The sequence below is a fragment of the Dasypus novemcinctus genome, chromosome 24, assembly GCF_030445035.2.
Source record: "Dasypus novemcinctus isolate mDasNov1 chromosome 24, mDasNov1.1.hap2, whole genome shotgun sequence".
In the NCBI taxonomy this organism is placed as follows: Eukaryota; Metazoa; Chordata; class Mammalia; order Cingulata; family Dasypodidae; genus Dasypus; species Dasypus novemcinctus.
The window spans coordinates 33653094-33909927 of record NC_080696.1 but is presented as its reverse complement, the minus strand read 5'-3'; the positions used below and the strand labels follow the sequence as shown (position 1 = coordinate 33909927).

Genomic DNA, 256834 nt, shown 5'->3' with positions numbered 1-256834 from the left:
TAAAGCATTTCAGACAATGCCTGGTACATGAGAAAACACCATAAAAGTGCTTGTTAATGAGAAAAAATATTATCATTGTTAATAATGAATTCAAGCCTGCACTGCTTTCTTGGCTGCCCCAGCTCTTGGCAGGTACAGAGACAAAACTTTCTCCCTGCTTCCTCTGCATCATCTAGCCCAGTCCCTTTGTCTCTGTGCCAGTCACTAGTCAGCTCCCAGCTTAGGCTAAGGCGAGCCAAACTCACCTCGACTTCTAGGTTTACAAGCAGTGTCATGGGCCCCATTTTATAGTCGAGGAAACTGAGGCTAAGCAAGGTGAGGCAGTTTGCCTGAGATCCCCAGCTTGGCCCCCCACTCCTTGCTAAGGAGTTTGAGCTTCAGTCATCTCCCCCATCTAATTGGAATAATAATAATAGTAATGCCTACTTCCGGAGCAACTCCTGGAATTGCCCCTGTATGTGAAAGAACCCCATTGTAAAGTACTCAGTCTTAATTGCGGCATCATTAGAGACCATGTTCATTTGCAAAGTGGGTTCCTCACCATTCATTTTCAACGGGAACACCCAGAAAGCTTTCTGTCCCAGTTGGCCCCTGGAAGAGATTCTTCTCTCCTTTTTTTACACTGAAAAATGGACCATTGATATATTTCCTTTAAAAGTACCTGGCCAGACAAACACTCTGAGACTGATCAGATATTATTCATTGTTATTATTAAATAAGTGTATTAGTGATGATGGTAAGAGTCTACCATGTGCCAGCACTTGTCAGAGCATTATATATACATATATATATAATGCATCCATTTCTCAGAACAGCCTTTGATTCCTATGACTAGGAAAGATTATTACCCCCATTTAACAGATAGGGAAAATCAGGCCCACAGAGGCAGAGTAACTATCCAAGGTTACACTGCCAAGAGGTGTGCGAGGAGCTAGGACTAACTACCAAGTGGTGGTTTTAACCACTTTGCTCCCATAAAGTGCTTAGCATGGTGCCTAGTAAGTGCTCATTAAGTATCAGATATTATTAGTATATCATTATTGCCAAGTGTTACCTCAGTAACCATTTTCCAAAGACCCAGCCTGCAAACAGGATTATCAGCATGTCCTATATATGGACGTCAGGAAGCTTGGAGGGTCAGCAGTCCCTGCCCAGAGCAGATAAAGACATCTCTGGACAGGGGAGTTCCAACTCCACTCCCATCCCCCTACTCCCACCCCCACCCCTGTTTATCTCAAAACAGTAAGCTAGCAGAATCTGAACCCAGAGCAAATCCAGGAAATAAAATCCTTTCCTCCCAGTCTCTCAACATCAGTGATAAGAGTTATTATTATCACTACCTATCAGGAACTATGCTAGGCACTTTTTTTTCCATTGAAAAACTTTTATTGAACTATATCATCCATTCATGAGCATACATAAACATAAGTGTATAGTGAAAGTTGTAAACTTACAAAGCAAACATGCATATCATCATACAGGGCTCCCACACATTGTTCCACCACCAGCACCTTGCATTGTATTGAAATATTTCTTACAAACTATGGAAGAGCATTATCAAAATATTACTACAAAATATTACATTCGGTGTATTTTCCCCCAGCCCACCCAATTATTAACACCCTGTATTAGTATTATATATTTGTTAGAGTTCATGAGAGAATGTTCTCATATTTGTCCTGTTAACCACAGTCCATCTTCCACCACAGGATTCACTGTGTTATACAATCCCATGCCTCGTACAATCCATTTAGAGTGTACACTCAGGGGCTCTCATTTTCATCACAGAGTTGTGCTGTCATCACCTCAGTCATTTTTAGAACGTTTTGTTACTCTAAAAGGAAAAAATCCTATATCCTCTTAAAACCCCGAATGTTGTCCCTTAGAATCGATATATCTTCTTTGCCACTGCTGCAAAAATATTACGATATTACTCTTAACTATCATCCATAAGTTATATTAGTTGTAATTTTCCTGTGTATTACCATATTCTTAACATTTTGTGAAAGAAAAACATTCTTATATTTATACTATTAACCACAATCCTCATCCACCACTGAAATCACTGTTATACAGTCCCTAGATTATTCACTAGTTTCCTTTCAATTGACATTTTCGTCCACAAACTACCCCTTTCAGCCACCATCACATTTACAATTCAGCAGTGTTATACCCACTATAATGTGTTACCATCAACTCTATTCATTTCCACACTTTGTGCTAAGAACTTGTCACATGGCTTCTCACTCCTCAAAATTATTTTCTAAGGCAGGGGCTAGCACCCCCACTTTCCAGACTAAGGACCAGAGAACTTGAGTGACCTGCGGAAGGTCAACACAGTGATCAGATACCTAAGCCACCATGAGTAAGGACGCCAACACCTGGGCAGACATGCCCACCATGGTAGGGGGCAAGGCTGAAAGCCAGGAGCCTGGTGAGGAGGCTGGTGCAGAAATCTAGTGGGGTGAGGATGGTAACTTGCATCGGATGTGACAATGGAAGGTGGTAAGGGTCAGACGTTGGATATGAGTTGAAGAAAGAACTGTCAGATTTGCTGATGAGTACAATGTTGGGGGTGGGGGTGGGGTGTGAGAGAGAGTAGTCAAGGTGACACCAAGGTTTTTGGCCTCATTCCACCCTCTAAGGATCTGCCTCATTTGAGAGGGGAGGAAGCTGTTGCCCCGAGAAGAGAAGACACTTGCCCAAGGTCACTCAGGAAGGGTGAAAGGAATCCAGACCCCCAGGCTGCTGACCTTCTGCCCTCTATCTTCCTACTCCCTCTGAAGTGAAGCCTGAGCTTCCAAAAAGAAAGGAAGCCAGGTCCAGCGCAGCTTCCTGGTTTGTCTGAGGGTTGTGGGTAAGTGAACAATGAGTGAGGGCTTCAAGGAAACAAACATTTATTGAGCACCTAATGTGGTGTAGATGTGATTCCTGCTCTCAGGAAGCCCAAAACCAAAATATGTCCAGGGAATACGTGAATTGCTTACTGGTGCTCAAAGAGGAAAGCAATTCAACCTTTAGGAATCTGAAAGGAGGTGGAATATTTTTTTCTCTATTAAAAATGAAGAATTAAAAGAAAAACTGATATGTGCATGGGGGGTCATAGGTTATATTTACTCTGTTAAAAATAGTTCTAGAACAGCAATCTATGCTGGAAAAAAATAGAACACAGATTATCTGTAGGAGAGTAAGGGCAGGGATTGACTGGTAAGGACACAAATGAACTTTCTGGACTGATTGTAATAATCTCTACCTTGAAAGGGGTTTAGGTTAAAAAACTCAAAGTGATGGGTATGTTTGTCAAAATTCAGCAAGTGTAAAACTCCAATGTATCTATTTTTCTTTGGTTGTTTGTGCTTTTGGTGTCGTTTAAGAAACTTGGCGAATCCAAGGTCATGAAAATTTACACCTATGCTTCTTTCTAAGGGTTTGATAGTTTTCGCTCGTAATTTAGGTCTTCGATCCATTTTAATTTGATTTTTGTATATGGTGTGTGGTAAGGGTCCAAATTCATTCTTTCTCATGTGGATGTCCAGTTGTCCAGCATCATTTGTTAAGAAGCCTTCTTTCTCCACTGAATGGTCTTGACATCCTTGTCAAGGCAATTGACAATAGATGAATGGGTTTATTTCTAGACCCTCAATTCCAGTTCATCACACTCACATTTTTATTTGAACTTAGATAAACCACTTGTGGAATTAAATTATTGGGTATTTTATCCCCAAAACTTCTGAAATTATTTATTTATTCATTGATCCAAAATGAGCCAGAATCAGATTTGCTGTGGGAAAAATTTACTAAAAATAAAGAGAATAGCTTCATAGCAATATTATTACAATATTGTCACTGTAATGAAGAGACTATGTTACGATTATGCACTTTGCTATCAGGATAATTTCTAAAGGTATAAATTTATGAGACATTAGGAATCATTCTCAATATACCAGAAAAGGAAATTACGATAACAAAAATATTAGACACTATATAACAAAATAAAATAAAATATGAAAAAAATTCAGCAAGTGTACCCTTAAGATTTGTGCCTATCTTTGTATGTAAATTTTACCTCAAAGACAAAAAACTGCAAACAAATATTAGATTCTAGTTAGTGATATGTATGTGTAAATATTTAGAGAGCAGTATACTCAAGTACACAACTTACTTTGAAATGCTTCAAAGAGTAGGATGGGTGGAAGGATAACTGGACAGATGTTGTGATAAAGCAAGTATAGTAAAATGTTAATGCTAAAATCTGGGTGGTAGATATAAGAGTGTTCCCTGTAAATTTCTTCAACTTTTCTGTATGTTTGAATATTTTCATAAAAAAACATTGAAAAATTATAAAAGTAATAATTATACAGTTATCTGAAACAATTTAGCATTATCTCTTAACACTAGAAGTATATATGCCTATAAGGAGACTTGGAAAGAGATATATTCTTTGGAGCCAGGTTTCTAATGGAGAAAAGTTGTAAACAACCTAATTGTCCATTAACAGGGGAATGGTTAAATAAAATGCAGTTCATTCATACTGTGGAATTCCATGCAACAGTTATAAAAGAATGACCAAGAGTCATAGGTTATTTTGTCCATACAGTATGGGTTAACCAAGAAAAGGGCAAGATTACATACACATAGCATGCAGCATGGCCTCAAACCTTGTGTAGCTGATCGGGACGGACAGAGGCACAAAAAGAAAGGTCTCCTGGAAGCCTCAAGAATGGAACTGGAAAGGGCACCAAGGCCTGGAAATCACACGAGCAGTAAGGAGGGTGGACACTGCCTGACCGCAGGCACCTGTGTCTCCCTGGTGCCATGATCACCACGATCCCCAGTTAACATCATTTCAGGGAGAAGTCTAGGCTGAGGGCTGCGCTGATGTGCGCGAAGATACGCGAGAGGACATGCATCATCCTTTTGAAGCCTCGCCAGCCCTCCATTTCATAGATGAAGAAAGTGAAGCTCAGAGGGGTGAAACTTCACCCAAATCAGTCAAGCCCATTGTGGTGAGATTGAAACCTGGGCTGTGGTCACAGCACCCAGCAGCAATTTGCATTGCAGTTCTAAATTGAAGCCAGGCAGGCATTCACTTTATAATTGTCCTGTGGAAGAAGACAAAGCAGACAATAGAGATCCAAGGCCTCATTTTCTCAGGCAAAGTGATTCCTAACATGAATTTGAAATAAGGGGTGAGATTTCCAAAAGGTAGAGACATTATCACCCCCACCCTCAAAGAAGAAGAGTCCTTTAAAAAGCAAATTTCTGGAGGGGACTGCTTAAATGTCTGTTGGAGTTTAGGTGCAAGGATTTTAAAAAGGTTTAAACTTTACCGCAGGGATTCTACTTTTAAAATTTATCTCAAGGAAAAATCCTGAGTTTGGAGGGAGAGTCGTGGATAGACAAGCAAGTTCATCACCACATTTTATACAAAATCAGTGAATTGGTATTGCTCAAAAGTTTAAGAGGATTATTTACATAAATTTTGGCATGTATAAGGATAAATAACCAAAAGTGGGACTCCCCACCCCCTGGTTTCCAGTAAACTTAAAGCCAGTTTGGAAATTTATCAATAATCATTCTGTTGCCAGGTATGTTGGTCAGTTTGCATCCTACTTGGTCCCGATTTACCGTGTGTATGTATGTGTGTGTGTGTGTGTGTGCATGTATTCCTGGAAGACAGCCTCACAGCAGTGGAGGCTGTGTCTGGTTCACTCTCTGTTCTGGCACCCAGCGCAGTACCTGGCACATAGTAGATGTTTAATAAAGGCATGTTGAATGAATGGACAAATGTATCCACAAGACTCACTTCAAGTTGACAACTCCTGCCCCAGTGAAAAGTTCAGCAAACTGCACTGACCTAGCAATTCCATTATAAGAATTTATTCTACAAGTACGTGCTGGTATGCAAAGATATCTGTATGTGTAGGAATGTTTCCATTGCTTGTAATAGTGTAAACATGGGAAAACTGCATTCCTTCAATAGGGGGCTGGTTAAATTAGATAGGATTTGTTCATGCAGTGAAATATTACATAGTTGTGAAAAATAACTAGCAAGTCTGTAAGTGCTAATATGGAGAGTACTTAGTGAAAAAACAGGATGCTAAAGTAGTATAAACATTGTATATATGAATCCATGGTTAAAAAAAAAAAAGAGTAGAAAAAGTGCTTAATACACCTTTCCAGGGAAACGGACTTGGCCCAGAGGTTAGGGCGTCCGTCTACCACATGGGAGGTCCGCGGTTCAAACCCCAGGCCTCCTTGACCCGTGTGGAGCTGGCCCATGCGCAGTGCTGACATGCGCGTGCAAGGAGTGCCCTGCCACGCAGGGGTGTCCCCTGCATAGGGGAGCCCCACGCGCAAGGAGTGCGCCCCGTAAGGAGAGCCGCCCAGTGCGAAATAAAGTGCAGCCTGCCCAGGAATGGCGCCGCCCACACTTCCCGTGCCGCTGACGACAACAGAAGCGGACAAAGAAACAAGACGCAGCAAACAGACACAGAGAACAGACAACGGGGGGGGGGGGGGGGGGGGATTAAATAAATAAATCTTTAAAAAAAAAATACACCTTTCCAGACTATTCTGAGAGATTTGGGAGGTTCCAATATGAGTCTTGCCCTTTTTCAGCATCCTTGGGTAACACCTCTCCCCTCTGAACCCCATCCCCCTGCTACAAGATGGGGATGAGTTGCTACCTCCTGGTGGGGTTACTGAGAGGATTAAGGGAGAAAATGCATGTAAATGCCCAGCACTTCTCCCAGCATGAGTATTCAAAGATATATTAGTTAAAATAGAAAATCATTTCCTTTCTGGATGGGATGAAAATAAAGGGAACAAAGCCTAACTTTTTAAAAAAAGCCTTTAAAAAATATAATCTATAAATTTACAGAGGGGTTGCAAGAATAGTAGAATAATACAAAGGACACCTGTGTCCTCTTCACCTAGATTCACCAATTGTCAACATTTGCCATATTTGCACTATCTCCATATACATACTGATTTTCTCCTAAACCATTGTATCCTCCTTAACCCTTAAATACTTTAGTGTGTATTTACTAAGAACATGAACACTGATACAATATTGTCTAATTTACCATCTACCATCCAATTTCATCAAGTGTCCCAATTGTCTGTTTTTTTTCAGTTTCTTTTAATCTAGAACAAACCCTCAGCTTTCTTTCATCACTGTCATTCACAACATACAAGTTTTTGAAGAATCTAGGTCAATTATATTTTTGCATTTTCGTTCATAGTTTTTATAATTAAGGCGCCAATATTGAAGATTATGACGATGATAGAAATAAATGAAAACATGAAATGTCCGTAGCGGTTTTTTTTCTTTCAGTTTTTGGTATAAAGAGGGCTGGGAATCTGTCTCCTTGGGAGTGATAAGGAGCCTTTCTGGTGATGGAAATGTTCTGTATCTTGGCTCTATCAATGTCAACATCCTGGTCATGACACTGTTCTATATTGTTGCAAGATGTTACATCAAGGGAAATCAGGTAAAGGGCATAGAAGATTTCTCTATATTCTTTTTTACAAATATATATGAATCTTTAATTACCTCAAAATATAAAGTTGAATTTAAAAAAAGGAAAAAACAAAAACAAAAAACACAACCTTTGGCATTTCTAAGCATCCTCTTAGGTGGACCTGACCTCTTAGGGAAATTCCCAGCAGGAATCCTCCCTGCCTGAGAAACTAATTCTTAAGGAACTCCTTTCACTTGCAGGGGGGCTCTATTGCCCTCCACAGGGACATTTTAAAGTGAATGAAGGGAGCAGGGTCCCTTGTTAAGGCTGAAATGGGAGCTGCTGGGGGCGGGGGTTAGGGGTGGGGGTGGGTCTCTGGAAGGGAAACCTGGCCTGGCCTGCATTTCCTGCTATAAATTTATCCCATTAACAGTAATCACCACTCCGTCCTTCGTGATTGGGAAGGAGGACATTGGAAAGTAATTTTTTATTTATTGCCTTTGTTAGATGCGAAGTTTTTAGTAAAACTGAAAAAGTGTGAAGATTTAAATAGGCAATCATGGGAATTGATTATGGGCATTAGCATATCCTCGCTCAGGAAAATATTATGCAGCATTTTATGATGTTTATGTAGCATTTATAATTGAAGGTGAGAATAGTATTGTCTGAGATTTTGAAGTTTCTTTAAAGGAGCTGGGTTTCTTCTCCTAGGGGTGATGGAGTTGTGGGTTGGAGGGGAAAGGGTCCTCCAAGAGTCTCAACAGGAAGATTTGTTATAAAGTGAACTGGTCACCAAGTCCCCTGTTCAGGATGAAATGCTAATTCCTGGATGCTCTCAGAGAGATCAGTAATAGTCTAGTCTCCTCTTACCTTGAAATTTTGTCCATCCTGGTGTTGTTTAGAACCCAGAAAGTCTGAACATAATATTGTTGATGTCCTAGGAATTTCTCATAAAGAAATGATCAGATGTGGAAAAAATAGTACACAGGGATGCTTATTGATGTGTTCTTTTTATAAGATTGAAACATTGGAATATTACTAATAATAAGCATTTATTGAGTGCTTACAATGTGCCTATTCTTAAGTGCTTCACAAATATTTCATTTAATCCTATCAAATAAGTTCGATTATTTCTCCATTTTACAGGTGAAAAACGAAAGGGAGGCACAGAATGGCGAGTAATTTGCCCAAGACAGAGTAATTTGTACTTTGTAAGTGGGGAAGACAGATATGCAAATGAAGCAATAACACATGGTGATAAACATTAAAATAGAAACACTGTGACAATGGGTAGACAAGAAAAGTATGATCATCATTATAGACAGTGGGGATTCTGGTGGTTAAATAAAGCCCTGCAAGGGTAAGCATTTAAAACGGTTATTATTATTACTTGCACCTCAATTTGGGGGGGGGGGATTTATTCCAATCCCCCGCCCCCTCCGGTTGTTTGAGCTCACTGTCTGTTCTCTGTGTCCATTCTTTGTTTGCTCTTCTTTTTAGGAGGAACCAGAACCAAACCAGGGATCTCCCGCGTGGGAGGGAGGTGCCCCTCCCTGCTCATTGCATCATCTCATTGCGTCATCTCTCCTGCCAGCTTGCTGTCTTGCTAGTTTTTTCTAGGAGGCCCCGGGAACAAAACTGTAGGACCTCTGCCATGTGGTAGGCGGGCACCCATCTACTTGAGCCACAGCTGCTTCCGTGCACCTCAACTTTAATGTACCCAAGAATCACCGGGGGATCTTGTTAAAATGCAGATGATGTTGCAGCAGGTCTGGGCAGGGGCCTGTGGTTCTGCATTTCTAACAAAGGAAATCACCTAACAAAGGTGATAAGGATGCTGCTGGTCCAGGGACCGCACTTAAATAGAAGGGATTAGATAGTTTGGCTAAGTGGAAGAGCCCTGAATATATAAAAACAAAACAGTAACAGAACCCCCCCACTCATGACCCCTTATGAGGAAAAAAGCTCGAATATAAGGCAGTCACTGTGTTAACTGCAGCAATGGGCAGTAATTTCAAGCAATTTCCCTCCTTTTTCTTTATTTTTTGGTCACAGGGGCTAATTCAATTCCACAAATATTTACCGAGTGTCCCATCACCAGTCATCATGGGACCAGAAATGAAGAAAAGCCAGTGGTTTCCTCAAGGATATATATTTTTTAAGTTAAAAATAATTTTTTAAAAATCAATTAAAATGGGTCATTTCATTATATGTAAATTATACCCTTAAGAAGTTGATTTAAAATTTAAAGATATAAATATAAATAAATATAATGCCCTGACAAGGATATTTCTAAAAAGGCTAAACAATATTTTTCTAAATAAAATGAAAATTCCTGGATGGTGAGTCGGGGGGTCTGATTCAGTCCCTGTCAGCTAGTAACCTATAAATTTACTTCTTCCAGGCACCCCAGATTGGACAGGTACCCTGTATACACTTTTGGAGCACCTTGTACCTCTCAGTATCACGTCACAATTTCATATCTGTGTGAAAATCACGTGTGCATATCTGTCTCGTGCTAAAATTTGACTTCTATTAGGCCAGGAATCGCTCTGGCCTTGCCCCTGGTGTTCCAGTACCTAGTATGGTGCCTGGTCCGCAGGAGGCACTCAATGTTATTTGTTGAATGGATGCATGAATGAGATAATGACCAAAGGGTGTGGGCTTGATCTCTGGGTAGAAGAAATTTTGTTCACCCCCTTCCAGAAGGGATTTGGGGCAAGGGGTAGAAAAGAAGGCATGGTGGGGAAGGTCAGCCAATCCTTCCACATTCTTTTCACCCTAGGTTTCTAGGCACTTCCCTTCTCAACCCCCAGCCCAAAGAATGAACTCAGGGTTAGGTGAAATTCTTGGGCTTAAGGCTCAGTAGTTCGATAGGCTCCAGCATGCCTCAGTTTTCTCAGAATGATTCTCACCTGCGCACTGAGAGAGGTCCCTGAGAAAAGAAGATGTGGAAGTGAAAGCCTTTCAAGGGCTGTAGTGATTACCTGCCCAGTGCCTTCCCCAGCACCATCACAGATTTTGTACTTTATTGGTGTAAACTTTGGTAGATCAGCTTCCTCGACTCCGGTGGTTCTCAGACTGTGACCCATAGGAATTGGTTCCAAATGCTAATTCGCAGGCTCTACCACAGGCCTTTCTAATCAGATACTCTGGAGGTGGGGCCCGGCAAGCTGTGTTTTAGGGAGCCCCTCCAGATGATGCTGACAGAGGCCCAAATCTGAGACTGCTGCACTGCTCCACAGTAAGCTCTAGGGACACTCCGACGTAAGCTCCCCTAGGGACACTCTGGCCTAAACGTTTGTTCACTCCTCTAGCCTCAATGCCTGGCGTCTATTAGGAGTGCAATAAATATTTGTTGAATGCAAATATTTGCCGTGATAATAACGATAGCAGCTAGCCATTAAGGAAGGGCCTTCTGGATGCGAGGCTCTGTTCTAAATGTTTTAGAAGGCTTAACTAATTTAAGCAGTCACCGCAGAGATCATTGTACAGATCGTAAAGCTGAGGCTCTGAGAGACCAAGCGCTGTGCTTAAGGAATATTCAGCGCAAGCCCTGGCAGGGAATCCGCGTCTGAGCCGCCCTGCTCCTCACAGTACAGCGGCCGCGCGCCCCTAGGTTCTCGCGTGTCCGCGGCCCCGCGAGGGCGCGCCCCCGCCCCACGCCCCGGGACTGTCGGGGGAGGAGCGCGCCTTAGGCGGCAGAGCGGCGGGTGGCGAAAGTGCGGCGGGTGGCGAAAGTGCGGCTGCCGTAAGCGCGTTGAGCCCCGCGGCGCCCAAGGAGGAAGCCCAGGAAGGTGTGGGAGTCGCCGGGCCTGCGGGGCCTGCGGGGCCGCGGCGGACGCCATGGGCCGCCTACACTGCACGCAGGACCCGGTACCCGAGGCGGTGGGCAGCGACATGCAGCAGCTAAACCAGCTGGGCGCGCAGGTGGGCCCGGCGTTTAGGCGGCGAAGGGCTCGGGGACTGCGGGCCTGGGAGCCTCAGAGTGATTCCGCGAGAGCTGAGGGCGGCCGAGAGGCTTCAGGGATCTGGGGAGTTTGGGGGTGTTAGTCCAAGGGGAATTGGGGGTCTGACAGAAGGTCAGGGGGACTATGTCTCGGGGTGCTAGTGTGCGTTTGTGAAGTGGTTTTAGGGGAGACGCAAAGGGGAACTGGGGTCTGAGGGTTTTGGGGGGCAAGGATCTCAGGAAGCCCGAGGTTTGGCTGAGGGTAAGGATAGGGTTTGTCGGTACCTAGAGATGGGACTGGGGGACATTCTGGGAATACTGAGGGCCGAGGAGACTTTGTGGGGTTCTGGAAGAGGAAGTGAGGGAGCCTTGGTGGGGCTGAAGGGAGTTTGGGGAACTGAAGGAAAAAACTAAGGGAGATGGGAGGCAGAGGAAGTTTTCGAGAACGAATGGAATTTGGTGGGCCAGGAAGAGACTGATTGTTAGGGTGGTCAGGGGGCTTGACCCGAGAGGAGCCTGGCCTGGGGGCAGGTAATCTGGGGGTCAAAGAAGGGTACCAGTAATAGCCAGTCTAGGGTGGGGATCTGTGGGCCCTGAGATGGCCTAGATGTGTCAGAGTCTGGGGCAAGGCTAGTGATTACCCCCCAGTTAAGGGGAATACCTGGTGGTCCCCAAAGAAAGAAACCGTATTCAGTTGAGGACTCTTGATGCTGGAGCTGGCAAAGTCTTTTCCTCCCCATTTAGGTCACAGGTGCCAGGCCAGCCAAATCCACCTTGGAAAGTCCCTCCTCATCCTGTGCTGGCTCAGCGTGCCCCTTTCGTACCACAAAAGCAGCCTAAATAGGTTAAAATGACACTTCTGAACACCACTGTAGAGATGCATCCCCTTCCCCCACTGAGTTATAAAGTCCCAGGAGTCTCTCTCATCTCAGCTTCCCTCACATGTTGTAGTAAGCCTAGTTGTAAAATTAAAAACTGTTGTTTTCTCATAAATTAATGGTGATGATTTTTATAATGCCAGACATGTTCTAAGGCTGTGATGTCCAATAGAAAGAAATCATGAGCCACATTTATAATTTAAAATTTTTACAGTAACCACATTAAAAAGAAACGGGAGGGAGTGGATGTAGCTTAGTGGTTGAGCATTTGCTTCCCTTGTGTGAGGTCCCAGGTTCAATCTCCGCTACCTCCTTACAAACAAACAAAAAACCCACCAAAAAAAGGAAATTAATTTTAGTGTATTTTCTTTAGTCCAGTATATCCAAATTTAGTATATAAACATGAACTCAATATATAAAATATTTCCATGTGATCTATTTATCTTTTTAAAAAAAAGATAAAAAATTTGCTAAAAAAAGTTTTCTTCATAAGATTTTGTAATTCATATTACCATGGCATAATAAATTATTTATTTTAATTTAAAAATGGGTTTGAAATAAATATATTGGAAGATTTGGCCTTATATCTATATATATACATAAAATATTGTTGAGATTTTTTTTGGTACTAAGTCTTCATATTTATAGCTCATCTCAGGTTAGACAGACTAGCCCTTTTCAAGTGCTCAATGCCACATGTGGCTAATGGCTACTCTACTCCACAGAACAAATTTAGGCATTAAAAAAAAATTTTTTTTATATTAACTCATTGAATCTCTGTAACCACCCTAGGAGGTGGGAACTATTTTTCCCTCATTTACAGATAAGGAAACTGAATCACAGAGTTAAAAAACAAAACAACAAGCAAATGGGAAAAAAAAAAACAACTCAGGGGAGCCGATGATGCTCAGTGGTTAAGCGCCACCTTCACACATACGAGGTTCTGGGTTCAATCCTTGGCCCCGGTACCTCAAAAACAAACAAACAAAAAAGTAAGGTGCTGATATCATTCCGATTTTACAGATGAGGAAAAATAGTTTGGGGAAATAAATTGACCTGTTTAAGATTAGGCAACTAGGGATTTAGTCCCAGAAGTCTGGCTTGAGAGCCTAATACATTAAACACACTAGAATGGAACTTTGTAGGTGGGCGCCCAACGAGGTAGCTTAGCTCTGACTTGTTTCTGCATTGGAATTCTCTGGAAGACATCCTTTTGGAGAATAAAAAATATTCCACTGCTAAAAAAACTACAGGATTGTATGATCCCCAAGGTTACTTTCAACTTGGTATTCATGGAAAATACAAACCGCTTCCTTTAAGATCAGATCTTGACTGATTTTCTGACCTTGAAACATAATCTAAACCTTTATCTTTATTCTTATCCAGCAAATTACTGGAATTGTTTGGGCCTTTGTTCTTTCCTTTTTTTTGTTGAAGGATCAGACTTCTCCAAGTTACCCACTTTATCAACCAAAGCAGAAGAATCATTGTATTAACATTTATATCATCATTAATTGCTCATTCAATGGATGTTTATATGAATGTTTACTATAAACGAAGTGGCCACTAAACCGATGAGGTTTACTGAGGCTTAATGGACATGGCCTCCTGACCTTGTGAAGTTGCAGTATCCTAGGGCAGGTCAAAAAATAGAGATGCAGTACAGTACTAAATTTTATCTTGGTGTGCTCTCTGATTCCTCTGGTCAGTCCAGGATAATGTGGAGCCTTGAGAATAGGTAGGATTAAAAAATAACCATTTTTAGGGAGCCGGTGTACCACATATGAGGTCCCAGGTTCAATCCCTGGCCTGGTACCTAAAAAAAAACAAAAAAACAAAACAATAAAAAGTAAAGGAAAAAAGTAACCATTTTTAGAATGATCATAAGAGAGTAAATTCAGGAGAGTATAAAGAAAACAGATGGCCCACAATCTTCTCACTTTAGCCAGAAATGAAAGCAACACATATTATATGAAGTTCAAATTATATGCAAAGGTATAAAATTAAAATAAAATGCTTATTTTAATAATAACCATTTTAATAGTTTCTTGTATATATATGTGGGTATCATTTTTCAAAATTATACAAAAGGGATCATTATATACTGTCTCTCTTGCTTTACTGTTTTTATTCTGGTAACATGTATACAACATAAAATTTCCTATCTCAATACTCCCAAGCATATAATTCAGCGGCTTTAGTAATGTTCACAGTGTTATACTACCATCACCATCATTCATTACCAAAAATTTTCCATCACCCCAAACAGAATTTCTGTACCTTTTTATCTCCCCATTCTTCTGCCCCTAGTAACCTGGAATCTACTTTCTGCCTCTTTGATTTTGCATATTCTAGTGATTTCGTGTAAGTAGAATAATACAAATATCTGTCCTTTTGTATCATGCTTATTTCTCTTGATATAATCTCTTCAATCCATGTTGAAGCATGTATCAGAACTTCATTTTTTTATGGCTGAATAATATTCCATTCTGTGTAATTTCACATTTTGTTTCTCCATTCATCTGTTGACGGACACTTGGGTTGTGTCTACTTTATGGTTATTGTGATAAATGCTGCTTTGAACACTCGTGTACAAATACCTGCCTAAGTCCCTGCTTTCAGTTTTTTTGGGTATATACTTAAAAGTGGAATTGTCAGTTAAATGGTATCTGTGTTTATAATCTTGCTTTTTCTCTTTTTTAAATAATGTATTATGGATATTTTCCCTATTTAGCACAAATAGATCTACTTTGTTTTTGCTTTTTTTTTTAACAGCTCTACAGTATTACTCAAAGGGCTCTATCATAATTTATTTAACCAGTTCCCTATTAATAGACTCTTAAATGGCTTTCAGATTTTTGTTTTTATGAATTAATGCTTCAATAAATAGCTCTGTGTAAGTGTATCTTGGTTTACTTTTCGACGTACATCCGAAGGGTATACTTCTTGCAGTGGAATTACCAAGTCAAAAAGGTATGATCATTTATAAATTAGATATGTAATGCCAATTTGCCCTTAAAAAGGTTGCCCAGTTACCCTCCCATTAGCAGTGTGTGAGCATTCTGTTTCTTTATAATGTCACCAGCACTGGTATTGTCAAACTTATTTTTGCTGACCTGATAGGTGAAAATAGTATCATCTTGTTTTTCTGATTTGTATTTCTTGATCTTGATGATCTTTTCATATGATTACTGGTGAGAAGAAGTAAGATTTTATATGCAGGGATAGTCATAGGTGGTGTGGGCATTCCAGGAAAAGGCAACTTCAAAGGCAAAGAATGAGGAACCTGCTATTTCTTACGTGGGGAAGATTTATTCAACAGATATTTACTGTGCACTTACTATATTTTATTGCTGTGATGATGCATAGCCATACAAGGATCCTTCCTGCTAAATCTCAATGCCCTCAGCAAGATTCCTAGAGAGAACCACAGAAATGGAGAATCTGGATAGAACTCTTTCTTTCTGGGAGTCTCGTGGAATCTTGGGAGAAGGTGGTTTCCGGGCATGGCTTTGAAGGATAAGGAGGGTTTGGAAAAGTGGAGACAGGACTGGGAGTCAGTTAAGAGCCAACTGATGAGATGCTCGAGGTTTCTCTTGAGAAGAGAGGTGGCGAGGAGAGGAGACAAGAGGTAGAGTTGAACCTGAATCCCTGGTTAAGGACTTACTTCTCAGCCATCTCATTTATTAAAAGGTCCCAGGCAGCAGAGGAAATACATTTGGCCAAAGATTTGCAGCAAAAAAAATGAAAAGAAATAAAGGAAAACTGAAAAACAATTTTAGAACACATTCTTAAACCAGTCCCAGCTGCTCTTATTTTTACTATATAGAATCAGCAGTTTTATAGGTTATATACCCAGTGTCATAAATCATGTAGATAGACAACCCCTGGGAAAGGGTTGGTCAAAATGCTTCCAGGGAATGGTGATAGAGTTTTAGGAAAGTGGGCATTTAACATGCCATTGGCTGGTGGATGTGTAAGTCAGTACAACCTCTTTGCAAGGCAATTTGGTAACATTTAGGGTGCATAAATCCTTTGACCTAGGAAACCTTTTAGGAATTTTATCTTACAAATACACTTGTACATACGCACAAAGAACTGTGTGGGAGGATATTCCACCATTGTTTTTAAAAACACTCCTCTCCACTAATATTCATCTCTTCAGTTAAATTATGCTAAGTGTATACAGTAGAATATCATGCAGCTGTTAAAATAACCGGGTAGGTTTATATCTGCTGGCATGGATTGATGTCTAAGATATAACTCAGTGGAAAAAAAGGTAAGATGCAGGGGAGTGAGTGCAGAATGATCCTCTTCGTATTAAAAAAAAAAAAAAAGATAAGACTGGAAGGCCACAGAAGGTATGAGGAGGGGGATTAGAAGTGAGAGGCAAGAGGGAAAGAGTAACAAGTAACAATGTGTTTACTGTGGGGAAAAAAACACACCAAAATATGGATTGGCAAAACAAGAAAATAAAAATCATCCCAAATCCTACCACGTAGAAGTACTGTTAGTAGTGTTCTGGTGATTTCCCCTCTCAGACCTTTTTTCTGTGTGTGCACGTGTGTGTACATCTTTGGACCCTTGGAATGTACATGTGAACACACGCAATCTCTCAATAAATATCTCCCGAGTGTCCCAATAAAATATACATGTTTTTCAGATAATGTAGTGACCCAGCGGTGTTGACACTGGTGGTAGGTATTTTGAACTTTTATAACTTTTTAAGATATTCAAAAGAGGTATTAATACCTATCCTTCCTTCTTTTTTTTTTTGGTTCTGGCCCTGGGACTGCCGGTGCTCAACCACTGAACTACACTGGCTCCCCCAAGTTGGCTTTATTGTTTGTTTGCTTGTTTGTGTTGTTGGGAGATACCAGGGATCAAACCCGGGTCATTGTATATAGGAAGCAGGCACTCAATCACTTGAGCTACATCCGCTCCCAACTTACTAAGTTATATAAACATTTTATAGGGGTGTTGTACATTTAAAAGTGCATTTTGAAAAACAGGATCACATTATACATACAAACATGAAGCTTTTTGTGTACTGGTTCATGACTATCTTTGTGTCATTAAATGTTCAAATGTTGAGTATGACCAGGGCCCAAAAGTTTATGAGACAGTACAAATCACGTTTTGGCACCATGATTTAATTATTCTATTCCTAACTAAGTTTATGCTTTGTATTGTGGGGCATAATGATGTTTTCTCTTCAAATAACTGGATTGGGCTCAGTGCTTGCCTTGTCTCTATTATCTGGCCTCTCCTTGCTGCTTTTGCTTAATATAACAGATTTGAGATGCAGGTTCCATGGCCCTTATAACCCTTATAATCTCCCTTTTTTGTCAGGCCTTGCCTGGTACCTATGTCCAGTGACAGAGAATTCTGACTCCTCAGCATCTTCTTGAATTCATTCCTAAATTGCCCAAAGACATAGCTAGTTACAGGCAGTGGAGACAGTTCAAACTAAATATAACTCCAAAACCCATGCTCATAACCTCTTCTGCCTCTCTCTCAGTTTTTCATTCAAAACATATATGCTGCCTTTGTGCTAACTCTGTGTTAAGACAGTGAGAGGGGTAGAAACAGAAATGTAAAACCTCGTCTTTGCCCTCGGTACGCTTGTGCTCTGGGAATGCTCTAAGTCTGGATCCCAGTCCTGAAATCATTTGATAGCTTAACCACTTTGTGCAGTAACTTTGTTTCCAAGATCTTTCTGGGTAACTCTTGGGTAATAGTAAAACATTTTCTTAAAGCTAACTTGGTAGAATTAATTTATGACTGTTGAGAAGTTTAAGAACTTTAGAGGTCACCACTGTGACAGCAGGAAGAGAAGAGAAAAGCTGTCAGGGTCAGTAGCTGCGCCCTTAGCAAGATGTTGATGCATGTCCTTTTCTTCTTTTCTCTTGAGGGTCTATATCTGGATGGGGTATGGAACACTAATCCAGGAGTAGGACTTTTATTGATGCTCTGTGTTACTCTCTTTACAGCAGTTCTCCGCTCTGACAGAAGTGCTTTTCCACTTCTTAACTGAGCCCAAAGAGGTAAACGTATTATGTGATGAGGAGCATTCCTGAGGGTGGTCTGTGGTATTGAGATGCATGGAAAGTGAAGGCCTGGTTTTTGCTCTTCCCCCCCTGCAGGTAGAAAGGTTTCTGGCTCAGCTCTCTGAATTTGCCACCACCAATCAGATCAGCCTCGGCCCCCTCAGAAGCATTGTGAAAAGCCTCCTTCTGGTTCCAAATGGTGAGTAGCCTCTCTCACGAACTGCGGCTGGAGACATTATCAGAGTGTTCCTTCAGTCCACAGAGTCCCTAAGCCTGCTCTGGGCTCTAAGCCAGAGCATTCAGTAATGAACCAGACATGGGCGGGACTCTCGTTGGGCGAGGAAACCAGGTAAGTAGGTCATCGTGGTGCAGGTGCCATGTAGAGCAGCACAGCTCAAAGTGCAGTCTGCATCCGGGTTCAATTCCTGAATGGCTATGTTACCCTCTATCTTGTAAGTACAGAGATGAAGTTGAGAGTATGTATTTTGAAATTTTTTATAGCAATTTGACAGTGTTTCTTGTATCAAATTTTTAAAATGGGGCTTGTATATCCTTTTTTTTTTTAAGATTTTTTAAAAAAATTTCTGTCCTCCCTCCATTCCCCCCATTGTCTGCTTTGTGTCCATTTGCTGCGTGTTCTTCTGTGTCTGCTTGTATTCTCATTAGGCGGCTCCTGGGACCGATCCTGAGACCTTCCAGAGTGGGAGAGAGGTGATTATTCTCTTGCACTATCTCAGCTCCCCTGTTCTGCTACGTCTTCTTATTTTCTCTCTTCTGTGTCTCTTGTGGCGTCATCTTACTGCGCGAGCTCTCCACGTCGGCCGGCATTCCTGCCCAGGGCGGCTTTTCTCTTGGGAGAGAGCATTCCCACACAGGGCAGCTCTCCTGTGCAGAGACATTCCTGCATGGGCTGGCACTCCGCGTGGGTCAGCTTGCCCTCAGCAAGAGGCCCTGGGCATTGAACCTTGGACCTCTCCTATATGGTAGACGGGAGCCCAATTGGTTGAGCCACATCCGTTTCCCTGTATATCTTTTTTCATCTCGTATTTTTAGGAATTCATTTTAGGAATTCGTTTGACAAAAATATTGGTTCACAATGGATTGAAAATTAAAAAGATGGGTACCTCACCACAGATGGTTGGAGAAGCAGAATTAGCCTTGACCTGCCAGGAGAAGTTTTCAGCAGTAAAATTATCACAAAGCTTTACCTGTGGGATTTCTATCATTGCACTATTTATGATAGAGGAAAATTAGAAATAAATTGCTCAGCAGCAGGAGATTCGTAATGCAAACTGTGGTCCATCCTTACAGGGAACGTGGTAGTCAAAAGTTTATGTATGCCAGTTAGGTAGACCTGGGATAAAATCCCTCTCAATCACTTGCTAAATTGTGTGACTTTGGTCAGATAACCCTAACTCTCTCAACCTCTAGCAACAGTGCCTCCTAGCTGTTCCCCCATTACTGACATTTATTAAGTTCCCCCATCACTAGGCTGTTTTTTGGGCGATGGATAGGTGCTTGTTTTGCCTCAATAGTGGTTGCTCTTATCTTTCCTATTATGTAGTAATTTTTAAAGGTGCTGCTGAAGAAAATGATACACATTTTTTAAAAATGAGTAAAGAGCTCGTCTTCCTAAGCTATCAGGCCAATGGTATAATAAAAGCTGGAAATTTAGTTTATTTGATCCTATTGCACTTCCCATATCTCAGTGAAGATCCTCTCCTTTGCCCTCCCTTGTACTTCTGAGATTCTGGCAGCTTTAGGCTTTTTCCATCTGAAATTTTCTGACATTTTTTTTTTATTATTATTCTTGAATTCTTTGCACTCACGGAAGGTTAAAAGTATGTGAATCATAGGCTAGATGGGATCTTGAAGTCTATTTTAATGCAGGAATATATTTTCATTATAAATAAAATCTTAAACAATTCAGATCTATGGAGAGTCAAAAGTGAAAATCTCCTTTTACTCTTCTTCCCCCAGGTCATTCTACTCTTGTCCGTAGAGATAATCACAATGTAATATTGGTGTATATATTTTTAACTTTTATGTAGACTTTATAACAGACATACACTTATATATTCATGTAGTTTTGCTTTTCATAAATGGTAGTGCACCATAAAATTGCTGTCCAATTGGGAAGTGAATTTGATTCAATTGATAAGAGCGTCCGCCTACCACATGGGAGGTCAAGGGTTCAAACTCAGGGTCTTCTGACCCATGTGGTGAGCTGGCCCACGCATGGTGCTGATGTGCACAAGGAGTGCTGTGCCACGCAGGGGTGTCCCCCGTGTAGGGGAGCCTCATGCGCAAGGAGTGCACCCCACATAGAGAGCTGACGCAGCAAGATGATGCAACAAAAAGAGACACAGATTCCTGGTGCTGCTGACAAGAATACAAGCAGACACAGAAGAACACACAGTGAATGGACACACAGAGCAGACAACTGGGAGGGGAGGGGAATAATTTAAAAATAAATAAATCATTTAAAAAATTCTTTAAATTGCTGTCTTACTTGCATTTTTTCATACATAGTATGCAATGGAGATCTTCTACATCAGTATACATTGCTCAGCTTCATTTTTTTTTTTTTTTAGGTGCCAGGGCTGGGGATTGAACTCTGGACCTTGTATATGAGAAGCCAGAGCTCAAGCACTGAGTCACATCAGCTCCCCTGGGTTGTTTTTTTTTTGTTTGTTTGGTGGTGGTTTGCTTTTTTGTCCTTAGGAAGCATGGGGAACCAAATCCAGTACCTCTCATGTGAAGCAAGTGCTTAACTGTCTGAGCCACATCTGCTCCCTCAACTTTGTTCTTTTAATTGCAGTAGAGTATACCATGCATTCTCTTTTTTTAAATGTCAGTTACCTTTTTTGAAATAAAGATTTATTTATTCCTCACCCCCACCCCCCACTCATCCCACCCCTGTTGTCTGCTCTCTGTGTCCATTTTCTGTGCATTCTTCTGTTTGTCTTCTCTTGAAGTGACACTGGGAACCTATCCTGGGACTTTCAGGAGTGGAAGAGAGGTGCTCAATCTCTTGGACCACCTCAGCTCCCTGGTCCGCTATGTCTCATATTATTTCTCCTCTTTGTCTCTTTTTATTGTGTCATCTTGTAGCACCAGCTCTCCACCCAGGCCAGCTCGTCATGTGGGCCAGCTCGCCTTCACCAGGTGACCCTGGGAATCAAACCTTGGATCTCCTATATGGTAGATTGGAGCCTAATCGCTTGAGTGACATCCACTTCCCTTAATTATCTTTTTTTTTTTAACCCCCCCCCCATTACTTTTTCCGCCCCCCGCCCCCCCGTGCATTCTTCTCTTAGTTAATCCATTTCATATTGCTGGATATAATTTCAGTTCTGTTATTTCACTCTTATAAAACAATGCTTCTGTGAACATTTTTACAACATCTAGCACTCATGTATGTGAATATTTCTGTAGGATAGGGTCACAAAGTAGGAAACTGGAAGTTTTTATTCTCATTCTCTGGCCTGGTAGTGGGTTTGTCTGAGGGCGGAGACCTGTCTACCCAACAACTGTTGTGGACACTTAACTTTCAGAAGGCCTGTATCTGGTGTCCTTCCATTCTTTCCTGTCTTTCTCATCTTTGCCCCCCACCCTGCTTGACTCTGCCAGACTATCTTCAGTCATTCCTAACCCTGAGCTCCAGCCCCTGTGCTGTCTTTCACAAAGCCCACCTAAACCCTTCAGTGCACAGGGACCTTCCTCTCAACTCTGAAAATATGTTCTTAATGTGCAGTTATCATTTTGAGCCAGTGTCATTTATAGTTTTCTGTAGTTTGTGCTCTTTTATATGTTTTTCTCATGGCTCTAAAAGGTAGTTAGTTGCTTAAAGTCAGGGGCGGATCTTATATTAATATTTCTTTTGTTAGCCAGGCTTCCAGTAAAAGTGATGACATAAAGCAAGTGCTTGGTTCCTACTGAGTGAGTTAAACTGCATTTCGGAGGACATGGAGGGACTCATTGCATAGACTTTGCAAGCTCATATGGATTTAAATATAGCTATTTGACTCTGGTCAAGTTAGCCTGTTGAAGCCTCAGTTTCTTATCTGAAAAACAGTAATAAGCACAGCTCATGGCAGTGTTGTTAGGAATAAATGAGTTAATAGATGTAAAGCACATGCTTCCTCAACTGTCACCTTTATTTTTTGATAGTTCAGCTAGTTTTCAGTCCTATGCCTTTGTATCAAATTACGAAACAAATTTAACACCCCCAAAGCTTTTCGGGTTCTGGAGTTGAAGTAACTGCTTTGCCAGCCAGCTCACAATAATTTGTTTCACTCTTTTTTGTTGTTTTTCTTGTGGGAGTCTAAGGTATTTTCTCTTTCTGCAGAGTTTTCCTGCTTGAATTCATCCTTTTTTCCAGGCTGTCTCCTAAGCATCTGAGATTGTAACTTGGAAGACTTTTGGCGTCTTCCTTATCCCTTGGCCTGGTGTGTCCTTTTCTTCCCAGTACAAAAGACTGCCATCCCAGAACAAATTCTTAGTTCTTCCTCACTGGATATGGCTGTAACATCTTACAGCTCCCTACTTCTGTTCTCCCATCCCAGACTCCAGTTTGCCCTGGGGTACTCTTCCTACGGCGTATCTTGGATTGTCAGACTCCAGTTTGCCCTGGGGTACTCTTCCTACGGCGTATCTTGGATTGTGCTGCTCCGCTCAGCTACTTACTATGCATAATGAAGCCTGTAGTGCTTAGTTTGTCTTTGAAGACCTTTGCCAATCTAATCTAAAATGTGATAGCCTCTAGATTCTTATCCCCTCCTCTTCCCTTATCCTGTTTCTGCTTATGCAATCAGACCTCTTATTGAAGCACAGCTTTTTAGAGTTGAAGGGGCCTCAAGAGCACTCCAGATCAACCTTCCCCAAATTAGTTTTTCCATCAATAAAAGGCTTCAGTGGTCAGACAAGTTTGGGAAATACTGTCCTTCCCCACCCCAAGCCTCGGAACATGGAAGATTCACTCACACATTATGTCATAGTCCTTAAAAGTCCTGCAATATAGAAACCTGCCTAACTATATATGTAAACATTGTTAGCCCCCCACCCCTTTTTCTTTTTTTCCTTTTCTCTCTTTTTTTGCCTGGGTGGGAAGTGTCAAGCAGAAGCTTTGCAAAGTGCTGCTCTAATTTAATCTTGGTGTTGGAGATGAATAAACTGAGGCCTAGAGAAGGGGATCGACTTGCTTAAGATTGTATTGTAAAGAGTTGGGACTCGAGCAGGAATTCTTAACCTTTTTTGTTCACAGACCCCTTTGTCAGTCAGGTGAAAACCACGGACCCCTTACTGAGTCCACACTATACTGTGTATTATTTTATATCACACCCTCACCAACACATCCCGATAAGAATAGTGTTTTTTTAATTTAAATTCAAGCTCATTGACCCCTTTTTAAGAACCCTTGGACTAGAATCTTGCTTGATTTGACTCCAAACTTAGTGGGTTTGTAAAAAATTATTTTTTTCACTATTTAATATGTTATTCTTACAAAACACTTGACTTTAACAGGTATTACCATGGCCAAATTATTTAATCTGTGCTCCACCCGCTGTTTACCACTGTTTTCCAAACTGGCTTATTTAAAGCAAAATCCAGAGGTCTTATCATTTCTTTCCCAAATACCTTCTATATCTCTAAAGGATTCTAAAAGATTCTAAAAGAATTTTTCTTCCTTATCATAACTACAGTACTATTATCACATCTAAAATTAAAGTATGCAATCAGATTGTCCCATGCATTTTGCTTGTTAATTGTTGGTTGTTCTCATCAGGATCCAGATAGGGCTCCCACAGTTGGATTTGGTTGCTAGGTGGCCTTGTATTCTTGTCAGTATAGCTACTTAACAGCTGTGAGACCTTGAGCAAGTTACTTCAGGACTCTGTGAGAATCAGTTTCTCTGGATAAAAATGGAGCTTAGACAGAGCAGGTGTAGCTCAGTGATTGAGTGCCTGCTTTGCATGTACAAGGTCCCAGGTTCAATCCCCAGTACCGCCAAAAAAAAAAAAAAAAAGGAGTACCTCATGCTGTTAAAGTCTCGAACAAGATAATAAATGTAAACTGCTCACTTCAATAAATGATAGCTGCACTGCTGCTATTATGATTATTATCCTCATTATCATTATGAGTTGTTCTCCTAGACAAGTTTGTATATAATTTGGAGGCAGCAACACTTTTTAAGCGTATATTTATTTTATTTATTTATTTATTTTAGATTTTTACTTTTTAAAATTTCTCTCCCCTTCCCCTCCAGATAGCAGTTGTCTGCTCTCTGGGTCCATTCGCTGCGTGTTCTTCTGTGTCCACCTCTATTCTTGTCTGCGGCACCCGGAATCTGTGTCTCTTTGTTGCATCATCTTGCTGCATCAGCTGTCCATGTTTGCGGCGCCCTGGGCAGGGTGCACTTTTTTTGCGCTGAGCGGTTCTCCTTATGGGGCGCACTCCTTGTGTGTGGGACTCCCCTACATGGGGAACACCCCTGTGTGGCACGGCACTCCTTGTGCACATCAGCACTGCGCCTGGGCTGGCTCATCACATGGGTCAGGAGGCCCTGGGTTTGAACCTTGGACCTCCCATGTGGTAGGCAGATGTCCTATCCATTGGGCCAAATCCGCTTCCCAAGCCTGTATTTATTTTAATGCTTAGTGAGATGCCTGGCTCTTAAGGGTGCTCAGTAACATGATTGTTTTTCATGAAATGACTCCCCTTCCTTACTCGCCAAGGAGCTCTTTTTGACTTTTTTTACTTTGTACTATATATAGTTTACTTATTTATTATATTATTGTTATGGTCGTTTTCCTCTCAATAGAAAACCCCTCAAGGGCAGAGATTGTTGTCTGTTTAGTTCTCTGATGTTTCCCACCATCTAGAACAGCACTGGCACAGAGCAGGTGCCCAGTAAATGCATATGCAGTGACTGTGACTTTGGCTTCTAGCAAACCTCACAGGGTGGGTTAACTTGATCAACCTTCAGGGTCAGTAGTTACAGAATGGATGCAGCTCACCATCCTTTCCCATTTCTTTCTTCCTGCAGGAGTTCTCACCAAGGCTTCATTATGTTTTTTTGGCTCCCCTTATTATACTGAATAAGCTTACATATATATATATTTTTTTAGGTACAGGGGCTAGGGATTGAACCCAGGACCTCGTATGTGGGTAGCAGACACTCAACTGCTTGAGCCTCCTTTGCTCCCTTACATCACGTTTTTACTGGATGAACAATGTTTGCTAATTTTCCATCTATTCCCTGGCAAAACTGAAATTCTCATCCTCACCTACTCCTCTGACTTATCCCCCATAACTATTTCATGGCAGTGAGGATTTGGCTAAGGCAACTGTTCCAGTAAAACTTTGGTGCTCAAGGATTTTAGAAACCATCTGAGTTGGTTAGCTATTTTTTAGAGAAGGACATCTTCAGACTTCACCAAGTGATATATTTCAGTAACTCCAGACCTGGAGTTCGCACAGTTTCTCTCTGTCTGACTTAGGGTCCAAGCTGCAGGCCTGTCTTATATCTGGCATTTGCTTAGGACAAAAGAATCATCAAAGGAAAAGGCTGAAAAGGAAATTAAGAACATGAGACCTAGCATGATGGGAATATGGAGTCAAAGGTGACTTTAGGATGGAGAACTTGCTCTTGGCCCTTGCAGCTCAGTAGCCTCCTTTCCAGGCACTGCTTTGTACTGCTTCACCAGGATAGTATCTCAGAATGATCTAGGATAGAATAGAAAGAGCTTAGGTTTTAAAATTTTCTGGCCTGTAACCTGCCTGACTTTGTTATCTGCTGGCCATTGTGGCCCTGGGCAATTCGTCAAAAACTTCTTTTCTAAAGTAACATTTACTTCTTTATTGAAAAGTATAAGAAAGGAAACAATGGCCCACAATTCTACTATCTTCATGTAAAAAAACAAACAACAAACACATGAGTAGAAAATTTTAAAATGACCAAAAAGAAAATCAAAAGGAAAGATGTCTCACTCAGTCGCTCTCAAAGATATCCACGGTTAAGTTTTTTGTGCGTTTAAAAAAAAAAGGTTTTTTGCATCTGCCTAGTTAACTACTAGATAAGGATATATAAATTTTTTTTAAATTATGAATTGAGTTTTTTTAAAAAAATTTATTTTATTTCCCCTCCCCCCTTGCAGCTTGCTGGCTGTCTGCTCTCTGTGTCCATTTGCTGCACTCTCTTCTGTGTTTTTGCTTGTCTCCCTTTTTTGTTGTATCACCTTGCTGAGTTGGCACTCTGCAGTGCCTATGGGTCGGGGAAGCACTTCACAGCGTGTGGGCGAGCCTGCCTTCACCAGGAGGCCCCAGGATATGAACCCAGGGCCTCCCATATGGTAGATGGGAGCCCAACGATTGAGCCACAGCTGCTTCCCTAAGAATGTAATTTTTAAAGGTAGAAATAAGGATAAATTATGTACCCTTCATTATTTTAACAAAAGGGACCATGCTGTACAGATTGTTCTCTACCTTTCCTTTATTCTTTTAATTATATTTTGCATGTTGGCACATCAAAATCTACCTTAATCTTTTTAAGGGCATTCCATATCCATTTATTGAGTGCTAATCAGTAGACAGTGGCAGGCACTGTTCTAGGAGCTGTGAATAAAGCAGGCCAACTCCTTGTTCTCATCAAACTGGCATCCTAGTGGAAAATTTTACAAAAAATATGTAACATATAATTGGGAAGTCATACTTCCCTGGTCGGCAATGTGTCGTAGCAACCCCATTGCCCTTCATGTCAAGGTCAGCTGTCCATCTCTGCAACAGCAGGCTACTGCCTAGAGTACAGCTAAGTGAACTATTATTTAATAAATAATTTAATTTTTAAAAAATTGGGTAGTCATAAAGACAGTGTAGAAAATACATCAATATAAGGGTATGAGGGAGGGTGGTATAGTTTGAAGTAGAGTGATCAGGCATCCTTTGGAAGAGGTGAGATTCAAGCAGTAGCCTGAATGAAGTTAAGGAGCCAGGTGAGGATTTGAGGAAAAGCGTTCCTATAGAGGGAACAGCCAGGACATATGCCCAGAGGTAGGAACCTGCCTGGCATATTATAGGAACAGCAGGGTGAGTACCAGAGAGAACTTAGGAGGCCAGATCACACAGTTTTGTAAGGGTCTTGAATTTTACTTTGAGTGCAGAGGGAAGAACCATTGGAATTTTAAGCAGAGAAGACATGTTCTGACTTAAGTTTTAACAAAATCACCTTGGAATCCAGGCTATTGTGTGGATACACTAAAACCAACCCACTGTTGGCGATTCTTTCATCCCTACTGCCACCATTGCTAAAGAGCTAAAGAGCTTCCTATGTGTTCTCACTGTACTTTTTGGGACATATCTGCTGGGTCATTTCTTGGCAGTGCAGTTGCTGACCATGTTCATCTGTTAAATTTTCTGCTCCCAAAAAGCTTAATCTTTCTGATCTTAAGTTTCCTTATAAATTAAAGGTGCAATAACAATCCCCACTTCACAGTATTTGGGGATCATCAAACAAAATATTGGATTTGAACTAGAGATAAACTAAGGAGCTGTACACATGGTAATTATGATTTAGGTGGATTGGGTAGGAAGTAGCCCCTTCTCAGCGGGCCTTTATGGCCAAGGTTTTCTGGGGTCTCGCCTTTTATATTTCCTAGTGGCTTCCTTGTTCAGTCTGATTTTGGAGATAAAAGATTTCCTCCCTTTGTTTACATGGTTTATTTTACAGGGGACAACAGCCTTTAGGGTTGTTTTTCTGGCTGAGGTGGGGGTGGAAACTCTGTATATAGAGTCAGGGCCCTCCCTTAATGGTGGTGAATGTCTTCTTCTTCTTTAATTAGTCATCTTCTGGAGGACTAAGAAGTGGAAAATTTTTAAAACAGCTGCCAAACTGTGACTCTAGGCTGTAGTCTGCAGGTTAAACATTGAGGAGCCCCATTGCTGGCAATACTTTGTTTTCAGGAATTGGAGCCTGCAAGTAGAACAAAGCAGCCCGATGTGTTCCTAGGGCTTCTGAGGGGAAGGTTTGACGGCCTCTCAGGAAGTGACTTGCGCATTGTAGAGGCCAAGCTGTTTAGTCCATCTTGGTGTACTGCGTGAAAGCTGAATTTCTGAATGGTGCTGTCCAGTGGAACTTTATATATAGACAGAAATCATCTATAATTTGCACTGCCTAATAGAGTGGCCACTGGCCCCATATGGCTATTGAGTACTTGACATGTGGCTCCTGTGACTGAGGAGCGGAATTTCAAATGTTATTTAAATTTTTTTTTTAAAGATTTAATTTTTTACTTATTTCTCTCCTCTTCTCCCCCTCTCCCCCCAGTTGTCTGCTCTCTGTGTCCATTCACTGTGTATTCTTCTGTGTCCACTTTATTCTTGTCAACGGCACCGGAAATCTGTGTCTCTTTTTGTTGTGTCATCTTGCTGCGTCAGCTCTCCATGTGTGCAGCGCCACTCCTGGGCAGGTTGCACTTTTTTTGCACTGGGCAGCTCTCCTTATAGGGCACACTCCTTGCACCTGGGGCTCCCCTATGCGGGGGACACCCCTGCGTGGCAGGGTACTCCTTGTGCGTATCAGCACTGTGCGTGGGCCAGCTCACCACATGGGTCAGGAGGCCCTGGGTTTGAACCCTGGACCTCCCATGTGGTAGGTGGATGCCCTATCTGTTGAGCCAAATCTACTTCCCTGTTATTTAATTTTAAGTAATTAAAATGTAAACAGCCACCTGTGACTGGTACCTCCCTATTGCCCACTGAAGTTCTAGGTTGTTGCCCCCGTGCCTGCCTGACACTGAGCTTCTGTCTTTGCTCTGGGAGTTTGTAACCTCACTCTTTCCTCAGATCAGGACTGTCCACCCCCAAGTCCATGAAACCTCTTCTGCTCTCTGGAGGGATAAATAATTGCATTGTTTCAGATGTACCTTTTCTCTCTGGCTAGACTGAGAGCTAAATGGAGAACTAGCCGAGTCTTTGCATGTTAGTTTTGTCATCTGTGTCATATTTCTTACACTGAAGCTATTCTTATTGTTGACTAATTGATTTGCCTTTCTTAACCAGTTTTTTCCCTGTTTCCCAGGTGCCTTGAAGAGGAGTCTCACAGCCGAACAGGTCCGGGCTGATTTCATAACTCTGGGTAGGTCATCGCCCAGGGTTGCTCAGGTGACAGGCCTCTGGGGCTTTTTATTATGTTAATGTCTCCTCTGTTCTCTTATAGGTCTTAGTGAGGACAAAGCCACTTACTTTTCTGAAAAGGTATCATAAATCCTTTTAATCAAGGTTAATTAAGATCACTGACTTTTATTTCATGAAAAGAAAAAAAAAAAGAAAAATGCCAACCAAGGCAAAAACTATCAGTCATTATGTGGCATTTACCCGGCCTAATGGCCTAATGTTTTTCATTTGGTTTCACACAAATGACATACATACAGCTTTTAACTGGCACTATTTAGTGCATCTCTATTTTTTTTCCCTGGGATTTGAGTGAATATAAATGTCATACAGATTTTGTTCTGACTTGGATTAAATCTTGGAATGACAGATTTATATTGCCTTCCATTCCTCTAGATGCCTACTGCCCTCCCCCCGTACCCCACCCCCCCAATTTCCTCCTGAATATGCTCCCTTAGCCTGAGCCTCTAGTTCTATATGCTTCCCACTGTCTTTACAAATACTAAAGGTTGCTGTATTTGGGACATAATTGGAGGGAGGAATTGGGGGTATTTTTTATGACTTTGGCCTTTTGCTTTTGTTCTAGTGGAAGCAGACTTGCCCCACCCTTGCTCGATTGGCCATAGGTCAGACTCTGATGATTAACCAGCTTATAGATATGGAGTGGAAATTTGGAGGTAATTAGTTACAGTCAGTCCTGAGTCTTTTGGGTGACAGAGTTGGATTGCAAAGACTTGTGATAACTTTGGTGGGGTAGAAGTGCCCTTAGTCCTCAGAGTCTATTGGGGTCAGCAGCTGCCTCACTGTATTGCTGTTTCCATCTGCGGCTTCTGATAGGCTGACTTCCTTAAGAGCACATCTTGCTGTCTTCATAGTTGCCCTCGTGCAGCTTCTCCTGGACAACCTGTAAGATTGGGGTCTTTAGGGTAAATTCTCACTCAGTCACGTATTATTTTTCTCTTTTGTGTCACAGTGACATCTGGGAACAGTGAATTGGAGAAAGTGGGAAGTATTTTTTTACAAGTAAGTCTTATCTTCCTGATCCTTGAAAATAGATTTTTGACTTGGTTAAAAATTATTATATCTGCATTGGGTCCCCTTAAATATCCATTTAAGTAATGTTCCACTGAAGTGCTTTGTATGTCTCAGAGAAATGTGGTCAGCCAAAGGCATGGTCACTGACATGCCTCTTTTCAGGTTAACAAGATCCTGATATTATGAATGAAAAGCTTGATTGTTTTTGTAATCATGGGAATTGCTAGAATTTTTTGGTAGTGGACAATGCAAACTTCTGCCATGTAACTCTCAAGTTAGAAGCTGGATGTTCTGATGTTTAATTGAGTGAAAGAGTCTCAAGAATTTCTTTCCTAATTGGCATTTTAATTTAAAAATTTTCTTTCTTTTTTTTTTTTTATCAGTTAAAGTTGGTTGTTAAAAAAGGAAACCGAACCGAAAATTTGTATATAGGTGAGTCCAAATTCTCATTTGAGCCCTTTTCACTTTTTCTGTGTTGTCTGTCAGTGGGTTCATGAAGCCTACCACAAATCATCTCTACCAGAAAAAAAGGTCCTAACTGAGCTGTGGATAGCCATTCTACTCCTTTTCCATTCATAAAAGATCATGCAAAGGTCATTAATAAGCCATCAGCAGATTGAAGACCTAGCTGTTGAAGAGTCTTTCTGAGAAGGGAGGAAAGGTGAGAAAGGGATGGCTGAGATGGAAGGTTTCAGAAGCTCTTGCTGTAAAAGTCTTGTTGAATATCCTGAATAATACCCTTTCTTCTCTTTGCTGTAGAATTATGCCATTTAGACCCATACCTCCAGCCCCCTTTTTAAGGAGTTTGGCTTTCAGTTCTTTAGTGTGATCCATTACCCTCCAAGAGCTACTTAGATGTATGGAAAAAAAGAAAAGAAAAGAAAAATCTCTGCGTGGAAAATAATTCTTTTTTTTTTGAAGATTTATTTTATTTATTTCTCCTCCCTTCCCACCTCCCCTGCCCCAGTTGTCTGTTTTCTGTGTCCATTTGCTGCATGTTCTTCTTTTTGTCCACTTCTGTTATTGTCAGCGGCACGGGAATCTGTGTCTCTTTTTGTTGCGTCATCTTGCTGCGTCAGCTCTCTGTGTGTGCGGTGCCATTCCTGGGCAGGCTGCACTTTCTTTCACGCTGGGCGGCTCTCCTTATGGGGCACACTCCTTGTGCGTGGGGCTCCCCTATGTGGGGAACATCCCTGCGTGGCACGGCACTCCTTGCGCACATCAGCACTGTGCGTGGGCCAGCTCCACACAGGTCAAGGAGGTCCAGGGTTTGAACCATGGACCTCCCATGTGGTACACGGACGCCCTATCCACTGGGCCAAGTCCACTTCCCGAAAATATTTCTTGAATGGTTCTGTGGAGTTGGAAACATTTACCTGAAACTGAATTTTCTCTCCACAGAATTAACCTTGCCTCAGTTCTACAGCTTCCTGCATGAGATGGAGCGAGTCAGAACCAGCATGGAATGTTTGAGCTGATTTCTGTCCCCTTACGTCTCCACCTTGCCCTCTTTCCTTCCCTGGGTGACTTTTCTGAGAGGCAATTTGCAGGCATGCTGGGTGTTCCATTTTGCCTCCATTGATTCTTGGGTGCCCATGTGCAAAGGTTTCTGAAAAAAATATCCACAGGATTAAGTATTTTAATAAGCCATACACAATCACCCTGTAAACTTCATTACTAAGGTACCCACCACCTAATTCAATTCAAGGCACCTTTTAGATATTTGTATAGGCTATTGCTTCTCTGACTCAGGAGAGAAAATAAGTTGAGAAGTTTAGGCACCTCCCCATCAAAGATCCAAAATAAACAAATGGTGCCATCACTCAAAATAGATGCAGACTACCTTCCCTCCAAAAAAAGCAAGAGCTCATTTATGGAAGAGGCAGTCTGTATATGAACGACACCTGTGAAGAAGCCTGACTTCTACGCACTCTATATTTGTGGTGGTGGTACATTGCTAACCAGTTTTTAATGGAGCATCTGTGTATTGTACATGATTGGTGTTCTCTGAAAAGAATTGAGGCAAAACTGTCCCCAGTTCTGGTTTTTGCCCTGATGTGTTGTAAAAAAGTGGGCCTACTACAGCAACTTTAGCTTATTTTGGTTCAAACTGAACTTCTCTGTTGGTAGGGGATGAATAAAAAAGGTTCTGAAGAAAAGGTCTGAATCCAGTTGTCTTTATGTATGAATGAAAGAGTCATCTGTCTTGGAGAGAACTAGTTCTCTTTATCTTCAGAAATGATCTTCCTGGTTTTGGTTAAGACCCTTGGTCTTCAGTGAAATTAGCTGAGATCCAAAATTGGAATTTGTAAGAATAGATCAGGGGAAACTCAGGTTAAAAACAGGAAAAATATAGTGTATGAATGCTTTGTGTTCAGATGACTTTAGCCCCCAACCTAGCATGTATTTTTTTCCTCTTCTCCCTTCTCCTCAAAAGTTTTTTTAAAAATTTAGAATAGATAACACATACTAGTGATTCAAAAGATACAGTATAAAGTAATTCTTCCCACCCCCATTCCCCAATTACCTAGTATCTCATACCACAGTTATTAGTTTATTCTGTGTTCTTCTGGTGATATTGCATGCATTTGCAAATATATATGCATGTAAAATGACTTTTCTTGCCACACAAATGGAGCCTACTGTATACTCCCCATTCTGCTCTTTGCTTTTTTCCACTTAGCTTGGAAATCATACCACATCAGAACATATAGAGGAAATGTAGCATGTTTAGTCAAAGGGATGATTTAACCAGTTTCCTGCTGATGGATGTTTAGGTTGTTTCCCTTTTTCTCCTATGATCCTACAACCAAATAGTCTTTATGTATGTCATGGAGGTGGACTTGTTGGGTCAAATAATATGTGCATTTATCTAAGAGATAGGAATAAAGCATAAAGGTCCCTTCCATCTGTTCCCCATTCCCCTCATTTACTCAGTCTCAATACCTAACCCCTATATTAGTTTCTTTGGTATCTGTCCAGAGGGAGGTTTCTTTTTTTTTTCTTTTCACATACAAGTAATATGAATATTTTTATAGTATTTTAAAATTTTTATATTTTATAATATTTTTACTCCTTTTAAAATTTTTTTCACAAACAACCACACATTTTACAAATGATTCTTATCCCAGAGATTATTCCATAGCAGTATATAAAAAGTCTGTATTCCTTTCTATGGCTGCAGAGCATTCTGATGCATGGAGGGACATAGCCAGCATTTGTAATTTGGGAAATAGTGCCAAATTTCCCTCTACAGAGATTCTTCTAATTTATGCTTCCACCAGCAAGGTTACCACCCACCAGTCCCCAGAAAGCATATCAATGCCTTTGGACAGAGCATTCAAATGTCTCCATGAGGTGTCTGAGAACCTCAGGTGCTTGAGAACATGAGAATGGAATGTAAAAAGAATTCACAGAACAGGAAGACACCTAATATACAAACTAGTTCATTCTACTCAGATTACAGATGGGGGGGAAATGAGGTCTGAAGATCAAAAACTATGGTCCCTACCAGTGAGCAACAGTACTGTCCTGTGATCTCTGGGGTCCTGTTGATTCAGAAATGGGATCCTGAGAGGTCTGGTGGCAGTCAGCCCAGGTCACCATCCGGCACTGGATCCAGTCAGGGTGCTCGGAGAGTTGCACCCTGAGAGCTGGTCACTGGACATTGTGACCAACTTGCTTCTTGTGCTGCCCAATTCAGGCTCTCCAGCAGTGGCTTTCTGATGGTTCTACCCCAGTGTTCAGCTTCATACCCTCTGCAATCTGTTTCCTGAGTGAAAATTCTTAATGTGCAAGGCTCATGCCAGCCAGCATATCCAAAGGCTCATTGCTTTATCCAGAGTAAAGTCCAAACTCCTCAGCACACCAAGTCCTCGACCCACTGGCCCTGTCAGCTTCCACCACTCATCTCCACTACCTCCCAGCTGGAGCACCCAGCCTGCCAGCCTGCTTACAACTGCCAAGCCGTGAGGCTGTCTGCCTCTTCTTGGACCTACAGAGCTTCCCCACATATCAATAGTAAGCATCTAGGGCACTTCTGAGAGCCTTCCCTAACAGCTCTGGGCCATTTTAAACACCCCCTGGGCCAATATAAAGCCTCCTTCAGACCTTTTCTCTAGGGGGCAAAAGTGCAGGCTCTGGAGTGAGACTGCTGAGATTCTAGTCCTGACCCCTCTGCTTACCAACTGTGTGCCTCAGGCAAACTCCTTAACCCATCTGAAAATTTGTAGTTCACACCTCACAGTGTTTTTGTGAGGATCACTTAGCACAATGCCTGAGCTAGTAATTATCATGTTGTTGTAATTGTTTGTCTCCAGGATTCTCTTCCCCACTAACCTGTGAGCTTCCTGATAATAGAGTCTTGTTTTACAGCTCAGTAACCCTAACAGTTCCATTCTTCCTCCTACCATTCCTACCTTGTAACAGGTCCTATTGTTGGTTGAAAGAAAACCTGGCTGTGTAGAACATTAGGAAACCTAGCTGGCTTTAGAGGAATAATTGCTGGGAAGCTGTTTTGGTGGTTGGTCAGTTTTCGCATAGGCCATGCTCAAGCTCAACAGGTCTGTAGTGTTAGGCTGCTAGGCTGTGAGCCCATATACCTGGGGCTATCTTCCAAGAGTAGTTGAACACCTTGCTCCTTGATTCCACAAATGTCATAGGAGCGCCTCCTATGGACAAGGATGCTGGGTGACCCTGTTTCTATGCAAGAGTAGACTACAGCCTCACTCCCATTTGCCATAATGCAGATCCCATTGTGAACTCCAGTCCCTTTGTTTTCTTGGAATTTTGTCACAAATATAATCTATTGAATAAGGGTCATTGATTTTGCTGCAGTGCTGGGAGATTGGAGCAGGCTCTTTCTTATTACTATTAGTATTTCATTTTTGTATTGACTCCCTCTTGTTCCTATTCTCTTTAGAAATTTGTTGTCCACTGGCTACAGGTTATTCTTATATTTTATTTACGTCTGAAGGAAAATGTTCATTCAGATGGTTAAGGAGAGTGCAAGAGAAGATCAACCAAAAATATCAGTATTCTTTCCTATGGGAGAAAGGACTCTCTTGGTTGGGGCGAAAGGGGTTGGGTTGGAAGGATGGGGGTAGTTCACTGTTCAATTCTGACACAGTTGTTTGTTTTTATTCTGGGGACATAAAAGAAGGATATTTTTTAAAAAGCTTATAGTGACAAGGAAGACCCCCAAATAGGCTAAATGGTTGGGCGCTCTTGAGTGGGACTAGCTGCCTCACACATGGGCATTTGCTAGGGCATAGAAATGGCCTTCCCCAAAAGGCAGATAACCCAACAACAGATAGATTCCTGAAGGATATTTGGTCCTTCCTGGATTGTCTTTTTTTACGTTTGTCATATTTCACAAAGACTTTCAGAATTCTGTGAAAAGTGTTGCAGGTAATGCCTGGTAATACCTTATATTTGCAGTTGTACCATTTTTTGTTTTTCGAGTTTATAAGGCAAAATTTACATACAATAAAATTCACCCTTTTTAACTGAAAAGTTTGGAAAGTCTTGGCAAATGGATGCAGTCACATAACCATCACCACGATCAAGATATAGAATATTTTCATCACCTTAAAAAGTTCCCTCATGTGTCAGAGCTGTCCTTTCCCTTCAACCCTAATCCTGGCAACTACTGACCTGATTTCTGTCACCATAGTTTTGCCTTTTCCAGAATGTCATATAAATGGAATCATTCAATTTGTAGTCTTTTGTAATAAGCTTTTTTTTTAAGATTTATTTTATATATTTATCCCTTCCCCCCCCCCTTTTTTTAAGATTTATTTTGTCATTTCCCTACCCCTTGTTTGCGCTCACTGTCTGCTCTCTGTGTCTGCTTGTCTTCTGCTTAGGAGGCACCAGGATCCAAACCTGGGACCTCCCATGTGGGAGAAAGGTGCTTAATCACTTGAGCCACCTCAGCTCCCTGTTTTATGTGTCTCTCACATATGTGTCTCCTTGTTGCATCATCTTGCCATGTCAGCTCGCTGTGCCTGCCCATCATGCCGGCTCACTGTCTTGTCCTCACCAGGAAGCACCGGGAACCAAGCTCAGGACTTCCCGATGTGGTGGGCAGGAGCTCAGTTGCTTGAGCCACATCCGCTTCCCTGTGGTTAACTTCTGTCACTAGGAAAATGTTTGTCCTAGTCACCTAAGTTGTTGACGCATTAGTAGTTTTTTGTTTTTATGACTGAGTTATATTCCAGTGGATGGATACATCAGGTTTTTTGTCTGTTTACCAGTTGACATGTTTTTGGGTTGTTTACAGTTTGGGTGTTAATGAATAAAGGACAGCACTGTAGTTTTCAACATTCGTTCGTTCACATCTGTCATCTTGTTTGAAGCACAAGGGACCCTGAGAGCTGGGTTTGGTTACCACTCATGTTCACCCAAGAAAAAGGACACATGGGATGTTATATTCATCTGAGGCCATATGACAGTAGTTGGAACCTTGGTCGTCTAACTCCCAATCAGAAAGGCTTTTTGTTTTTTTGACTTTTATTTAGATATAATTCACGCACCATAAAATTCCAAATAGAAAAGTTTTAGCAGGACTTGCATACATTAGGAAGTATTATAGAATGAAACCCCCATTGAAATATCCCTCCATGGAATATTTTCATTTCTCACCCTGTGTTGAAGCAGAAGGAATCTTAAAACATTCTCTCTCTCTCTTTTTTTTTAAGATTTATTTTATTTTATTATTATTTTTAAAATTTCTCTCCCCTTCCCCCCCTGCCCCAAGTTGTCTGCTCTCTCTGTCCACTTGCTGCATGTTCTTCTGTGACTGCTTCTGTCCTTATCAGCGGCACCGGGAATCTGTATTTCTTTTTGTTGCGTCATCTTGTTGTGTCAGCTCTCCGTGCGTGCGGCGCCATTCTTGGGCAGGCTGCACTTTCTTTTGTACTGGTCCGCCCTCCTTATGGGGCGCACTCCTTGTGCGTGGGGCTCCCCTATGCGGGGAACACCCCTGCGTGGCACAGCACTCCTTGCATGCATCAGCACTGCGCATGGGCCGGCTCCACATGGGTCAAGGAGGCCTGGGGTTTGAACCGCAGACCTCGCATGTGGTAGGCGGATGCCCAAGTCCGCTTCCCGGGACTCTTTTTAATATGACTGACTCACGTGATGACTAACACATAATAGTCTAAAAATAAAATTTATAATAGCAAATAGGTGATTAGTTAAATCAGGGGTTCTAAACAAGGGGTCCATGAGCTTGAATTGAAATTCAGAAAAAACATTCTTCTGGGGACATGTTGGTGTGAGTGTGATGTATTTATTAAATAATATAGAGTGTAGTGTGGACTTAGTAAGGGGTCCATGGTTTTCACCCGACTGGCAAAGGGATCCATGGAACAAAAAATGTTAAGAACCCCTGAGTTATATACATTATGGTATTAGGGTATATGTATATTATGAACTAACATGCAGCCATTGAAGCTGATATAGAAGAAGACAATATTATGAGAAGGATCCTGGTTATGATGTTTAGGCAAAAAAAGTCAGGTTATAAGGCAGTAAGATCAAGGTGAACCTACTCTCGTAAAAAAATGTTTACGTAGAAACTAGGTGGATATAAAAGAAAGTATTATTTGGTTACTTCCAGATATAGAATAAAGTTTTAAATTTTTTCTTCAGCTTATCTGTAGCTTATAATTTTTCAATATAAGCATATATTAGTGTGCTTTATTTATAGAGCAATGTATTACATGAGAAATATACAATAAAAATTGAAATATTATAGAGCTGAACAAAATCAAAAGTAAAAACAACTTCCTTCTCCAGAGCAACTGCTATCCATATTTTGATTCTCACTTTTACGACTGTGGCTTTACTTTTTCGCTTATGAACTATAGTCCTCCACCTTCTGATTTTATTAGTTATTAGTTATATTGTTAAAAACAGCTCTTATTTTTGTACAAAATTTTTTTTCAACTAAAGCAACTGAATTTCCCATTGACCACCTGAATCATTTACAGATGCCTTGTCTCGTGGAGGCCATGATGATTCTCCAGGGCTGATCTGGACCTATAACCTGGGAGTCTTCTTATTAATAGATTCTCTCTCACAGCCTCTCTGGAACCAGCTTTTTACTATTTCTTTTCCTTGTCACTTCTCTAGGCAGACCCTGAACATCTTGACAGTACATCTGATTCAGAATAGCTTCAGTCCTTTACTTTCCAGAGTTTTCATTGCCTAATTTGATGCTTCTTGCTAATGTGGTAGAAAGTGTTGGGTTTTGGAGTCTGGCTTGTATTCGGATATGCCTCTGACCATCATTATTCATGGATACATTCATTCAATGAGACTGTTGACTACCCTCTATAAACTAGGTCCCTCGATGAGCATTGTGTGACCTTGGGGTGTTTGCTTCCTCTCTTCTCACCTTTGCTATTTGTTTGCAAAATGAGGGTGATGTCTACGTCACAGGGTAATTGCGAGGATTGGATGTGGTTTCTGTAGCCTCTAAGCCTAGCACCTGCTTCAGAGTGGTGTACTGACACCACCATCTCCCATTTTTGGGTACTATGGTATTCAGAGAAAAAGGGAAAGAAGACATTCATTGGCAGTAGGCAGGCACCACCTCCTCTGAAAGGTTCACCCCAGGACTAAATGAATAGCTGGACCAGTTATTCACAATGTTTGGTCCCTAGACCCAGTGTCACCTGGGAACTTGCTAGACATACAAATTCTTGGGCCTCACTCTAGACCTACTGAATCAAGAACTCTTGGAGTGGGACCCAGTGATTTGTGGTTTAACAAGCCCTTGGAGGGTGATTTGAGAACCTTTGAGCTATACCATCCCCTGCCTTTGAGGGACCCCAAATATTTCTTTAATAAGCAAAGACTTGGACCAGCCTAATGGGGACCCTGCCAAGATTCTGCCTCTTTTAGGATTGTGATTTATTGAAATCATCCTGAAGTTAGGGATATCCCCTGAAACACCCTGGCTTGTCCCAGGTATAACTAGTCACCTTTGGATTTAGTGAAGAGTTTTTGTCTGCTCTCTTGGTTTAGGGAGTTCTTTTTTTTTTTTTTTTCCATCTTCCTGTATGAAGCAGGACAGGTTTGAAACTTAGTAGAGTGCCTTGGGCTGAGTGTCAGAGAGAAGGGAAGATAGTCTTCCTTCAAACCCTGGTAAGTTCAGATCAATTGGTGGTTCTTTGAGCTGTTCACTGTGTGTATAGTGGCCATGTATCTTTGAATGGGCAGCCCCAATTTCAAATATTCTACCCCTTTGTCCCTTTGAGAATCCTTTGACTTGTCAGATCTTTTCTATAGGTTTTTTGTTTGGAAGTAATGGTCCTTGTAATTGTGTACAAGGAATGGTGCCGGGGTGGCTTCTCATCCTCGAGGAACTTAAAATCAAGTGTAAGAAACTCAGGCCCCGAGTATGGGCCATGATGTGGACCATTGACCATGAGGTGCAGAGATGCCCAGAGATGTACTTACCAAATGCAATGGATGTGTCATGATGATGGGAGTGAATGTTGCTGGGGGGGGAGTGGTAGGGTGGGGGTGGTGGGGTTGAATGGGACCTCATTTTTTTTTTTAATGTAATATTTTTACAAAATCAATGAAAAAAAAAAAAAGAAAAGAAAAAAGAAACTCAGGCCCCACATAGGAAATCATAATTCTATCTAGACAGGCTGTGAGTGATGTACAAGGAGGTCATTAGGGTTGCAGCACCCAGGGAGGAGAGGTGGGAGTCAGCAAGGAAGGCTTGCTGAGTGGCAGAGCCCTGCAGGCTGGTCAGAGCTAGGGAGTGGTGTGCTTTGCCCTGACAGGCCCAAAGAGGGGGAGTCGCTGAGCTGCAGGGTAGGCCATCTGGGCCACCCTTCCCCTCCCTGTGGTCTCTGTGTAGAGGGAGATCAGGATTGTCTATGGCTGCTTTGGAGATACCCTTTTACCTACTATTGACTAAATAAAGGCTTAGAGAGGCTTATGGAATAAGGCTACTTTCACATCAAAGGGCTTTTATAAAACAGTTTGGTGATGAGTTAAGTACAAGTGAATTAGAAACAGATGGACTCAATTTCCTAGAAAATACCCCTGGGCTTCAACAAGAAGAGGGAAAGTGCTAGGCCAAAGGCATTGTGGGGTTTTGCTGATCCTAAAATATGCTCAGCGATTTTGTCTGAAACAGAACTGAGATGTTGGGAATATGTCAGGCTCCACGTCATTAGAAACTCCAACTTGGAATTCTGCCAGCATATCAGCTGATTCCCAGGGGTTCTCTTAGGAGTTTTCCTCAGTGGCTCTAAAGAAGAACCAGCTGACTTGGTCCTGCTCTGGGTTTGTGAGGGCTGGGGCAGAAGGTGCCAAAGGGACCTTCCTCTTTCCTGCATCAGTTACCTGTCTATAAAAATGTGGGACTTAATTGAGAGGATCTCTAAGAGTCTTTTCAGCACCGGTGATCTATAAGTAATAACAACAGTTACAACTGCCGACATTTACAAAGTGATTCCTTATGCAAGGCACTGCATTAGATGCTTTATATACATTAACTTATTTTGTTTTTAGCAAGCCTGAGTCATAATTATCCCTGTTGTACAGATAAGGAAGCTGAGGCTTCAAAGTTAAATAACTTCCCCAAAGGCCGCAGCTGTTATGTATGGTACAGGCTGGATTTTGACCATGTGGTTGGGCATCTCTTCATTTCTGGCCTGTCAGTTCCTGGATATTCACTCCTGTGGCAATCTGCTAGTCCTTGGGTTGGTACCATATGGTCAGTAAGTGACTGCTTTACTTGAGGCTCTCCATCCTCAGGAAAAACAACCTTCCAAAAATACAACTTGACCTTGATCTGCTCCCTAGGCCTTCTATGTCCTGGGCTTTGTGGTCGATGCTGGGAATACTGAACTTGGCTCTCAGACAGTGATTCCCATGCAGTGTGATAGATGCCCCTGGAGTGCCCTATAGCAACCCAGGTGGAGCTACAGCTAGTTCAGAGTGGGGTGAGGTGCAGGCTGATCATGAGACCCCTACGAGTGAAGCAAGCAGGCAAAGTGGGGTATTTCTGAGGAGGAATAGCTTTGGCAAAGGCAGGGAGGTGGGAAGGAGCTTGGCACTTGTGGAAGAACTAGAGGTAGTTTAAAATGATGGAGGCCCAGGATGAGTGTTGGGAGCAGCAGAAGAGGCCGGGAAGATAGGCAGGGGACAGACCCTACCACGCTAAGGAGTTTGGACTTGATCCTAAAGGGAGTGATGGACAGATGTTAAGCAAAAGAGCAATAGGAGCATCCGTGCCCTGATTTCTGGCCCTGCCCTCATCCTGGCTGTCTTCCAGATGGATTGGGAATGAAGGCCTTAAGGGCAGGGACTGCGCGTCCCGCACAGCCCATAGTAAGAGCGCAGTCGGTGTGCACCGATGGTGCAGATGATGGCATTTGGGTCACTTGACCTTAAATATCCACCTCCCGTAAGATGATCCAGGTCTTCGACTTGGGTTAACTAGAGTAGTCTAGAAATCAAGCATTGGGACCAGTGGTTCTTACCTCTGACTGTATAATAGAATCAATCACCTGGGGAATGTTTGAAAAACACCTACGTCTCAACGCCAGCCCAGACCCTGAAAGTCTTTTGTAGTAGTAGTGGGGCTAGATATCAGTGTTTTCAAAAGTCCCTCAGGCAGTTCTAATGAACCGGCAGGTTTGGAATAACTCATCTAAGCCAATGGTTCTCAATCTTTGGGGTCAATTGGAATACCCCAGAGAGCTTGCCTTGCCCTGCTCAGACCTGAGAAATCAGAATGGGGTGGAATGGGGCTGCATTTTTAGGCTCCCCATGTAATTCTAATGTACATGTAAATCCTTGATCCTATAATTTGGATAATTTTCTATGGCTTCTAATGTAGGTCTGAGTCCTGGTAAATGCTGATTAGAGATTGATCAGAAGGATAACCTAGAAGCAGCTTGAAGCCCTTCTCACGAAGCAGCATTTGATGACTCTCTGCCACTTATGGGGGAAGGGCGGAATAAAAATAATGGTGGTTTGTGAAGGACTTTACAGAGTGCTTTGGTACAGCACCAGAAGGGCACTTACCTGGGTGGGTGGGGTAGAGTAGCCTTATACCTGGGCTCCAGACCCCTAGACTCCTAGCTCCACCCGCACCCTCCAGTGCTCTTCTGAGCCTCTGTCTCAAAAACATCAAGTAAGAACAAGTGAATGAAGGCGCTGTGGTCTGACCGTTTATCTGGTTGGCTTGGTGGTGTGGGTCAGAGGATAGAGGGCTTTAAGAGCTAGCCCGAAGCCTTCTGATTTCATTCAGTGAGCAGTCCCTCAGGTATTCATTTAACATGTATTTTCTTTTTTTAAAAAAAAAGATTTATTTATTTATTTATTTCTCTTCCCTACCCCCTCCACCCAAGTTGTCTGTTCTCTGTGTCTCTTTGCTGTGTCTTCTTTGTCCGCTTCTGTTGTTGTCAGTGGCACGGGAATCTGTGTTTCTTTTTGTTGCATCATCTTGTTATGTCAGCTCTCCGTGTGTGCGGCACCATTCCTGGGCAGGCTGCACTTTCTTTCGCACTGGGCATCTCTCCTTACAGGGTGCACTCCTTGCTTGTGGGGTTCCCCTATGCAGGGGACACCTCTGCGTGGCATGGCACTCCTTGAGCACATCAGCACTGCTCATGGGCCAGTTCCACATGGGTCAAGGAGGCCCAGGGTTTGAACCGCAGACCTCCCATGTGGTAGATGGACGCCCTAACCACTGGGCCAAGTCCACCGCCAACATGTATTTTCTAAGTAACATATATTTACTTTGTGCCAGGCATTGTGCTAGGCTTTGGGGACACCATGGTGAACAAAACCAACCTTGTGGGCTTTTGCTACCTGGGGAGACAGTTTGTTGGAAATGACTAGAACTTTATTCAAAGACTTTAGCAATGTGTATAAGCACTTAAAACTGGGGTTCTTAACCAGGGGTCCATGACCTTGAATTGAAATTCATAAAACGAGTATTCTTGTGGGGACCTGTTGGTGCAGGTGTGATATATTTATAAAATAATACTCACTATAATGTGGACTTAGTAAGGGGTCTGTGGTTTTCACCTGACAGGGGTCTGTGGAACAAAAGAGCTTAAGAACCCCTGATTTAAAAGAAAAACTCAAAACAACAACCTTCATTTCTTAAGGTACTGCAAAACAAAGTCTGAAATTAGTTAATTCATATGTTGGAAACTTAAGAAGAGAAGGGAAGCGGACTTGGCCCAGTGGTTAGGGCGTCCGTCTACCACATGGGAGGTCCGTGGTTCAAACCCCGGGCCTCCTTGACCCGTGTGGAGCTGGCCCCCACGCAGTGCTGATGCGCGCAAGGAGTGCCGTGCCATGCAGGGGTATCACCCGCATAGGGATACCCCATGCACAAGGAGTGCTAAGGAGAGCCGCCCAGCGCGAAAGAAAGTGCAGCCTGCCTAAGAATGGCGCCGCCCACACAGAGAGCTGACATAAGATGACACAACAAAAAGAAACACAGATTCCCATGCCGCTGACAACAACAGAAGTGGACAAAGAAGAAGATGCAGCAAATAGACAGAGAACAGACAACCGGGGCAGGGGGTGGGGGAGAAGGGGAGAGAAATAAATAAACAAATCTTTAAAAAAAAAAAAAAAAGAGAATAAGAGCTTCCTTTAACTATTTTTTTATTTCTCTCCCCTTCTGTCCTTATCAGCGGCACCAGGAATCTGTGTTTCTTTTTTTGTTGCGTCATCTTGTGTCAGCTTCTCTGTGTGTGCAGCGCCATCCTTGGGCAGACTGCATTTTCTTTCACGCTGGGCGGCTCTCCTTACAGGGCGCGCTCCTTGCGCGTGGGGCTCCCCTACGCGGGGGACACCCCTGCGTGACACGGCACTCCTTGCGCTTATCAGCACTGCGCATGGGCCAGCTCCACGCGGGTCAAGGAGGCCCAGGGTTTGAACCGCGGACCTCCCATGTGGTAGGCAGACGCGCTATCCATTGGGCCAAGTCCGCTTCCCTCCTTTAACTATTTAAATGGATAATGGATAGGCTAGGAAGACAGTGCTGGACATGTTTTCTAGCCTCAACAATATAATGATAAGAGTAGAAACTGCAATTACATATTAATTTCTTTTGCACCAAAAAACAAGAATGATTGAATTTTTTAAAAAGCTAAGTACATAATTAACTTGGAATATTAGGACAGGAAACATCTTCATGCAGGGATAGGGGAAAATGGGGAGGGGGTGCTGCTTCTGGTGGTGAGGGAAGGTCTCTCTGAGGAGGAAACTGGACCTAGACCTACAGGATAAGTGGGTGGGACATGTAAGTGGGTGGGAGGCAGAAGGAGTGACACATGCAAAGGCCCTGAGGTGAGAGCATGTTTGGTGGGTTGAGAAATGAGGCAGCCAGAGTAGATTGAGAAGGAGAGCGAGGGGGCGAGTGGTATGAAATGATTGCAGACATGCAGGGCCGAGGTAGAAAATTACATTCTTCCCCAGGAGAACAGTCTACGCTTCCTCTCCCAGGTTAGAGAGGGCAGCAGGACTTGAATGATGGGAAGTGAGAAGAACAGCATGGAATGTCGTCCACATTTTGGGGACATGGGCTAAAAGTTTGCACTTACACGTCACCTGGGGCAAGTCACTTCCCCTCTGCAGACCTGGGTTTTGCTTTGGAGAGGATTGGCCCCAGTGATCTATGACTGGGTGAGGGGTTCTGGGGGCCTCTGGCTGTCCATCCGTAAATGGAAGTAGCCACCACTTGCACAGCAGTGAAAACCTTTTGGAGGCCATGTCACTGACATTTGCTCATAACTGAGTGTAGTGCCCCTCGCTCTTCTTGACTCTGCTGCTGACCCCAGGGCAGGCGACCAGTAAATACTGATTTACTGAGGCTGAGCTGGCCTTATTTCAATTGGGCTCATTCGTCTTCATCCCAAGGGAAAGAGGAGGGCTGCTGTGTGAAGTAGCTGCCAGAGCTAGGAGAGAGGTGCGAGGGAGGGGGAGTAGGTCATGTGATTGGGCAGCCCCGGGGCAGTGGTTGGGGTGAGGCAGGCGCAGGGCACTGGGAAGGTGTCATTTTTTATGAATGATTTCCTGACAGGTAGAGAAGCTGACTCAGCCGGTAGCCTCCCAGCCTCCCGTGGGTTGGTGTGCAGGCCTGCTTTTCCGGAGCCGAATACTAATCTGTCGGGAGCAGCTGCTTGAGGGAAGGAAGGGCCTCCAGCTCAGTGGGGAGGGCAAACGTGTGTCTTTGGCGGTTTTTCTCCCCCAGAGCTTTTCTTAGCTCTGTCCGGGGTGGGTTGTGAGGGAGGGAGCAGGACCTACCCAACCTCTTCTCCTCCTTCCTCTCCTTTTCCTCCTCCCACCCTCTCCTCTCCACACTCCTCCTCAGAGGCCTGCTGTCAGCAGCTTTCAGCTCCACTGCCTGCCTCACGCCTGCGCTGAGCGGGGGAAGGCCGCTCCCCGAGAACCCCAGCAGCCCAGCAGGCTTCTGCAACCAGCCTGGAACCCAAGAGGCTCTTGGGTGGGCAGGGGCATGGGTAGGGGGGTAGAGGGGCCCTCTGAGTACTCAGGAAACCAGCCAGGCGGAGGTAGAAGGGATTCTGCATTTTGCCTTCACCCATAAACCAGCAAAATCCAGTATTGCCTCTGCCATCTCTGCAAGGTCAGAATTCTCCCCCGCAAGACACCCTGTGCTTGTGGCCTATGGGGGAGGGTTTTCAGTCCTGTCTCAAATCCTGGCAGAAGTAGTAAGCCTGGTTTTTGAGCTTGGCCGTATTTTGCCATCAGAATAAGGGAGAGGGAAGAAAATGGATCATCCAACCCCCCACTAAGCACTGGGAATGCCATCATCAATCCCCTGGAGCTCTTGATTTCATTGAATTCTTACTACAACATTAAAAAGCTGTCATTTCCCCCATTTTACAATGAGGAAACAGGCTCAGAGAGGGTAATTTGTTTGCCGAAGGTCACACAGCATTTACGTGGGAGAACACAACTTCAAACCAAGTCTTCCCAGCCGCAAAGCTCTGTGAAGTAGCTGCCTAAGCTCGGGGAAAGGCATGATTCCTTACATTTCACTCCCTCCCTGCCTCTTGGAGGTAAAGCCTGTGTGATTCAGAAGGTGAATTTAGAGGAAGATCCACCCCTTATTGGCACCGGAAGAGGAGTATGGCATGGGGTTGTCAGGCACTTGAATCTCACCTGCTACATGGTTTGGGGCAAACCGCATCCTTTCCCTGTTCCTCCGTTACTACAGCTATAGCATGAAAGGTTTAAATTAGACACTTGAAAGAGCCCTGCCATGCAGCATTCTTTCTGAAACGACCTGACTGAGGAGGCCCAGAGCCTTGAAGGGGGCTGGACCCTAGCTGACCTGGAGAACCTCGACAGGCCCTGACCGGCTGTGGCTCCTTCCTGCAGTCCCTCTTTTACTCACCCTGTAAGGCTCCCTCGGCTCAGAAAAGGAATGGCGTGGCTGGGGAGCAGGGACCTGAACTGAAGGCTGGAGAAACTGCGCCCTAGCCCCAGCTGGGTCTGGAAGGTTCTCTGCCACCTTGGGCAATTCAGTGGCCTGTGTAGGCTGCAGAGAATGGGGCCCTGGCCCAGGTCTCACCTCCATCCAGGGATCTCTGAGGAGAGAGGAGATGATGGGTGCCAAAGTGCTCTGGGACACACTTGGGAAGGAGGCAGCCGCCTCTCCAGGAGCCCCCAGGTTCATCCCTCTCAGGTGTTGATTAGATTTGCCTGTTGTAATTATCAACACTTGGAAGCAATTTGCAGGCAGCAGGCGGGCTGTGTGAGCAGATGGAAGGAGGCACCCTCTGGAGAACCTAGAAAATCTTGTTGCTGAGATGGATCTGGGTCAAGGGCTCCTCCTCCTATCAAGTCAAGCCTGCCCCCTTTGTCCTGGTCTTTGTCCAAAGGTTCTAGAAAGGGGCCCTCAGTCCACCAGCTGGAGGGGGGGTGGGCAAAACATAACAAGGGTGGCTGGTGATGCTGGAAATAATATTGAAGCTCCCTATTTGACAGCAGTTTGAACGAGTTGACAAATTTAAACGCACAAGGTGCCCGGAAGCCCCTGGCAGTGTTACTGAGGGTTAACACCTCTGGAACTAGTGTGCTGGCTTCCTCCTTCTGGCCCTACCCCTGGGGTCCCTTGGACAAGCTACTCATCTTTCTGTGCCTTGGTTTCCCCATCTCTGAAATGGGAACAGTACACACTTGGGACTGTTGGAGGACTAAAGTGTGTATATTTGTCATCCACAGTGAGCCTCCATCAGTGGCAGCCAGTGGCTGCTTGGGGTGGCTGTTATTGTCATCAGCATTATGTCTTGTCCACCCTCTCTTCCATTATGCTGAATGCTGTCCCCAATGGAGGTGGCCATCTCCTTTGTTTTGCCACAGTGCCCTGATCGGGAGTGCCAGGTAGCCTGCCATGCACTTCCTTCTTTACACATCTGTCCCCCCAACTAGATGCGAAGTCCTGGAACTCCAGGGCTGACAAAGCCCAAGCAGACAACCATTATTGTCTGGATGGATGTTTTGACAGTCTTTGAAGTGAGAGGCAGGGAGGCAGGGCTCTTCTAAACCCCATGCACTACTCTGCTTCCCCCCCTACTTTCAGGTTCTTCATTGGGAAACTGGGAATGATAGGATCTTTTCAGAAGCCTTTTTTTTAAAAAGATTTATGTATTTATTTCTCTCCCCACCCCGCCCCGGTTGTCTGTTCTGTGTCTATTTGCTGCGTCGTCTTTGTCTGCTTCTGTTGTTGTCAGTGGCACTGGGAATCTGTGTTTCTTTTTGTTGCGTCATCTTGTTGTGTCAGCTCTCCGTGTTTTTGGCACCATTCCTGGGCAGGCTGTACTTTCTTTTGTGCTGGGTGTCTCTCCTTACAGGGTGCACTCCTTGTGCTTGGGGCTCCCCTATGCGGGGGACACCCAGGCGTGACAGGGCACTCCTTGTGCGCATCAGCACTGCGCGTGGGCCAGCTCCACATGGGTCAAGGAAGCCCAGGGTTTGAACCGCGGACCTCCCATGTGATAGATGGACGCCCTAACCACTGGGCCAAGTCCGCCGCCTTCAGAAACCTTTTGAGACCAAGAGAAGTGGGATGGTACCCAGCCTCCCTTGGGAAACAGCCAGGCTGAAGATCACACACTTCCTCTTCCATCACACCTGCCACATCCTGAACTGGTGGTTTCTGCAAAACTGTGAGAGCTGATAAGGGAGCCCCAGCAGGAGGTCAAAGCCCCTCTCCATTGCAGCTCCTCCAGCTTAGCTCTCTAGCAAGGCCTTCAGCCTAGGAGGTGCTTGATATTAATATGTAGTTGTTGGATAAGTGTTTGTGGGTGGGGTTTTCTTTTCCCACATACTAACAAGGGAGATAGGAGAGCCAATTAAGTAATAAACTCTCATTTGCCTAAGATATTTTTTTAAAGATTTATTCATTCCCACCCCCTCATTGTTTCGTATTTGCTGTCTCTGTTGTGTGCTCGTCTTCTTTTTAGGAGGCACTGAGAACCAAACCCAGGACCTCTGTGGGGGGGAGGTACCTAATTGCTTAAACCACCTCTGCTCCCTGCTTTATTGGGTCTCTCATTATGTTTTTCTCCTTGTGTCTCTTGTTGCATCATCTTGTGTCAGCTCTCCATGTGTGTGGCGCCATTCTTGGGCAGGCTGCACTTTCTTTCGTGCTGGGTGGCTCTCCTTACCAGGCGTACTCCTTGTGCATGGGATTCCCCTATGCGGGGGACGCCCCTGCGTGGCAGGACACCCCTTGCACGCATCAGCACTGCACATGGGCCAGCTCCACACGGGTCAAGGAGGCCCAGGGTTTGAACTGCGGACCTCCCATGAGGTAGGTGGACGTCCTATCCATTGGGCCAAGTCTGCTTCCCCTGTGTGTTCTTCTGTATCGGCTTGTATTCTTGTCAGCGGCACTGGGAATCTGTGTCTCTTTTTGTTGCGTCATCTTGCTGCGTCAGCTCTCCACGTGTGCAGCCCCGCTCCTGGGCAGGCTGTACTTTTTTTGCGCTGGGTGGCTCTCCTTACGGGGTGCACTTATTGTGCACGGGGCTCCCCTATGTGGGGGACACCCCTGTATGGCACGGCATTCCTTGCGCATATCAGCACTGTGTGTGGGCCAGCTTCACCGCATGGGTCAGGAGGCCCTGGGTTTGAGCCTTGGACCTCCCATGTGGTAGGCAGATGCTCTATCCATTGAGCCAAATCCACTTCCCCAAAGAAATCTTGAGTTGCAGTTCTGGAGGCTTCCACCATTGATGTTGGAGCTAGTACTGGAATTATAGGGATAAAAATTGCAGACAAATTCAGTGAGGAGTTGGATTCAGAACTCTCTGGGGGCACAGGATACCCTCAACACTGCTGAGATCCCTGGTTTCTATGATGGCATCAGGTCCAGAAAGCACAGTGGGTCTGAGATGCTGCTGCCCCAAGACCAAGTCTGCCTGCGCAGTTAGCACTGGGGAGCTCTGGGGCCAAGAGCTATGTCTGAGCACAGTAGAGTTGGGCTCAGCCAACACTCTCTCCAAACCCCTAATATACCCAGGCTGCATCCATTAGACACCTAGATCCAATTCAGTAAATGTTTATTAAACACCTACTACATACCAGGCACTGGGCCTCCTGAGATAGGATGCAGCCCCTGCCCACGGAAATGCTGGGGAGGACACAAACCCACTCCAGGTGATTATGAATCATTTGAAGGAAGGGCTGGGTGCTCTGGACAGGGGGCAGTTAGGAAGAAGGCATCTAACTAGCTGCAGCGTCATCTACAAGTCACCTGGTTCCTGCCTCAGTTTCCCCATCTGCCAGGCAGTCCTGTGTGATCCAGCCCATTTCTCCTCTCGCCTCTTGTCTTGCCAGCCTTTTAATCACTCCCTCTGCTGCTTTGGCCTCCTGTGGTCCCTTTAGGTTAATGCCTTGTTAGTTAAGTCTCAGCTCAAGTGTCACCTCCACCAAGCTTTCCCTGATCACCTTGTCTCCACATCCTCATGACATTATATTTATTTGTTGTTTTTTTACTATCTGTCTGTCATTAGGACAGAGCTTGGAACTTAATAAATATTTGTTGAATGAATGAATGAACGAGTGAGCAGGTGTACTCTGGGGCCCAAGTGACCCCCACAACTCTGACTCCTTGCCCTGGTGTGAAGGCAGTTTGTTCCTAAACCAAGGAGCCAGAGTCAGGGAATCCCACAGAGAAACTAGATTCCTCTCGGCTTTGGAGGGGTGTTAGGAGCCTGTGCAGGGGGCAATTTCTTGGATCTATAGCCCAGAACAAAAATGGGCCTTTCTGGAGCCATCGTTGGGGTCACAGAGAGTCCTTGGTGTCCCTGCAGCCCTCCCTGAACTCCCAGGTAGCTCTGAGAGGTGGGGGTGGGGTGGAGAGAGGCATGGGGGAAACATGGAACCCTGACCCCAACGCCAGCTGCCCACACGGTTATCAGGAAGGCTTCTCAGAAGACCTGACTCCTGAACTGGAGGAGGGAAGCTGGCTGGGAAGCCTGGGGAAGAGCTCAGCCTATTGATAGGATGGGGGCACCTGCACCTGAGAGCAGCCAGGTGGCGTGATGCCGGGACAGCAGAAACAGAAGAGGCGCCTGTCCACGCCAGATTCCGCGGGGCCTTGCTCACCACTCCAGAGCTGCTCCCAGTGGCCGGGGAGGGCCGGGGAGGGCAGGAGCAGCAACGACCTGAACTGTGTTTAAAGGCCTTCTTGTCACCCCCTGGGGGGGCAGTCAGCAGAGCGTGGAGGCAGGGTACCAGAGTAGAGGCTGTCAACGTCTCTCTCCTGTCTCCCAGGCCTCACCCCTTCCAAAACAGAGCTGTACAACCCTGAGCCCGGTTCCTCATGAACTGTCATTGTAAACAGCCAGGAGGCCAGTGAAAAGAAAGAGGCTTTTTAATTTTTTCTTCATCCTTGAAAGACCGGCATAATGAAAATCTGCTCTGGGACATAGAATAGAGAAAAGCACAGCCTGTGTGAGCGGAGGGAGCAGCTCCAGGGCCCTCCAGCCAGGAAGCTGAGGCCCAGAGCGAGGCCGTGCTCCTCACAGTCATGCACAGCTCCCGACTCTCAGTCCAAGGACTGTCCCTCTGTGTTTCAGAGCAGGCACTCGAAGCACCCGTTAATCTGAAGAAGAGGGTGTCCTCAGCAGTAGCCACAGAGCAGTCTCGTCCTGCACCGAGAGGAAGGAGTTTCAAGAAATGCTCAGCCTGTGGGGGTGAGGAGAAGGAGAACCCAGTGGTCAGCCTAGCAGCCAGGGAGAGTATGTCACAGGAGGCAGGGCCCTGTGAGGAGGCCTCCCGACTTCCTGTCCCTGGGCGGGGTAAGGCAGGTGTTCCTTCCACCTTGAGCTTCATGCAAGACTCTTCTCTGCGCCCCCATGTCCTCGTCTATGGGATGGGTGGGTTCTTCAGCAGAGGATGTCAGGATGGAAAGGAACCTAGGTGGTTTTCCTTAACCGCCCACTCTGGAGGTCACGAAATCCTCACTGGATTCCTGCAGGTGGAGATGCAAAATGATGCTGGGTCGGGGTGGGGTGGGTGACAGGAACTGTGGCCCCTGAGGAAGCCCCTGAACTGGAGGCAGGAGATCCAGAGACAGGTGCCTGAGGGAGCAGGGCAGTGGCGTGCTCACAGAAGAGGAAAAGAAAAGATGTGGGTGAGAGACTTGGGGATAGGTGAAGATGCAGAGCAGAGGAGGCAGCCTGAGCGGAGAGAGAGCTGAGAGCAACCCAGGAGTCTGAGGGCAAGGTTTGCTTTTATTTACTTTATTCATGTTATTTATTCTGGTCCCCAGCTTCTCTTGCTCATCTCTGCCATTGTTTATTTCATGTCATTGGCTGCTCAGAGCCTCCGTTTCCTTACCTGTTCATAAGACTAATAAGATTTATACCATCCATTCATCAGAAGCCCAAGAAAGACATTGAACAAATCAATTCTAAGTTCTAACGAACTGAATTCTGACAAGTAGCTCCGAGAGGACCAAAAACTGGACAGAAATGAACAGCTCAGAGCAGCGTAAGGCTCCGAGTTGGGCTTACCGTGGGGTGGATTTAGGTAGGGAGGTTTGGGAGGAAGGACAGAGAGAATGCAAAAATGTAGATATTATCTATAATAAAAGCCCTGAGAATGAGAATGAGATGAAGTAGAAGACTGGAATGTTCTTGGAGAAGGCTGAGTATTGTCATTTGTTTTTGTCATTGAAATTCAGGCTCTCTGGGCTAACCAGTCTGAGCCCCTGACCAAAGAGCGCCTCCTGGTGGTTGGTTCTAAAAACACAGTGTTTTCTGCCTTCTTTCTCTCCCCACCCCCTCTTATTAAAACAGTATATTGTACTTTATTTCTTGATTATCAGATGATTAAATCTAAATACAGAAAATAGCTCTGTGGAGCTACTGTGGCCAGGCTTCCTGCTTTGTGTTGAGCATGGCACAGTGAACAAAAAAAAGATGTACCCCATACACTTGAAGAATCTCACAAATAATTGTAATTGCAAACAGAGCCAAATGGCCATGGGCAAGAGGCACAGATGAGCACGGGGCCTGGTGAGCTTGCAGTTAGGTGGGCACTAGTCACCAGGGCCTTGTGGGCCATGGTAAGAACTTCTGTCTTTATTCTAAGAGTTTGGGGTCACAGTGGATGGATTTTAAGTTGGGGGTGGGGTGACAAAATGGAAGAGTGAGCAGGAAGATCAGTGTGTGCTTTTTTAAAAAAAAGATGTTTGCTCTTGCTGTCCACTCTCTTGTTTGTCTTCTTTTTAGGAGGCACCAGGAACTGAACCCAGGGCTTCCCAGGTGGTAGGGAAGTACCCAATCACTTGAGCCACCTCCTCTCCCTGCTTATTGGGCATCTCATTGAATTTCTTCACTGTGTCTCTTCGCTGCGTCATCTCGCTGTGTCATCTTGTTGTGTCATCTTGTTCCATCAGCTTTCCTTGCCAGCCCATCACATCTGCTCACTGTCTTGCTTGTCTTCTTTAGGAGGCACCGGGGACCAAACCTGGGACCTCTCATGTGGTAGGTGGATGCCCAACTGCCGTTGAGCCCACTTCTGGCAGCTAGGTCTGAAGCACCGGCCACTTCCTCCCTTTGCTCTCCCTGTGGTTGGTGAATGAGCCTGAGCCATCTCGGGTCAGTCTGAAGGGGAGTAGGAGGGGCAGCTGGACTACCTGAGGAGAGACTCAAGGCCTCTCAGCTCCCGGCTTATGACTTCTCCGTGGTTCTGAGGGCCCAGCTCAGCCTCTTCCTGCCCAGGCCCTGGCTCTTATCAGGAGGGAATCCTTCCTGGGCTTCTTGCAGCCCCTCCCCACAGGCTGAGAGGTGGGCCATGGAGAGGTGCCCCAGCCCTGACTACCCAGGTGTCCTGGGTCTGGGGAGACCTTCTTTCACAGACACTAGTTGTCAGCCCTGTCGTCCTCGCTGGTTCAGAGGGGTTAAGTATCTTGTCCAAATTCACACAACTAGTAAGAGGGCAGCAGGGAATTCAAACCCAGGCAGAGCCCACCTAATCACTATAGGATATCAAAGGTCTATATCTTTTCTTGCCCAGAAATGCAGTGATTCTATGAGATACAGGAAGTGGCAGAGGCTTCAGTTCTGGGCTCTTGGCAAAAATTTTCTGGTTGGATTCTTTTGGGTGTTGTTAAATGGAAATAGTGCGTATCTTTTCCTTGAAAGGGGGAAATTGTAAGGATGGGATTACTTGGGTAGGATTTTGGCCAGAGAGGGAGAAAGACAGCAAAGGGCAAGACCTGTGGACGGTAAGGCCTAGCCTTGTCTCGCTGTCTCTCTGTGGCCTCTGCAGTGTTTCCTGCAGTGCCACTGCCACCATCAACAAGGTCCAGGCCACCGTCAGCCCTTGCCTGGGCATTCCTCCCAGCAGCCAGTCTCACCTGCTGTGAAGACAGAAACCAGATCATGTCACACTCCTGCTTAAAACCTTCCCATGGCTTCTCGCAGCTCTTGGAATAAACTCCAAGGTGACCCCTGCTCACCTCCCCAGCTTCATCACCCTCTTTCCCATGCTCTAGCCCCACACTGTCCAGCACAGTGGCCACTGGCCACACGTGGCTGCTGAGCACTTGGAATGTGGCCAATTAGAACTGAATTGTGCTGTCCATATAAAGTGTCACTAGGTCTCAAAGACTTAGTATGAAAAACAGATGCACAGCAACTTTATTGATAATTTTTATATTGATAACGTGTTGAAATGATAATATTTTAGATATATTGATTGGGTTCAGTAAATATCTTATTTTTTAGTTTTTTATTTTTTAAATCAGTTTTATTGATACATATTGATGAAGCATCCAATTCACCCAATTCACCCAAATTCATACAATTCATACAATCAAAGGTATTTGGTATAATCACATAGTTGTGCATTCATCACCTCAATTATCATTAGAGCATTTTCGTTATTTTAATAATAATAAACAAAAAACAATCAATAAAACTCTTCACCTTTGATTCCTCTATGTTTCCCCTGCTGTACATAGCTGCTATTTCTGATTAGAAGGTACCATGGATTTGAATCCTGGACCTTGTACATGGGAAGCAGGCACTCAAACACTGAGCTATGTCCGCTCCCCTAACTTATTAAAATTAAAGATAAAAGCTCACAGACTTTAAAAAAAAAATTTATAAACTTTTTTAAAGATTTATTTTATTTATTTCTCCCGCTCCCCTACCCCCCCCGCCCCATTGTTTGGGCTTGCTGTCTGCTTTCTGTGTCTGTTTCTTTTTTTTTAAAGATTTATTTTTCAGTTTATTTCTCTCCCCTTGCCCGCCCCCCCAGTTGTCTGCTCTCTGTGTCCATTCACTGTGTGTTCTTCTGTGACTGCTTCTATCCTTATCAGCGGCACTGGGAATCTGTGCTTCTTTTTGTTGCGTCATCTTGCTGTGTCAGCTCTCCGTGTGTGCGGCGCCATTCTTGGGCAGGCTGCACTTTCTTTGGCGCTGGGTGGCTCTCCTTATGGTGCACTCCTGGCGCGTGGGGCTCCCCTACGCGGGGGACACCCCTGTGTGGCAGGGCACTCCTTGCGTGCATCAGCACTGCACATGGGCCAGCTCCACAAAGGTCAAGGAGGCCTGGGGTTTGAACTGCAGACCTCCCATATGGTAGATGGACACCCTATCCATTGGGCCAAGTCCACTTCCCTGTGTCTATTTGTTATGTGTTCTCTGTATCTGTTTGTCTTCTTTTCAGGAAGCAGTGGGAACTGAACCTGGGACCTCCCCTGTGGGAGGGAGGTGCCCAATTGCTTGAGCCACCTCCACTCCCTGCTTGTTGTGTTTCCCATTGTGTTTCCTCATTGCATCATCTTGTTGTGTCATCTTGTTGCATCAGTTCACTGTGCCAACCCATTGCGTCAGCTCGCTGTCTTGCTTGTTTTCTTTAGGAAGCATCAGAAACCAAACCCAGGACCTCTCATGTGGTAGGCGGATGCCCAACTGCTTGAGCCACATCTGCTTTCCTCACGGGCTTTTTAGAGAGGGACTTTGGGTTTGTGTCAGGTCCTGGGAACTTGAGGTCAGCAAATAGGCCCTGAGCTGAGCTGTGTGTCAGGCCAAGAACATCTTGAACTGGAGCAGCCCGATGCCCCTCTCAGCTCTGCTGTTCAGCACAGGGTCCCTGGAGATCACTCAGCTCAGCATTAGTGAGGCCCCCGCTGGGGGCCAGGCAAGCATCAGCAGCAAAGGCCGTGTGTCCAGTGCTGATGGGGCATAGTGTCTGACACAGTAGGTGCTCAGGCCATTCAAACTGTCCCTGTGACAGCCGCCCCCTCTCCCCTGACAGCCACGTCCGCCAGGCGCTGGCCGAGATGGGGTCCTGGAGCCCCACGCTCCAGGAGGACAGACAAGTTCCCTGCTTTTACTCTGGGAACCCTGTGACTTAGGCATGGTCTGGAGAAGGGGGAGACACCAGCAGTTTCATGAAGAAGGCCTGTGTTTTTTTCAGCCGCAAGCTCAGAGTGAGCCAACGGGTGACCTGATTGCTAAAATAGCCCAGCAAGAGGGCAGAAGGCTGGGGGGCTGGAGGAAGTGCGGCTCCAGCTCCACTGCAGCTTCCAGAAGGCAGGGTTTTCAGGAACCTCTGCCCCCCCTTGGCCTTGAGGCTGTCGCCCATTTCTCACCATGTGGGTGACAGTGAGGTGGGGCCAGAGGAGGCGCTGGCCTCGAGGTGGGGTTGGCTCTCTCCTGGAGCTTGGTACCCAGAAGGCAAATGCCGGTTTCTCCCTCGTGGGCTTTTCTCAAACACTGCCCTTGAATTAATCCGGACAGTTTTCCTAAGAGTGTGAGGTTAAGGCTCCTCCGGCCTTCACTTGCCAGGTTAGAGGAAACCCAGAGCGTTAGGTAAGGGGTGGGTGGCAAGGTAGGGTCGCCATTCCCAGTGAGGAGCCTGAGAGCCTGCCGAGGCCACGGTGGCCGGCGATAGAGGCCGTTCTCCCCAGCCCTCCCACCGCACCAGCAGCTCGGAAAGAAAAGGAAGGGAAAAAGAAGATGGCTTCTCCCACAGTGCACGGTGGATGTGCCGCTTCTCAGCCCCGGAGAAAATCATCTCCTGGTCTCCCCAGTCAGGAAATTTATGGCCGCACGTGACCCACCAGACCCCCAGGGCTCCCCTGGGGCCAGTGGAGATGGCTGGTGAACCCCGTGCCTTCCAGCCACCTGGCCGCCAGCGGGGCCCCCTGGGCTCCAGGCGCTGGGAGGATGGCCTCGGGCGAGAGCAGCCCTGCTCTGCCCACCCAGCCCCGGCCCCAACTTGTGTTTTTTGTTTTATGTCTAATTACAGAAGCAGTTCATGCTCACTGTAAAATTTCAAAAATACAGAAAGGTAGAAAGGAGAAAATGAAAATCATCTGTCATCCCAGCACCCAGAGGTAACTGCTGCTGCGATTTTGTTGTATTTCTCTCCACTCCTGTTTTTCTGTACAGATCATGCATATGTATATGCGTGTGTTTATTAATTGGGATCACGCCCTCTTGCTGGTGCCTTTTCGGCAGTACATTATATTGTGCATATTTTCTCATAGCATTAACATTTTCTTTAAAATTCTTTGATGGCTCTGTAATAGTCCATAAATAATTTATTTAGCCATTCTCCTATTTTTCTCCCCCCTTCTATTTGACTCTCTTTTTTCACCAGGGGAATTTAGCAGGTTTTTAAATTCTTTTCGACTGCCATGATGGTACTTTGTGGGGTGGCCTGCCTGCCAGTCACACTGAGGGGGACCCTCAGCTTCGCCTCTCGGGATGATAGTGAAGGTATGTTGTTAAAAACAGCCACGACGACAAAGCACCAGCCCCCCGCCACGAGTTTCCCCCTGTGCCCATGGCTCATGCTGTCCCCTCTGTTGGAGTGACTGTCCTTCGTCCTGGCCACCGAATCCCAGCTGGGGGGCCTCGTGGGGGTGAGCTGGTGGTGGAACGAGTAGGACAGCCCCAGTTCCAATCTTGCCTGTGTGGCGAGTTGACAGTACGCGCTTGGGCAAGTCCCTTCGCTGCTCTCTCTTTCCTCAGCTGGACAAGGAGCCCTCTGCTCACACCCGCCTCCCACGGTGGTGCCGCAATGCTGGAGAGGCCTCAGCCCAGGCTGGCTAGGAGCGCAGTGCCATGAGCCTAGGCTTCTGTCTGTACTTCTGTCCTTGGAGGCAAAGGAATAAAGGCATGGTGGGGCCTGCGGGAGCCTTGGGCAAGTCGCTGCGCCTCTATGAGCCCATGGAACCCTTCTGGGCTCAGATTGTCCAAGGTCAGGATGCGGGTGTCCCCAGCCCCAGGGGTCTGTGGGTGCACCCCGAATGGCTGGCACCTTGCTGCCCTTGTAGCAGTCCAGACAGCCCCTCTCAACAGGGCCCTGGGCTTGTCCCCAGGGAAAGCACTAGCCGGGCTTCCCCTCCCGGCCAGGATCCCTGCCTAGCAGCCTGGAACCAGGCCTGAGCCTGACTCATGGAGAGCCCCGAGGTTTGCTGCTTCCCCAGCCCTTCCAGAGAAAGTCCCTGTTGTTTTCAGAGCTCGGGGTGGTGCATGCAGGGTTTACAGAGGTTCAGGGCTGCCTGCCACTGGGGTGTAAGCTTCAGGAGGGCAGGGGATTGGTTCTCATTCACTTGGTGTCCTCAGTGCCCAGCACGAGCCTGGCCTCCAGTAGACACTCAGCAAATACTAGCAGCCCAAGGCAAGTGGTGGTTGCTGCCTGCCTCAGTTTCCCTTTCCATTCTGCCTTACTAGACTGTGAGCTCTGTGAGGACAGAAATGAGCCTGATTGGGAAATGGACTTGGCCCAGTGGTTAGGGCGTCCGTCTACCACATGGGAGGTCCGTGGTTCAAACCCCGGGCCTCCTTGACCCGTGTGGAGCTGGCCCATGTGCAGTGCTGATGCGTGCAAGGAGTACCATGCCATGCAGGGGTGTCCCCGCGTAGGGGAGCCCCACGCACAAGGAGTGCGCCCCGTAAGGAGAGGCGCCCAACGCGAAAGAAAGTGCAGCCTGCCCAGGAATGGCGCCACCCACACTTCCCGTGCCGCTGACGACAACAGAAGTGGACAAAGAAACAAGACGCAGCAAATAGACACAGAGAACAACCGGGGGGGGGGGGGGGGGGGACGGATTAAATAAATAAATAAATAAATCTTAAAAAAAAAAAAAAAGAAATGAGCCTGATTCACTCTGAGTTCCCCAAGGCCCAGCAAAGAGGCTGGCACACTGAGAGGGCCTGTGAATGTGCAGGCGATCAGAGGATGGACAGATGAATGAACGTCACCTCCCGAGAGAATCAGCGGTGGGGTTCCCTTCACCTGGGATTCCCTTCACCCCACCTCCCTCCTAAGAGCCCTGGATGTCCTCCTCCTTCCCTCCTTAGCCAAAACTGGCACCAGAACCTCTGAAACATCCTGGCTGTGTGACTTTGGACAAATCACTTGACCTCCCTGAGCCTGCAAGAGGCTTGGGGATGCTCGGTGTGGCCCTGTGCAGTGCCTGGCAGGTGGTGGGCACTCGGGAACAAGCAGTCCCTCTCTTTTTGGCAGTGGACTGGCCCTCTGTCCACGGTGGGAGTGCCTGGCATGAGCCGGCTGGCCGATACCAGTGGAGGGGCATGAGAAGTCCTGAGGTGGGGCTGGCTGAGGAGGTGGCAGAGGGGCACAGGAGCCCTGAGACCCTGGCAACTGTCCCTGCTACCTCACCTTGCCTCTGTCCTTGGGTGTCTTCCTGCTGCCCCAGAAGGACAAATGCCGTAGCTGGGGAGCTTGGCTGGGAGACAGGCCCTTCCTCTGCGGAGCTGCTCTCCTGTCTTCGCTGTGACGGGGAAAACAAGCATGCTATCTTATCCATAGAGCGTTTGCTCTAGCAGCTCTGCACGGGGCGGGAACAGCAACCAGGTAATGGATGTCCTACACTCTTGACCTATCACCCAGCTCTCTGGGTCTCCACTTTCCAGGCTTTAAAATGGTGGGAAATGAGGTCTGACTGAAGAATGACAGTCTTGATGAGAGACGCGAACATGGTGGCGTGTAGGCCGCCGCCATCACACTCCCCGTGCTGTGCTGTGCCAACACTACTGCTGTTACAAGGAGGCGGCCCACAGAGTAGGGACGTGCCCCTGACCCTGCTGCAGTTCGCACAGGCCACCTGGCATGCAGCAGAGAGCGCAGGCTCTGGCTTGGCACCCGGCCCTTCCATGCACTCGCTGTGTGACGGGACAAGTGGCTTCCCTCTCCCAGCCTCAGGGTCTCCTGTGTGAACCGGGGACAGTCCCCCTCCCTGGGTTTCTGGGAGGATTCGCTGAGGTCATGTGCGTGAGGGGTCTAGTGGAGGTCCAACCTCGAGGTAGTGGCTACTCCAGTTGTCCCCACGCCCCAGCACCTCAGTCCAGTCCCTGGGCTCCCCAAGCCTCAGTTTACCCCTCTGTAAAATGAAGGTGGTGATCACCTCATTGGGAGGATTAAATACAACAAGCCATGTAACGCATGTAGCCCGAATGCCTGGCTCGTGGAAAGCGCTCATTTAGCTCTTATAGTCTTTTTTTGTTTGTTTTGTTTGTATGTATTATGATGGTCTTTTGCTGGGAGCAGCAAAAGAAGGCTGAGAACCCGGCTCCTGCCCAGGGCTTCCCCTCCTTGTCCACAGTGGGAGAATTGTACAGATGGGCAGGGTGACCCCATCAAGCTCACCCAGCCAGAACTGCGTTCCCAGAATCTTTGGCGCACAGGCCCCCATGTGGGATGGCTGTGCAGCGGTTGCTCCCAGCTCCTCTGAGTCTCCAGGAAGCTGCAGTGGGGCTGGACCATGGGGTCTTGGCGAGGTGCCAGGGGCTGGGTGCCAGCAGGCAATGAGCCTTTGTGTTCTCTTGAACATGCACCTGCCCGGTCTCCCCTGCTGCTCCGGTGTCATCAAACGGACTCTTTCTACCTACACAGAGGAATTACCAGACTGTTCTCCAAAGCGGCTATACCATTTTGCATTCTCACCCACGGTAGATGAGGGTTCTCATTTCTCCACATCCTCTTCAGCACTGATGTGTCTTTTGGATTATAGCCACCCTAGTAGCTGTGAAGTGGTATCTCGTTGTGGTTTTGATTTGCATTTCCCTCATGGCTAATGATGTTGAGCAGTCCATTTGTAGATTTTCTTTGGAGAAATGGCTAATCAGAACTTTTGCCCATTGTTAAATTGGGTTATTGCTTTCTACTCTTGAATTGTTAGAGTTCTTTATATATTCCAATCCCTTATCAGATATGTGATTTGCAGTATTTTCCCCCATTCAAAAAAAAATGTTTACTCAAGCAGTTGTAAATTTACAGGAATATCACACAGAAAGTAGAATTCTCACATATACCCCTCTCACACACAGTTTCCCCTATATTAACATTCTGCATTAGTTTAGTACCATTGTTGCAATTCATGAAACAATATTTTTGCAATTTTGTTATTAACTTAAGCACACTGTTTGCATTAGGGTTTACTCATTGAGCTGTTGTACAGATCTATAGGTTTGTGTGTAAGTATGGGGGGTAACTTATAAACAACTTGAAATGTTCTTTTTTCCCTTTTTGAATATACAGTTCAGTAGTGTTAACTACATATCCAAACTTGTGCCTCCATCCCCATCATCACTTGCCAAAACTTTTCCATCCATACTAAGTAAACCTTAACTCCCCACTCCCCTCCTCCACTCAGCCCCTGCTAACCTGTATTCTAGTTTCTGACTTTATGAATATGCATATTCTGCTTATTTCATAGAAGTGAGATCATACAGTATTTTTGTCCTATTTTTAAAGAATTTTTTTCTTATTTTTAATAATTTCATTAAAACAAGCCAGTGGGATTACTGTGTAATGATATGAATATCTTTTCACTATGGGTATCTTTTATTTTATTTTTTTTAAAGATTTATTTATTTATTTAATTCCCCCCCACCCCGGTTGTCTGTTTGCTGCGTCTTGTTTCTTTGTCCGCTTCTGTTGTCGTCAGCGGCACGGGAAGTGTGGGTGGCACCATTCCTGGGCAGGCTGCACTTTCTTCTGCACTGGGCGGCTCTCCTTACGGGCACACTCCTTGCGCGTGGGGCTCCCCTACGCGGGGGACACCCCTGCGTGGCAGGGCACTCCTTGCGCGCATCAGCACTGCGCATGGGCCAGTTCCACACGGGTCAAGGAGGCCCGGGGTTTGAACCGCGGACCTCCCATGTGGTAGACGAACGCCCTAACCACTGGGCCAAGTCCGTTTTCCCTTCTTTTTTAATATATATATATTTTTTATTTTTTAATTATCTTTTTAAAAAGTTAATAGATCATGCGAAATGTTACATTAAAAAACTAAGAGGTTCCCATATGCCCCACTCCCCCACCCCAATATTTGTCCTTTTGTGTCTGGTTTATTTCACTCAACATGATGTATTCAAGGTTCATCTATGTTGTAGCAGGTATCAGAGCTTCATTCCTCTTTATGGCTGAATATTACTCCTTTAAACGTATATACTTTTCCTAATTTTGGGATTATTTTTTCACTTTCTTGATGGGGTCCTTTGCAGCCTGAAAGCTTTTAATTTTACGTGCAATTTGCCTATTTTTTATTTTGTTTCTCTGCTTTTGGTGTGAGGCAGGAATCCAACTTCATTCCTTTGCATGTGAATTTCCAGTTGTCCCAGTACCACTTGTGCCAAAGACTGTTATTTCCCCTTTTAATTGTCTTGACACACTTGTCAAAAATGAACTGACCATAAATGTGAGGGTTTATTTTTGGACTCTCAGTTCTATTCCATCATTCTATATGCCTATCCTTATGCTAGTACCACACTGTTTTGGTTACTCTAGCTTTGTAGTAAGTTTTTGTTTGAGATTTTTTATTTCTCTCCCCTTCCCTACCCACCCCACCGCGTGTCTGTTCTCTGTGTCCATTTGCTGTGTGTTCTTCTGTGTCTGTTTGTATTCTTGTCGGCGGAACCGGGAATCTGTGTCTCTTTTTGTTGTGTCATCTTGCTGCATCAGCTCTCCATGTGTGCAGTGCCATGCCTGGGAGGCTGCACTTTTTTCACGCAGGGTGGCTCTCCTTATGGGGCACACTCCTTGTGCATGGGGCTCCCCTATGTGGGGGACACCCCTATGTGGCATAGCACTCCTTGCACGTATCAGCACTGCGTGTGGGCCAACCCATCACATAGGTCAGGAGGCCCTGGGTTTGAACCCTGGACTTCCCATGTGGTAGGCAGATGCTCCATCTGTTGAGCCAAATCCACTTCCCTGTTGCAAGTTTTGAAAATGCAAAGTGTGAGTTCTTCAATGCTGTTGTTCTTTTTAAATACTGTATTGGCTATTTGGGGTTCCTTGCATTTCCATATGAATTTTAGGATCAGCTTGTCAATTTCTGCAAAGAAGCTGATGGGAATTACATTTGATCTGTGGATCAATTTGGGGAGAATTTCCATCTTTTTTTTTTTTTTAATATTTATTTATTTATTTTATTTCCCCCCCTCCCCGGGTTGTCTGTTCTCGGTGTCTATTTGCTGCGTCTTGTTTCTTTGTCCGCTTCTGTTGTCGTCAGCGGCACAGGAAGTGTGGGCGGCGCCATTCCTGGGCAGGCTGCACTTTCTTTTCACGCTGGGAGGCTTTCCTCACGGGCGCACTCCTTGCGCGTGGGGCTCCCGCACGCGGGGGACACCCTTGCGTGGCACGGCACTCCTTGCGCGCATCAGCGCTGCGCATGGCCAGCTCCACACGGGTCAAGGAGGCCCGGGGTTTGAACCGCGGACCTCCCATATGGTAGACGGACGCCCTAACCACTGGGCCAAAGTCCGTTTCCCTCCATCTTAATTATATTAAGTATTCTGATCTGTAAACATGGGATGTTTTCCCATTTATTTAGGTCTTCTTTAATTTCTTTAAACAATGTTTTGTAGTTTTCATTGTATAAATTTTGTACCTCTCTTCTTAAATTTATTCCTAAGCATTTTTTGATGCTATTGTAAATGAAATTGTTTTCTTAATTTCATTTTCAGATTGTTAATTAAGAACTAGTTGGAATTTTTGTATATTGATCTTGTTTTCTACAACTTTGCTGAACTTGTTTATTAATTCTAATAGTTTTTTGGTGGATTTCTTAGGATTTTCTATATACAAGACTGTGTCGTCTGCAAATATAATTTTACGTCTTCCTTCTCAGAGTGGATGTCCATTTTCTTGTCTAACTGCCCTGGCTAGAACCTCTGGTGCAATGTTGAATAGAAGTGATGAGAGTGGACGTTCTTGTCTTGTTCCTGAAGTTAGGAGGAAAGCATCCAGTTTTTCACCTTTAAGTATGATGCTTGCTGTAGGACAGGCTCTTTTTTAAAATTTTTAATTTTACTATTATCATTTTTTTATTTTAGGGGATACAGGGGATTGAACCCAGGATCTTGTGCATGGGAAGCAGGCACTCAACCACTGAACTATATCTACTCCCTAATGAGTTTTGTTTGTTTGTTTGCCTTTGGAGGTACCAAGGGTCAAATCCAGGACTCATACATGGAAAGCAGGTGCTCAACTACTTGAGCTATATCTGCCCCCGATAGGCTCTTTTTTTTTTTAATTTTTAAAAAACATTTATTCCATGCCCCTCGTTGTTTGCACTTGCTATTTGCTCTCTATGTCCATTTGCTGTGTGTTCTCTGTGTCTGCCCGTCTTCTCTTTAGGAAGCACCGGGAACCGAACCTGGGACCTCCCATGTGGGAGAAAGGTACCTGATTGCTTGAGCCATCTCCACTCCCTGTGCTGTTGTCTCTCTCATTGTGTTTCCTCTTTGTGTCTCTTTGTTGTGTCATCTTGTGTAAGCACCACACCAGCCCATTGTGCTAGCTCGCTGTCTTGCTTATCTTCTCTGGGAACCAAACCTGGGACCTCTCATGTGGTAAGCAGGAGCTCAGTCACTTGAGCCACATCTGCTTCCCAACAGGCTCTTTTAAATACTTTGTGGAAGTTTATATCCTCACAGCTAGGAGACCCATTTCCCCTACCTCTCACTGACACAGTAACCTCAGGTTTTAGAGGTGAGGAAGTCAACGCCTGGGGAAAGGAAGTGATGCATGCATCATCACACAGCTGCTCAACTGCCTGCAGTCCACATGCCCACATTTCTTGGGGAATGAGCCAAGAAATTTGAGGACATTCAGCACTCTCTCCCCTGGTATAGCACTTTCTTGAGACCCACCAAAGGAAGCCGCTGATGTAGAGGGAGGACTGAGTTTTCTTCCTGACTCTATCACTGACTTGCTGTGTGACCTTAAGCAAGTCACTTAATGCCTCTGGGCCTTGGTTTTTCCACTTGTGCAGCAGGAAAGGTGGATCACTCTGAAGTTCCCCAACTCTCATCACCTACCCTTAAACCCACAGCAGCTTCTGCTTCCGCCACTGCCAGGAGTGGCCACCAGAGGGCGCACAAGACCAGCATTTGCCAGTTGGGGTGCAAGGGATCCCAGGGACAGAGAGGCTGTTTCCCTGAAGCTGTTTGCTTTGCTTGTCCAGGCCTCCTTGTGGCTTGACCTGCTCAGGCTTTCTGCCCCATTCCTTTGGCAGGACCCTGATCGCCAAGGAAGGCAGGTGGAGCCACTGTCCTCAAGGCCAGAGACCTTGCACTCATTCCTGCCTGCTTTGGGTTGGCTGCCCAAGGCCCAGGCTTCTCAGAGTCAGGACTAACAGCCTTGCATCATAGACTTGCAGGGGCCACCTAGAACTTCTAAAAGCAGAGTGTCCTGACCTCCCTTTGTGAGGGATTCCCCTGGGGAAACCAGAGGAGGCTCTATCAGCAACCCCCCTCCTTCCCAAATGCTGCCCCCAAACTTTCAAGTAAAAGCAGAAGGTTTGTTTCACCAATCGAGCTCCAAGACAAAGCAGTGTCTCTCCCCACCTGCCCAAGAGGCAGCCTCAGCCACCTTCCTTGGAGGGGTGGCGGAACACCCCCAGCCCAGATGCCTAGCTTATTTGCCTCTGGGAGGCAGGGTAAGTCTCACGTTCATTTCCACACCCACCCCCTCCTGGTGGTAGTTGGTTCAGGAGTTTGTGTCCAGTAGAAGCTCAACAAATGGTGAACATGTGAATCCTGAATCCCATCCTCCCTTCCCGTGCAATAGTTCTAGGGCCGGCTCTGCACCTTACTTAGCTGTATGACTTGGGGCAAGTCATGTAAACACTCTGAGTTTCCGTCTCCTGATTTGCTTGTTTTCCTTAGTAAAAGGGGAGCAATCATCCTTGCTCTACTTTCCTCAAAAGATTGTTAGAGCCCTTGTGTGAAGGATAAGGTGCTCTGCCCTTGTCTAACTGTCCAGCTCAGAACCCCAGGCTGCAGGCCTGATGGAAGAGAGGCTGGCACCAGGCCACACCCAGCCATGTCCACGGAGATCTCAGATGGCAGTGGTGGGCATTGCCTGGGCCTCTGCCCTGGACCAGACCCCAGGCTAAGTACTCCCCCTCCCAGGATTTTCAAGGCCCACAGGCCTGGAGCAAGGCTCTGCTTGGCTACAGGTGACACAGTTAGAGAACAGCGGGCCTGGGACTGGAACCGAGGAATCTGGCCTCCAGAGCAGGCGCCCTTAGCCGCTGAGCTATGCTGCTGCCTTGAAGGGACCTGGGGCAGGGATGGGCAGCTCTGGGGACTTGCTGTCCGTTATCTAGGAATCACCAAGGGCCAGAGGTCATTTGGTCCAATTTTCCCTTTTCAAGACTGGCTCTCCTTCCCTCTGTCACACACACTCATGAGGGCATCCTGGGCAAAGCAGACCCAGGCTGACATCAGGGCTCAGGAAGGAAGGGAGTGCGTCCCTGTGATGCCTAAAGCCCCTGGCGCGTCTCAGAATCTGAGGTTCTAAAAGTGATCACGGGGTCCCGTTCCCAACAGCCAACCTCCGCCTCGCTTTGCCTCATTCACCCCATCTTGGGGCTTTGGGAGTGCCTCGAAGGCTCAAAACGATGCCCACCCACCAGCCCCAGCCCTGGGCACCAGCAGGCTCCTCCTCCCCAGCACCTCCCGCAGCCCCCCCCTCCCCCGCCCCAGGACCTTTATCAGAAAAGCGATTTGGGTTGGTGGGAGGAGCAGTGGGGGAAGTCAGAGGCCCCAGGCTCAGCAAGGTGGGGAGGAGAGATAGGGAAGTGGGGAGGGGGCCAGGGGCCCTGCTGGGAGGCCCAGGGGCTGGTGGGGGCTTTCACCAAGCTCTCCCTGCCTGGCCTGGCCCCCGACACGGTTCCCGAGCATCCCTTGCCGCGGCCTCGCCAGGCAAGGCGCCCGCACCTTTAATTAGCAAGCAGCAGCCTCTCCCTGATTCATCACAGTCACTGTTTAATTAGCCCCGCATGAGGCGCCCCCACCTCCCAGCTCTCTGCTGAGCCCGGCAGCCTGCTGCTCTCACCGAGGCTGCCCCCACCTCCCGGTGTCCCCTGTCACCCTCCCCTACTTATTCAGCGCCCCAGGATGGGGGGATGGGGGCGGGCACGCCTGGCTGGAACCTCAAGGAGATTCTGGGCACTGTTGCTTGTGCTCACGGCATCCGGCAAACATGGTGAGGACCCGGGCCGCGCCCGGCTGGCAGCGGGTGGAGCTCAGGTCCTCCAGGTTGCAAATGGCTTTTCCCCTCGGGATGTGCTGGGACATCTCTCCAGTGGTCCCTGGGTGTTGAGGAAACAAATGGTAATAGCCCTCGTGTAGCTCCAGCCCTCACACGGAGAGAGGTCACCACGCCTTCCTCCTGCTCCCTGTCCCAGAGCCCAGCAAGCGCCTCGAGGAGGCTGCGCCTTGGGAGGGACGGGGCCCGGCCTCAGAGGCTGGAGGTTAGGCCAGGCGATGGCAGAGGGAGACCGCGGGGCCCCTCGCCCCGCGCTGTGCCTGCAGGGCTGCAGGTGCGTCCAGGCACAGGATGGCCGCACCCGCCGCATGTCTCCCTGAAGAAGGGCAGGGTGGTCCTGGGAGCCGCGGGGTCCCAGCCCTTCTGGGCAGAGCCAGGACAGCCATTGGCTAGCCTGGGACAACCAGCTGCAGGCCCAGGTTCCGGTCCCAGGGTGCCCCCGTCCACTCTGGGGCTTCAGACAAACCGCGACCAGTGCTGGAGCCTCGGCTCCCACGTGGCAGCAGGTGCAGCCCACATTCCTGGTGTGGACTGAGGACGCGGAAGGACTGGCATTAATTCTCTTACCCTGAGGGGCAGTTAGCATGTTGTGGGGATAGGGCGTGCTGGGCCCGTCTACTTAGGCACTCACCTCATCTGGGTGGCCTCAGGAGAGCCACCGGACTACACCGTGCCTCAGTTTCCCCACCATTAGTATCTACCCCATGGGTTGCTGTGAGGCTTAAATGATTTACAATGTTTAAAGCACTTAGAACAGCACCTGGGGGAGAGAGTACTCAGTGATCATTGGCTATTTTTGCCATTAAATTTCCTTCTTTTATCCAATCAATATTTATTGCCAGGTATGATTTGATAGTGAACAAGAGAGACGACCTCCCTGCTTTCAGAATTTACCTTCTAGAGGGGAAGAAGCTGAAAACACGTAAATAAATAAAGGAAGAATACAATTTCATCCAAGAAAAGCCTGGAATTTAGTTCAAAATACCACACCAATGTTAATTTCTTATTTTGACTAATGTATCCTGGTTAGGTAATTGGTCCTCATTAGGAAAGACTGGGTGAAGAATATACAGGAACTCTCTGTACTATCCTTGCAACTTTTTGTCCATCTGAAATTATCCAAAATAAAAAGTTCCTTTTACAAAAATCAGAAATAAATAAAAATAACAAATAACAACAACAACAAAAAGGTCAGGGAAGGTCCTTGCAGGCAGAGGGAACAGCAGGTGGGAAAGGGCTTGGGGTGTTTGAGAGACATCAGAAGGGTGAGCAAGGGTAGCATGAGAGCCGAGAAGTAGGAGGGGTCTTTATTTTAATTTTTTAAAAAATTTATTTCTCTCTCCGTCCGCCCCCCGCCATGTCTGCTCTCTGTGTCCATTTGCTGTGTGTTCTTCTGTGACCGCTTCCATCCTTATCAGCGGCACCTGGAATCTGTGTTTCTTTTTGTTGCGTCATCTTGTTGTGTCAGCTCTCCCTGTGTGCGGTGCCATTCCTGGGCAGGCTGCACTTTCTTTCGTGCTGGGCGGCTCTCCTTACGGGGCACACTCCTTGCGCATGGGGCTCCCCTACGCGGGGACACCCCTGCGTGGCAGGGCACTCCTTGCGCACATCAGCACTGCGCATGGGCCAGCTCCACACGGGTCGAGGAGGCCCGGGGTTTGAACCGCGGACCTTCCATGTGGTAGGCAGATGCCCTAACCACTGGGCTAAGTCCGCTTCCCAAGAGGGATCTTTAGTCAACAAGGATGTACAGGCATCCTCAGGGCCTTGAGGGGAATAGGGTGACGGACCAGCCCCCATGGAGAGCCTTGGAGGGCGGCAAGGACAGAGGTACAGGGTGGAGGCACCCCAGTCTGGCCGTCAGCCCCCAGCTATGCGTGGGGCAGGGGCACTAACCAGCAGGATTGGGCGGGGGTGGGAGCTGGGATGTGCCAATGCTCCCATGCCCAGACCTTACCACCTCCCCTCGAGTCGTTCTGTCCTTTTACCCTCCTAAAGGGCAGGAGGAAGGGTGCCACCAGGGCCAGGAGCACAAGGTCTTCCTGCCCTGCAGCTGTGGGACCAGGCAGGGCGGGTGAGGGGCCTCCCCAGAGGAGCAGTGGACGGAGCCTCGCCCCTGCCTTCACCCGCTCCCCGACCCGCAGCCCCACGCTTTGCTGAGGCAGGAATTCTGGAAAGTCAGGTACTTGGCATCTCCCTGGGGGAGAATGTCCCATGATGAGGGAGTGGAGGTCAGCAAGTGAGGCACCAGGGGTTTTCCAAAGGTTGGTGTGACGGGCCAGGACCCTGCAACGTTGAGGGGTGGTGGTGGTGGGAGGGATGCTGGGAAGGAGGCTGCAGCGGGTAACACCAGGAATTAGTTCCAGCCTCAGCCAAAGAGATAAGGAGCCCAGCCAGGTGCCCGGGGGCTGGGGGTCCCGGGAGGTCGGCACATCGGCAGGCTCAGCACAGGCTGGGGAACTGACCTTTGACTTGGCAGACTCAGAAAACTGATTTATCTGCCTGGTCCCCCAAGGATGACCAGGACTGCCATGTTCTCTAGGACATGGACCGACAAACTCAAATGCCAGTTTGCTCATCTACCACGTGGGCCAGACGCCGTTTGTCTACCATCTGGTTCTCTCCTTCAGGACCCGAGAACCAGGGTTGGTAACAAGAAGGGCTGGGGAAGTGTCTGCGGGCCATTTTAGCCAGACTGCAGCAGAAGAGCACAGTGGACGGGGAGCCCTGGGACGGGGGTGGCGAGACCACCTGGGGGTTTGAATGCCAGCTCTGCCGTGACTCTGGGCATGCTGACTCACCACCAGTTTCTTCATCTGTAAAATGGGGTTATTATGAGAATTAAATGGGATGTCATGTAGCTGGAGCTTACACAATGCATGGCATATAATAGGTGCTCAATAAATGTCACTCTCCTTCATTGACTCACTGCTTAATCTCATTTTCCAAACCCCTAGAAGAGAATTTTGGCACTTGTTCTGCATTCAAGAAGCCATCCCGGAGAGGTAATTTCGTTGTCAAATGTTAGCGTTTCTGAGGCATTTACCGGGAGAAAGAAGAGGAACCAGCCCGCAGCCACTGGGCCTCCTCTGCAGGGGCCTGCAGGCTCCAGATCCTCCCCCATGCCTCCCCGGCCTGAGGCTGGGCTGGCTAAACCCACAGCAGCTTCTTTTAGGGAACTCCTTTTCTAGAAGGCTCTTCTAGACAGACACCACCTTCTGTCCTGCATCCATTCTGGGTGTTCCATCTGGGCTGGGGGAGCTGGAGGCGGCTGCAGGGACTGGAAAGGGAGCTAAGCCAGTCCTAGCTGGACAGTCATGGACCCCAGGCCTCCCCAGGACACCTTCCCAGAACCTCTCTGGTCTGGGGAGGAAGGGCCAGAGCGCCCCACAGGGGCCGGAAGCGGTCGTGGGCTGGCGAGTGTGAAAGTGCTTTGGAAACTGAAAGGTGCTTCTCACACAGGGGGACAATGCTTTTCAGAATCTTGACTCCAGAAGCTACGAGGTAGAAATAACTGTGACCCCTCAGTGTTTTGCCAGGAGGATATTAAATTGATGTTAGGCAGAAAAGGGGGTTCATGGTCAAATAAATGTGGGAAATGGTAACTTGAACAGAGCCTTGAAGGAATATTGGGAAGTTCCAAAAGGGCCTCTCTCCTCCAGCACCGAGGTCTCTCTGATGATGATGACCTTTTTTATTGTTCTGGAGCAGCTTGTGAGTTTAAAGGTCTAGAGGACCCACTTGGGAAATTGCCAAAATAGTCTAAGTCCACCCTGTCTCCTGCCTCGTTACACTTCAGGGTAATCTCAGGTTCAAAGAAGTTAAAAGGAGTCAGAAGATGCTCTAATCTTTATTTGAAAGCTAAGATTTTTAACCATTGTTTCACCTGCATGAACCCATTTAATCTTCACAACCACCCCATGAGGTAGTCACTATTATCCTCTCCATTTTCCGAAGGGTAAACTGAGGCACAGACAGGCCGAGGCCTTACCCAAGATTCACAGCTAGTCAGTGGTAAAGCTGGGACCTGAGCCCTGGCCGCCCAAGTGAGGGGCTGCGCTAACGACTACACAGCCTGTTTTCATCAGAGGCGCCACGCGCAGGTCCAGGCTGCTCTCATCTGTGGCTCCCTCTTCCTAGTGTGACTGTCCTTGGCTCTGAGTTGTGGACCTGGGGGTGCCCAGAGGGTGAGCCTTCCCACCAAGCTGGCTGTACCTCCCCACAAGCCACCCAGCACCCTAAGAGGCCTCGTTGTTGTCTCATATCATCCATTCTACAGGGGGAGCTCAGAGAGGGGAAGTACCTTGCCCAAGTCACACAGTGAGTAGAATGTGAAGCTGGGACTTGAACCCAGGTAGTCAGCTCCAGAGCTGGGAGTTTTTGACCACACTCAGTATGCAGGTGCCCTTGGAGATGAAGCAGTGGGTTTCTGGGGACAGGGCTGGGGCACACCTGCAGGGCCCCACCCACCACGCACCTGCTTTCCTCTGACCAGCCATCACCCTACAGGCCACATTCTGGTCCTCCCACCAGGCAGAACTGCTCTCAGGTTCCCAGCTAATCTCCCCAGGCCTCCCTTTCCCAGCCTCAAATGAGCCAACAGTCAGCGGAGTAAAAACAGGCCAGATGGGTCACTGCAGCCGAGGACGCGAAAAACAGTTGCCATGGTATTCTTTCGGCCCCGCTCAGAGCTTTATCTCCACCTCATGGAGCAGGGACCCAGCCGTTTCCTCCTTCTGGGACATGGACTTCTGTGTCTATGTGTTTTCTCTTTCCTTTTACCTCACCAGCTTCTAGACATAGAGTTGTTTGTCTGTCCATCCACGGACACTCACTGGGCACTGGCTGGCCCTCATCTTCCCAGAGGATAGAACTCCAGGTGCTTCACGACCTCCTGAGAACAGAGAAGTGGGCTTTGGAGGGAGGGTGTGTGCCTGCCTGCGTGCGTAGGATCTATTGCTGACTGCAGAGCAGATGCCAGACTTTAGTTCAAATCCTACTTCCTACAATTTAATAATAAAAAGATAATTAATCCAATTTGAAAATGGTTAAAGAACCTGAATAGAACTTTCACCAAAAAAGATATGCAAACGCCCAAGAAGCACAGGAAAAGATGCTCAACATCATTAGCCACCAGGGAAATGCAAATCAAAACCACAGGGACCTTTCCTGTGGTGATGGTGAGAACATGCATCTCACAAAGGACCTCCTGCATCCCTCTCCAGAAAAGGGGAGGACTCAGAAGAAGCCCCACTTCCTACTTCATGGACGTAAAATGCCCAGAATGTTATAAAATCATCACAAAGCAGAAGTTTGTGTGTTGGCCGCTCCACTGTCCTCTGCCAGCCTAGTGGAGGAAAAGCCAGACTACAGAAGGATGCTCCTTCAGGCAGACAGCTCTAAAAGCCCCCTAACTCCAGAAGAGTGGGACCCTCTCCCAATAAACATTTTAGTACAAAAAAATCCCAAACAAACAAAAAAACCCACAATGAGATATCACTCCACACCCACTAGAATGGTTAGAATAAAACAGACAGATAAGAGCAAATGTTGGTGACGATATGGAGAAGTTGGAGCCCCCACACATTGTTGGTGGGCATGTGAAATGGTGCAGCCACTTTGGAAAACAGCCTGGCAGTTCCTAAAAAGGTTAAACGTAGAATTACCATATGACCCAGCAATTCCACTCCTAGGTATGTACCCAAGAGGACTGAAAACATGCTCACACAAAAACCTGTACACAGCTGTTCAAAGCAGCATTATTCATAAGGATCAAAAACAGGAAACAAACCAAATGTCCACCAGCAGATGAACAGATAAATAGAATGTAGTCTGTGTATGTAATGGAATATTATTTGGCCTTTAAAAAGGAATGATGTGCCGATACATGCTACAACATGAATGAACCTTGAAAATATTATGCTAAGGGAAAGAAAGCCAGTCACAAAGTTCCACATTCTGTATAATCCCAATTATATGAAATACCCAGAATAAGCTAATCTACAGAGACAGAAAATGTTTGCTTGGGGCTGGTGGGTTTGAGAAGAAATGAGGAGTGACTGCTGAATGGGTATAGGTTTTCTTATGGAGCAAATGAAAATATTCTAAAAGTGATTGTGGTGACGGTTGCACAATCCTGTAAATATGCTTACAGCCTTTAAATTGTATACTTTAAGTGGGTAAAGTAAGTTGTGTGGTATGTGAAACATATCTTAATAAAGCTATTACAAGAAAGTAGGAAACACAGAGAAGCAGGAGAAAAAAGAAAAAAATATTTTAAGGCCCATAATCCTATCACCTAGGGACAGCTACTGTGCACACTTTACAGGTACTCTCCCCAGTTATGTCCTGCTTTTTTAATTTAATAATGTAGTGTAAACATCTTTCATGTCAATAAATACACATCTACATATAAAAAAACTCCCACTTCCACCACTCGCCAGCCGCGTGAGCTCAGGGAAGTGACTTCCCACTTGGAGCCTCAGCCTGTCCATTTATGAGACAGGCAGGGAGCCCGTGTGGCTCACGAGATTGAGCACCTGCTTCCCACATGGGAAGTCGCAGGTTTGGTCCTGGTGCCTCCTAAAAAAACAAACAAGCAAAACAAATGAAAAAACCAACTTGGGAGTCAATGTACTCAGTGGCAGATGGCTGGCTTTCCATATACGAGGGGGTCCCGGGTTCAATTCCCAGTCTTGGTTCCTTAAAAAAAAAGATGGGGTAACCACGCAGCACCTCCAGAGGAAGCCGTGACTGTGAAGGAAAGTAGCCTGCACATGTGTGGCACACGGGACAGAACCTCGTGCACAGAGGATGCTCTGAAAATAGAGGCAGCCTCATGAAGACAGGCTGCTGGTGCGGAGCGTTCGGGGGGCAGCTCATTTCTGGACTTGGCTGTATGTTTCCAGTACATCACCATTTAAAATAGCCATGTGTGTGTGTGTATATATATATATATATTTTTTTTTTTAAAAACATCAATTTTATTGATACATATTAATTAAAGCATGCACTCCATCTAATGTGTACAATTAATGGTATTTGGTATAATCACATAGTTGTGCACTCATTAATTCAGTCGTTATTAGAACATTTTCATTATTCCAGAAATAATAATAACAAAAAACAAAAAACAGGGAAGTGGACTTGGCTCAGTCGTTAGGGTGTCTACCACATGGGAGGTCCGCGGTTCAAACCCCGGGCCTCCTTGACCAGTGTGGAGCTGGTCCCTGTGCAGTGCTGATGCGCACAAGGCGTGCCCTGCCACGCAGGGGTGTCCCCGCATAGGGGAGCCCCACACACAAGGAGTGCACCCCGTAAGGAGAGCTGCCCATGGTGAAAGAAAGTGCAGCCTGCCTAAAAATGGCGCCGCCCACATGGAGAGCTGATACAGGATGATGCAAGAAAAAGAAACACAGATTCCCGTGCTGCTGACAACAAAAAACAGACAAGCAAACAGATTCTCCTCACCTCTCAGTCTCTCTAAGCTTCCCTTGCTGTACATAGCTGCTATTCTGTTTCTGTCTCTCTAGTTTATTTGTATATATATATATATTTATATATTTATAAAGCAGTTTTATTGAGATATATTCACATAACATACAATTCATCCAATAGCTTTTAGTATAATCACAATGTTGTGTATTCATCACCACAAAACATTTTAGAATAATTTCATTACTCCAAAAAGAAAAACTCCACACCCCTTAGCAGTCGCCTCTCAATCCCTCTAACTTTTCCAATCCCTTCATAACCACTAATCTAATTCCATATTTATAAATTGATTTATATTTACATTTTATATAAATGGAATCATACAATATGTAGTACTTTGTGTCTGGTTTCTTTCATTTAGCATAATGTGTTTTGTGTGTGTTTTTTTGCCTGATATTAATAACTTGTAACATTAATTTGTTCAGTTTCAAAGAAAAACAGTTTTATGTATGCAATATTACCCATATTCATATTTCACATGAGGTTTCATTATGCTATGAAGTGCCATGTTACATTTTTTAGTTTTCCTTCTAGTAATATACATGACCTTAGTCTTTCCCTTTCAACATACCCATATAATAACTCTGATGTAATAGCACTATGATGTGTTTTCACCTTTTCTATTCATTTTCAAAGATTAACAAACACTTTTTTCACCAAATCTGCACAGATTAACCCTCAGCTTTCCATTCTCTAGCTTTATTGTATTTTCTGGTGTACTATATTCTAGTTATTAACTCCATGAATTTACACAACGTATTTAGTTCATAATAGTGCAATTATACAGTATTTGTCTTTTTGTGTCTGGCTTGGCTGTCCTCCATGTTCATCTGTGTTGTCATATGCTTCACAAGTTCATTTCTTTTTACAGCTGTATAATATTCCATTGTGTGTGTACACCAAAGTTTGTTTATTCATTCATCAGTTGATGTATACCTGGGTTATTTCCATCTTTCAGCAATCGTGAATAATGCCACTATGAACATCAGTGTGTAGATGTCTGTTTGTGGCACTGCTCTCAGTTCTTCTGGGTATGTACCTAGCAGTGGTATTGCTGGGTCACATGGCAAATCTATATTCAATTTCCTTAGGAACTGCCAAACAGTCCTCCATAGTGGCTGTACCTTTCTACATTGCCACCAACAGGGAATAAGTGTTCCTATGTCTCCACATCCTCTCCAACACTTGTAGTTTTCTGTCTTTTTAATAGTGGCCATTCTAATAAGTGTGAAATGATACCTCATTGTAGCTTTGACTTGCATTTCCCTAATTGCTAATGATGTTGAACATTCTTTCATGTGTTTTTTTGCTATTTGTATTTCTTCTTTTGACAAATGTCTATTCAGTCTTTCGCTTATTTTTTTAAACAAATCAATTTTATTAATATATATTAATAAGGCATAAGTCCACCCAAAGCATACCATCAGTGGTATTTGGTATAATCATAGTTGTGCATTCATCACTTCAATCATTATTAGAGCATTTTCATTTTTCCAATACTACTACTAATAAAATCAGACTTTTTATGATCTATGCATCTTCATAAAAATACAATTTAAATTAAAAAAAAAATCAGACAAACCAAAAAACTCATCACCTCTCAATGTCTCTAGTTTTACCCATTTTTAAATCACGTCATTGGTCTTTTTTATTGTTGATTTGTAGCATCTCTTTATATATCATGGATATTAAAGCTTGATCAGATATGTGATTTCCAAACATTCTCTCCCATTGAGTCTGCTGCCTTTTCACCCTTTTGAGGTGCAAAAGTGTTTAATTTTGAGGAGGTCCTATTCATTTATTTTTTCCTTTGTTGCTCGTGCTTAGGGTGTAAGATACAAGAAACCACCACCTACCACAAAAGCTTGAAGATGTAAAATAGTCCTAGTTTGAAAGTAGGGAGGAGGGTCAGGGACAGACCGTGGAGAGCCCTGAAGGTTGTGACACCCAGAAAAAAGCCACTCTTTCTGAGCACTTGGCACTCAGACCACCATCAGCCCCATTTTACAGATGGGGAAACTGAGGACTGCGGAGGTGAAGGGACTTGGCAGTTTCAAACAGCCGATGGTGGCTGGGGTGCGTTCCCACCTTTGCCTGGTTGACAGCCCCGTGCGCTTGCCCCTCCTCCGCGGACTGAGGAAGGCGCGGTTTTGAAAGGGCGTTAGTTCTCTCCAAATGAGGGGTCATGCTGTTTTCCTCCAGGCCTGGGGGAGGGGATGGTGGAGTTGGGGAGGGGGCATGTCCAAAGCGGGAAACGCTGCCCTGGGGACTCGGTCCTCCTCCTTGCCTGCCCTCCCCCTCCCGCCAGCCACCCTCAGCTCCTCCTGGTGGCACCCAGCCGGCTCCCGCCTCTTGTGGAGCCTGGTGTGAATCCTGGCCCCACTCCTGACCAGCTCCGTGACCTCTGACCAGGGGCCCGCACACCCTCTAAGCCCAGCGTTCCCTGTGCAGGTGAGCTTCCCGCAGCGCCGCTCCCCAGGCTTCTCTTGGCTCCGCCACACTGGCCCAGGGCCCCTGAGCAAGTCACTCAGCCGCTGCAGCCTCCCCATCGGCAAATGGGCACTGCCTGTCAAAGATTTGCAAGAATTCCCTGAGAACATAGATGCAAAGCACTCGGAACAGTGCTTGGGGCTCAGCTTTTTAGGGCTGCTCAGAGACCCCACCTCCAAATGCCAGGTCCTTCACCTCAGACGCGGCCAGGTGTGGCGGCCCTTGGAGTCCTTATCCTGGCATCAGCCCAGGCTCTCTGCTGCAGAGCTCCTCCGGTGCCACAGTGGGCACTGATGTCTGTTGAACAAATTAAGAAATTGGGAAGAAGGCCACAAGGCTCCACCTCTTGCTGGAAAACGCAGGGTTCACTCCGTGTTCATTCATTCATTCGACTACTACTGAACAGCTTTCTGTTCTAGGCACTGGAATACAGCAGTGGACAAGAAAGACAAAATCTCCTGCCTTTGTGGAACTGACACTAGTGGGAGAGACAAGCCCTGAGTGTCAGTTGATGATAAATGCTGGGGGAGAAATAAAGCAGGGAGAGGAAAGGGGGTCTCCGGTGGAGTTGCCATTTGAGACAGGGTGACCAGGCAAGTCCTCATGGAGCGGGTGATATTTGAGCAAAGATTCAAAAGAGGTGAGGTTAATGTTAAGTCATTCATTCAATCAGCAAACATTTCTTTGGGCCTGTCCCGTGGCCTGGGATTGGCAAGGAGTGGGGGGGTCAAGACAGAGTGGTCTTGGGAAGCGGACTTGGCCCAGTGGTTAGGGCGTCCGTCTACCACATGGAAGGTCCGCGGTTCAAACCCGGGGCCTCCTTGACCCGTGTGGAGCTGGCCCATGCGCAGTGCTGATGCGCGCAAGGAGTGCCGTCCCACGCAGGGGTGTCCCCCGCAGAGGAGCCCCACACGCCAGGAGAGCTGCCCAGCGCGAAAGGGGTGCAGTCTGCCCAGGAATGGCACTGCCCACACGGAGAGCTGACACAGCAAGATGACGCAACAAAAAGAAATACAGATTCCCGTGCTGCTGACAACAATAGAAGTGGACAAAGAACACGCAGCAAATAGACACAGAGAACAGACAATCTGGGCGGGGGCAGGGGGAGGGGAGAGAAATGAAAAAAAAAGACAGTGGTCCTGCCTCCACCCTCAGTTGCTCGCAGGCTGCTGTCTCCCAGCAGTGGGTGTGGGAACACACCAGGCCCACCCCAGAAGAGTCACAGAACCTAGGGTGACCAGCTGTCTCGACTGGCCAGGACTGAGGGGGTTCCTGGGACGCAGGGCTTGGCAGGGAAAAATCCAGGAAAGCCCTGAGCAAGCCAGGGGGAGTTGGCCCCCCTAACAGCGGCTGCCCTGGTGCCGAGGGCCTGAGGAAAGGTCAGCGGAGGCCTCTGCTTCTCTGAGGGTGAGACACGGGGGGAGTGAGGGAGGGTGAGGTGGTCCAACTGTGAGAGTGGGGGGAATGCAGGCCCAGGGGGGACAAGGCCACCTTCAGGGATCCATGGGCAGCGAGGCAGGGAGGGATGATGGGGTCTTGGGTGTAGGCACAGGAACCATTGGCCGTTCGCCTCCGAGCAGGGCTTGCACTGCAGAAGGACCAGCGCTTTGCTATGTGAGCTTCTACGCTGGGACAGTGATGGAGAGAACAACACGTTTTCTCGTTCCTTCTTTTGTTCATCCCAGGGGCCATCAAGCACCTTCCAAATCCCCAGCCCTGGCCAGGCAGTGAGATGGCTGCATCGGTTCAGCAAGACAGAGCGATGGAGAGCAAAAGCAAATGTGGGAAAGCATGAAATGAAGACTTTAAGTGAAGGGTATGTGGGTGGGCACTGGACTGTTTTCCATAGGTTCAGACGTCTTCAAAAGGAAAAGTAAAAACAAGTCCCTGTGTGAAGCCTATGGCACGGTCCTTCCAGCCTGCCACCGGTGGGCAGGTGAAGGGCTCTGGTGTGCAAACCCACCATTAGGCAGTGTGGATGGGCGAGATGTGCGTGAGTCCTCAGAGGAAGGACGCGGAGGCAAGCCTGGGAGGCAGGGGAGTTTGGCCAGATGGAGAGGAAAGGGAAAAAGCATTCCAGAAGACAAACGTGCAGTGACCAGGGGAGCAGATGTAGCTCAAGTGGTTGAACGCCTGCTTCCCATATACGAGGTCTTGGGTTTGATCCCCAGTACCTCCTAAAGCAAAAAAAAAAAAAAAAAAATCAACCCTCATTGGGGAGTGGATGTAGCTCAGTGGTTGAGTGCCTGCTTCCCAAGTAAGAGGTCCTGGGTTCTATCTCCAGTATTTCTTTTTTTTTTTTTTTGGTCTTTATTTTTTTAATGTTACATTAAAAAAATATGAGGTCCCCATATACCCCCCACCCTCCTCACCCCTCCAGTATTTCTTTTAAAAAAAAGAAGTGCAGTGGCTGAAACTTCACAGATGTTAGGGCTCAATGGGGGGTTCTTGGCAGACAGCTGAGGAAGAGGCTAGAAAGGGACGTCGTGGCCTCACAGAGCTTGTCTCCTGTCATCAGTCTCTGTGAGTATAAGTGAGGCGGGTCCACTGCTGCAAAATCAGAGAACAGAGAAAATTCTTTTTAGAAAGGTGATACAGCCCTCAGGTTAGCCATGGCTAGAGGAAACCACTGGGAAGCATTTGATACCTTCCTTTCTAATATCTTTCTACCTGTACATACACACATTTCCTAACAGAATGATAAAATAGTCCGGTCTTGCAATGTTTTTTTGTTTGTTTTTTTAAAATGTAAAATTGCAGCAGATGCATTTCCTGGCACCATTAACTAGCTCTGAAAACCTGACTTCTGAGCGCTGCCAACCCCCTCAGCCCGTGGAGGGCCCTTGGCTGCAGTGGCCAGTCCTCACGGCTGGGCATGGCGGTTGTTTCCACGGTTTTGCTATAATGACTAGCACAGGGATAAACATGCTCCATGCACACGTAACTCCATGTCCACATCACTGATTTTTTTTTCCTGATAAATTCCTAGAAGTGAGATTCTTGGAAGCGCCGCTGGGCTCAGCTTCTTCACAGGGCCATGAGTCCCCGCCACACGGCGGCCTGGGGTCCCAGCTCCAAGGAACTGCGGGCATTTTCTGAAGATCGCACGCACCCTCCCTCCTCCAGGCCTTTCACCATGGCGTTGCCCACCCTCTCCCAGCTGCACCCCACCTCTCTCTCCGCGTCCCTCGCACCTCCATCTTCTCCCACACCTGCCCTTCCTCTTTGCCTGGCTGGCTCTCATCTTTTCAGACTCCAGCATAAGCTCCTCTAGGAAGCTTTCCGAGCACCCCAGGCTGGGGATAACCCCTCCCAGCGCCCCCGTGCCCTCTGCTGCCTGTGCCTCCTCCCTCAGAGCGGCTGTCTCTCTGGGTTACACTTCTCTGGGTTACACGTGCGTTTCTTTGTTTCCATCCTGTCCCGGAGGAAAGGACCCAGGCTGCATTCATCTTTGAATTTCCAGCACCCGGGTGGAGCTGGCTCATTTAGGTTTCAGTAAATGTTTGTTGAGCAAAGGAATGAAGAGCTGGACAAATGAATGAACAAATGAAACAAAGCCCATGGGGGAAAACTGAGGCTCAGGCTCCGGGCCCTAGACAAGCATCCAGTCCGGAGGGACAAAGGCGGGTGGGATTCAGCACAGGCCCCCAGAGTCAGGTGTGGGGAGGCAGGGAAGGAGTGTCTTTGGCGAAATGAGGCTGGAGACCAGGGGGATGGGGCAGCGCGGTGCGGGTAAGTGGTATGAGCTAGCCAGGGGACTGACACGAGGAGACAGAGGCAGGGAGCACCAGTGGGGGATGTGGACAAGAATGTTCTAGAAGAGGAAACGTGTCATGGACACTGGAAATTCTGTCTGTGTTCAAATCCTGACCTTGCTGCTTATGGCTGTGTTACCCTGAACCGGTGACTTAGCCTCTCCATGCCTCAGTTTCCCCATCTGTAAAATGGGGATAGTAAATGTTCCTACCTCCCTCCTTCATTCATCTTGCACTTTACACACAATTGTTGCATGTCTGCTGTGGACCTGGGAAGAGAGGCTGAGAGTGAGCTGGCCTCGAGGTCACACCTCCAGCAAGCCCTGCAGCTGATCCAACCTGGGTTTGCAGGCCGACAAGTTCCATCCATTATGCCTCGCTGCTTGCCTCCCCGGGTTCCCTTGAGGTTGAAATGAAAGGAAACAGGAGACACTTAATTAACAGTAGCTGCTTTCTTTGTCCCATTCTCAGACCTGGGCTGACCAACTACAAGTTCTTGGACAATGTCCTTGCCTTCTTCAAGCCTCACTTTCCTTTAGGAGGACCAACATCCTGTTTGCCCAGGAATGGGGATTTCCAGAGATGTGGGCGATTCAGTGAGAAAACTGAGACAGTCCCTCACCTGTAACATCGGGACTGCCTCCCAGGTGGGACAAGGTAAGTGTACAGGAAAGGCAGGAGACCAAGGGAGCAGAATTCTGGAATTGATTACATGATTATTAAAGACTTTTGCATGCCATGGAATTCCATGCATTAAAAGGAATGTACTACTGTGGAAGCTCTAAGCTACATACTTATAGTGAAAAAGATAAGGAACGGAATAATCTGTGTGGTGGGCTTCCCTTTGTGTCAGAGGACGGGGTATGAATAGACACACAGGTTTGTGCGCGCTTAGACCCTCTGGAAAGCCATGTAAAGCCAACACTGTTAGTTACCTCCAGAGGGAACTGGGTGCCTGGGGAAGAAGGTGGGGAAAGGTCATGCTTTTCACAGTAAATCCTTGGGCATTGTTTGAGTTAACCCTTGGTTTTCAGTTACCTAGTTGGGGAAAAAATGCCAACGTTCTGTGTGTCAAAAAATACCCTGAGCAAAACTAAAAGGCCAAAGTGACAGCGTGGGTGAAGGACCGAGCTCAGAAGCCAGCACGCAGGAGGTTCTCCCCTGCGGCCTTCTCCCCTCTCCCATCCCTGACCCCACTGACCCATTGGCCACACAGCGGCCGCGGGTGGGCTGCCGCCTCCTCATACGCAGCCTTCGACTTGCTCAGGTGCCAACCGGAGCCGGGAGGACAGAGCTGCGGGCCCCACGTGACGTCCACCTGCAGCGCAAGCCTGGGGGCCTCCAAGGTCGCGCCCACTTCTCTGCTTGCAAGTCTGAGGCTCTCCGTCCAGCCTGTCCCGAGGGCCTGCCCTGCCTCCCAGGGCAGAGTGGGGCCCACCTGGCAAGGCGGGGCTCCAGGTTTCACACACCTGTGGACCGCGTGGTCCTTGGCGCCGTATCTGCTGCTGCTGGGACCAGTTCTGTTTGGCTCTGGTCTTGGGGAGAGGGTGACATGAGCCGTTTGAGGAAGGGGCTCCGGGAACAACCTGAGAGACCAAGAAAGCCTGACCCCACAGACCCGCCTCCAGAGCTCCTCAGCCGCACGGCCAGGCTCTTTTCTTTTTAAAATTGTAACACCACTTACATATTTCAAGAAAAATTCTCATTGAAAAATCCCAAACATCACCACAGTGTTGTGAATAAAAGCTCAAGAAATTCCATCGCACAACCAAACCACATTCCACTCAAACTGTCATTGTCAGTTTGTGACTGTCCTTACAAACGTGCTACTGTCGTGTGCAAGACGTAACCCATGTCATCCATATCCACATCCACAGCCATCTACATCTATGTCCATATACTGGATAGCCATAGCCACACCTGGTCTACAGTGTCTGTGTCCATGTCGATGTATTTATGCATGTGTAGTCTTTAAGCTTCTCAGATAAATGATAACCTTTTTTTTTTTTAATTTATTTTCTTATGGTTACATATACACAACCCAACATCCCCCATTTTAATCACTTTCAAGTATACAATTCAGTGCTGTTAATTACATTCCGAAAGTTGTGCTACCGTCACCACCATCCATTACCAAGACTTCCATCACCCTAAGCCCGCGACCTTAACTCCCCGCCTCTCCTCAGCTACCTCCACCACTGCCCCTGGGGACCTGTAATCTACTTTCTGTCCCTGTGAATTTGCACATTCCAGTTATGTCATTTCCGTGTTATCATACAATATTTGTCCTTTTGTGTCTGGCATGTATTGCATGTATCAGAACTTCACTCCTTTTACAGCTGATTCAGTCCGTTGCATGTATAGAACACGTTTTGCTTATCCATTCATTGTTTTTTTTTTTAAAGATTTATTTATTTATTTTTAATTCCTTCCCCCTCCCCTGGTTGTCTGTTCTCTGTGTCTATTTGCTGCATCTTGTTTCTTTGTCCGCTTCTGTTGTTGTCAGTGGCACAGGAAGTGTGGGCGGCGCCATTCCTGGGCAGGCTGCACTTTCTTTCATGCTGGGTGGCTCTCCTTACGGGGCGCACTCCCTGCGCGTGGGGCTCCCCTACGCGGGGAACACCCCTGCGTGGCAGGGCACTCCTTGTGCACATCAGCACTGCGCATGGGCCAGCTGCACACGGGTCAAGGAGGCCCGGGGTTTGAACCAAGGACCTCCCATGTGGTAGACGGACGCCCTAACCACTGGGCCAAGTCCGGTTCCCTCCATTCATTGTTGATGCACTGCTTCCACCCTTTCACTATTTTTTTTTCTCATTTGAATACTTAAAAAAAAAAAAGATTTATTTATTTATTTCTCTCCCCTTCCCCCGCCCATCCCGGTTGTCTGTTTGCTGAGTCTTCTTTGTCCGCTTCTGTTGTTGTCAGCGGCACGGGAATCTGTGTCTCTTTTTGTTGCGTCATCTTGTTGTGTCAGCTCTCCATGTGGGTGATGCCATTCCTGGGCAGTCTGCACTTTCTTTCGTGCTAGGCGGCTCTCCTTACGGGGTGCACTCCTTGCATGTGGGGCTCCCCAGCGCGGGGACACCCCTGCGTGGCACGGCACTCCTTGCATGCATCAGCACTGCACATGGGCCAGCTCCACATGGGTCAAGGAGGCCCGGGATTTGAACCGCGGACCTCCCATGTGGTAGACGGATGCCCTAACCACTGGGCCAAGTCCGCTGCCTGAATACTTTTTTTTTAAGTAAACTTTATTTTTCAGTAAACTTCATCACCCTTTCACTATTGTGAATAATGCCTCTGTGAACTTTGGTGCACAATTATCTGTCAGAGTCTCTGCTTTCAATTCTTTTGGGCGCATTTTTACAAGTGGGATTGCCAGGTTATGTGGTAATTTTATTTTCGCTTTTTGAGGAATCACCAAACTGTTTTCCATAGAAGTTGCACTATTTTACATTCCCACCAACAAGGTACAAGCATTCCTGTTTCTCGGTATCCTCCCCAGCCCATGTTATTTTCCCTTTTTAAAGAATAGCCATTCTAATAGGAGGGAAGTGGCATATCATTGTGGTTTTGATTTGCATTTCCCTAATGGCTAATGATGTTGAGCATCTTTTCATGGGCTTATTGGCCATTTGTAGATCTTTAGAGAAATCTTTATTCAAGTCCTTGCCCATTAAAAAAGTATTATGGTATCATATATACAACATAAAATTTCTCATTTAAGCCACTTTCAAGAATACAATTCAGTAATATTAATTACATTCATAATGTTGTGCTACCATTACTACCATCCATTTCTAAAACTTTCCCATTACCTCAAACAGAAACTCTGTACCCATTGAGCATTAACTCCCCATTTTCTCTGCCACTGCCCTTAGGAACCTATAATCTACTTTCTGTCTCTGTGAATTTACATAGTCTTGTTATTCATATAAGTGAAATCATACTATATCTGTCCTTTAATTCTGGATTATTCCACTCAGCATGATATCTTCAGGGTTCATCCATGTTGTAACATATATCAGAACTTGGCTTTTGCCCAGTTTTTAAATTGGATTGCTTGTCTTTTTGTTGTTGAGTTGTAGGAGTTCTTTGTATATTCTGGATATTAAACCCTTGTCATGTATATGGTTTCCAAATATTTTTTCCCATTCCGTGGGTTGTCTTTCCACTTTCTTAATAATGCCCTTTTTCCACAAAAATTTTGATGAGGTCCCATTTGTCTATTTTTCCTTTTGTTGCTTGGGCTTTTGATTTAAAGTCTAAGAATCCATTGCCTAATGCAAGGTCCTAAAGATAGTATCCTATAATTTCTTTTAAGAATTTTATAATTTTAGTGCTTATCTTTAGGTTATTGGTTCTTTTGGAGTTGATTTTTGTGTGAGGGAGGGGTTCACTACCATTCTTTTGCATATGGACTTCCATTTGTCCTAACCCCAATTGTTGAAGAGATTGCTCTTTCCCCAATGAGTGGATTAGGTAACATTTTGTATGTTTTGTTCTGCACAACATCTTAGTTTTCACTTAATATGTCATGGACAGTTCTTCAAGCCAGTACATATAAATCCACCCCCTGCTTTAAAAAAAATTTTTAAGCCCCCCCTTGTGGCTTTTTGCATGCTGTCTGCTCTCTGTGTCCATTCACTGTGTGTTCTTTTGTGTCTGTATTTATTTATTTAATTTCCCCTCCTCCCTTGCGGCTTGCTTGCTGTCTGCTCTCTGTGTCTATTCACTGCATGCTCTTCTGTGTTTTTGTTTGCTGAGCTGGCTCTCCACGGTGCTTGCAGGCTGGGTGGCTCTCCGCAGCGGGCAGGTGAGCCTGCCTTCACAAGGAGGCCCTGGGATGTGAACCCAGGGCCTCCCATATGGTAGACGGGAGCCCAACTGATGGAGCCACAGCTGCTTCCCCACCCCCTGCTTTTTAATACCTGCATAGTAATCCATAATGTGTCACAGTCCATCATTTCTTTGCTAGTCCCCTATCCATTTTAAATTGTTTCCTTTTTTTTTTTTGAAGTACCAGGGGCCAGAGACTGAACCCAGGACCTTGCATATGAGAAACTGGTACTGCATCAGCTTCCCTGAGTTGGTTTTTCATTTGTTTTGCTTGTTGTTTGTTTTTGTTTTCTCAGGAGGCCCTGGGACCTGAACCTAGGACTTCCCATGTGGGAGGCAAGCACTCAACTGCTTGAGCTCATCTGTCCCCTCCATTTTTTCAGCTTCCTCAAACAGCCCTGGGCAGACCTCACTGTGTATGTGAGCGGTTGGGACCTGGCTAAGCCCTGGTCCTGCTGAAGGGGAGTGCATCACGTTTGTGACAGGTCCTAACAAACAGCACAATCCGTACTTCCTGGACTTCTGGTTGGCCCACTGGATTGGCTTTTTTTTTTTAAGGATTTATTTATTTCTCTTCCCTGCCCCCTGGTTCCCACCATTGTCTGCTCTCTGTGTCCATTCGCTGTGTGTTCTTCTGTGTTTGCTTGTATTCTCATTAGGTGGCTTTGGGAACCAATCCTGGGACCTTCCGGAGTGGGAGAGAGGCGATCACTCTCTTGCGCCACCTCAGCTCCCTGTTCTGCTACGTCTTCTTATTTTCTCTCCTCTGTGTCTCCTGTTGCGTCATCTTGCTGTGCTGGCTGTCCACATCGGCCAGCACTCCTGTGCGGGGCAGCTTTCTTGTGCTGGGCGGCATTCCCACGCAGGGTGACACTCCTGTGCAGGGCGGCATTCCCCTGTGGGCCGGCACCCCATGTGGACCAGCTCACCGTGTGGGCCTCATCAGGAGGCCCTGGGCATTGAACCCTGGACCTCCTATATGATGGACGGAAACCCAATTGTTTGAGCCACATCCGTTTCCCCCACTGGATTGGCTTTTAAACTTAGGCCAAAGAGAACTTTCCAGCTATCTTGGCTTGCTCTGCCAATGAATGCAAGAGGTAGCCTCCCAGTCGAGGTGATTTCAGGGAGAAAAGGAGGCACTCCCCCCAAGTCTCCAAACTTCTCCATCTTAATGCCACGTGTTCTTAAATCCATCCATGAAAGGTGAGCGCCTCACCCTCTGTGGCATCCTTTTACTAAGTGCCTGATGTGCCAGACCTCAGGCAGCTTGGGGCAAAGAAGGGAAGGGGCTGGGAGGTTGAGTGCAGAGGGGGTACCAAAAGAAAGAGAACTGTCGTAACCATCAGCCTTTTACAGCAGCTTCTGTGCACTGGGCACCACACTGAGCCTGACGCATGCACCCCACAGTGGGAGCTGTAACCACTCCCACCCTGCCAGCGCAGCAGAGGGGCCGGCAGGCCTGGAATCAGGCCTCCACAGCCCCAGAGCCCAGGCCTTGTGGTCCTGAGGAGCTGAGGCACGTGCCCCCAGGTGGGACTGACTACACACTGGACAGCCTGAGACACGTAAAGGCTGGGGACGTGGGGGAAGGGAGCGTTCTGGAGAGACAGGTGGGCCTTGGGAAAGAGGGGCAGGGTCTTCCAGGTGGGAGGAACAGCCTTAAAAATACCCGAGGAAGGAATGAACCTGGGCTGTCGAGGGTCAGACGGTCTGGTCTAGGCCATTGAGCCAGGTGCCAAGTTGGACGCTGCACTGTGAGCCTCACATGCCAGCAGGGCATGGTCATAGCTAACGAGCGTCCACATTATTATCTACAGCGGTCACATCTCCATCGCTAACAGCTGCGCTGCTCTGGCCTTCCTCACACGTGGGCTCACTCTCCACAACTCCAGAAGATGGACACTGCGATGCCCATTTTACAGATGAGGAAACAAACCAGATTGTGAGCTTCATGGGGCCGGGACCGGGCTACTGACTCACCTCTGTGTGCCCCATGCCCAGCACTAGGTCCACCCTACAAGAGGAGTGGATGGGAGGAAGGGAGGAAAAGAGGAAGGAAAGAGGAGGGAGGAGGGAAGAAGGGGTGCCTGGAGGCATGCATGGCTAGATGGACAACTGATCAAGGAAGGTGAGGCGTGAAGTCCTTCTGACTATGGGACAGAGAGGACAGGGAGATGCCAAGGAAGTTTCGAGGTGCTTGATGGAAAGTCCTGCTGACCCCCTGAGTCTTGGGAGGCTGCCAGGCTGGTGGGACCACCGGGAATGGAGGCAGAAGGATGCAGCCACTGTATTTTGCAAGGGGTGAGGAAGGCACTGGAGGGAGCCTGAGCATCTCCTGGGCTGGACAGAGCACAGAGGGATCTGTGGCCTCAGGCTTGGGGGAGGAAGAGGATCGCGGCTCTGTGTATGTGAGTGTGTGCGCTGAGGGGTGCTTAACTCGGCCTCAGGTTAGGATTAGGCAGCGGGTGCTGGAGGCCGGAGGTCAGAGGTTGGCGGGGTGGCTGTCACCTCTCATTACCATCTCTGGGACCTCGTACAGGGGAGCTCACCTCTGTACCTCCATTTTCTTAGTCTTTAATGCCAGCGCTGCCTCGCAGAGCTGTGCTGAGGACGAAGTGAGCGATGGGTGCAAGGGGACTAGAACGGTAAGGAAATCGCGGTGGCTGTGTCTCGAGGCCGCTCCACGAGCCAGGCACTCTTCAAGAGCCTCCCCTTCCCCTTCTCGATTATGGTGCCGCCACTGTCCAAAGGAGATTTGTCCAAATGGCACACCCCTCCCCGCCCCTCCCAACCCAAGTAGCTTTATCCCCATGACCTGCAAGTTCCCAGGGCTGACCTCAGGTGACCCCTCGGGTCAGCTGCAGAGGCAGCTCAGCCCTCTCTCCTGACTTTGCGTCCAAAGGCGTCCCCAGCTACGGTGTTCCACCTGAGAACCACTTGCCACATGGACAGCTGGACCCAGCAGGAGCTCTGGGGAGTGGCAGGATTCCCTGCCCCAGGATCTGGGAAGTAGCAGGTTCTTTGGGCCTGGGCCTGGCCAGAGCCTCAGTTTCCCCATCTGTAGGACGCAGGGAACCGCTGGCCCAGGGCATGGCCCGGAGCGTGAGGGCTGTTGCTGGTGCTCACTAGCTGCTGCCCCGAGTGATGCACAAGGTCCCGCCACTCAGGGGGTGCTCGGGAACACGCCCCATCTCCCCCTCTCCCTGCCTGGGCAAACCACCGATCACCTGCCTTCTCGAAGCCTGTGTCCTCACCTCCGCAACGGCTGCCCCTCCTGGCCGCTCGGCCCCGGGGCTGTTGGAAGCCGGCGTAAGATGCTGGACGGGAAAGAGCTTTACAGATGGAAACCCTGGCTCGTTGGGAACAGTTATTGCTGTGCCTGTGAGCGGGAGGTCCAGGGCCCATCAGGGCCAAGACGGCCCCTACCCAGGAGGCTCTGCTGCTTGCTGGGCCTGCCCTGCCTCCTCCAGGCCTCCCTCCCGAGGCCCTGACGTCGGGGCCGCGCACCGGGGCTGGGCTTTCTCTCAACAAACACCGCCCCCCTTTTTTTAGTGTGTCCATCCTCCATGCAGGGCCTGGTCAGCGCCTAGATAACCGGGTCTGGGAGCAGGTGCAGGCAGGGACCTAAATCCAGGGAGGCCCCGACCCTTCCCTCTCATCGCCGGAGTCCTGTCTATTCTCCCTCTTTGTTTTCTTCTCCAACCCACGGCCCCAGGGTGCCCTCCCCTGCCCATGCCCCCTGCCCTCGCCGGCTTCCTGGGCCCCTCCATTCCCAACCTCCCTTCCCACCCTGGCCTCCAGGGAATCTTGGGAAATTGTGGATCTGGGCAGACCTTGCATGCTGAGTGCCACCCGGGGCAGCCTGTTGTCTGGTGGCTGTCTTGGCTCCTGGGGGTCTCCAAGGGTCGGTAGGGCCCAAGAGCAGGGGAAGAGGGTGTCCCCCGTGCTCTGCAGCTGCTGGCCCCTGGCCTACGCCGCCCCCCCCCGCCCCGGGCCCCGTTTCCTGCCTGAGGTGCACCCTGAGCTCTTCCCCAGAGGAAGTTCCTCCCATGCCCCTCTCACTCTGCCCTGACCACCTGCCTTTCTCTCCCGTGGAGCCCAGCATGTGCTGCCACCTCTGTAAGCCTGCCTCACGCCCCCCTCTTCCCAGGCTGCCCCCAGCCTGAGAGAGTGAACCCTTTCTGCCACAGCTGTGCGTCTCTCTCCGGGGTCTGTGAACCCCGGAGAAGGCCAAGGCCTACCTGCTTCATTGCCAACGGAGGCTCCAGAAAGGCTCACTGGACACCCGAATGAGTGGACGGCGCTGCCCGCCCTCGCGTGGTGACCCTGGGCAGTTGGGAGTGTGTGTGACCTCACGCTTGGCCAGGCTGAGCTATATTTAGACACCAGGCAGGGCGAGCTTCCGGGGCTGGGGAGGTGGTGGGGCCCACAGCGGGGCCCCAGGGACACCTCCTGGGCCAGGAGGCCGGTGCCTGCCCGAGGCCAGCGCTCCTGCCCGCCCCAAAAAAGGCCGAGGACAGACTCTGTTGGAACAAAGGAGGCTCTCTGGCTGGTTTAGTGTATGTGAGGGGGTGTTTATAGCAGAAAAAAAATGAGTCCTGGGCTGGCTGGTCAGCTCCAAGGGTGGGCCAGAGGTGGGGAGCAGAGGCGAAAGTGCGGCCTCCCAGCCCACCCGTGCCTGGCCCCGGCCGGCGCGCAGCACCACCCCCTGCCTGCCTGCCTCTTCGCCGCCCCGTACCTCGGTGGGCATCGTGCCAGGCCCTGGGCGCGGCCACCCCAGCGGGCCAGGAGGGGCTGCCCTGCCCTGGCTGCTAGCTCCCTGGCTCTCTGGGGTGGGCAGGAGGCAGGATGGATGTTCACAATAATTACCCAGCTGCAGCTTCCCCAGAGCCGCCGCCATAGCAACGGTGCCGGGCGCCCCAGCTGAGCGGCCAAGTGGCAGGAGGGGGATGTGGGCGCTCTGGGCAGGTCGGGAGGGGGGTGGCACGAGCGCCAGGCTCAGCCCCACTGGTTCCCTTTGTCAGCTCCCTCCCTGGCCCACCCCCTTCCCAGAGGGGGATAGGGGCTTTGTCTGGGCACAGGGAGGTTGGCACGGCCCAGGGGAGACTCCGGCAGACACCCCACTCCCGCTACCAGGCCCCGAGGGGCAGGGGGGCGAGGGGGCACCCAGGGTCTCTGTGGCTCGGGCTCACTTGCGGCCCGTTGTGCACCCCGGGAGGCCCCTGCGCCTAATCACCCACAATGCCGCCCTTCCTCCCCAGAGGGGAGCGAGTCGCTGGCGCTCCCCAGGAAGGGTGTTCCTGACTCCACCTACCCTGCCCCCCGGGAAGCCCCTGGGAGCAGGCGCAGAGCAGCCTTGGGCAGGACCGGCTTCGGGTGTAGTCACTTACAGGGGAGGCTCTGCGCCCAGGGGTAGCATCCAGGGACCCTCCGGAATCCCGCTGCCTCCTGACACACTCCCTACCCCTCCCACCCCCCCTCTGTAGGAGGAGACCCCTGTCGGCCTCCCTCACGTCAACATTCAACCCAGTAGGGGGCACTGTGTTTACCTTTGTTTTACAGATGGGGAAACCGAGGCCAGAGAGGCTATGTGCTCTAAGTTCACGCAGTTATAAAGGGTAGAGCCTCAACTACCTCGGCCTCGATACTACCTGCCGTTGCCCCGGTGCTTATCATGGCCAGCCCAAGCCCCCGGCTCGGCCCTGGGGACCCAAGCTTGCCCCTCCACGTCGGCTGGCATTGTGCCCAGGGGTTAGCTAAGTGTGCAGGCCCTGTGACCTGGGTGGTGGGGTTGGGGGGGTGAGTCAACCTCTCTGAGCCTCAATTTTCTCCTCTGTAAAATGGGGACGGATATCTCACCTCTTATGGAGCTTAAGGAAAATAGTGCATGGAAAACCCCATGCCCCTGGCACGTGGGAAGCGCTCAGTAAGTGTTTACTGTTGTTAGTGTTGGAGCTGGTTTTATTTATATATATATATATATATATATTTTTTTTAAAGATTTATTTATTTATTTTTAATTCCTCTCCCTCCCCCGGTTGTCTGCTCTCTGTGTCTGCTTGTTGCGTCTTGTTTCTTTGTCCGCTTCTGTTGTCGTCAGCGGCACGGGAAGTGTGGGCAGCGCCATTCTTGGGCAGACTGCACTTTCTTTTGCGCTGGGTGGCTCTCCTTATGGGCGCACTCCTTGTGCGTGGGGCTCCCCTACGCGGGGGACACCCCTGTGTGACAGGGCACTCCTTGCACGCGCATGTCAGCACTGCGCATGGGCCAGCCCCACACGGGTCAAGGAGGTCCGGGGTTTGAACTGCGGACCTCCCATGTGGTAGACGGACGCCCTAACCACTGGGCCAAGTCCGTTTCCCTTTATTTATATTGTTATATATATAACAGGTGGACAGAGAGGCTCCCGGAGGCCCCTTGTGGTCTGGCCTCCTTGGACTCTCCAGGCGGCTTTCTGAAGGCGAGGCCTCTCGGGCGCCTGTCAGGACGGGTGTTGGGGGAAGTGGGGAGCTCATAGGCCCGCGGGAGGCGGGTGCTAATCGCCTAATCCCTCAAGTGCGTCTGGGCTGTGGTGAGAGGGAGAAGGGAGGCAAGCTGCCGCTGAGCTGGAACCAGCTGGGCCGGCGGGGTTGGGTGGGGAGACCCCATTTAGACAGCGCTCGGGGTGGCCTCTGGCAGGGGACGGTCTGGGAAGGTCAGGAGGACGTTCCAGTACAGGGCCTTGCTTGAGGAGCCAAAGTCATACTGACTGCCCAAGCTTTCTGGAGCACAGGCGGGACAGAGAGAGAATCCAAGATTGACGAGGTCACCTGAGGTTGGGTCCCTAGGGCCTCCTGGGCCAAGGAAGAGAGTTTTCTAAATGCTGCAGAAAGCTAGCAAGTGGCTTTAAATATGGAAGAAGTTCAACATATTATATATTCAATATAATACATATTTTGAACGAATGAATGAATGAACGAATGAACGAGTGGATGATTGAACGAATGAATGCTTTGTTTTGCCTTGGCAGACCACGAAACCCCTCTCACTCCTTTTCCTCCTTCCTTTCTCACACCACCCCCTCATCACCCTAGCCCGTCCTGGCTGGTTCAGTCTGGTCACTTGTCAGCTCCTGTCCCTGGAAGTCCACAGACCAGTGGTGGGGGATTGACAAGTAAATGAAAAATTGCAGCTCAGCAACACGGCCAATCAGCAGGTGCCTTCTAAGGAGAGCTGAACTTGGCTGGTCAGGGTGCTGCCTGAGAGGGGTGTTGAAGAATCAATAGGAGTTCTCTAGGCTGACACTAGAGGATACAACACCTGCATAGGTTAAGAGACAGGAAACAGCACAGCATGTTGGGGAATATTTTCAGTTGTTTCATAAGGGATGGTGATAAAGAAGGGCAGCTACTGGTTTTGAGCACTGACTGCATGGCCAGCCCAGTGCTACAGGCATGAGTTCATCAAAACAAAACATTTGAAACCCTGCCCCTCTGTGCCAGGGATGGGTACTAGTTCTCTTCTATGAACGAGAAATTGAAGGCTCAGATATGTTAAGTAACTTGCCCAAGGTCACAGGGCAACCCCAGAGCCCATGTTCTCAATCTCCCAGGGAGTAGTAAGGGGTGAGATTAAACAGACAGGCTGAACTGGATCCTGTAGGGCCTTGAAAACCAAGCTAAGGCATCAGGACTCCATTCTGGAGATGGTAGAGAATGGTGATAAGATTATCAGTGGGCGAGGGAGAAGGTCAGAGTTCTGCCCTTCAGAGAAGATTCTGGTGGCCTCTTTGGAGAATGGATGGAGTGGCCGAGACCCACTTGGCGGCTGCAGCAATAGTCCAGGTGAGGATGACAGGGCTCGCCCCAGGGTGAGGGGGTGCGTGGGGGAGGACGGGGAGGGATGGGTGCCTTTGAAGGAGGCAGGAAGGCAGATGCGAGTCCAAGGATGGGTGCGGAGGGTGTAGGTAACAATTAGAGTTAAAGCCTGATGGGTCTAACAGCAATTTGGTGCTCTTTCTTCTCCTCCTGCCAGTTATTATTTCACTATTATGTTAAAGAGCTAGAATTTTCTCCCGTGTGAGTACGGGCAAATTGAAAAAAAAAAAAAAAGGTAGTTGGGACAGGGCAATGCTTCACCCCAAACGGTGGCTGGCTGACGGTGGAATTTCAGGCACAGTGACACCCAGCCGTGGCGGGTTTGCCCCTGGTCTCCAAGGTCCTCAACCAGCCAAGGCTAAGGCATCACCCTGGGTGGCAGCCACCCTTGAGTGTACATGTGGGAGCAGGCCTTTGGGAGGGGGTCTGGGCAGGGGGTCGGGCTGTCCTGGATCCATTCCAGAAGCCACTGGGACTGCAGAAATTGAAGAAGCTTCTGGAAGCCTGGCAGCAGCATTCCTGGCCTCCCTCTCTGAGGTTTCCGAGGCTGGACCAGTGAACTGAGACCCCCCGGTCTGCCCGCTGCTCTGGGAATATTGTAGCCAGCAGGCCGGCAGGTAAGGGCTCGAGCTGCAGGTGCCATGTCACCTGAGCTGGGGTCATGGCGGCTCCACAGTGAGCCATGGTGGGGGTGGGTGGGGGCACAGAACTTGGGATGAGGGTGTCGCCCTGTCACCTCCTTTCCCCCTCCCCCAAGCCTCTTCCTGGCATATGGTGCCAGTGGGAATTGGGATTTGGTGGAAAGTGCAGGCCTGGAATTCAACAGACCTGAGTTTAAATCCTGGCTTTTCTATTTAACACTTGGGTGGCCTTGGAGAAATCACCTTTCTCCCTGAGCCTCCGTTTCCTCACCTGGAAATGAATGAGGACGAAATGAGATGACGAATGTCGAGGCCAGCCTGGCTCCTGCAGGGAGCAGACGCTCAGCAAATCTGAGTTCTTTTCTGCCCTCCCTTTCCCTGTTGGTGCAACTGGGAGAGGAAACGGGCCACAAAACGAGACAAAAATTTGCTGGAAGCCTGACGAATCTGTTAGCGATTGCTTCTGAGATGCCCTGCTCTAGCTGGGTGTGCTGTCAGCCTGGCGTCCAGATGGGCGCCCCAGAGCAGGGCACGCCTGGCCAGCAGCGGCACACAGATGGCGAAAGTGCAGGAGGCCAAACCCAGGGCTCGAGAGCCCGAGCAGGGCCTGGCAGGCGACGGGGGCGGCCAGGGCTCCCTCGGCCCCAGGCCCTTGCTGCCTCCGGGTGGGCCTCGGCTGCCCCAGTCAGCTCCACTGCTGATCTGCGGCTAATCCTGGCACCGAGCGTCGCCAGCCTTCCGGGGCCCTCCTCCATCTGTGACCTTGTCCCCCTGACGAGGCAGACAGCTGGGTTCCAGGAGCAGGTGGGCTGGAGCCGGTGGAGCTGGGGCACCAACACCAGCTTCTGCCTCGGGCCAGGTCCTGGCCAGCACTCCCTTCTGGGTCCCTTCCTGTGCTCTGGCTCTGGGATCGCCTTCTCCTAGAATCTCTTGCAAGGCAGCCCACGCAGCTCAGACCACCGCCCTCCCCACCCGGTGAACAGTGCAGTGGAGGCAGCTTCGTTCAATTTATTTTATTTTATTTTTATTTATTTACTTTGGGAGGTTCGGGGGATTGAACCCAGGACCTTGTACAGGGGAAACAGATGCCCAGTCATGGAGCTGCATCCACTCCCCCAATGAGAGCTGGTCTTCTCACTTGTTTTGTTTTTTAGGAGGTACAAGATTGAACCTGGGACCTTGCACATGGGAAGCAGGCACTCAACCACTTGAGTTATGTAGCAGTTTGACATGGTTATGAATTCCAAAAATAGATATTGGATTATGTTTGTAATCTGGTCTGCACCTGGGCGTGATTAAGTTATGGTTAGGGCTTTGATTGGGCCACATCATTAGGGTCGTGAGTCCCCACCCACGGGACTCACAGATAAAAGGCATGGCAAAGAACACAGCTGGGGGGTGTTAATGTTAGAGTTTGATGCTGAAGTCGTAAGCTGGAGCCCCGGCGAAAGAGACAGAGGCATTTGCCTGGTAGTTTACTGCTGACCTTGTGGAGCGAGGCAAAGCCTAGAGAGCCTTGTAGTCTACAGCTGACCTTGCCGAGAAAACAGAGGCGCTGAGCCCAGAGGAACCCAGGAAGCCTGAACCCCCGCAGATGTCGGCAGCCATCTTGCTCCAACACATGAAAATAGACTCTGGTGAGGGAAGTAACTTTTGCTTTATGTCCTGGTATCTGTAAGCTTCTACCCCAAATAAATACCCTTTATAGAAACCGACCAATTTCTGGTATTCTGCATCAGCACCCATTGGCTAATACAAGCTACATCCGCTCCGCTTCGTTCATTTTAAACCTAATTCAGAGCACGGCAAGCTCCTGCCCAGAGCCCTCCAAAGCTTCCGTCGCTTAGGAATATCCTGGCCCCCTTGCTTGACCCCAAGGCCCTGCATGGCCCGGCCTGGCTGCCTCTCGCACCAGCCTCCTAACAAGCCCCCCCAGTGGTGTCCCGTAAGTCCCCCTCACGGCTTTGCACGTGCTGCTCCTTCCGTCTGCGACACTCGTGACCAGATAGCACAGGGCTCGTCCCCATACTTTTCTGAAGTCTCTGCTCAAAGGTCCTACCGTTGGAGAAGCCCCCCCAGGACCACCTAAGGGGCCCCCCACCCACCCTGAGAACGTAGCTCCGTGAGGGGGGACTTTGTCCCGCTCACGGCTGAGTCCTCAGGGCCCAGCTCAGCGACGCGCCCAGGGGAGGCCGCCCACGTGACTGCGGAATGAACGGGCGAACGAGTGGGCCCATCACTCAGCAGGCGTGTGGAGCACCTACTATGAGCAAGAGGCTGCCTCCAGCACTGGGAACCAAACCCCTCCCCCCGGGCCTGGAGGAGGACGCTGCTGGGCAGGTGACCCAAGGCTGCGGGGCCGAGAAGGGACAGGCAGCCACGAGGGGCCCGGTGGGCCCAGTTCTCGTCCGAGCCCTGTCCTCCACTTCCTAGCTGAGCGGTCAGGGGCCCAGCTCTTGCCCTCCCTGAGCCTCCCAGTCCTCGTCTAACAGGTAGAGCTGAAACTGCCGACAAAGCTCCTCCCCCGGTCCCCTGGACACTGGCCCCAGTCTCGTCCCCGTCTTCCGGCTGCCACCTACTGCGTTTATAATCCATTATCCACCTGGCAGCCAGAGGGGCCTTTCTTTATCATTCTTTTCTTTTTCTTCCCCAAAAAAGTATTTATTTATATGTTTGGGGGGTGGGTAACAAATTTGCTTGGCTCAAAACGTAAAAGGTGCAGGGAAAAAATATAGAGTAAGAAAAGTATCCCTCCCCCCATCCCAGGCAGCCAGGTCTCCTCTCCGGAGGCAAGTGCTGTTTCCTCCTGTTTCCATCTCTCCTTCCAGAGATAATTTCATGCATATACAAGCCAATGCATAACTTTATATCCTTTTTTTTCCCCCTAAAGCAAACAGTAGCATACCATGCACATGGCCTGCCCCGTGCTTTTTTTCACTTGACAATCTATTCTGGAGATCTTTCAGAGGGTCTTTTTAAAACATATGAAACCAAGCACTCCCTTGCAAGCAAGCTCTCCTGTGGTCCTCGATCGTGCTGAAACTGAATCCAAACTTCTCCAGGGTGCTGTGTGTGCTGACCACTGCCCTCTCTTCCCACCTCTCTGCCGCTCCAGCCACACTGACCTCCTTGCTCTTCCTCCAACACAGCAGGTACAGGGCTGCCTCAGGGCCTTTGCACTTGCTGATCCCACCGCTCTATTCCTCCAGAAATCCTCTCGACACCCCCTCTTTCTTTTCCAGGTCTCTACTCGACTCTCTCCTGCTCCCTGATTACCCTAACTGAAGTACCTCCCTCCAATCCATCTCTTTATTGTTCTCCTTTATTTTTCTCAATCGTGCTGCTTACCATTTGTCATGGGGTACATTTGCTCATCATCTGACTCTCCCACCAAATGTGATCTCCGTGGAGGGGCACACTGGGTCTGACTGGGTCACGCGTGGCCCCAGCACCTGGATTTTAACAAGTGCTCCATAAATACTTGTTGGCTGAGTGAATGAACGGATCCCCATTTTACAGAGCAAGAAACTGAAATTAGGAGAGGGGTAGCCGTTGCCCAAAGTTGGGTGGAGCTGTTGGAAATCTGCCACCGCAGCCTCACCCCAAGGGCTGTGAGGAAAACCAGATGGGTGTCTGGGGCACCCTGGCCACACACCTCGAGGGTGGCCGTGTCCCTGCCCTTGCCTCCCACCAGGAGCCCCTCTGCCACCCCGCCCTGGCCCATGAGTGACCATCGAATACTCCAAGAAGGATTCTGACCTTTAACAGTATTTTTAAACAACGGCCCCAAGGATATATATTTTGAATTCTGTGTCGGGCCGGGGAACAGCTCTGAGTTATTAACTATCCAGCAGCCCTGCTATATTTCTCGACAGAGTTTATCCCGACACATACAATTTTCCTTCTGGTAATTTATGAAAAGCACATTCTCTTCTTCAAGAAATCACATTCCCTGCTCCTGAGGGCTGCTTCCCACCACCCTCCCCACTGGAATGTTTACTGGGAAAACTCAAAAAACTTTTATCTTTAAAGAGTGCTCGCACTCTTGCCTGATGTAGGAGAACAGTTCCCAGGGAGGCACTGCAGCTGTGTTTTCTGAAATGCCCGGCCTGGGGCTTTTTAGGAATTCAATAAAACCTTGTCAATTAGTATGAATTAATCATCGGAAGATTCTCCCTGGCATCCCCTAGCAATAACCCCTTTCCCTCAGCCCCACGCTGGGATGCCTAGCGGGGAGCAAGATCTGCTTCCTACCCAGATGCTCTGGATTCGAGCCCCAGTGGGTACTTTGTTTTCTGGGCGCCAGGTACTCTGGCCCCTGCACTGACCGCCCTGTCCCAGGCCTTGGTCTGTTGGGGACACAGACGGAGCCAAACACACCTGAACTTAGAGGCAGCGGTGCTAGTCTTGGTGACCTTGGGTAATTTACCAAACCCCTCTGATCCAAGTGTCTCATCCTATAAACAGGGAGTGATAAATTCAGAGCGATTCCGACATCCATTCAACAAAAACAGAGACAGCGCCCTGTGCTGGCATTGGGGAGCCAAATAAGTGTCCGCCCTGTGGGTGGGAGGCAGGCCAGATAAACGCACAAGTAAACTAAAGATGCAGCAGAGGCTGAGAAGAGCTAGGGAGGAAATAAAGCTGGGGTGGGGGGAGGTGCTAGTGTGTGTGGAGTATTTTTGTAGGGGGTCCTGGAAGCCTTCTGTGAGAAGGTCACATTTGAGTAGAGACCTTCCTTAGAAAGGGGAGGAAACAAATCAAATAGTGTGGTGTGGATCAGGGCTGAGGTCAGAGGGGGGCTGGGCAGAGAGGCTGATCGCATCGGGGAGCGGTTCCCCCACCTCCACCGTGGGGCAATTTTGCCCTCAGGGTACATCTGGCAATGTCTGGGGTTTTTGGGGTTTTCTTTTGTTCGTTCATTTGCTTGCTGAGGTACTGGGAGCTGGGGATTGAACCCTGGACTTTGTATGTGGGAAGCTGGAGCTCAACTGCTTGAACCCTTTTGGTTTTTCGTTTGTTTTAGGAGGCACCGGGAACCGAACCTGGGACCTCCCATGTGGGAAGCAGGTGCTCAACCGCTTGAGGTGCATCTGTTCCCGTGGAGATTTTTGTTGTCACAACTGCGGAGGGGGGAAACGGACTTTGGCCCAGTGGTTAGGGCGTCCGTCTACCATATGGGAGGTCCGCGGTTCAAACCCCAGGCCTCCTTGACCCGTGTGGAGCTGGCCATGTGCAGTGCTGATGCGCGCAAGGAGTGCCGTGCCACGCAAGGGTGTCCCCCGCGTGGGGGAGCCCCACGCGCAAGGAGTGCGCCTGTGAGGAAAAACCGCCCAGCGTGAAAAGAAAGTGCAGCCTGCCCAGGAATGGCGCCGCCCACACTTCCCTTGCCGCTGACGACAACGGAAGCGGACAACAGAAGCTGACAAAGAAACAAGACGCAGCAAATCAACACCAAGAACAGACAACCGGGGGAGGGGGGGGAAATTAAATAAAATAAATAAATCTTTAAAAAAAAAAAAAACAACTGCGGAGGGGGTGGTGGGGTGGTGCTGCTACTTGCGTCTTATGGGGAGAGCCCAGGGATGCTGTCGAACACCCTACAGTGCCCAGGTCAGCCCCCACCCCCACCCCCACCCCCACAACAAGGGCTCTGGCGCAGGTGTCCCTAATGCCGAGGCGGGGAAGCCCAGCCGCAGGGCCTTGGGCCACCGCAAAACCTTTGGCTTTTATCTGGAGCGATCCTGCAGCCGGGGGCGTGTTTTCAGCAGGGGAAAGACCTGCCTGGGGTTTTAAGAGGATGCTCGTGAGCTCCGCCCCAATCAAGATGGGGAGTAAGACCCTTTAGGGATCGGTGCCCCCCCACCGCCCCAGAAGCTCTGAACAACCAGCAAGAACTGGCAGAAACGTTTTTCTCAAAGTTCCAGAAAACAGTTAAAGGACAACAGTAACAGCCCCGAATCAAGAAAGCCAAGGCTCCTCAAAGGCAGTGGGGTCTCGTGGCACCCTGGCTGGCCCCTCCCCAGCCCCTCACCTGCACCTTGCATAGCTCCCCTCGCTCCAGGTGTGCGGCTCCCTGGTCCCAGCTCTGGAGGGAGCAGAGTAATACTCAGACACGTGCTGGGAGCTCTTTCTGTTTGTCTGGTGGTGGCCTGAGGGACTCGCTGTCCCAAAACATGCCCTGCATGTGGAGGGCGGCACACAGCGCTCTCCTCCGAAGGCCATGGGCCAGCGGTCAAGCTACGCTGCCTGGGGCAGGGGATTGCAACGAGCTGCAGGATGTAAAGTGCAGTGCCTGGCTGTGAAGAAACTCTTTCCTAGGGAAGAGGGGGCATTTGTATATCTGTAAACAGGGGAATTCCTAGGGCCAGGTGCATGCTCAAGACAAGTCACACTCGCAGAATGGACCAGAGAGGCCCTACGCTTGGCCTGGAGCTATCCTCTAAACTCATTGTATGGATCAACCCTGAAGGAGAGCACTCCACACCCGTCAGACTGCAAAGGCTGGGAAAGGTGTTTTCTTCTTTTTTGTTAGCTCCTGGCATTCAAAGAAAGCTCTGTGATAACAGCAGCAGGAGTCAAGCTTAAGGAACAGATGCATCAGAGTCTAAATTCCAGCAATAACACTTGAAAATATTTAAACGTCCAGGTTTCAACAAAAGATTACAAGACATACAAAGAAACAGGAAGTGATGGCCCAGGTGAAGGAGAAAATTAAGGCATTAGTAGCCATCAATGAGAAGAACCAGACCTGGGACATTCCAGACAAAGGCTTAAAAAAAAAAAAAGGTCCCATGGAAAACATGGACAAAGAACTAAAGGAAATCAACAAAACAGTAGGTGAACACCAAGAGAGTATCAAGGGGAGTGGATGTAGCTCAGTTGTTGAATGCCTGCTTCCCATTATGAGGTTCTGGGTTCAATCCCCAGTGCCTCCTAAAAAACAAAGACAAAACAAACAAATGGAAAAACCAACTCTCATTGGGGAGCGGGTGTGGCTCATTGGTTGAGTGCCTGTTTCCCATGTACGAGGTCCTGGGTTAATTCCCCGGTACCTCCCAAAAACAAATAAACAAACCAACAAAAACCAACAAAAAAAGAATACCTATAGAGTGATGGAAGGATCCAGATTTCAGGACCACAGTAAAAGAAAATAAAAAATTCCCTAGCTAATGAAAATACTTGAATATTGATGAAGTGATGAATGCACAATTATGTGATTGTACCAAATACCACTGATTGTACCCTTTGGATGGACTGTTTGCTTTATCAATATGTATCAGTAAATTTGATTTGTTTAAAAAAAATTCCCTAGAGAGATTCAACAGTAGAACAGGGCTAGCAGAAAAAAGAATTGGTGAACTTGAAGATAAGACTGTTGAAATCATCTAATCTGAGGAGCAGAAGAAAGAAAGAATGAGGAAAACTGAACAGAGCCCAGGGAACCTGAGGGACACCATCAAGCTCATCAATACATGCATTGTTAGCGTCCCAGAAGGAGAAAGGGACAGAGAGAATATTCAAAGAAATAATGGTTGACAACTTCCCAAATTTAACAAAAGATATAAATATATGTATCAAAGACACTGAACAAATTCCAAAGAGGATAAGCCCAAACAGACCCACACTGTACCGTGTGATAATCAAACAGTCAAAGGCCAAACACAGAGAATTCTGAAAGGCACAAGAGAGAAGCAACGTATCGTGTGCAATGCCAGTTTCGTATTGGAAACCATGGAGGCGAGAAGCAGTGGGATGACGTATTTAAAGTACAGAAAGCAAAAAACTGCCAACCAAGAATTCTATATCCAGCAAAACAGTCTTGCAAGAATGAGAGAAAGATGAAGACATTCCCAGATAAACAAAAGCTGAGGGGGTTCATCACCACTAAACTGACTCCAAAAATGCTGACGAGAGTTCTGCGGACTGAGAGGAAAGGGCAACAGGCAATAGATCGAAGCCGCAGGAAAAAATAAAGGTCTCCAGTGAGGGTGATACATGGGTAAACATAAATGCCAGTATTGTTGTAATTTTGGTTTGTTTGTAACTCCACTTTTCACCTCCTACAGTATCCTCCACATTAGGCAATTGCATAAAATGTAATGAGATATCAGTGGTTTGGGACTCATAATGTATAAACATGTGATTTTTGACAAGAGGAGACAGAGGGGCATAGGAATATAGTTTGTGTATACTATTGAAGTTAATTGGTATCAAAGCAAACGAGATTGCTATAGATTTGGGATGTAAATTTAAGCCCCATGGTAACTACGAAACAAATATAGGAGACTATGAAAGTCCAGAGAGACAGAAATTAAGAGTACACGTTGCCAGAGGTGGGCGGCGAGGAGAACAGGGAGTTGATGCCTAGAAAGTGTAGGGTTTCTGTTGGGGGAGATGGGAAAATTCTAGTAATGGAAAGTGGTGAAGCTCCTGCAACTTTGTGAATGTGACTAATCCCATTGAATGGCTGAGATGGTTTACATGTTGCCACAAGAAAGATTTTCAAAAAAGAAAGGGACAATGACAATTAAAGGCAATACATGATCTAACAAGGGAGAAGAGAAGGCTAGAAAGGATATTTTTGGGACTTGTGAAAAAATGCAATATAGACAGTAAGCTTTATAGCAATGGTAAATTTCTTGAACTGGATAACTGTGCTTAAGGTAATTTTGTAAGAGAATATCCATATTCTTAGGAAATGTACATGGCAGTATTAAATGTTTAAGGAGAATGATGCATATAAGTGTTTGGAAAATGGGTTGAGAAATAGACAGAATGATGGATAGAGAGCTAGGATGATATGGCAATTGTAAAAATTGGGGGATCTGGTTATCTAGAGGGATAAGGATATGCTGGCATTCCCTGTATGGGATTTGTATTATTTTTGTAACTGTCCTGTCAGTTGGAAAGTATTTCAAAATAAAAAGTTAAAAAAAGAATCCCTGTGACTTCTGGATGGAAAATGGCTGCTCTCAGGGACCAGGGATGGCAGATGTCATTGGATGCTTGATGTACTCATTCTCCCTCTGAACTCTCATTTACTGCTAGGTGCTGTGTACACAGCAGCAAAAGAGACGGACCAGGGCCTGCCTGCAATGAGCTTATATGCTACAGGGGAGAGAAAAGCAGATGAAGCCGCTGTTCTGCCCAGGACCCTTAGGTGGCCCCCATCTTGCTTGGGACAAGTTCCAGCATTCTTCCCACGGTCTGCAGGCTCTGCCTGGTCCAGTTTCCACTGCCTCTCTGACCCCTCTGGTCCCACACTCCTCAGTCCCTCCACTTCAGCCACACTGGCTGCCCTTGTCCTCTGGGCATACCAGGTGTATGCTGGCCTCAGGTCACGCCGTTGCCATGCCCTTTCCTCTGCCAGATATCCATAGCCCCTCCGATTGTCACCTCCTCAAAGAGGCCCCTCACCCCGACCACTCTGATTCCTTATTCTGCCTCTACCCATCCTTCCATTCTTTCATTCATCCATACTTCCATCTCTTCATTCATTCATTCAACAAATTCTCAAAGAGTCTCAAGTGTCAGACCTGTGCTAGGTCCTGGGGACCCAGTGGGGAATGAGAGACAGGGACCCAGCCCTGGAGAGGCACATAGCTAGGAGGACAGGAGTTACTAATCACACAAGCACATGCCTGCAGTTGTAAGAAGAGCCATAAAATAAAAGATTTGGGTGCCATGGGAGCATACAACAGGGTGTGCCTGGTACAGGCTGGGGGCCAAGGAGGGCTCTGATGAGAAGTGACACCCTAGCTGAGATCGGAAGGAGAGTAGGAGGTCAGTGGGTGGAATGTAGGAGCATTGGTTATGGGGCCAGAGGGTGGTGGGAAGAGTGTTTCAGGCAGAGGGGATAGCAATTGCCAAGGCTCTGAGGTGGGCAGATACTTGGATCATGTGGGGACAGCAAGGAAACCAGTGTGGTGGGGGCATGGAGAGAGTATGTGTGTGGGGGTGAGGGTTGAGGAAGAGGAGCTCCAGAAAGAACTAGGGGCTCACATTTGTGGAGCTCCATGGAGGAGGCTAAGGAGCACTGGAGGGCCTGGAAAATTTGAGGTGGGGCAGAGTGGGGCTAAGTGGTATCTTACCCCCTGTGCCTGCCTTTAGGGAATGACCTGAAAGTGGGGTGAAGGGGTCCGCAGGGAGCCCAGTGAAGAGGCTGCAGTCACTGTCCAGGCTAGAGAGACGAGTGGCCTTAGCTCGGGAGGCAGCAGGGGAGGTGGAGAGAGTTAGAGGGCAATATATGGGTCTTGGGGGGTAGCGTGGATATGAGGGCTGAGAGCAAGGGAGAAACCAAGAATTCCCTCACCCACTGAATTGCCCCTTCCACAAGCAGAGCCAGGCAGGTCTTGTGCTGGGCCCACTAGCCCAGGGGTCTGTTCCAGTTCCAATCATCCACCCATCCACCCATCCACCCATCCACCCTCCCTCCCCTCGGGGCATCCTTCACCTTCCCACCCATGATGGAGGGAGGCTTCCATCCATCCACTTTTCCATTCTGCGTTCCTCCATATTTACTGTGTATCAGGCCCAGTGTCAGACACTGGGACAAAAAGGCCTGGATTCAGCCATTGTCACTGACAACCTGAAGTCGGGTTTCAGTTCGAGGACCTTAGCACGTCTGGGCTAGAAGTTTCCTTCGAGGTCGTCCAGGCCAGACACCATTGCTCAGGGACACTACGGCCAGGAGGAGCTCAGGGCCCCACCCGAGGTCCCACAGGCCAGCAGCAGGAGGACCAGGCCTGGAGCCACGAGGCCCCAGCGCCTCCCACCGCAGCCCCTTCTTCACTTCTCCTGGGAGCCCTGCCAGGGACCCATCCGTCCCCAAGGAGGAGGCTGCCGCTGGGAAGGGAGCAGCCTTCCTGGGCCCACGAGCCCCTCCTTGCAGTCCTCGTTGTTGCCCTCTCCCAGTAGCACAAGAGGGACCTGGCTGGGAAAATGCTTCTGTGACTGGCCAGAGGGCCCTGGGATGCTGATTCACGGCTCGCAGGAGATGCTTGTTAGACTCGTGGAGCTTGGCTGTGGCCAGCGCCGGGCCTTTCAAGGAGGACTTGGGCCTCCCTGCCCAGCCAGCCCACCTGTCCCTGGGGAAACAGAAACAGGCGGGCCTGGTGCCTCCCCTGGCGGAGGCCTATTGACCTTGGCCTGTTAGGCAGCCTGGGAGGGGCCCAAAGGTCTCTGGGTGGGGCATGGAGGAAACCAGGGCTGGGAGGGGCCCTCCCTCAGCTGGGACACATCCCTGGGAAGGGAGGGAGCCTGGATGCCAGGCCAGGCGGCTGGACCTCAGAGCTGGGATGTGTGGCACCTGGGAGGACTGACCTGTGCTGACGGAGCTCCTGGGTTCCAGCGGCTGCCCCACTGGGTCTGGCTGTGACCTTGGGCAGGGCCCATCGTCACTCTGAGCTTCCATTTCCCCAGCCAGGGCCTCTGCCCACTCGGGCAGTGGGAGAGTCCAGGGAAGTACGGCTGCCAGGGTGACGCTGATCATTTGACTCCATTTCTGTGCGCTGGGGTCAGATGTCCCCAGGGGCCTCTGGAATGGCTGAGGTGGGGCAAGGCGGCTTCACTGATGCGCCCAGCACAGGCCCAGACACATGGCAGGTGCTCAACGCATCGCGAGTGGATGAATGAGCGCGGACGTGAGGGAATGGAAATGTAGCCGTGTCCCTCCCCTCTTCTGCACGGAGAGCTGGGAAACAGAAGAACCGCCCCGGGCGCCCTCCAGGGGACCCCCCTGGCAAAGGGGTTGGAAAAGGAGTCAAGGCCCCAGAGTGGCCGCCCACCAGGACGTCTTCGGGAGAGCACTGTGCTCTGGGCCTCCGTGTTCCCATCTGAAAACTGCACTAAAGAGCCCCTGCCGCACAGGCGTCTGGAAGAAGCCAACGAGCCAAGGGGCCCAGGGCTCGGCGCAGGCGCAGGTGGGCTGTTTCACTACCGCGACTGTTCCGCAGGGCAGGCAGGGGGAGGAAGGGAGCAGGTGCCGGGAGGAGGGGGCCGAGGTCTGGGGAAGAGCCGGCAGCCACCATGGGGAGGGCGCTGGTCTGTCTCAAGGAAGCAGGCGTCTCTCTGGCCTCCGGGTTCTGCCAGTCTGTGGGTCTGCACGGAGCCTTCAGGGGGCTCCCCGCTTTGAGGCGGGAGGGGCGTGACCCTCCTTGAGTGGGCCCCTCCGCCCCGGCCACAGCCTCACTGGACAGGGGTTGGACCCAAGGACAAATAAAGCTCTTGGCTGCTGTGCCGGTCAACCTGCAGCCCTTCCACAGGAGCCAGGCTTTTTTTTTTTTTAAAGAAAGTTCACTTTTTTTTGGCTTCTTCCCCTCCTCCGCCTGCACCCTGGTGTTTTTGCTGTCTGTGTCCTTTCACTATGTGGTCTTTTGTATCTATTTCTCTTTTTGTCTCCTATTCTCATCTTTCTCCTCTAGGATTCACTGGGATTCGATCCTGGGGACCTCTGATGGGGAGAGAGGTTCCCTCTCAACTGCACCACCTAGTTCCTGGTCTCTGCTGAGCTTCACCTTGACTCTCCCTTCGTCTCCCTTTTGTTGCGTCATCATCTTGGTGCATGACTCACTTGTGCAGGCACTCGGCTCACCTCACAGGCACTGGCTCACCACACGGGCACTCACATTGGCTCTCGGCTTGCCACGCAGGCACTTGGCCCACCGTGCGGGCACTCGGCCCACCGTGCGGGCACTGGTTCACCATGCAGACATGCTTTCTCTTCTTCTTTTTCACCAGGAGGCACGAGGGATCGAACCCAGGTCCTCCCAAATGACAGGCAGAGGCCCTATCACTTGAGCCACACCCGCTTCCCAAGGACCACACTTTGCAGGATCTTTTTTTTTTTTTTAATTAATTTATTTATTTAATTCCGACCCCCCAGCCCTCCCCCCCCCCCCCAGTTGTCTGTTCTCTGTGTCTATTTGCTGCGTCTTGTTTCTTTGTCCGCTTCTGTTGTCGTCAGCGGCAAGGGAAGTGTGGGCGGTGCCATTCCTGGGCAGGCTGCTCTTTCTTTCCTGCTGGGCGGCTCTCCTTACGGGGCGCACTCCTTGCGCGTGGGGCTTCCCTACACGGGGACACCCCTGCGTGGCACGGCACTCCTTGCGCGCATCAGCACTGCGCATGGGCCAGCTCCACACGGGTCAAGGAGGCCCGGGGTTTGAACCGTGGACCTCCCATGTGGTAGACGGACGCCCTAACCACTGGGCTAAGTCTGTTTCCCACTTTCCAGGTTCTAAGTCCACCAGACGGCTGGAGGTTACCCGGCTACGTGATGAGCGAGCCTGGGGGTCGCCATTTCCCAGGTTGGCCTCTCTCAGCTCTGTCAGGGGGGTGTTCTTATTCTCCAAGGGCAGATGAGGAAATTAAGGCTCGGGGGGCCTAGTGGCCACCTCACTGCCAGTGAATGGGCAGGGTCAGAGGTCACGACTCTCCACCTGCTGCCTCTTGGGCTCCAGGGACCCAGAGGGCCAGGGACAGATGTCACAGCTTTACCCCAGGAAGAAGACAGAGAGGCACTGGGGCATTATCCATGCCCGCCACCCGTGCCAGCAAACCCACTGCCTCAGGCTCTGGTGCCCAAGGCCACCAGTGTCTGCTCTTCCCAGGGCTCCCAGCAGCTGCCTGGCAGGCCCATCCATCATGCAAAGGCCGAGGAGGCTCAGGCCAACCCCTGCCACCTCCCCCAGGAGCTAGCCTAGGGACAAGGGCCCCACCCACCCCCCAGACCAGGGCCCGGCAGCCTGCCGCTGCAGTGGGCGGGTGAGGGTCCTGAGCTGCTTCCGGGCGGCCCGCTCACTTGCTGGGCGGCGTTTGCCATAATTATCCAGCCGTCCCCTTCAAGTGTACGGCAACCATAGCAACAGACAGATGTTCTGTCCCAGCCACGGTCCACAGCGAGCCAGGAGCCAAGCACAAAATTTAACCCCTTCCGGCTCAGGCAGGCAAGGGCGAGGTTGGAAGGTGGGTCCAGAGGCCCCAGGCCAAGCAGCCAGGCTTGCTGGGCCCCGCCAGGTGGGAGGGGGTAGCCCTTGCATCCCTGACACTTGCTTTTCCACATTTTCAACCCATTTCGTCCTTCGCCTCAGAACTAGGCTAGCAGGGAAGGGTGGAGGCAGTATCTGCACGGCTGGAGTGGGGCTGGCTAAGCCCCAAGTGCTCGTTATGGGGCAAGCTGAAGGACAGGATGAGGCAGGACAGTGGTCAGGGGAGGCACGCTGGGCTCCAGCCTTTCCTCTGCCTCTGGTCTGCTGTGTGACCTTGGGCAAGTGACAGGCCCTCTCTGAACCTCAATTGCTGTCTCAGAGAGGGGGCTGCATCCTCAGGCTCTTGTTCCACAAAATTTATGGATCACCTACTGTGTGTGTGAGGCCCTGGGGAGACTGTCTGGGGGCGCTCCCACCCCAGTGCGGGGAGGGCACTGACAATAGTCAGATAAACAGACATCGGGTGGTGGTCTGCTTTGTAAAGGGGAAAGACCTAGAAGGGCCTCTGGCAAAGAGAAAGAGGAGGCAGGGTTGGCCTGCTTTAGACAGGGAGGTGGTGGTGTTTGAGCAGGAGCCCACCAGGCAAGGGTCGGAGGAGGAGAGCTCCTGGACGAGGGGCCAGCAAGGGCGGAAGCCGGGAAAGGGGCGAATGTGCCTGGTTGCCCAGGTGGCCTCAGGGTGAGCGTGCAGGCAAGTGTGGGGAGAAAGTTGGGGTCCCAGCCATGGTCAATCACGCGGGGACTCGAGGTCCCAGCAGCATTTGGATCTCATTCTCCCCGCGTGGGACGGCCTGAGCAGGGGGCGTCCTGGTTTGACCTGCCCGTGAGCTTGAGCCGTTGGCTGGGTCCCGTGGTGACGTCTCCTGCCCCAGGCTCAGACCTGCCTCCAGCAAACTGGACCCCCCTGACTGGCGGGTGCTGGCACGTGCTCACGTGCTCACTCACTCAGGCACTGGGCTTTGCCCCAGACAGAGCAGGACCCCACCTGGGTTAGCTATTAATTTTTTTTTAGAGATTTATTTTTTATTTATTTCTCTCTGGCCCCAAATCCCAGCAGGCCCCCTGGCCAGGCTCTCCTCTTCCAACTCCTTGTTTTTAGGCCTTGGACAAATCCTTAGCTTCTTTGTGCTTCAGTTTATCCTTCCGGCAAAGGCGTAGGAAGACTTGCCCCCACGCCTTCACTACCACCCCCTCCCCCACCTTCCCTGGTTCACTCACCTCTGGCTTCACTTACTATTTTCTTTTTTATTTCTCTCCCCTCCACCCACCCACCCCGCCCCAGTTGTCTGCTCTCTGTGTCCATTTGCTGTGTGTTCTTCTGTGACCGCTTCTATCCTTATCAGCGGCACTGGGAATCTGTGTTTCTTTTTGTTGAGTCATCTTGTTGTATCAGCTTTCCTTCCGTGTGTGCGGCGCCATTCTTAGGCAGGCTGCACTTTCTTTCGTACTGGGCGGCTCTCCTTATGGGGTGCACTCCTTGCGCGTGGGGCTCCCCTACGCAGGGGACACCCCTGCGTGGCACGGCACTCCCTGCGCACATCAGCACTGCGCATGGGCCAGCTCCACACGGGTCGGGGAGGCCCAGGGTTTGAACCGTGGACCTCCCATGTGATAGACAGACGCCCTAACCACTGGGCCAAGTCTGCTTCCCACTTGCTGTTTTCTGAACACGCAACTTGGCCCCGTCTCAGGGCTTTTGCAGCTACTGCTTCTCTCATCAGGAACGCTGTTCTTCTGCGTGTCCTCGAGTCTCTGCTCAAATACCACCTCCTCCTGGAGCACCCAGTTAAAGTGGAGGCTGCCCATCGCTCAACACCTCCCTGGCCTGCTTTAGGCATCACTGTGCTAACAGCTCTCGTTCGCTTTGTAGACGTTTACTGCGTGGCTGGCACTGTCATAGGTACTGTGTGTAGAGCAGGGACCAGAACAGACAAACCCCTGCCTCCCCTTCCCAGGGGACAAGGCAGACAAAAAAACAAGTCAAGAGCAGGGCGAGGGGTGGGGGGTTTGGAGGGACGGTGGTGGTTTTAATCTTGGTGGTCAGGGGAGGCTGCACAGAGCAGGTGACACCTGAAGGAGCGAGACGCAGCGGCGGGGGACCTGTGGGACAGAGGGCCAGGCAGAGGCCCTGAGGAGGCATTTTCAGCCTCCCTCGTGAGAACATGCCTCTAACAGGCGAGCCCTGGGTGCGTCTTTGTTATTGCTATGTTCTTGGTGCCCAGCACCTAGTAGGTACTTCATAACAGCCTGGCATTTTCACAGTGGGTCTTGGAGGATCATGGGATGCACCCAGAGCGGCTTGTGTGAGGCCTGCACACAGTGGGCCTGCAGGAGACACGCCCACTCTAACTGGGGGCCTGCGAGCCAGGGTGTCGTGGAGCGTGGGGCACCTGGAGGAGATGGTCAGCGCTCTGGGGGGACGGGAGGAGGCGAGAGGGGCAGGAGAAGACGACATTATCCTGAGGGCAGTGGGCGGTGAGGACGGGCTTGGGCCAGGGGAGAGCCGGGGGCAGGGAGGTGAGTTAGAAGCTGAGGCAGAGACCCTGGCAGGAGCCGAGAGGGCCCGCAGCATGCCTGGGCGGGCATGGGCCCACGTGCTCCGACTCAGAGCCGGCGGGCGAGCGCGGGTCCAGCTGGCCAGTCCTTGTTCTTCCGCCCGCTCAGCCACCAACCACGTTGAGCCCTGCCTGCCTGCCAGGCCTTGGTGGCCCCAGGCCAGAGGTCCCGCCTCCCGGGGGGCCAGCAGCAAACGTGGTGCTAAGTAACCTGGAGGGTGTGTGGCCCGGGTGTGAGCTGAGGAGAAAACAAGTGGGAAGGGAGTGGGAGGCAGAGCAGGGAAAGGTTTGGCTGGACCTCTGAGGAAGGCCTCCTGAGAAGACGGCTTCTGCATAAAGACCTGCAAAGAATGGAGGGCAGGAGGGCCAGCATGTGGGGGAAGAGCTTTCCAGAAGGCCAACACCCTGAGGCGGCAGTGGGCCTGACACTCCTGGTGAGGAACCAGACAGGCCTGGGGTACGGTGGCGCAGGCTGAGCCTCCAGGATCTTTGCAAGGACTTGGGCTTCTCTGGGTGACCCAGGAGCCACTGCAGGTGTGAGTGGTGGGGGTCATGGACCGACTCCCCTTTTAATAGGGTCCCTCTGGCTGCCAGGTGGGGAGGAGGCTGTGGGCAGCGGGGCAGCACTGAGAACAGGGAGGGGCTGGTGAAGCTCCAGGTGGGGCAGGAGGGCGCTGGTGGGGGAGGCGGAGGGGGCAGTGAGCTGGTGGAATTCTAGTTAGGCTGGTGGTGCCGCTGACGGATGGGAGGTGGGAGGCAGAGAGACAAGTTCACCGGGTTCTTTGGCCTGAGCTGCAGAGTGGAGTCGAGTCAGTTCACTGGATGAGGAAGGCTGAAGGTGGAGCAGATCAAAGGGCCCGTATCAGCAGATCAGATGAGAACCAGGTAACCTGGAGATGCAGGGGAGGAGGCTGGAGGCAGGAGGTCAGGGGAGGGGTCCAGGCTGGCGGTGTCAGTGTGCAGGGTGCTGCCCCGAGAAGTGGCCCTTAATGCCACTGGGGGGTGGGCAGCGGACCAGGAACTGAGTAGGGCCCCCAAGGAGGTGGGAGACAGGTGGAAGAAGCAGAAAAGGGCTGAGCAGGAGCAGCCAGGGAGTGGGAGGAAACCAGGAGATTCTTCTGACAGCCAGGCGAAGAGGCGCCTGAAGGAGGGTCCACTGGACAAGGGCCTTGGAAGCTGCCACAGGACCGAGGGCTGGCCTTCAGGTTCAGCAACAGAGGGCCTTGGTTTCCCCGGGAGGGTGGAGGCAAAGACCGGCGTGGAGTGGGCTTAAGAGAGAAGTGGACAGGAGGGAAATCGGAGACAGCAAGATAGATAACTCTTCAAGGAGTTTTACTGGTAAAGGGCAGGAGAGAAATGGGGCAGCAGCCGGAGGGGGATATGGGTTCAGCCGAGTGTTATTTTAAGATGAAGAGAAACTAGCGGTTTGTGCGTTGTTAAGATTGATCTGGCAGAGAGAGAAACATTGATGAGTTCTAAGAGGAGGGAATTGCTGGAGAGGGTGAGAGAGGGAAGGGGTTGCTGCATCCTTGCCATGGCCCTAAGAGGTGAGTGCTGTTATCCCCACTTCACAGATGTGGAAACTGCAGCCCAGAGAGGTTGGTTCTCCTTCCTAAGGTCACACAGCTGGGCCATAATGGTGAATCTTGGCTACTCTACTGAGGACACCTCTTGGCCTGGGCTCTTAACCTCTTCGATAAATAAGGCCCAGAGAGAGTCAGTTACTGGTCTCAGTGCACAGACTGGTTAGTGGCCAAGTTAGGAGGTCGATTTGACAAGACTTGACTGGATGTGGGAGAGAGACAGTGGGAGGTGTCAGGGATGGTTGTCTGGGGGTCTGGAGGTGCCACTTCCTGGCCTGGGAACTGAGAGGAGCAGGTTTTCAAGAAGCTGTTGTGCTCAGCCCAGGATGTGCATGGACTTTCCCACCTGTAAAATGGGGCAATCATAGCGCCGACCTCATGAGTTATTGCGATGCTCAAACGAGTTCATGTAGGTAAAGCCCTTGGAACAGGGTCTGGCACCCAGTAAATGCCACACAGGGTGTTTGTTCTCATTATTCTAAGTCTGTCTAGGTTGGATGGACAGTGGGACTTCCATGCAGAAATGTGCTCAAGCAGCTCACTCGTGGGTGAGCTGGGCTGGTGGGAGGCACAGGCCTACAAGAGCCCTCCGTGGGACTTCCTGGAGGAGCTGCAGCTCTGAATTTCGTGCCCAGGCCTGAAGACCCAGCCTTCAGGGGACCCCAGGAGTCCTTAGGAAACTCTAAGGGGCTGGGGGGCTCCTGGGCTTTGCCAGCAGGGTGGGTGTACTGCTTCCCTCTGTCGGGACCTGGGGACTAAAGACACTCCCCCTGCCCACCCCACTCTGAGCGACCCAGGGTTAGAAGGTGCAAGCGAGCTCTGGGACACAAAGGCAGGGGGCACAGGCACCCGACCTGCACTGCCCCCTGCACTGCCCCGTTCACCATGTGAACGGGAAGAGGTGTGGCGCCCTGACTGTTGACACCATCTCTCTTTGGAGCTTCCTGATTCCCTTAGCCAGCAGGGTCTAGTGACACAGGGCAAGTTTTTCTGCTTTGAAGGCCTGCTTCTCACCAGGGCAGGACAGGCACTGGAGCAGGTAGGATGTGGGGCCACCGGGGGGACAGCCCTGTCCCAGGCCTGCTCCAGGTGGGCTGGCACCGTGGGTGACCTGTTTCGCTGGTCTGGGACAGAGAAGCCAGCAGCCGTGGATCCCGTTTTCTAAGTGTCCCCATTTTACAGGTAAGGAGTCTGAGGCTCGAGGAAACCTCACTTGTCTACCCTCAGAGGTCTCCTCTTGCCACAATTCCAGGCCCCCCCCAAAGATCTGGCCTCAGGGTGCAGACCTTTCAGGGTATACCTCCGCTTCTGCCCTGGGTTCCTCCATTGAACCCCAGTATGTGACCCCTTGACAGGTCAGGCCCTGTCCTAGACACTGGGATAGCAAGAGGACTCCGTGGGGAGTCCATCTGGGGAGGCTTCCTGGAGGAGGAGGCAGTTGAGATGGAGCTGGAGAGCTACAGGAACCTTTGCCATTTTTGAGCGGCAGCTGTGAGCTTTGGGGCCTTGCCTCACTACATCTTCCCAGCCCCCAGTAGCGTACAAACCACCCTGTGTCCCATTTACAGTGCGGAGACCGAGGGTCAGAGAGCTGACGTGCCCTCCGGGTCACCTGGCTTATGACAGGCACCTGAGCCATTGCCAAGGCCCGGGCAAGCCTGCCCCGTCCTGGAGCCCAGGGGCAGGGGAGGACGTCCATCCCACCAGCCTCAAGGTGGGAGGCCCAGGTCTTCCTCCGGCCAAGGGTCCCCAGCACCCAGTTTCACTTCCCAAAACACAGGCCTATTTTGGATCCCGCTGACTTCCTTTCTCCCTCCTGGCCGTTCGGGCTCAGAGGACAGGGCAACTGTAGAATGGATGGTGCCCTGGGCCTTTCCCAACGCCCCTCTTACACCACTGCGTCGAGTGGGGGAACCGCTGGGGCTGCCGCTGGCCCGCCCTGGCTCCTCGGGGAGGGGACTGACCGCAGGGGAGCCGGTGGGTGCTGCCGCCCTGCCCGCCTCGGGCCGGCCTCCCCACCGCGCCAGCTCAGAGGTGCTGCTCCCAGCCCACGCGCAGCCTGCGCCCGGCAGAGCGGGTGGCTCGGGCCACGGTCCCGGCCCAACTGGATCCTGGTCTCCTGACCTCGAGCAAATAGCTTCCCTTCCTGTACCTCAGTTTCCTACTTTGTGACAAGAGACGACAGCAGCCTCCCCCCAAGGGCTGTTTCGAGAATCATGCAGGCTTCTACTGAGTTTGACGCCTGTAGCTACCAAGCACCCACTGTGTACCAGGCACGGTTCTTGGCACTGACCATTCAAAGAGTCCTGCCCTCGGGAAGCTGAAATCCTGACGGGGTGAGAAGGGGAGAGGGGGGCTGAGGATAAGCAGCACGAATAAGTCCATTAAATAGTATATTTGAAAGGGATGCGAATCATGGAGACAATGAAGCCGAGAAGGGATGTGTGAGATGGGGGAGGGGCTTGCCATCTTAAATAGGGCAGTCAGGGCAGCGCGAAGGCGACCCGGCCAACACGAAGGAGGGGATGGAGACGGCAGACACCTGGAAGGGCAGTCCAGGTGAAGGGAACAGCATCTACAAACGTCTTGAGGCAGGAGCACCAAGGAAGAATTTGAAGAACAGTAAGAAGGAGAGGGTGCTGCAGCAGAGACAGCAAGGGCAAGAGGCTGGGTCCAGGGGGACAGACAGGGACAGGGGAGGCCGGACCAAGAGGGCCTTGGGGGCCTCAGCCAGGACTTTGCACTGAGGGAGATGCGGAGCCATGGGGGCTTCAGAGGAGGAGAGGGACATGATCTGACTTGTGGTTTAGCAGAACTCCTCTCAGGGAGAGCAGGGAGCAGGCTGGTGTGACAATCTGACTGTGGCATGGAATGGGGGGGTGGCATCAGGGGTGGTGAGACATGGTCAGATTCCAGTTGTAAGTTGAAGGTGAAGCTGATAGATCAGATGTAGGGCGTGAGAACAGGGAGGGGTCAAGGATGACTCCAGGGTTTTGGCCTGTGCTCCTGGAAGAGGGGTGGCATTTCCTGAGATGGGGAGGTGGCAGGAAGTGCAGGCTTGGGGGTGCTGGTAACAGCGCAGGCTGTGGACACGTTCCATTGGGATGCCCATCAGCCCTAAGGGGTGAGATCGAGTTGGCAGGTGGAAAGCAGGTCTGGAAGTCTGGGGAGAGGTCCAGCCTGGGGCCCAAGGGGTCCATCCCAACCTCCTGCGGGCCAATCAACGCTGGCCGCCAGAGGCATCTAAGAACCTAAACCAGATTATTTCTAGATTTCTCCAATCCAGCAGCTTCCAATTGGCCTCACCAGACTCCTTGACTTGCCCCTAAAGGCCCGCCTGGCCTGGCCCCAGCCCACCTTTCCAGCCTCATCGCCCTCTTCAGCGCTCTGGCCTCAGGGCCTTGGTACGTGCCGGGCCCCTCTCTCGTACTCTGTTCTCCCAGACTTTGCATGGTTGGCTTTTTCTTGCCAGTCAGATGCCACCTCCTCAGAGAGGCCCTCCCCCCCTTCTGATGAAACCCTCGACACCTACCCTATCCCATCTTATCCGTGACCGTGTCTTAGTTTCCTAACAGCATTTGTCACAGAATGCAATGATCCTCTTCCTAGGGATGTTTTTGCATTTACCTGGTCTTTCTTTCAAGGTGTGGGCTCCGGGAGGGACAGGGGCCACAGCCCTCTTACCCTCCTGGGTGCCCAGCCCTGAAAATGGTGCCATCAACTATTAGTTCAAGGATATCTCAGCCCCTACTCTAAGTGCTTCATTTGGCTTAACTTGGATTTTGTCCATTTTACAGATGAGAAAACTGAGGCACAAAGTGATAAAGTGACCCACTCAAAGTCACACTGCAATTCAAACTCAGACAGCCTGGCGCTCTCCTGCCAGCTCCACACCCTTTGGGCTCTCCCTGCCAGCGCTAGCCCCTCCCATGGTGTTATGTCATCTGGTGGCGTTGTGTCATCCCAGGGCACAGGTGATCCTCTCCTCATCCCAGCGGAGGAAGGTCTAAAGGTTCAAGAAGCACAGATTCCCATCCACTTTTTTTTTAAGGTTTATTTATTTATTTATTTATTTATTTATTTATTTATTTATTTATTCCCCCCCCCCCCCCAATCGCTGTCTGCTTTCGGTGTCTGCTTGTCTTCTCTTTAGGCAGCACTGGGAACCGATTCTGGGACCTTCCGGAGTGGGTGAGAGGTGCTCAATCTCTTGCACCACCTCAGCTCCCTGGTGTGCTGCATCTCTTATTGTCTCTACTCTGTGTCTCTTTTTGTTGCACCAGCTCACCGCTCAGGCAAGCTTGTCACGCGGGCCAGCACTCTGCTGGGGCCAGCTCGCCACATGGGCCATCTTGCCACATGGGCCAGCTTGCCTTCACCAGGAGGCCCCAGAACTCGAACCCTGGACCCCCCATATGGTAGATGGGAGCCCAATCACGTCAGCCACATCTGCCTCCCCCCATCCACTCTTGCTGCTAACTGGCTGGAGGGATCTTGGACCAACCTTTCCCCCCTCTGTGCCTCAGTTTCCTCTTCTGTAAAATGGAGATTAGAAAACCCTTCTGGCTTTGTCAGCCCTGGGGTCTCCACCCAGCCATGCCACCTGTTTGTTGTGTGACCTTCCTCCAGCCAGCATGCCTCTTGGGACTGCCTTCTTTGCCTGACAAAATGGAGCTGAAGCTACCCACCATTCTGGAGCCCCGGGGATGGCTGGGAGAGACCCTGAGAGCAGAGGTGGAGGTGTGCCCTGCAAACAGCACGCACCCATCGGGGGGTCTGGATGTGCCCACCAGCCCACCCTCTGAGGGTAGAACCTGTTCCCAGCTCAGCTCTCAGGAAGAGTGGGGACACCTTGGGCCCTCAACAGCCTCCCCTCTTCTCTTCCCCAAGGCTGGGTCTGCCCCACGTGGTGCCTGGAGAGAGGAGTTTTTAGGAGCTGAGGTGGCCCTTTATTTCCAAACCGTCCACCAAAGAAGGGGAAGGTCACCCAGTCATAAATTCAACAGGTATTTGTTGGGCATCCACTCTGCCAGGCCCTGCGCTGGGCACCGGGACACAGTCAGGCCTAGGAGAGCCAGTCCCTGCCCTGGTAAAATTCCCAACTGGGAAGGAGACAGGTATCAGTCAAGAAACCACATAAATGTGAAATGCACAGGTGGTTGAGTATTTCAAGGGAATACAGAGGAGAGACCCCGGGCTCCATAAAAGTGAATTACGGCAGGGCCCGGTCTTGTTCAGGAGATGACAGCTGAGCAGAGTGTGTAAGGATGAATGAGAGTTAATTAAGTGAACTTGTGGCAGGGGGCGGCAACAGCCTGTGCAAAGGCCCTGGGGTGGGAGGGAGCTGGCAAATTCAAGGGAGCCAAAGCAGCTCAGTCTCTCTGAAGCCTGGAAAGTGAGCAGGAGTCAGCCCTCCCATGGGCTTTACGGTATCGAGAAAGGAGGGGCCTCAGAAATCACCCACACTCCTCATGGCACAGATGGGGAAACCAAGTCTCAGTTGGGGTAGGTACTTGGTCAGGGGATGTCGGGCAGGCACAGGGTTCCTGGGGCTTCCTGACTCCTGCCTGGGGCTCTTTTCTGCATCTGATGAGTGGCCAGAGAGAAGGGGGAGAAAACCAGACCCTGCTCAGCCCCCGCTGAGTGACCCAGCCCCCTGCCGCTGGGCCTTACAACGCTCCTGCCCCGTCCGAAGTCCCCTGGGGCAGACAGGAATCGTCATCCTCATTCTGTGGACGAGCAAATTGAGGAAAGGAGAGGGAGGCACTGACCTAAATCCCCAGCAAGCACCCGCGGCAGCGCTCTGACTCCCACTGCAGTGCTCTCTCCTAGGCCCGCGCAGCCCAGGTCTCAGCCGTCCTTCCTGCGGTCTAACTGGAATCTCTCCTCCTTCGATATGCCCTCTTCCCTTTTGGGGGGTCTGAAGACAGAAGAGCACCACGAGCTGCCTCATGGCTCCCTGACTGTCCTGACCGAGGTGGGGGAGGAGATCAGGGGACCCCCACCCTCCGTGAGTCTGAACCCAGGGCAGGGGAGGAGGGGCCTCGCCTCTGAGGGAAGGTTCTGGGAAGCCTCTGGAACGAATTCCTCGGGGAAGAAGTCCTTCCGGCTCACCCCAAGGACACGCTCTCCCCAGGACGCGGCTGCCCGGGCCTGAGCTGGCGGCCAGCGCCTGGCAGGGCCCAATGCCTCAGACCCGCCCCGTGGCCAGAGGCGGCCTTGCGTTCCCGCCGCACACGTGCCTGTTTGACTTGCTTGTCAGAAACCACTCAACAAAATCCAATTTATAGAGCCAATATGAAAATGGGGAGAAAATCCCTCTAAACAAAAAAATGCCTCTTTTGGAGTCCGGGCGGAGGGAGGTCTGCCAGCTGGGCGTGCAGACGCGCGGGCTCCGCGCAGGTGAGCCCAGCCTGGGCCGCCGCTTGGTTGGCATCTTTTCCCACGGACAGCCCCAGCCCCCAAAAGATGCCAGGGAACACGCGGCGCTTGGCACGCCCGGGGTTTCCTGGGAATGCTGAGGTGAGACAGGTGACCGGGCGCTTGCCGCGGGGCCTCCCGTGTGCCGGGCGCTGTGCTTCCGTGTACACGGCTTCCCTGGAACCCTCACAGTCACCCACGCCATAGGTGCTGCTTTCATCCACACCTCACAGGGGAGGACATGGACACTCAGAGAGGGTAAGCCACTTGGCTGCGGCCACGCGGACGGCAAGAAGGGGCAGGAGAGGCGAAGGCAGGCGGTCTGGCTCCAGAGCCTCACTCCTAACATCTGCTAAGAGGTGACCTGTGCCTAGACGGGGGCCCTGAGGCGGTGGGGTGTCGTGGGGAGAATGCTAGCTGAGGGTGCAGGAGGCTGCCCCCGAGGCCCAGTTCTGCTCTCAGCTGCCTGGAAGATTCCCTGTCCCGCTCTGGGCCTCAGTTTCCGCATTTCCAAAGTGGAGCAGTCGGGCAAAATGATGGCAAGCTGGTTCCTAGGTCCAGCTCTGGCAGTCTCTCCCTTTCAGGGAGGTGCGCAGTGCCTGTTGGCACGTCAAAGGCTCTGAGGAAAGTCCTGAAGTAGAAGAAAAGTAAACGCATCCTGGGGTATGTGGTTACCTTAAAAAGTTGACCAGCAAAAATCATTACCTTCCAGGGAGTGGGTGTAGCTCAAGTGGCTGAGCGCCTGCTTCCCATGAATGAGGACCTGGGTTCAATCCCCAGTGCCTCCTAAAAAAAAAATCATTACCTTATGTTTCAGGAGGCCTCAGAGCAGTCTGAGCCTGAGCCCCCTCGGTCAGTCAGTCGACAACTATTTGTTAACCAGCCCTTGGGGAGATGAGAAATGAGTAAGACATGACCCTGCCTTTGAGGAGCTCCTCATCTGGGGAGAAGGTAGCCGAGTAGGAGATGACAGCCACACCATGGGGTCAGTACTCTGAAGGGGGCCAGCATGCGGGCTGCAGGTGCCAGGGGAAGAAAAATCTCACCCTGCCTGGGGGTCAAGAGAACCACAGAAGACAGGGTACCAGTCAAATGGGGTCTTGAAGGATAAGTAGGAGTTTTGCAGGAAGAGAATTGGGCAGGGGGTAGGAAGAGGAAGGGCAGTCCTAATGGGGGAAACAACATCTACAAGGTCATGGTCACGTGCAGGGTTTGCTGTTCAGGAGAATGGAGAGAAGTCATAGTGGCTGGCGTGGAGAGCAGTGGGCTGGAGCAGGACAGTGAAAAGCCTTGAGTGCCATGCCAAGGAGTTTGGACTTATTCGGTTGCACTGGAAAACAACAGATGCCATAAGTGAGAGAAGAGAACCTTTGGGGTGGGTTAGGGGAGAAAGCCTAGAAGCCAGAGGCCAGTAAGAAGGCTGTACCCAGGTTAGATCTGAGTAGGACCAACCTGCATTAAACAGATGGTACATCTGTCAAGAATCGCAAGAGGTTGCAAGAATTCCAGCACAAAAAAGCCAAAGTGAAAATAAAATGGGCCTTCAGGCATGGCTGGATCCAGGGGCCCAACCAGTATTATTATCAGAAATCTGATCACAGTCATAGTGGTCAAGCTGTTGGGATGTTTTCACTGGGCTTGGGGTCAGGTCAGTCCTGCTCCAGCTATGTGTTCTTCATTTGGGGAAGGAGCAGTTTCTCAGTAGGATTTCAGGGTGCTCTTACCAGAGGGAAAGTTGCTGGGCAGGTGAAACCAACAGTCAACTGTTGTGGATGGCGAGTGCTACAGTCTTTAGCAGAAGGGGGGCCCTAGTCTAGCTCAGGCCCTGGCCATTCCGCGACTGCGGCATGTAATCGAGGGCTGGTGTGGCTGGAGTGGGCTTCCTGGAGGACATGGGCCTGCAGCTGAGCAGGGGGTAGGCTCTGGGTAGAAGGAGTGGGCACTCTGGGATAAGGGATCCGTGAGAGCAAAGGTGTGGGGGTGAGAGTGAGCAGGATGTGTTCCAGAGCTTGTGAGCATGCCAGGCTCAGAGGGCTGATAAAGGGGAGTGGAGGGAGGTGAGGCTGGAAGTAGATGTTAGAGGACCTGGAATGTCAGCCCTCTGTGGCCTAATTGGCCCGCCTCATAGAATATACAAGTCAGGTGTAAACAGCAGCTTCATTGCTCAGCAACCATCTATGGCTCCCCATGGCCCAACCAGTGAGGTCCAAAGTCTCCAGGCATTTAAGGCCCCAGCATGTCCACTGAGCCCTCTGCTCACCCACGTGTGCAAGCCCACCACCTTCCAAACACACTACACCTTTCCCATCTCCCAACTTTTGCCCTGGCTGTTTCTCTGCCCTAAAACATACTCTTTCCTTGGAATTTCCCCCATCCTCTGAAGGCTGGGTAAAGAGGCTGGCCTCTGGAAAGCCTTCCATGCAGTGGGCCTCCTCTCACTTTTAAACCCCCCAGGTTTCCTACCTGGCCCTTAGCCCAGCCAGCCATGGGGCAGCGTGAGAGTAACAGGTGCCTGGGCTTTGGGGCCAGGCAGATCAGGGTTCGAATTCTACTTCTGCCACTCATTAGCTGTGTGGCCTTAGACAAGTCATTTGACCTCTCCTTGATGACATTTTATGGCCTATCAAATAAGAATGAGGACTTTCTTTATGAGACTTAACTATGGCTAAATGTTCAAAGCTCCTGGCATACAGCAGGGCCTCATGCAGTGTTCTTTCTTTTTGTTTTCATTTGAATTATGTCTCTCTCCCCTTCTATTGCTCAGGCTGGGCAGGGGCTGCACGTGTCTCCCAGCCCCCCAGTGCCTGGCACAAAGTCGGGGACTTGTAAGGGCTGACCTGTCTTCCTGGGCCGTTAGACCCACTCTCCCTATCCCTGTCCTACCCCGGTGAGGCTGGGAGTGGGCCCTGACAGCCCCACACCTGCTCCCTGAGGCTGACCCAGCAAGCTGCTGGGTGCCAGCACCCAGCATCAATAAATTACTGGCGAGTTCAGGTGACAGGACAGATCCAGTGTCAGCTCCTTCTGTGTCCTGCAGGAAGGCCCAGGCCCAGGGGAGCCCCCCCCCCAGGTGTCTCCCCCACCAAGGGCTCCATCAGAGTGACCACAGTGGCTCACAGAGTACCTACTGTGTGCCAGGCCCCATCTGGTCACTTCACGCTACATTTGATTGGCGTGTCACAGTTAGTAGGTACTAACTCCATTGTACAGATGAGGAAACTGAGGCCCAATAAAGAGAAGTGATTTGCAACAGATGAATAAACATAAAAAAGAAAAGGCTCCTTCCTCTTCAGATCAGCCTAAGTCTCCCTGGACCCCATTGCAGTTTATAGTTAAAGTACACAAACACACACATTTAGGGTTTATTCATTCATTCCTTTATTCAGCATAGAGGACCTACTATGTGCGAGGCACTGTTCTGGGCATCAGAGACATTACAGCAAACAAGACAGAGTATGGGGAAGCGGATTTGGCCCAGTGGTTAGGGCGTCTGTCTACCACATGGGAGGTCTGCAGTTCGAACCCCGGGCCTCCTTGACCTGTGTGCAGCTGGCCCATGCACAGTGCTGATGCACGCAAGGAATGCCCCCCCACATAGGGGAACCCCACACGCAAGGAATGCACACCATAAGGAGAGCCGCCCCGTGTGAAAGAAAGCGCAGCCTGCCCAAGAATGGCGCCGCACACACGGAGAGTTGATGCAGCAAGATGACGCAACAAAAAGAAACACAGATTCCTGTGCGGCTGACAACAGCAGAAGCGGACAAAGAACACGCAGCAAATGGACACAGAGAACAGACAACTGGGGTGCAGGAGGGAAGGGGAGAGAAAAAAAAATCTTAAAAAAAAAAAGACAGTATGTACCTTTTGGAACAAACATTCTGGTGAGTGAGATGAACAGTAAACAAGGAAACAAGTAAATAGATATTATAATGAAGGCGGTGCTGAGTCTGCGAAGATGGATAAAGCAGAGCAAGAGAACAGGGCGTCACTGAAGGCAAGGGTGGCAACTTTTAAAAGGGCAGTCAAGGAAGGTTCCTCTGAGGAGGTGATGTTTGAATAAATCCCTCAACAATTTACCTTATCTCTATGCTTTAGAGTCTGGGAAAAGAGGATGCTGGACTCTAGGGAGTGAACCCCAGTTCTCAAACTCTACAATTCTTCTTTCCATTCGGTTGTGGTTCCAAAGGCACTGTAGCACAGGTGATGGCAGGCAGAGAGACATTTTTCTCCTTCCACTTGGCTTCTCTTTGCCTTGAGTGCCTCCCTCTTATTGTCCAAGGAAGCTTCAGGGCAGGCTTCTCAGAGGTGCTCATACCAGCCCCCTTGCCTGGTGTTCTCAGGGCACCTTTGAGCTTTCTCATTCTCAACCATTTCTCACTCTCTTTTCAAAATCAGTTAGGTCCTGAGCTCCAGGAGGGTCCATGCCAGGTCCACCTTGTTGACTGCTGTATTTCAACCTAGGCTTGGTGCCTGGACATAACGATAATAGGAAGAGCACTTCTGAGTACTTATTCTTATAACAGCCCTGTGAGCTAGGTACAGTTATTGTCCCCATTTTACTGGCATGGAAAACTGAGTCTTAGGGAGGTTAAGAAAGTCATTCAAGGTCATGCAGCAGCAACTACAGTCTGAGTCTTGTGTTTTGGGAACCAGCCAGTTCATCCATTCATTTGTTTGCTCAGTTCTTCATTCATTCATCTGCTTGCTTATTTATTCAGTAATTTATTTCTCAAAGCTCAGCCCCTGTGTTGGGCACTGGTAGATAATGATGTCATGAGGTCAGAGCCATGATGCGGAAAGCCCCAGGTCTGCGAGTGACCAGACCAAGTCCCTGAGCCACCCTGAGCAGTGAGGAAGCCGTTCGGGGTGAGAGGGGATGGAGCAAGTCCTTGGCAGCAGGTGGGTGGGGCTGGGCAGACTGCAGGGGGAAATGCTTTCAAAGAGGGGGCGGTGGCAGGTGTTGCACAAGCCCTTGATGGAAGTGGCACAAGCCTTTGGCAGTGGAAACCACTCTTCCCCAAGGCTCCTGGGCCTCCCTGCTCCTCCCAGCTCTCCACAGGCCTATGTGGGGACCTGGGTCACTCTTTCCCACCCCCAGCCTGGAACTTCCGGTGGGCAGGGATGAGGCCAGCTCACCTCTGAGTTGTAGGCATTCCCTCATCTGGGCCCAGAGTCAGAGCTCAGCGCATAGCTGGCGATCTGGGCTCAGCCAGGTAAAGGCCAGGTGCCCGACTCTGCCCTGAGCCTCTTCGTCTCTGCGGGACTCAGTTTCCCCATCTGTCAAAGGCAGAGTTTGGACTGTATACCTCCGAGGCAGCTTCATCGCAAAGCTCTCGTGACCCACTGGATTACTTGGAAGAGGGTGTGAGCGCCCGAGACTTGGGCTACTGTGTTTCAATCACAGCGCCCTTGAACATCTGGACTAAGGATAAAAACAAAAGCAAAAAAAACAAACCAGGGGCTCTACCTGGGGCAGTTAGTTTTGTCCTTTTGGCAGGTGTTTGGAATGGGAAGAAAGCAGGAACAATTGTCTTCTGGGACCATAATTGGCCAGGCTCCACCCCCAGGGGTATAGTGGGAAACATATCCCTTTCCCAGCATGCTCTGGGGCAGGACCTCTTCTAGGGGACACTGCTGATGTGAACAGACCGGAGGCACAGGGAACTGTTTCCTCAGAAGTGGGAACGGGCTACGGTAGGCCAGCCTCACTCCCCAGCTGGCCGTTCTCATCCCCGGGCTCAACCACCTCCACTCCTTTCCCAGTGTCTCCTGGGGCAAGGGGTTGGGATGCGCAGGGTGTAGAGTGAGCTGACACGGGGGAGGAGAGACCAGGCTTCTGACCTCCATGCCCCTGACCGCTGTGGCTGTCGTCTGCTCCTCTGTGGCTGTCCTCTGTTCCTCTCGTTCTTCCACTCTACTCCTTGGTCACTCAACTGAGCAGCCAACTGTTTAAAAGCCACCAATGGCTTCCCATTGCACCTAGAACACAATCGTTTCTCCCTGGTTTCAAGACTCCTGCCTGCTGGCCCTCCACTCACCCCCAACTGACTTCCTTTCAGCTTCTAGAAAATGCTAATCTCTTTCCCACCTCAGGGCCTTTGCCCTTGCTCTTCCCTCTTGCTCCAGATCCTAGCATGGTTGGCTCCTTCGCATCTGCTCAAATGCTCAAATGCTGCCTCCGCGAAGGGGTCTTTCCTAAGCCCCCTAACAGAGGAATTCTTCTCGTTCCTGCTATCTCAGGAATCTGAGATATCAGATATCTCAGCTGCTATCTCAGCTTCCTATTTCCCACCACGGCCCTTTACCCAAACTGTAATCATTGGTTGGTTTGGTCACTGGCTGTCTTTCCCACCCGTCTGTGAGCTCTGGAAGTACAGGGGCCACGGCCATCTCCCCGACACCCGATGCATAACGGATGCTCAGGAAATGTTTGTTGAATGCACAAAACACAAAAACTATCAACTTTGCTCATCTTCCTTGAATACGTTGCAGCCCCTTTGAAGGAGGAAATGGAATTATGTGTATTTTCCTGTTGAACCTTTACACCTGTGACATCCTGTCCATTATAAAGATGAGGAAGTTGCAGGTTCACTGAGCAGCCAGCTGGGACCTGTGGGCACAGAGAATGTCATGGCAAGTAGTACTCAGGAGCTGATCCCGGGTCTGTTGGACTCTCCCCAAAGCCTGTGTTCTTTTCACTAGACTACACCTTCTGTCACACCAGAACTCAGACCAAGACTGGTTTTTGGTTCCGAAAGGCAGGCAAAGATTGGATGGAAGGATGGTCTGGCTTTGTGATGATGGAAGTGGGTCTTGGAAATGGGCAGAAAGCCCAGGGCTCAAATGGGGACCCCAACCACGTAGGCAGCAGGGCAGCCGTGCTGGCAGTGGATAAGCTTGGGGGCTGGAGGGCCATGGGGCACGTGAAGAGTCAGGGCGCAAGCTCCAAACTATTCTGCCCCTGTACCCCCAGCGCTGGGTGGGCTTTGGGTACTCTTCCCCTCTCTGAGTCCCAATATCCACCTCCGAAAAATGGGTGTGCAGCATGGAACAAAAAGAGTTCTTGGGACCATAAAGAGGAAAAATGACTGTGGAGTTGCTAGTGTATATAAAGTAACATAGAAATGCTAAGTTATCTAAAAATAAAGGCCCTACGTGAAATGCAGAGAGAGGGGTTGGGACTTGGAAGACCTCTTGGGTTCTTTCTGCATTTATTAGCACCTACTGTGTGCCAGGTGCTGTGTTAGGGCTTGGGCATATAGGGATGAGTCAGTCATGGGCCCTGAGCATCTGGAGCTCTCTGTCTAATGGGGGAAGTGAGCTGGGCACATATAGGGTGGGAGTGGGAGACTTCCTGGGTGATATGGAAGCAGGAGACAAACAGACCTGAGCCGAAAGGCACCTCTCAGAGCTCCCTGTGTGACCTTGCGTAGGTCAGGTCACTTCTCCAATCCCCAAACCTTCATCTGTAAACTAGGGTTCCCAGGACATGGTACATAGTAGGTCCCAGGGTGGGAGATCGGGGATGGGGTAGCCAGTAGTTCCTAAGCAGAAAATGGTCTTGCACTGGCCAAAATCTGGACCTTGGGCCTAGGGTGGTGACTGGTCTGCAGGAGTGGCCTGGAGATATGAGGGTAGACCCCCGGGCGGGGGGGTTTGGGAGGGGGGGGGGGAAGCAGAGTGCAGCAATTCCTCCTGACCTGTTAAGAAAGGAGAACCAGAATCCTGGGGCCCTGGCCTGCACCTTTCTTTATGGTGGTAATTTCATTAAGGGGGAGGGCACCTGCTCTCGCCAAGGTCAGTTCTGCTGCCCCGGGAGAAGGGTGGCAGGGCGACCCGCGTTTATTCAGCAAGAGCTTCTAGGCCAAGGGGGCCTACAAAGCTGGGTGTCTCAGCTGAGTTTGCCTGTTGGCCTGAGCCAGGCCCCAGGCCAATGTGCTGACTTCCCCGCCGCCTGGGGCTGCCCCAGTGCACTGGGGCCGGCTGAGACAAGGCCGGCAAACTTCGGGGAAGTCAGGGCCAGGCGAAAGGGGAGGGAGTTTGGAGGCCCCGGAGGGCGGTGGTTTGGGGTTCCCCCCGGGAAACACTGTTCTTCTGGTTCCCGGCCAAGGGCCCTCTGACGCCGGGTGAATGCCGAGGGGGCTGGGCCGGATGCCCTATTCGGGACCCTGCAGTCCAGGCCCTGCGGGAGGGAGAGGGCCTCGGAGCGGGCTAAGTCGGGCGGAGTGGCCCGGGAGGCAAGGGCGCAGATAGCCAGGCCGGGGTTTGCGCCCTGCTCCCCGTGGGACGGCCCGCCCGGGCCGGGCGGACAGCGGCCTGCGAGGCTCGGGGCCGGGCGGGGGGATCTCGGTCCCTGGGCCAGGCACTGAGCGCCGGCGGCTCTGCCCTCCTGGCGGCTCCCGGCGCGGCGGCCCCCGCGCCCCCAGGGGCCAGACCAGGGCGGGGGCTGGGTCCGGCGGGAGGCCGGGCGCGGGGGGGCGGGGGGGGGGACGGGCGGTGCGAAGGCTGCGCCGCTCTAACAGGTGGGATCCCGCGGCGTGGAGGAGGCGGGCGCGGGAGGAGGAGGAGGAGGAAGAGCAGCAGCAGCGGGAGCCGGAGCAGAGCAGGACGAGCCGCGCGAGCTGACAGCCGCCGCCCGCGCCCAGGCTCGGTCTCGCTCCCCGCGCCCGGGGCCGCTCCCCGCCTCCCGCCTCCCCCGGCCGCCCGCGGGGCGGTCCGCCCCCTCTGCACCTCCGGGCCCGGAGCTGCCTCCATCTCTCCTGCATCCCGGCCGGGGGGAGGAGGAGGCGGAGCAGGAGGCGAGCCGGAGCCGCCGCCGCCAACGCCGCCGCCGCCGCCGCCGCCCGAGCAGGACAGAGCGCGCCGCAGCCCCGCGCGTCCGGCCGCCGCCCGCGCCCAGCAAGCAGCCGCGCCGGAGCCACACCGCGGGACGGCCCCGGCAGCGGCGCGCCCGGCTCGGCCCGGCCCAGCCCAGCCCAGCCCCGGCCCCGGGCGGCCCGGCGGCCGGCCCGCCCCCGAGGGCGCCGGGCGCGGCGGGAGGATGCCGAAGCCGACGCTGCTGCTGCGCGGGGGCTGGGAGCGCGAGCGCAGCCCCGGGGACTCGGAGCTGGGCCGCCAGTTCCGGGACTGGTGCCTGCGCACCTACGGCGACTCGGCCAAAACCAAGACGGTGACACGCAGCAAATACCAGCGGATCGCCGAGGTCCTGCAGGGCGGCGGCGGGACCGGCGCGGGCAGCGGCCCCGCGGCCGGCGAGAAAGGCAAGTTCCAGTTCTGGGTGCGCTCCAAGGGCTTCCGCCTGGGCAGCGGCCGGGAACCCAAGATGGGCCAAGTGGTGTATGTGCCGGTCAAGACGGGCTCGGTGAGTGCGCGCGCGGCGGCCACGGGCCGGTCCCGCGGCAGGGCTCGGGGCGGGCGGGGGCGGGGTGGGTGTGGGGCGGGGTGCGGGTGTGGATGTGTGTCCTAACGTGTGTCCCTGAGGCTATCGGTGTGTCTGGCCCGCCCGGGGCGCACGCGTCTCTGCTCGCCGGTCCGCCCTGGCCCGCCCCAGCAGCGCTCCGGGTTCGGGGCGTCCCTGACCCTTTCCGCGCCGCTACCCGGGCTGCGGCCGTGCCGGGCGGGCTGTCCCGGGCTGCTCACCCCAGCATGTTCCGTCCTCCCGTCCCCTCCCCCCGCCAGCAGGCGGCTGCTCCAAAGCCCGAGCTTCCCCCCCGCCCGCCCCGGGGCTGCCTGTCCCGGGCGCCTCGCGCTCCCGCCCCCGGTCCGGCTGGGCGGTGTGTGTGTGTGCCGGGGGGGCGGGGGGTGGGGAGCAGGAGCAGCCATGGGACGAGGAGTCCGCTTGGCCTCCCAGCTCCAAGGGAGGGGGCCCGCCCGGGCACTGCTGTCCGACCCCACCCGGGGCTAGCCCGGGGAGGGGCGGCCCGAGCCGCAGCCTGGCGCAGGAGCAGCCTTCCGCGGGTGGGTGGGGCGCCCCCTCCGCTCCCCGGGCCCCTAGCACCCCCCTCCTCCCTGGGGCGGGGGCGGCCTGACCTATCCATCCCCTCCCCTCCCCCGTCCCCGGGGCCGGCCGGGTCCCGACGGAGTGGCGGGGGTGGGGGGGGCGGAGAGCCGCAGCCGCGGAGGAGGAGGAGGAGGAGGAGCAGGCGGGCAGCCGGGCGGGGGCGTCCCCTCCGGCCCGGGGCGCCCTGGAGAGGGCGTGCGGCGCGGGCCCCGCGGCTCCCCCGCCGGGACCTCATTGTTCTGCGGCGGGTGGGGGCTGGGGGGCGGCCGCTCCCGGGGCGCCGCTGAGCTTTGAACTTTCCCTGTCGCCGAGACCCTCCATTAGTGCGTTCCGCCCCCGGCCCGGCCCGACCCCGCCGGCCTCCCTCCCTGCCCCCCTCGCTCCCTCCCCGGCCTCGCCCGGCCCGAGCGAGCGAGCGGGGCCGCCCCGCGCCGGCCTCCCTCCCTCCCTCGCTCCGCCGCTCCCCCCTCCGCGCTCCTCCCCCGTCCGGCCCGCCCGCCCCGCGCTCAGCCCCGTCCCCGGCCGGAGCGGGCTCTTCACACACAATTGATTCGGTCGTTACGAAAAGTGCACTTGTCCCCTCCCCCTCCCCCTCCGGCGGCCGCCCGGGCCGGGCCCGCGGGGTGAGGGGGCCGCTAGGGAGGGAGAAGGGAGCTAGGGAGCGGATCCGGAGGCGCCTCCCCCCGCGCCCAGGGGACGGGGCTGCAGGCCGCGGGGAGTGGGGAGCCGTGAGCGCGGAGGGCGGGCGGGCGGCACATCTGCGAGGAGCGCTGATAACCGCGCCGCTGCCGCTGCGGCCGCCAGCAGCCCATCTGCGCCGCTGCCGCCTCCGGCCCGACCCGAGACCGAGGGCCCGGCCGAGGGGCGCGCCGAGAGCGGGTTCCCGAAGGGGGAGGTTGGGGCCGTGCCCCTCCGCCGCGTGAACCAGGAACGCCCCCTAGCCGAAATCAGTGCGCTCCCCCCAACCCAGCCGGTCCGGGCCATTGTCCCCTCTCCTAATGGAGAAGTCAGGGATCCCTCCCCGCCCACCCCCAGTCCATATCACCCACTTTCCCACCCTGGGAGTTTGGACATTGCTCCTCTACAGCCTGCCCGTTGGGTACCCACCAAGGTTCTCCCCGTTTTTGGTGTGCCCCCAGCCGAGTGCAGCTTTCTGAGGTCAGCAGCCCACCAGATGGCTGACTCGGTTTGTGGCCCCCAGCTGGGTCAGTGCCCCCAGCCTTCCAGGCTTCCCAGGTCAGTGCCCTCCCACCCTATATTGGTTAGTCCCTCCCCAGAAAGCTGGGAGTTTTGGCCCAAACCTCTTTCATAGTCTGAGGCAGGAGCCCCCACCCCACCCACTTCTGGGATTGGGGGGTGGGTGTCTCCCTCCTTGTGGCCTGGCAGCTGACTCACTGGCTCTCTGTGTGGGTGGACCTCTCCCCTAGGGAGTGGGCAGCCCGGGGCAATCCCCCCCACTGGCCACACTGCTGTCAAGGCAGAGCACACCCCCCCGTCCCCCAGGCCCCAGCCAGATCACATGCAGAAACTGGGTGCCAGGGCTGGACACCAGGTCCTGCCAGGCGAGCCCACAGCTTCAGCCCCTTTTCACGCCCGCATCGACTCGCCTGCGGCCCCTGACGGCAGGGGCCTCACAAGCCTCCACCCCGGCTCTTGGCTCGCAGACCAATAACAAACCCTCCCCAAGGTACGCCTGCCTGGGAGGCAGGGAGAGCGGACCCGGGCCGCCCAGCCCAGGCTGCCAGGAGGACGACAAACACAACAGACAGTGCCCTCCTGCGACAGCCCGCCCCCCCCCCCCCAGCTCCCCACGCCCACCTGCCCGTCCCCAGACAGCCTTTTCCTTACCTGCCACTCGCCCAGCCAACCGGAGCCTGCCTCAGGAGATGCCCCGTCCTGCCACCCCGCTGTCGCCATCACCTTCCTGCACCCCAGTTATGATTTTTATATTTCCATTTTCCTTTCCACTGATCTAAGAGAAACAAATCCTGCTGGGAATTGCCAGGACAGCCAGTCTCTTCCTGGGAGGGGCCAAATGGGACCTTCTTTGAAAGGTGCAAAGGACGTCCCCTCCCTTCACTGGCGCGCGCACACACACACACATACACACACACAAGTTAGTCATTGCCCCAGGTGGCAGTTGGGAAAGATTCTGCAGTTTTATCCTGGGTGGGTTTCTGTGAAGGTCATTGGCCATAGTCCTTTGTCCAACAGGCATTTGTTTGGTACCCACAGGCCTCGGGTTGGGTGCTGGGGTACGGGGTGGGTGGGCCTCGGCGTCGGCCCCCCCCCTCGGGCGTCCAGCTGGTAGGGCAGCCGGGCGGAGCTGAGGATGTGATCGTGTGGGCAGGGCAGGCCGGAAGACTCGGGGGAAGAGGGGATGTGGGAGTTGGGTGCTGCAGTCGCTGAGCAAGGGCCCCCACCTGGACTTCGGTCCCGAGGGTGGCCGTGGTGTGTCATGTCTCTTCCGAGAGAGGGGCCCACCCTGAGCCCACTCCCTCCTCCCACGGCCATATGCGGCGCTGTGGTCGGGCCCTTCCCTCGTCCGGGCTGCGGCCGCCGGTCGGTCGATGATCTGACACCACTTGTCCCGTCCCATCTGGCCCTGAGCTTTTCTGGGTGTGTGTGACAAAGGCTTAATCTGTCCGGACGGGCCCAGGGCGGAGAGGAGGGCAAGGGGAATTACACTCTGCCTGGGCCTCCTGCAGCTGGGGCCCGGGCGGGGGGGCGGGGCGGGCGAGGGTCAAGCTGAGCCGGGGTTGGGGAGGAGCGGCAAGTTGGTCTTCAGTTTGCAGGTTGTCACAGGAAATAGAAGGTGGAGGCGGAGGGCGGAGGGGAGGAGGGCGGGGCCCTCCACCGCAGCTCAGCGGCGCAGGGTGCTCATGGGGATAAGATCTTTTTATGACAAGAGCCAGGGCCTCCTGGCCGGGCAAAGCCTGGTTAGGATTTATTATTTCTTGTGTTTGGCCTGCTCCCGCCTCCCCGGGCTGCCAAGCAGGGGAAGCTAACCCCTTGGAGGCAGGACCTTCCGATTCCGTTCCTACATCAGCCACAAAACGAACCAACCCCTTTCCTTTTCCTCTGGCCTCAAAATGGGGACGTCCCCAGGGCCTGTGAGAGCCACTGGGTTCAGCTAGGGTGGGGTCCCAGACCGTCTGTCAAGTCCCCGGACCAAAGAGCCCCAAAGCTCCTCGGAGGCAGATGTCCTCAGCCCACCTGTGCCATCCTCCAGACGGGAAGACTGAGGCCTGGAGAGAGGAAGTGACCTTCCTTGTCTGAGGGGCCAGGACTGGAGTGCAGATCTCTGTGCCCCACCTCGGCTTCATCATGGGTGCCAGGAATCCCACCATTAGCGCCGCGTTCCCCCTGGGTGGGGGGTGGGGGAGACGCCGCCATCTCCAAACTGGACCCTCAACACCAGGCTTTTGCGAGCTGGACCCCAGGTGTTCTGCAGGTCAAATTGACTAATGGTGGTCTTTTCCCAGTTTGCAGACAATGTTCATTTAGTGGAGAGCGTTTTCACAGTCTTAAGTCTTTCTCCCCTGGGCTTTTGCATAAACCTTTGGCACCTGCGGCCACTGGTCTGGGCGGGAAATGGCCTCAAACTTAGCACAGGGTCGTATTTGCTGTGACCTTCGGTTGAATGTCTCAGTATTTCCTGGTTTACTCCAAATCATGGCCACAGCAGCCGCTTCGCATTCACCTCCTGTGTGCCTGTCGCTGCCCTGGGGCTGAGGGCCACCAGCTTGTTGAAGTCCCGCTGCAGCCCGGGGGTCTGTGTTGTATCATTGTCATCCCTGCAGGCGAGCAAAGGAGGCTCAGAGAGGGTGGGACTTCCCCAAGGCCACACCACTGATGGGGCAGGCCTGGAGCCCCGTACACCTCTTCATTCCAACCGAGGGGCCCTGCACTCTGATCCAATTTGAACGGCAGAGGTCCTTCCTGATAAGTCTCTTATACCTTAATCTGAATGAGTTTTAAAAGTCCCTTTCGTCAAGATGTCCGTAATCACAGGCTGGTTCCCAGGGCAGGATGTTCGGGGGGCTTGCCTGGCACCCTGGGGGTAGGTGTGTGGTGGGGAGGAGGGCGGCAGCCTCTGCTGTCCTGGGCTCTGGGACTTTGGGGAGAAGGTTGACAGTGACGTCTGGCACAGGCCCCATTTGGATTTCTCCTGAGTGGCAGAAGTGGGCCATTTTGTTAATTAAGCCTCCATGAGTGGGGTGAATGTGGTCCCAGGGACCCTGGGGGACTGCATTTAGAGCCAGGGTGAGGCTGGAGGGTCAGGCTCTGCTTTCCTGGAACCTCCCCTCGGTGTCTGGAGTCCTCTCTTTGGGGCAGGGTACGGGGGTGGCAGGGGGGCGTATGGCGGGCATCTTTCTGCCTTGGGGAAGGCCTGGCGTGAGCGCTCTCTCCGTCAGGGCTCCTACAGCCCGCCTTCCTGTTCCCGAGTCTGGGACCCTGAAGATGCTGCTGGAAGGCCTGGGGTTGAGGGTCAGGCTCTCTGTCAGCTGGGGGGCACTGACCCAGGGATTGGACCCGTGCAGGGTGAAGGTCGAGGGTCTGGCCTGACCTCAGGCCAACGCGGGCTTCTCTCCCTTCTCGTGGGGGGCGTGCGATCGCGTACTGCGCATGCGCGCCTGCGCTCATGGGCAGAGCATGTGCATGCCCGTGATGGCTGTGTGTGTGTGTGTGCGCGCGCACAGAAATGCGACTGGGTGTGAGCGTGCATGTGCCTCTCCATGTGCGGGATGGGAGTGCTCGCTTGTGTGGATGGGTGTGCCTGGAGCAATGTGTGTGTGCACAGGCGGAGGGGAGACTGCTGGTTTGCGAATGGGTGTAATTGTGAGTGTCTGTGTCAGCAGATGTGCAGGCACCTGGGTGTGAGCACGAGCAGAGCACAGTGTGAATGTACGTGATTGCACACATGTGCAGGGTCCCGATGCAAAATCCCTGTGCTCTCTAGCAGTGTGCTGTGACAGAGGTGGCCTTTGTCGTACCTGAGGCAGGCCAAGCTGCTGCCCTGCCTCCTGCGGGGTCTCAGCAGTGGACTGAAGCCGAGTGTGAGGGAGGACACTACCAAGGCACCTTGCTTCTCGCCTTCCTCCTTCTCCCCCCAGTCCCTGCCCTACAGGGGCTGCAGGGCGCGCTCATGACCCTTGCCATGGTGGCACTTGCTGAGCCCGAAACCCAGCCCCGAGGGGCTTGGGGTGAGTCCATCTGGGAGAGACGTCTCTGACTTGAAGTGAGGGGGCCAGGACCTGAGTGTGCCTGATGGGGTCCCAACTCATTTACTTTCCTGCCATGTGACTTTGGGCAAGTCGTCTGTCCAACCTTTCCGGGTCTCGGTTTTCTCATCTGGAATATGGGCTCCAAAGCCCCACTTTCAGGAGGGTTGGCAGACTAGAGAAGACTGTGTCATCATTTGAGGATGGTGGCTAAATAGCATGCCCAAGGTGACCTGCTAACTACTGTCAAAGCCGGACCTGGCCTCTGTGCCCCAAAGCAGGAGAGGGAAAGAGGGAAACAGAGAGGGCTGCCCCAAGATGGGGCGGCTTCTTAGAATACGCTGTTGGCCAGATTCCCAAGTCCACTTTCCGTCCCTGGTCCACACTGACATAGAGGGCTGGTGAAAGGACAAGCCAAAGGGCCCTGGGTTCAAATCCTAGTCCTGCCCTTTTACCAATTTGGCTTTAGTTTTCTCATCTGTGAAGTGGAGCTTATACGCATATCTTCCTTATAGTACTCATGTGAAGATAATGCATTAATGCAAATGAACCCAAAGAATGTAGCAAGTCTCAGTAAATGTTAGCTGCTATGTGATCTTGCCAGGCCTCAGTTTCTTCACCCAGAAGATCAGGATGGCAATGAAAGATGTCACAGGGCTTAAAGGGGACAGTGGAGATAGAGCATTTAGTGAAGTCCCTGGCACATAGAGGATGGGCAGTAAATATTAGTTCCTTGGAGATTGTTGTCTGAGTCATTTCTGTGTCCCCAGGACCATCTCAGACTTGGGAAATGTTGAATTAAATCTACCAGAACACTAAAAAAGTCGAGGTATGGCACTAGCCCCCAGAACGGGGAACTTTAAGACCCAGGGTCTGTCCCTGCCATAGCTGGCTCCTGCCCTGCTCTGAGCCTCAGTTTCCGCAGTTATTGCATAGTGAGTCCCTCCTGCCTCTGATTCTTTCCCTGGCACAGGTCATGCCAGGTCCCAGAGGCCAAGGAAGGGCTGTAGGGTGGTGGTGAGGGTGGGGCCTTTGTCCAGGCCAGGTCGGCACCTTCTAGGAAGATGAGTCTCAGAGGGCTCCCCACCCATCCCTGGTTCCCTGACCCAGGAGCCTGAGTTATGGGCTCTGGGCTCTTCCAGAGGCCACTGTGAGGTCAGCACAAGGCCCGGTGACTTTCTCTCTGCCTCCCTCAGGGATCTTGAACACATTTCCCTTTTTTTTTTTAAGCCCCTGCCATGTGCCAGATACTTTTACTTCACTGAATTCCCCCTGGATCTTGTGAAGTAGACGAGAACTTGGCATCAGAGAGGGTCAGTGAACTCCCTGAGTGCACAGGGAGCCCGGGGCAGGGCATCTAAGCCCTGGGGTGTGGAAGCACGGCCTGCAGCAGGACCTGGGGGCGGGAGGGTTGGCAGAGCCCTGGACGCCCTGCCCCGGCTCATGCTGCCTCTCGCAGAGGCCACTGCACACACGCTTCCCAGAGCTCGGGGAGGCCTCTCACCCGCCCAGACCCAGCTTGGCTGAGACGCACCCACCTCCCCTCGCCCAGCGCTTCCCCTTGTCATCTCCAAGCAGCAGGAGCTGCGGGCCTGGCCCACCGTAGGGGGCCAGAGAAGAGGGGTTGGGAGGCCCATCCTCTTGCCCTTGGGGTCATTGGCTCCCTCAGCTGCAGATGAGGAAACAGAGGCCGAGAGTGCAGGGAATTTGCTCAGAGTCCCACGGAGCGGAGCGCCAGAGCCGGGAGGAGCGGCTTGCTGGTCCCAGGTCTGGCCTTTCACACCTTCGCTCACTCACTGTCTGCTTCTCCCGCGGCCCCTCGCATCAGCTCACCCTCCGGTTGCTCCCTCGAGGCTCACCTGGGACTCACCTGGGACTCATTTTTCTTTGACCACCCGCGCCCCCACCCCTGCCCAACCCCTCCACAAACCCAGTCCGTTCTTTCTTCAGCATAGCCCCAGCTTCTACCTCTTCCCGCCACCTCCACTGCCTCCGCCCTGAGGATGCGTCCACCTCCCCTCCGGCCTCCCTGTCGGCTCTCGTCCTCTTGTCTTCCCTTCTTCACGCAAAGAACCAGAAGAAACTTTGCAAAAAGGGAATTGGATTCTCTCCCTCCTCTGCTCAGATGCCTCCAAGGCTCCTGCCTCACTCAGAGCAGGGTGGGAACCAAAGCTGCCAAGCCAGCCTCGGGCCTTGGCGCCCTGCAACCTCACCGCCCTCCACGCCCCGGGCCTCGTTGGCCACACTGGCCGCAGCCACACTGGCCTCTCACCACCTCCCAGATACTCCTGCCTCCGGGCCCTTGCACTGGCTGTTCCCTCTGCCTGGAAGCCCCTCCCCCCCCATCTCTCTGCACGTCGGCTCTTTCTCTTGCTGCAGGGTCGCCTCCTCAGAGGGCCCTCCCTGATCGTGCAGTCAGGACCACCCTGGATCCCTCAGACCCTCTCCCATTCTCCTGATGCTCCCTCCCTCACCCTCTTTTCTGCTTACTTTTCCTCCATAGCCCTTATCGCCCCCTGTTGTTGTGCACACACGTAAACATATACACGTTTATATTTAGGTATATTTGCATTCCCCCCCCCCACTTTTTAATATGCCGAGCTGTGCGCTCTACCGGGGCAGAGCATGTCTGTTTTGCTCAGAGCTATCTCCAGGGCCCACCATAGCTGCCTGGCCCTAAGGGGCCCCCACTGGGCAGTGGGGGGCAGTGGACACCTCAGAGTGGGAGCTTGAGAACGGTGGCCCATCCAGTTCTGCACTCAGAGGCCTCAGGAACCCGGGACTTGGACCCCGTCCTCCTACTCGAGGATGTCCAGGAAGTCTTCGGGGGGTGACATTTGAGCTGAACCCTGAGGATCAAAAATGTTTTTTCAGCAAGAGCAGAACACGGGGAGGCTCGTGCCAGGGGGTGGGAGTGCGGGGGGAGGGCTGTGAGGAGGTGTGAGCAGCCTCGGGCTCAGTGTGGGTGCTGTGATGGGGACGGGAGCTGACTTTCCTCCAGGACGTTCTGCAGAACGTTCCAGATAGGTAGATGGTCAAATCAGTTTGGGGGCCACTGGGCCAAAGAGTGGGGTGCCTGTGTGGGACCATGGGGTCCTGAGGGCCTGAGTTGGTGAAATCGGTTGAGCCAGGTGGAACTAGTGCGGTAGCACGAAGGAGAGCAGGGAGCACGCGGAGTGGCTTTGGCGTAAGGAGACCAGGTCACTTTTGGGTTTTAGAAGGAGCCCTGGGATGCTGAGGCGAGAGGGAAAAGCAGGAGGCCAGGACATAGCCAGGTGAGGACGGGGCAGGCCTGGCCTGGGACCCCGGAGGGCTGGTTCCCTCTAAGAGCAGAGCTTGAGCTGCGGGGTCTTAGTGCATGGGAGGTGGGGAAGCTTGAGGGTCAGGGCTGACCCTGGGGTCCTTAGGTGCAAAGAGGGGCCATGTAGGAGACCTGCACGTGCGGGCAGATGCATGCAGCTGGGGCAGACGGTGCAGAGGCCAGCCCGGCGGGCAGAAGCGGAGCCATCCCCAAGGCTGGCAGCGTGCATCTGTGGGAGGCCTCGGAGGACGTTAGTGACTCAGGCCGCGGTGGGCCAGACGGGGTCGTCCTGTTCCCGGGGCCCCTTCCCAGATCGGAACCTTCCCCGCCCCGGCTGGGACCAACACAGGCTCCTCTGAGGCCTGTGCTGGTGGATGACTCATCGTTTTCTCAGCTTCCCGGGCTGAGGAAATGTTCAAGAGACATGGGGCCCTTTCTTCAGTAGGCCGGACCCCGACTGGAGGCCGACGGGTGGAGAAAAACACGCTTCGGTCCCTGGCCTTGTCTGAGAGCTCCCCCAGGGTGCATCTCCAAGGGCCCCTGTGTCCATAGCCTTGCCCCGTCCTCACCACCCGGGAAAGAGGCCACTATGACCCCATTTTACAGATTAGCAAACTAAGGCACAGCCTCTCCCCGGCAGCCAGCTAAGGAGCCATGAGGTGCCTCAGTTTCTTCATCTGAGAGATGGGTCAGGTCGTATCTTTCCTACAAGGCTGCTGGGAAAACCAAAGGAGAAAATCCAGTGAAATGCTTACATGGTGGTGTTGTCATGTCATGGGGATTTGGAGGGAATTCTGCCCAGGTGGGGGCTCTACTGGCACTGGTCATTGGGCAGAACAACCACAGCGAGGGCCGAGGCTTAGATGGCAAAAGACAGGCTTGCATTTGGATCCCAACTCTATCCGCCACCTGCTGTGGAGTTCTGGGTGAGTTGCTTGCCTGCTCTGATCCCTGACCCTCTCTGTATACGCGGCTGGTGACCTGTACCGCATGGGGTACTTGGAAGATGGCACAACACCAAGCCTGCCAGGCAAGCCAGAGTGGGGGCACTAACCCATCTCGGGGCTCCCCTACTGTGACGACCCCAATACCACATAGTGAACCCCCAAGGTGGGTCAGGAGGTCCTTGTGGGCTGAGGGGAAGAGAGGAGGGGGGCAGCTCAGAGAGGTGGGGCTACGAAGCCCCCTGGGGGAGGGGCCTGTCCAGGAGATTGGGGGTGCAGGCAGGAACAGGCGGGGGGACAAGGGGTTTTGTGCACATTGAATTTGAGGCCCCCCTAGCTGGGCAGAGCAGTAGGGAGTATGGACTCGGGCTGGGTCTAGTTTCTGCCATTTACTGCTGTGCAACCTTGAGCAAGTCACTTCTCTCTGAGCCTCACTTTCCTCATCTGTAAAATGGGGATGGCAACAGATGTGGATTCACTTGTATGTGAAGTGTCAGTACCAGGGTGTGACATGGTCAAGCCCTCGACAAAAGGGAGCTACGATCAGATCTGTGACTGGGATGACTCTGTACCCCTGGGATCTGTGGCTGGGGCTTGGAGCGCAGAGTGACCTGGAGTTTGACTCGTGCTCTGCTACTCGCTAAATGGATGACCTTGAAACAAGTTGCTGCTCCTCTCTGGACCTCAGTTTCCTCATCTGTAAAGTGGGTGCTGTAGCTTTACCTATCGTGGAATTGCTGTGGCAAGGTGAAGAGAGACTCCATGTCAGGTGCTCAGTGTGAGAAGCAGGGGCTGGTCTCTGCCAGCACCTGTCTCCGTGGTGATTAGACCTAAGGGCGTGCTCTCTGGGCCAGGCGCAGGGGACGCTGGACCATGGAGCTGCAGAAGGGCCAGTGGACAAGGGCAGGGGGAACCAGGCAGGAAGCATGTGTGGAGACGCTGGAGGGGTCGGCTTCCAGGAGGAGGAGGTGGTCAGTGGGCTCTTCCCCGGAGGGTTGGCAGGTCCCTGTCCGCCAGGTGGGAGAAGGTCATGGTGGACACCAGAGGGAGAGAGAAGGTGCTGAGCCAAGGGAGGCGGGAAGTAGAAACCAGAAGTCCCCTTGGTCCAATCAGAAGTGGACTGTTGAGGAAGGGCGGGGGAGAGCCCGTGGGATTCTCAGAGTCCTAGTGGCCCACTGTGGAACTTAGCTGGGTTCCAAGAGCACTGGGTTCAAATCCTGCTCCAAGAGTACTGGGTTCAAATCCCGCTCATCAAGCATCTGGGCAGCCCTGGGCACATCTCAGTCTCTCTGAGCCTCTATAAAGGATCCATGTAAATTGCTCAGACAATGCCTGTTAACAGAGTAAAGACAGTGATAACAATGGCACAACAGATATTTATCCAGTGCTTATAAAGTGCCAGGCATTTGCTTAACACCTCCCAGGTGACTGTGCAAACACAGGTACTATTGTGACCTTAATTTTGCCAATGAGGATTCTGGGCTCAGAGAGATGAAGTAACCTGCCCCAGGTCACATAGCAGGTAAAAGGCAGAGCAGGGATTTGAGCTCCTGCAGGGGAGAATGTCATAGTCTCCATTCTGGGTCCCGAAATCATCATTGTCTTGACAGCAAGGCTTGGATCCTGGGGTCGCCTGCGGCTGTTCCTTGGGCTTGAACGGTGTCTCTTCCCAGGATGGGGAGGTGGGCATGAATCTCCTGAGACACACTGCTAGGCACAGACCAATCTACCGGCAGCTTGACCCTCGGGGCAGAGACCAAGGGGACTCTGAGGCTCAGGGAGGGCAAGGGACTGGCGCGGAGCCCCCCTCCGCAGTCAGCCAGAGGCAGGGGGAGGGCTGTGCCAACCGGTAGGAGACCAGGCCTCTGGCTCAGTGGGGTGGGGCCAAATGGGAAGGCGTGGCTGCACCTCCAGGTCACTCTACCGCCAGCCCTGAGAGGTGATCAGGGCAGGGTCTGGGCAGGCAGGGAGCGTGCCCTGGGGGCTGGGGAGGAAGCAGGGGGGGGCCCTCGGGAAGAGGGGAGAGGACAGATAGGGCATCCCAATCCATGCAGAAGAGAACTTAGCTTTAAAGGTAATAGAAACGCATGAAAAAAACAACAGGGGCGTAGAAGTGGCTCCAGTGAGTAGGTACCTTCACCCCACACGGGAGGCCCCGGGTTCGGTTCTCGGTGCCTCCTAAAAAGTTGAGCAGACAGCGAGTGCAAACAACAAGGGGTGAGAAATAAATAAATCTTTGAAAACAACAACAAAAAAGCCCAGCAGTTCCCGAAGGGTGCAGTGAGAAGGGCGTGCCTGGCCCAGCCCACCTCCCTCCACCCATCTGTCCTGCCTAGAGGGGTCCAGTCCCTTTTGAGTCCTCCCCCAGGTCCTCGGCGCCAGCCGGGCTGCTGGGGTTTGAATCCTACATGCACCACATACTCTCTGGGTCACTCAGGCAACTCACTCCGCTTCCCTGTGCCTCAGTTTCTACTAAAAAGTGGGGGTGACCATATCACCCACGTCACCGGGCTCTTGGAGAACTCAGGGCTCCTGACGGCCTAGCGGCGGGCAGGCTGTGCTGCCACCGCCGCCACTGCGTGTGCAGCTAGGCACGCTGTGCGCGTGGTTGTAAGGTTTTTCTCTTTTGTCCTTCATTTATTTTTTTAGTTATTTTTTTCTTTGATTCTTTCTTTATTGGCGCACGTGGTTTTAAACACCCAGCTCCCCTTGCTGGGCCCCTGGCAAGGCCTGAAGCTCAGGTTCCCCGTCTTCGGCGCCCGCAGGCAAGAGGCAGAGGTGAGAGGTCAGCTCAGGGGTCAGCCCCGCGGCCCCAGATCTTGAGCCGGCGTCTGGTGTGGAGGGATTTTCTGGGCCCCACGCACCAGCTCCTGCCTCATTCAGTCCATGAGGTCAGGATTCAGGACTCGATCCCCTGCTCCTGTGCGGGGGACACAGGGTGACGGTGGGGACAGGAGGGGTTGGGGCGGCTGTGCAGAGAGCCCCTGGCCAGGCCCCAGTAGATGAGGTTTATTGACCTGCCCCTGTCACCTTCAGCCCTAGTGATCTTGGAGAAGTTCCTGAGCTCTGAGCCTTGGTTTCCTCATCTGAGGGGTGGGGCAGGCTGCTGTGAGGAGCCAAGGCAGGTGCCTCCGACGTGACAGAGGATTGGGAATCTTCATCAGGCACCCCCCCCACGCCAGAGGGATTTACAATTGGGTTGGGAATGATGGTGTCATTGATAAGATCCCAATAATTTGGGTGATATCAAAGTAGCTGAGAAAAGCCCAACTCTGGGTTTGAATTGCAACTGTGTTGCTTAGTTACTGAGTGACTTTGGAGAAATTAATGAACTTCTCTGGGCCTCTGTTTCCTTTTCCAGAAAATGGGCGCAGCTGTAAAACTTGCTGGGCAGGGTTATTGGGATGCAGGTAAAGACAGTGAGCCCAGGGCTTGGCTTGCAGTAAGGCTCTGGCATTGGCAGCAGCTGTAATTATTTTAAGGACTAAGAAACCACTAGCAAACAGTATTGGACACAGGCAATCAATTCATTCATTGATTTGTTCAGCAAACTGATTGGCATTCAGCAAACTTTGATTGGCGCCTGCAAAGTACTGGGCTCTGTTCATTCATTCCACAAAGGTTTACTGAGCAGCTGCTATGTGCCAGGAGCTGTGCCAGGTGCTGCCTCAGGGGTAGTGACTAGGATAGACTTAGTCTCTCCCCTCACAGAGCTAGGAATACCAGGTATCCCCACTGGCTAAGAGTTGGGGTACAGCCTAGGCCCTGGGGTACCATCCAGCTGGTTGGCTTGGGCAGCCTGCCCCTGCCCTGGCTGCAGAGCTCAGGGGATTGCATGTGCCCACCTGGCCCAGAGACCTCTATGCCAGCCCTGCTGCCCGCATGTCTGCCTCCTAAGGAAAGCAGAGCTCTGGGGACAGCATGGGGCGTGTGGGGCCTTCTCCACCACCCCCGCCCCAGTGTTTGTCACCTCCTCCCCAGCAGTAGCGCTCCTCATCCCTCCTCCCCCTCACTTCCCTCTTCACACAGCAGCCAAAGTGCCGCGTTAAAAACGTAGCCCTAACGGTGCTCCTTCTCTGCTCAAAACCCTCCTGTGGCTCCCCGTTACCCTCCGAGCAAAAGCCACCCTGACCCCGAAGGCCCAGCGCTGGCCCCTCTCTCTACCTGCTGGGCCCCCGCGCACCGCCTTCAGCCACTCTGGCCTCCAGGTGCTTCCCCCGGCCCTTGCCAATCTCTGCTGAAATGTCACCTCCTCAGTGAGGCCCTCTCTGACTGCTTTTTCAAAAAGCCCTCCGTCCCCCATCGCTCTCAAGCCCCTTCCTCTAACTTCAGAGCCCTTCTCAACATCTGACAAGCGCTGCATTTGTGTCCTGCCCTTGGGCTCCAGGAGGACACTTGCCATCTTGCTCACTGCTGGGTCCCCAGAGCCTGGCACACAGTAGACACTCAGTAAATATTTGCTAAATGAATCCCCCAAGCCTTTTAATTCTCCTACGTGGGCCTGTTTCCTCCTCTGCAAAGGGGAGCACCAGGGCGGCTGTGGGACTGGCACGAGGGCTGGCGGATGACCAGGGTCTCCTATCCAAGGCGTCAGGCGCTGTCTGGCCTCTCCCAACAAGGAGCCTGGCAGGTCAGCAGGGCTGGGTCATGGAGGGCCCCAAGCCCCGTGTGGAGGCCTCTGAACTCCTGGTCGGGGGCCAAGGCAGGGCAGAAACACCAGCTATGGGAAGAGGGGAGAGAAGATAGCTTGAAGGGAGGCCCAGTCCTGGGGAGATACAGCTGGGTGCCCATGCAGTGAGGGCCCCAGCTCTGAGGCAGTGGGAGCCATTGAGTGTCACAGAGCAGGGGCAATGTGGGGAGGGAGGCACTTAGGGAGCTGAGTCTGACCCAGTGCTTCTGAGGCCCACGGCGGCTCTGAGTCCTGGAGGGCAGTGGCCACGTGGGAGCCAGGCTACAGGGGAAGGCAGAGGAGCTGGAGACCGAAGGAATGGACCCCGTGCCTCCTCCTCTTCTTATCATTGCTTTGCTTTTCATAAAGGCCTCTTCTTCATGCATTCATCCATTCATTCATTTATACATTCACCGACTTGGAGAGAGCCTCTTGGGGTGCAGCAAGGCTCCTGCCCTGGTAGAGCTTAGGGTGCCCTGTGGGAAACAGATGCTACATGACACAATGACGGTGGTGGTGGTGACAGAGGAGGTAAAGGCGGTAGTGGCGGCGATGGTGGTAGTTGTGGTGATAATGGCGGTGGCGGCGGTGGTGGTGGCAATGATGGTGTCATGTCATCTCCTCTTCATATTAAGTGCTCGTTAGACGCTGGCCCTCTTCTAAGAGCTGCCCTTGTGTTTGCGCGTTGGGCTCCTGCAGCAACCCCGTAAGGCACTGAAATCTTACGCAACTTGCCCGAGGTTCCCCATGAGCAAAGGAGGGCACCGGGATGTGAGCCCAGGCAGGCCGGCCGACCAGCAGCTGCCCCCAGCTCTGACCACCTGCCGCTTCCAACAGGCAGCTCCCTCCGCCAGCCACAGGCAGGTCCCTCCTTCCCCCCTGGCCACTGCAGCCGCAGCCTCCTCTCATGGGGGTCTCAGCGCAGTGCAGGGGGCAGTGCATGAGCCTGGCTCTGCCTCAGCACTTTTGGGCAAATGATGCGGCTCCTCTGCCATCAGCACTTCAGCCAGGAGCTGGGGAGGACCAGCGCCAGGAAGGCCACCAGAAGGCGAGGAACCACCACCCTCACCGTGGCTGTTGATGTTCCCAAGGGGAGATCCCTCCACTAAATCAGGATGGCAAAAAAAGCCGCACCTCGGGATGCGGGGTGGGAGCGGGGGAGGGTGGAGTCTCTCGGGTGGACACACTGTACACGCGCACCTTGTTGCTTCCCCTACCCGGACCCCAGGGACAGCGCTGTGCTCCCGTCCCCTGCTAACGCCCTGCCTTTCATCTCTCGGAAAGGGAGGGAGGCAGGGACCCAGGCCCCCAGACTCCCAGCTCTAGCAAACCCAAACGATCCTGAGCCAGTGACGAGCGGGACGGAGGCCGGGGCCTAGGGCAGAAGGCCTGGGCGTGGGTGCTGCCGCTGCCCTCTGTGTGTCCTGGGACCTGCCACCTTTCCCCCTCAGGGCCTTGGTTTTAGTCATTTGTTTAAATATTTGACAGGCTACTCTCTGCCAGGCGCTGCTCCAGGCTCTGGAGACATACAGAACATCCCTGTCCTCCCGAAAAGACATTCCAGGGGGACCGATGCAAATGAACAAGAAAAACACTCAGTTTGTCAGATGCTGGTAAATTCGGTGGAGAGAAAGAAAGCAGAGTGGGGAGTCAGGTGTGCTGGAAAAAAAGAAACAAAACAACAACAACAAAAGGTGTGCTGGAGTGGGCTTGAAGCCTTCCAGGTAGGGAGAGCAGCAAGTGCAAAGGCCCTGAGGCACGAGGGTGCCTGCTCTACTTGAGGAACAGTGAGGCAGCCAGTGTCCCCGCTCCCTCCACTCCCTGCATTGGGAATCCAAAGACCACCTCTTACCCCCTCAGGACCTTAGGACCCAGGACAGAGTGGCTTCTGAACCCTCACGGTGAGAGCTGGTGGTCCCAGCTTCTCTGGGTGTATCTGGGGCAGGGCTTTGCTGCCCAGTTCTTCAACCTGGAGGGTGGGTTTTAAGACCCTTGGGGGCTCAGAAAAGAGGTCATGCTTTCTCCTCTTCCCCAGTGGCTGACTCTCGGCCCTGGGTTCCAGTCGTGGTTCCACCACGTTCCAGCAGTGTGACCTGGGGCAAATAATTTTCTGAGCCTCCGTGTCCTCATTTACAAGATGGGGATAGCAGGGCCCGTATACAGGATAGTGATGGGCCCTAGAGGAAACACCGGGAGGTGTGTACGTGCCTAGCGTGGCATCTGGCCTGTAGGTGGTGCTTAACAGATGGTAGAAACCAGAACCTAACTTTTCTATGGCTAGGAATTGTGTTCACATCTGCTGCGAGTTTTTCATATCACTTCAGTCTTCTAAGAACCCCATGAGGAAAATGGGGCAGGAAATAATAGCCCCAGCTTACAGAGGGGCAAACTGAGGCCTGGGGAGAGTGAGTGACTTGTCCAGGGCTGAGGGATCGAGGGCGAGAGGAGGCTGCCCTTGTCTGGCCTCCCGCTCCTGAGCGTGCTTGTGTGCACACACGCACATACACACTACGTGTACGTGCACGCCATGCAATGGAAGTGACTTGTGGGCTTGGGGTCCCGAGCAGGTTTCAGAAGATGCGTCTCGTGGGGTGGGAGGTCTGTCATAAGGATGTCAAAAGGCCCGGAGTGTGGGGATGCTCAGGCCATAGGCAGGTGGGGTCTGGGGCAAGAGGAAGAAGAGGCCTGGGCTCATGGGGTTGTCCACTTGTCCTGTTTGTCCACTTGGCCTTGCTGGGCAGGGAGGGCCGAGTGTCCAGGCTGTCCCCCGGCAGCCCCGCACCCTGGGCCTGGGCCTGTGGCCGCCCCGTCTCTGCCAGCCCCTGCGAGCCTCAGGACAGCCTTCTGAGGGTGGACTGCCAGGGAGGAAGCTCAGAAAGGGGCACACCCACCTGGTGGGGGTGTCAGGGAGCCAGAACGCGGAGCTGGGCTCGCCTGAACCCCGGCCCCAGTGCTAGCCATTCCTCCAAGGGAGCTGGCCACGGCTCAGGCAGGTCCTGGCAGGGGGGCTTTGTTGGGGCGGGGGTACACCTTCCTGCCTTGCTGGCCTTCCCGGCCACTGTTGGAAGACCCTGCCTGCCAGCCTCTGCTCCTTGGCCACTGCAGCCTCAGCCTCATCTCACAGGGGTCCTGGCCCCAGGTTCCAGCCCCACCAGCACCAGCTGGCCGGGGTCTCCATCTGACCCCTCTGCAGAGAGCTCAGGAGCCCACCCTTACTCAGCATCATTAACACTCCAGATATCCTTTCCCAGGGTGCACACAGCTCAGGAATTTCTAATTCCACTTTACAGATGAAGAAAATGAGACCCAAGAAGGAGAGGCCACTTGGCCTCACGCACACAGCACAGAAAAAGCCGAGCTGGGGCTCCCAATCCTGTGCTTTTTCTAGCACAGAGCCTCCTGCCTTCACATTGTTCAGGACAATCTCAATTTAGAGCTGGGGGGAAACAACCCACACCCTGAGTCAGAAGGGCTGAACGTGAATCCTGGCTCCTCTCTCCAGCCGCGTGGCCTTGGAAGTCACTTCACCACCTAGGGCCTTGGTTGTCTCACCTGTAAACAGGGTGAGAGAAAATACCAACCCAGGAGCTTCTGTGCGGTTCAGGGCAACACGTACAAAGTGCCGAGAAAACAATGGACTATTTCCAAGAGTCGTTACTGGTTTTGAAGTCACGCCCTCCCCTTGGTAGTGTTCTCCTTTGTTCTTCCTGGGCCATGGCCCAGTGACCCAGGATGGATGGGGACTGTGTGTGGATGTGTCCTCTGGACAGACGGACGTCTAGCAAGCCCACCGTGGCAGATCCTTCTGGGGCATGGGGCCCAGCTCTGGCTGCACCCGCTCGGGCTGCACGGGGCACTCGAAGGCGTCTTTGTCCCCTTTGTCTCCTCTCTGGCAAATTAGCAATTACCTTTCCTGCTCCTGCAAGCTCGGCCCTTCCTGGGAGAATTGCTCCAAAGCAGCCACTGAGCAAGCAGAAGCTGCCTGGCTAATTAGCAGGTGGCCGTCGGGGACGGGGCCTGGTGGCCAGAATTGGGGCCACAGCTGCCTGGGGTTGGTGCCAGCTTGGCTGGGAGACCAGGCAGGGCCCCGGGCTCTGGGACGTCATCACCCTTTTAACCCTGGGGTTCAGATCCTAGCTGTGTGACTCTTTAGCCGTATGACCTTGGGTAAGTTGTTTCGTCTCTCTGGGTGACGGTTTCCTCATCTGTAACTCTGGGATTGTGTGGGTTTTGGTGCCTGGCACTAAGTGGTGCCCCAAATTAGTTGGTCTTATTACTGTTGCTAATATCGCTCCTCCTGCCCCTGCCTCGGGCCTGTGCCTGCTCAGGTGGGAACACAAGGAGTGCCAACCAGGGCCAGCCCCCCGGGACCCTGCAGGGCTGTGTTAGCATCACTCGCAGCAGGAGGCACCCCCCTCTGCCTCGGGCCCTTGGGCCAGAGGGAGGCCTCATCTCTCTGAGCCTGAGCCTCTTTTTGCTCCCCTGTGGTACTGAGATAGTGAGTGCCCTGTGCCCAGACAGGGGCGGCCCCAGGGGAAGTGCTGGGTCAGGCCGGCGCTCCTCCCGCCTCTCCCCTCCCGCCTCCCTCCGCCCCCTCCCCATGCCTCCAGGACGGCACAGGCTGCGGCAGCTCCTGCAGGACAGGCAGGGTCAGAGTGGGGTCAGAGAGCTGCCTGCGGCTTGGGGTGGCTGGGGAAAGGCTCCCAGAGACCCGGAGGATGCGGACCGGCCTCAATGACGAGCGGATGCTGAGGAGTTGGAGGGCCTGGTGGGCGGGGTGCTGGGTGGGCAGGGGTGCGGAGGCAGGCAGGGGTAGGCTCTGCCCAGGGCCCGCTAGGCCGCACGAGGCTGGGGGTCCCGGGACAAAGGGTGCCAGCTGGGAAGGTGCAGGTCGAGGTAGGGGAGATTGGCAGATGGAGCCCAAGTGTGGGGCCTGGGGCGCCAGGCCGGGCCGCCTCCTGCCTGCTGGCCTGTGACTGCGAGGAGGTCTTCCAGCACTCCCGGGGGTGCCAGCAGAGCGCCGGGGAGCACCTGGCTTTGCCTGGGAGCACCGGCCTGGACAGGCTCTCTGGGGGGGAGCATGAGGGCTGAGACTCACAAGGGGCCGAGTAAAGGGGGCGTCGCGGGCGGAGCAGAGGCACGCGCGGAGGTGTGGTTTGCAGCTGGAGGTGAGCAGGGTGTGTCCCAGTGGCCTCTAATGCCTGACCAGCAAGCGTGGACCTTATCTGGGGGGCACTGGGGAGCCAAGGAAGGTTTGGGACAAGTGGTGTTGAAGTCTGATTTTCAGGGTCACGGGCAGCCCTTTGGGTGGGGGAGGCTGAGAGTGGTTGTGCGTGCGAGTCAGGAACCCGACAGGGCTGAGCTCGCCACCCCCGGTCTGACTGGGCAGCTGTCGTCCCCTTGGAGCCTCAGCTTCTGCGTGTGTCCAGTGAATGGGCAGTAGACCCCCTGTCTCCCTGAGAGCGTAAGGGCGATAATGGCACGCCTGGCGCCTGTGGCATCGCAGCGGAGACACCCGTGGTCGTTCATCGAGCGCTTACACGATGTGAGGTGTTCTAGGCACACTATGTCATTCCATTCTCACAGCTGCCCGTTTAGTGCCCCCCCCCCATTTCATTGAGAAAGAAACTGAGGCAGAGAAAAAAAATGACTCGCCCAAGAGGCAGAGCTGGGATTGAGGCCAGGCTGGTCTGACCCTGGAGCTCTTGCTCTTCGTCCCCCACACGGCGTCCCCCAGCCCATGGCTGGGGCGTGGCGCTGTCCCAGGCAAGTTCCCCAGGGCCCAGTTAATCCCCTCCCAGGACCCACCAGCCCAGGAGCCAATTAGAGCCTTTGGTGCTGGGGGCACCACACCTGTCCCCCTGTCCTGGGCCCCCAGAGGCCAGCCTTGCTCAGGGCCCTTTGGGCTCAGCCCTCCCGCGGAGAAGCTGATGTTCCCGCTACTGAACCCTTAAGAAAAAGGACTGAGGCTTATTTGTTGTCAGAGGAAGCTGGGGGAAAAAAATAAAACCAGAGAGAGAAGCACCCCAGAGTCAGAATTTTTCCAAACCTTGGCCAGGCGGCCCACGGAGCAGCGTCTCCCCCGCTGCGGGCTCCCCTCGGCAATCCTCCCGCCTCCCCCGCCCCCACCTGGGGCCACGGCCCCGCTGCGGGCCCCTGGAGGCAGGGGGCTGCTGCTGCTGGTGGCTGCAGCTTCTCACCTGCGTGGCGGGCCCGGCTCCAGCGAGAAAGGAGGAGGAGGAATAAAGGTCCTTGAGATGGTGACAAAGGTCTGAGTGTGGGCCGCGAGAGCAGCCCGTTTCCAGGCAACTGCTCTACCCTGGGCTCCCCGCGGCGGCGGGCACATCCGTCATGCCGCCGCTCGGCTCGGCAAGGGAGCTCCGGCCGCCCCGGGAAGCCGGCCCGCGGCCCCCAAGCTCCCGTCCTGCCGGGGACACGCGGCCCCTCGCGGGGACCGGGTGAGAAAGCACGGCGCCCTTGTGCCTCCTGCTGGCTGAGCGCCTACTGGGTGCCCAGCTTCGGGCCTGGCTCCTGCAGGACAGAGCGCCCACGCATTGGACCGTCCGTCTGTCTGTCCCTTCAGGATTGAACAGTGATTTAGCGGGCAGACTCCCGGCGGCTGCTCTACCACGGGCTTGCCGTTTGTCCTCGGGCAGGTTGCCCTCCTTTGCTGAGCCTCCGTTTCTTTCTCTGTAAACTGGGCATCATAAGAGTTCTTACCTCCCAGTTGTTGTGTGGTTTAATGACTTAATACAGGTAATGCCCTAGGCACAGTGCCTGGCACAAATTAAGTGCTCAATAAATATTAGCTGTTGCTTCTATTATTATTACTAATTATTTGTAAAGTGACAGCCAGGGCAGTAGGAAGTGTAAGATCCGTTGCTATCAGATAGACTTAGTTGGGGGTAGTGTTTGCCCCACTTTTAGCCATGTGGCCTTAGGCAAATCGTTTTGCCACTCCCGGCCTCAGTTTCCTCTCGACTAAGGATAGCTTCATAGCTCCTTTGGTACCCAGCTCCCCACTTCAGCCCTATCTCGGGTGGTTCTGCGATGCCCCACCCTGCCAGCGCCGGGTGGGGCATTATTCAGCAGACCTTGATTGGCGCCTGCTGGGTGCCAGTGTGGGGCAAGGAGAGAAGCCAGGCCTGGCAGGCCGTGGCCCTGGCCAGCCCCTTGCCCCCCAGCTCCCTGCGCTGCTGGCTCTGCCGGGCTGCCCTGCTCCCCGCCCCCAGGTAACCAGGCCAGCCTGGGGAACCAGCTCCCGTCTCAGCCCCGGGGCTGTCCAGCCCGGTCCGTCAGCCTTCCCCTTCGCCTCCTTTTTGAAAACAACCTCAGAGAACACCCCCAAGCCGGGCTCTGGGGGGAAGGGAGAGGAGGAGGAGGAGCCCGGCAGCCCGAGTGGCACGCTGCCGGCCTTTGTCTGGGCCGCCAGGGCTGCCGAAGCTCAGTCCCCCAGGGCAGGCCACGTTGCCGGCCTGCTGGCGGCTCCAGGGAGGGCGCGTGGGCGGCGGGGCCTGGGCAAGCCGGGGCTGGCAGTGGCCCCTGGGGACGGCCTGGCTGGGCAGGAGGGAGGCCCGCGCATGGGGGGAGTGGGACGAGGCCACGGCGCCCGGCGCCCGGTGAGGCCTAGAGCAGCCGGCTTGGGGGTGGCCGCGTCCTTGGGGGACCATTACAGACATGTCTTAGCGCTTACGACGTGCTGGGAACAGTGGCAGCCGCGGGGCCCTCAGAACTAGGCCAGCGCAGGCCAACCCCGGGGCCTGCTAGCCTGGGTTCAAATCCCAGCTCCACTGTTTGACGCTGTGTGGCCCAAGCAAATTCCCACACCTTTCTAGGTCACCGTTTGCTGATTTGCAAAATAAACATAATAATAGTCTCACCTCAAGTGCTTAGAGCAGTGACCTGAAGGAAGAAAGCTCCGGGTAGGGCACTCCTGGGGATTGGGCTACCCAGATGAAAGACGCAGGGGAAGGAGTGCTGGGAGAAGGAAAAGCAAGAGAGGGAAGCGATGTGCTGAGGTCCTACTGTGTGCCAGGCCCTCTATGGAGAAGTGGAATCCGGACAGGAGAAAAGCCCTGCTGTCATGGTGGGGGAGGACCTGGAAGCCGACAACTATGGCCCAGCATAATCAGTGCAGCGGTGGGGGACGCCCAAGGGGCTGCCGATTCAGCAGGGAAGGCTTCCCGGAGGAGGTGACTGGAGGCTTCCCAGGGGGAGTGGAGGTCCAGCTCATCCACTCCCCCCGAAACAGGCTGTTGCGTTGTGGGCTGGCCTCAGCCTACACACTTTCCGGGATGGGGGTCTCATTACCCAGCAGGAATACACTTTTTCCATTTGCAGTCAGCTGACCTTCCCTTGGCCCCAATCCCTGCTCCCCATCCCTGTCACCCCCACCCATGTCCAGGTGGCAGAGGCCGGCACACCAGCCTCCCTGCTCCCTCCCTGGCCCTCCCAGTTCGCTCTCCACCCAGCAGCCAGAGCAATCTTCTGAAGCATAAATCAGGCAGCATCAGTTCCTAGTCTAAAACCCTTCAGTGGCTCCCCAGGGGCTCTTAGGACAAAGACCAGACTCCTTCCCACAGACTGCAAGGCCGTCCGGCCCCACACAGCCGGCCCTCCAGCCTCGCCAGGCCCAGGAAGGGGCCACAGCAAGGCGGGAGTGTCCTCGAGGCAGCGGGGACAAGTTCACTGCAGATGGAGTCCCCCGATGGTGGCTGACAGGGGCGGCCATAGCACAGGGCAGCCGGGCACCCTGCCTAGCTCTGTGACCTCAGCACACAGTCCCTTCCCCACTCCGTGCCTCAGTTTCCCCATCAGTAAAGCAAAGGGGCTGCTGGATGACAACATGACAGTCTGTCAGTGCTGGGAACCCTTGGGCTTTCACCGGCTCACCTCCTCTCACCCACTCCCCTCGGCACAGGAGGCTTCTGGGACAGAAGGCCCCAGCCCCTTCCCAGATCTGAAGAAGCAGCCGACAAATCAGGGTCAGGTTACAATGCAGATTTCCGTAGCTTTCTTGTTCCTGAGGAGAAAATGAGGCCCGAAAGGTGAAGTGACTCGCTAAGCTCATTCTTAGTTAACCAAACCCCTCTGGGTGGCAGAGGTCAGTTCTCTGCAGTGATGACGAAGGGCAGGGCATGGGGGAGCCCCTGCCAAACTCAGGGGGTGGGGGGCTTTAACCCCTCGCCGGAAACCAAGATTTTGTTTTTATTTTTTTATTTTCATTGTGTTTAAATAGACTGTGTGTCGCATGATTCAAAACTCAAAAGTTTGAAAAGATGCGTAAGAAGTTTCCTTCCCCGTGGTCTCCGCTCCCCTCCCAGGAGGTGCCACCGTCACTGGTGTCTTGTCTGTCCTCTTGTTTGATGCCCATACAGGCAAACCCCAATGGACAGAGTCCATTCTCGGAGCTGGAAAAGACCTCGGCCGTGTCTGAGTTTGTCCCCTGTCCACCCTTAGCCTGAGCTCAGAGAAGTTAGGGGCTTGCCTGGGATCACAGAGCCGGAGGGGGGCTGCAGCGCCCCCCATCTCTCCCTGCTCAAGCCCCCGGGCGGCCCAACCAAGGAGCCCCTGGGAAGCTGGCTGGGTGGCTCTCCACTTGCTGCAGAGGCCAAGGAGCCTGCTTTGCAAATGCCTCCGTACCAGTGAGTAGAGGCCAAGGAGACGTGGAGTGCGTCCTAAGTAGCCACACCGAGCACCTGCAGCACCGTCAGCAAAGCGGGTGAGGAGTCTTGATTGTGACTCGGCAATGGGACCACAGACCAGCACAGCACCCAAGAGGCCAGTCCCTGGGGAGGGGGCTCCCGCGTTTAGGAGTGGGCCAAGAGGGTGGATCCTGCCTTAGGCAGCAGGCAGAGTCCTTAAAAGGCATGTGTAAACCGAGTCGGATTTCTCTCTTGCTTCCAGCCACGTGCAGGCAGCGTGTCCTGTGCGTGGATTGTTTGCCAGGCTCTGTGTTGAGGGCTCCACATCCCCTATTCCATTTAACTCCCCCCCCCCCACTTCCCACCAGGTGGTCGCCTCATGAACCACACGGTACAAGGGGGAAACAGTCGCAGAGAGATGGAGTAAGTTCCTTGCCCAAAGTCGCATCCTAAGATCTCCCAGCCTGCTCTGCGCTGGGGTGGCCCAGCTCCTTTGGGGTCGCCCAGCAGACACGCAGAGCGGCAAGGGGCAGGTGCTGCGAGGTCCGCGGCTCAGGCCCTGGGGCCGCTCACTAGCTTCCAGCTTCTGTTGTTCACTACCTGCGTGGCCTTGGACAAGTAACTGCTCTCTGGGCCTCGGTAGCTTCCGGCTAGTCCCTCAGTCCAAAGCAGAGCTGCTGCGGTGGGTGAACGGAGGGGCTGGGGTAATTACCCTAGGGCACGAGGACGCTGCTGCAGCAGATGCCACAGCTAATGCCCCGGGGACCAGGCACCCAGGCCCAGAGCCGGGAATCCACAGATGCGCCTGCCGCCGCTGGGCTGGGTGGCTTTAGGCCCCTGTCTTTCCCTTCTCGAATCTCCACTTGGAGTCTCCAGCGGGGACGGGGGTGGGTCTCTTGGCTCTACCCCCAGGGAGTTGGCGGGATTTGGGCAGGACTGGAACTGGGGTGCAGGAAGTAGCGGGTTTAAGTAGGGAGAGAGACGAGTAGCAAAGGGGGAGGTGTTTTATTTTCAATGCTGACTGTGGGAGTAAATTTTACATTTTTTTCCAACAAGGGTTTGATTTAGAGTTTGCTGGGCAAAACCCAGCCTGACTAAGCTGAGGGGCCCCAGGGAGGCCCCCAAGAAGAAATATTTGCTTAAGAAGAGGGATGACGTTTAAAAGCTCCAGAAGCCTCGGCTGTCCTGTTTTCTGGACGAGGAAGTGGGGGCCCCAAGGAAGGCAGTAGAGCTCCCCAAGGTCACAGAGCTTTGCTCGCCCCTCATTCCTTCATTGCCCAGCTATTGGGCACCTACTGTGCACCAGGCACTGTGCCAGGCCCGGGTGGAGACGAGACAGAGGCTGTCTGTGCTCTCATGCTGCTCACATCCTACCAGGGCATCATGAAGCTAGAGCACATTGCGGTCACGTGACGCACCACGAAGGAAATGGTGCTTCGAGGCCCTGACCTGGGCCTCGGGGTCCCGGAGGGCTGTCCTAAGCAGTAGCGTTTGAGTGGAGACCTGCAGGATGAGAAGTAACTTGGCGAGAGAGAAGAAAGGGTGTTGCAGGCAGAGGCACCCGCTCGGCTGAACAGATGGCGCAGAAGCGGTTCTGAGAGGAGCCGGCGAGGCCGGCGCAGGCAGGGTGTGGGGAGGCGGCCAGGACGAGGCCCGCTTAGGCCCCTCCATCGCCTTGTCCCTGCGTCCTTTTCCAACGGCTGGACTCCTCATCGGCCACCCAGGAAGGGTGACCCAACCAGGCTTGGGAGCTGCGAACGGAATGAGATCCCAGAGGTTGAGTGCCTGGCCCGGTGCCAGCTCCCGGCAGGTACTCAGGATGCGCTGTGCCCTTTCCCTTCCCTTCCCGGACCTCCGCCTTGGTCTCCTCGGCCCTCTCCCTGTCGCCTGCCCCGATGTGTCTGGCCTGACTTGAGGTCCTGAGCTAAGGGCCCAAGCCCCTTTGGCAAACAGGCTTGTGACTTGGAGAGGCCATGGGAGCCTCCCGGGAGCCGAGGAGAAAAGGGTGGCTTCCTGAGGAGGTGCCTGGGAGCGTGTACCTGGTTTCTGAGCTCTGCAGGGTCAGGTGTGGTGCTCAGTAAAATGGCTGAGCCCCCTGAGCTTCTTGGGAGCAAAGCTCTCCCTGCCCCCATCAACCCTGCCCTTCCTGCGGGCAAATAAAGGGAACTCTGGGGCTCTTCCTCTTGGGGGGACATTGGCTGGGTCTCTGCCCATTCGACACCATTTCTCATTGGCCTTTGGCAAGTGCCTTCACCTCAGCCGCATTTACTGAGCACTTTCTAAAAAAATTAAAATGGATTGTTAGAATAGTTTAGACTTATAGAAAAGTTGCAGAGATAGTTCAGTAAACATATACCCCTCACCCAGTTTCCCCTATTGTCCTTCCTGTAGTACATTTGTCACAACGAAGGACCCAACGTGAGTCCATCGCTATTAACTAAATGCCACTTTTTTTTTTCCTCCAGATTTCACTAGTTTATTCCTGAAGTCCTTTTCCTGTTCTAGGAAAAGCCTCCTCTGGCCTGTGACAGTTTCTTAGGACCCAATTTTATTTCAACAAATATTTCTGAGCACCTGCAGCATGCATTGTTCTTGGAGCTGGGGAAAGAAAGAGCCCTCCCTTTCAAGGAGCTTACATTTTGGGATGGGGAGATGGACCACAAACAAGTAAATGTAAACAGGTCGGGTGCCATATGGAGAAACGAAGCGGAGAAGCTGCTATTGTAGACAGGGACGTCTGAGAAGGTCTTCTTGAGGGGACAGTGGAGTAGAGACCTGTTGGGGGTGAGGGCGCCACCATGTGGACATCTGGGGGAAGAGCACTCCAGTCAGAGGAGGAGAGCAAGTGCAAAGGCCCTGAGGCAGGAGGTGACTGTGGAGCCTGAGGAGCAGCGAGGAGTCCACTGGGGATGGATCCCAGGGTACAGGGCTGAGTGGTGGAGGGCAAGGGCAGGGGTTACAGGGTGCTGTTTGTGGCAGGCCTCACAGGCCACAGTAAGGACTTTGGTGAGTGAGCTGGGAGCCAGGGGAAGGTTTGAGCGGAGGAGGGGCGTGACATGACTTGTGTTTCCAAACAGGATCCCTCTGCGCTGTGGAGCATGGACAGCCTGTGGGGGTGAGGGTGGAAGCAGGAAGGAGGCTGGGTCAGCAGTCCAGGGGAGAGAGAGGGCAGCTGGACCAGGACTGTGGAGGCTTTTTATTTATTTGTTTATTTTCTTTTTTCTTGTTATATTTTTTGTTCATTTGTTTATTATGATAATTTATTTACTTTTTCCCTTTTATTTAGTTCTTCCTGGGCCTGTTTTGAAAGCGGAGCCACTGATTTGCTGGCGGATGCAGGGCTGGTTCTGAAACCTTCTGGCAGGGCTAGTGTGACGAGTGAAAGGAAGGATGGGTGCTAGCAAGGCTTGGCAAACTATAAACTCGGGTTCCTCTGACCATCTTCTGGGTTTTCAGAGCCCCCTCTCCCAGCTCATTCTTTGGCTGAGGGCCAGTGGGGTGGTAAACCATCGCTTTATTTTCTTTAGAGTAACATTTTGCAAAGGTGATAGAATCTCATTATTTAAAAAATATTCATCGGGTACCAAACAGTGTATGGGGCCAATAAGTTGCCCTCCTACTCCTGCCCGCAGCCATCGGTTCCCTCCCCAGGGCACCGCTGCTGTTTCTCAGGTATCCTGCCCGAGGGGTTTTATACATATATATGCACATACAGTCTGTTCTTGTCCTACAAAATATGTTGTACACTGTTCTGTAGGTTGCTTCTGAAGACATATAGCAGCTGTATTCAGATATAATTCCATACAATTCACTCATTTAAAGTACAACTCAACGATTTTTAGGATAGTCAGAGCTGTGCAGCCATCACCACTGTTAGAACATTCTCCTCACCTCAGGAGGAAGCCGCGTGCCCATTAACACTCACCCGCATTTCCTCCAGTGCCCTTCCCTGGTCTGTGCATTGTCTTTTCACTTTCTTAATGGTGTTCATTGAAGTACAAAAGGTTTTAATTTTGATGAAGTCCAGTTTATCTGTTTTCTTTGGTTGTTTCTGCTTTTATTGCCTAAATCCAAGATCCTGAAGGTTTATGCCTGTGTTTGCTTCTATTATATATATTTTTAAAAGATTTATTTATTTATTTATTTATCTCACCTTCCCCCCCAGTTGTCTGTTTTCTGTGTCTATTTGCTGCGTCTTCTTTGTCCGCTTCTGTTGTTGTCAGCGGCAGCACGGGAATCTGTGTTTCTTTTTGTTGCATCATCTTGTGTCAGCTCCCCGTGTGTGCGGCACCATTCCTGGGCAGGCTGCACTTTCTTTCGCGCTGGGCGGCTCTCCTTACGGGGCGCACTCCTTGCGCGTGGGGCTCCCCTACGCGGGGACACCCCTGCATGGCACGGCACTCCTTGCGCGCATCAGCACTGCGCATGGGCCAGCTGCACAAGGAGGCCCAGGGTTTGAACCGCGGACCTCCCATGTGGTAGACAGACAGACGCCCTAACCACCGGGCCAAGTCCGCCGCCTCTATTATAGTTTTAGCTCTTACATGTTGAAGGTAGCTCTTTCCACCAAACAATAAACCTATGTGCTCTTAGTGCATCAGTATGTCAAAACATGAAGAACTTTCTCATTTTTACAGCTGTGTAGTATTCCATTTTATGGATGTGCTATAATTTACTTACCCAGTCCCCTGTGGTTGGGTATTAGATTGTTTCCAGTATGTTGGTCTTACAATGACACTTCAGTAAACATCCTTTAACACAGGCAGCTGTTACACACATGTGCAAGTTTATCCCAAGGTGCGGACTTGCTGAGTGTGAGGGCATGTCATGTGCTTTTGGTCTTTTATTTGATGATGCCAGATCACCCTCCATAGAGGCGTGCCAATTTTTACTCCCAGAAGCAACGTCCAGAATGTGACCCATCAATTAATAACCGTGGCTCCCGTGTATTGAGTGCTCGCCTTACACTGGCAGGGGCATCCCCTCTCTCTTTTAATCCTGATGATTACCCTGAGGGTCGGAGTTAAGACCCCACTTCACAGCTGGTCTAGGCTTACCTGGTCCGTCTGATTCCTGACCGCCAGCACTTGCACCATCCTGTCCAGCCCCTGTGTCCAGGTGCCTCGAACCCCTCCTGAAAGAGCCACCAGGAGAAAGCAAATGGAAATGGAGAAGCTCTTTCTAAGACCACACATACGTGTGCAGAAGGCCAAGGCCATTTATTCACTAGGGAATCCTCAGTGAGCACCTGCTGTATGCCTGGCACTGTGTACGAGCTGGAGGTACCAAGATGGGTGAGAAGCGGCCTCTGCCCTCCAGTTGCACCCTTCCTAGTAAGACGGCTAAGATTCAGATGCACTTTGGGGCTCAGGGACTCTGGGTCAGGCAAACATGGGTTCAATCCCAACTCTGCCATTGTCGCTTTGGGCAAGTCACTTCCTTTCTCAGCGTCTCAGTGTCCTCATCTGCAAAACGGCATTATTAATACTACCTGCTGGCCTATCAGGAGTGCTCCATGGACACCCACTATTGTTATCCTTGTAGACAAAGTGTTACAGGAAATCCAAGGTAGGGAATAAGTCTATTGGCCAGGGGTGCGGGAAGGCTTCATGGCCAGAGGGAAGGCATTTGAATGAAACTGGGGGGAAGGATGGCTCAGGAGCCAGGTAAAGCCATTCCAGGCAGAGGGGACAGTGTGTGACCTGGTAGAGGCAGGACGGCCCGTGGGCTGATGGGGAGGAGAAGCAGCCGGGACGGCTGGAGTGTCGGGCTTGGGGTAGGGCCTGCAGGAGGAGGGGAGGCATCTGGAGCTGGCTTCTGGAAGGTGGGTGTCTGGGTGCTCCTTGAGAGGCAGTAGGGAGCCTTGGGAGAACTGTTGAGCTGCCAGCCCTGCCCAGTGGCTCCCATCTGCAACTTGGGCTGCCTCTATGGGGCGGACTTCCCAAACCTCGTTTCTTCTTGAGGGCAGCCTAGAACGGTGTATAAGAACGAGAGCTCTGGGGCTGGGCTCTGGCTTGACCGCTTACAAACGGTGTCACCTTGGGCAAGTCACTTCTCTGAGCCTCCATTTTCTCAACCGTAAAAGGGGTTGTTCCTCTCTCCTGGGGTTAGGGTGAAGGTTAAAGGAGTTAATACAGATAAAGCACTTAGACCAGTGCCTGGCACATGGTAGGTGCTCAGTAAATGTTAGTTGTTACAGAGCTTGGGAAAGGTAATGGCATCATGTTACTCTTCCAGGGTCTTCAGGTAGGGAAGTCAAGGCCCTCTGAAGGGCCAGGAGCGTGTAGCCTTTCAGTTCACTCATTCGACACGCGTTTCTTGGGCACCTGCTCTGTGCCAGGCTCTGATAGATGCTGGGAAGCGGCGGCGCGAAGGACAGCCTCCATCCTGTGGAGGGCCGACACCTCTGCCAGGGTGCCGGAAGTGAGGGGCATTGTCACGGCCTGGGACGCCATGCTCTGCTCCTGTCTCCTCCTGTGTCCTGCCAAGGCCAGAGGGAATTCCTTTTTAACATGAAGCGTCTTGTAAATCAGGCTCTTCTCCGCTCCCCAATATGGACAAAAAGATAATAGGGGAGACAAAATGACCCTTTCCATCCCTCCCTCCTTACAGATGAAGAAACCAAGGCCCAAGAGAGAGGGTGGGAGCTGGGCCCCTGGCTCTTGACTGCCGGCTCCTGCCTCTCCCCACACCCCCCAACCCCCAGGACAGGAAGTGGGGAGCAGTGAGAGTGGTGAGACACAGTGGCCTGGGTGGAGTTTAAAGGAGGAGCCACCGGGTTGGCTGCTGCTGACTGTGGGTGGGAGTCTAGGATGGCTCCGGCGTGCGTGGCCTCAGCATGTGGACATGGGGAAGTCTCTGGTGGAGGAGATTTGGTGGTGATGGCAGGCGGTGGGAGCAGTAGCTTAGTTCGTCCACACTAAATTTGGGATGCCCTTGAGGAAGCTTTGGGGTATCTGAAGCTCTTGCCTCCCTGACTGCCAACACCCCCAGTCTCGCACCTGTATGAAGTCAGGGTGCAGGAGACGCTTGTGGGATGACCGGATGGCCGCTTTCCCCTGGTGCGGAAGGGCCCTGGGCACTGGCTCACTTCTGGAGCTGTCCAGCCAGCTGACCGGAGGCAGAGGAGAGCCCGGGCTGGAGGTGGGAATCTGGGGTCGTCTGCATTGGACATCCACAAGATGGACGGGGCCCGGGGACTGAGCCCAGGCTGGCAACATCTGGGTCCCTTCCAAAGTTCAGAGTTTCTTTTTCCATTGACTTTCCCAACTTTTAGATATTAGGAACAAACCTGAAATTGGAGTAAATCTCTGCAGGCTCCCCAAAACAGGTCCACGGCCCCCGTGTGACCCGTGGCCCCCCAGGTAGGACCTCTGGTCTGTGTTTTAAGGTGTGGGTCTGGAGTCAAACTGCTTGGGTGTGATCCTGGCTCTCAGTTCCCAGCTCTGTGCCCATAGGCAAGTGACAGCCTCTCAGAGCCTCAGTTTCCTCATCTGAAAATGGGAATGATAATAGTACCCACCTCTTAGTAAAGGTTTGGCACTGACAGTTACAGTGAAAACTTGGACTTAATTAGCAACCCAGGCAGAGCATGTCAAAGGGGAAAAGAGCACTGGATTTTGAGTCCCCCCTGGGGTGGGATCCCAGCTGTGCCGTTGACAAGTTGTGTGACCTTGGACTTGTTTTCAGACCTCTCTGAGGATGTGCTTTGTTGCTCTTGGAGTTGGGAGATGGCTGCCATGCCTGTTGAGGCCTCGGGCCCTCCCTGCCTGCCTCCCTGCCTCCAGCCTCGCCCACCTGCCACTTCCCACCCTTCCACCCTGCAGCCAGAGTGATCTTTCGAAAGCACAAATCTCAGCGTGATCTTTCCCTGCCTGGAAAAAAAATGTTGTTGGCTCCCTGCCGCCTTCAGGAAAAAGCCCAAGAGCCTTAGCCTGGCGTGGGGAGGCGGGAGGCAGCCTTCAGCCTCTGCTGCTCATGTGCCCTCCGCACACAGCCCCTCATCCACCGCGGAGGCCCGTGCTCCTTCACGCCCCCACCCGCTGCCTCTGTACCCCTGCCCTCCACCCGCCCATCGTCCATCCAGCAGCTCCGAGCCCCTGCTTTTTCCCTCCCCACAGTGACCCCACCGCTTCTCCACCACTCCCTGCTTTCTCCCCTTCCCCCTAAAGTGGCCAGGGGGATCTTTTAAAAACAGAATTTGGATGGTGCCACTGACCTGCTGAAAATCCCACAGTGGCTGCCTGTTTTCACTCTGAATAAAGCCCAGCCCAGCCCTCCAGTCCCATTTCACCCTGCCTCCCCCCCATCCCACTCCTCACTGCCTGAAATGCGGAAATGCCTTCCCGCCTGATGGCCTTTGCACAGCCCGGTCCTTCTCGGATGACTTCAGCATCTCCCCTCTGGGAGAGCCTCCCTGATCTCTTCCCCCATCCTGGACCTTCTCGGGGTCCAGGTCCCTGGCTCAGGAGGCAGGGTCCCAGGGGCTGCCTGTTTGTGCCCTGGGTGGCGAGCCCAAATGTCAGCTCCTCTGCGAAGCCTTCCATGACACATAACCTGGGGCCCCCCAGGCCCTGACCTCCCTGCAGCCCTGACGGCGAGACCACCGCCCCTGTGGCTTCCTCAGAGCTTTGTTTTCTGCCCCTTCTGTCTCCCACGCTCAGCAGGATAATTGTCATGGGCTGGCCAGCTCCTCAAGGCCAAGGGTGGGAAGGAGAGCATGTGTTCATCCAGGGCCCATCAGGGCCAGACGCCTCGCCAGCATCCTCCCCTTAAGCCCTCACAACTCTGGGGCTGCTTCTTCTGAAAGCCCCATTTTAAAGAGAAGCAAGGGGAGGACGTTCAAGAGGTCCCGTCACACGCCCAGGGTCATGCAACAAGGCTGACACCGGACGTGGAGCTTTTGAGTCAGTGACAGCAATAATCTTACAGAAGCACTTTCCACGTGCCAGGCCCTGTGCTAAGCCCTTTTACAGCATTTAATCCTCATGGTAAGTCTTTATTGCAACTCCTTGACTGGGGAAACTGAGGCACAGAGAGGTTCAGTAACTTGCTGAAGCTCATGAAGCTCGTAAAGGGTGGAGTAGGACTTTAACCCATGCCATCTGGCTCTAGGTCATGTTTGCACCACCACGCTGTGGCTAGCCCTGTCCCTTCTCTTCCTCCCTCTGGCCTGCCTGGGAGGGTTCCCTTTATCTCGGCACCCCCGACATCTGGATTAGCAGCCGGCCCCCAGGAGGCGCTCGTTGGTGAGTGTGTAATGAGTGGGTGGGCATGGGACTGTGCCCCAGCCGTCCCTCTGCCCTGTATCCTGAGGCCCAAAGATGTGGCAGCCACTCTCTCGGCCTCTACACCCCCACCCTGTTGTCCAGACAGGCCCCCGAAAAGACCAGATCCATAAACATGAGGCTCCACCGGGGCTCAGGAGAGACGCTGGGCACTGTACAAGTCCTCCATATTATTGCTTTATTGTCATTTAAATGGAGCCTGCCTCAAACAGGCCACCCAGTTCTAGCCACCAGCACGGGACAAAACCGCCATTGAAAAGCCAATTACAATCACTCCATCTAAATTGTCATGGATTTGTATAGAAAATTACATCTCCATTTAGTCCTGGGCAAGGATAGGGGGAAGGCTGGCCCACTTACCCGGCCGGCTCAGCGCCGGTGCCGTGGGCAGAGAGAAAGGCTGAGCTGCTGGGTCTTGGCTGGCCTGGGGAACAAAGGCCAGTTTGTGGGGGCCCGAAGAGAAGCAGGGCCTCTCAGGGCGGCTCAGATTCCAGGCCTGGGCCGAGGGACCCTGTTTCGCCAGCTGGTCTCCCCTGCTGGCGGCCGCGGCCAGCGAGCTCCTGACAGCCGGCGTCGGGCGGCCCGGCAGCCCCACCACCACCGGGGCTGCGGGAGTTTGGCTCGTGTCCATGCTGCCAGGAAGTGAAGGGGTTTAGCCCGGGGAGCACTGGGTTGGGATCCCAAGATCTTGGTGCCATCCACCCTTTCGCCCATCCGCCCATCCGTTATTCATTCCCACGTTATTGAGTGCCTGCTGTGGCGAGAGAAGCGTGATCCTATAGAATTGAGCTCTGGCCTCAGAGGGTCTTGGGTTAGATTCTAGACTTGTCCTCAGTAGGCATGAAGGGCAGGCCAGTTCGTTTAGTCCTGAAATAGTTGTGGAGTACCTACTATGTACCAGAGAACAGGATGGATGAACCTTGGCCTTTAGAGTCCAGTGGGGGAGCCACTGTTTTGCAAATTTTAAGTGCTTTGGAGGAGATGACCAGGGCCGATGTGGAAAATGACAAGGTGGGCCTGGAGACATGTGGAATAGTCAGGCGCGTGCGGGGGGGGGACTTTGGGGGGAAGCTTTATAAGCAGGCAGCTCAGAAGGAGCGGCCAGAGGAGACTGTGGTGTGAGACGAGGTCAGTGGGGGCTCCCTGAGGGTTCTGTGGGCCTCGCCTCCAAGCCTCAGTTTCCTCATCTGTGAAATGGGGACAGTGACCCCTGTGCCCCACTTGTAAGATGCTCAGCATGGAGCTGGGTGCAGAGAGCCCCACTGGGGTGGTGAGCTGTCCTGGCCCAACACTGACCAGACTCGGGCCACGTGTCTTCCTCGCATTACCTTGTTAATCCTCCATGGGACAGGACATCATCCCCATTTCAAAGATGAGGAAACTGAAGGAACGGCCCAGGGCAGTGAATTATTTGTTGCTATTCCAATAATTTCTATCATGCGTTAGCCAAAGACCTGACCCACTACAGACCCTCGAAGAGTATTTGCCGAATCAGTGAACACATCCAGAAAGGGGGTCCTGGGCAAGTATGGGGAGCTCGGCGGGAGATTCGTCTGTGTGCGTGTGAGGCTGTGGCACAGGGTGTGTGACTGTGCCTGTATGACTGTGAGACTGTACTTGTCTGGGTGGCATTCTGAGTGTGACTCTGGTTGGGTGTGTGAGACTCCATCTGTGTGGCTGTGTGTGGTTGTATATGTGACTGTGAGGCTGTGTGTGACTGTGTGACAGTCTGCACGTGTCTGGTTGGGGCGGCTGGAGTGACTCTCAGGCTGACTGGGTGACTGTCTGCACGTGTCCGGCTGAGCCACAGGGACGCCTGGCACGTTTCCTGGGCTGGCGGGCCCAGAGGCTACCGCAGGGTGCAGAGGTGAGCAAGGCAGAGCCGCGTCCTCCCTTACCAGCCCCACCAGGCCAAGGACAAACAGAGAAAATGTTCACACCGGGGCGGGCGGGTAGCCGCCCCACCAGGGGCTGCTCTGTGGATAGAAACAAGTTCTGGTATCAGCTCGAGTTTGGCAGGAAGTGGCTTTTGGGTGGCAGGAAGTTGGATTCAGCTCATATCAGCCCCGGACGGGGGGCAGGAGAGCAGTTATCTGGGGTTAAACAGAGTTACTGAGAAGTGGGGCCCAAAGCCCCATCCCCGATAGAGCTGAGGGCACATCCATTTGGGATAATGCCATGGGGGGGCGCGGGAAGCGACTTGTAAAGAAGAGCTGCCCCGGGCACCAGGCCTGGCCAGAGCCCACCATCCCCCTCTGGTTGCCCCCATTTAGCAGACATGGAAACTGAGACTCAGAGGCAGGGACTTGCCTGAGGTCACCAAGGCCAGCCAAGAGAAAGGGAGGAGAGAAACTGCAAGAAGTTTACAACCATCTAGAGGCAAGGGAATAACCAAGGCAGCAGAGCAAAGAGGAGGAGAGGTGGGGACAGGCTAGAGATGGCAGTGGGATGAACGAGACTGCGCCAGCGCTGTGCCCACTGTGTGCCAGGCCTTCACGGGGTATCACAGCCATCGTGAGGCCTTCAGGGGGTCCTGAAACACTTCTCCTAAGAAGGGAGTGAGACCCATAGAACCTTGCTCCTGGAAGCCAGGTTTGAAGCCAGGTTCTTTCAGGCCCTCTGCTCCTGTGCCCATCTTCCAGGGAAGGGAAGAGGCTCCCCTAAGAGGGACGCCCATTCCTGCCAACTGTCTTCCGGGGTGCTCTGTTGAGGAATTCACCCAGCTGGCCAAGGGAGAACCAGGGTTCAAAGTTCAAACCCCAGCAGGATGACTGCAGAACCCATGTGCTTAGCCAGGCTGCAGGGTGTGTCTAGCACATTCCAGGGCAGGTGAAGAAAGCCTGGTCTGCCCTCAGCCTGGGATCAGGAGGGTCTAGCCGCTGTTCTGAAGCCCCTCTATCTGGTGAGACATCGAGCCTCCCAACTCCCAGCCCTAGACACCCTGCACCCTCCCCAGCCCCTGCCAGATCCCCTGGGGAGCGGACTACTGGTCCTTCTTCCCAAAAGCAGCACCCAAGCTGTTCCCTGGCAGAGAGGCTGATTTGAAGCTCAGTTTGCATGTCGTTTGCACATTACTAAGTGCATGTCGGTTACGAGCCTCTCCTTCTCCCAGATAGGGCTGCTGGGCCCCCCTGCCCTCCTCCAGACAGTAAAAATGCCAGCCGGCTAGACGGGGAGCTGCGCCCTGGCCTCTGACAGCACCCGCCCACCCCCGCCTCCCCCATCTCCTCCTGGAGCCAAATTTAGGCAGCTCTACCACTGAGAGATGCGGGGAGCAGAGGCAGGAAACAGTGAGGTTGCAGGCGGCCCGGCCTTGGCCTACGCAATGTGGGGTGGCCCTGGAGGTGCCCCTGTCCCTAAAACCCTCAGCCCGGCTTCCCCCCACCCCTCCTCCCACGGGAATGCGGGCTGGGTGGGGAAGGCTGGGTTCTCAGCTCAGCCCAGGGTGCTGGCTGCCATGGCCATGAGGGAGGCGGGCTGGAGGGCAGGAGGGAGGGAGGAGGTCACGGCCAGGGCACTGGGGAAGGGATCAGATAGCCTTCTCCTGCTGCAGACACCCACCGCCACTGGGACACAGGCTGGCTCTGCTCCTCAGAACTGCCTGGCCCTCCTTAACCTGCATCTCCAGGCCTAATTGTGGGGTAGGAATCAGGGGACGCATCTGGACGTGGGGGCACTGAACTCCCCCAAAAGGCTCTACAGGAGAGCTCCTTCTTGGGCCGGCCTGGTGACATCGGTGGTCTCTGTTCCCTGTAAAATGGGGAGAGCAACTGAAGAGAATTCCCAAGTGACTCCCCACGCTGAGAGCAAGGGTTTCTGGGAGGCCTGGGAGAAACGAGGCACATGGCATGGGTATAGGCCTAGAAACTTCTGAGATTGCTCAGGTATATTTCTCCTATACAGGAGAGACAGCACCTGTCCTTAGATATGGAGAGATCCACAGGGCCAGAGCAGTGGAAAGGAGACCTGTTCTGGTTACCGCCCAGCAGTAGGATCCTGGGAGCTGACAGCCTGGGGTGGGAGCCCTGCTCCGCCACTGGCCTGCATGACTGTGGGCAAGGTGATTCAGCTTTCCGTGCCTCAGTTTTCTCACCTCCTAGGGCTGTGCGGAAAGTGATGTGAGGCAGTGAATGAATGCTTAGCACATAGTAGGTGGAGAGCGATGCCAGCTTCCAGTGCGATTGCTCTGTTCCCTGAGTGGCTGGGGGGCCCCAGGAGCTATGACGGATATGGACAGTGTGGGGAGCTTGTAGCTTGGTGGTGAAACCGGCATGGGGACGGAGGTTCCAGTGTGCGTGACCCAGGGCAAATGGCCACACCCCGCTGCGCCCCGGGCGGGGAGCAGCAGAGGCGCCTGCCGCAGAGAGTCTGTGAGGATTACACGAGACCAGGCTTGGCACAGCGCCTGGCACAGAGCGGGCGTTCCCTGAAGGGGAGCTGGCAAGATCGAATGGTCCCACCCCGCACAAAGGACAGGTGGGCAGCGTCCCGGGGGGCGGGCGCAGGGCAGGTGCGCCGGGAGTGGAGAGGCGGGGCCGGAGGAGGGGAGGGCGAGGGAGGGCAGGCGCGCGCGCAGCAGGTGCGCGTGGGGTGGGCGGGGCCTCGCGCGGGCGGGTCTCCAGGTGAGGCGGGCGCGCGCCGGGAGGCCGGGACCTGGGGGAGGCGTGCCGCCCGCGCCCGCCGCCGGAGAGCGTCCCTGTGTCTTTAACGCCCTCCTCCCCACGCCCCGCCCCCGCCCCCTTTGTGTGTCCCCCCCCCTCCCAAGCCGGGCTGCAGTGGCGGAGCCGTCCCCCCTGCACTGACAGCTGGTATCTAATTACTGTGTGAGAATGGAAAGTCAGGCTGTCCCAGCTCCGGGGAGAGGGGATTAACGTCTCCTGCAGAATACACTTCCTCTGGTGGGTTGCCATGGTTACTCTCATTACCTGCCTGCCCGCGGGGAGCCCGCGCGAGCCGCTCCAGCGGGCCCTCGGCACCCGGGCCCGGCGCGCGCGCGCCTGCCCGCCCCTCCCCGCCGGGGCGCACGCGCGTGCGCCGTGGGGGGAGCGCGAGCGGCTCCCTCCCCGCCCCGCCTCCTCGCCCCGGCCCCAGCCCGAGCAGCTGTCAGCGGCGCGCGGCCTGGCCGGCCCCAGCGCGCGCTGTCAACAGTCATTAGTGCGCGGGCCGCTCCCCTCCCCCCCAGCCCGGGGCGGGGCCCGCACCTGGGGCCCCCCGCTCGTTAGCGCGCCCCGCCGCCCTCCTCCGAGGGACCCGCCCGCGGGGCCTGCCTGGCTCAGGGCCGCCCCCGCCCGCCTAGGCCCTCTCCCCAGCGACGCCTCCCCCCCTCCCCGCCCCCCATTCCCTGTTCACGAGCCCGGGCCCGGGGCGACCTGGGTAGGCCGGTCCCCCAGAGTCCTGGAGCGCACCCCCTGGAGTAGTAGTGACGTAGGGTATTTATGGACCTCTCCCCAAGGGTGGGAGCTATTTGTGCTCCATTTGGGTTCCCACAACCTGTCCTATGGAGTCGCAAAAGCCACTGTGCATATTGTCACCTCACACAGGAGGAAACTGAGGCCAGCCCCTTGCCAGGCGTCAGGGCTGGATTGTCCCCGGGCCTGTGACTTCACCTCGGGAGCTGGTCTTTCGGGCATCCCCAGGCCAGAGCCCCTCCGGTCCCTGTCTTGGCTGGAGAATGCCCTTAGCTGCGCCCTCCCTCCATCTATTAAATCAGGGTCACTGTCATCCAGATTTGCACTGCCCCAGCCCCTCTCCTTCCAAGAGAGGGACACTTTGGTCCACAGCACCTGGTCTCTTTCCATCCCTCCCCCCGTGCCCTTTCCAGACGTCTCAGAGTTAAGACCAAAAAAATAAATAAACCCCAGAGTTAAAACCAGCAATATTCAGAGCTGCTTGAAGGATACGGCATCTCGCAGCGGTAGCGCCGGCGTTTGGGGCTTGATCCCAGGCCCCTGTCTCTGTGGCCCAGGGTGTGCGTTTCGGTCCCCGCCATGATTTGAAAGAAGATGGAGGTTCAGCGAAGCAGAAAGGAGGTCTTGGAATATGTGAGGTCTGTTCCAGATGGCAGGTGCGACGCGGCGGCTCGGCACTAACAGTTGGAGATTGTGCACGAGGGTGGAGAAGAGGCAGGTGCTACCCCGAGCCCTCGGTGCCCTGTTTGTGCATTTATTTATTTATGGGGGAGGGGTGGTCTCATCCCGCTGTCCCATCCAGGCCTGCAGAGCACACTGGACTTAGGGTTCCTAAAATTATGACGCAAATCCTTACTTTGGACTTTTGTTTTGTCGAATTCCAGGCTACAATAGGTAGGATTCATAGCCGAGAAAAATTTTAAAACTGTCCTTGTCCCATTTAAGCAATCCTCTCTCCCTCAATCATCTGCTTGCTCTTTACAAATTATGACCGGCTTCTCTTGGGGATGCTGAGGAGAGAATTTCTGGCTCGTTGGGTGATAGTCTTCACTCTGGTTTTCTTTACTTTCGTTCTCAGTTTAGTGTGTGTGTGTTTTTTTTTGTTTTTTTTTTACTATTTCCTCTCCACCTCTTTCCTTTCCCTCTGGGGCCCTTTGCAGGAAGCTGTCTCCTCCGTGGTTCTTCTTTCAGTCCTGCCAGGAGCTTGAACAAGATTTTGCAGGAACCAAAAACCAACCAACCAACCCTACCACCTCAGTCTCTGTGGGGTAGTAACTTCCAAAACTCCCAGTCCGGTATTTTTTTATTTTTTTCGGAGGTTTGGGGATTGAACCCAGGACCATGTACATGGGAAGCAGGTGCTCAACCACTGAGCTATATTCACTCCCCAATGAGAGTTGGTTTTCTCGTTTGTTTTGTTTTTTTAGGAGGTATCAGGGATCGAACCCAGAATCTTGTACACAGGAACACTTGAGCTACATCTACTCCGCCAGTACGGTTTTGGGGACAGAAGGAACAGCCATGGTCCCCTAGCCAGGCCGAACACACCGATACAGTGCACGGTAGCTTTTGCTCATCACCTTGGCCACTCTGCCACCCGACCAGGAGGGGACGGAGGGGCGACCTCATGTTTGCTGTGTGGTCAGTTCCCTGAAGCCCTGGGCTCCCACACAAGTGGTAGCTAAAGGTTTCTTTCCTCTGGTGTGGGCACTGCTGGCTGACTGTCCCTTCTGACGGCCAGCTCTTTGATTTCTACACCTTGTCGAGAGCTGGATCTGAAATGCACGAAGAAGCCATATCCTAAGGACTGTCTCTGTGATGTCTTCTCCCACCTTAGGAGTAAACCAGTTGAGAAATGCCCCCATTTCTTAGCCACATCCTCCCAACCAGGCCCTCATCGTTGCTGGAAGGCGCACACCTCTAATGCAGTGTCAGTGGTGCACTAAACAGCCCACCTTGATAAGCAGCTAACTTAATACCAGCAAGTGACTTGGAGGTTCCAGTGATGGTGATGGAGCTGCAATCCATGAGCACCTGGGCCTCACCTGCCATCAAGGGCGGGGATCTGTGTAATTGGCTAGTGTGGGGAGATGAACAAGGGTCCGTCAGAGTCAGGCCCTCACCTGAGGAATGACTGCCCTCAGCTCCTGAGGCTGCCCTGGCAGAGCCTGCTTCGTGGCCTGGTGAGGCGGGCCCACCCGTCTCACTCCGCTAGCAGCTCTGCAGCCCTTCACACCGTTTGAAGAAACTGAGGAAGCCAGACATGACCTGCCAAGGGTTGTTCACTAACTTTGCCAGGGAGGAAATAAAAATTGGATGCCAGGATGCTGGGTGCTCCTGCCCTTTCTAGCCATAATCCACACGAAGTCTCTGAATTTTTACTAACACTGGCCAGTAAGATGCTTTTGTTCCCACAAATAGGAAAATTGGCCTTCGTGGGAGATGAAAATATCAATATATTAGTCCTGGAAGCACAGAGCATGTTTATATTTAATGAACCAGTGCCAGTTTCCCTACTAGTTACCTCCCTGACTCAATCATGGAGACGTTCTAATCAGCAGTTCTCAAACTCTGCCAGGTCTCAGAATCCCCTGGGAGGCCTAGCCCCGGAGCGTCTGATTCAGATCTGGGGTGGGGCCTGAGAATTTACATTTTGAAATAGCAGACTTTAAGTAGCCATTTGGTAATTTCTTTAGTTTTGGTCCCAGATGGGCTGGTTTTAAGGAAGTCGGGGATGTCCCAGAAACTTAGTAGCTCCATGAATTTTTAAAAACTATTGCCAGGTCCGGCTTTGTTGGCCTGGGTATGGCCGGCTTTTTAGGGGTTGGCTGGTTCAAATGGGTTGGCCTGTGTTACCATGGCAATGTTCTTCCCCGCGCACCCCAGAGGATGATCCTGTGTACCTGGGTTTTTCATGGCTTTTCCCGTGGGATGCTGCGGGGTTCCGTTCCATCACTCCTGGTCTGTGTCCCTGGGAAGCCAAGAGAGTCGGGAAGCTCCAGGCCCCCTCGTCATGTCATCCAGCCTGTAAATGAAGCACGCTTCCTTTGGCAGTCCAGCGCCCAGCTTGCTTGGGGCAGCGGATCAGATTAAGCTCATTTGGGCACAAGGCAGAAGTGGTTAACAGAGACATCCCAAGGCTACGGGGGAAGGTGCTGTCTGCTCCCTTAATTATCAGCATCTCTTGTCTCGTCACCCCACGCCTGGAGTCTCAGCAGGAGGGGGCAGGCATGCCTCTCCTGCAGCATTTGGCATGAAGGTCATTACCTCCGGATGCAGGGCATGGCAGAGCTGTCTGTGGCACGTGATTGCCGTTGGATCCCTTTGTTTTCTCTCTCCCCAGAGTCCTCCTTGAAGGCCACACAGACCCCAGTTTTCTTCCCTTAGGGTGTAGCCCACAAGGTGTCCGGGTGGCTGCAGGTCACCAGAGGACAGTTCAGGGTAGGGCTCTGCAGACCTAATGAAGTTTGAATCTGCTTTCCTGAGTGCGATCTCAACAGTCAGGATAGGCTGGTTAAAGGCCCCGAGATGAACAGCAGGGAGACAGCAATCGAATTTAAAAGAGGGGACTTCTGAAAATTGCTCCCCTGAAGAGTTCCTCGGGGATCTGTGGGCACCCTGGCCAGGTACCAAGCAGTGGGTTACCGTGTCTACGAATGAAAACGGGAGGCATCGGCACGTGCTTCTCTCTTCTGCTTCCATCGGCTGGTTCCAACTTGAGTTAGGAACGCTCATTCCCAGTTGTGTGGCAGATTTGGCATATCGTTCAGGAATTGTGGAAGACTCTGTCTCTTTTCTGATGGTGGATTTTACCACAAAGGATCTATTCTGTAACCTGAAGGGACCAGAGACCAGGAGATAAAAGCTGATTCCTAAACACAGAATGTCCAAGCTCTGTGGGTCTAAGGGGAAGAGGCCTGTATGTGCCAGGTACCTGACATGCTTCTTATTTAATGCTTGGAGCATCCAAGTAAAACTTTCTAAGCCCATTGTACAGGTGAGGAACTGAATTTCAGGAGTTTAAGAGGTGAAGTGACCTGTCCAAGGCACCAGGTTGGTTAGGGGCCTCTTTCCCTGTCACCTCTCTAAAATGTCTCTTTTCATCAGATTGTTTTCTTTCTTCATGCCTTCCCACCAAATTTTATTTCTTCCCTTTTCCAGAAATATCTGTGTTCTGGCCTGAAACAATTTTATGATCAGGGAGATCCTATTTGCTTTTATTTTATTTTATTTTATTTTTTTTCATACCTGCTTTTAAATAGCTGAATCCATCATTATGTCTCTGGACTCGGATTATCAAAGTAAAATGGAACGACACTTATAATTTTTTTTAATAAACTTAAAAAATAAAGTTTAACAGACATACAAAATGTACACAGAAGTAAATATTCAGTTTAATTACTTTGAAGATACCTGTAAAATTTCCTATTACTAGGAAATAGAGCCTTGTTTGTATTTTCTTGGGGCTATCCCCAGAAAGAAGTATCAGTAACTCCCAAGAGAGTTTACAAAGAGAAGAGTCATGGGATTTTAGAGCTCATCTGAGAAGTGGAGCTCAGAGAGGTTGAAGAGCTTGCCCGCAATCTCACAGCTCGGAATCAGGCCCAGCAGACAGCGCTTCCTACTGCAGCCTCATTCCCAAGACCGCTGCTGCAGCTTCACACACACACACACACACACACACACACACACACACACACACACACACACACACACACACACACACACACACACACCAGGTACAGGTTATCTGCACAGCCTCCATTGAAGTGGATCCTGACCGGGAAGGCAGCCACTGGCAAGGGGTCACTGCCCAGAGTCACCGCCATTCAGGGACGCTGCCCACCAGCTCAGGGGTTTGGTACCCTACCGCCCAGCTGCCTAGCTGCCCTTCTTCCCCCATTTCCTCCCCGCTCTCAAGTGGGCCACTGGTAGAGAGACACCCCCGCCCACCCGTCATGCCATGCCAGGACAGTCACTGGACAAAACCAAAGCCTGTTGGTGGCCAGACCAGTGTCCCCTGCCAGCATGCCCTGTTTTCTGCTGGGATCAGGCTTTCAGTGGTTATGTACGGAGCGCTTACTGTGGGCCGGGCATTGTCCTGGGCACTGGGGCCATGGCCCGTGAACACCCTCGTGGAGCCAGTGTTCTTGAGTGGGGGTCCTGGGAAAGATTCACCTTGGCGATGTGTTTTGGGGGCACTATTAGAAGGCAGCCTCCCTCCTTTTCCCCGAAGCCCCTCCACACTGCACACTCTTCATCTTTGAAGGCCCCCGAGTCCTCCAGCTCTGCTTAGGGAGATGACAACAGGGAGCCAGTGGTTGAGTGTGGGTGGGCGGCTGGGTGCCCCTGAGTCCGTGTGTCCCCCATGCCCTGTGCGCACGCTGTTCTCTTATGGGCCCTGGCCTCTGCCCCCAAACCTCGGGCCCTGTAGCCTCCCCTTCACCCCTCTGGCCCTGCCACTGGCCAGCAAAGGACTCCCTTTGATGCTGGCACACCTTGTCAGTCAGGGCCAGCTGACAGCACCCATGCCAGCCTGATAGGAGGCTCAGGGGGCACCCGCTCACACAGCTCTGTAGCCTGTTATCCTGTACATCTCCCCACACAAAGAGCCTGGGTGCTGTTGCTGGCACTCAGCTGCTGGAGCGGGGAGGGCGGGCCGTGGCGGAAAGCTTTTCAAAAAGGCCAGGGCAAGGAAAGAGTCACCCAGGTGAAGGGAGTCGTCCCCTGGGACCCCAGCCCAGGACTGCAGTGAAAGGTTACCGCTAATTGGCGAGCTCCTGACGGGGCCGCATCTATTTAGCACTACCCCCTCCCCAGAGACTTCCAGGATGGTCTTGGCACGGCGCGTGATTTGAGAGCTCCCCGCCCGAGTCTGGCACAATCTGTCTGAAATTGTGAACATGGAGACTCTTGGTTCTTGAATTTGTATTTTCGTTGTCGTTCTCTGCCCGTGGCTGCTGGTAGCTTTGGAAGCGGCAGCCACCCTGATGCTGGTGCCCCCTCCCCGGAGCCCTCACCACAGCGCCCCTTGCCTCCCCACTCCGCAGACCCCGCCCTCGGAGGCATTGTGGGGTCAGAGGCCAGAGCTGTCCCTGCCCCCGACACTGTCGCCACGCCACGGCCTCGGGGGCCCAGCCTCACCCCGCTGTCATGCCTGCCACTAACACAGCTTGTCCCCCCTGTCACAGGGGGCAGATGGCCTGTCGGAGCCAGAGGGCATCTCTCTGAAGCGGGTCGCTGTGGTGGAAGATTTCTTTGACATCATCTACTCGATGCATGTGGAGAGCTCAGCAGAGCCAGGCAAAGCCCCCAAGCATGCTGGGCAGAAGAAAACCTACCGAGCGGTGAGATTTCTGCCTCCTTCCCTGCGCTGGCAGCCCCAGGCCTTGGCAGGAGGCCACGGGCTCTGCACATGTTGGGGGGGGGGCAGGGAGCCGAGGCGTGATGAAACAGCCTTTGGGGAGCCAGGGGGGGCACGGGGCAAGGGCATGGCAGCCAGAGAAGGCTCACGGGCGAGGGGCGGGTTCTATGGTCTCAGCACAAAGAAGAGGGAGAGGGAGGGCAGGGGAGGGCTGGCGGGAGTGCTCCCCTCCCCCTGGTTTCTGGTTCACTCGCTCTCCCTTCCCAGCCCCTTGCAGCCTGCGCTGGGGCCGTCACGTGGGGCCCAGATAATAGTAATCATAAGAGCAAGTGCTTCCCCGGGCCTGCCGGGTGCCGGGCCTGTCCGGAGAGCTTCCTGCCCGTGCAGCTCATCTGATTCCCCAGCTCCCTGGGAAGGCAGTGCTGGGAGCTCCCAGGGGAAGTCTGACAACCTGGTCCTCACCCTCACGATCACACTTCAGTGTGAAATGGGGGCGGCTGATAGTGAGGCAAGAGCGAGAAAGGAGAAACAGAACCAAGACTAGCTTTGAGAGGGCACGAGCCAGGCGCCCGAGGTGCTCGACAAATGCAGCGAGGCTCAGCGCCAAGCCAGGGGTCGCGTCCTGGGGCAGGGGCCGTGAGCTGGCCTTCCGAGCTTTGGGTAGGCAGAGGGCCGCAGAGAGGGCGGTCCAGGGTTAGGAGAGGAACAGGTGGTGGCCGGAGCAGAGGCCTCAGCCCTGCTGGCCCCCGTGTCTGAGAGTCTGGCCGTGGCGCAGGCCCGACTCTGAGCCACTTGCCCAGTGCCGGCCACTAAACCGTAAAGCCAAGCCCTTGACGCTGCCGTCGCCTTCCAGCCTCCCAGCGGTCCCATTTCACTGTTAGGGAAGTGGAGGCCCAGCGCGCAGAGCGACCTGCCCGAGGTCACACGGGCCAGCAGGGGGTCAGCCTGAGCCCTCACGCCCACTCCTCTGGCTTGACTTTTTCTCTGGTCTCCCCAGAGACGTGCCCTTCTGTGACCAGGTTCCCCCCACCCCTGTCCCAAGGCAGGTGTAAACAACCCCTCCTCCCAGTTCTTTTTGGAAATAGTCTTGGACTGTACTGGAGGTGGTCTGTTTAAGTCTCTAATTTCCTCATATGGCCTGATTCTTAAAATAGCCAACAATCTGATTTGTCCTTGTCCTTAAAGGATGATCTTTGCCCTCGGTCTTAAGGGTGGGCCCCTGTGCCCAGGGCCTCAGAGAGGCGAGGGGCCGGGCAGATGGGAGCTGGAGGTGGAGGCGCCTTTCCTCCAGCCTTCCTGCACATCAGTCTGGGTGTTTTGGGGAAGGAACATCTGGGAAGGGTGTTCTGAGGGTATTTCCACCAGGGTCTTAGAAGAAGGGAGAGGGGAAGCGGGCTTGGCCCAAAGGATAGGGCCCATGTGTCCACGGTTCAAACCCCGGTCCTCCTTGACCTGGGTGGAGCTGGCCCATGTGCAGTGCTGATGCGCGCAAGGAGTGCTGTGCCCCCACGTAGGGGAGCCCCACGCGCAAGGAGTGCGCCCCGTAAGGAGAGCCGCCCAGCGTGAAAAAGTGCAGCCTGCCCAGGAATGGCGCAGCATGCATGGAGAGCTGATGCAGCAAGATGATGCAACAAAAAAAACGAGACCCAGATTCTGGGTGTTGCTGACAAGAATACAAGCGGACACAGAAGAACCCACAGCGAATGGACACAGAAAGCAGACAACTGGGGGCGGGGGGCAGGGAAGGGGAGAGAAATAAATAAAAATAAATCTTAAAAAAAAAGAAGGGAGAGTAGCCCAGACTGGGGCCGACGTAGGCTGCTTCATATTGACAAACCCAGCACACCTGCCCAGCATTCAAGCAGCAGTTTTACCTGCACCCAGCACTTCATGTGCCTTGACTCTCTGAACCTTCAGCTGTGGAGCAGGTGCTACAATTGTCCCCTTTACAGATGAGGAAACTGAGGCTCAGAGAGGCACAGAGCCTGCCCCGAGGTCACTCGGTGGTGTTCAGAGCCAGGTAGCCGGCCCCAGAGCCTGCACCCTGTCCACACGTGTCCTGCCTCTCCACCAACCCCAGTGGTCAGCTAGTCAGCTGCTGGGGTCCAGGCGGATGGCTAGGGCCAGCCAGACTGCGTGACTCCCCTGGGTGCCCAGCAGCAAGCCTCACCCCGGGCACTATTTATGGGTATTTATGAAGGTCGGGGTCTGTGGCTTCCACCCCGTGGGGAGGGCAGGGCTAGGCCGGTCCTGCCAGGCTTGTGTCTCTGGGCCAAGTGGACGTCCAGCCCCTTGCTGTGTGCCTCCTGGCTTCTCGTCCATATGCCTGCCGCGTGCCCCACTTCCTGCTGCCCAGCCTGGAGCTGGCACATGACTGGCAGCGTGCCAGCTGGGTTGCACGCAGAGCTGGAATTTCAGCAGCAGGGCCAAGGCTGCGTGGCGCAGGCCAGGGCCCTCCTGCAGCGGGTGTGAGGCCGGGGGGAGGGCCCCCCCCCCGCACACCTCCCCCCCGCCGTGTGGCTCCCCTCCTCCCCCCTTCTCTTCCCCATCTGTCTCCCTTCTCATGCCACCCTTTTCCTTTTGGGGGGCAGGGTGTGGTGTCTGGATGCTTTTGTCATCTGCTCCCATTTTCCTAGACCCAAACCTAGCTCTCCAGCCTCACTCTGTAGACCAGGACCTCACCACATCTGTGCTCATGGAGAGCCCCCCAGGAAATCCTGGGCTGGTGGCTGCAGGGAGGCCCAGCCTGCTTCCCCCAGTTTGCCCCAAGGCTGAGGAGTCTCTGGGCCTGTCCCTGTGTGTTTTGCCAAACCTGAATCCCGGGACTGCCTCGCAGTGGCGTGCGTGGGTTCTTACACGCCTGGGGATGCCTGTAAAGGGCAAGACCGGGAGGGAGACGGGAGGACTTGTTCAGGGCACACACTAAAGGAAGCAGCTTCTTCAGCGGGAAAAAGGCATTTCTAGCATGTACAGTTGTTTACCCATGCACCAAAAGGCAGGTAATGAGCTTCCTGAAACTGAAAGTGTCTGAGCCAAGCGTAGATGGCCATTTATAATGGATGACGCTGGGGGATTCCCACTTTGGGCGGGAAGCCCCTGCCTTATTTAGCCGTTGGTGCAGTGTGATCTGAGGTCCAGATGGATCCAGGGGGTCTCGCCAGTGCCAGGGTCTTGGGAAAGTTGCAGGTGGGTCGACCAAGTTCCCTGACCCACATGGAGGACTGGTGCTCTTTTCAAGGGGCTGTCCTGCCACCCCGGTTTCTCCAACCGCCTGGGTTGAAGCGAGCGCCTTTGCTGCCTTCCTCGCTCCCTGGGTGGCGGTAGGCCGAGTCTGGATCTAGCTACCCAGGCCACTTTGGGGTTGGGGCCAGATGTGGTCAGCAGCTGCTCCAGGCCCACCACGTGCTAATCCACCACAGGGCAGAAGGAGGATCTTGTAAAGTGGTGCAAATCCCACCAATTGGCCTCATCTGTCTTTGTCGGCCTCCAAGTTAGGGAGTGAAAATGGGGCCCTGCAAGTCAGCGACTCTGCAAATAGCTCCTATTCTATTCTCCCTGCCAGTGAAATCTCTCTGATTTCGCCACTAGGATAAATGTAGAAGGCAAATTTGCATATGGTTTCAGTGTCCAGGTGGAAGGCCCTAGAGAGCAAGGCAGTGGGCAGGGGCAGCTCTGTCTTTATCTAGTTCCTGTCTAGGGCTTCAGCATAAGAGTATTTCCAGAATGGGTCTGCAGCTCTAAAAACTATTTGACGACCGGCATCCTACAAGCTGGAGCATCCCCCGTGCACTCACACGGAACCGAAGGCCCCGCCCCCTGTGTGGACAAGCCAGGAGGGAGAATCAGAAGCTGCCACAGAAGGTCAAAGGCTCGGAGGCGGGAGGTGTCCCCCTCCATCTGGGCCCTCGAGCCGCACAGAGCCAGGCTGGACTCCGTACCTCTCTGACACCCAGGGAGCTCCTGGCCAGGCCGCAGTGCTTCCCTGGCCCTGGCCCCCTGCAGGCCAGCCCTTGCCCGTCTGTGTGAGCCCAGTGCCCCCCCTCCCCGGGGCATGCCGGCCAGCTTTGCACACCGCCGGGGTCCCTGCCAAGGCCAGGAGAGCCGTGGCCCCCACTCCGTCCCTGCGGTGGGTCCTCTTTGGGAGCCATCCCAATGCCCTTGGTGGCCAGGTGGCCAAAAGGGCCCCTACCCAGGCCATATGCAGCCCTCAGGTGAGCAGCTAGGCCAGAAAGGTCCTGCCTGAGCCCTTTGAGAAATGTTTCTCTTCCCAGTGGCCAAGAGAGCTCCATATAATTAAGTCGAGCCGCCCCAGTGGGAACTTCCCCTCCTTTCCCCAGCAGCCTGCACTGCCTCCGGCCCCCCCGCCCCCCCCCCCCCGTCCTCCAGGCTGCTCTTCCGAGGCCTGACTTGGGGTCGCCACACCTCGGGGAAGCCGAGGGGGTCATCTGAGGGCCCAGCTTGTTCCCAGTCCGACCCCAGCCCTCTGCTCTGCCCACACGCCCCTCCCTCTTGCCCCGTTTGCTCCCTCTCTCATCCGGCCTTCAGCAGGATCCGTCCATCCTGAGCCCCCAGCCCGAGAGGGAACTGCCTCCTACTGGAAGCGGACTTCCAATCTGCTTGGGGCTGGGGACGAAGGCGTCTGTGTGCACGGCTGGAAAGCAGCCGTCTGGCAGCCTTCACACCCGAGGAGGCTGGAGAAGCCGCCTGGGCTGGCCGCAGGCTGCCTGTCGCTCTCCGTCCCCGGCTCCAGTCAGGGACACTGGGTATGCCCTTGTCCCTGACCTCCGGGGAAGGCAATCAGAATGGGAATTCGGGAGGGAGATAACTCATCAAGGAGTCTGCCTGCTCTGCAGAGCATCAAATCAGCTGAGAAATAACAATTGTGTCACCAAAATGAACTCCATATTTGTAGCCAGCCGCCAGGCAGGAGTGGCTGCTGGCACGCTGCAGGCCGGCTGCGCTGGGCGCAGCACCGAGCAGGTCCTCTGAGGGCCTGGCCGCAGCTAGGGTGGGGCCCTGTGTGCCTTCTACAGCGTTGTCCCCTAACTACACCCTCCTCCCCCGCCAGTGCAGAGCGGGAGCCAGGCACTGGGCGTCCCTGAAGGACAAAGCCAGCCGTGGGCTGCCCAGGAGGGGAGGCGGGGCCCGGCCCGCTGCAGTCAGACCACCCCCGCCCCAGGTGGGCTGGCCGGCGCCCTCGGCCAACTTTCCCTGCTGGGCTGCGGCAAGGACGGCCGAACGCTGGGGTGCTGCTGCCCCTTAGTGGAGAGGAGCGGGAGGGCAGCCACTGGGCAGCTGCGGCCTCGGGGTGGGGGGGTGGGGATCGAGGGCTAAGGGTCCCTCTGGCCCCTCGGGCATCAGAACCAGGGCCAGCGTTTTTCCCTAAATGTGGAGCAGGAGGAGAGGACGAGGCTTCTGGCTGCATACCTACCTCTTCTCCCACTCAGCCTCTTCCTCTCCCCCTTCTCCTCCTCCCTCCCCCAGGCCTTTCTCCTCCCTCACCCGGCGGCCCTCTGGAGGCAGCTTTGGGTGTTGTAACCTGGGGCAAGGGCTCTAGTGTGGCCCGGTGTGGCCCTGGGAGGGTCACTCCATGTCTCTGGGCCTCTGTGGCCTCACCTGGAACCTGGGGTTTCCTAAGGGCCTGTTTAGTTTGAAATATCTGGTTTCCCTGGCACCAGCCTTCCGCAGCTTCCCCAAAAGCTATCACAGGAAACAGCACGTAGAGCCTTGGGTTCTGTTTCTAGGTCCCAAGTCAGTGGATTTATAAGTGAGTCTCAGTTTATTCATCTTTATGAGAGGAAATCATTCACCCCACCCTAAAGCAATGTTTGCAGTAGAAGCAATAAAATATTCTGAGATGAGTATTACTCATTAGAACATAGGCTAAAGACAATGTTCAAATGTTTTGATTTTTCAATTATTAAACTGCTTTATTCAAGTTTTTAAAAACAAATGGGGGGAAGTGGACTTGGCCCAGTGGTTAGGGCGTCCGTCTACCACATGGGGGGTCCACGGTTCAAACCCTGTGCCTCCTTGACCCATGTGGAGCTGGCCCATGTGCAGTGCTGATGCATGCAAGGAGTACCATGCCATACAGGATGTCCCGGCATAGGGGAGCCCCATGCACAAGGAGTGCGCCCTGTAAGGAGAGCCGCCCAGCGCAAAAGAAAGTGCAGCCTGCCCAGGAATGGTGCCGCACACACGGAGAGCTGACACAACAATATGATGCAACAAAAAAAAGAAAGACACATTCCCGTGCCACTGACAACAACAGAAGTGGACAAAGAAGAACATGAAGCAAATAGACACAGAGAACAGACAACTGGGGCAGGGGGGAGAGGAGATAAATAAATCTTTGAAAAAACAAAAAATAAATGGGGAAGCGGATGTGGCTCAAGCGATTGAGCTCCCACCTACGACATGGGAGGTCCCAGTTTCAGTTCCCTGTGCCTCCTAAAGAAGACAAGCAAGACAGCAAGCTGGCGTGATGGGCAGTTGCAGTGAGCTGACTGACGCAACAGGATGACACAAGGAGTTAAACATAATGAGAAATTCAACAAAGCAGGGAGCAGAGGTGGCTCCAGCGATTAGGTGCCTCCCTCCCACATTGGAGGTCCTGGGTTCAGTTTCCGGTGCCTCCTAGAAAAACAAGAAGGGAAGCAGATGTGGCTCAAGTGATAAGGCCTCTGCCTACCATTTGGAAGGACCCAGGTTTGATCCCTGGGACCTCCTGGTGAAAAAGGAGAAAAGCGTGCCTGTGTGGTGAGCCAGGTGCCCATTTGAGTGTGGTGAGCCAGTGCCCACACTTTGAGCCAGTGCCCGCACAAGCAAGTCACGCAGCAAGATGACAATACAACAAAAGAGTGCCTGTGTGGTGAGCCAGTGCCCACGCTTTGAGCCAGTGCCCGCGCAAGCAAGTCACGCAGCAAGATGACAATACAACAAAAGAGAGACGAAGGGGAGAATTCAAAGTGAAGGGCAGCGGAAACCAGGAACTGAGGTGGCGCAATTGACAGGGAACCTCCTCCAGGTCAGAGGTCCCCAGGATCGAATCCCTCTGAATCCTAGAGGAGAAAGATGAGACGTGAAGATAAAAGAGAGAGAGAGAGATCGCACAGCAAATGGACACAGCAAAAACAGCAGGGGTGGGGCAAAAATAGATATATTTTTAAAAAGAAAAAAGAAAAGGAGGATGAACAGACGTAGCATGTACAAACAAAAAAGAGGTAGGGAGAAATAAAAAAATAAATCTTTTTTAAAAAGAAAAGGTTTTTTTTTGGTGAATGTCTACTACATGGGGCCAGTGGGCACTTCCTCCACAGCTGTGAGCAGGTCACAGGGACACGGCAGCTCAGATCGCCTGGCGTGAGTGGGCGGCACCTGGTGCTGTGGAGCACCACAGGGCCCGCCTGGACGGGGCGTGCACAGAGTGGCTCCAACAATACCTGGAGAACCGGAAGGTGATGCTGCAGCAAAGACACACCGTGAGGTCATGCTGAGGTGCCGGACCCTGGCCTTCAGACCCAGGACACGGATTCTGTGGAGACCAGGGCTGTGGAAGATAGAACCTTCCAGAAAGGGTCAGCTGTGGTGGTGCCCTCTGGAGAAGAGCAGAGACACAGGTGCCACACGCAGCACGACGGGCTGTCCGAGCCTCTCGCCCTGAGATGGGAACTTCTCCCCTGCCCACCATCCCCATTGTGGCCGGGCTCTCCTGGGAGCGACAGTACCTGCGGTGACTGGGGTTCCAGCTTGGAGAAAAGGAGGGAGCTGTGCGCAGGCTGCTTGCCGCCGCAGTGCCCAGGGCTGCCGCGTCTCTCACGGCTTCTAAAGCATGACAGAGCTGCCTTGTATGAGACTGGGGGAAACAAGGGCTGTTCTTGGCCCCCTCTTGGACTCGAAGAACCCCTTCCTTTGGGATATGAAGACTTTTCTTAATGTAGCTGGCATCTGTGTGTATCTGGACTCCCATTAGTAAACCACGAAGTCGTTGGGAGGTAGCTCTCCCCATAACTTGTCCCCACACGGACCTGTGTCCCCTGCCCCTTCTTTCTTTCCTTGGTATGGTTTTAACAAATTCTTGCTATCAGGTGGGATTGATGAATCAATTGAGGGCGAGAGAGATTTTTAAACTAGAGAGGAAATAAATGCACCTGAGAACCTTCCAGAATCCATGTGTTTGTGGTGCTGAGTGTTGCAGGTGCAGACAGAAGATGGCTGTGGGGAGCCGAGGGTGGAAGGAGCCTGTGCCAAACCCCCTTGTTTGTGTGATTATTTGATTTTGTGATTTTGTAGAGGATTATGGTTTTTCTTGCTCTCATGTACGACTCTAGAAGGAGGATATTTGAAGTGTCATTATAGGCGCTTGTTTTAGGAAAACTTGAATCTGAGATATCCACCAGAAATGTAAGTAAAGTTGCCCAGTTGGCCATTGGATGTATGAATCTGGAGATTAGGAGAAGGGTCTGGGCTGGAGAAACAGACTTGAGGGGATGATGCCACCTAAGTGATGTTTCAAACCTTGAGGTTGGATGAGGTCACCAAGGGTGTGATTAGCTACAGAAAGGGAGAGGGACAAGGACTGAACCTGGACCCTCCCAGAGCTCAGTGAGCCATCCAGCCGGACGCGAGTGACTGCACAGTTCTGGCTTCACGTCTAGAAGGCACGTAGACCACAGAAAACTCTGGACATCCCCCAGGGATTCAGAACGTCTGGGGCAGCACACGAGGTTCTGCATTTATAATAAAGGCAGTGCTGATGCCTCTGCTTTTCAGATCCCATTTCTAGCAGCAAGAATACAGACCAGAAATGACACATGTCTGTGCCTCAGACTCCCCTGTAGAGCCGGTGAATATGTGTCTTATGTCCCAAGACGTGGGCTCTGGGAGAAGCCTGAGGATTTCAAAACAAGCCCCACAAGCAGCCCTGGTGCTCACCAGGTTGGAAACCTGTGATGTCGGTGAAGAAATATTTCCCAGAGTGGTGAGGAACTTAAAACCATATTAAAATTGCTTCTGGATAAGAAAATGGAGGGCAAATATCATCAATTACAAGACAGGATGTTGGGAAATGCCTTGTCTCCTTCTTTACGATGGGGCACAGCCAGGTGGACAATTTATAAAGTGCTTCAAAATTCTCCATAAATTAAATCTCTGAATTCTTGCTTTGTGACACTATTTCTTAGACAAAGTTCCACTCACTTCTTGGCGCTAACAATGGAATTCAGATTTTTCTGATTTAAAAATAAAGGAATTATATTTGGGAAAAAATAAAAAATAAGAACAAATGGTTTTCAGGGAAAGCACTGATTCATTTCCACAACAAAGCGTCAAGGACGCCTGCCCCCTTTTCCTCCAATCCCTGCCCTCCCAAGCAAGGGCCAAAGGCCTGCCCCCAAGGAAAGACCCAGGTATCCCAGTGGCCAAGTCCCCTCCCCATGGATCCATATAACGCGTCAACCTGTCTCCCCCGCAGATCGCGGAGACCTATGCCTTCCTCCCTCGAGAGGCCGTGACCCGGTTCCTGATGAGCTGCACAGAGTGTCAGAAGAGGATGCACTTTAATTCCAACGGCCTGGAGCCCAAAGGTAAGGGAGGCAGGTGCACTCAGGGCTGGGGCCAGCTGGCAGGGCTCCCTCCCCACCGGAGGGCCTGCCCTTCGCTGGCACAGACAGCCCTTGTCCCAAATCCCTGAGGCCGGTGTGATCTGTGGGGCCGCCTGGAGAGCCTCCTTTTGTTTGTTGGTTTACTTTTTTGCTCATCTCACCTTTCCCTTAAAAACCAACAAAACATGCCTACTGCCCTTCCCAGGCTAGTCTGGACCCTTGTCTCCCACGGAGGTTCCATTTGGAAATGGGCCCCGTCCCATGCTCTGTGCTCTGTAATTGCAGCTGCCGGGGTGAGGCCGAGCACCCTTCTGCCTGACAGCCTCTCTTGGCCTCAGCGGGGCCTCCCTGCGTGCACTCACATGGCCTCCACTTGGTAAACCTATAGGGACTGAGGAGAGGAACTGGAGTACCGGAACACTGGCAGCCAGGCCAGGCCACTGCCTGGGACCACCACCCCATTTCTGCAGCTCTGCCCGCCCCCACTCCAGTGCCTCCCACCACAGACCCCCTGGGACCCCCAGAGGCCATCTGCTTGCAGGTGCTCTGGTGCACGATCTGGGCCGGCACAGTAAGCTGGTGCGATCATGACTCTGCCCGGGGCAGCTGTGCCACGGTGGCCGTTTCTCGGGGCTCTTGGGCCCTCCCCAGCGCACGGAGCCAGCTCTGCTCGAGCCTCGGGCCTGCGAAGGTCGCTGAGGTCAGTGGGGTTTGCCTGAGGATGAGGACTGACTCTGAAGGAAGCACAAGCCGCTTATCCGGGGGGCACTCAAGGGCTGTCCACCAAATCCGAGGAAGGCCAAACCAACAACGTAGCTGAGTAGGTGACGACCGAGGGACTGGAGTAGGTGCCCCGTGGGGCTTCCTCTCATCCTGGCTGCCTCTGAAGCATCTGGGCGGCTTCTGGCCAAGACACCCCACCCAATCCAGAGCTCTCCTGCCAGCGGGAGCCTCCTCGAGCACGTGGGACAGGAACGGGTCTCGGTAGTCCCCTGTAAGCATTGGCTGTGCGGGTTAAGAAGGGGGTTCCAGGGCCGCACGGTGTGGGCTGACCCCAGTTCTGCCCCTCAACAGCTGTCCGTCCCCCGGGGAAGTGACTTTGTCACTCAGAGCCTCAGTTTCCTCCTGTAATCGGAGGATAATGGAACTTGCCCCAGAAGGCTGATGAGATTTGAGAGTTGATCCAGGTACCTGGTGCGGGGGAACTGCAGGAAAGGCGAGCCGCAGTTGTTAGAGTGACCCAGGGCGGCCACGTCCCACCCCACGCGGCCTGGCCCTGGCTGCGCAGCTCCACCCCTGGGCCAGGGTGGCATTGTGCCTGCTGGTGGGCCAGGAGGGCTCTGAGTGCCCTCCCCTCCCGCCAGCCTCCCTCCCATCCCCCGCCTGTTCGCAGCCTGATCGTTTCCACAGCAACTGGCGGAGTCAGACACAGAGCGGCTCATCCGGGGGAGCCGCCTTGGAGGGCTGCTCTGGGGCATTGGCTCCCACACCACGGGTGGGCGGCCCCTCCCCGAGGATGCGTTTGCCCCCCCACCCCACCCCACACTCCTCACTGACAGCTCTGGGGTCTCCCAGGGCTGCGGGATCCACACCTCATCATGTGTGGCAAACCGAGTGCAGCAGCAGCCTCTTTCCTCTCCCTACTGCCACCACCAAGCCCCCACCCTCTGCAGGGAGGGAGGGAGGGAGGAAGCCCGGAGCCGCCTAGAATTTAAATCCGTGCGGTGGGCTCTGTGCTGCAGCCTCTCTTTCCAGGGGCTTGCTCCAGGCTGGACAGACACAGTAATGGCACCCGTCCTCGAGGGACCGCCGCTTCCCTGTCCCGGGTCGTGGAGCTTTCCACTGCAGGGAAAGGAGGAGACGCTCAAGGGGCAGGGGACAGTGTGGGCTTGGGGATGGGCTGCAGCCCGGCTCCCTGCGGTGCATCCTCAGCAAGCTAGAGAGCCTCTCTGAGTGTCACCCCTTGCAACAGCTACCACATCTCTAGGAGGCCTCCATCCCAGTTTACAGCCGGGGAAACAGGCAAGGAGAGGTATTGAGCACAGGTCACTTGTCCAAGGTCTACCAGGAGATAGGGAGTAAAGGAAGGAGAACTTACTTTCTTATCAGCAAAGTGGGAATTCTGCTGTCCTCTCTGGGTTGCCATTAGGACGTGACAGCATTCAAGGAACCCATTAAGGAAGGCACAGTTGGTGCCTGGGGGGTCTCAACCTGTCCCCTGCCCCTGTTGCTGCACCAATCCAAGACTGCCAACTCCAGGCAGCCCCTCGAGAGACACAGCCTCCGCCGAGTCAGGGTTGCTGACGTGCCCCCACCCACCCAGGGAACAAGCACCCTGGGTCCGCTACCTGGTTGCCTCATAAAAGGGAAGTGTTTGGTTTCTGAGGCTGCCAGTGGAGAGCCTTGGAGTCTGAAAGGCCCCCCTGTCTGCTAAACGGCCAGAGGCATTAGCCGTGGGCCGTCCTGCCAGCTGGCATGTCCTCCCTTCTCCTGCCCCAGCCGGGAGCCTGGAGATCCTATCTCCACCGCCGTGCCAGCCCTCCCTGCTCCCGCCCGCCGGGAAATCGGAGCCTGCCCCTGGCCCCAGAGCAGCCCCGCGTTCCTGTCCCAGGAAGGTGGGGGCAGGGGAGACGGGACAGGATGGAGACTTCTCGAGAGGCTGCCGGGAGAAGGCCTCGCTTCCTGGCCTCCTGTTTAGAAGAAAGAAAGGAAGCACAGCGGCGGCCCCTGCGCCACGGATCGTCCCCGGCAGAGTGTGGGGCTGGACAGCCCCGTGCCCTCCCCCAGCGCCAGGAGCATAAACAAAGGAGCCTGTGGTGGATCAGGAAGTCCCGGGATGGGAAATTCCAGGGTCTCCCGGCTCCACGCTCCTCTCCCACCGCGTCCTGGTGGAGCGAGGACAGAGAGCCAGGACTGGCCTGCGCTGGGGCCTCCGGGGTCCCCTGTCTGTTTTCCGTGATGTGACAAAATATTATTTGGATGGTTGCAAACTAGGATTAGCGGTGGGCCAACACCAGGGCCCCTCTAAAGGGCAGCTCCTTCAGACTCCTCGGGGTGGTTTCCAAGGCCCTCCCGGCCCGGCCCCTCCAGCCCCCTCCCACAGCACGACCCCAACTCGCGCCCTACCCCCGCCCCTGTTGAGCTTCTGCTGGGTCGCCTACACCCCTCCTGCACGACTGGGGGCCAGCGACACGGCCCCCCTGGGGTGCTGCTGCTCATCTGTCAAGTGGGGGCACGAGCACCGGCACCAGCTGGGGGGGGGGGACTGGGGATCCTCCAGCGAGAGGGGCCGCGTGGGGCGCTCAGCAGGGCTCAGGAGCTGCCAGCGCGGAGGGGCCCAGGACGGCTGCCCTGCCTGTGCCGTGCTCGCTCTCCTGAGCGCAGGGACGGTGCCCTGGGCCACCCCCACCCGGAGGGGCGGCACCCTCGCTGCGGGGCAGAGGACTTCCTGTCGCTCCTTTGAGCCCGCCCCAGGCCCGGGGCCTTGTTTCACTGTCTGAACCCTTCTCGGGCTGGCTGGTCTCGGGGCCTCCCTGCCTTAGGCTCTCCCCCAACTCAGGCCCCGCCTGGGGGCCTCTCACACCCCTGCCACCAGCACCCAAGCTGCTGTTTCTCCAGGCCAAGGACTTCTTGCACTGTGTAGGTAAAGCCGCGTGAAAATGACCATCTTGAGGGCCGCGCCCCCCACTAAATGTGCACGGATTGGGGAGCGCCACTGCAGACCAGCGGTGGGCGTGGTGCCTGGCCTGGGCTGGGGAAGCCCCCACACCTCTGATGATTTCCCAGGCTGCGTGAAACTAAGGCTGGTGCTTGGTCTGGTTTCAGTTTTCTTTGGCAAGGAGGTACTGATGTCTTTACTTGGGGGCTTCCTCTGTCCTCTCTCACTGGCAACCTGCCGGGTTATTTAGACTCCGTGACCCTCGTAGCTCCTAACTCAGCCCTTTCCATGGGTGACAGTGCCCGACAGTACAGGGGTATTGGGCTTTTTGCAGTGATTCGTCCGTGGCCACTGGATGTCTTGGCCACAGCCGGGGCCCAGCCCCTCTCAGCTGAACCCAAGGAAGCCGCTTTTTCCTCATCCACGTTTCCACCTTCGCTTGCCCACCGTCCCGACTCATCAGCTCCTACTGGCCCTGCCTCTTCTTTCTCCTCCTGAGCCGATCTTGGTACGTGCCCACGTATCCTCCCCAGGAGCGTGGGGCTCTGCACTGCTGAAAGCCCTGCCCCGTTCGGGCTGGGGTAGGCCTGCTCTGGCCTCCCACAGCTCCCTCCGTCCTCCCCTCACCTGGAACGTCCTCGACGGAGCTTCTCACGCTGCAGAACTGAGCCTTCCACTCGGCACCAGTGTGAGGTGTTCTCTGGTGGATCCAAGACGTCCCCACGTGCCCCACGGCAGGGGCACCCTGTCTTCCTCTTCTTGAGTTCCTTAGCCAGGAAGATGCTGGGGAAAGAGCAGTCCGGGGCAGACGCTTTCTCCCACCTCCCGAGAGCACTCTCCTGGCCGTGGCTTTTCAGCAGCCAAGCCATACCTGGCCTTATTAAGGATCCTTCCTCGTGAGCACAGCACAGAATTCGAGGCAGGGCCTGAGTGGCCGTCAGTAAAGGAACACGGCTCCCTGCCTCCGGGGTCAACGCAGGGTCACCGTCAGGTCTCCATTCAGGCCTCTGACCAGGGGCCGTGCGAGCAAGGGGGACCCTGGCACGCTCCGTGCTGCTCAGATCTTCTCACCAGCCCCCCACCGCTCCAGGGACATGAGCCAGAAACTGCAGGGCACTCAGGCCGCAGACCCACCACCTGAAGAAAGGAGCCACAGCTCCTCAGAGCTGCCCTCGGCACCGTCCCTGGGACTGACGTCGGGCCTCCAGCCCGGCCGACTCTGGGGCCAGTTCCTAACTCACACCCCGCACGCTCACACCCAGTGGAAGGGAGTCAAGTCTGCGCTGACGGTGGGACGGCAGGGAGGGGAGACACGAAGACATAAAAACGTGGCTTCCGTTTCCCATGCCCCGGGCATTTGGTGCGAGTGGGTTCTGCTGCGGAACCAAGAGTTATTTTAAGGGAAAAAAAGTAGTCTGGTCCATTTCAAACCAGCCTTTGAAACATTGTATTAATGACATTTGCACCTTCCCCAAAGAACAGAAATGATGCCTTCTGTGTGTAACAACATAGCTTTACAAAGCAAAACAAAGTTCTGCATTTTTGTAAAACTGGAATTTAAAAGATGTTTTTTCAGTCTTCCCGGTACCAAAAGTGCACCCCCTTCCCTTGGCGCTCCCAGTTCTTGGTGCCCAGTCGCTTTTGGACCCTTGTTTCCTGCAGGGCTCTTTCTATCCTTGCCAGCAGGAGCTTCCCTTGTTACCTTTGGGTGACTTTGTCCCCTTGTTTGCAGGGGCCCTGTGTGTGTGTGGGGGGGGTAAGTATAAATATATATAACATACAACTTACCATCTCACCCTTCCTAAGTGTACAGTTCAGTGGCACTAATTACATTCACAGTGTTGGTCGGCCATCACCCTGTGTTTCCAAAGCTTTTCCATCACCCTGAACAGAAATTCGGTGCCCACTAAGCACTAACTCTCCTTTCCCCGCCGGCCCCCGGTAACCTCTCATCCAGTTGTATGAGTTTGCCTATTCTAGATTCTTCCTGGAGTGTGAACCGCTCCTTTGGCAGAGCATCGTCGACCTTTCCGAGGTGGCAGGGCCCTCTCTGGCTTGGCTCTGGCCTGGGAGGGGCAGGGTTACATGCCACCTCGCGCTCTCCTCTGTGCTCCCTCCGCCTCAGCCCCGACGCCTGCCTCCCCGCCAGCCTGTCCTCGGGCTCCACGGTGAAGGTGGAGGGCAGCTTCAGCTTTCTGGAGGGCATTGCCACTTCCCTTCCCCACATCCCATCCCAAGAATGGAATGAGGACCTTTTGGTCAAAGGCCTGGGGGAAAGGAACCTGGCTGGAGGCCCCCAGAGGCAGGAGAAGACCAGAGAACAGGTGGCCGAGGCTGCCCCTAGGCAGATGCGCGGTGGGTCCCAAGGAGAGCAGCCCAAGTGACCAGATGACGAGATGAGACGTGGCTTGGCATGACTTGGGCCAGCACACGACACTGAGGTTTCGAGCTTGGGCAGATGTTCCCTGTCATCGCCGGGGACATCTGGAGGGGACACTGGATTGGGGAAAGGGGTAGTGGGCCCCACCTTACTCCTGCTCCCCCACAAATCTCCTCAAATACCTTAGCCTGTCCCATGTGGCACCCACAGCCGGCACCTCAGCTGCAGAGCAGAACGGCTGAGCAGAGGGCACCACAGCAGCCTTTGCAGAAGGCAGTTTAGCTATCAACGTCAAACTTTCCCTAGTCTTTGACCTGTGAATTCCATGTTTTGGAATCTGTCCTAAAAAAGAAACAGTAAGAAATGTGGACCAATATTCAGGCACAAAGATGTTCCCTACAGTGTTGCTTATAATAGCCCCAGTGGAAGCAAGCTCAGTAACCAATCATAAGGTGAAGACTTAAATATATTATGGTAAAATAATATAAAATGCAGCTATAAAAATATTTGCAAAGCAAAGTAAGTGTTTTCATGATAGAGGAAATGCCGATGACAAAACATTAGGCAAAAAAAATTTTAAAGCAGGCTGTACTTCTCTGTTTGCATTATGGGGTAAAGAAGAAGGATCACAGGGAGGGGGTAAATGCAGAGGCACATGCTGGGCTGCTTGGTACAATTAAGGTTTTTTCCCCCTTTACATCTTTCTGCACTTTACAAATTCCTTACAGAAAGAACTTGGGTTACTTTGATCTTCAAGACAACAGAGCAGTGACTGGGAGGAACCACACTCCTCTCCAGTGATGAGGAGGAACAGAATTTGGAGGTAGTGGGGGGCGGGTCCTGGAGGCCTGGCTCATATCTGTGAGCCATATGGTTCCTCAAGGTGCTTTTGGGGCATGCTGAGGCAGTGGGGCAGAGAGTTGGCTTAGACCAAGTTGTAAGAGTAAATGCCAGGGAAGCGGACTTGGCCCAATGGATAGGGCATCTGCCTACCACATGGGAGGTCCAGGGTTCAAACCCAGGGCCTCCTGACCCGTGTGGTGAGCTGGCCCACACTCAGTGCTGGTGCGCTCAAGGAGTGCCCGCGTAGGGGAACCCCGCGCGCAAGGAGTGCGCCCTTAAGGAGAGCCACCCAGCATGAAAGAAAAGTCCAGCCTGCTCAGGAGTGGCGCTGCACACATAGGAGAGCTGATGCAGCAAGGTGACACCACAAAAAGAGACAAAGAATCCCAGGCCGCTGACAAGAGTAGAAGTGGACACAGAAGAACACACATTGAATGGACACAGAGCAGACAACTGTGGGGGAGGGGAGAGAAATTAAAAAAAAAAAAAGACTAAATGCCTTCAAGGACCTGGCAAGTATAAAATAGAGTGAGAGTGTGCCAAACAATAGGGAGTGGTAGGGATTATGGCAAAATGGGGAGCACATGCCCCATGAAAAGAAGTGACCGCCGCTCAGCTCCAATGGTTGTTTGCCATGTAAGAATGTGGACTCCCATGGCCAAACCTTCCATTTTTCAAAGAAGCCAGAAATCTAGATTTTTACAAAGGTGAAATCTCTTAAACACTGCCACCTAAATGAAAAATATTCTTATCCCATGCCATGTACTGGTGACCGGAAGGCCACCAGTTTGTGACCTCTAGCCTCTTCCTCCTCAGCGGTAATGTCTTCCTCCTTAGGTGGGCGACAGGATGTGGTACCCCACCAGCGGCCCGTGGCACAGACTGAAAGAGGTTTCCTCTTGTTCTTTCTCCCAGAAAACGAGCCTCCATCTCCTCTGGTGTCCGGGATTATTGACTACAACATGCCCCTCACCTCCACGTACCTGAAGCAGATGAAGTTACGAGTGATGAATTCCCAGGAGCAGGTAAGTCGCCCATCTCCCCTCACCCACCTGGAGGCGTCCTGACTTGCCCAGATGTAGCTGATTCTTTCTGAAACTTGGGGCCACAGCCTGGGTAAACACACTGAAAATCCAAGAGGCTCTTATCTGGCGATCTGGGCCGAGCAGGCAAGGCCGCGAGGCGAGGGGGAGGAAGGAATGTGTTACGTGTTCCTAGAGGGTCTCCTGGGCAGACAGCCCTGACACGTCTCCAATGAAACCCAGGAAGCTCAAGCCTCGCAAAACTCTCCCCCAAGCCAGGGCAGGGGAGGGGGCTGTTGGAACTGTGGACCTTGACTCCTGGGGTGTTCTCTCTCAGGCCGGGCCCTTTGTCTGCTGCGTCACTCACCTCCCTTCCTCAGGGAGGTGCGAGAGAGGCCCTGGCCACCTGCCTGTGGCCTCTGTCACTCTTGGGGCCCAGACCAGCCAGGAGGATGGCCTTGGAGGGTGGCCCAGGCAAGATAAGACCCTGGGGCCCCTGGCTGCCCGAGACTCCCCCAGTTGTGGTTTGCCAGGGGCTGTCAGGCACCATGGAAACAGGCTATGAAAAGCAAATCTTTCTTGCCTGCTTCCCCACAGCCACCTTCCACCCCTTTGCAAAGCAAACAGCCTGCCTGACTTTCAGAGAAGGACTAGGGGAGCGCCCACCCGTCTCCGGCCTCGCGTGCTCTTGTCCCTCCTGGCTTTTGAGCCGACCAGAACCTGGTGGGCTCTCTAGGGGAACGGGCTCTTCCTTCCCACATCGACGGATGAGTTAGAACTGGAGTCTGACTCCCAGCCCTGGGTGCGTGCTGCCCTGCTGACCACTGGTCTCCTTGACAACCTGAGCGTGCGCGTGTGGGCGTGTGCATGTGCATATGCACATGTGCGCCGAAGGGGTGACGGGCTGTGCGGCCAGCTTCGTGGGGATGTGGCAGGATGTGTGCAGGTAGCTCCTGGGGCTGCGGTACCCAGCCTGAAGATTTAAAGCGGTTGTCTTGGATGTACTGAGTTCTGCACCCCGCGCCCAGGAAGATGGAGGGAGTTTCCCCCCAAAAGGTTGAACGAAGCGAGCTTTGCCCTGGGTGGTAGAACTGTTTGCATCTCTGTGTCTCCCACTTACTCTCACCCAAGCTCTTTGATGGTTGCAGCCCCAAGAAACCTCACGTACTCAAAAATGCTTTCAGGAGGGAAAATGGTGTTGGGGTTAGGTTCCCAATTCACAGGGACAAAGTTATTTTTTCCTGTGAGAATGTCAGTAACAAGGACACCTCTTCTGTTACTAGTTAGAAAATCTAAACACCCCTGTGCGGGTTCAGCGTTAGGTCTCTACCTACCACCGGAGAGGAATTGGGGCCTTTCTATCACTACCACCGTGCACACCGTCCGGGCACCTGGCTTCCTAACCGTTTTTATCACAGTTCTCACCCGTCGCCGTGAAGAGCGACGTGCAGAGCCGTGCCAGCCGTCAGTAGGTGGTACAGCACCTTAGAAACGGCGCCACTAGAGCCGGTAGTGGCCAATGTAATGCAAGTTGTGTTCCCCCACTAAGGGCTCTTTTTATCTTTGATTTTGTTATAAAACTCCTTTCTGTGTTTTCATGCGCATTGGCGGAAGGAGGGGGTTAAGGCTTGGTTAAGAGCTTCAGCAAGGATTCTGTCCTTGAGCAAGTATTTGTGGAGCCCTACTCTGTGAGCCGGGCCCCGGGGGTGAGCCAAACCGGACACCCATCCCAGAGTTTCTCATCATCTGGGGGGTGACAGACGCCAGTGGAAAAAAATCCCGTCCTAGTGCACAGTAGACACCAATGCACGAGGAGGAGATGAAGGAAGCACCACAGTGCAGCTCTGACAAGTGCCGTGCAGAAGAGTGTGTGGTGCCGTGAGCCCTTAGAAAGGGTCGTTGACTGAGGTCGGGGGAGGCTTGCCTTAGAAAGGGACCCCTGAGCTGAGATGGAGACTCGAGGGGAAGAGAGTTCAGGCTGAGGAAGCGGCTCGTGCAAAGGCCCTGTGGCTCAAAGGAGGACAGGGCCCGGGAGAGATTGAGAGGCTGGTGCGGCTGGGGTGGAGTGTGGGGAGCACTAGGTAAGGAAAAAGGGAAGAGCTCGGTGTGAGACACATCAGCACTTGACGGGTGTCTGTGAATGAACTTGTAAATGAACTGAGGCCCTTGAAATGAGGCGGACAAATTGCCCCGGCAAGGATCACCTACTCCCAAGAAGGGAGACTTGTGGGAAGGCGTTTGCCCCCAGGTTGCCCTTGGGAGCCTGCGATTGGGGTGGCCTCAGCCTACGGTGGGCTTGGGCTGCGTCCTCCTCACCTTCCTTGGTGGTTTCCTGGGTGGGGGCCTCCTGAGAGGAGCGGGCTCCTCCTGGGTGGGGCAGAAGCTCCGAGGTGCAGGCCCCCCGCACCCCCCTCCCGCGGGCTGGGGCCTTTCTCCCGCCCCTCTCCACCCTCCACGCACGGTGCCCAGCGCCCAAGGCAGCGCCGTTGCCCCCCCCACCTCTTTCTTAATAGCCAGGCACATGACGAAACATTAAAGATGCTGCCGCCAGCCTTGTTTATCTGCAGCAGCAAGGGAGGGCCACGACCCAGGAGTCTCTGATTCTTCACCTTGAGTTGGGACTAAAAATACACAGACTTGAATTAGTAGCGTCTTTCCGTGAAGCGCGGTCGGAGCGGGGCTCGTGCAGGGGCGGCCAGCCACCCCGACACAGCCACAGGCCACGCTGGCCGCCCTCAAGCCCAAGGTCAGGACAGCCGCCACCGAGGACCCCTGCCGTGCTCGCAGCCACTAACGCGGCCCCGTTTCTATTCTAAAGTAACTGGGAGCCATGAGGAGCGGCTTTTCTTCAAGGCTATCTAACTGAAAACTCTGGATGAGAAAAATCCCAGAACTCTTCTTTTTTTTTTCTTTCAATACACATCCAGGAGACAAGTAGCTCATTTCACCTCCCTTTGCTTTGATCAGACAGTGCACAGGTGGTGGGATTTTCTTGAAGGCCGGGCAGGATCACGTTGCCTGCAGTCCAGTTGTGTCAGCTGGGAAACGTGTCCTCCATGGAGCAATAGGAAATTCCCAAAACAATTTTCACACAAAGAAAAGAATGCTTCTTGCGGCCTGATTGGAGGTCGCAGACATTTCTGGAGCGTCCTCGACGTGCAGGGCACTGTGGGGGCTGGACCCGCCCTCCTGGGCCTCAGGCACGGGTAGCAGGGAGCTGGCCTCGCGTTGGCCCTGAGCTGGAATGGGACGGGTGGCCCAATAAGGCCCATGTTTTCTTACCCAGGAAAGAATCTTATAAAGATGTAAAACAGAAATCACATTGTGTGGTCCAGAACACAAACATGTTTCCTTGAGGGGGAAGGTAGGGAGACCTCAAGAAATTTGAACGGCCTCAGAGAATACTCAGTAGCATCCTCCAAGAAGGTGAGGGGCCCGAGACAGGTGAGGGGCCCGAGACAGGTGAGGGGCCCGAGACAGGTGCAGGCCACGCTCACGGGCCAGAGACCAGAGGGTCCCCAGGCTGCCCCCCCTTTCAGGGCAAGGTGGAGTGAGAGAAGGGCCGGGGTCTGTATTCCCCCCCAGCTTTGTTTTTGGTCTCATTCAGTTTTCTTTCATACATTTTCCCTTTTTAAAATCACACAAGTAATGCATGGCCTCTGTGGGAAAATCAGTAGCTGAAACGCAAAAGCATGGTGATAAAAATCACCATCAGATCACTGCTAATATTTTGGCACCTACCCTTCCAGACCGTTTAATAAAAAGGGGATTATCCTGCACGCACCATTTTATAACCTGCTTGGCCTTTCTGTTTTGATTTTCCATGCTATTCCGAGTCTCTCTGCCTTGATGTTTCCACCCACCAGAACCGCTGATTATCTAATTTTCCTACCATTCATTCATTCACTCCTAAGTGTGTACTCTGAGCCAGGCACGGTTCCAGGTGCCGAGAAGAAAGCAGTGAGCAGTCAAGTCCCTGCCCATATGGAGCTCCCCAGTCCAGGGACACGCTGCAGGAGGAACCCGAGGGGTGGAGGAGGCACAGGGAGGGAGCACCCCGGGCGGGTGCCGCTTCGGGCAGGCAGGTTATTAGCTGGGCACCTGCTCTGGGGCCAGCACTGCACACGCGTCACCTCTCGAGCTCACAGCTCCGCCAGGCTGCTCTATGAACCTCACTTTACAGATTCTGCAGCTGCAGCTCGAAAAGATTCAGCACTTGCTCAAGGCCACCCAACCGCTAGCAAGAACCGCATCCCCAAACCTGTGCTCCTGCCCCACACCGTTTTCTGCATCCACACCTAAGTAAGGCTGCAGTCAGCGTCTGAAATGGGCGTGCAGCCTGCCAGCGCGAGCAGCACGCGAGCGCGACCCACGGGGTTTGGAGAGGGAAGACGTCCTTGGCGGGGATGCTGGCGGAGGGTTCCAGAGGAAGACAGGGACGAGTCGAGGGCTTTGTGTGGCCTGGAACTGGGCCACCTTGAACATACAGATACTTCAGGAAATACCAGAGGAGATACTTGGCTGAAGGGGGGGAGGCAGTGCAGTCTCCTGCTTTGTGTATGCTTAATTATCTGCGGGGATGGGCGGGTGTGTATAATGTAATAGCCACGCTGTGGATGGTATTATCCTCATCTCAGATCACAGTGTTTGGACCGAAACAGTTACAGAAATCAGATCTGGAAGGAGAAAGACAAATCACCGGTGTCCCTTCCCCGGCACGCGCTTTTGCTGTAGAGAGGAGGAGACTGTAGAGAGGAGGAGACTGAGACCCAGGGTGACTTTCCCAAGGTCATCCCCTGGCTCGGCTCCTTTGCTGAAGGCTGCCGGCCCCTTCCTGGCCCCGCCCCCCGCGTTCTCAGCGCAGCGTTAATGTCTTAATGACCCTTGTGCTGTGCTGAGCGGTGAAGTGGCGCACTCAGGTCCAAGCCTTGAGGGAGGCTCTTGCTTGCCTCCGTTAACTTCTGCCTGCCTTCCTGCCATTCCTTCCTGGCCTTGTTTTCTTCAGGGCACACATGTGGGGCCTGCAGGGCGGGTAGCCCCTGCCTAGGGCCCCTGGGGCCTCCAAATTATCGGTCCATGTTCTTGGCCGGGATGCCAACCCACCCACGCACTTCACTATTAAGTCCAAGACCCCGGCGTCAGGTTGACATTCCCAGCTCCACCACCTACAAGCTGTGTGACTTTGGGCAAGTCACTTCACCTCTCTGTGCTGCTTTATTCCTCCTCAGTTACTTGAGAGAAGTGGTAACACACCTCCCTCACAGAGCTCTCCTGAGATTTAAATGGCATAAGGCAAGGTAAGGGCTTAGCACAGTGTGGGGCACGTTAGAACCACTGAGGAGAGCTCAGTTACCTCCGCTGCTAGGGGCAGTAATGTCAGCATGCAGCTTTTATTTAACAGCCATCTTGGATGACCCTGTACGAGAGCCAGGGTAGCTGTTGTCAAGCCTCAGTTCCCAGTGGAGGGGCAAGACAGCCGCTGCACAGCCTTAACCCAGGACAGGAAACGAGAAGTAAGAGGGCGTCAGAAGCCCGCCAGGGAGTGGAGGGGGCTGTGGCCGGCAATCAGAAGGTGTGGGAGGCGCGTGGAGAGGTGGTCTTTGAACCAGCCGGGACCTTTTGGGTTGTTTTCCTTTAAAATAACAGGTAACTTGCTTGTTTTAAAATGGGGTTTGGGCAAACAAAGAAGGCCTAGGCGAGGCAAGGCCCAGCTTGAGCAGGACCCAGGGCTGGAGGAGGCCAGAGCCAGCGTGGGGAATGGTGAGAGGCTCTAGGAGACCAGCCGAGGAGGAGGAGCCGCAGGGCAAGGGAGGCCCAGGGGAGGCCCTCACCTCAGCCCACGGAGGCCCGGGAGAGGTGGGACAGGATTCCGAGCAGGAAATGAGCACGAGCTGACAGGAACTTTCTCAGGCTCCCTAAGTGGAGAAGGAAACCAAGCCCACCTGAAAAACTCTCCACCCTCACTTTTGTAAATCCTGGTAAATATTTAACTTAAAATTTGTCATTTTAACCATTTTTAAGCATATAATTTAGTGACAAATTACAGTCACAATGTTGTGCAGCCATCACCACCATACATTAGCAAAACTTTTTCATCACCCCAAACAGAAACTCTACCCACTAAGCAATAACTCCCCAGGCCCCCGACCCTTGATGACCTCTAATCTGCTTTCTGACTATGAATTTGCCTACACTAGATATTTCATACAAGGGGAATTATACAATCTTTGTCCTTTTGTGTCTGCTTATTCCACTTAGCATGACATTTTGGGGTCGTGCACATTGTAGCATGCCTCAGAACTTCATTCCTTTTTATGGTGGAATAACATTCCCTCGTATGCATGCACCGTGTTTTGTTTATTAATTCATCTGTTGATAGACATGGGTTTGTCTCTGTTTCTTGACTCACCACATTCACTCTTTAATCATTATCTTTCGAACCTGGTTTTGGGAGCAGGGAAGGTAAAAAGCAGGGTTCTCTTTCTCTCTCTCAGGCCTTTTGCCTTTCTGTTCCTTTCTTCTCCCATGAACCCTCCCAGCCAGCTCAGAGGCACTCCAAGGAAATGGGCAGACCCAAAAAGGAAGCCGTTAATGGGTTGAAGTACCTCACCTGTAGGGTTTTTTGTGTTTTTTTAAAAGATTTATTTATTTATTTCTCCCCCTTCCCTCCATCTTTTGCTCTCTGTGCCCATTCGCTGTGTATTCTTCTGTGTCTGCTTGGATTCTCATTAGGCGGCTCCGGGAACCAATCCTGGGAACTTCTGGAGTGGGAGAGAGGCGATCACTCTCTTGTGCCACCTCAGCTCCCCTGTTCTGCTATGTCTTCTTATTTTCTCTCCTCTGTGTCTCTTGTTGCATCATCTTGTGCCAGCTCTCCATGTCGGCTGGCACTCCTGTACAGGGTGGCTTTTCCTGCGCGAGGCGGCATTCCCATGCAGGGCGACACTCCTGCGCAGGGTGGCATTCCTGCATGGGTGGGCACTCCACGTGGGCCAGCTTGCCCTCACCAGGAGATGCTGGGCATCAAACCCTGGACTTCCTATATGGGAGACGGGAGTCCAATTGGTTGAGCCACATGTTTCCCTGCTATGTCTCTTATTATCTCTCCTCTGTGTCTCTTTTTGTTGTGTCATCTTGCTGCATCAGCTCTCCACATGGGTCCAGCACTCCTGCACAGGGCAGCACTCTGCATGGGCCAGCTTGCCTTCACCAGGAGGCCCTGGGTATCAAACCCTGAACCTCCTATATGGTAGACAGGAGCCCAATTGCTTGAGCCACATCCGCTTCCCCCATAGGGTTGTTTTTTTTTTAAGATTTATTTTATTTATTTCTCTCCCCTTTCCCCTGGTTGTCTGCTCTCAGTGTCTACTTGCTGTGTGTTCCCCCATAGGGTTTTTTTACCCCATGGAGAACTCATGAGTGCTGACTTTGACACCTGGGGCTCAGAGTTTGGTAATATCGCTGATTTCCATCTTCCCCTTCCTCAGGCTACAATGTGGCTGTGTGAGCTCTGGGAAGAAACAGCAAAATAGAAACTTTGCTGTATCTCCTGCTGTGGTTCTATGTGTGTGTATGTGACCTCTGATAGTCTCTTAGCAAAGAGAATTTTAAATACTCTTTAAAATTAAAGACTAGTCGTCAAGGAATAGAAATAGAATGTAGAACTTCTAAACCCATCAGAGAAAATAAAACAGAACACTCCAGCAAGAGTGAATACATGGGCAATAGAAAAAGAAACAGCCAAAAAGGAATAAAATAAACAGAAGACATAGTGTAAGCTAACGGACTAAAACCAAACACCAGCAAATCACAATAAATGAGCATGAGTTAAAATCTGCTAAAAAGTATCAAAAAGCCTCAGCCGGGATTTAAAAATGGCAAAATCCAAACATTTGGAATTTACAGAAGGCATTTTTTTTAAATGATACAGAAAAGAAAAATGAAAACGAAAGTAAGGGAGCAGTGCTATTATATCAACCATGGTAATATCTAGGCAAAAAAGCACTAAGCAGGGCAAAGTGGAATATTTTATGTCAATTAAAGGTACGGTTTCCCAATGAGATTTCAGACTCTCTTGACTTGGAACTCTGCCCTTGAGGGGCGTGTGGGTCAGCCACGCTGAACACAGAGAGCACTTTAGGTTTCACGATGGAGGCAGCACCTTTCTTTCTGGTTTGATGGGAACGGGAGGTTTCCAACCTACAACACATCCTCCATATCATCACAGTCTCTTCACTGTTTGCAAGTTTTGCTACTCTTTTGCAGTAGCCACCCTAAGGTCAGTCTCTTCAAATTTTGAACATTTTTGTTTGCTCTCTGGAAATGTGCATGGAACAGTACATGGCTTAGACCCTGTCAAATTTGTGAGAAAGTGGAGTCTGCTACCTTGGCCCCCTGGATTTTACTATGTTCATCCACTCCCCACCTGGGCTCACCCTCTGAGGTATGCTTGGACTGCTTTCTCAGTTCTCAGTTCCCAACTTCTCAACCTCATGCCTTACTGCCTGATTGCCTTCTCGTGACTCCTCGAGGAAACCTGGGAGACCCGTGGCCTTGCTAGTCTGCTGCTGGCTCCTTCTCTTGCTCCATTTCTGCCCCCTCTCAGACACCCTTAACCAGCCTCTGGAATCAAGTTGCCTCTTCCTTGTTTCATAGCTGACCCATGAGAGACAAGCTGGCCTCCTTGAGAGCAAGAGAAGTGCTTGAAATGCCTCTGGTCACATTTCCAAGATCTGAGAATCTATCACCCAAACCTTTTCCTGTCTCAGTAAATCCCTGGCACTGTGGAAAGTTTGTGCTGTGGCAAGAAAAACAGAGAGCAACTGAAATGCTGACCTTGACCAAGGCTGCTGTTTGAATTTCATAGCTAAGAATGATCCTTGGAGCATTTCTGCTGCGAGAGGATGTGCAGTTGGGGCAGCAGCTGTCAGCTTCTGCCCTGTGCCTGGTAAACCTTCCCTGATACCTGCAGGGCAGCTCACCCTCAGAACAGCTTCACAGGTGGTCCTTTATCTTTTGTTGGTGCTTCTTTTTTTTTTTTTTTTTTAAGTTGTATTCACTTTTTATTTCCACAATAGAATACATTTTTTTAAAAGTCATATAGAAAAACAGCAGACCCTGCCCCAACCACCCCAATTCCCCAGAGACAATCTCTTTCATTGCTTATCTTTTAACTATCTCTTCTGATATAAATCTCATCTTTCTAAATAACATTTATTATTTCTAAATAATAGTTAATTGATTTTTTATTTTGGGTTTTAAAAAATGTCTTGCATAGCAAATGAGTATTTACACCCTTATGCCCTCTCATAAATACATTTCTTCTTCTTCTTCCTCCATCCCTCAATATATGTACATCTCCCTATTTATATAAATCATAATTCATTATTTGTATTATTATTACTGTATATGTATTACTCATAAATGAGCCAATTAGCATATTATGATTACATTTGTTTCTTTTGATTCCCTGGAATTAGTCATTGCCTCTTTTTTTTTAAGATTTATTTTATTTATTTCTCTCCCCCTCATCCCCATTGTCTGCTCTCTGTGTCCATTCATTGTGTGTTCCTCTATGTCCCCTTGCATTCTTGTCATGCAGTGCTGGGAAACTTACTTTTTTTTGTTGTTGTTGCATCATCTTGCTATATCAGCTCTCTATGTGTGTGGTGCCACTCCTGGGTGGGCTGCACTGTTTTCGTGCGGGGCCGCTCTCCTTGCAGGGGACTCTTTGCATGTGGGCACCCCTACGCAGGGTACGTGGCATGGCACTCCTTGCGTGCAGCAGCACTGCAAGTGGGCCAGCTCAGCACATGGGTCAGGAGGCCCTGGGTATCAAACCCTGGACTCTCCATATCGTAGGCGGATGCTCTATCAGTTGAGCCACAGCTGCTTGCCAGCCATTGCCTCTTTTTTTCCACCCTTAGCCCTTTTTCTTTTGATCTTGAGTCCAGTGTGTGTGTTTTGCTATTTTTTATTTTTATGTACTCAAATTTATCCATTGTTTCTTTAGTGACGTCTGCGTTTTGAGTATTGAAAAGGCTAATTCCACTCTACTCCCATTTTTTCTTTTAGTACTCACATTTTCATTTTTAAAATAGACTTCAGGGAAGCCGTGTGGAGCTGGCCCATGCATAGTACTTATGCGCGCACAAGGAGTGCCGGGCCACACAAGGGTGTCCCCCGCTAGGGGAGCCCCGCACGTAAGGAGAGCCGCCCAGCGCGAAAGAAAGTGCAGCCTGCCCAGGAGTGGCACCGCACACACGGAGAGCTGACACAACAAGATGACACAACCAGAAGAAACACAGATTCCCGGTGCCGCTGATAAGGATAGAAGCGGTCACAGAAGAACACACAGTGAATGGACACAGAGAGCAGACAACTGGGGCGAGTGTGGGCAAGGAGAGAAATAAAAAATAAATAAATCTTTAAAAAAATAAATAAAATAAAATGAAATAGACTTCAGTTTTGAGAACAGTTTCAGATTTATAGAAAACTTGAGAAGATAGTAGAGTGCTCCCTTATGCCCTGCACCTAGTTTCCCTATTATAAACATTTTACATTAGTATGATACACTTGTTGGTATAAGTGTACTAGCATCAATATATTATTATTTACTAAAGTCTGTATTTTATTTAGATTTTCTTGTTTTTGCCTATTGCACCTTTTCTGTTCCAGAATCCCATCCAGGTCACCTCATTACATTCACTTGTCATGTCTCTTTAGGTGCCTCTTGGCTATGACAGTTTCTCAGATGTTCCTTGTGTTGGATGCTCTTGACAGTTTTAAGGCGCACTGGTCAGGGATTTTAGAGGGTATCCCACTATTGGAATTTGTCTGATCTTTTCCTCAGGATAAAACTGGGGTACGGGTTCTTGGGAGGAAGACCACAGACCTAGAATGCCATTTTCATATCAACATATCGACGGTACACGATCTGTGATTTAACGTTGCCTTGTTCACACCTGACCAAGGTCACATCGGTCTGTTTTCTCCCTTGTAAAGTTGCTCTTTTCCCCTTCGTTCTATACCGTACACTCTGAAAGCAAGTCACTATACACAACCCACTCCTCAGGAGTGGGGAATTATGCTTCCCCTTCTTGAGAGTGAAGGAGCTACATAAATTATTTGGAATACTTCTGCATGGGAGATTCTTCCTTCCTCCCCATTTATTGCATCAGACACTCATTTATATATCAGTATGGACTCATGGGTATTTATTTTATATACTTTGGGTTATAATCCAATATTACATCATTTATTTTGTTGCTCAAATTGTTCCAGCTCTTTGGGCTGGCCCCTGTCCCTCTGACTTAGCGTGCTATGGTGGGGTAAGTTGTTGCTGTTGGGTGCTTCCTCGCTGTCTGGCACTACAAGATGCCTCGCACTCGACTTTATGTTTCCTGCCCCAGTCCTAGAACCAGCCATTTCTCAAGGATTCCTTTTACTGAAGAGTGGTATTAAAAACCAAGATCTGGGCTCTAGGTGTGCTCATTGCTGCTGGTGCGTCTTTTCCTTTAGGCCCTCTCAGTTGAGAGAGCAAAAAAAAGACACATTTCCATTTCTTACATTTAATTGTTGACCCACTTAGAGCTTATCCTGGTATATGCTCTGGGATATGGATCGTACTAATTGTTTTGTCACACATCATTTATTAAATAATTTATATTTTCCCATTGTTTCAAGATGCCACCTTTTTGATTTTTGAAATTTCCATGTGAAACATAATTTATTTCTATTCAGTCTATTGGCCTTTTTGACTATTCAGGTACTGTTTTAAGTATTACGACTTAATAATATGTTTTAATATTTACTAAGAATGGTTCCTCACTAGTTTGACTTTCTTTTTAAAGTTTTTCTGTAAATAAAATGTGGTATATGCTCCTAATGGCTATTATTCAGCCATAAAAAGGAATGACGTTCTGACATATGTTTCAATGTTGATGAACCCCCAAAATTATGTTAAGTAAAGGAAGCCAAACACTAAAGGATGAATATTGGATGATTCCACTTATGTGAAATATCTAGAACAGGCAAATTCACAGCGACAGAAAATAGATTAGAGGTCACCAGGGAAGAGAGGAACGGGGAGTTATTGCTTCCTGGGTACAGAGTTTCTGTTTGGGGTGATGAAAAAGTTTTGGAAATAGACAGTGGTGATGGTTGCACAACTCTGTTAATGTAAATAATACCACTGAAGTGTGCGCTTAAAAATGGTTAAAATGGCAAATTTTACATTGTGTGTATTTTCCCACACACAAAAAAGTTTCCTGACTTGAAAAAAAAAGTTGCTTTGAAAATAAATTGTAACTTCAAGGCCTAAAAATGTTTGCATGCCCACTTGGTGGGGGGAAATACTGCGAGGCACTGTTGATCTGACCACAGAAGTGTTAGGTGGACCCTTTTCCTGCAGGCCTTTCTATTCACCGGACAAGCCAGGTGGACTGTGAGCCAGGAGCGTCATGACCCCGGGGTTGGAGCCTGGTGGGGCTAGAAACACTGACAAGCCCAGCTTTGCCCTCTGCCTTACCACTGCGTCAAGCAAAACGGGGCGTTTTGAATTTGAGGGAGAAAGTTTTCCTGGAAACCTCTTTTTTTTTTTGAGAGGACAAAGAGGAAAATGAAAAGCTCCTTGTCGAACATCTTTGTTCTGGGGCGTTATTTTAGTGATCTGCATAGGCTTTCCACAGACTTGCTGCAGTTTGCAGCTCTCAAAGCAAACGAGCCTTTCGCGTGTGGCCGAGGCAGCCTGGGTTCGGGGAGGTCTGCCTCCCCGAAGCCAGGTGGGAGAGAAGCGGAAGACAAGGAGCTGTAGTCGACACCCGAACCCAAATGGCTCGTTGTCCCCGGCAGCCCCGAACAGCTCAGGCCCGTTCTGGGCGGCAGATGTCCACCCTCATGCCCATGAGGATGCCGAGGTGGCCTTCGGCTGCATTCTCCAGGGAAGAAATGCGCGCAGCGCCCTTCATTCGCAGGCGCAGGCAGAAGAGCTGCCTGGCGCCACGAGGAGAAATCCTGCGTTTGGGGCCGGGAATGCTTTGTCTGCGTCGGGGAGCGCGGTCAGGAGCTGGCCCTCTGTCCGTGGGGGGAGGCGGCCGCCCGGCCTTCTCTGAGCCTGACTGCCGCGCGCCCCTGCAGAGCACCCTGGGTAACTGCACTTGCGCTCTCCATCTCCAAGGACAGGAGAAATCCAACAGGAAAGGAGGCGGCTTTCCCGGGGCCAAGCCAGGAAGGAGCTGCTCGAAACATCCAGATGGTCCCTGAACTGCCGGTGACCTCGTGACCCCCGACTCTGGGCCCTCTGGGCCCGGCCTGCTGAGACCCGGAGAAGACTCCTTTTCTGGTGGTGGTGGCTGAGTCCTGGGGCGCGCTTTTTTTTTGGTTTTGGTTTGTTTTTTTTTTTGTTTTTACAGCCAAGCTCCTACCTCCAGTTTCCAGAGTGTCTCTTGCATCCAGAGCAAGTGGATGTTGTTTTGCTCAGGGCGCTTTGTCCAGCCCCCACGGTTCGTTTCATGATTTTGAGGACGAGACCCAGAAGGCTCGGCTTCGGCTAAATGCGTTCGCCTCCAGGTAGCTCGGGCCTTGGAGGCCAGGATTTTTATCCAGGTTCTCAGCGCACCCGACCCCTGTCCCGCCCGGTGGGTCCTCTCATATGGGGCCCAGCCCCTGGCCACAGGCTGCCCTCCCACCGGCTCGCCCTGGTAAGGGAGGCCCGGTCACCCCAGCAGAATGGCCCCCACTGGGTGGGTGGGTCTCTGTAACCAGACCTGAAGGAGGTGGGCGGGCGCAGGCGCTTCAGCAGCTGATGTCTGGAGATCAATTAGAGATAATGGCTTTGGGTGGACATGAAGGAGCATGGCCAAGCTTTTTCCCGGTTGTGGGTTGTGATCATGTTTACCACATTAACAGGCCTTTTTTTTTTTTTTTGAGGGTGGGAGGGTACAGCGTTGCCCTGTGGATTTGTGCTGGAGGCTTTGTTTCGCTCAGGGTAAGCGGGTGTGGAGCCCCCTCCCCGCGCGCCCTGTCTGCACTCCCCCAACCCCTGCTGAGGGTGGACAGCGCCTCCCCTCCCACTCCTCGTGCTCACAGTCTGCCAGACCTCGCCCTCCCTAAGACCCTGTGTTTGTGTAGTTTTAAAGAAACTTCCTCATTCATTCATTCATTCATTCATTCAAAAGTCATTTTTTAAGTTCCTACTAAGTGCTGGGCTATTCAGAGCATTGAGGCATAGCAGAGTAAGCCAAACAAAGTACCCACCCTCAGGGACTCAGGCTTATGGAGGACTTGATAACCAAGTCAGGAAGGAGAAAAGAGGCAAAAGCAAGAAATTTGGGGGCAGAGAATTATTATAGGCTAAGATGAGAGGCTGCCCCTCGAGGCAAGATCTCTCTGAAGAGGTGGCTTCTGAGCCGAGGCCGGAATGATGAGAACTGGGCAGCCCTGAGGAGACGAGGGAGGGAGGGTTTTTTAGGTGGAGGAGGCAGCAGATGCAAAGGCCCTGTGGTTGTAGTAGCAAGGGGGCTAGGACAGAGGGTGAGAGGGAGACTCCCCGGGATAAGCTTGAGTAGTCTGCCGAGAACAGCTCCTGCGGGGCTTACCACCTGGGTGGGGAATTTGTCACATGCAATGGGAAGTCTTGTGGTGATTCTTCCTCTGCCAGAGTAGAGCAGGCTTCTAACTTGGGGTGATGAGCACTGGAGAGAGAGTCCAGTAGCTTTGGTTCCCTTTGTGGCGCTTCCCCTGGCCAGCTGTCTAACTTTCATTTCTCATTGCTGCAACATCCCTGTTACTGGAACAGCAGGTTTGGGCCAGACGTCGGGGGTTTCCCGTTTTGCTTTTTGGTAGAGGAGCCCCTTTCTGTACGGGAAACTTCTGGGAAGTGTCAAGGGTCAGCAGCAGACAAGCGTGTCACTGGCAAAGCTGGAGAGGGGACCCAGACCTCTGCCTGTCTGCCCCCTCTGTCCCCAAGGACCCCCCCCTCCACCCTTCTTCAGAACCCCAAGAACAGGGTCTGGGTGTCCCTGCACTTTGGGCTGGGGTGCTGAAGATGATCAGGGAGAGGGGTCCAGCCCCGTGTGACCACAAGCAGCCTGGCCTCAAGCAGGCTGTTCCTCTTCTCTTTTGAAATTTCCTCCTTGATAGAGATGAATAAAACAGCCTACACCTGGCCAGCCCCTCCCCCCGTGGTCATTTTAAGGCCAAATAAGTTGTTTGGAGTGACTCAGAGTGCCTCCAGGAAAAACTGGATAGATACAGAAGGTACCAGGACACTGTGGTGGCTCAGGAATTGCCCCGCACATACCGATGCAGTAGCCTGGATACCTCTCCTTCTTGCAGAGTCCATGGGCAATGGAAATCAATTCTTGTCTGCCCCCAAGCATCACAGTATACGTAGCAGGTGCCTGGTGCCTGAACACGGACACCCCCTTCCAGTCTCTTGAGGAGTTAACCCCCTAGAGAAAAGACCCCATAGGAGTGGGGTTCCTTTTTGTCTGGTCCATCCACATCAGGAGCCTTGTGAATCAGTCAGGAATGTTTCTGGCCACAAGTACCAAAAAAACCCAACTGGCTGTATTGCAAACACAAGGATTATTTTACTCCTGAAACAGAAGGGGTGGAGGAGATACAGTTGGTGCTAATGTCTACAGTTGGGGCTGGTGTCTCTGTGATGTTGTTGACCATTTCCTCATGGTTGCAAGTTGGTTGCTATTGCCCCAGCCATCTTGTCTTCATTTAAGGAGAGTGGTATTTGCCTAGTCTAGCAAAGCAAAAGTTTTTCCAGAAAGTTGGCAACAGCCTTTGTTGACATCTCACTGGCCAGGACAAAATCAAATGGCAACCCCACCTACAGGGGAGACTGTAAAAAATTCATTTTTAAGTGCTCCTTGACTGAGAAAGACAAGGGAGAAGTGAGTTGGGTCTTGGAAGCTAGTCCACGGTATCTGGTACTGCCTAAGTGCGTCAGCTGAGCTTTGCAATACCTTTGGGTGTTCAGATGCCAAAGGCCTGGGCTGTGGAAAAGAACAGTAAGGAAAAGACAATGAGGAACAGTGCAAAGGAAGGAGAAGAGAGGAGGCAGAGGCAAGGAGGAATGTAGAAACTGGCATTTGTTGCAGACCTACTGTGTGCCACTCACAGACATGGAATTTAATTCCTCACAACCTGGGGAAACGGCAGCTGGAATAACTTGTCCAACGCCCGGTAGTGAGAAGGGAAGCCCTGGACCCTCCGTCATCGGTGCAGTTATTTCCCAGGGAAGGGGAGGGAGACGAGGCGGCAGACAGTGTAGTCAGGGGAGGGACAGGCTGAGGCCACCAGCAGCCTCCAGCACAGCCAGGAGCCCGAGGGCAGGCTCGGCTGTGCTCAGGGCTCCCGGTCGTCCCTGCTCTGCAGCCTATCCCGGGACCAAAGTAGGGCTCAGTGGAGGTTTACTCTTTACTCACCGCATCCTCATCATCCTCACCCTCGTGGTCCTCGTTTAACAGTCACTAAGATCTGGGCAGTGGCCCCGTGCCAGCCACCAGGCCAGCGCTCTCCCGAGGTCCCCTCCTTTCAGCCTCTTCAACCTTCTGAAACAAGTCACTGCTGTTTCCCCCATTTTAGAGATGCTAAAACTAAGGCTTGGAGTGGTCACGTCACTTGCTGGAGGTGACACTGAGGGGGGCTTGAATGCGAATAACACTTCCCCATCCCCTGCTCCCCTGCTCGCCTCCAGCCCCCACCCCCTTGGGCTCTGGCCTCCAAACACTCAAAGCCACGGCCAGAAAGGCCTCTTGGCAGCAGCTCTGGCCCCTAGAACCCTCGGCTGTCCCAGCACCCCCCTCCCCTTTACCGCGCCCCCCATGCCTGCCAGGCTTTGTCATGAAGGAATTTAGGACCCAGACAGGAAATGCTGCCTGCCCCTCTCTCTTGGTGACCTGCCCCATTTCGCACTGGGGTCTCCTCCAGCAGCAGTAGTCAGTGTCTTGGCATCTGCAGAGAGGCCCTCACCGGAAGCCTCCGTGTAGCCACCCCATCTCGCCCAGTCCCCTGCCAGGGAGCCGGCTAGAGCTTCACCCCATGGGCCTCCCTAGGCCCCGCCTCCACCAGGGGTTGCTTTGAGAAGCCCCGGGGTCCAGTAATAGGCTGGAGTGACTTGGAGCAGCCCCTGCCGGCCGGGTCCCAGCTCACAGCCCAGGGGCAACCACCTGCGGCCCGTGGCCCAGACCCGCTCAGCTCTGCTGGCGGCCAGTGAAGGGCTGCTCCACGCGACGGCTCAGCGGTCCCATCCAGCAGGGCACACGGCGCATTCTGGGTCCAACCCTAGCCCGGCCTCTGGCCTCTGGTGGTGACCTTGGGCACATGCCCTGCCCTGTCTGAGCACCCATTTCCTCATTCCTGGGTGGCTGGGTCAGTCACTTAACCTTCCTCCCAGGGCCTCTGCTCTTCCTGTGCAAAATGGTGGTTAATCTCAACCTTGTTATTTGGCTGATTAAATAAGATAATGTAGACATACCACCCAGCACGAGTCTGGCAGAGAGTGGGTTGCAGTAATTGATTGCAGCAAGCTCCAGGCTGCTTAGCCATGTTAACTGGTTTTGACTTTCTTTTTTAAACTTTTATTGATGTGTATAACACACAGGGAGAAGAATACAAATCATTACGTGGACAGCTCAGAAAATTTTCGCAAATTGAATATGCCTCCTGTGACCAGCGCCCCAGAGACCCCTGCCCCAGAGACCCCTGCCGTCCCCTTCCAATCACTCCCCATCCATCCCCGCCCTGGCTTCTAATAGCATAGATAGGCTTTGCGTGTTCTAGAACGTCATAGAGATGGAATCCCACAGCAGGTGCTCTTTTGCGTCTGGCTCCTCTTGCTCACAAACTTAAGTTTGCGAGAGTCATTCGTGCTGTGGCGTCTCAGGAGCCCACTCCTTCTGCTGGATGTGTGGATGGACCACAGTGTATCCATTCTCCATCGGTGGACATTTGGGTAGTTTGCAACTTGGAGCTGTTGTGACCAGCCCTGGAATATGTCTTTTAGGGGCCTTTGTACTTCTTTCTCTGGGGTGCCCACCTGGGAGTGTGGCTGCTGGGTTGCTGCGGCCGTGGCTCTTGGACGAGCCTCTCCAAAGGAGCCCGGAGAGAGGGAAGGGAAGAGGCAGGTGCACCTCTGGCAGGAGTTACCCAAGGTGCCGCGCTTGGGATGGAGCTCAGGGTGGTGTGCCCGTTCCGAGCTCTGTTGTGGTGGGCAGGACAGGGTCCTGAGTGATGCAGAGATGAGCCCCTACTGTGTACAGCCTCTGAGAGTTATTGGTGCAGTTGAGGAAATGAGGGATAAGGCAGGAGATGGGAAGTGGCACAAGCGCATGAAGTGGTGGAAGACTGGCAGGAACCTGTCAGCAGATGATGTATCAGCTAAGAGCCAGCTGGGTGGTCCATGAGATTGACACTTCAAGTTCAGAGCGGGGGGCTGCAGGGGTCTAGATTTGGTGGGGGTGGAGAGTGTCTTTGTTTCTCCCTTCCAGTCAGAGATCTGAAACCCTGAATGCTAAAAGGAAAAAAATTAATTGGACGATATAAAACTGCAAAATTTCCATGTGGCAAAAAAAAAAAAAAAAAAAAAGAATCCCATTATAAACAAAATAAAAAGGAAATAAAAGGAAAACATATTTACAAAATATATGACAAAATATTAATTTTCTTAATTTCCAAAGCGCTTACAAAAAAAAAAAGACCAACAACCCAAATAGGAAAATGGGCAAAGGATATGAACAGGTTATTCTCAAAAAAAGGAGATACAATTGGTCAATAAACCATGATACACATATATACTTGCATTCCCAAATTAAAAGGGCAAAGCTTTGAGAATAACAGAAACCATTTTTCACCTTTCAGATTGGCAAAGGTAAAAGAGATTGCTAATACTAAGCTGCGACAAATGTGTAGTGAGGGAAGCGGATGTGGCTCAAGAGATAGAGCTTCTGCCTACCGTATGGGAGGAACTGGGTTCAATCCCTGGGACCTCCTGGTGAAAAAAAAGAGAGAGTGTGCCCACACAGCAAGCCAGTGCCCATGTGAGTGCCCGCGTGGTGAGCCCGTGCCTGCACAAGTGCCTGCACGAGTGCCCACGTGGTGAGCCAGTGCCCCATGCACATAAGTCACACAGCAAGATGATGATGTGTCAAAAGAGAGACAAGGAGAGAGTCAAGGTGAAGTGCAGCAGAGACCAGGAACTGAGGTGGCTCAATTGACAGGGAACCTGTCCCCATAAGAGGTCTCCAGGATCGAATCCCGGTGGATCCTAGAGGAGAGAAAATGAGAAGACAACACAGACAGCAAAAACAGCAAGGCAGGAGGAGGGAAAGGGGGGAAAATAAATAAATCTTAAAAAAAAAAAAGTGTAGCAAAACAACTGTCAGATATTGCTGGTGACAGTAAATTGGCCCAGTTGTAGAGAGGGATATGACAGTCACCATGAAGATTTAGAATCAGGATGATGACAAAAACCACCATTTACCAAGTACTCCCAGTGGGAAAAAGATCATGGTGTCTTTTATGCCCTCACCTCCAAAGTTACACACCCTCATTTCCACAATATCCTATTGGTTACACAAGTGCTTTATGTGTTTATAGTATCCTATGGGTTTGCAGTATCCTATGGGTTGCATGGCCCTATTCATTGTAACAAGGGACTGAGTAGCCTAGGGAGTGAATACCAGGAAACCAGGATCACCCTGGACGGTCTTGGAGCCTGGCTACTACCCTTTCTAATCTCAAAGGGGAAATTTTGGTGCTATGTTAAATACACTAATGTTTAAGTACTGTGTTAAACACACTATGAGGAAACTGAGGCTTAGAGAGGTTGAGGTATCAAGCCCAAGCATTGACTAGTGTCAGAGCCAGAATTTGAACCAAGTCTGATTTGGCTGTACCTTTTCTATTTGACCTCCTCACTGCTGGCCCCTCTTCCATCCTTGCCTCCTTCTAATCTCATCTCCCCTGATCTAAAGACGTAATTCAGATAGCGCACACACCTCACCACGGTACACAAACTCTGCATGTCCTTTCACCCTCACCTCCTAGCCTCCCCCACCCCAGCCCACCGTGCTCCAGCCACACTGGTTGCCTTTCTGTTCCTTGCACATGCCAAGCCCGTTCCCTCAGGGCCTTTGCAATGGGGCCCCCTCTGCCTGAAGGCTGTTTCCCCAGGTCTTCACCTGACTGTCAACTAGACTGTCAGCTTCTGCCTTCCGGGGATTAGAGCACTGGCAGGCCTGCTCCTGGGAGGGGCCTTTCCTGTCCACTCCAGACCCCACCCTTGCCCTCACCCCTAGTTCCTGCCTCGCCCAACACCTCCCTCCCACCTCCTTCCTCCACCCCATCCCGTCTCTGCAAACCCCTATCTCCACCCTTCCCTCTGTCTCCACCCGACACCCTGTCTCCCACCCTCCCTCCCCCTCCCCTAGTCTATCTCGTCTTCAGGATCCTATCAAAATTCACACTTATAGTTGTTTATCTTTAGTCTCATCATTTAGAATGAATTGGTGGCAGGAGAGTCACCAATCCTGGACTTTCTGAAGAGTCCAGGCAGTCGTGTTGTGGCACTTCTCTCCTGGATTTCTTGTCTGGTGGTTTCCTCGTGATCAAATTCAGATGAAGCATTTCGGGGGAGAACCCGACACAGGGGAGGCTGTGTCTTCTGACTTCCTGTCTTTAGGAGGTGCGCCCATCTGGCCAGGCAGCCCCTCTTTGGGGGCTGCTGAACTTGATTGCTTGGTTGGGGGGCGGGGTGCCTGCCAGATCTTTCCCTTGTACAGGTACAATTCCCCCTCTGTCATTAATAAGTACTTTGTGGGGGTAAATGGGTTTTTAAATGGGTTGAGATGCTTGAACAGCATCCGTGCTGGTCAGCCAAGATTCTGCTCTTCCTAATAATAGCCAGCTCCTGGTTTGCATGGCTGAGGCCCCCGGCGGAGCAAGCTGATTCTACCCAGGAAGCCGTCTGCGGGGTTAGCTGCTCCGTAGAGCACATGCCTTGCCCATCGTCTGCTTACAAAAGCACCCACTGTTTACAGAGCCTGGAGGGGCAGTAAGGCAGCACTGTCCCCTTTAGCAGATAGGACAGCTTTCTCTGCCCTAACCTCTCATCAGACTGGGGCCAGCAAAAAGGACACATCAATGGGAGAATTCATAATCAAGAAACTAGGTCACCTGATTCCTTGCTGGGACCTGTGCTGTGGCCACTTTAAGGATCGAGGGAGTTGTCCAGACACACAAGGACACTGAGAGCAGCCTATACAAGGTTACTCAAGGAGTGGCAGCTCCCGCAGGGATAAGGATCTGGGAGCTTTCTGCCGGCTGGCGTCTGCGCCAGCGCACGTGAACACTGCCTCATTCATGGTGCTGCTCTCAGCCAGGTTTCTCCAGGTTTCTCCAGGGCTCCCCACTGCTGCCTTCTGTGGGTCTGTTTTACCTCCGGGGTGGTAAATAGTTCACGTTTCATGCCTAGAGAAAACCACGGCTTTGCCCTTCTGGGCAGTACTGGCTCTTTTTTATTAGCCAGAGAGGAGGTGAGTTATCCGAGATCAGTTCCACCTTTGCACTTCAGTTGGATTTGGCCTTACCTTTCAAGCCCAGATGTCCACTACCCCTGCGAAACCGTGACTCAGGCCTGAAGAAGTCAAAGGTCTCTAGAAATGTGGCGGGAAGAGATGGGGACTCCTGGGCCTGAATTATCTCATTTTGTTGCCATGTTGTCAGTTTCCCCTGGATGAGCTGAAGAGTAGTGGCCACTAATTCATTCTAATATCACTCCTGGGCACCAACGTGTGAACTCTGGGTATTGATGCCTCTGTCCTGCATCACCGAGGAAGAGAAGTGAAAATATAATAGAGAAAACTGGGAATTGGTTTGAAAACACATTTGGTTTCAGCAATAAAAGGTGACATGCTTAAACCCTCTTTTATTTTATTATTTATTTATTTATTTATTTAGAGGTGCCGGGGCTGGGGATTGAACCCAGGACCTCATGTGTAGGAAGCCAGCACTCAACCACTGAGCCACACTGGCTCCCCTAAGTTGGTTTTTTTGTTTGTTTGCTTGCTTTTTTTAAGAAGCCCCAGGAACTGAACCCAGGACCTCCCATGTGGGAAGCAGGTGCTCAACTGCTTGAACCACATCTATTCCCCTTACACCTTCTTTTTAAAAAATTGTGTACAATCCACAGAATGGGGGAAAATTATTTGGAAACCATATGTCTCATGAGGATTTAGTATCTAGACTATACCAAGAATTACAATTTAACACTCAAAAGACAATGCCATTAAAAATGTACTTGAATAGACATTACTCCAAAGAAGATATAAAAATGGTCAATAAGCATGTGAAAAGATATTCAGTGTCATTAGTCATTAGGGAAAAGCAAGTCAAAACCACAATGAGATACCACTTGACACCTTTTAGGATGGGTATTAACCAAAAAAAAAAAAAAGGGCAGCGGATGTGGCTCAAGCAGTTGAGCACCTGCTTCCCATATGGGAAGGTCCTAGGTTCTGTTCCTGGTGCCTCCTAAAAACAAAAACAAAAACAAGCAAAACAAACGAAAAAGCCCCTCAGGGGAGCTGATGTGGCTCAGTTGTTGAGCCCCACTTTTTCACATGCGAGGTCCCAGGTTCAATCTCCGGCCCTGGGCCCTCAAAAAAAAAAAAAAAGGAAACTAAGTGTTGCTGAGGATGCAGAGAAATTGGAACCCTTGTACATTTTTGGTGGGTCTGTAAAATAGTGCAGTCACTGTGGAAAACAGTTTGGTGGTTCCATGAAAAGTTATGCATAGTATTACCGTATGACCCAGCAATCCCACCCCTAGATATATATTCAAAAGAATTTAAAACAGGGACTCAGACAGATACTCATCCCGGAGTGTTCGTCGCTGCACTATTCACAGTGGATGGATAAATAACGCAATGGGGTATTGTTCAGCGATAAAAAGGAATGACGTTCCGACACATGCTACAACATGGATGAGCCTTGGGGACATGATGCTTAGTGAAGGAAGCCAGGCACAAAAGGGCAAATACTTGATGATTTCACGTATATGAAATAACTAGAATAAGCAAATCCATAGAGACAAAGTAGATTAGAGGTTACTGGGAGGTTGGTGGATAGGTGAATGGGGAGTTAGTGCTTTATTGATAGAGTTTCTATCTGGGATGATGAAAAAGTTTTGGAAATAGACCTGATGGTTGTTGGCACAACATTGCAAATGTAATTAATGCCGCTGAATTATACCACTTAAAAATGGTTAAATGCCAAACTTTATATATATTTTACCCCAATAAAAATAATTTATAAAAAGAGTTTTATATTGACAGTAAAACCTTAGCCTGAGCGGAAGGAAGTCTTTCCTTAATCTGTGTGTTGTCATCCTTTCATTTTTCTGAGGGATGAGTTCTGAGCTCCGAACCTATGGTATTGTACTTCCAACTCTCCCCTGTAGAGGGAGCCTCGCTTTACCTTGGTTCTTACAATGCAAAGCTTTCAGGGGAAGAAAGAAAAAAGCATTTTACAGAAAAAAAGTTGGAGGGTTTAAAAGCAGCCTGTTTCAAAATTGCAAACCCCGCAGTGGCTGTCTCCTTTTCTCCTCTCTGCCGGTTCCCCTGCGAATGAGTTGTAGCCTAGAGAAGTCAGTAGAAACTGCCCTTCCTGTCTGACGCGACCGGAGGACCCAGGAGGTGGGATCGTTATTGTTTTTTGTTGTTGGCTTGTGTTGTTTTTTGACCATGTCCCCACAGAATTCCATGAAGGTGGCTCTCCATCCCTGTTGAAGCACGAGTGTTTTTGAGCCGATCTATTGTAGCAGAGGGCGTGGGGGGGGCGGGGCGGATATCTGACCCCGGTACCTCTGACCCGTCTTCCCTGAGGGGGCTAATTCTGCTGTTTAGGGACGAGCGTGTCACGTTTCAGGCCGAGTCTGAGGTTGCTCCGCCGTCCAGGTGCCCCCACCCGCGACGCCCCATTCCGCCCTCTCCCGCCCCCCCAGGCGGACGACTGTCGGTCCCGGGCCCCGCGTCTCCGAGCCGCGCGGGTCTTCCCGCTGCCCCGCACTGCCCCTGCCCACGGTGTGCTCTCGGGTCTGGGATGGACCGTCCTTGCAGACATCCCATTACTTTACAGCTGGAGCTCGCGCGCCCTTAGGAGCCGGCCCCGTGGGGTCTAGAGGAGCACAATGACCGGGGGGTGGGGGCGGGGGACCGCGAGCCTCCGGGCGCTGGGGACCGCCGGAAGGTTTGGGTCGAACAGGTGAGCGCAGCCGGGACGCTAAGGCGCCCGCCCCGGGGAGGGAGCGCAGGGGAGGGTGTAAACTAAGTGGTGGGAAAGAGACAAAGGAAGAGTGAAGAGGCGAGACGGTGCGGAAGGGAGGAGGGGGAGGGGAGGGGCAGCGGGTGGGCAGTGCCGAGGAGCCTGAGCTTGAACTTGATCAAGAAAAGGGGGGCCCTGAGGTGGGGGCGGGGGGGCGGCCGAGAGCAGGCCACGTGCCAGCCTTTCCTAGTCCAGGCTATCGCTCCAGACCACCCGGGGCCGAGCCCCCTGCCCCGGCAGCCCCACCCAGAGAGGACCCGCGTCCAGGGGAAGCCCGGAGACACGCGGGGGACGAGGGCGGCCCGAAGGCTCCGGGGCGCGGAGAGTTCCTGATGGGGCCTGAGTCACTTTCTTTGGGCCAAGTCTCCCTCTCTGGGCCTGAACGCTCCGGGCTCGCCGTGTGCCCCGCCCCCCCAACCTCTCGGACCCTGACACGGCGGCCTTCGGGAGCTGGAGGCGGGAGCCGACTCCACCGCCCCCTTTCCCGGGCACAGCCCCCCAGCACAGCTCCTCCTCGAAGTGCCTCCCCCTTAAGAGCGCTCTCCCCCCGAGAGCTCGGCGGCGCGTCCTGCGCGCCCTCACCCCCACCCCCTACCTGGCTCAGCGCCCCCTCCCTCTTCCTCCTCCTCCTCTTCGTCCCCTCCCTCCCTCCTCCTCTCCCTGGGTGCCTCCTTTTCCTCTCCCCCTCCCCCCGAGCCCACTCCTCCACCTCCTCCTCCTGCTCCTCCTCCCCGTGCGTGCGCCCTCCCGGCGCTCCCCTCCCCCCGGCCCCCGCCCCGTGCCCGGTCCCGCCCCCCTCCCCCGCCTCCCCGTGCCCGGTGCCCCCCTCCTCCTTCCTCCCTCCCGGCCGCGGCGCCGCCGCCGCCGCTGCCGCCGCCGCTCGCCTGGGCCCTCCCCCTGGCCACCCCCGCCCCCGGGCCGGGCAGTGACGCGCCGCGGCGGTGCCAGCCCCTCTCCCCGGGCGGCCGCGGCGGCAGCAGCAGCAGCAGCAGCTGGAGCTGTGGGGCTGTCACCGCCGCCCGCCCCGCTCACTCGCCGAGCCCGGCCGCCGGTCTCCGCCTCGCCCCCCGCTCAGGTATGGAGTCCGGCCCGGAGCCCCCGCGATCGGGCCGTTTCCGGGCCCCCGGCCGCCGCCCCCCTCCTCCCGCCGCCGCCGGCCGTTGAGATGCGGTTAGGGGGGCGGGGGGCTGGGGGGTTCCGGAGAGGGGGACGCGGGAGGAGCTTCCTGCGCCGGGGCTGAGGAGGGGGGCGCGGGGGAGCCGCTGCGCCCTCGGCGGAGTGGGCTGGGGCGGGGGGCGGGTGAGTGTGTCCGAGTGTGAGTGAGTGGGGGGAGGGGGAGGGCTGCACTCGGGGGCCCGCGGGGGGCCGAGGAGGTGTGCCCGGCTGCGAGCGCCGGGGCCGCCGGGCGCACCCCACTCCCGGGCCGTGCGCGCCGCTGCTCGTGGGGGGCGGCGATTGTGTGCGCCGCGCCGCGGTATTGTGCGGCGGCCGCACGGTTTGCAGCGGGCTCGGCTCCGCGTCCCGGGGAGGAAGGCGCTCGCCGGCGGCGGGGTGGGAGCCGGGCCGGGAGTTGGCGGCCGCCGCCGCGGGGAGAAGGGAAGTGGACTGCGTTTGGGGATGTGAGGACGGGAAGCGCCGAGTGGCAGGGAGGGGCTCGCCGCCGCGGCGCGGGGAGTTGAGGCGCCGTTTCCAGAGTTGAGCCCACTTCTGCAGGCCACGGTCCCTCCCCGGAGGGGACCGGGTGCCCCGCTCAGGTGTCCTGTCCGAGCAGAAGCCGCGGGCGTCGGTGGCCCCTGGCGAAGGGGAATTCCTTCCTGGAGGGGCACACGGGGCGGGGGCCAGCCGGGCGGAGCGAGGGCGCGCGCCGGGGTTAAGTTGGATTTACACCTCCGCCCGCTGCCGCCCGTCCTCCACCACGTCCTCCAGGGCAGGACACTTTGGCGGTGGGGGGTGGGGGTGGGGAGTGCAACCCGCATTTCAGTCCAGCTGTTTGGATTCAGGAGTGACCCCCTCCCTCCTCGCACCCGGAGCTGAGCTGCGCTTGCCCGAGTCGGGTCGCCCTCGCCGGGCCGCGCTTCCTGGGCGCGTTTCTCATTAAGCCGCGCTAATTAGCATTATTCCTGGAGAAAGGTTAAGGTTAGACCGTCCTTTTCCTTATCGGGAGGCCCACCCCATCCTCCCCACTCCCCTCTCTCTCCCTCCCTCCTCCCCAAGAGCACAAAAGCACAAAAAGAAAGTGTGAAGAGGCGCAGATCAATGGAGAAGCCACAAACCCATTAATTCAAATGGAACCTTTTTTCCCCCTCTAAAACATTGATTTTTCTTTCTGTCTGCTCTGAGGGCAGATTAATAACCTCCTGATTTCACCTGAAATGGTGTGTGTATGCTGTGATTTCCTCCTCTTTCTGAGGAGGTTTTGGCTCGAAATAGCCTCTCCCTTGAGGTAAAGCCCTACTTCTCCCAGAATCTGCTGGAAACCCCAGCCTGAGCTGGCCCTCCCAGGTGGGGCATGCAGGGAGAGGTGTTTCATGGCTCTCCCTCCAGTCCCACAACTCTGGACCTCCCGGGACTCTGGGGAGAGGCCTGGCCCTAAAAACACTTTTCTGGGTGGTGGGTTGGTCCGGGAAAAAGGCTGGTTTATGGCCCTGGCCCCAGTGTTAGTTCAGCCCCCAGACACTCAATGATCCCTTCATTGGAAAGTCATTAGGACCTAATGGGTCCTTGAATAATATCAAGCCCCGGCCTAATCCTGGCTCAGGCTGGGCTTGCTTCACAGAGAAGGCACCTCCTCCCACGCCCATGGCTGGTGACCTGACCCCGTCGGCCCACCAGGGCCTTTCTCCCAGAAGGCTGACATGGGGGAACTTCTCCTGCAGCCTCCGTTACCCAGGGCCCTGTGGAGCTGAAACGCCCCTGAGTTGCTCAAGAACTTTTGTGTCTTGTCTGGGTCCTTTTCTTGGAAGGAAAGTCTGGCTCACAGTGGTTCCCCTCCGCTGGAAGAAGCTTTTCTGCCCAGACGCCTCTACCCAGCCTTCCTTGTAAAGAAAAGAGACCCTCCGTTCATGGCAGGGACTGGGGGTCTCAGCGAGGCCCTCGTGGTGAGGAGCGCTGGGAAAACAGCTAGTCGCCCTTGCTTAGGAAACAAAAGCCCGTTTTCCTTTCCATACACTCGTGCGAAGGTGTCGAAAATGCTCACTGCCAGCATCCGGGCGTCCATCCCAGCAGGGACAGCAGCACCCACATGTACATGGGAATACCTTTCTGTCTGGCAAACCTTCCGTGTGAGAGAGTGTGTGCGTGTGTTCGCGTGTGTGCGAGCGAATACCTGAAATGTGGTTGGCGATTGGCTGTGTATCAGCCCTCCCCGCTTCACGTTTCCCAGAAGAGCTTGTGCTTGTGTGACTGGTAAGCAGAGGAGGTAGGAGGTGTGAGCAGGAAGGAGTGGAATTGCTCAGGGAGTGTCCCGGAAGGCTGGCCTCCTCCCCTGCGGTCAGGTGGGCTTGGGGTATAGCGTGGAGCAGCAGCCTCGGCCGTGCTGTGCCGTGTGGCTCAGACCACCCTAAATCTCCTTCGTGCAGTCCCTGCTCAACAGGGATTTGAACCCGTGTGGCTCTACCCCGTGGGCTTCTCCTCTTCCAGTAATAAGCCGTCTGATGAACTGAAGTGGTTAAGTTGGGGTCAAATGCGGTTCAGTACCTCCTTGGCATGCTCAGAAGGCTGTGTGTGTAATGCTCGCTGACATGGAGACTAGGGGAAGCAGCACCTCTTGGTGAAGAATTTCCAGGGCCCAGAAGGCTGCAGGTGCACCAGAAGGAGGCGCTCGCCAGTGCGCCGAAAGGCTCCTTCACTTTCGACATCTCGGTGCCGCCCATTTGGGATAAAGCTGGTGCTGGGGCAACTGCCAGACCTGGTGTTCTTGCCAGCAGCAGCTTCGGCCTCTCCTAAAACAGACCTGGGGGCTGTCCAGAAAGGGGTCTGTTTCCTGCCTGGCCCAGAAACACCCCCTGACATCCCTGCCCCCACCTGCCTCTGAAAGGCACAGCCAGGGCTCCTGGGCAGGGCTTATGGCTTACGGTTGCACTAAATTCTCAGCAAATCCTCCTCCTTTTCTTTCTCAAAGCAAGTGGTACAGATAGAATTACAGTTCTCAGGAAAGGCCTGGAAAATATTGTGTGGCACGCTCCAGGATCCCGCCTGTCCCAGAGGATGCAAATGGCTCGACTTCAGAGGCCACCAGGAACCCAGTTCCAGAGAAATTGACCCCAGTTGTAAACTAATCAGGTTACTGATAGCACCTGCCTGTAGTTACCAGCCCTGGATACAGGCGCGTTTCCACCATTTTCCCTGTGGTCTCCCCTGTTCTCCTCCTCCTGGGCTGGGCAGTGGTTGGTGCTCGTTTGCCTGCAGAGGGGAAGGGCCTCGGAACTTGGGTGGAGAGAAACTGAACCTGCCTGTGAATTTTGGACTGCAGATAAGAGCAGGGAGGGCTTGGTCCGCTCCTCTCGCCTCAGAGCTCAGATTGGGGTGTGTCCCTGGAGCTGACTGTGCTCCCTGCCTGCCCTCCTGGCTTTTGAGTTCCCTTTTCAGGAGGGCAGGTGGCCCTGTCACCCCATGACCCCCTGTGGCACAGGCCCTTTGGTGTCAAGTATATGCTGGACTTTCATCAGCAGGTGAGCAAGGCCTCAGGCTTCAGGGAGCCGAGGGCAGAGGTGAAAGGGTCCAGAACTGGCCAGTTGTGTGGGGGCCAGGGGAGGGGGCCAGGTAGAAATGGGCTTCCTCGACTCCTGTTTTCTAATGAATGTTTCATTGAACTTGTTTGTGATAAGGCAGAAATGAGTAAACCAAATTCCCTTGAGATTCCAGAAGGGACAAGTGAGGCGTGCCAGCCTGTGACCCCTGGGCGAGCAGGAGTCCAGCCATGCTCAGATCTGTCAAGCTGCTCAGGGCTCAGGTGTGAGCTCCTCAATGACTTCTGCTCAGCACTTGGCTCAGGGTGAGAGTGGGTGGCTCCAGTTAACCTTCTGCCTCTCTGCGCCTGGGGGCTCTGCTGCAGCAGGTGGGTTGCAAAGGGGTCTCGGGAAGGCTTCTTTCCCAAGTCAGCCTCAGAAGTGGGTATTGAAGATGTCTACATCTGATTGAGTTGTATTCTTTTTTTTTTTTTTTGAAAAGTTAGGTTTGATAGACTTGGGTTCTCAGTATTTTAAAATTGCTGTTGCAGTCATGGGGTAAAAATCGTGCCTAGAGCCATGTCTCAAAAAACTGGGGTTCGTGTGGCAGGACCCTGGGGCAGTGGGAAAAACCCACTGGGGAGAGAGTGATAGACGGACGGTAACTGCAAGGGGGTCCCACAGCCCCCGGGTCTCAGCAGTTACAAGTGGGCTGGAATTCTTAGCTGGTCCTTCCCGAGGTAACAAGGACCCTGAGGGAAGAGCCTGCCTTAGTGGTCTCTGGCCCTAGCAAATAGATGCTGCGTAAAGGTGTGTGGTGAACACAGCCTTCTCACCCACGCTCTCCTTTGGCTCTTCCTGGGGCACTCTGCTGGTAAGGGATCTGGTTGGGTTTTTTGTCTTTTTTCTTTCAATGGAGGTACCAGGGATCAAACCTGGGACCTTGTACATGGGAAGCAGGCGCTCAAACCACTGAGCTACACCCACTCCCTGGAGCTACTTCTTTTGACTGAAGGAAGTGTGGTGTGATGGCACCATAGCAAAGGCTTTTGGTGCAGATGGCAGCTCTGCCAGTGGCCGGCTGCCCATGGGCAGCTGGTACAGGTCTCTGAGGGGCAGGTAACAGATCCGGAGAGAGGCTTGATGCAGGGCCCTGCTTTGTGGGGCCTTTGTGAGGCCATTTCATAAACCCTTGTCCCAAAGCCCCGGGTGTGTGGACATTAGATGCCCTCCATGGGCAGGTGGTAGGTGTGGCGGTGTGAAATAGCCCGCCTCTCCCCATTTGCACTGGACAGGGCTGGTGGGGGGGAGGGCGGTCATTCAGTGGACAGTCCTATGACCTGAGCCAGAAAAGCCCTGGGTGGTACGTGGGTGGCCCACAGTGGCAGGATGGAGGCACTGCGTGGCTGTGCATAGCCACTGGCCCACCTGCCCTCCAGCCAGCTGGGGTTCAATATCTCACATGGCCTCCATTCAAAAGCTGCGCACAGTGGACCACAGTTCATAATTGTCGAGTTAATGCAGCGTCTTCATTAGACACCGTGCCACGGCGGGCAGTGCAGTTGATTCAGTGAGTCTCGCTGGCCTTGTGGGGATTTCTGAGAACCTGCGGCCTGGTCCCCACCCTTGGAAGGACCTGAGGTTTCTCTGGGGAAAGACAAGGCATGGACGCCTAACACGTTGACGTGCTCCAGCTAAGTGACACACACCTGGCCCACAGAACAGGCTGACAGATAGTTTAGGAAGAGAAGACATGGGGCCCGAGCAGGAGCTGATGGAGAGGGAGGGGATTGCGTCTGGGGTGTGGATTGTGGGGTGCAGCGGCCGCGTGGCCTTCCAGCGAGAGGGATAGCAGGAAGGAGGGCGGGCCTGGGCCTTGGGGACGGCACAGATCCAGCCCTGCCCCTGTTAGCGCCTTAACCTCTTGGGGCCTTGGCTTTCTCACCCGTAGAATGGGGCTGATAATTGTACCTTTTGGGCCCGTGCTGAGGGGGAAATGAGATGTTCCAGGTGGAGTTCTTGGGGCCTGATAAACTTTGGCTTCTGTTATTTTAAACTTTCCGAGTGAATCCAGAGTGTGAGAGCCTTCAGAACTGCCCTGCAGTTCTCCCTGTCTTCTGTTCCTCGGCGAGCCCCAGGGTGTTTGGTAGAACAGTTGTACAGGTCTTTCTCTGAGGCAGAGGTGACAGGGACAGCCCTGCCCAGGGTACATGTGCCTTGGGAGGGGCCATCCCTGGGTGCCTCAGACTTCATCCTCCACTGTGCTTGGCCACCTACTTCCAGCCTCAGGGCTCTCTTGCTGCTCCCTGAGCCCACCAGCTGTGCCTGACCCACGTCGCTCTTACGTAGACCACTTAGACTGCTTCCAGGGACGCCGCTGCACAGGGCTCTCCCTCTCTTCCTGTAGGCCTCTGTTGAGATGTCCCCTGAGCAGTGAGACCTTCCTCCCGCACCCTGGCAGATGCAGGCCGTTGTCCCCCTTACTCTGCTTTGTTTTGCTTCGTCACCCCCACTGCCACAAGACACGATGTCTTTTTCTGCTCATTGTCCATCTCCCTTGCTGGCCAGTGAGCACCATGATGGCCAGGACTTCATCTTGCCCACAGCTGAATTGCCCAGCACCTAGAAATGTGCTCGGTATGTGGCAGGTAACAGTAAATCCTTGTGGAATGGATGGCTGGGGCATTTTGAGCAGGCAGCACTTCCAAATGTTAATATGATGTCGGGTCTTTTAAATCTTGAGTGTCGCACAATACCCTAGAGCCAGAAAAGGGCCTTCCTACTTCAGCCACGGTTTCCCGGCATGCCTTGAGCAGGGTCCCTTGGGCAGCCGAGGGGGACCCAGGGGCTCCAGCAAGAATGCCCTGCTTCCTGGCTCCCAGAACCTGGATGGTGGAAGCAGTGGGGAGCAGCTGACCCCCGCACCTCCTGGGCCCTCCCTTCTCCTTCTGCTCCTAGTAAGTTAATGTGGGGGAGAGTTTTGTCCTTCGGCGCCCTTTCTGCCCAGAAATCCTCTGAACGTGTGTATGAGAACACAGTCTGAGTGGATGTGCGCGAGCGTGTTTTCATCGAGGAAGGCTGTGGGTAGATGGACGTGCTGTGTTTACGGAGCCCGCGTGAGTGAGTGTGGGCAGAGGACACGGGCTCCATCCCCCAGGCGTATGCGTGGGTACCCCCGAGCCAGGCAGGCCTGGGGGCTTGGCCCAGCCCGTGGCCTCCGCGTGGCCTCGGGGTTCAGCCGCAGAGGGTGCCCACGGGAGCCGTAAATTCCAGGAAACTCCCTGCCAGCCCAGTGTGGGGGGGAGGGGGAGGAGAGCAGCTGTGCCCGCCTCGGGACAGCAGCAAAGAAAGTTCAAACCAAAGCGTGTTTGCTCACTGGAAAAGAGATGTCTGCAAGGGGGCCCTGGCGGGGAGGCGTGGCGGGGGCTGGGGGGAGGCCGGGGGCCCTCTGCCAGAGGTCCTGACGGGGCCCCACAGAGGCGATTGTATCTTCTGGGGGTTGGGGGAGGTGGTGAGGCCAGCGATGGGATGTGGGAGCTGCTGGGTCATCTTTCTTGCGTTTTACAGCCAGCTCCCAAACACAGTTGTTTGCTGCTCCTGAAAGAGGCCGGGCCAGGAGGAGGTGGGGTCCCTTCCTGCTAGAGGGCCGGGTGGAAGGGGCCCCGCCCCAGGGGTTCCTGGTTGACTGGCTAAGGGCTCCCTGAAGCCACAGAGGGGAGAGGAGGCAGGCGTGGTCCTCCAGCAGGCCGGCCGGCTGTTTGGAAGGCCTTGGCGGCCCCCCCAGGCCCTTGAGCTGAACCCCTTTTGCGGTCTGATCCAACCCTTGCCTGCCCCGCCCCCTTCCTTCTCTACACTTCTGGGGCTGGCCTTTTCAGTTCTGGAAGCCGCCCAAGAGCATATCTTTCGAAGCACAGCAAAGGTTAGGAAGGAGGAAGACAGAAATGTCCTCTGGGCCGGGGGAGTGGGAGAAAAGAATTCCATGCATGCTCCCTGGGAGTCGGGCGCAGGCCCTGGTGGGGGGGAGACAGGCACGTCGGCCGGGTCCCGTCGGTGCCCAGCATGTCCCGCTGCCCACTTGGGACTCGCTGGCCCCCTGTGCGGGCAGCCCTCGCCCCCGGGCTGTGGGCAGGGGTGGGAAGCAGGTGGCCCTTGTTTACAGCGCTTATTTCAACCTTGGCTCACAAGGGTAAGAGCCAGGTCCTGCTGTCCGCCCCTCCAGGATGCAAGACCTCGTAATTGCCTTCAATTACAGGCAGGGCCAGCCCTCAGCCCTGGCTTCCGACAGGAACCAGAGCCCAAGGCGCTTCCACGGGGGGCAGAGGAGGCGCCGCCCAGCCCCCACTGCAGGGTTTCAGAGGCTTCCAAAGGCTCCGGGGCCCTGGGGTTCCCCCAAAGGCTGCCTCGGGCCTGGCGAGAGCCCATCCCTGTTGAATGCCCGCCTTCTTTGTCCCTGCTCAGGATGAGACTTCCGTGAGCAGCGAGGATTTTGATATGAACGACTCCACATGGATGTCAGCTGACCCGCACCTGGCCTCCAGCCTGAGTCCCAGCCAGGACGAGAGGATGCGGAGCCCGCAGAACCTCCACAGCCAGGAGGACGGTGAGTGGCCGGGGTGGCACGGGGGAGGGGCCGCGCCAACCACAGAGCCTTCCTGCTGCCTCCGCTGTGGTCTGCAGAGGGACCACGGGATCGTGTTGGAATCTGGGCTGAGGCCTCCGGTGGGTGGGTCCGGGCTCGGGGCTGCCCCTGTGGCTTCTCACCCCCGCCCCTGCTTCCGGGGAGAGCAAGTTGGCTTCATCCCAGAGATTCCCGGATGGAGGTCATTGGGACTGGCAGCCTGGCGGGGTCATCGTGCCTGATGCGCGTGGGCTTTTGAGATACGGGTTTTGAAATTATCCTATTCAGGTCTGGGAAGGTTAAAAATATGCCTGACCTGGGACAGTCCAGCTGCCTGGCAATGGAAAAAGAGTGTTTCTCTGGCTTGGATGGGAGACTGGAGGATGAGGTCCCTGCCAGTCACCGGGAGGGTGGCCAGGTGGGGTGCAGTTGCCTACTTGTGCCCCCCACCCCCTCGAAGCAAAGACAAGCTCCAGGCCCTGCCCCAAGCCTGGCTGCAGCCATGCAGGGTGCTGGAGGGCAGGGGCCTCGCCCGGGCCGCCCCTCTGGCCGCCCTCAGAACAGAGGCTTTCTTCTTGGGGGGGGGGGGCAGAGCCTCGGGCAGGCCAGATCTGAGCCCCCCCTGGGTGGCGTGGCTGCACGTGGGTCTGCGGTGGCATCTGTGGTCGGAGTGGCCCTGGCAGGGCTTTCGTTTCCAGCAAGGAGGTGATTGGAGTGGGGGGCAAGCTGGAGCCAGGCCTTGGAGAACTGGGGTGTAGAGGCAGCAATTTGGAGGGGTCGAAGGTTGGGGCCCGGAATGCAGGAGGGAGGTGCAGGGTGAAAAGGGGGTGTAGTGTTAACTCTGCGGAACGGGTTAGCCTTAAAGAGTAAATAAGGGGCAGGCAGGAGCCTTGCCGTTTGGGTCAAAGTTCATCTCCATGGTAGAAGCCGTGGGCCTGCCCTCTCGGGCCTGAATCCGGCTTTGTCTGGGAGGAGACCCAGCCTGGAGGCAGCTGGAGGTGGCCAGGCTGGGAGCCGGGAGCCCAGGGAGAGGTTCTGGGAGGAGTGGGGTACGAGGCTGTGGGAAAAGAAAAGGCTTTTGTGCCTCGATGCCTCGTGAGGTCAGTGCGCCCCCTCGTGCGGCAGCTCCCAGTGCCTCACCGCCTCCTAGCGTTCCCACGGGGGCAGGGGCCCAGGGTGGGGCGGCCACACGCTGCTGGGGGCTCTGAGGCCGGGCCGTGCCCAGCAACTGACCCCCCGCCTCATTTGAGCTGTCTGAGGCCATGCCACAGAGCTCAGCTAGGGGCCATCTGTTACACCTACCCAAGAAGGATCCCGAAAATTAAGAAAAAAAGAGTGGAAGGACTGAATGAGGGTTTTCATTCCCAGTAATGTTGTGTCATGTTGTTGCTCCCCACAACTGTCTCTGCAGGAGGCGCTTCCTGGGGTGGTTTGGGGGAGCCTCCGGGACCAGGCAGCTGCAGGCGTATTCCGTGGGGGTCACGGGCTCTCCTGGCATCAGTCACCCACCCATCCAGAGGCTGGGAGAAGCCAAGAGGCTTTCCCCCAGGAGCTGGGTGCCGGCCTGCTGACCGGACGAGGGGGTTATCAGGCAGGGCCGGCAGCCAGCTCTGGAGACAGGGAGGAGGGCGTCAACCACGATGCCATCCATTTAGCTGTTCAATCAGTGGCCACATCTGGAGACCATGGACCTCTGTGCTGGCCAGAGGCCGACCTCCGCCCAGGACGGGCCGCAGGCCTAGGGAAGGTCCAGCCAGCAGGGCAGGGCCCTGCAGTTCTTTTCTGGTGCCCCAGGCCTGTGGGCACTGACTGGGTCTGCCCAGAGTAGGGTGTTCCCCCAGGGTTTTGCTGGGCATGACCCAGGCCAGAGGCCTCCAGCCCCCACAGCGATGTGCAGGTGCTTCCAGGCAGACGTGCGCTGAGGTCGTCTCCCAGGAGGGCTCAGTGGGAGAGGGGCAGGGGCTTCAGGCATTCTGTCCCCTGCAGTTAATGAAGGACGGGGGTGGGAGAGGCCACGCAGGCGGCTCTAGTGGGCTCTGACCGCCGCATCCTGCTCTTGTGACTTTGTTCCTGACCCCTTGGTGTGGCCTCTGGCCCTCAGTCCTCCATGGCAACAGCAAGTTGGGAAGATGGGTGTCTGAGGCCCCCGCCAGTCCAAGGGCTGACCTTGTTGGGGGGTCTTTGCTCTGTCCCCAGTGACATTGTAGGTGCCTGTTGAGCAGTTGTTGCCTGAATGAATAAAGGAGCAAACATGGATCGAGACCCATCCCTGAACCTTATCCCTCCAGAGGGGATACAGGTTGCCCCCTTGTTGGGGGCTCATTTTTTTCCTAAGGGACCCCCCCCTCAGCCCCCCACCCCACTAATCTGAGTGCCCAGGTCTTCTTGTGTAGCCAGAAAGTGTGGGGACCCCCAGGCTGTGTTGGTTGCTGGCCAGTGACGCAGCCCACAGGGCCTTTGGAGAAGCCAGGCAGCTGGCACAGGTAGAAACCTATCGGTGGATCTGTTTAGGCTCTTCTCTCTTTTCAAAAAAAAAGAAATCCTAAAGGCCGATGAAGGCTGGCCTCGTGCTGAGACAGCTGAGCCTGAGTGGATTAGCAGCTGGCTGCCCCTGCCCGGGCAGCGGTCTCAGTTTCCAGCAGGAGTGGGTGTGGGCTTGCCCCGAGACACAGTCCCACTGCGCCCCCAGTCCCGCTCCTGCTGGAGTCTTCCCCTCACCCTATCTCTTGGCCAGTTTACCCATCCATTGCTCAGGTCCCGTTCCCGGCTTCCTAAAATCACGACAGCTGACACTTGGCTCGGGAGCACCTCTCACGCAGGCTGGGGGACGTGCTTCTTTTTTGGGGTTGTAGCTGCTGGCTATGAGAGGACATTGCTACCACCTCACTTCACAGGGGAGGGGTGCCAGGCTGACGCCCTCCCTCCTCCTCCAGGCGGAAGGTTCCCCAGGAGATGGGGCCGAGAGCCTGGGGCCAGAGGAGGCTCCCCGAGTGCCGAGCTAGCTTCCTGGCACCCAGACCGACCCAGCCTAGCTCTGGCCGTGGCCCTCAGACCCCTGGCTAAGCCCTGGCCCGGCTTGGGGCTCCCTTTGGGTCCCAGCAGAGCTCTGTAGACCTCAAGGCTGTCTAGGAAAACGTTCTCTGGCCCAGGGGCTGCCTCCTGGGGTGGAGAGAGGATGTGCGAGAAGCCGACTGCGGAGACTTGTTCCAGCGACACTGGTCTGGCCCTGCCGTGGGGCTGAGCAGCAGGCAGCCTGTATCTACACCCCCGCCGCCGGGCTTATCTGTTTAATGCCCATTTCTCCACCACATACTGTAAAGTTTCCCGAGAGCAGGCACCCCAGCACCCAGTGTGGGACCTGGCTCAGCAAGTGCTGGGGAAATGTTGGTCAAGTGAATGGGTGAAAAGGTGAGCACGTGCTGGCAGGGAGGCAGGTGCGCCAGCGGGTGTCGGGGGGCAGTGGCCTGCGGGCATCGGGGGGCAGTAGCTGGCGGGCATCGGGGGGCAGTGGACGGTGGGCGTCGGGGGGCAGTGGCTGGCGGGGCCGAGCCCCATTCCTTCCATTTCCCCTTGATGTGCTTCAGCAGGCCTCTTGCTCTGCCCCTTCCTGAGCGGAAAATGTGAGACCTGGCCTCCAGAAGGGACGCATGGGGGTGGGGAGCGGACATTACTCACCCCCCGGGGCAGACAGGAAGCCAGGGCAGAGCGGGGGTCCAGTCACACCCGTGTCCTGCGTCTTCCGCCTTCCCACCGGATGGGTGGTTGGGGGTGGCCGGGCAGTAGCTGGGGGGGGATCCGAGGACTTTGGGGACCTCTCGTTGGCCCCTCTTGGATGAGGCGGCCTCTCCTTCCTCGGCCTCCAGCTAGACTGACGCCCCTGGATCTCGCCACAGCTTCCCTTCCCCCGGGACCTGCAGACTGGAAGGTTGGGGCCCCTGCCTGGTGCTTCCACCTCCAGCGCCGTCACTGCATTTCGAGGCTGGACAAAGGCTGGGAGGGGTCCTGGCTCAAACCTGTGGCACATCTCGGCGCTTTTCTTCCAGTTTGAGCAAGATAAGCCCAGTCCTGCCCTCGGGTGCCTGTGGTTTGGTTGTAGAGGGACAGACGCACAGAAAACGGGATCCCGTCCAGTCCATGAGCTTTGTGGGGGCAGGAGCTGTGTCTTTGCAGAAATGCTGCATTTCCCTCCTTATTTCACAGGTCATGTATTTGTTGTAGAAGACAGAAAAAAACAGGGGAGCAGGAAAGTGAAAATTTTAAATGCCAATATTTGGGGCCTATTTTTCTCAGATTTTTCTAAGCATATAATCAAATCTTTATTTTCTTTAAAAAAAAAAAAATGTTGGGGGGAGTCCTGTAGAGCTGCAACCACCTTTCCCCCACGGGTACTTTCCCCGTCCCTGGGGGTGGGAGGCCCCCGTTCCTGAGCACCTTGAGTGCCTGCCCCTGAGCTGGCGACAGGCTCCCCGCACCACGAGCTTAGCACTCTGGCTTTCCCTGTCCTCCGGAGGAGGAAGTGTGTGTCCCAGGGAGAAGCGACCTGCCCGGGCCACTCAGGGAGCCAGCCTGCGGCTCTGGAGCCCACGTGCCTGGCCACCCCCGAGGCAGGACGCGGCAGTCCCCGTACTTCGTTAGCATGGGCAGGGCCGCAGTGAGATCCTCGCAGCCGAGCTTTGCACGGGCCGAGTCTTCCGTTCTGGGCTTTTCTCCTCAGCCCCCACCAGGCGCTGCTCAGCCTGTGCGGGTGGATGTGGACGGCCGGGTGTTGAGGGGTGGACAGGTAGAGCGCGGCGGGGGTGTGTCGGGGGGGGTGGAGATGCCGAATGCCCCGGCAGGGGTGCTCCCAGCCGCCCCAGGCTCCAACCGGGAGAGCCGGAGCAGGGGAGACATCAGCCAGCCTGCCCAGCGAGGGCCCTGCAGTGGTCCCACGAGGCTGGAGGGAGGTCGGGCCACCCATGTGTTTTGACCAGACACGCCTCCCTGCAGGTGGGCCCCCACGCACTCTGCCATGGGTCTCCAAGCCGTCCCAGGCTGCCCTTTCCCTTGCAGTGTGGCCTGAAGCACGTGGTTCGCCCTCTCTGTGCCCTGGCTTCTGCCAGTGGCATGGCCAGGTGGCTGCTCTTGGGAGCTCCGTGTAAGCAGAGCGAGGCTCCCTTCCTCCTGGTTCTCGCCACTCCGGGGGGGGTTGGGGAGGCCCTCCAACACCTGGAAATGCAAACGAGCCCAGGCCTTGGTATTTACAGCAGAGCCGCCTCACCTTTCCTCGCCGGCCTGGGCACCTTCCTCTGTGCGTGCTTTTCCCTGGGCAGCTCTGCTGCCAACTGGGAGCAAGGTGGCCCGAGGAAGCCTGCAGGCCTGGCTGTCCTTCCTGAACCAGGCCGAGGGCCTGCCTCCCCCCAGGGTGGCCCAAGACCCATCACCTCTCCTCCCTGAGCCTGCGTCTTCTCATCTGGAGGGGGGCAGTGCCCATGCACCCACCTCACTGGGCTGCTGAAGGGTTAGACGGGGCATGGGCGGGGCACAGGGCCGCTGGAATGTTTCCTCCCGGGTGGCCGGGCCATCGCAGGGGGCTGTGCTGCAGGGTCCTCCCTCAAAAGCCAGAGGGGTCACCTCACCCCGATTCGCGGACCCTTCACTGGCCCTGCTTCTTTCAGCTGCCTCCTGGCGCCCTTGGGCCCCTCGGCTCCATCTGCCCGCCAAGCTCGTGCCAGTGCCCCCGCCTCTGCCCTCCGCACCCAGGAGTCTGCGTCTTTGGAGGAGGCTGGACTGGGAGGGCCCTTGGTGCTCGCTGGTCCCCAGGGGCCCGACACTCCTGGTTGTCCTCAGTCCTGGTCCCTGTCACTCTGGCCTCCTGGGGTGGTCTCTGAGAGGCTTTTCCTGCTGTGGGCCTTTTTTTTGTTTTGTTTTGTTTTAAGTAGTGAAATATATGCAATGTAAAATTTGCCATTTGAGCCTGGAGCTTCTCTGGTGCCAGAAAGTGACTTGGTGCTGCCAGCTTGTGTTTGTCACCCCTAATAACGATTCCCCACACCAGGCTAGCAAGCAAACAAACAAAATTGCCACTTGAACCACTTTTAAATGTACAGTCCAGCTGCCATCACTGCTGTCTAATCCCCAGCCCAAACAGAAACTCTGTACCAAAGAGCAAGAACTCGCCATTTCCTCTCCCACCACCCCCAGCCTCTCATTTACTTTCTGTCACTATGAATTTGATTATTCCAGGTGTTTCATATACATGAAACCATACAGTTTTTGTCCTTCTCTGTCTGGTTATTTTCACTTAGCATCCTGTCATCAAGGTTCATCCATGTGGTAGCATCAGAGCGTCCCTCCTTTTTGCGGCTGAGCGTTAGTCCACCTATGGATATACCACAGTTTGTTTATCTATTCCTCTGTTGGTAGACACTTGGGTTGTCTCTGCCATTTGGTTGTCATGACTAACAAAGCATCTGCTTGAGCCCCTGTGTTCAACTCTTTTGGGTATATACCTAGAGTGGAATTGCTGGGTCATATGGTAATTCTAAATTTAACTTTTTGAGGAACCTCCAAACTATTTTCCACAGCAGCCTCACCATTTTACATTCCCACCAGGAATGCATGAGGGCTCCACTTTCACCAGCACTTGTTGTTTTCTGTTTTTTGGTGTTTTGTTTTATTTTTTTTTAATTGTTAGATTATAGCCACCCGGGTGGGTGTCAGGTCGTACCTCATTGCGGTTTCAATTTGCATTTCCCTAATGGCTAATGATGTAGGGTACCTTTTAGTGTGCGTTATCTGCCATTTGTGTGTCTTCCTTTCCTGCTTTTCCTGCAGTGGTCTTTTAACTGAACCTCCTCTCACACCCACCCTGCCTAGGCCCCTGACCCTGCTTCCCCAGTGCGAGGCAGGAGCCCAGCCCTGGGCCTCACTCTCTGGCTGCAGGTCACTGTCCCCTTCTTCAAGAGCAAGAGCTGTTTGCTCCCATTCAGGGCCCCGAACAGCCACACTGGATGGAGAGGCAGCAGCCTCCTGCCCTCCCCCTCTCCCAGGAGTGAGGAGCTGGGGCCCCGAGCCCTTCCTGGGGATTGGCTTTGGGCCACCCTGGCTGTCCCGGGTCACAGGGGAGTGTCGGTCATCAGCTGGGCTGCAGGCTGCATGGACAATGCTGGGCTGTACTGGCCCCCGCCTGCCGAGGGTGAGAGAGGCTGGGAGACAGCACCGAGGGGCCCCTTTATCCCAGGAGCAGCCAGGGCCTGCACAGCCCTGGCCTTGTCCAGCATCCCCAGAACCCCAGCAAGACAGGGGGGCAGGACACGTACCTGGGCCTGAGGAGGTGAGGGTCCCCTGCTAAGAAAGGGAGAGGGAGAACAGCTCCCCCCACACCCGGAAGACAGCCTGGGGCCGCTGACCTCCTGTCCCCCGGGCCAACTGGGAGGCCGTCGCCCCCCAGCTGCCCTCAGCCTCGGGCACGTGTGGACCCCACCTCCTTAGTGGCCCTCTCTGAGGTAGGCCCTGCTGCCCTGGAGAGGAGGCTGGGGGCAGGGACTTGCAGGAGAGCGTGCCACCGCCCCACTCCTGTCCCAGGGCGGCTCTCCCAGGAACCAGGAAGTGACCATGGCCACATTAGCGTCATCACCCTGACCTAATGACTGGGATGCACCAAACCCAGACCAGCTTCCGGGAGGCTGCAGAGGGCCTGCCGGGGGCCCTCAGACGCCACATGCAGGCACACAGGCTCCGGGGCCAGGGCCACCCCATGAGTCACTTGCATAGGGTGGCCTGAAGTGGCTGTTTGCTCTCCACACAATGTGGGGAGGTGGGGTGGGTGACAGGCCTCTAGGCCTGAGCTCTGCAAACTGAGTTAGCCTCTCTTTTTTTCTTTCTTCTCTTTTCTCTCCTCTCCCTCTCCTCTCCCTTTCCTACATTTATTTGGGGTCTTAGAATTGCATTTATTTGGGGTCTTAGAACTGCAATTCGGGGAGCACAGATTCAGGGAGCAGCCCTGATCGGGTCCTGTCCTGAGTTAGCCTGTATTTCTTGCTGTCTGTGCTGGGCATCAGCAGTGGGGCCAGGGAGACCACCGGGCCGGCGAAGACACAGAGCAGCCGCCTGTATTGGGAGTGGTCCCCTGGGAGGCAGTGGCCAGTGTGGCTGGCGGAGGGACTCCAGCCGGGGAGCCACCCCACAGTACAGCTGGGCAAAGCAAAGTCTAGAGAGGAGCTGGCCATGGAGTCGCTGCTCTTCCCAGAAGGCCTGAGAGCATAGGCACCAGGCCTGTGCTGCAAAACTCAGGCACGATGATGCGGACCCAGTGCTTAACATGTCCTTGGTGGCCCCCGAGGGTGGGTGGCGCCGGGCCCCAGCGCCCGCCGCCACTCTGCTCCCAGCTTGGGCCACCTGCCCCGAGACCAGGACTCTCCCCTACAGCTGGGACACCTCACGAGGCCAGGATCCCAGGGCCTGAGATACTGAGAGGGAAGATTTCAATTTTAGGAGAAGATAAAACCTAGGTCTGCACTGTCTAATACTGTAGCCACTGGCCATGTCGTTAGTGAGCACTGGAAAAGGGCTTGGGCTGTTTGTGTAAGATACACATTGAGTTTCAAAGACTTCGTATGAAAAAAGAATGTGAAATTCCTTATTTTTTATAGTTTTGTGGAAATGAAAATATTTTGGATATACTGGATTAAATAAAATACATTATTAAAATTAATTTCACCTGTTTTTTTTTTTTTAATTTTTCACCCTTTTTCAATGTGGCTACTAGAAAATTTGTAAACTTACACATGTGGCTCCCATTCTATTGGACAGCGCAGTTCTAGACTCAGGGTGCTGGGTGAGAGATGAGTCACAGACAGGGCAGGAGCGCCCACTGCCGAGCACCCGGCTGTCCGCACAGAGGGGGCTGCTGTGCGGTAGAGGGGCCGGCCTCGCTGGGCTGGTGGTGCAGGGGGCAGCACTGAACCCGGATGGCTCTGCATGGATGAACCCCAGGGGCAGAGCGGGGGTGCTGGGTACCTGAAGGCCAGGTGGAGAATGTAGGCCTCAGGCAGGGGGCAGGGTGGACCTGGGATCCCGGGGCGCGGCCACACCCACCCCCTCAGTGTTCCCCATTTGACCCCTGGGCCCCTCGAAATCCAGGAGGAAGAGCCTGGAGGCTGGTGCTCCTTGGAGCTATGCGGCACGTAACCACCACCCAGGCCACTGGCCTTTGTCAAAGCAGGCAGGGAGCCAGCCCTGGTGAGGTGCAGGTCCCCAACTCAGAGCAGAGGCGTCGCCCAGCCTGCAGCCGAGGAGGAGGAGGAGGAGAAGGAAGGAGAGGAGCGGGGAGGGGGAGGGGAGGCGCGGCAGAACTCCGCAGGGGCCTTGCCCCGGTGTCCACGTTCCCCCCCACCCCCGCTGGCTCCAGCAAGCCCCTCTCCCGCCTCCCCAGCTCATCTCCTCCGGTGAATTATTGATGCCCCTCCTCTCCCCCGCCTGGCGGCTGCTGTGACCGAGTCTGGGGGAGGAGGGAGGCGCCCGCTGCACCTCTGGCCCCGGCAGGCAGCTGTGCCATCTGCCCAGCCCCTGGTCCCCGCGAGGCGCACCTTCCCGCCTTGCCCAGGGGCGCCCGCTGGGAGAGGGTGCCGCTGGCCGTGGCCCCACAGCCGGTGTGGCGATTGGCGGCTCGCACAGAGCCAGGCTTGTGTGGGCTGTGGGGCGCGCTGGCGCCCACATAAGGGCATTGTTTGCCGAGGTAAAAGGGGTTTTTGTCTCCTTCTGGAGACGGGACAGAGGGAGAAACAATTTCCCCCATTCATCACTAATTCCTCCGTTTGAATAGCAGCACATTGCCCCACGTTCAAATCGGTGGCACGGCCGCCTTTCCCTGCCCGCGGGCATTCCGGGCCCAGTGGTGGGCACTGCACCCTGCCGGGATCAGGATTCGCCGGCCGGCAGCAGGGGCGGCCGGGGGCCCGCGGCGCACCTTTCACTCTGTCACTTGCACGCCTGGAGGTTAGGGCGTCGCGCCCCATGGTGCCCCGCGGGCTTGTTCCAGCTCAGGGGCTGACCCTGTCCTGTGGGGGCTCCCCCTGCTGGGGACCCCTGGAACAGCGGTGGGTCTCGGGTCTGGGGTGGGTCCAACCAGAGCGTGCGGCCTGCGCAGGGGCCCAGCGGCCGGCAGGTACCCCCGGAAGGACCGGCTCCCCCACGCGCAGGGCCCTCGGGGCCTGTGGGGCCAGCTGGGTCTTTTCACAGTGTCATAAAGTGCTGGAGCCGGAGAGGGCGTCGGGCAACTCCCCGAACTGTAGATAAGAGGATCCGAGGAGGCTGTGCCCAAGGTCGCATGGATGCCGAGGACCGGGCCCGCCCTGCCCCGCCATGGCCCATGAGGGCATGGGTTCGAGTGTGTGTCTCGGTCTCTCCTAAGTCACAATTTTGGAGGGTGGTGGGGAAGGAAAGAAATAGGAACGAGTCAGAACCCAGGGTGGCCCTGAATGGTGGTGAGCGCTGCGTGGGCCCCACACCGGGCTCCAGGGAGAGGAGGGGGCACCAGCTGCCCCCTTATGACCCCTCAGGCAGAGCAGGGCAGGAACCTGGGAGTGACAGCACCCTGCGCAGTGGCGGGGCGGGAGTTACTCAGAGACCAGTCCTGTGTGATGCAAACCTGCCTCCAGCTAGCTTCAGCAATAAGGAAACTGTTGGCTCCCCTAACGGAAAAGTCTAGGGCTTTCTACTGGGTTTGGACGTGGGGATCTAGGGCCTCAAACAATGCCACCAGGGGTTTGGCCGTGCCCCTCTCTAGGCCCCACGTTCCTCCTTCCTCCTCGTTGTGGGCCTCCCCTCAATGGGCTCGGCAGTCCCCGGGCAGAGAGGGCTGCTTCCCCAGGAATTTCAGCCAAGGCCCTGGGATTGGCGTTTGTCGGTCCGACTTGGATTACGTCCCAGTCAGCCAGGCACTGTGATGGGCTGTGCTGATGGGCCAGGCCTGAGGCACGCGTCCAGTCCTGGGGAGCCGTCTTAGGATGGGGTGCTCTCACCGGAGAGGGGTGGTTTCTGGGGAGGCAGGAACCCCTCCAGTTCAGCCCTACCAACCCTGGGTCCAGGCCTGGGGCAGCTCACGTGGGGCTGGGCACAGATCATAACCACAGTAAGTGGGATTATGAGATGATAAATGCTCAGGACAAAATAGGAGAAGAGTTCCAAGTGTCAGAGGGGGCTGAGGGCTGGCCAGGGTAGGTCTTTGGGAGAAGGGGTCCTTTAGGCCAAGCCCTGGGGGTAAGGTCAGGAGCCAAGGAGATAAGCAGGGAAGGGGTGTAAGGGGAAGAGGGAGCAGCAAGTGCAAAGGCCCAGAGCACAGCTGGAGTGGAGCAGGGAAGGGGGGTGCCAGGAGGCCCAGGGAGGGAGCTCAGCTTCCACTTGGGGGTCTGTGGCTTCAGCCAGGCCCTCTGGGGCCGAAGGACAGATGCAGCCAGCCCACCCCTGAGCAGCACTTCTGCCCCAGTGGGGTCTGGAGACTCCAGGCCTCCCCCCAGGCCTTCTCAGCTCTGGGGCTTCTTCCAAGAGCCTTCCTGAGCTTCCTCCCCCAGAGTGCCAACCCTCATCCACCTTCCCTGGGATGAGGTGGCAGAGCTGTAGTGCAGGAGCTGGTGAGCCTGCCGCTTCCCTGAGGGTGGGCTGTGGACGAAGGCCAGACAGAGCCCAGGTCTCCTCTAGAACCCCAGCATGGTCAGGCGTGCAGTAATGGCCAGGAAAAGGGCGGCTCAGGTGGGCACAATGTCTCCCAGGCCTTATTTCCTCTCCTTCCTCCTCTTGCTGTGCCCGCCTCAGATTTGGTGCTGGGCTGGGATCTGAGGGTCCCCAGGAACCCCCTTTCCTGTCCGTGGAAGACATGTGTGCGGGACATGGGCACGGTAGGAAGTGAGAGAGCGTGGGGAGTGAGGAGCTGGGGGTGTGCACGCTTCCTCTCCACACCAGGCACTCCCCGCAGCTGGTAAGTCCTGTTTTACTGACATGAGACCCATTTTACGAGGAGGCGAAGTGGCCTCTGCGGAGCTCCCCAGCAAGTATCCAGCCTCCTCCAAAGCTCCTCTGAGTTCTGCCCAGAACCGGTGCCTCTCCTTTGGCAAAATGCAGGCCCTCCAAGGGGGCAGCCCAGCGAGAGGTTGTGCTGGGGCAGGCTGTGGGAAGTGTGGCCAGGTTGGGGGCCCCCTGCACGTAGCCCCCGCGTCAGCAGGGCCTTTGCCTGGTCTGGGGACGCCAGCTCTGGTGGGTTTTCATCCTCTGGAGTGCAGCCAGCTTTCCTTGCCCCTGGGGCAGGTGTGGCAGTGGGCGAGCCTGGGCCCATGGGTGAACCTGATGGCAGCAAATGGACTTTATAAACTGGTTTTCCACAGGCCTCTTTTTTTTTTTTTAATAAAAAAATGTAAATTTTAGTCACCAATATTTTAATTATGTAATGGCGCAGACTTGCCATTTCTTCTAAAAGCTTAGACTATTTGGCCATAAGAGACTGGAACCCAGATAGGCCTGGGTTCCTGGAGCCTCATGGGGCCATCCGCCATGACCCCTTCCCTTCCCAGCCTGGGCGCCACCATTGGACCCAGTGTCTGCTCTTCCAGCCTCTGGGAAGGTAAGTGGCAGCTGGGGAGTCTGGGCCCCCAGGCCCGACTCTACCTGGGCAGGGCACAAGGCTAGGGGCCCGTTCCCCTGGGGGACATCCTGTTCGAGGTCGTTGTCAGGAGAAAGGTATGGCTTGGGCTGGATGCAGTGGTGCCTGGCTGCAGTGAGCGCTCCCCAGGGGCCAGCATGGTGCCCACAGACCCTCACAGCCACCCCTTCTTCCAGAGGAAGTCAAGCTGGTGGCCTGGGCATCTTGGAACCAGGCCATCAGAACTGTTCTCTGCTGAGGGTCTCCCCCACAAGCACAGGCTTCTGAGGCAGGCAGACCTGGGCACCTGCACAGTGGGCTAAGAATGGGCACCTCGCAGCGCTCAGGGGAGCTGGAGAAATGAGCAGCCAGTGAGGGCATCTGTCCTTGCCCTCCAGCTGCTCAGCCTCAGCAGAGGCCCCAGCACCTCAGCAGCAGGCCCTGCTCGGGTGGGGGGTGGGCGGCTCTTAGGACTGGCCCTGGGTCACGTGAGGGAGGCAGGATGCATGCCAGGCTGGGGTTGGCACTTGGGGGTACCTCCTTCCTAGGGACAGCAAAGAAAAGAGGCCCCTCCTCACGAGCCAGCCCTTGAAGGGTGACTGGAATTTACTGAGCGGGCAGCAACACATGGGGCAGAGGCCTGGGATGTGAGGTCCAGCACGGTCAGTCCAGCATGCCTGAGGGAGGGGGAGAGGCCAAGGCACCCAGGGTAGGAGCCTGGCCTCTTCACCGGTGGGCAGGGGTGAAGAGGGAAGATTGTGGAACCAAGAGGGACACACTTGTGAAAGGGTGGGGGTAGGGACAGGGTCATCATGGAAGGAAGCTGGGATGGCAGCTCTGGGAGGCTAAATGGGGTGAGGGGAGGGAAAGAGTATGGTTTGGCCAGTAGGGGGGCAGTTAGCACCCACTCCCCTAATCCATTCTCCGGGTTATCCACACCGTTCAGTGGTGTCTCTGTCCCCCCAGCGGGGCAGACACCTTGGTTGCAGTCACCACTTTGATTCCCAGCCTGGGACAGGACCAGCATATAGTAGGTGCTCAGTAAATACTGCTGGGTAGTCCATTCACTATACCAGTGCCTAGACTGGGCGCAGGAGATAACATCAGAAGAAAGCCAGACCCATCTGTGAACAGGAGAGCAGGGGGTGGGGTTCGCGGAGAGGTCAGGGCTGCTGGCCAGTGTCCTCTGGGGTGTAAGCTAGCAAGGGGCAGTCACGGGCGCAGGGGCGCTGGAGGCAGGCTGCCCGGAGAAGGACGCAGCCTGGCCCTGCGAGGGGGAGGGGTGCCCCTGCGCCCTAGCCTTGCCCATCCCCCCTTGCCCGGTCCTTGCTTGATGGGCAGCCTTGCCCCGCCCTGAGGCAGCAGCGAGGCCAGTGATTGGTTGGGGCACTAGACCCGCTCTGTCGCCATGGGGACGCTCCCACGGCACGCATGCCCAGCACCCAAGGCTAAATCTTCATAATCTGGTGGCTGGGTGGGGGCGGGGTCCCGTGTGACCCTGGTCTGGGGGAAGGGGTCGTCGGGGCTGCGGGCAGTGCTCATTCTGGCCGCCCCTCCCCTACCCATGGCTGGGTGCGGAGCAGCCCCGCACCTGGGCGCGGCCGGGAATTATCGGGCGCGGCCGGGAATTATCCGGGAACTCACCTGACAGTTACCTCGGGAGCCTGGTGTAGCTTCCGCCTCTGCAGCTTCAGCTGATCAAGCCCAGAGTGCAGACCCAGGAGGCTGGGGCAAGATTGGGGAGAAGAGCCTGGAATTTAACTGAAAATGCTTAAATCTCTTGAAGTATACACACCTTCCCTAAGCAATGCTTAACTCTCCGCAGCAGAGGGCGCCCTCTGCAGGGCTTCGCTGGGGCTTCCCACCTTTCAGAGTAGGGAGGGCCCATTGAGAGGAGCGGCTGTTGCAGACCCACAGCCCTGGCTCGGGGTGTCTGTCCAAGGCCAAGTCGCCCAGCGGAAGAGCGGACCCGGGGTGCGGGGTTTGTGTTTATGCTGCCGGGGTTGCGGTGGAGCCCTCTCTCCTGCTCAGGCACAGGAGAGATTTGAGGGCTCGGTGATGTCGGGAGGGTGCAAAGGGGAAAGGCAGTGCTGAGCAGGGGAAAAGGAGAGTGCGGTCCTGGTAGCTGGGGGAAGAGGGGCCCCTGCACACTCTTGGGTGCTCCAGGACCCCTGGCAGACAGAGGCTAGTCAGATTTGAGGCCGCAGCCCCTCATTCTCGGACACCTAAAGCTGGGCCTCCTTTGGGCCTGGATGTGGGGTATGGAGGGGAAGCCTGCACGCTGTGCACACCCCCTGCCCCGGCCATGCCGCCCCGGACCACCCCACTGTCCACAGAGGAGCTCTATACCATTCCAGCTAAGGCTGGGGGCCGGGGCAAGGCTCTTAGAGCCTCCAGTGTGGGGACAGCAGGGTACCTCCTGCCCATGGATGCCCAGGAGGATAATGTGGGGCAGGGACTCCGTGGCAGGGGGCTGGGTGGGGTCTCACACCTACTCCTCTTGCAGACGACTCCTCCTCTGAGAGCGGCAGTGGCCATGGCTCCTCCACCCTGAACCCATCCACATCGAGCAGCACGCAGGGCGACCCCGCCTTCCCCGAGATGAATGGCAACGGCGCCGTGGCCCCCATGGACTTCACTGCCACCACTGAGGACCAGCCCATCAACCTTTGTGACAAGCTCCCGCCGGGCACGACGCTCGGCACACCCTCCTACCCCTCCGACGGCTGCGGCGCCGATGGGCTGCGGAGCCGCGTCAAGTACGGGGTAAAGAGCACCCCCGAGGTGCGTGGGCTGCCGGCGCCATCCCCCCCAAGCTGTGAGCCTCTTACTGCAGGGTCGTCGTGGGCTGATAGGAAATTGTACACGCCCAGGGCTTAGTTGAAGCCTGTCCACCTGCGACGGGGGGTTGACAACCCTTGCCTTGCTGGAAGTGATGGCTGAGGTGTGGCACAGCCTCTCATGACTGTCCCATCCCCTGGCTCAGGGACAGAATCTGCTGTGAATAACAGCAGTAAGTGGCCACACTCTGCACCGAGAGGCCCAAGACCTCACATTTCCTGGCTACTCTGCGTGCCTGTCTTCATTTTACAGAAGGTGGAGGAAAAGGGCAGGGCCTTTGGAAGCTCCAGGGATGTGGGTGAGGAGCAGAATGGGCAGGACAGGAGTCCCCTCCCTGCCACTGGCATTCCCATACCTTCCTGGGACCTTCCTCCCATCCTGCAAGCCTGCCTGCAGGCCCTCGAGGCTTTCTGCAGTGCAGTGCTGGGCTGGGGGCTTGTGAGCTCTCCTGGGATCTTCTCCTGCCAGGGCTGGGTGGTTAGAGGTGACTTGTTGTGCCCTACTCATACTCCTGGACACCCCTTTCCCTCCCTGGGCCTGATTTCTTTTCTTCAGAGAGTATGGGGGTGGCTGTCAGTGCGTGCCTCGGATGGGTGTTCAGTAGTCCCTCCAGCTCTGAGCTCAGGGCCTGGAAGCTTGGCTGGGAGCAGGTCCTGGCTGCAGCTCCATCTTTCCTGTTTTGGACCTGGTTCAGGAGGCAGATATGTCTACTGTCCCCATTGAGCAAAGAGCTGGAGAGGGCGAGTTTGCTCTGCAGGGCCCTTCCACCATTGCCCCTATGACCGTAGGCCACGTGTGGGCCAAAGACCGGGGGACGGGAAATGAGAGGGGAGCGTGCACACCGCTGAGGGCTCCTGTCTGAGTTTCTCAGGCTTTGTCTCCTTTACTAACACTGCTTAAGGATTTGGCTAAGGACCAGCTCAGGAATGTGACTTGCCCAGGGCCACACAGCCAACTGACAGTGAGCCCTTCACCCTGGAGATCTTTTGACTCTCCATTGCAACTTGGGCATGGCCCAGCTAGAGGCTGGGGAACACTGAGTGTCCCTATCCCCTTTAAAGTCTGTGTATGGAATAAGAGAAGGGCAATAGGCCAGGGACCCTGAGAGAGGCCCGTAGAGCTGGAAGGGTGATCCTGGGGAGAGAGGCTGGAGGGAAGATGCATGGGGGCAGGCCTGGTGGCGGCAGCCATTGCAGGAACCAGTGCACTGTTGGTGGTCAGTCTTCATTGACTATGTCCAGTGAGTGTTGTGAGTCCCTCTGTGCCCCCCAGACTGCAGTGACACATTGCAGGGTCTTCCCATGCCATTGTTTGTTCCCTGGGACTGACCTACCTGTTAGATGCTGACCTTCTTGAGGGCAGGGAGTGTCCCCAGGACCTTGCTAATCGGTGTCCAAATGAGTGGAGTCCAGACATGCCAGAGAGCTGCCCCAGAGCAGTATGTGCCCTGAAGGCAGGTGGTGTGGGCACGAGGCTGGAAAGGGACAGAAAGAGGGAGAAAGCAGAGACGAAGTGGGGAAATGATTCCAAGGAGAGATGGGGACAGGGGAGCTCGAGCAGGGGCTGCTCCAGGGCAGGAGTAGGGGAGTCAGACCCTCCTCTGCTCTAAGATGAGGTGACTGCTAGGGCAGCTTGGGCCTGATCCCCTTTCTAGACACATGCTTGGCACTGGGGCTCACAGTGTTTTCCTGGGAGGAGAGGAGGCAGGCAGGAGCTTCTGGAACATACTCTGCATACCTGTCACCCCGGCTGGCTCTCTTTCCCAGCCCGTCTGTTCCTCCTGCCAGACAGCATGCCTGGTGCTTTGGTGACAGCTCAGTTGTCAGCTCAGGGTTGCAGCCCCTTGGGGATCAGGGAGGAAACCCCCGTAGCGAAGACAGATCTTGGCACAGCAAGAAGAGGCTGGTGGGGGACCCTTCCCCTTGCCTGCTTTGGCAGGTCCTGGTATGGGCTCCACGCCGAGTGAAATGCTAAGTGCACTCAGCTCCACTAGGGTGCAGGCCTCGACTTGCACTATTGCACACAGCCTCCCTACAGGAGCCAGCACCTCCCAGGGTGGGAGGTGGCCTTTCTGTCCCCATTTCACAGGTGAAGGAAGTGGGGCCCTCACAGCTGTGGCTCATGTTGTGGCCACCCCAGTCCCCAAACTCACTGCCTGCAGGAGGCCAAGGTAAGGCCGTGGGCAGCCTCCCAGCCTGACCAGACCTTCCCTCGGGCCCCTCTTCAGTCCCCTCCCTACAGCTCTGGGAGCTACGACTCCATCAAGACAGAGGTCAGTGGCTGCCCCGAGGACCTGACCGTGGGCCGGGCTCCCACTGCAGACGACGACGACGATGACCACGACGACCACGAGGACAATGACAAGATGAATGACTCTGAGGGCATGGACCCCGAGCGCCTCAAGGCCTTCAATGTGAGTGCAGGCGAGGGCAAGGGTGGACAGGGCCAGTGGGGCCGCAGCCAGGACAGCTCTCCCCACAGCCCGCATCTCCCACAGATGTTCGTGCGCCTCTTTGTGGATGAGAACCTGGACCGCATGGTGCCCATCTCCAAGCAGCCCAAGGAGAAGATCCAGGCCATCATTGAGTCCTGCAGCCGGCAGTTCCCAGAGTTCCAGGAGCGGGCCCGCAAGCGCATCCGCACGTACCTCAAGTCCTGCCGCCGCATGAAGAAGAACGGCATGGAGATGGTGAGCCTGCCCCTCCCCAGCCCATACTCCCCCTGCACCACCGATCTCTGGCCACATACCCAGGACTTCTGGCATCCCGCGGCCAGACGCTTCACCCTTAAGCCGTTCAGTGGCCTGGGAAGCTGGCACGATGACCCCCATGTCACGGAGGGGAGCACTGAGGCAGAAAGGTCACACGGTGGCACCCATCCCTGGCTGCCCAACCCCAGGCCAGGGCCCCCAAGAGCCCCAAACACTGGCCCTGTTCCTGTTCTGCTCTCAGACGAGACCCACTCCTCCCCACCTGACCTCGGCCATGGCAGAAAACATTCTGGCAGCTGCCTGTGAAAGTGAGACGAGAAAAGCAGCCAAAAGGATGCGCCTGGAGATCTACCAATCCTCGCAGGTACTGCTCATGGCCAGCGGCTGTCAGCAAGCCCTCGGCAGGTGGACACGGGGGTGGAGGTCACACAGCCGCTCCCGGCTCCCTGTCTGCACATGCTGGGACCGCACATGCAGAGGCAGCACGGCAGAACGACCTCCAGATGGGCGTGGACTGGCAGGAAAGGTGGTGGGGGTGGAAGGAACAGAGGCCTTCAGTGACAAGGCCAAGCCAGAGGGAAGGTCCAAGAGTTGAGGAGTCAGGTCACAGAGAGCCCCGGAGACCTGGCAGTGGGATCAGGACTTCATCCCAAGACCAGACGGCCTTGAATGACTTTTCAGCTGAGAATTGACAGATGGAATCTGCTCCACAGAGGGAAGGGGGATTGGAAGTGGCCTTGGGGCAGGGTGACCAGGAGAGGGAGTAGATAGGACCCCACAGGTCAGGGCATGGTGATGGGTCCCAGGAACCCTGGGGCTGCAGCCCTCGTCCGCACTGTCCCCAGGGCCCATGGCCGGGGCCTCCTGCTCTGTGATTCCCAGCGCCCCGTCTCTCCTCCACAGGACGAGCCCATAGCCCTGGACAAGCAGCACTCCCGGGACTCCACAGCCATCACCCACTCCACCTATTCACTGCCAGCCTCCTCCTACTCCCAGGACCCCGTGTACGTCAACGGCGGCCTCAATTACAGCTACCGCAGTTACGGGGCCTTGGGCAGCAACCTGCAGCCCCCTGCTTCCCTCCAAACAGGAAATCACAGTAACGGTGAGTAGGGGCAGGGCCCAGGCTCTCTGGCTCCCTGAACTACCACCCAGGTCGGTCTGCACAGCAGCCCCAGGAAGCAGGTGGGCAGGTGAGATAATTCCCATTTTATGGATGCAGAAATCAGAGGCCAGAATGGGAAAGGGACTCCTGCGTGGCACAGGGAAGTCCTTAGCTATGGAAGGCGAGATAAACCTCAGCTGGTTAAAAAAAACCTCCCTCCTCGACCCACCCCCCCCAGTGACCCTTGCTGCAGTGCATGTTCACTGCGCTGCTGTCCCCAGGAGGGCCCCTGTGCTCATGCCTGTGCACAGTGCCCCTAGCCAAGGCCTGCTCTTTCCCTGAGCAGAGCCTGTGCCACACCCGTCACACCCCGCAGAGATGGTGGTCCCCATTTTATCTCGATAACCAAGGCCCAGTGTCACGCTGAGTGGTGACACAGCTGGCCCACATCAGCTGTGGCCTGGCAGCCCTGCAGGTAGCTCTGGTCAAGGAACATAGCCCCCTCTCCAAGCCTTAGGAGTAACCTCATTTGGGAGATGAAAGACCTTTTACTTGAGTGCTGGGCCTCATGGAGTCCCATTGGAGTCATGGGGGGCAAAGAGTAGGAGTGAGTGCCTCAGCTCCACTCCCACATCCTGGCTGAGCAGCTGTGTCTCAGGTAGCGCTGATGCAGACGGGACGACGGAACACAGACTGTTGTTGGAGAAACAGTCACCAAAGAGATAGAAGCTTCCTTGTCGTGTCAGGTGCTGTGCTGGGTGGGAACTAGAGTGGGAACCTCAGTATCATTCGCAGGGAAGCTGGAGGAAAACGGGTAAGGAATAGCCTAGAGCTGTTTCGGGGGCTGTGGACGGGGGTGGTGCTTGTAGGCCGGAGCACTGGAGGAAAGTGGGAGTGGACTGGGTGATGAGGCATGGCTGCTTGGGCTGGGCCCTTGGATTTTGTTTCCTGTGCAGTGGGAGCCACTGGGAGGTTCTGAGCAGAGGAGGGCTGTGCCTTGTATACTGCAGACAGCCCTCTGTCTGGCCTCATGGTGAGGGCAGGAGGCAGAAGCAGGGCGCTTCAAGGGTCATTAAAGGCAAGGCAGCGAGGGGAAGAGTTGATACCAAGTTGCTGCTTGAAGGGTCACTTGTTCCCAAGTCAGGGAACTTGCCTAAGAATTCCTCTCAAGGCCTGTTCCTGGGCAGCCAGGCGAGGGCGAGCCCTCCCCATGCAGGAAGCCCAGGCAGCGCCCCCCCCCCCCCCATTGCCCCCTGGCTTCAAGACCGAGGCATGCCCTGACCCAGCGCTCACCACGCCTCCCAGAACCAGGAAGTACGCTCAGGTCCCTGAAAGAGTCCTGCCCTGGCTTAACTTTTCATCCCTTCCTAATACTCTTAACCTAAAATAAGAGGCGCCTGGCCCTAATCCCTGAAGCTGAAGCTGAGTGGCTGTCCTGGGGCAGGCTGCTTTCCTTCTGGGAGAAGATTCAGTACCCTTGACAGCCCTGCAGAGTGGAGTCCTTGTGAGAGTGTTCTGGGCAGTTTGGGGTCCAGCAGAAGAGGTGGGGGGACCTGGCCTGGTCTCTCCAGGCCCCAGACTGTGGTGATCAGGTCTCCAGCTGATGCCACCCAGCAGGGCCCCCCCAGGGCCACAGCTGCACAGGTTCTGGCGGCCGCTCAGGAGGGTGCTGGGCCTGCTGCACTCCCCAGTCTGTTCACATCTACTCAGAGAGGCATGAGCACAGCCTTTCAGGGAGGCGGCTGGTTCTGCCCCTGCACATCCCAGGTCTCAGTCTCCCATCTGTGAGCACCCTGCTTCCTTAGTGGTGGGTGGTGCAGTCCCCAAGGAAGAGACCTGGTCATTTATGCCCTGCTCAGGGCAGCTCGGATCCTAGGAACACAGGTGCCTGGCTTAAAGACCATTTTTTAAATCTGATTTTGAGTCCAGTAACTGGAGAGGCAACTACATGCAGCTGTGTGGTTGCTGAGCCCCGCCTCATCCCCTTTCCCTGAGTTTTTCGTTGGTTTTGTACCTTTGTTGGGAAGCCATCCTAAGGGCTCAGAGTTCCTTGCTTTGGTCATTATGTTGTCACCTGGAGATGCAAATCGGTTTAGATAGAATTGGGCTCTGCCTGTTGTACCTGGGATCCTGGGCAGCTTGCACCTGCTCTGTCTCTTCCAGTGGCACCAGCAACCTGAGCTTTGGCTGCAACCAGAGCCTGCTGTGGGGATGGCTGTAGACCAGATTGGCTGCAGGAAATGGGCATGTTCTCCTTTCTGGGTATTAGCTACAGCAGCAGGAAAGAAGAAAAACCCTCAGCACAAGGGAGAAGGGGATAAGACTTGAGGACAGACAGAGGAAAGAAAGGGCCCTGGATACCCCTCTCACTGACCTGTGGCATACCGCTCCAGACATCTTCTTGCCTCTGCCATTCCCAGGCACCATCCATAGGGAAGAAGGAGCCACCCAGGAGGCACCAGACTCTCCCCTCGCCATCCATGCAGGCCCAGGCCCACTGTATCCAGGATCCGGCAGAGGCGCCCCTGGTCCTGTGTCACTGCCCTGCGGGGCACAGGCGCAGGAGCCGAGCACCTGCTTGGCTGCTGTTTCCAACAATCCACAGCCCCTCTCCTTCCTCCTGCATTTGATTGTAACAGATTTAACTGTCCCCTTGGCTCTCAATTTCAAGGACATTCCTTAGCAAACCAGTTTCTAGGACCTCCCTTCTTGACATTCACATTTTCTGGTTAGAAAGGAAATAACCCCATGTGACAGACTGTCCCATTGCAAACTTCAAATCTTCCTTCCCCATTTGGGGGCTGCACTCACTTCTCTTTTAGCAGCAGTCAGATTTCTCTCATTTTTTCCAAGATGTTACCTCTGGTCTAAATGTCTTCAGTGACAGAGCTTGCCCATCTCTCTTTTATAGCAGCATAAAAACTGCCACTGTAGATATAATTATGAGCCAAACCAGACATCAGAACCTACAGGGTGGCGGGGACACGGCTATTGACCAAGGGCAACCTCATTCCCGCCCCCTGGCTAGGATGACCTGGGGGAGGGAGTCAAGGGTCAGGGCCCAGAATGCCCTAGTTGGGCCAAGGAAGGCCTCCCTGAGAATGGTGCAGCCCCACACCCCATGTCCTCTCTTCTCTGGCTATTTTCTTGCTGAACAACCCCAAAGGATTGCTTTTCAAACCCCAGGAGCTTCCAGGTCTCCCAGGGGCCCATTCGGAAAGCCCCTTAGAGCTGTTGGGAAGCCCTTTCCTAGCAGCCAGCCCCTGCGGGCTGAGAGACCTCCCCACGGCCGCCGTACTCTGTGCTGCAAGTGTCGCAGCAGCGTCCGCAGTTTGCAGATGAGGAATCTAAGGCTCAGAGAGGCCAAGCATCGCCCACGTAGTGGCAGAGCCAGGACACACATCTGAGCTCACAGCATTGTAAAGCCAGTCACCCTACCATGTAGAGCTCCTGAGGAACCCCTCCTTCCCCTACACACACGCACACACCTGGTATGTTCCAGAGGACTTCCACTTCCCTCTGTGCTGCCACTGTCCAAGGATAAAGGGGAAGGTGATTTCTCCTGACACTTTCCTGGGCCCCCTCACACACATCGCACAGTCTTCCGTCCCTGCAATATTAACCGTCCACCTCCTTTGGGCTGCTATCTCCTAGCATGTTAAGTTGTTGATGGGCATAAAAACTGCTTGAAATAAGGGGGTTTCTAGGTACTGAGGCTCATCAGAACAAGGTTTAGCACACCCAGCCCCTTCCTCCGGCATTCATCCACCGTTTCTCCCCTGGGGGGTGCCGTCATGGTTCAGATTGGTCTAGCCCCTACCCCTTTCCCACATGCAGCCAGGGACACAGGTCTCTTTCTTGGTTCACTCCACTGGACAGAACCCCTTCCATCCTGAGCACATGCCAATGTTTTCTTTTCCTGGACTTTTGTGGCTCCACCCTGGACCCATTCCAGGTTTTCCCCCAGAATGCCCCTTCTCTAAGGTGGTGTTCCCCCGTCCACCTGAAGAGTTCCTTAGACACCATTTTTGCTTACAGCCTCCCTGTTTGGGGAGGAATAGCAGACAGATCCCAGTTGCTCACCATGCTGACAGCCCTCCTTTTTGATCCCACTGTTACTTCCCATTCCCAGGCAGTCTGCTCACCATTGGGAAGAGTCAGGACTAAGTTGAGCCAGGCTGGCAGGGAGTTCTCTACCCTGAAGTTGCCACTGCCTCAGCTGGGACCACAGCTGGTGGCTGTGTGTCTGATACGGGAGGTCCATCTTGGGGGACCCCTCACGGTCATCAGAAAGCGTGTGTAGTCAGTGCCAGGGAGCGAGGGCAGCGGGCAGCTCTGCCTGACACCAAAGTCCACACCCTGGTTCTGGGTCACCTGCCTCGGAACGCACAGCGCAGGGCACACATTCACTGCGTGACCTTAGGCAGACCCCTCAGCTTCCGGAGCCTCAGCAAGATCACCCTGAGGACCGAGAGCCCCCATGTCACGTGCCTGCCCTGGGTCCAGACCCTATCCTGGACACTGGGGATGTAGCCAGCGATGAGACGAGGCCGCAGACCGAGGGCCTGACTGGCCACACAGAAGACACCAGGACATGGCAGCTATGATGCGCTAAGTACCACACAGTGTCCGGGCCCACCTCACCCTCTCTCTCCCTCTCCATAGGGCCCACGGACCTCAGCATGAAAGGCGGGGCCTCCTCCACCTCCACCACGCCCACCCCCACCCCATCCAGCAACAGCACCAGCAGGACCATGCCCACCGCCCAGCTCAGCCCCACGGAGATCAGCGCCGTGCGGCAGCTCATTGCTGGCTACCGGGAGTCTGCTGCCTTCCTCCTGCGCTCTGCAGATGAACTGGAAAACCTCATCCTACAGCAGAACTGACACCCGCAGGCGCCTGGTGTGCGCGACCCTAGGAAAGGAGGTTGCCCCGGCCCCAGCTTCCTGCCTCACCAGTTGGTACTTTTGTTTTTGAGAGGTGGGATCCAAAAAAGCTGTTTCTAGCCACACTCCAAGCACCTGAGACTTTGGGCACAAGGACACTTTTTTGTTTTTCTTTTTGTTTTTTGGAATCTCATCACATGGGTGCTCTGACCTGCTTGGAAGAGGCCTATGGGGCAGCTCTGGAAGGGTTGGGGCTCCCCTGACAAGGCACTGGGGCTGCAGCTCTATTTAGAATAAACTTCGTGGACCCTGATGTTAGAATCCCATCCCCAGATAATTACCTTTCAAGTCTTAGGTGAGCAGAATTGCATATTTATTGAGAAAAACAAAGTGGACCCCTTCTTCCTCTACCCTTAGTAATTTATTTTTCTGAAAATGGATTCTTTTGTGTTTGTACAGATTGCCAGTCTGTGTCTGTCTGATCAGAAGGATGTATCCCTGTGACCTAACATTCCATAGCACTACACTGATGGGGCCGGGGGCCAGTGGGCAGGGCAGACGGCCAACAGCCGTCTCTCCGAGTGGCAGTGCACCCTCAAGAAGGCCACCGGCCCTCAGCCAGGCTGTCCCAGTGCAGCTACAGGGACGCTGCCTGGTGCCTCCAGGCACCTCCAAGCCTGAGGGCTTCACCCATACCCATTGCAAAGCAGAAACAAAAAAAGGCACCCCTACCCCATTCTCCAGTAGCTCCAGTCACACGGTCACCTGTATTCTACCTCACACTCCAGCGTGGGCTTTTTCCAGGATATGCCCTGAGCCTGTTCCAAATGGCTGTCCCCCCAATTCCCCTATAGGGTGTCTGTCTGGGAGGTAAGTCCAAACTGGTGTGTCCAGGAACTGGAGTCTATAGAGGGCCCTGTCCCCCTCAGCCAGCAACTTGGCAGTCCCCTGGCCTGACCCTCTCAGCCACTCTAAAGGACAGTGGTAAGAGATGGCAGCTGGACAGCAGGGCCCTGCCCACCCATTCCCAGGGAGCTGGGTCTGAACACTTCACCACGAGGGCCTATGCCCTCAGACTCCTGCCAAGAAGGGCCTATTTCTTCAGGGTGAGCCTCTGGCCATCAGGCAACCACTGGACAGGAAAGGCAGCTGCATGCTCCTGGGAAGTTTGCTGCTCTCTCCCCTTTGCCTCGGTGTTGGAGTAAAGGGATCCAAGTGGAGAAGCCACTTGGGTTATCCTAGGACCAGCCCTTCTGGAGGGGCCAGTCCTGGAACAAACCCATAATCCCTGGAGTGTGAACAAGGGTGAAAAGAAGCTGGCCTGGTTTCCTTCCTCCCTGATAGGCACTTCCTCTTGCTCAGTGCAATACCTAACAGTGCTGCTAAAACCAGGGATTCGCCCAGACCTCACAAGGCCCTTGCGGCCTCTCCATGCAACACTTCTGTAGCCATGACAGCAGCCCTGCTGCCCCTGCCGCATGGGAGGGGAGGCTCTTCTGCCCGTCCCTGCCCAGAGCTGGCAGAAGCCCTCTGTTGCCTTTCCTCCGTCAGAGCAAAGAGGCCCGAGGGGAGCCAGGGCCACTCAACCCCACAGCAGGACCCTTGCCCAAACCAGCTCTTCTGCAGCCAAATGCCTGTTGCAGTCATGGCACTGTCTCCCAGCACAGTGGCAGCCCACCCCTCAGGAAGGGAGCAGAGGGGGCTCCAGCATGGAGGCCACCACCTTGCCTCGGATCCAGAAACTGAAAGGTAGGGTGCCCTGTCCCCATGCTTAGTTTCAGCCTAGAGGTTGGGGGTGGTCTTTTCTCTTTCGAATGGCCTCCAACACCCCACCCAGCCACACCACCTCTGCCTTCCATCTGACCAATTCCCAGGCCTCTGGTCAGAGCCAAGACACCTGAGACTCACCCTTAGCACAGCACAAACTAGTGCCCAAGGCCTCTCCCACACCCCAGCCAGCCACACGTCCACCCCCCACCTGCTCAGTACTACTTCCGGACATTTGAATTTGTGTAAATATTTATTTTTGTGTGTGAACAATACTACAAAGTAATCAGTAGATCTTTTGCAAAATGTTACCCCAGGCAATTTGTGAAAATCTTAATGTTAAAAAATGGCAGAGACAATCGCCGCCTTAGAATTCTTGGTATCAGTTGTTTAACATGTCATTTCTCCTCCCTGAGGCAGTACTTAAGCTAGACACAATTTGCATTTTTTGGCTGACAAGAGAAAGACTGGGGAAGGGGCTTCCCCTAACATCCCATGCAAGGGATTATATTGAAAGCTCAGTATAAGCTACAGTCTGAAGTCATGTTTTTTGGAGTTCGAGCTGTTGTAACTACCTTCAGCCTGCCTTAGTACTGCGGTAAGAGCATAGGTTCCATGTTTGTTTGTTTTTTGTTTTAAGAGAAAGGAAACAATGCTAGTGGTAAAAGAGCATGAGGGCTGCTAGCAGCCCCTCTAAAACCATGGATTCTGCATGCTGACACCACCTATTGGGTGGGCTCCTTTTGTTCCCAGAGAGGCTACACCTGAGCCCTGGTGATGCAGCATATGGAGCAAGTTAATTGTGTGGAAACAGGATTCCATTAGTTCAGTCAGGGAACTTGTTCTGTTTTGCTTTTAAAAAATGCAGCTTCAACCCTTTCCCTCTCCTGACTTGGAGAGCATCAAAGAGCTGGTTCTGGTGAACCAAGCTCGCTGCTGTCCCACCTTCTCTCCCCCAAAACACTTCCAAAGCTCTTGTCCAACAGCAATTTAAAATTCTTACGGAGGGCCTCAGGACACAAATTAATCATTTGGGATCCTAAATTAAAAAGGAAATGTAAGAGCAGAATAACTAATTCCAGTGTCTTTGCAGGGTGCCAATCCCAGGAGAAGGGTAGAATTAGGGAAGTGGGAATTTGGTTTTAGTGGTGAGTCATTTAGTAAACCAGTGTGTATAACCCACCTGAAACCCATTTCACCATCACCGTGCATCCAAAGTTTATCCCTAAGGACAGTGTTGGGGGGAGGGGAGCAGGCAAGGGGCTAGGAAGAAAACAGATGATTTCAAACAGGTGGAACCCATCCATTCCTATTCCCAAGGGCCACTTTTGACTCCAGGGGTGGTTATAGGATTAACTACCAGTTCATCTTCAAAATGCTGCTTTGAACTCAGAGGGTTGATACTTTTAATTTGTAATTTTTTTGTAAAACTTTTTACAAGATAGTAAAGTATTTCACCAGAATACCAGTTTCAATCCGTCCATGGTCTGATTTTTATATAATTTAGTGGTGCTTTAGAAACTTTTGTTTTTGTTGTTCCTGAGCTAAGCTCAATCCTTTTTCGCCTGTATCTACCTAAGACCAATGTGAACCTTTGTATTTTTGCTCCTAATTTTGGACTCAGTGAAAGTGTACTGTTTACATGTACAGATGCCCCCAGTCCCTGTGTGTTCCACAAGACTTGCTCTTGAGGAGGAAGATGCACCTCACTAAGCTCATCTGCTTAGCAGAGCCACAAAGCAAAACCTCTCACTTTTTACCCATGTTTCCACCTAAAAAGAAAAACAAAAGAAAAAAACCTATACCATAGAGAACTCAGATTTCCTGGAAAACACTTTACTAAGCTCAGAAAATCCTTTCCACATGTCAGATGGCCCATATGCATTTATTGTGTGGTCCATTTAGGAACAGAGTGAAGATCAAGACCTCTGATTGGTCTTTGGTGGGTAACGGCGTGGACAGATGAAAAGTGAAGGCAGGCGGGACTCAGCTGCGGAACTGTGGGAGGTATATAGTTCTCCCGGCAGTCTGGGAACAGGAAGGTCAATATGACTCATGGTCTTTAGGGTCAAGCCACCAGGATTTAGGGATAACTAAAGAGGTCTTCCATCCTCTGGCATAATTTAGATGTTTTAGAAAAATGAGAGTTCCACATCCAAGATGAGAGTTTGACTTTCCAGTGCAGGTGGTAAAAGCATTTCTTCAGGGTTCCCCTGGAGGCAGCTCATTTGTAAGGCATCACCTCTAGGGAGAGGCAGAGAGCTCCAGACAGTAAGCATGTGGCACTTAAGGCAAATAGTGAATGGCACCAACTTTAAAAGGTGACCCTTTATTACTTAATCAATGGCTTCACATCTAAATTATATTTTTACAGATATGCACCTATGCAACTTAACGTGGCTCTTCTAAGCAGGTGAGGACTTCCTCCTCAATGCTCTCTATAGAAGTTATTTGTGTTCTATATAGTGAGTTTTTCCAGTAAATGTGGCTTAATATTTTAATTCTTAGAATGTGTCTTCTCTATGTGATGCAACTAAATTCTGTTTGTGGAATGACTAGCACAGGCCAACTCCCTCACCCCTCACTTAACAAAAGACCAATGAGCTGTTAATCGAGCTGTTATCTCCATGGTATTACTTGCTAAATGCACTGATTTCATAAGTATGTGGAATCCTTTTTCTTTCGAATCTGTATATCATATATAAGACTGAATCTACTTAATAAACACTGAATAACAAACAATGTTTTATTTCCATTGTCCTATGAACAACAGCACAGCCAGCTAGTTCTCTTCCTTCCAAATCTATTTTTCCCTGAAACACCTTTCTCCTAGTAAATTCTGCCTTCTACTAGCCAATAATCTAGGCACATAGGTCCTTGGTATATTTTCTTGAGCAAATAAAGGGAAGGAAACCAACCTTTTCTATCAGTTGCAAGAACCTAGGGAAAGCTTAAGATGTACCTTATATTGACTTCACAATAAACTTACAGGTAGGTATTCTTATTCCCATGCAGAATAAGGAAACAGAGATTCCACCAGCTACAGGCCTTGCCTGAATTCAGTGACCAAGCTATGACTAAAACCAGCTCTATTTGAATACAAAACTTGCACTCTTTCCACTACCTCTCACCCCGGTGCATGGCTCTTCAATTAACTAACACAAAATTCATGCAACAAGCCTTAAATGCTAGTTTGGAAAAACTGAGGAACTATGGTCTCTGGTTCTGAGTACTTGCAGAGTCTTCTTTTTAAACTGAAATTTAAAAATTTCACCTCCATCATCTCATCCATTTTAGGTACATCTCACGCAGCCCATGCCAGCCAACATCTTACCTCACAGTAACATGCTGCAGCTCTACAGGAGCACTGGGACCTCCAGGAGAAATCACGAGTACAGAAAAGTGCTGGTGTATCCCAGTCAGGCTTCTTTAAATGGGGGTCCAGACAAATGCTGCCTTGAATGGTGGACTGAAATTTACTCAAGGTTAAAACAGGCAAACCTGACCGAGTTAGGAGGAGGGTGGTAGTGGTGGAAGGACAGGCATATAGTGCACATTTAAAATACTTTAAAGGCACTAGAGAGTTAGAGGAAACCTGAAATAGTCTTTGCAAAGCCATCTCTCCCCTCCTTGATCCACCTTTTGTAGAAACCCAGATTTTCTTTTTACCAGAATACTGAAGTCAGGGATTCTTAAATGAGGGGTCTAGCTGCCCAAGGAGCTCATGAACCCTCTTAAACAGAATGTAAAATTTTGCATGTATGCGCATTCTTGAGGGGAAAGGACCATAGAATCCATTGGGTTCTCAGAGGAGTCCCTATAGAACCACTGACCTGAGGTAAAGCAGCACTGGCAACTATCTTTTACTCAGTTTTTCTTCTAGAGCTTTCATCTACATCTTTTGATAGAGAGATGTTCACCTTCAGGCCTTCCAATCTGATGCACAGAGAAAAGAGGCAGCATGAGGCACTGTCAAATTTTTAAGTAGTTATCACCCAGGTCACAAATCCAACCTTCCCCATCACTTCAAATGTTGCCCATGTACAGAGGGCAGTATTTCATGCACCACCTCCTCTCATGGCAGCCAGGGTCAGTGGACACTTTGTCCACCAAGGTACCTGATACAAGTAGGCTGCTTTACTGCTGTGCGCAAGGAGTGCCAGCCCACGCAGGGATAACCCTGCGTAAGGGTGCCCCCCGCACAAGGAGTGGCCCCTGTGTAAGGAAAGCCACCTTGCACAAAACCGCAGCCTGCTCAGGAGTGGTGCCACACACACGGAGAGCTGACGCAGCAAGATGACGCAACGAAGAGACAGATCCCCAGTGCTGCCTGATGAGAATACAAGTGGACACAGAAGAACACATAGCGAATGGATACAGACAACAGACAATGGCCAGGAGGGGTGAGGGGGGAATAAAAAACAAACAAAAACACATTAATGATACCTCACCAGGCCTGTTAATAGTCTTTCCTTATTTTGAAACATCATGTTCCCGTCCTTTGGGGAACATAAGCACAAGTCTCCCCTGCTAAGTGGTCATTCTCTAAATTCAAGACCACAACTTAACAAGGTAGTGTGAGACCGAAAATCAGACCTCAACTTACTCCCCATCCCAACTCCTCAGCCTGCTCAGCCTGACACAGGGCCCACTACTTGACAGCTCCCTTCTGGGAAAAAGATGAAACAGGAGGCAGTAGCTGTACAGATTTTTACTTTAGTTTCCTACAGCTATTATTGTCTGGCCTGGTCCAAGCTAATAGGCATTAAGTATTTCCTATGTATCAGGCACTAACAGCCAACCTTATGAAGTAGAAACTATTATCCCCAAATCACAGACGGGAAAATTGGCAAAACGGTTAAGTAACTTGCCCCAAGATCACAGAGCTGGTATGAAGCAGAGCCTCGTACTCCAACCCATTACACTAATCTACCTCTAGTGAGATGCAACTAAAGTCAAACATCAATATCAAGCAAAATTCAACTGGCTACATAAGGTCCCAGACTTGGATTCTAATGCATTCTAAGCAACTGGAAATATAAGTGGGCAAATGAATTCTCTGACACACAAAGGCACAAGGGCACATGACCACCACCAGGCAGTTATCCAGTCACCACAGAGCCACATAACCATAAATTTTTAAATGGAGCTTCTGTTGAAGGGCAATGTTGCAAAATCGCAGCTTGAGCTGCCTCAAAGTGTTCCATCACATAAAAATTAAAATCTTCCCCAATTCACAGGAAGAAATGTGTGTGTGTGTGTATAAGACTTATTTTACTCATTTATCCCCTTCCCCTTGTTGTTTTGCACTGTCTGTTCTCTGTGTCCATTTGCTGTGGGCTGTGTCTGTGTATCTTCTTTCAGAGGCACCAGGAACCAAATCTGGGACCTCTGTTGCTTGCTGTCTTGCTCATCTTCTCCAGTAGACATCAGAAACTGGACCCAGGACCACCTATGTGGTAGGCAGGAGCTCAATCACTTGAGCTACATACACATCTCCTGGACATATACATTTTAACCTTTTCTTCTATAATTTTTTAAACTTCTGCCTTAATTTATATACTAATACAGAGTTACTGATAAGCATTACTGTTCCAGGATGCCATCCACTAGGTATCCTGATCTAAGACTTACTCAACCAGCATCAGACTCCACCTTCTTTGCCAGTACCTC

General features: G+C 53.1%; 2 protein-coding genes and 1 long non-coding RNA gene across 11 annotated transcripts; 2 read left to right on the top strand and 1 right to left on the bottom strand.

The window, feature by feature from the left end:
- Nucleotides 1–11188: 11188 nt before the first annotated feature.
- COMMD7 (COMM domain containing 7) lies at nucleotides 11189–59136 on the top strand. Of its 4 annotated transcripts, XM_058286893.2 has the most exons (10): nucleotides 11199–11396; nucleotides 18287–18340; nucleotides 18440–18542; nucleotides 29421–29477; nucleotides 29559–29596; nucleotides 30099–30189; nucleotides 30486–30535; nucleotides 30931–30979; nucleotides 57353–57440; nucleotides 57707–57731. In XM_058286893.2, the coding sequence occupies exons 1-10, from the start codon at nucleotides 11313–11315 to the stop codon at nucleotides 57714–57716; spliced, it is 624 nt and encodes a 207-aa protein (XP_058142876.1). In that variant the 5' UTR covers nucleotides 11199–11312; the 3' UTR covers nucleotides 57717–57731. The 4 variants fall into 4 exon arrangements, with proteins under 4 accessions (XP_058142878.1, XP_058142876.1, XP_058142877.1 ...); XM_058286895.1 differs by lacking the exon at nucleotides 18287–18340 and having other exon boundaries at nucleotides 11189–11396; nucleotides 57707–59136; XM_058286894.2 differs by lacking the exons at nucleotides 57353–57440; nucleotides 57707–57731 and adding an exon at nucleotides 53539–55573.
- A 68719-nt stretch (nucleotides 59137–127855) lies between these two features.
- NOL4L (nucleolar protein 4 like) lies at nucleotides 127856–253900 on the top strand. Of its 4 annotated transcripts, XM_071211631.1 has the most exons (12): nucleotides 127856–128091; nucleotides 128480–128629; nucleotides 173938–174093; nucleotides 183586–183697; nucleotides 191512–191621; nucleotides 225083–225224; nucleotides 240359–240618; nucleotides 242921–243106; nucleotides 243191–243382; nucleotides 243645–243767; nucleotides 244307–244508; nucleotides 249174–253900. In XM_071211631.1, exons 2-12 carry the CDS (start codon nucleotides 128591–128593, stop codon nucleotides 249392–249394), a joined length of 1743 nt encoding a protein of 580 aa, XP_071067732.1. In that variant the 5' UTR covers nucleotides 127856–128091; nucleotides 128480–128590; the 3' UTR covers nucleotides 249395–253900. The 4 variants fall into 4 exon arrangements, with proteins under 4 accessions (XP_071067732.1, XP_058142875.1, XP_058142874.1 ...); XM_058286892.2 differs by lacking the exon at nucleotides 127856–128091 and having other exon boundaries at nucleotides 128268–128629; XM_058286891.1 differs by lacking the exon at nucleotides 127856–128091 and having other exon boundaries at nucleotides 128285–128629; nucleotides 240359–240636.
- LOC131275764 (uncharacterized) lies at nucleotides 209348–217056 on the bottom strand. 3 transcript variants are annotated; one of them, XR_009183194.2, is made up of 4 exons: nucleotides 216990–217056; nucleotides 214976–215415; nucleotides 213224–213455; nucleotides 209348–210147 (listed from the first exon to the last, which is right to left on the bottom strand). It is a non-coding gene; the product is annotated as an uncharacterized lncRNA (long non-coding RNA). The 3 variants fall into 3 exon arrangements; XR_009183195.2 differs by having other exon boundaries at nucleotides 209350–210147; nucleotides 215214–215415; XR_009183196.2 differs by lacking the exon at nucleotides 214976–215415 and having other exon boundaries at nucleotides 209352–210147.
- Nucleotides 253901–256834: the final 2934 nt, after the last annotated feature.

Coding starts and splice junctions, on each gene's coding strand:
- COMMD7 (XM_058286893.2), top strand. CDS start 11,313: ATGGGCCGCCTACACTGCACGCAGGACCCGGTACCCGAGGCGGTGGGC. Junction 18,543..29,420: donor CCTCCTTCTGGTTCCAAATG/GTGAGTAGCCTC, acceptor CCTGTTTCCCAG/GTGCCTTGAAGAGGAGTCTC. Junction 30,190..30,485: donor TATGGAGTGGAAATTTGGAG/GTAATTAGTTAC, acceptor TTTGTGTCACAG/TGACATCTGGGAACAGTGAA.
- NOL4L (XM_058286891.1), top strand. CDS start 128,309: ATGCCGAAGCCGACGCTGCTGCTGCGCGGGGGCTGGGAGCGCGAGCGC. Junction 128,630..173,937: donor TGCCGGTCAAGACGGGCTCG/GTGAGTGCGCGC, acceptor CCCCTGTCACAG/GGGGCAGATGGCCTGTCGGA. Junction 225,225..240,358: donor CCTCCACAGCCAGGAGGACG/GTGAGTGGCCGG, acceptor CTCCTCTTGCAG/ACGACTCCTCCTCTGAGAGC.